Source organism: Cuculus canorus, chromosome 19 (assembly GCF_017976375.1).
Source record: "Cuculus canorus isolate bCucCan1 chromosome 19, bCucCan1.pri, whole genome shotgun sequence".
Taxonomy (NCBI): Eukaryota; Metazoa; Chordata; class Aves; order Cuculiformes; family Cuculidae; genus Cuculus; species Cuculus canorus.
Window position 1 is genome coordinate 5,738,571 of NC_071419.1, and position 212,219 is coordinate 5,950,789.

The window sequence follows — 212,219 nt, forward strand, 5'->3', positions numbered from 1 at the left end:
AGCCAAACGGGGTCAGCACGTCAGGGAAAGAGCCAGGTTTGCTAAGACATGAAAATCCAACTCGGGATCAGCCCTTAAGAACAGTTTTCCTTTGCCAATCTCCCTGCATCTCTCTCCCAAGGCAGACCCCGGCTGCCCGGGCAGCGCTTGCATCTTGCCCCGGGTGAGCGCAGCAGGAGCGTACGTCGTCACCGAGCACCGGCATGTGCTGCTCGCTCTCTGTTCACCATATTGCAACACGCTGCCATGGAAATGATCATTCCCCGGGTGATATTTGCTGTTGCCGGCGCAGTCAGAGCTGGGTCTTGCTTACAGGAAAGCCGCTGCCTCTCTTGCCACGCCAGCGCCGGAGGTTGGGATGGGATCGGAGGACGCTGAATGCTCTAACTGCAAAAGCTGGGAGCTGCGTGGGCTGCGCAGCCGAGTCTGCGACTGCAGAAAGCTCTCCTTTCCTCGGGTATTTACTTAAAAGTGTTTAATAAAACCATTGAGCTCTTTTTCCTCAGGACACAGCAAGGCTGTTGGGCTCAGCCACGCAGCTTTTTTTGTCACATGCGTGCATTTCATAAGCACCTTTAGACACCATCACGGGGGTTTTCCCCAACGTGTCCTTGTTGATTTAATTGTCAGGATTACAGTCACCTCCTGGGAACAGCGCTGCGTGCAAGCATGAGGCTGGCTCCCCCGCTCTAGCGCACTCGCTGTGCTTCATTGCAAAAGGTCTTTTCTTTCCCCCTTCCTTCCTCTTGCTGACGGGCTCCAACCTGAAAAATCTGCTCCAGAACACAGCCAGGGCACAGCACCCTCTGGTCCCCAGCTGGAGCAGTGACTGGGGCTGGAAATTGGAGCGGGGTAGTATCCTGTATCTCCATCCTTGCACTCGTGGATGTGCAGCGATACAGGAACTGCCCTGGGCAGGGAAGAAGAGAAGCAGGGGATGGCTAAGCCAGGCTCAAACTCAGCTATCCCTGCCTCCCTCCTCCCCTGCCCAGGGCTGGATGAGGCCTCGCACAGGGTCCAGTCAGGCTTCACCAAGACCCTTTTTCCTAGTGCATTGCTAAACCCACACATCCATCAGTCTAACTGCTGTCTTTATGGCCAGCGTTACCCCCAGACCTGTCCACGTATGAACATCCCCTTTCCACCCACGCACCCAGAAGCAGATTGAGAAGGTGCTCCAAAAACAACTGACCACATGAGTGAGGAATCTGGCGCTGGGGACGGCAGCAGCAAAGGCAAAGAGCCTTTTTTTCTTTGGTGAAAACGTCAAGATTTGCTAAGAGCTTTCTTGTGCCAAAGCAGCGAGTCGGTCAGCAGGGGCTGGTGAATCCTCAAAGCCTAGGATGGGGAAGGAAAATAGACACACACACAAGATTCATGGTATCAGCTGCAAAAATATTTTTTTTTTTTTAGCTGCAAAAAAGCTATATTAAGGTTAACGCTCAAGTGAGTCAACTCAGGCAGAAAAAAAGCCAAAGAAATTTATTGGCATCAGCACTGGCTGCTCCTCCAGACAAACCATGGTCAGTGCTGGCACAGAGAGTCACCAAAATAGTTGGTTTTCAAGAGGTTTTGGAAAGAAATATGCCGGGAGAGAGAGAGAGAGATGTGCATCCTGGTGCAACAGTCACAAACGGAGCAGGCAGGAATCATAGAACGCTTTGGTTGGAAGGGACCTTTGTGGGTCATCCAGTCCAGCCTCCCTGCGGGAGAGCAGGGACATCTTGAACTCAATCAGGTTGCTCAGCGCCCCATCCAATCCGACCCTGAACGCTTCCAGGGATGGACCCTTCACTACCTCCCTGGGCATCCTGGTCTATGTGTTAGGTAGTCCCAGAGACATCCTCACCGTGCCTCGGCTTCCCAGACATCGCCCTAATCCCAGATTACGATAATTTTATATATATAATGATGCTTTCAAGACTGCAAGCAGCTTTAAATGGGACTCTACATCTCAAACGCCTCAACCAGTGGGTTACTAAGGTCTTCGAAGCTCGACAAGATGTGAGCGGTGCTGCTCTTGCGTTGCCTCTTGTTTCACTGCAGGCCACGGCAACAGCGAGTGCCGGCAGATAACACTGAGATTGTTTTGAGAATTGAGGTACATACAAATAAATGAGAAAACCCTCAGAAATGAAGGCATAGAACCCAAAAAAATTGAAGCTCGAACTCCAGCAGCCCTACTGCCTATCACCATTGTAAATTAACCTCAGATACCACAGCATTTTAGTGCCAATGCCTAGGACGGCTTTAGAGAAAACACAACAGAAGGCAAACATACCAGGTTTTTGGGTAAAATGCAGCAGGAATGGTGCCCTGCAGGCTCCTTCCCCAGGAAACAGAACAGCAGATGTTGAAATGATGGCCAAATGCAGAGGAAGGTCTGGAAATCGGCACAACCGTGCCCAGGCTTTCAAGACTGACACACAGCCGACACGCTCGGCATTACAATTTGCTACGCTATTCATTTCTCCGTTAAATTCTAGTATATTTTTTTAAGACTATATTCTCTTTACAGCCTCTGGGGCTGTTAATTGTTATGCTAATGCCAGAACCTGGAAAGGGTGGCTGTGGTGAACTCATCTGCTGTTCTCCCGGTTTTCTCCCCATGGTGCCAGCAGTTGGCTGGGACAGAGCCAAGCAGGAGGAGGTGTTGCAATCTTCCTTCAACGCACATCACAAATCACAGCTGGCAACTGGGAAGCCACCTTCTTTTTCTTCTCCTGCAGTACAGGAACTGCAGAGCTCAGCCCAACCACCTTGAGCCTTCAAACAAGGCTCGATGCTAGGAAGCAGGCAGCGCATTTGTTCAGGGACAGAAAATAAAAGACTCCTCATAATGACAAGCAAGTGAGTGCTGCGCAGTTGTGTCTGCGTGAGATAAGATCACAGTCGCAGAGGTAGCAGCAGCTTTTTGCAGCAAAGCCGCCTCGCAGCATCCCCCTGCGCTGAAGGAGGGGCTGCAGAGGCTGCTCTCTGCACCGCGAGGGATGCACACCACAAGGATACTTGAGCACCATTCATCAATTCTACTGCCCAGCTTCAGCAGATGATTTTACTCAAAAAAAGAAACCCCTCTTTGAGAGAAAAGCGTCGTGAAAACTGCAAGACTGGGGTTTGGAGCAGAACAAAGTTTTATATATATATATATATGGATGTATATTTAGGTATATATATATGGATGTATATTTAGGAGTCTTCAAAATAAGGGGAAGGCTGCTTCCCTGCCCAAATCTTGTTCTGAAAGTAGGTTAGTGTCTTTGTGTATCCAATGCAGAGCTGTGAGCTCTCCCAGCAGGCACAGGGGAGCAGTAGTGATGGTGGGTTTCATGCCATAAGCCAGACAGAAGTCAGGCTCTTTCAAAGATTACTCACGAGTCGCATTGGATCGTCAGCCTCTCGGTGCATGGAGTGTGAACCACCTCACCAGGGACGCTGCCGTGGAGCGGCAAACGGAACTGGTCACTGCTGACCTGCTCTGGTTTTACAATGAGACAGAAGCGTCTTGAGCAAGCTTTGTAAGCAAACTGCAATGGCAGTGTCCACCCAAACCCCACCTTGCAATCCTTAGAATAAACTCACAACCAAAAAACCTCCAAAACTCAAAAACCATTCAACCGTACAAAAATCAGCTCACACTTCCCATACAAGGACAGGCTGAGAGAGTTGGGGTTGTTCAGCCTGGAGAAAAGAAGGCTCTGAGGAGATCTTATAGAGACCTTCCAGTACCTGGAGAGGCTACAGGAAAGCTGGAGAGGGGCTGTTCATAAAGGCCTGGAGTGACCGGATGAGGGGCAATGGGGATAGACTGGAGAGGGGCAGATTTAGACTGGACATAGGAGGAATTTCTTCACAATGAGAGTGGTGAGGCCCTGGCCCAGGTTGCCCAGGGAAGTTGTGGCTGCGCCATCCCTGGAGGTGTTCCAGGCCAGGTTGGCTGGGCCTTGGGCAGCCTGATCCAGTGGGATGTCCCTGCCCATGGAAGAGTGTTGGAACTGGATGGGCTTTAAGGTCCCTTCCAACCCAACCTATTCTGTGATTCTGTTTTTCAAATTGCAATGCCATAAGAGGTTGAACCATTGCGTCCCACAAGGCTGATTCATGGCAACACACAGGCATCACGTGCTTGGCAAATCCCAGCAGATCTTTCTGCTCAGGTTTTGCAACACCAGTAAAACCCCTGACTTATCCCGAATAGGGATTAGGGCACACATGTACCAGCTCCGTTTAACACAGGACTTCGGTGTTCCTCCTATAGAGGAGCCAAACTCACTCAAGGCACCTACAAGGTTTAACAGCAAAACAAAACAAACCCCCAAACCAGAAATTATGTACACAATGTACTTCACACAGAGATAAGCAAATAGAAAAAGAATTACTTAGGCATTCAGTCCAGCTCTCAGCCGATAAGGGGTCATTCCCTATAGTACATTTAGCAGTGATTTGTCCAGTCTAGTGTTGATTACAGAAAATGACACAGAACTGCCTCTGTTTCTCCAGGGATGCTGCTCGCAGCCAAACCCATCTCACTGGCAGAAGGCTTCGCCTGATGTCTTGCTTTCCTCTGCCTTCTTCTCACTTCTCCATAGCTCAGGCTTGAGCCACGCTAATTAATTCCCCACCCGTTTCTGCAGTTCCCCCCCCCTCTATGCAGCCATTTTGTAGCGTCCCACATCTTCCTGGCTCTCTTTAATCATCACTTAGTCAGGCTTACAGCTTTAATTCTTGTAATCTGCTGTCATTGCCCAATTCTCTCCACTCAATCACTGCAGCTGCTCTTTGTAGCCCCTCCAATTTGGCTACTGCCTTCTAGTACCAGATCCACCCCAAAACCAACAAGTTTGGCTTCTCCCAGGGGATGCAGATCAACACCTTCACACCCTGCTGGGTGTGGGGATTTCTTACGACTTTATCGAGCTCCTACAAAACTAAGTATCCTGAGCAGCTCAGCCCAAGAGGCATTTCCAGCCACGGAGGAGCCGAGTGAGGCACTAACAATCGCTCCTGCACACCCCGCAGTGAGCGATGGGCACAGACACATCCGTAGGGTGACAGGCTGCCAACGGGACATTGTGCCACCCTACAAAACTGACTCAGGACCGCAGAATATCAGCTCAGGGCAGCGTCCTCAGGGACAAAACCCCCTTATTAATATATTTACCCTTGCCACAGCAAATCCATGTCGTTAACGGCTCCTCTCATTAAGGATGCTGGAAGTCTCTTGCCAAGCTCAGCACAATCATCCCAAGAGGGAGCAGTAAAAGGAGAAACATTTAGGTTGGAAAAGACCTTTAAGATCATCGAGTCCATCCATAAACCTAAGCTATCTCACGCATTATATCTCAGCCACCCCACTAAAAATATTCCACAGTAGAAAAGAGTCAGAAGAAAGCAGAGTCGCCCCAAGTTACATTATTTTCCATGGATAAAAGGGGAGAGAAAAGAGGAATGACATGCATTTTTTATTGCTTAAGACACATGAAAGCCCTTGTCTCCTGACTGAGGATCCCACTATCAGGATCAGCTGTGCCAATACAAGTTGTGTTATTACCTCTTCTGTACAAAGCAATTTGGTTTTATTGACCATTCACTATCCAGGGCACTACAACACGCTCCTGCTCATTACAGTCTGTCAGTCACAAGGCAAAGGAAGGCAGAAACAAGATTTAAAGAGAAGGCAGCTCTTTGCAGTCATGAAAATAATCTTGCTCTAGCACGAGCACTGACAGCAGGCAGCTCAGGCTGCAACAAGGAGCAGCAAGTGATCAAGACAACTCAGAATTTCAGACAGTAGAAGAAAATCCTTACAGTAAAATAATTTACCTCCTCTGGACCTACAAACTCGCATCCAAGCACAGAACATTGAGGAAAGCTGCATTAGGGCTCTGGTTTTGTTTATCCTCCCCCCTAAGTAAGTCAACCAGACAATCCCTGCTTGCAGTAGACCTTCTACACCAGGGGCTCTGTTGCAAACAGGGGCTTTTTCTTTTTCTCTCTCTCCTTTGAGAGGATAGTCAGAAATCAAGACCCTTTTCCCACATTACCTACATTTAGCCTGAATCTCAAATGAGTTTTCCCATAATTTATCCCACTTTCCACACTACACCTCTCACATTTTGCTTTTCGTTACAGGTGAACGATTTCTTGGCCCAGTGCAGTCAACTCCACTGGAGCGCCGCACACTTTTGAGCAGGGATGAGTTTGGCTGCTGTCACTTTAAAGGGTGATGTTTTAAGGCCAAACATACAACTGAGAGAAAAAGCAGAATATGTTCCATTTGGGAAAACTGACCATCCGACAACTACCTGGATGAAATAGATACAAGCCATCCCAGCAGCCTTCACCCATCACCACCCTCATCGCATGGCATCTGTTTTACTCTGCCACAGGGTATTCATAAGCCCTAAACCCACATCCTGTTTATAGTTTAGTTCCCTGGTAAAACAACACCCACCCAAAGGCTTCAGGCAATGCAGAATTTAGGATTTGCAGGGTAGAGAACAGAGGCTATTTTTGGCATTACCCCTCAGTGGCAGGATGAGAACATCTTGAAGAACTACATTCTGTGATAAAGGACACATGCTTTTTAGATGCAGGGGATTATCAGGAAGAGCACTTTACAGAAATATTTTGCCCTCCTCATCCCTGCCAACCAAAAGCATGGCTAGATCCCAACCATCTCAGGAAGAGAAGTACAAAAGTCTCAAATAACCTTCAGCCCTGCCTAAAACAAACCAAGGACATGCCCTTTTGAGATAACGCAGTCTGATCCACTGAGGATATTACTGAAGATGAAGGTTTCTACCCTCAATTTGTTTCTGGTCACCCAGGTTCAAAGCACCAGGCTCCTTGTCTTCCCCTGCGCGGCAAGCTGACACCATTGACACAAGGATGGAAGCGCACACAAGCACAGCTGTAGGATCTGAAGATCTTTCAGCTCCAGGAAAGGCACCTCAGTGAACCCCACTGCAGGCCAATGACAACAGAGCTTTTCCCCTAGCTTTTCCTGCACAAGTTTTTCATGCTTTGACTCTGTACCGACAATGCAGATGTTAACGGTTGCAAATGGAAGGCAGGGATGGGGAAACGCAGACTTCTAAAGCAACAGGTCAGCTTGGTTGCTAGGAGTTCAGAAGCAGAAAATGAGATGCATTCAACTTCTTTCCGGTCAATTTTTATTTTACACGTTTGCATCACAGCAGGGAAACCAAGTTACACAGACCATCTTGATTTGTATCTACCTTGCTTCTCTTCAAATACTGGTTGTTCTTTTATTAAAGCTTAAAAAAATACTGAAAAAAACCCATTTGTACATCTGAACATGAACTGAGGAACAGGATATTTACAGGTCACCAAAACCCCTGGAACTGGACCTTGCTGTACACAGTGAAGTCTTTTTGACTTCTTTTGGAGGTCATTTACTAAATGAATTCAAAGCTACACTGTACAAGATGCCCTAAAGCTGCTTAATAACACAAGAGGATCTAGTATTAAATATTAAGTTACTAAAGTGAAAGGGAAGCTATTTTGACCCATACTCTGTTTTGACAGAACAGGTACCAACCCAGCACCTCGGTATCCTAGCTACAAGACTAAGTGCTTCGGATAATGTGGAGGTTGGGCTCCACTTCATTACATAGAGAAAAAAACGCCGAGTAAAATCCCACAGGGAAATATTTATTAAGACCTATCCTTTCTAAACGATTGCTGCAGTCAGAACAGAAATGGGTTCTTGAGCCAGTCGTCCCACAAGGAGTGACTCTGCCCAGCCACGTACTTCTGGTACTGTCACTTCACAAATAAGTATCTCAGTGTTTTTCTTAAATCCTGTTCTGGCCACTTGCAAGTTCGCATCACGCAGAGTTCTTACAGGATCATTGCTACAGCCAAGCAAGAAACTACAAGAGGGGAAAATACGCAGCTTCCCAGTATTGCTAAGTAAAAGTGATTAATAAGCCCAATACAGCACCATACCCAGCGGCTACAAGAAAAGCCAGATTAATCCAATTTAGAACAACGTTTTCCAGCAAATCAGCCCTAGGGAACACAAAGAAACATTGGTCAAGTGCCTCTGGGCAGCACTGCCTCAGTTTTCATGAAACATTCAGGTTACTGAAGTTACACTGCCTGAAACCTATGACCTTGTCCGTCCGTCCATCCCACCATGTTTCAAACATCACTGCACTTTCCCTCTGCTGCAGGCCACAGGTCTGTGCTCTTGTTACAAAGGTGAAAGATGGGGAAATAAACTATGATTGAAGTGGAGGTCATGATACAGAACCAATAAAACATTCGCTTTAAAGTAACAGCAGTTCATTACCTACCACGACAGGTCAGACTGACAGAGACAAACCAGGCAGAGTAAAGGAGGAAGGATTTCCTTCCCTTCTATACCCATGCTACTACTCAATTCTTTTTTTTAATAGCTAGGCCACTTCAGTTTTCAGAGCTCAATAGAACATACAAACACCCAATATTTGCATCAAATGCAGCCAGGCAACATTCAAAGAAAAAACAAACGCCCCTCCCTTTCTTGTCAATTTGATTGTCACCAGTCAGACTGCATTTCTCTTCTCCGAAGGGAGCACACTAGAAAGAAGATATAACATCCTAAAAATCTCCCACTGGACTTTCATGAATACACACACTGGAGTGATTAGAATGTGCCCTTTCACGGCCACAAGGAATGTTACAGTGCTTAAGGGTACGTGGTGGATGCACACTCATGCTCAAAGAGTCCACTTAACTGAAATATATCGTCCACATTCCTAGCTCCAAGACAAAATACTGCAATGCAGCAAATTTTTACAACATGTTCCCAGGGTATGCCAGCATGGAAATCCAGGAACAGGGCACTCGGCTGGAGAGAAACACCGAACAATGCACTGCACAGATCATGACACGCTGAGCAAGATGACAACATGAAAGAGCATCTTAATAGGACAGCATGTGGCTTCTTCAACTCAAACTGCTACAGCCTGAGCAAGCAGCAGCAACGTTCCAGATGACCCCATTATGTCTTGCTATCTTTTAGTACGTGTCTTGATGAAGCATCAAGGAAAACATTTTCAGGCCTGGAGAAAGCAAGAGTCTGGCAGTTGTCGGCAAGGTTTCCTTTGGAAGACAGCTTGCTGAACAGTTACAGCAGGAAGAAGGAGTGCATCCGTGGCATTTGTGTGTCATCATCAATAGGGATTTATTGGGGCGAAACCTGCATTACAACTGAAAGCTGAACCAATCTCATTCTTGTCTGCAGAGAGTGCCGATCACTCCACTGCAGCAACATACATGCATGCATTCAAAACCATTTACTGGGAATTACACCAGGTTTGCATTTCCAGGACTCCATCAGGACATAGCTGTCTGCTCACATAACAATTGGTGCTCACTTCAGTACAAGGCAGAGACACGAAAGTAAGGCTGCATCCCAAAATGATCTGTAAGCCATAAGCAACTCTTCTATTTTCCCTCCCTGTGAAGGGGCAGCTTCCTACCAGATATACAGCCTTCAGCATTTGAAAGGCAAGCACTGTGATTATCCTGCCTGGTGAGCTCCAAGCTGCTGCTTTTTCCTAGCAATATAGTATCGGGCACTTGCCAGTCATGCAGATGCAGGTTTGCCCTGGGAGGAAGGGGAGGGAGCAGCCCTCTCTTCGATGCTCTGCTGTGCAGCACACACTGTGCTGCACGAGAAGCACAACGGCAGCCACTCTCTCCATCCTCCGACACCCCAGCCACTGTCCAATCCATCATAAAAACTTACAAGACAGATTTTTTTGACCTGCTCCAAGGAAATCCAGAGAAAGTGGAAATTTACTTTGGAAATGGCTGCAGTAATGACCTTCTATCACTCTGTGTTTGACTTGTACATCCACATTCGGTTTGTTTACTAGTGCTAAGGTCTGATTTGTTAGTGCTGTACTGCTGGTTAACATCCTGCATTAAGTGCGAGCTGAAGTCTGTTGTAAAGCAGACTGCTGAGCTCAGGTCTGAACTTGGAAAAAGACTCTTCCAAAAATACTGAGTACTGCCATGGCTTTTCATTCCAAGACCAAAAAAAAAAAAAATAAAAAAAATCAGCCTTTTTTTGGATTTTGACAACTGAGCCAGGGACTTGGCAGATAAACCCACACCGTACACAACCTTAGCAAAAAAGTACACAAGAAGAAAAGAAACCCAAGACTAAGGTAAAAGCACTAGCCAAATCAGCAGCTCCATGGATGCTGAGGTATGAAGTCAGTAGCTGTTTGAAACAAGCTCAGCATGTGCTGGGATCCCGGCACAGCCCCTCATGGGTTTGGGTGAAATGCCAAAGCCATCCGAATTTCACATCTACTTTGCAAAATGCATTAACAGGTCCTACTCCAGCACAGTGTCCAGTTTACCAGGGATGCTGCACTTCTGTTCCTGACAGCAAATCCTCATCCCTTACAGACCTCAAGTCTCCAGGGTAACTACTCCAAACAAAGTTTGTAGCCTGTTTGAGTGGCCCTTGGGATGCAGACAGTGACACTTCCACACAAGACTGTGTGGAGAGAGAATGAGTTTTTCAGGTATTGTATTTAAGGGTACAATGAGCTGGGATTGCCTATGTTTGCTTATAGCCCAACTTCTCACACCTCAACTACTTCGTATGCAGAAGATTTCTTCATACAGAAGGTCTAAAAGGCTCATTGGTTGCCCAACAGCCTTGCTAGTGGTGCAGGCTCTCTGAACTAAAACTGTGCCATTGACAATGACAGAAGTCAAACTGTCACTGCTGCGAACACTATGCATTATAACTGATGAGGAAAACACAGAAGAGTACTCTGTACCTACAGAAGAGGGCTAGTCTCATGCTTTTATCTGAACTAAAAACAGTTCCAGATATCAAAGCAGGAACCAACACCTGCAAAGAGAAGTAGCAACTGGAGAAAACTATGTTGCTCATCAAACAGCAAATCTTGGTACAGACTGCTCACTTAAGAGCTCTACAAACCCTCTTCAAGGCTAAGAAAGAAGTGGTTCGAGGTCGCAAAGAAAGCCCCCCTTCTTAAAGGATAAAAACCCTAGTGGCTAACAGTCCTCTAACCAGTTGTGCTCCAGAGATGTAGTGTCTTCAGTCAAAAAGCTATTCCCAAGCGAGTTCGTAAAAGCTGCGGCACACCCGCAGCTCTGTGCTGATGCCTATCCCTGCCACCCTGATAGACGCACTTTGCTCAACAGCACCATATGTCAATGTCTCTACATGAATATTAAGGCTTCGGTGGGTCAGCGAGTTAAATTTGATTTATTTTTCCTTAAAAGCTTACCCTCACATATCAATGAATCACTTCCATCTCCCTCAAGATTAACAATTATCTGCTACACCTTCCTATTACAGCTATGGGCACCAGCTTCCCTTACTAACAATACCAGAGCACTACAGATAAAACACACGTGGAATTTGTAACACGTCTGTAAAAGACTCCACTCCAAGTCTGCAGGTAATAGTAGAGACCTCCGTACTCCCCTGCACTGAGGTTCTGGTCACAATCTTTTCCTTTCCTGACAAAAAACACTTAGGAGTGGGAGCTGCAGGTGTCTGGTTCTGGCAGCAATACCATTCTGACAAGTTCAGCTCACCTGAAACAGCAATATCATTAAACCTACACAGCCAGAGAGGTACAAGTAGCCAGCCAGAGAGGCTAAGGAACTCAGGATAACGGTGAACCAGAGACTTATGCTGCATTATGCTTGCTAGACAGACTTCCACTGGAGATTCTAGTACTGTTTGCACTGTGCCAGAAAGGAGTGTCTTTTAAAATACCTTAAAAATATCCTATAGAGCAGATCAAAGTGCTCTGGGTCACAGCTTGAAATTAAATGTTTTAAGATAGCATGGCAGACTTCTAAGAAAGCAAGCATCAGTCTTACACCTCTTGTGTATTTCTTGTCAGGTGGGTGTGAATCAAGAGCAACTCCATCAACATTGGAGAATTTACCTTAGTGCTGGATTGCACTACAGGCTGGTGCTTTTAGTGGAGAGCAGTTACTCGCTCCCTGTATAACAATACATTTGAAACCCTGACATATTCAAGTGGATACCTGCATTGATAAAGACAAGAAGATACTTATCAGCCTTCCCACTGATGTGAGCAGTGGCAGAACTCGTCTGATCCAATGCCCCATTTAGTCTCTCAAATAACTGCAATTGTTTCTATTCCTTTGTTTTGCATTGTTTTGTCCAAAAAGCCAAAAGAAGTGTTTATAAAAAAGAAAAACAGAATAAATACTTACATCTCTTATCTTCTTTTCTCACCTTCTGACACTGTGTAATTCCCAGTATACATGTTACACAGCAAGTGTGTACAGAGATATATATGAGCATTATGTAAAATATATACTTTAGATACACACTACAGGTCTCTCTCCATATTAGTATTCCACATTCTGAAGAATGCAACTGCAAACAATTCAGAATACCAAATCGATCCAGAAAGAGGGGGGAAAAAGAATAAGCTACCCAAAATCCCTAGGAAAGCACACTCTTTGCAGGTACCAAGAGATCCCATTTTCTTATGGTGAGAGGAATAGTATTTCTGCACTGCTTTGCTCCCCTTAGACACACCCCACGCCGCGGTTTCAGTGTTGGGAAGTGCCAGTTGCTCCCTTTCCACTGAGAGTAATATTAATAAATTAAAAAAGTTTCTCTGAAAGTGCTGCCTCAGTCCAGTCTGTCATGCCGTGCTTTCCCAGTCGCCACGTGGCTCTGCCGAACCATTCACCACTTTCTTGACCTTCTTCATGCCCTCCATTACTCCAGAAGTCGTCACCCTGAAAGAGAAGGGAGAAGCATCAGAGAATCAAACCTGAACTGTGATATCCATTTGACCAGCGGCCCAGAGTTGTGTTCCCGTGCGTGACAAATAACACTTCAAGTTCCTCACAACCAAGACCCAGCCCTCTCGATGTTTGGCCCTTCCTATCACTACTATTCTGCGGGCCAGGTATCATCTTGGACACGATACTGATGGGAGGTGGAAGCAAGGCTACTGTACTTGAGAGCCTCCAGGCCATCTTCATCTATCATTAAACTAAATGAGCAAATTACATGATATTTGCTCATACGTGAAAGAAGATAGCAGGGATGGTTAAAATAGGTGTTCACTTACTACAGTTTGAACAGGTCGCTTAAAAGCCATTTCGGTACACAACTGAGCACCCTTAATTCTGTGCATTAAATACTTTCTTCGGCATTTGCACTGCTTTTAATAGGTTCAACGTATTATCCGAATGCACACAGGATGGACAGTGCCACAAACGAACCTTATGCACACAAACTCCTGTTAATAGCAAAATTACTCAATGAACAGCATAAAACAGGAGAGAGAGGCCATCCTTTTTGTGACATCCAAGTCTGGATTTCCCCATGGAAACCTGACCACTGGACTATAGAGCATTATACCACTCAAACATTAGGTAGACTGAACTGTTTATCCAGCCATAACATCACCACTCCTCTCAGAACTACCTTGGCTCTCCCAACAAGCTTTTCAGCCCAGTACCTTTTTGTGTTGCTATACAAAACAGGCTATTTGCATGCACAAGGCGATTGCTTTAGTCTTTTGCACAATAAGATTTTCATTCCACACAGGTACTTTTTCCCTACAAATGTGCTGCACAGATAATTTTGGATGCTGAAAGTAAGAGTGCCAATAGCTCAAAGCATTCACAAGGGATGCCTGGAAGCATAGCTAAAACCACCCTGTTCAAAGACGCTCCTGCCAGTTTGCGTGTGCTTCCCCCTTGCTGTTTACCACACAAGAATACTTCATTTGATCAGACCAGCTAACAACATTGTCACAGTGCCACTCAAGAGAAGTGATCTTGACTCTCCTAGTAATCTCACACTCTTTGATAATACCCTTAGTTCCACATTAGATATCAGCTTCTGCTCACATACTGTAAAATAATTTACTCAAACTGGTGTGTTTAGTGGTGACAGTACTGGGATTGTCAGTGGTTCAGACACTTTAGCATAGGCCTAGATGAGCTCATGTTTAAGGCAACAGAGAAAGGGTAAAAAGATCAAATAGTAACATTAGTACCTATTAGAATAAAAAAAGGAGGAAGACTGAATTAGTAAACATTTGCCTGGAAGACATCACATGAAGCTTATCAGCACAGAGAAGCTGTAGATCTCCTAAGTCCTCCCTGTTGACAAAGGTTTTCCCCATAGTCACACAGGAAAAACTCCAGGGAAACATGAGCTAGACAAAGCCACCAAAGAAGATGCCTAACTAATTGGAAAAGCATATATTGAGATGGACTTAATGGTTTCCTGTCAAAAATGAAAGAACATTGAGCGTAGTTCCAGAGAGGTCTGTCCTGCTTTCACTTCTCCGTATGTTCAGTAATTGCCTGGGTAATGGAATAGAGAACCTGCTTATTAAATCTGCAGCACTAAGAGTTACATATCTGAGAACGAGACTACAACGCAGAAGGATTCTAGCGAATCAAAGCAATCACCTGAAAAATATGGGACAATGCAGCAAGACAGGTACAAAGTTTACTCTTCAGAAATAGTCAACTGCATAACTCCAGAACAACGGGCTCAGTATCAGTTCTTCAGGGAAGAGTTGAGGATTACAATGGATTACAAACCAAAAATGAGCCACTAACACAGCAGTGCAGCAGCAGACAAATTGGGATATGTAAACAGGTGTTTCATACATGCACAACACCAAAGTGGTAGATCCCACCTGGCACGCAGTTGAGATTTTTAGCACTATACTTTATTACAATTACAAACCCATTACACACCAAGATGATGACAAAAATGATTAGAGATTATGGCTAAGAGGTAAAGATACGCTTCCACGGAGGGAAACAATGAACAGCTACCTACTGAAATTGCAATCAGGTCAACTCATGTCATTTGTTACCCAAGAGGCCACTTACTGTTCTCACCTTGCAACAACAAAGAACTGGGAGAGATTTGGGGCTGGATTCCTCAGTACTGGGAGTAAAAGACCATTTGATGAGCACTGTTCTTGTCTCATGACAAGCGTATGGCGTAGCTCTTGAATCCTCATTTTCTCAGACTGTTCACATATAATGGGCAATTCGTCTCCCTCTCAAAATAAGTTTAGCTAACATGTTTTATTGCCCAGCAAAATAAGGGTATCAGCACTAAGACCAAGCACACTGCAATTATCATTATAGTCCTCTGAGAAGTCTCAAGCCTTCACTTCTGACTTGCAGAACTGCAAGGAAACGTTCCTCTTGTCTGCAGTTTGTTGAACCGCATTTTGTATCCCACAAGCCAGCTGTAGCTAAAATGCAACAGACACTTCTTACTAAACCATCTCTCTCCAGAGAGGGGGACACCTGTCATGAATGAGGCAGAAAAGGAGTTCCCTGAACACTCCCTTGCACAGTGGTACATGCTGTGGAAGTTTCACTGGTGTTGTAGCCAAGATATTGAGGAACGCCAAACACTCAGAAGCATTTTCAGCCCTCCATGGTGGTGGATCTCAGCTGTCTTATCTCTTATTTTTTGTAGTCCAACAAGAAACACTGCAACACTGGCAGCAGCCAGCCTTTCCAAGCTATTGCAAACCGGAGTGAAAATCGATCAGTCATTGAGGAAAAAAACTGATCTCAGCACGGGAAAGATGGGTTAGATAAAGAAAATCACTTCTAATTGATAGTGTCATGAATCAGTCTGCCATGAAGCACAACCTGAGAGAACGCAGAGAAAAGCAACCAAGCAGGACTTCAGGTCTCAGTACAGAACAGGTTGCCTCATGATAGTGAGAAACTCCAGATCCAAAAGCATAAGCAAAGATAGGTCAGTGTTGCCACAACAGTTCACTGTGTTGAGGCTGTTTGGGGCATTAAGAACAAACAACATCAGTCTCCATGCACTCAGCAAGATAGATTTTCTGAGCTGAGAACAAAGCCATTAATGGCTTTTCTTGCACTTCCTCCTCCAGTGGAACTACCTTAACCTCACATGTACGTATGAACATTGTTCTCAACAAAGATCTGTAGCAGAGAACTTGGTACATTTAAGGCAAACAGACTAAGCTAATGAAATGACATACTGCAAGAGTTAAAACCAACCCCAAACTGCTTCCATTCCCCTTCTTCACTTCATCTCATCTACTGAACTGTTTATATTTGTGGTTTTGCCCCAGAAACAGCATTAGGACTGGAAGCATGACATCTCTTTCTGCCAAGTGTGGCTGCACCTTTTCAAACAGAGTACTGGAATCTAACAAACGGTCAGCGACGAGCCCACATTCTGACAGAACGGGCTCAAGAGGCCACCCAGCACAGAATACACAGAAAGCCACTTTGTTGGTGACAAACGGCTATCAGCCCTTCTTGAAAAAGAACAGATTAGTCCTTAGTTCACAGTTAGCCATACTCACCTCTCCACTAGGAGAACTTCTATCGAGCCTGGTATAACTGAAGATAAAGTCCTACAGCACTTTGGATGCTTTCTCCCAAAGAGAGAGGCATGCTCATTGAAAAGACTAATTACAAGTCACCTTTGCTGTTCTTGATTTGTATTTGATTTTTAAGAGTTACAAGGAGGGAGGATTTGTGCCTTATGTTGCTCATGTCACAAACACATTGTCTTCGGGTTTGTCTTGAAACTCTGCAGATTGCCACGCTGTCCTTAGTGATATTTACATTCACTGCCAGACTGAGCTTTGTATAGTTTGTATTGCATGAAAACAGGCATAAACTAGAGGGCTGCACTTAAAGCATCTTTTTTTTTTCCTGGAAAGCAGGCTCAGTGAATCTCATAGCTCTCCCCTCCACTGCCTCACAGAAATGTTTAGGCTAAAGGAACAGAATCTGCAGCAAATGTTTTCAAGAGCCTGACTTTAACAAAAGTCCCTCTGGGAGAAGAACGCCACCATAAAACATGGCAATAAGGCACAGCAGAACACCATGAAGTTTGAAGTTTGCAGGCTTTTAACTTCTGCCATGGCTTCTGAAGGCAAGGGTATTTATCACATCAAAGACAAAGCACACTCATGCAATGGTTAGTCAGGATGCTGTCAGGCACTTAGTCACTTGCTCCAACAAGCCTTAATATTTTTTCCTCCACAGAAACAACCTTTAATATTTATAAAAGCAAAAATAGGACCAACAAGACCAAGTCAAGGAGGAGTTTAATGCACTGTGATTGCAGCGCTTCACCTGTCACAGAATGTGTGCACATCACACTTTTCAAATGCATGCACACTGAACCTCCCTGAGGCAGCTGGGCATGGAAGAACAGGACTCTTACAGATTATACCCTGCCAAGTGCCCAAATGGAGTAAAACTTCTGGTGAATCAGACGAGAAAAATTCGAGCCAGGCTAAGAGGAACAAACCCAAAAGGCAAAACAACGAAAACTCCCATGGCAAAGAGCCTTACTAGGAAAAAGCTCACAAGGAATTCTGATCCTTGAGTTTCTGGTAATGGTTTCACTATAGCAAGATGCAAATAATTTCATTAGTTCATTAAACTTCCTCCAGCTTATTCTTGGCAGATTCTGTTAAATTTAGCAGCTTCTCTCATTTAGTGAAATCATTACATATGAAAGGTGCTGTATTATTAGTCCTAAAGGAAAATCCAAGTACAATTTCATTAAGCATGTCATGCAAAGTTGAAATCCACTCTAACAGGCAATCTTGTAAGAAAAAAAAAAACAACCCTCATTTCTATGCCAACTGCAAATCCTGCCACATCTTCCAGTTCAGACAGCATCTTCCTAATGTGGATGCTTACTTCCCAGGTCCCAGTCTGAAACCAACTTCTTATATAAACCATTTAAGTGCTTTCAAGTGATAGTGCTTTTAGGGTCACTGCCCACCAGTTGGATTCTACTTGCAACAATGACAGATTTTATGGGTCCAAAGCAAAAATAACTACAAATCGGAAACATCTTTGTTACTAGAGACATTTCTGAAAAATTAAACTCCTTGCCTGACATTTTGGGCTGGATTCTACCTCAAACCTCCTTGTACAATTTGCCAATAAGATCCATTTCTTTCTGAGCTAACTATAAGGACAAACACATTCTGCCTTTCTTTGCCCCCACAAGAAAAATTGGAGCGTTGATTTGTTTCACCCATAATCAAGTAAAGGAGATTTGCCAAACTGGAAATAAACTCTTAGGAATAGGCTTCTGAGCCTGTACATGAACTGCAATTATGCATGAAGTGTGTAACTACGGAAGAGATTAGGTTAGCTCAGCTCCTATTAAGGCAACAGAATCTGTAGCAATTATAGCTGTATTCAACACTCCTGGCATGCTGAATTTCTGAGGGCAGTTTCTATTACAGATTCAGAAATGCCATTCATTTTAAATCCCCAGAAAACTACCGCAAAGAAAACGACACGGACTTTGGTTGAGCCTCACATTAACTTCTCCAGACTATCTTGGGTCCCGCTGCATTTGTGGTGTCTCATGGTTTAGCCGCAAGGAATAGAACAGGGCAGAGAGTTGGTAAAAATCCACATCCTCAGCTATCAGTGTTACTCAATATAAATTTCTGTGAAGCTACAGGCTGAACATCAGGGTAGAAGTGACCTTACACCATATTCTGTGGATTGTTCACTGCTGTCAGTGGTTTAGTTGATAGTTTGCTTTCTTAAATATGAAGCATTAGTGACAATCCGCAAGGCTCACTGGTATTCACTAACAGATTAAATAGAGGCTTTTTAAACTGGTATTTTCATGGGCATCTTTTTGCCCCACAAAAAGCTTTATCAGATTATTCCATACTTCTGCAATACCCAGCTCAGAGGTTCCTAGGCACATCACGTATCTCTTTGGTAGTTTAATACACATCAAACAGACACCTGATCTTTAAATCTGTGGGCAGATCTTAATCTTTTTCAAAGAAGGATTTAGAGAGATTAAAGTAAACTGTTTTTAAACATTCATTTTCTCAAATCAAGTGAAGAGGTAAAAAAAAAGGGAGGAGGGGTTCTTACACAGCTTCCATATCCAAGTCATCCTCATCGTCTTGAGAAAGCTGTAGGTAGGGGTTGTCTGATGCCGGACGGAACTTGTACCCAGTGAGGACAAAGAACACAAGTGTAGCCATCTCATCCAGCAGCTGCAAGCAAAAACACAAAGTTGAAGTCCAGTCCTGTAATCCTTCATAATCATAAAACGTTTCTCCTCATTCATAAGGTTCAAGATTTAATGGCCAAGAAGCCTGTGCCACAGCAGAAACAAAGTAATCCATGTCCCGGTATCATTAATCCCAGACTAAAGTCTGTCAAACCCTTTGTTCTTCCAGCTTTCCCTGTCACTTTAAATACAGTTACAGTTCTAGCCATCACTCCAGTGACTTGAAATAACTACAGCAAGACTTGCCTTTTAAATGAGGGGAAAAAATACTCATCCCTAAAATGTTAGGTATTTACAACAGTTAATGTATTCCAAAGACTCCCTGCACAGTTACTTGGATTATACGTTAAGAAACCAAGTATTTAAAAATCACTAGGCAAATACAGCTTGTAGACGAAAAATGGAAAGCCTATTCCACCAGCTCCCCGGGGCCTCAATTACGTAAGGCAAACCTGACCAGTCTCTCTCCTTTGTATGGTCTTGATTAATTTCCTTCAGACACTTTTAAATTGAAAGACCAAAATCAATAATGCAATTACTTTCAGACATTTCACATATAATCCAGCAGCCTTGCTGGACAAACAGAACTAAAAATATATTCTTGCCACTTTAGGCACATCAGTGATAAAAGCCAGGAGGAGATGGAGTAAAGCACTGGGCTCTGAGGTGCTCTACTACACGAGGAACACAAGGGTGAGGGTGGGGGGGGGGGGGGGAGTCCCTACAACACGAGGAACAATTTACGGATCTTTCTTTGGTGTACTCATTTAAAGAATAATAATAATAATAAACAATAAATCAAGGAATGGGCATATTTTCCTTTGCTGACAAATACCTGGTACAGCCATTTCCACTGGAATGGAACAGCAATCTTTATGAAAATTGCTATGATCCTTGTGAAGTAAATGTAACACACAATCTGGGAAGGAAAAGAAGAAAGCATGAATGAGAAGAACAGCATCCTTATAGAACCTTTCTCATGAAAAATAGCTCCAACAATTCCCAGACAACTCATTATATCAGATTAGTCCTACTATGCTCCTTGATAAACATGGAAGACAGTGTGAGGGCTCTGCTGCTTGTTGAACGTACAAACAACTTAAGCTATTTAACTAACAGCTGGAAAATGCTTTAAGTATTAGGATTTTGCAGAACTAGAAGAATCAGGATTGTAACTTATCTTATTACTCATAAGAGTCTGAAATGAGGCTGTTGGAAATCATTAAGAAGCCTGTGCTCTCTTGGGAGGTAAGCTCATGGCTCCCATGGACTTAACCAGAAACTGCACATATGTGTCTCAAGGCACCATTTGGTCCCAAGTTTATTTTTTAGCAAGTTTACAGTACGTTATTCAAGCCCATCAATTCAACTGGCAGCTCAAGCTGTCTCCAGAGGAAATCAGTAAGCATTACAAATAGATGGAACCAAATTAAAGATAGACAGAAGGGAGCGAAGGGAAGTTGCTGTGAGGATTTTAGGTAACAAAGTACAGCACTGCCATGGAACTAAGAACATCTCCACCACATCCACCAGATATAGTGCCTTCCAACATGCAATCCACCAAAATATTTCAACAGCTTCTAAACGTTCTGTATGCATGCATGCTGGTGTTTTACTCACCATAACATAGTAATGTCTGAAGAGCTTCAGTTTTGCTAGGTTAATGGCAGCTATTAAGAGAACACAAAAGTCAATCAAAATATTAATTAAAATGAGACAGTTTCTTTTAATGCTTACCTACAAGGTAGGCAAGTGCTCAAAACTAGGACTCGAGTAATCCCAGAATAGAAGGTTTGTCCCACGGCCCACTGGGCTCCAAGGAGTGCCAGTCTGGCTTCTCTGTGGGCAGCTCCTTACTGGGCAGCTCCTAGGCTGAGGCGAATTCCCTCTAAAAAAGGCAATTTGGTGGGATCACTTTTACACTAAATTTTACATGCGTGTGCTCTACAATATAAGCCCTTCCTCTAATGCTTATCTGTAGATAGCCAACTACATGCCATCACCTCAGTCCTGCTAGAAGGGCCACACACCACTTGGCAACACTTCCTAGAAAGTTCAGGTCCTTTCTAGAACACTTCCTGACCTGCTTTGTGTCCTCAGCTGACATAAACGACTTCGAAGAGCTTGCAGCCCTGGGAACCACTGTTTCTTGTTGAACAGCAGCAGAAGTATTTTAACATCTACGTAGCATCCTCTGTCATTCATGGCTCAGTCATAACTCACAAGTGAAATGGGAAGTCATCTCATAGCAAATGCACGTTTCAGGTGCAAATCATATAAGCTAAGGCCCCGGACTAACCTGCATACACGAGACCGATTACATCAGCTCTTGAGGAACAGAGCAGATATTCATGTGAACAAGCAGAGGTCAGCAGCCGATGGAACAGCTGTCAGCTCTAGTTTGAGAGTCAGGTTTGAGAAGTGCAGCAGAATTACAAATACGGACTCCTGGTGCTTTTGTGACAACAGGAGAGGCAAAGAGTCCAAGATGTGTTGACAGTATACAGAAATGCAGTTTAGAGTCAATGAACACAAGCTGCCAGCTAGAAAGTACTGTCGCATGCATACTGGTATTTCCCTCAAGCCCTCATCATTTTTTTATCAGATGTGGAAGTGCAACATATTATGCCTAAGTTCACCTGCACCCCCTCCAAGAAACTGCCCACTGCTAGAAGCAGATTTGTAGAAGGCTGCATGTATTTGCACTCATAAGCTCTTCCAGGTTCATCACAGTGCAAAATACATTATTACACACTAGAAAAAGGAAGGCTAACAGCTACCAAAAATGCTTCACCTTCCGTGACAAAAAGCTTTTCTTACAGAAAGGTGATGTCAAACTCAAACTGTTACAGTTCCCACTACATAAGCTACAGTGAAAACAGGCAACATTCCGTTATAAATCTTCTTTGCACAATCCAGGAATCGAGTCACTTCTCAAAACTTACCTTTAGTGTTCCCAGAGAACCACTGAAAGTTACGGGCACCTCAAGACAGATACAAACCCTCCTCCAGCAGATGTACTATAACAACAGCAGCTGACTAACACAAGGCATAAACTGACTGACAAGTAGATAAAATTAAGCTAAGAGTAGTTTGATTTAGAGCTGGCTGGTGGCTTCTACACATTTCCAAACGGTATGTTTAGCTTTTGACAGAACGCAGGGAACAACAGTGAGAGAAAGCAGAGTCAGAACTCAAGAGGAAAAGAAGCAAGCCTTATTTGTGAAGGAACACCAGGTTTGTTTCCACACAGCTGAAGCCTGTACTGCACACCACTCATCTGGACACCACTCAGGCTGGGTTGGCTTCAGGCAAGACTGCGCTCATGGGGGCACAACATGCCACAGGAGTGCCGGGATTCTTCCTTCTGGACTGCAATATGAACCACTGAATATAGAATAGCACCTACTTTGCAATATACAGTTCTGGACTCCAAAAAGCAGTGCCCAAGCTCTACACTTGCATCTGTACAGTATCGGCAGTTAAGCATAGAGCACTTCACTAGGCAACAGATGGCCAAACCTGGAACTGCCAGAACAACAATTTGACTAAATCCCTGGTAGCTAAATCAAGCCCCGAGACATCAGTTTAGCTACTTCTCCCTCATTTCCATTCCTCACAAAAGCTAGTTTTCCACATTTAAATAGCAAAAACTTACGGATTTTCATGGGTCTAGTGCTCTACCAAATAACCTAACGTTAAAAGCTTTTCAAAACAGTTGGAGAAAGATTAAAGCATGTAAATATGTAGGACAAACTCATTAAATCATGAAGCAGGAAAGCAATATTGTCCTATTTAAAGGAGAGCTACATTAAGTGTGACCATGAAGATCTTGTGATTTACCACATACCGGTTTGCACACAGAAGGATCTATTTTGAACTCAATGCATTCATCTTCAAAACTGCCACCAAATGGTGCAATGACAGGCCACGAGAATTACCAGGCTTTGTAGTTAAAGGAACACCAACTCAACAGCTGTGATTCAAACTGCCAGTCCATCAAGGCTTTGCAGTCAACAACTGAGCTGGGGAGTCACTCCTGTTGGATTCAGGCAGTGCATAGGAGGAAAGAAGAGCGAAGCCAAAGATTTGGCTGCCAACTGAAGTGTCACAATGCCACCTCTCGCAGCTGATGAAGCACAGCTCAAGATCTCACCCACTCACAGAGATAATCTGTGCCAAAGAGTCATAGGTTGGTACTTCCACATAGCTAGAATGGATGAGCATGGGAAAGAAGGGTGAGGGGAGGAAAAAGACAACCGTCACCAAGTAGAAAGACTAAAGAACCACCTCTATGAGCTGGCCTGCTTATTTATCACAACTAAATGCTCTTCTCTAGCCGCCTCAATTGCGGGAATACTTATCTCCACTATCAGATACTCAAGTCAGTATTAATGCACATCTACCAAATTCAGGCAGTTGCTTCTCTTAAACAGCTCAAAAAGTTACAGCACATGCTGTTCTGGAGAAAGTCTAAAATCATCACTGCCTGGCATCAGCAGTCTGTGAATTCCTTTTTCACAGGCTGAATGTGCTCCAAGCAGTAACAGTTGAGTTCTGCTACGCTGGACACTTTCAGACTTTGATTCACCTTAGCCTGGCAGTCCAGACACTGACAGCAACACTTGCAAGCAGAGAGGCTGGGCCAGCAGCTGTCACTTACAACTTGAATCACTTGCAGTCCCAACCTGTAAAGCTGTGATAACACAGCAGCAATCGCAGCACGCAGTAAAGGTTGGGCAAATTTATGTTTTGAGTACGATAACCATTCTTCAAGGAACAGTGCTTAACTGCAGAGAAGGTAAAAAAAAAAAGGACCCTTTATACTGAGGTCTCACAAATTAATCTATACTTGTGTTCCACCTCTTTCATAAAGTAATTAAAAAGATAAAAGCTATCCTCCAAGAAAGGTTTGTAACATCTAGACTTTGCTTCCCTCAGTATCCCCTCTCTACCTCCATTTACCATAACAGCTTGTGCCTGCAACAGCCTGATCTGCAGTGATCAAAACATATCACATCACACAATTCTGATAATACGCCCCTTTCAGATTGCCCCCCGTGCTAATTTCAATGCTGAGACAGCCTATGAGATGGGGAAAAAGAAAATCAGACCACCCAGTACAGCCTTGCACACTGTCAGGCAATGGCTTTTTGATGAAAAGAAGATCTTTTTAGACTAGGTATGCACTCAGAATAAAAGGACTGCAGCCGAGGGCATAGGGAGCTCAAGTCCAGAAAATACAGCACACAAGGGCAAACCGTAACGCAGCACCTTGAGAAAACATACTGAAGCACAAGCTAAGAATATTTCTACAATGCTTTGCGTGCTGTGCTAACTCTGGTGCATTTGAGATGCAATCTGTGCCATTACCCAACAGTAAATGGAAATTTTCTATTCTTCCCAAGAATGAAGCATATATGTAGATCTAGACCTCAAAAAGGCACTCCAGGAATAACTGAGTATGGCCCTATAATCTCCACAGCACTCTACTTAAAAGCATTCCTGTACTAGAAAGAAGAGGTCAAGCAAACAGATGCAGGAACTCTGTCATGCGTGAGAAGGTGGCACCGTCTAGTTAATCTCGAATATTCTGAAACACATTAGCCATTTAGCACTCAAGTTCCCCACCAGGGTCAGAAAAAGAAGTCCAAAGTACAGGATAAGGAACGTATCTCCAAAACGTAACTGCTACATCCATCCTGATGGGCTGGAAGCGGCACACTGGAACATAATTGGCCTATTTTCTTTCTCAGTGTTTCCCAGCTCTCCAGTGCTATCCACTGAGGTCTTGACACTTATTTCACTGAGCTTTATCTCAAGGTTTGAGATGCCCACACACTGCCTAGGGCATGTTTACCCCCACACCACCCCCTCCTCCTCAATGAAGGGCTGCAGAGGTGTTTTAGCATGGGTCTCCACGGAGCCATCGCCTCCAGAGTCTGCTGAGCTCAGCTAAGCACAAGGTGTTGAGTACCACGCAGGACCAGAATCTTTGGCTCACAGCATTTTTGTGGTACAGAAGAAGGAAGACATGGAATACAGCAAATGTTTTTTACTGACATGGGGGCAAGCGTGAAAGCATTAATCATTTGCCCACTGCACAGCATGCAGGGAAAGCTGTCTGGGAGCTACACAGTGCAATGTATTCCCCCTAATCCTGCTGCAAATTATGACACACTGCAGTGCTCCAGGGGAACAGCTAACCATTTGTGATCAGACTGTATTGAGTTTCACATCCCTCACCACATTCAGAGATATAAGAAGAACAAAACCTGCAGTGGTGCTTCCAGTGCTTCATTCCTCCCTCAAATAAATGACACTATACACACAAGTAGGTTGTAAGACTCGAGAGATTCAGTGACCACGAACTTAAGAGTTTCAAACAACAATAACCATGTTTACCACAACATGCCCCCTCTCTTCCAAGTCTCACAACGCCTGCAAACAAAACAGTGGTAGTTGAGCAGCTTTCCAGCTCAATTCTAGTTCAGTTTGCAAAGCTGATTTCCTTAAATGCGCACAACATTTGATCTAGAAACATAATGCAGAACCTAGAAAGCATGCTCCCAACTGAAATAAAAGACAGTGACAGCAGAGAGCCGCAGCTAGGCACCTGGCTTAAGTTTGAAGGCGGCAATTTTAAAAAGGGGAAGAAAAAAGCTTCTAAAAACAGGATGTTCAAGATGAAAAAGCCTGTGTAGGTCAGGTATTTTGCTTTAAAGATCACCTTCAAGGGGAAAAAAAAAGCAAACAGCCAGGCAGCTCAAAGTCGGCTGTATCACTGTCATGCCTACTGTTCACCAGCAATGCACAGCACATGCGCGTGTAAGGCCTTCCTGGACAGTTATGGTTTTAAACTCATTCCTCTAGCTTTCCCACTTTATTTTTAACAATGATTATCTAACCAAGTTTAAAGGACCATTAGCTAGTGCCTCCAAACCACTGCTACTTATAACAAGCCTTTTTAATAACTCCATGTTGTTAACACAAAGACCTATGACAAGTACAGATGGAAGACTAAAAGACCACTGCGCTGACCAGCCTTCTGCTTCATCTCTAGTCCAGTCACGGCTGCACTCGACCCAAGGAAATGCCATCTAAAACCAGGCTGTGAAGCAGCTAAAAGAGGGCAAGACAGACAGACAGTCAGGAAAGACCACTAGGATACTGAAGTGCTAGAGCTGTTGGGTCTAATAGACACAAGGAAGCATAAATAGTTTACCTTAGGTCTTTCTCACCAGCAAGAAGGTCACCAGAAGACTCAGCACCAGGAAAAACAGCTATTGAATTTACAGCACATAATTTCCCAAGACACACTATAAGTTAATGAAGTCTGTGTGGTAATGCTAGGCAATAAATCCTAGCACGCAAGAAGCAGAACAACCAGAGCTGTCTGCACACGATTCAGTCAGCTCTAACCCCAGGATACAGGGGCTGTGCAGCAGTTACATCACCTATGAAAGGATACAGTATTTTTCTCCTATCTTCATCTGTGGAAAAAAAATGCTGGCAATTTTAGAGTTCGTGCTGGTCCCATCTCTCTCCTGAGAAGTTAAGATAGTGAGCAGCACTTCTGCAGAACAGGGCCTCCGAGGGAAGCCTACAGAGCGAAGAGCATGTGGTTCTAGTCAACACCATTTATAAGCCTAACATGAACCATTTTACTTTACTACAGCACAACCAAATTACTTCTAGTTTTCTCAATCAGGCAGACTAGCAGCATGACATCATTAGGTAACATTGTGCTCCTGGCATCCCATTGCCATTCACTTGCTCCCCCACAGGCTCCTATCAACAGCTTCCAAACACTTCAACCATATTGTATTCCACAAGTTCCAGCACTGTGGCTGTTCTGCCCACAATCTGGTGCTGATGTTTTCCCTGAAAAAATTTTCCTTACCTTCTTTTATTATTCATGTAGCATAACACAGCTGCTAAGTGCCTCCCAACACTCAATTACAACCAGATGGTAACATTGGTAGGTAAAGCATGGTAACAGCAGTAGGTCCACAAGCAACATTTATGATAAAAAGCATCGTTACCCATGGAGAACACCACAAAACAGAGGACTAAACATTCCCTCAAGGGCTATTGTGCCTAGTACAGACATGCTTTAAAGACACAACCAGAGTCTTCTACTACTGGTTTCTTAGCTCCATCCTATAACTTCCATGTATCCTTCCTATCTGCTTGGTTTTACTCAGCTCTGGATTCCACCCATTGCTATGAACCTTGGACGGGTTTAGTCTTTATGCTGAACATCCTTGATGTCAGCCACCTTACTTTTCCCCTTCACTTAATGTTGGGAAGTTCAGCAAACTCCATGGCACCATCTTGTGATGATAACTATCCAGTGCAAGACAGGCACAGGGCAACCACCTGAGGCCACCCAGACTGAGAGGGTTTGTGTCTCAATTACCCGCACCCACTGCTGAGTGCTCAGCATCAGAATCGTCACAGGCTCTGTTGCCACCCAGCAGTTGTGCCTTAGTTACAGGAAAGCAATCCTCTATTTGTCGTCACACATGATGTCTTCAGCTAAGAACCAGGCCTTAGAGAGACTGCTTCAAGGAGTGTCTAAATTTAAGCAGACTTTATAACAGTACGAGTATAAATACTCCAGAACATATGCTCAGGGTGCAAGGTAAAAGAAATGCATCGGCAAACGTCACTGAATCCATGCGAACACACTGATGAGAACACCACCAATTACATTTGTGCTACACTATCAACACTGACCTCTTTTACATTGGTTTCTATTAGAAATTAATACTCCTCCTGTTTAACTAAAGTTAACGGAAGCAATCTGCACTGACACATAAAAGTCTCAGTGGAAGCCAAGGAAATGGCTGGAAGAGGTATCCAGAGGTAGGCAGCTATCTCCAGAAAGGAGAAACAAGAGTTAAAAGGATAAGAGCACATTGAAAGGATGCTTCTACAAATAAAGCCCTGAAGAAGAATAAAGCATCAAATGTCAGAATATTCAACCAGCTGCCTGCGTCCAAGGAGCCAGTGCTCCGTGGCTCACATCCGCAGCTAACTGAGGAACTAATACAGAAGAAGCGAGCAGAGAGCAGGAGAAGCAGACGCTACAGAAGCCATATTTGGGTTGGCTTTCCATCCATCACCTCCTTTTCACTGCTACAGTAAACACAACTCGACTTCACACAAGCAGTCCTTTACGCTGCTGTACAAACACGGACAAGTCAAGAACTGCGCAACACTGAATGCCAGTTAATGTTTTGTTTCATAATGAGGTTTGTTTCCTTCTGTTCTGGCAGGCACAGATTTCTGCAGAAATTGAAACCAGGGCAGCTATTTTGACTAACAGTGAGCAATTCTACAATTCATTTCTAGTTCTACTTCTGAACACTCAAGTCTGAGAAAAGGCAGCAGATCTGTCAAGATGATTTGCTGTAGATGTCATGTCCAGCTCGAGTTCTCAGAGCTGTGCAAGTACAAGAGAATGAGTTCCACACACGAGTTCTGATAGTAAGGACAAAACATGAGAAAGGTTGTTTCCCAGAGGTTATTCCCATAAGCCTGCTGAGGAAAAGCAATGTGACAATAACATGGCGTAGATTTGCAGTTTTAGTTTACATATTTCAAATCAGCACCATGTGCTTGAAATTCTAGCATTATCTTATGGCACATAGCATAAACCAGAAAAAAATGACAGATTACTTGCCTTTCCCATCTGTTGCCGAAGCCTCCTGTAAATGTCTTATTGACCTGAAAAATAAAAAGAGTAGATTAGCTACAGTTTTTGCACTCTCTTATCACTACACCCCTCAAATGCTGACAAGTTTTGTTACCTCTTTATGGCTGGAGTGTGTTCGTAATTAACTGTACTTAGTGTGCTTAGCACTGCATAGATTTCACCCCCATCTCCCTAGCTTGGCAGTTAGTTCAAGTATCTGTATCTCCTTGTGATTAAGAAAGCGGATTGTTAAAGCCTGCTTCAGCCTACAGTAAGCTTTGTAGGAGGGAGGGAGCAGAGTGAGAAACTGGGGCATTTTCCAGCATAATGCTTTCCACTCGTACAATTAAGCTAAGCTACTCTTCAGAGTGCTGCCAAGTATTTGGCATCTTATTGCTCTTTTAAGCTCTTTTCACTTAAATACTTGATTACAACGTACACATCTACATAGGCAACTTACGTAACAGAAGCTACCCTGCAGGAATGTAAATTCAAGGGCCAAGTCTTAGTCACCTTGCTCCCATGAGTCATCCCACCAGATGCAATGACACTAACCAGATGAAAAAGGGGTAGGATCTCACGTCCTGAGCTTCATGGCCAGTTTATGCCAATACCACGACAACGCAGGAACACTGGTTGCACACTATAAACAGTTACAGGACAGCTCACCCAAGTGTATTTGTCCTTCAGACACAGTTTTGTGCCAGCACGTCACTGACACATGGATTCTAGCATGCAGCAGTAAGAGCTGCAGCAGTAAAAGTCACCTTTATCAAAGGAAATCAGATTTTCTCTACAATTAAAACTAATAGAATATCCTTGAAAGTTTATTTACCACACCCAAATGCTCTCAGCCTCAGAGAGCTGCAGGATTTAGACTGTAGTAGGGGAAGGGACAAGTGGGTAATGCAAACTTCTTGGAAGACATCTCCTAGGCTTGGCAGAAGGCCTCCGAGACTGTGTAGGGGGTTGCCCTTATACAGAGGACAACTGGGATGACAGAGAGCTGAAACTCCCCCTCAAAAGGCAAGCTGAAACTCACTCCCATCTACTAAGCAGCATGTATGTGTGTCTTTATCCACACACATGCAATATGAAACAATTATCTCAAACACTCAAGTTACACACTCCGGAGCAACGACCTGTTCCCTAGAGAGACATTTACATTCACTCTGCATTTCAGAAATAAATACCAGAGATACTGGAGAAAAAGAAGACTATCCTGTGTTTACAAACCAAGGAGTCAGAGGCTCCTTCATATCCTCCTTTAAATCCAGCTGTTTATCCAATTAAGACTAAAATGAATTTAGAAGATAAATGTTCTGACTAACTGGCAAGAAGCAATAGTGTTTATCTGCATTATCTGTGTTTCAGTCAAGTTTTATATAACCAACATTATTCCTTGCCAAGTAGAGTGGAAGGAAGGGCAAGGAAATGCTCCCTGTGGGATTATTTCTTCTAAACAGTCAAGTAAAAAAGCAGCTACTCTGCTTGAAGGCAGGACTGATCTTAGACAGCAGGATTGTTTTAGAATTTAACAGCTTAGTTTCCAGCCTCAGTCAGTAAAGCAAAACGTGATTTCTCAAAGAGCAAAATTCCAAGTTTCAAAAGCAGCTATAGTCTGCGCTGTGCTGGCCACACTTAAATCACCGCCCACCTTACCTTAGCTCCATTTTAACATCCCCAGAACAAGTATCTTCCACAATACGAGATCGAACTGTTGACTAATGTGGTTTAAAACAGTTAACAGAATGCTTGATTCCAAAGGACCAACTCTTTTTGCTTTGGCAGTATCCTTAGCTCTAACTAGCAGTCAATACTCACTAGCTCAGAAGCAGCTCAAGCCATCAGTGCTCATATGACAACACAGAGTGACTCACCACACCACTGGAAATAGGATGGCTCCACAACATAGCAAGTCTACCAGGAAGAGAATTTCTTTCCACAGTCCATATTCAGTTGTCCCTTCTTCTGTTGATTCTATGATAATGTATGCCACATTTGCCAGTACCTACAAGACAAAACACACTTAATGGTTTCAGAAGCTTTCCTGGTAGATTCCATACACAAGCTGTTGATTCAGCAAAAGCAGTCCCATGGTTGCAGAGTCAATAATTCTTCTGTCAAGAAAGTCACATGCTCAGCAGCACCTTCACAGGATTTACAGAAACAAGACTGACTGGAACACGTTTCTGCTGACAGTCAGAAAGTAGTCCTTTTCGTTATGTACTCTGCTGAATCTATCGTATCAGTAGAGATAAAAGAGCAAAACCTACTTTTTATAATATAGAAACAGGACTCTGCAGATACACACACAGCAAATAATTCAAACACATTATTCTAAAGTAAACCAATAGTTCTAACTGGTCATCAATCACGTTCTGTACTCCATACCTCAGGTCTGTAAGAGCCTCTGAGACGAGTTACATACTTTTGGTTTTGCAGCTAGGTAAGGGCACCTGGAAAGGCAGGAAAGCTGTTCTATCGAAAACAAATAGAAGTGCTGCCCTTCTATCTACCTTTGTACACACTGGGAAACTTTCCCAACAGACTTACAAGACTCAGTTTTCCCCTTTTTTTCCTTAAGCTCATTTCACAAGCATTTCAGAAGCGACAACTTTGAACTTCTCTTCTTAGTAGTTTGGTACTAGTCTGCAGCTCAAGTTTTCCCCCTACCTTACAGCTAGTCGTTCACCTCCTGACACCATTCATTCACTCTTCTCTCATATTCAATATAGGGAGAAAGGTGGGGAAAGTTGTAAAAGTAACTTCGGCTCAAGAATTCCCTCTCAACTGAAATTGTAGCCAACAAGCTCACACAAGCAGTAACCACAGCGTATTTTGTGAAGGATTCACAGCCCTCTACAGCTTCCACAAGCAGCTCTCCTACAACAGAGCGAGTACTGACCCTGCTCAGTCCTCACCTGAAGCGGGATGACAATCATGAAAATTTTTTTGTCCTTGTCTGACAAGATGTGTTTAATGAAAGCCCATCCTGTGCCAATAAGGGCAATAGTGATGAACAGAAGAGCACCTTTCAGTCTGAAAAAGAAACACATACTGCAGTGAGAAACTTCATCACACTTCCTCTTCTACTCAGGTTCTCTCCTACAGTCAGTAAAGCCACAAACACAATAGCCTTGCCATTCATAATTTGGGCAAGCGCCTACAACAGGGAAGCAGATGCACTTGCTTACAACAGAGTATCACAAAGCAATATTGTGCTTTATTCACACTTGTCAATACATGCAGTCTTCCCAGGGGAGTCATCCATTCACCACTACGAATAGGAGAAAATACTGGCAGCTGCACCCTCTTACCATTCACACCAAAAGCAAATTAGATACTTGAATATTAGTATGAACAAAGAAAAGCAAAGCATTTCTTATCCTTTTAAGTCTCCACCCACACAAGTGCCAATTCTCTGCAGCTGCCCTCTATTAGTAGAGCTTTCTCCTCCACACAGGGCTGACTGTTATCCTGTCGTTCAGAGCACAGCATCAAAGAATCAGCAATTTCTCATTTTGCTCAGGACAGGGCCAGCCCCACAGGGAATTCAAATCCACTGTTTCAATTTATCACATCAATCTTTTGACATACTTACAGGTGAGTGATGTAATAAACAACAGCCCAGCCTTCAATAGGAAATCCCTGAGAAGAAATGTAGTGATAGTCGATCTGAAAGCAGAAAATACAGTACATTACCTGACAAGCTGCTCATCAGCACCCCACCCATGCCTATAAAAGAGGTCTGCCTGACAGCTACTTCAAGTTTCACTTTGCAATCAGTGTGTACAAACTCAGCTCTGTTGCACCTTCGAGAATACCTCCTCCCAAAATGTTCTAGTTTTGTTTAACAACGAGGTCGTTTCCATTTGCTGTACTTTCTAAGTATTAGAGGATCTCATATAATCTACATCCTTCCCACACAGCTCTCTCACTTGAACAACTGCATTTGTAACCTATTTATTCATTCATTGTTCACATTCAGCTGCATCAGGCAAGTAGAGGCTTTCTACTTTCACTGGTAACCAGATTCAATTAATTTCATTACAAAAAAGTTAGTAGCAGTTATGCTGTCATGACCATGAAGGTGAAGATCACAGCTGGCACAAACACTGAAGGATTAAATGCTTGCCATTACCTTTGTTTACAAGGTCTTTCCAGTGGAAAGGCAAAGTCAATTCAATTCAACAGGTACTTATGCATTGAAAGCATTAAAGCTTATGTTAGGTCTGTTACAACACACCATAATAGTTCAGATGAAGTAGCACTCTTGAATTTTACAAACATTCATCAAGGTCACCATTTACTAACATTTATTGCAAGCCACTTCGCTGAAGCAGCACCACAGCTCAAGTTTTCACACCAGGCTCAGACGGCCAAAACATCAGAACTTGTGGAACTCATTCAACCCTCACACGCTCACTGCTTCACCACTTCAGTTGGATCTCAATTGTATTTAAAGTCAGCATTTGCCGATAGAAAAATTGAATCACTTCCAGCAAACAGCTGCAGTTCAGTTCCAAAGCTTCAATACCACAGATGCTTCTCTTTCCCTCTGATTCTCCCCTCCAAGGCAGACTTCTTTAACAGCATTCCCATGTTTCTACTTCCCAGCTGAACACCTTAAGGCAGAGACACTATACGTACTGCATGGAAGACCAAGGACAGAGACTTGGTGAAAGGAAGGGCTGCCATTAGCCAGTGAATCTTAAAGACATCATTCCTGGGAATAAAAAAAGGTAGGAACAGCATCAGTTAAAAAAACAGTAATAAATATCTCAGTTCAAGTATTTCTTTAGAACCTATAAATGTCGAACAGTAACTCCTGGTCTGAGCTATTAGTGTACGATTCCTTTTAATGCTGCAGTCCAAGTTTTCCCAGTATCCTGAACAACATATCAATTACATGTTATAGAACTCTGATTTTTAATATTTGTGTTAATTAAAAACAACAATTCATAGGAACATCTCACATACACAGACTATAACTGTTCAAATATTTGCTGAACATAATTCACACATGTATCACTCTGCCCTCTGCCCGCAAGACATTAAACCACACCAAGTGAACTCCAGACTGTCAGAGGAAAAGCCAAAATGGAATCGTAGGTTCTCTTGGCTTGTGTTGCAATGCTCTAACTATTAAGAAGCACAGTTTCCAATTCAGAACTCCTACCACTTTCAGCTATAATCAAAATGTTGCGGCTCTCCACTGCCATAAACTGCCATTTACTATAGGAAAAAAACTCGATCAAGTTTTTCTTGCTATTTAGAGTAATTCCCAAATAGCGTTCTCCTTTTGTCATCAACTACAGGAATTTCCTGTTTCTTTGTTGCCACAAAATATTTTAATACGTACACTACATGATGGATTTCTTAATGCAAGACGTGATAAGTTTAGAACAATGGTCTGTAACAATGACACTAACAGAAATAGCTGTTTCCAACTAGAAGCTGCATGTATTAGGCATACAATATTGACCCAGATTCAGAGCTTCAAGTGATTAAATCCGACTGTGACTTGGGCATTAGAAGAGGAAGAATAAAAAACAAAAATCAAATGAGGTAGGTCCATACTTGTTAGTGACACCGAACTAGTCCGCTTACCTGCGTTTACGAAGTATGTGGATCCATACAGTCCCAGACAGGAAAAAGAAGATCGCCATGGAAATGTAAAGTTTTGGCAGGGGGATCTCACCAGCTGAGAGGTAGCTCTGAGGATTCTTTTCCGTAATTTCTATCTGAATATTGAAAGGTGTGTTATGTATACAGTTGAAAAAAAACAACTTAGTTAAAACACCGAGTTAGCAACTCTTGTTCACAATCAAATTTTCTTATTTAAAATTAGCTTTTCTGAAGAGGTGACTGTTATGACAATCTTAAAACTAAAACCAGCTCCTCATCCTCAATCCCAAAATATTTTGCACAACTACACCCACAATCTCCTTGAAAAGCAGAAAGGGACAGAGGTTCCTTTCCGTGCTTCAGTTACGTAAGATAATTCAGAAAGGCAAAGTAATTTTCTCAAACAATAGTTGTTCTCCATACCAAACTTCAGAGTCTGCCTACATTTGATTCAGAAATGGTATCTACAATCCTGCGTAAACAAGCAGGTTTTTTAGCACAGTCCTGATTTTAGGTGCTGAGAGAGACAGACATAGCTGAAGCACCCACCCAGATTTATGACAATGGATTTCTTCACCTGTCAAGAGAAAGGAAACACTCCGCTGGCAAGTCTATTATCCTACGACTTGGAAAACAGAAGCTGTATTTAACATCTTATTTATGCCCCTAAACAGCTAGGGCTTCATTAAAGTAATGCATCACAACTAGTTTGCAGTACTGAAGCTGTCCTGCATCTCTAAATATAATCAAAGAAGTTAGTTTCCAGGTTTTCTTCTCTTTCCAATTTCTACAGTGGGTCTTCTAAACATACAATTTCAGAAGCAGAATTGAAGTAGTCCAGTCTGAGTTAAGTTATCCACACTAAGTTTTATCACCTATATGTTCCCTTGCAGTAGTGTCAGCAGAACCATGCAAAAAGCAGTTCAAGGGTCTGATCTGGCTGACAGTTACCTTGGTCAATGAGAGGATTCCTCACAGAACAGCTCATTACACACTAGCACAGATGCCAGCATGAGCACAGGAAAGAGAAAAATGGGAAAGCCTGGGCTGTGATAATGCACTCTGGCTTAAAAGAGCACAGGGCTGAACCCTTGGGTGTTAAAAGAGATAAGACATTTGTTATAACATATTGCCTTTAACATGTGTAGACAACACCGTAAAAACATCTTTAATTAGGCCAGAAAAAGAAAACCCACTGAATTCACAATACCAATAATTTAGATTGCAGCGATAGCCTTAATATCTGCAAACGTGTAAAGGAAAAAAATGTCATCTTTTGAGCACAGTGAAACACCAAACAGCTGGTTTAGCTCCGGTCTCATTACAGCAACCAGTCACAACTGTGTAGACTGAACCAAGCCCACACACAGTCTTCACATTCAGACATTTCTCCAAACCTAGTATTTTAATTCTTCCCACTGTAGTTGCTTCCTTCAGAAATGCCACTACAGAGACTAAATGCACAACTCTGGATCCCTTCCCACCCCATATATACACCCATGTACAGTGAGTGCTTGGTACATGCACTAGAACTGAAAGCTGCAAATTTCAGTCTAAGAGGATGAGTTAATTATACTTCAGAAGCTATACTCACGTCAAGACTAAATAGCTGCTTGTCATTAGCTGGCCCATCCTTGCCAACACATTTATGGAAATACAGGCTGTAGAGACCTTCTTGGTTATCAGAGCTGATGTTAAAATAAAACTGAAAGTAAGGAATAGGAAAGTCAGCATTCTTTTCATTCACAAAAGGGCTGCCCTGGTAAGAAGCCATTTCTACCAAGGCATGAAAAGAGTCAGCCATGGAATCATAGAATGGTTTGGGCTGAAGGGACCTTAAGGCACATCCAGTCCCACCCCCTGCCACAGGCAGGGACACCTCCCATCGGACCAGGCTGCTCAAAGCCCCATCCAACCTGGCCTTGAACATCTCCAGGGATGGGGCAATCACAACACTTAGGGTCAGCTGGTTCCCTTCAGCATGCATGCTGTTCTGAGGATACCAGCATATCTGCAAGTTTCAACAGAATTCCAGATGCAAAATCATCATGCCCATCTGTGACTACAGCACTCTGGCAAGCCAAGACCTTTATCCAAGGCCTTAAGGTGTCAGTACTTAGTTCACCACAGGACAAGGTAACAAGAAGTGTCCTTCATCTAACACAGTGAAGCATAAAATTTTGATCACACTTCCCCTAAAGCACAAGGAGCTACTCTGTTTCTCCCCCAAATATACAAGTTCTGTTAGTTCTGGAAATCAGATGCGTGACATAATAGAATTTAAAAAGTGTTTGTTTTATACTACAATCACAAGTGAACCAGTGTGCTGAAATGAAGTGTTAATTTGGTTTCATATAGAATATCAACCCTCACAAATGAGCCAACAGCCAGGCCACAGCTATTTGTTGTTAGAAGCCTGTACGCACTAGCTGCATCACAGTAAAGTTTAATAACCCGTGAGCCTCAGCCTAAGATACTAAGAACTACATCACACTAAAGACAGTTAAAACAGCTCCCCTCTTTATGAAGAAAGATTTCCAGCAATTGTTGTTGTAACAGGCATTTTAATTACAGTAGGTAACAACAAAGTTTTACTTTTCACAAAGTAATACAGTGAAAGAACAGTCTGCACACATCAAGACTAGATTGTCAGACACCCTACCTGAAATGAAAAAGTTCCTCTTTCACTGTGAACATGATGTTCTTGTTCTACTATGCTCTGGGAAAAGGAAAAGAGAATTAGATTTTTTTAAGCAGGTAACTACCACATCTGGCTATCAAAACGGCATTCTGTATATTTACAGTGGAAGCTGAGCAACAGAAAAACACTGCTCTCCACTCTCTGGCTATGCTTATACTGCAATAGTCCCACAAGACCTTTCTGAAAGAAAAGCAGATAGTTTCTTACCTGGGAGGATGTTGTACTTCGTTTGGACTTCTTACCTAGAAATAGAAGTATTAATAGTACATTTACTGCTTGCATTTAGACATCCTCATAGATTACCACCTTTTACACACTGCCAATACCTTACTTAAGTCTTCCTTCGCTTGTCTGCATGGCAGTTTCCTAGATAATCATTAACAGATATTCTTTACCAGTTCTTCCTTGCTCTCCCAGGACTCTTCCTACAATTAGCATTCATTCCAAATGCATCCTCAAATGCTAGGATAGACTTCTCTCCATTACATCTTCTACAAAAGCCTACTCAATGAAGCTTTCCAGCCTCTGCAATGCCCGTGATGCAGGAGGCAGTTGACCTATACCAGATGCAGGCTACAGCCTTGTTTCATACAGGCTACAGCTATGACTTTTAATGTTATGGCCGAATACTGTTAATCTCACTGACTAATCTTAATTTAGACATTAATACATGGCCTGACAAACACACAGAAGTCCTAATTAGCCCCGGGGAAGGAAAAACTCCTCAGCCTTCTACTAAGCAAGGCCCCAGCAAAAAGGTCGAGAAAACAACCCCAAAAGCATAAGTGACCTGCCAAGTCAAGATCTGTTCTGACCTTAACTTGACAGGAGGCTTCATTCAAGCAGCATGCCAAGTCCACAGTTTCACTCTGCTCCCATAAGCGGCTTTTCAAACATAAGTTCATCCCATTCTACCAGGAAGCAAAAGTTCAAGACTTAAGCTTTCCTTTTGGCTCCCCTACCCCAGTACACTGTCAATACGCACACTACACTTTCCAATGCAAAAAAAAAAAACAAAACTAGAGCCACCAGATCAATTTTATTCAGTGCCACCCAGCTTTGTTCTTGACTTGTTAGAATGGCTGTGCAAAACTTTAAATGACAAAGCTTGTGAACGTGACAGGCCAAGACAGACTCAGACTACTCAGACTGCTGAGCAGCCTGATCTGAAGTCTAAACTCTTCCAGGAAGGGATAATATGAACCGTTTAGAGTTAATACCATAGGAGCTAAGATTATAAAATCCTTTCACCTGCCAGTCTGGAAGCCAAGACAAAGACTGTCCCTCCAAGAGAGGTTACTGGTAGAGCTACTTCGTTATCCCCACAGCTTCTACATAACAGACTAGATTTCAACTCTTCAGAAATATATATACAAACTCATACAAATGTTGGCTAGAAAGCACCTCTAGAGGTATATTCAGGCCAGCTTGTGACTCAAAGCACGCCTAGTGTCAATACTGCATCACATTGACCCTGGTTTTGTTTAACAAAGTAAAACTTCAAAGGAAATTCCCCCTTAGCCTTCTTTTTGCCAGACAAAAGACAATCATGTCCCGCAACCCCACCTGACAGGTACTGCAGGTCTCCAACTGCCACATTAGGTCTCATCTGGATCACCAGAACTGGCTGACACATATCACTGAGCAGAAGAGACGCCAGCCCAAAAGGCAGCTCTATGCACAGTTTTACGCAAGACACTGCATCACGTTCCAGCCCAAGAGGACCCCAGAACGTGACCACAACACACTGGTGGAAGCACAGAGGTCAGGTTTCACAGGCTTACCTTCACTGTCTGTACTTGGGTCCATCTTTGCAGGATTTTTATCAGAATCACTGCTTTGCTCAGACGTTTTCAGTGCTGTGGTACTTAAGGCAGTGCCATTTCCCTCAGATATGAAGGAAATTTTAGGTAAAGAAGAAGCTCCTGCAGAGAACCGTACCTTCACCCTAAAAAAACCCACAGTTTTCAAACAAACAAAGCAAATCAACATTCACAATGAGGTTGTCACAGCCTACATATACCCAATAAAAGACAATCAACTTGTCTTGACTTGTTTTTTTACCACAGAGAACAGGCAAGCATTGAACTGATCACTGTGGGAGAAGTTGCACTACATATTTACATCAAATAAAAGAACAGCTGAAGCAAAACTAGTTAACTTCTAATGAGATACTGATTACCAAAATGGAATAATGTTTCCACACAGTTACATTTTTTCTTGCAGAAGAGAGCGATGCAGTCTCAAAGGTACTTCCATAAAACAGATAATCCAAGACAAACAGTAAAACAGCACATTCGGTGCAAGAGCTGCACAAGTGACTCAAGACTTCAAGTTCACATTAGCAGCACAATTAACGTACGATTCTTCTGCTCTACGCCCACTTACCCCTCCAACATACAACAAGAATTATTGAACCGTTTTATACTGCAGATTTTCTCTCTCTCTCACCTTCTCTTAACTTTCACGTAACCAATTAAAAAATAAACCACACATACAGCAGCTTTCCAAGTTCTTAAAGACATTTCACAAGCACTACATTAGCTTCCACTGGAGAAATGACTTTAAAATGTAGTGCATACTGTTCACTCACACTTCCGTTTCCAAGTCCAGAAGTAAGATTACAACAGAGACATCTTGTTCTGGTTTCTTTTTCAAGATACAGTAATCCACTTCTTCATCCTGGTAATAGAAGCAAAATATATTTGAATTGCCCTTCTGTTTATAAGGAATGGGACATGCTCCCCTCAACCCCAAGGAGAGGTTACCATTCTTGATCCAGCAAATTGTACAACTGAATTATCCTTAACAACCTGACCACATCTAAAGGCCAACTCCGTTCTATATTTTCTTCCAAACATCACTGGAGTAAGGTAGGCTACAAGATGTCCCCAGCTTAGAAAAGCAAATTCACATCTCTCATTCTTACCAAATAAGTAGAGAACCCATCATTCCTTGTTCGATCCAAGCTGAACCCCACCTACAAGACAATCAAGAACAATCTGTCAAATTAAAGCAGCTCAGGCTCCCCTAGTATCAGAATCCAAACTACCAACGAAAGTCAAAGATACTACTGTAAATAAGTTTACCTGCAGTTAAGGCAGAATCGAGGTATTTTTCTCATTACCCAATTCAACTGAAAATAATATTCAAATATAATACACTTGCTGCTTCACCCATATCCACCAATAAAAAAACATATGCTGTTTCAAACCCTTCTGTCCCTGAAGATTTTAACTTATTTCAGTATTTTTCCAGATGTTATTGCTTGAGAAAAACGTCTAATACTTTTAGTAATAAATAAAGTTGAACTGTGCAGAAGAGTAAGAACACAGGTCTGTTTTTCACCTTGGTATTACAGTTTTTCTATTAAAATCACCAATACAATGCTATAAAACATATAGCATTAAAGTCCTCTAAAAATCAGAAGAGAGTCACTGTTCTGGAAACCTACTGATGGATGAGCAGAGGATGTCTTGCAACACAATAGGACAAGAACACGAAAATCTCACATCATAGGACTGCTTAGGAAACCTGTGTTCAATATAGGTTATAAACACTCGCATCAAGTTCAGTAGGGGATGGGATAAGTTAAATCTATCCTTAAAGCAAAAAGGATAGTGCTCAAGGATAAATCTCACAACATAGGTATCCTCATAAATGGCTCGTGGAGAGCAAAGCCAACAGTACCACCAGTTAGGATCTGACACCTCAAACAAGTTAAGGCATCCAGTGCAGGAGCAATTTGGCAGGACTGGGAAATTTCACAGTCACTGGACTCCAAGTGACTTACCGATAAGCTGCTCTTGTCATCAGGGCTCACAGGTGGCTTCAGTGAAAGGTTGCTGACATTGACTGTCATGAAACCATTCTTGAAGAAGCCAAAGGTATTCAGGTGCACCTTCTGCCTCACATCATCCTGTACAAAAGGAAAGCAAGTTTACAAATCACACAGAGTCATTTGCAGCAGCAATCAAAGAGGATGGAGGGTGACAGAGACAGACACTTAAGTATTCATGAAAAATATCTGACCTCACCAACAGCAAATTTCTTCAGGTTACCTTCAGATATAACCAATAATGCCACCAGAATCTACCAACTCTTTAAAAACCTGAACAGCAAAAACTTTAAATAAACGTGTCATCAGTAACTAGCTGGCTATGCTACTGAGAAATATGCGAGAAAAGAAGTCTGGAAGGAATTAAATATCTGGTATCACCGATCAAAAACTATTGCTACAAAAAAAATAGACTGTAGACAACTCAAGACAACTATTGTTTGAACATCAAGTACTGTCATCGCAACAGACTGAAGGGCAATTAGTTAACAACAGCAATCTTACCTAACCAAGAGCTGGGCTTTGGCCAAGTGTTTAACAAGTAACACGGTGTACCGTCACCCCATCAGATCTGTGTTAGGCAGGGCCAACGTTTGGACAATCAACCACCTAACGCACTGGAAACTACGTCTATAGTGCAGATATGAAAATCTCTACTCAAGTCCTATTCCTCAAAATGATTTTCTGGCAAGGCTTTGTGTCTTATAAGCAGGACAAAGACTGAAAATTGGTTATGTGGGTTTAAACAGAATCGCTTGGGTTCATTTCTCTAACAGGAAAATTCCAGTCCTGTCATCTGCTCCTGGTCTTTGTTGCAGAATAACATACTTCCTTTCAGTCTGCCAAGGAAACTATAGGAATTGATCCCTTTCCGTGCTTGGCTCAGCTGATAAAGGTTTGAGTACGGCGAGTTGTTTTTTTTTTATTTAAATAAAGAGGTCATGAAGGACCTCACATGAAAACTGGTAAGCATTACACACAGCTGCCACATCAGAGGAGGAAAGGTCACATCCCTGTTATCTTGCATTCATAAATCAATAAATAGGAATGCAGTTGGACCTTCAATTCTACAGGATCATTAATTGAATGAAAAGCAGAAACAGAACAATAAAAATTGAAAAGCAAGTTTAAAGTGTGGCTTAAAGTACTTTTAAAAGTCGTCACTAAAAATTGTTTCTTCTATGGAAAGACAATCAGATTGCACAATACTCTAAGGAGAAAACTCAGCTGCTAAAGGCAAACAAATTGTTCTAGACAAGGTACTGGAAGCCTGAGCTAAGAACTGTAGAAGTACAATAAGTTCTCTCTTCCTGTACCCTCAGCATTAATTTTGACATCTCTGCATAAAGCATTCCCGACACATAAATATCACTGTAATAGCAGGACAGTAAACCCAATGCAGCTAACCTGTAATCTAGCCGTAATAAGATTGTCCTAATAGAGTCAAGTTAACCTGGCAAATAACCAGATGGTCCCCTGGATGCTCAGAAGGTGGAAAAAAAAGTTGGTGACACATGGCTCACAGCAGATGCTTTGTTCAACAGAGTATTAGAGCTGAGCTGTCTTTGGGTTCTAGGTCACCTAATGTGCTTGAACAAGAGCCCATCTGGTTCATTTAAGACTGTTGCAATATAATTTCCCAATCAAAACAGAAGACTAATACCAGTTCCTTACACAGTACAGCATGTGTGTTTAAGCACATCTGGACAGAGAAGCACTTGTTTGGGTGACTGGGTTGAGGGGAACAGGAGAGGGATGCGGTGTTACCCAGCCAGAAGATGTTTTGCACCTTTTAAACACGATCAGAGACAGCGGCTTAATAGAGAGCACTTGTAAAAGCTGTTCAGTTCCATTTAAGTTTATTCACTCTGCCAGCTCACAGATATTCTCCCCATCAACAAAAGACAATATGCAACATGCACTTTCCTCACTGTTTTTTTCAGCTTTGAGCACTTAAAGATTTACTTCACAAATCCTGCAGCTTTACACTCGCTCCGTCACTGGGTGCCACCAAGCAACAGCACACTCCACAAGAGCATGGACCGCTCCAGACATCGACAGCTTAACAACGCCAGCTTACTAATGACTGTCTCGCCTCTCACAGGAGGTTTAACAGGTCTGAAGAATCCAGCTGGTATTTATAATCACTCAGCTGCTGACTTCAGAAATACTCAACTGTAAGTTTACAAAGGCATGAACCCATACAGGTGAACGTTTAAGTATCCGAGTTATCAGCATGCACATTATTTTAATTTACATAGAATGCATTTAACGATTAAGCCTGCCCCTCCAAGAAGGGAGGACCTGGGAATTGCCACTAACAGGTCACTGTCAGTAACTTCACAGATTATTTCCATTAAAAAATAAATAAATAAATAAAATCTTCTCCTCTTCTTCAGGACAAAAATCAATCCTGCAACATCTGAATAAGTTTACAGGGAAGTGGTATCCAAGATCCTGTAGCCCAGAATGGGCAGCAAAATATTTTTTACTATTTTCCCCAAAATCTAACTGGGATCACACTATCAGTACAGTAAAAGTTTCACCAGAGAGTGCTTACCCTTACACAGAAGGAGCTTTATTATTTGTGTGAGATCAATAGCTGGAAACCTCTGAAAATGACTTCCACCAGACTTATATAACATCAATTTTTGTAGGGTTTGGGGTTTTTTAACCTTATTTCATTAAGCTAATGAAGTTAGTAACAATTGCTACTAAGGAAGAGAGTCTCCTTTGACAAGGTTAGTCTATCTGCCAGATTCAAAGAGATCTTTTTTCTAACTCAGCAGAAATAAAAAGTTCTTATGCTTTTATCAAGAAAACGTTATTTTTTCAGAACAGGAAACCTCTCAGACTGTGGCTGGTTTTTCTGACAACAAAAAAAAGCTTCACCTTAGCACACTAATTACAAAGACTCAAGAATGAGGCTATTCTAACCTAAGCAATAGCAGCTTGTTTGAGGAAACCCAATACCAAACATTCACACAAAGCCATGGCCTTTAGCCTGGCACAGCGTCAAAGCACACTTAAAAGCAAGGAGCCAATAGCAAGAACTCTAGAAGGAAGATTTCATTGTGAAAGGGTACAGTTGTTGGAACCCGATGTTTACATAAAATGCTGTAAAGCAGCTGATGAAGTAGAAAAGGAGCAACTGTGCTCCAACAATAAAGCTTGTGTTTGTACAGGAGGTGGACAAAGACATTAACGCACTTTGACTCTCCACTGGCTTGGCAGGTCAGTGTTCCACCTCACACAAAACAAAAACCATACCCAACTTTGACCATAAAAATTGGCACATACGGTTTAGTAATTGATTCAGGCAGTTAAGAGAGGCCCTAATAGAAACTAGACACTAACTTCTGCTGCCGATATCATTTGCTTGAGGCTGCTTCGAAAGTTCTCTATATAAGGGAAAAGTCTCATGCCAAAAGAAATTATTCCAGCACTCAGCTTCTGGTTACAAATTCCTCAAAGCAATAACGTAAACATCCTAATTTACTGCTTCAGAGAGAAGTTTACTTTCTGTGAAGCAGAATAATAGTCACACCACTGCACATTAGGCAACAACACAGTTTGGAAAATTCCCTACAAATAAGTCATAAATGTCTCACAGCATTCCCAGTATCCCAAAGGCTGAAGGGGAGCTCCTGCAAAGTTTTGCCACTCTCCCTAAACTGCTACAAGAACACAGTAACGCTGGTCCTAATTGAGTAGCAGTTTATTAGCTTCTGAACATTGACAAAAAGGAAAAAATTAACAATATCACTATTGAGATTTACAAAGAGTTTCATGAACCATACAAAAGCCCTTAAAAAGCATCACCCCAAACACCTCTATCACCCAGCTGTGCAGCTCTTCATTTAAAGCACAACAGACAGCAGCACCATGGCGCTGCAGACCTTTGCCATGATCTGCACCACTTCCCATTAACAATCCTTACTCGAGGTTTTTTTCCAAATATAGAGACAACGACATTGTTTTGAAGCACAATCAGAAGTCCATTAAACCAAAATAGACAGCTGTTACCACCAATATCTTCTTCCATCTCTATTGATTGCTTGATTAATGTGAAGAAACTACATCTGGAAGGCCAATAAGATGGCCATGAGCCTTTTAGAGTTGAACAACCAGTGTTCAGGAGAGGAACGTTACCACAGAGCACACATTAAAAGCAAAAGCAACCTCTAAGTTCCTTCAGAAACCTCCCTGCATGCCACATTCATCACACAGAGCTTTCTACCTTGCTTTTAAGAGAATGTGAAGCCTTTGCACCTTCAAACCACTGCAGTTCCAAGGACCTTGCCCATGCTTTCTCCACAACTAAGAAACAAATGGCCACCTAGGCAGGGAGAGGGGCTAAGTGAACGTGGAGGAGACACGGGAGGAGGCAGAATCATCTACTGGTTTAGGTTGGAAGGGACCTTAAAGCTTATCCAGTTCCAACTCCCCCCACGGGCAGGGACACCTTCCACTGCATCAGGCTGCTCAAAGCCCCATCCAACTGGGTCTTAAACACCTTCAGGGCTGAGGCAGACACTTCTTCCCCTGGCAACCTCAGCCAGGGCCTCACCACCCACATCATAAACAATTTCTTCATAATATCTAACCTAAACCTTGTTCCCTCCAATTTAAATCCATTTCTCCTCATTCTATCACTCCAGGCCCTTACAGAAAGCCAGCTCCTTCCCAGCTTTCCTGCAGCCCCTTTCAGTACTGGAAGCTGCTCTAAGGCCTCCTCAGACCCTTCTCTCTTCCAGGCTAAACAACCCCAACTCTCTCAGCCTGTCCTCATACAGGAGCTGCTCCAGCCCCTCGCATTAATTCCATCACCGCCTCTGGACCCGCTCCAACAGCTCCATGGCCTTCTTACACTGGGGACTCCAGAACTAGACACAATACCCCAGGTTGGGTTTCACGAGACTAACGAGAAGAGCCAAACACAGCGTCACCCGCCAGCGGGAGAGCCCAGCAAGCAGCGAAGAAGACGAATGCCGCGAGAAGGCAGATGGGAGGCCAGGCGAGCCTCGGCCCAGGGAGGTGGGCAGGCCCGGCCACTGCCCTCAGTCCACCCGGCCGAGCCCACAGGGCGGGAGGGCGGCGCAGACCTTACTTTGAGGGTGAGGTGATGGACACGGGCGCCGGCCGGGACGGCGCAGAGAAGTAGCAGCAACAGCTCCACCACAGCCCCGAAGCCCCAAGGCGCCATGTTTATTCCAGCGTCAGCATCCTCTTCCGCTCCGCTTCCGGGTCAGCGGCCACGTGATCTGTGTCACGTGACCCGCTGCTGCCGTCACGTGACCGTGGCGGGGCAGTGCCGGCTTCGAGTCAGAGAAGCGTTTGGTGGAGAAAGAGCTTTGAGAGCCTCGAGTTCAGCCGTACCTGAGCGCTGTTAAACCCTCAGCACCTCATCTTTTAAGCCCCTCGATAGAAGAAGTAGGGCCTGCTACGGAAAGTGGAATATTTTATATTTAAGCAAAAGCAAAGTTTCATCTAAGTGATTGCATTTGTTGAAAGTGAGACGGAATGTCCCTCTCACAGAATGTTGTTCCAGACGCTATTCCTTCTTTGGCAATGATAACACCTCGTGCTCGGTGTGATTTGTGCTGAACAGAGTTGTCACTGGAACCCCGTGTGTGTGCGGCCCTTCCCCAGCCCAAAGGCAAGGTCAGGCAGAGCTGGAGCCAAAGCTCCAAATAAAGAACAGATTTGACTGTTGCGAGGCTCATAACAACATTAAAATGAGTCCCTGGAAAATGACAGAATATGCATAAGATTTCTAGGAGAGTTGTAGTATTTAAGTTGGAAATCCATTCTGTAACCAGCTTTTGTCTCGCCACACAGGATCGATGGGGATCGCTCCCTCGTGTTGCCCAGCCCTGATTACAGGGTACTTGCTTTCTAAAACTCCAAAATGTGCCTTAGAGAGTTTATTTGCCAGCATTTGCCGTACCACCTGCAGCGATGGGGACTCCACCATCTCCCTGGGCAGCCTGTTCAGTACCCGAGAACCCTCTCAGTAAAGGCATTTTTCCTGATATCCAATCCAAACCTCCTCCGGCACAACTTGAGGCCATTTCCTCTCTTGCTATCAATTATTACTCAGGATAAGAGACCAGCACCCACCTCACTACAATCTCCTTCCTCGGAGCTGCAGAGAGCGATGGGGTCTCCCCTCACGGTCCTTTTCTCCAAAGAGCCCCAGGTCCCTCAGCCGCTCTCACAACCGCTGCGCTACAGACCCCTCACCAGCTCAGACCCCCTCCTCTGGACACCCTCCTCCACACCCTCAACGTCCTTCTTGTACTGAGGAGCCAAAAACTTAACCCAGGACTCAACGTGTGGCCTCATCAGCACTGACTACAGGACTATTCCTGCTGGCTGCACTGTTTCTCATACAGGTCAGGATGCTATTGGCCTTCTATATTAAAAAAAATATCTGTATAATACAACAAATGGCTTCCTGCTTCCTTACTGGAATAGTTTGGCAGCTGTTGAACTATTTGAAACTGTTAGTTGTAGCTCCACTTCCACGTGAAGCAAAAAGCAGATTTGGCCTCTCTTCAGTGACTTCTTTGTTGCTCAATCTGAGGGTAACACAAGAAGCAAAGTGAACACAAATTAATAGGGGCAATTAAAACAGCTTTTAGGCTAACACATTGCTAACAAGCCCGGGAAGACTATGCAATGGGAAGCCGTCAGTGTAAATAAACGCACGTGGTCACTGGGGAGTCCTGTACTGTCAGCTCTTGGAACTCAAATATTCCTGTGTTCCCTGTACTCACATGGAGTAACAGCTGTGCAAGTTTCCTCATCTAAAACCAGATAAACAACTGGATTGGACCAGGCAAGTAGTAGGATGCAAACGAGGGTGAAAAGGCAGAGAAAAATCAATAGTCTTGACTACATTAACAAGACAATGGAGAATGTCACATCTTTGTACAGAAGTAATTCTGGTGTTACCTCTCTAACATTTCCTCTTTTTCCTGTTATACTCTTGGGTAATAAGCAGAGAAACGTTGCCATCAGCCAAAGAAACCTGGACTGGTACCAGAAAATCTGGAATCAGCCTGTGTTTTTACTGGGAGGATTCTTTCTCTGGGCAATAGCTGATTTATGCCACTAGATGTCCTGTCAGCATCAGCCCTTGCCATGCGCCTGGCTACACTCCATGGATCGAAAGAATCCCACTATAAGCATCAGATTATTTATTCTGACAAGATCACCCTGATCCAGATATTTTATGGGCATTAGTATTTTTAATGTTGTAATTATTAGAATTCCTGTGCATGGAGCATCTGGGAAATGTGGATTTTTGACTCCTGAGAAATAGCTGCTTCCAGCCACAGCTGCAGCACAGGCTTTAGTGCTTTGCTCCATTGCTAAGTATCAGGCACACTTTGACTACTTCAGCGGTTAAATAGTAAGAGGTTTTCCCCTGTAATTCTAGGTATTAGTTCAGCTGAAGAGCCTCTCAGTCTGAAGATGCTTCCTAATAGCAGTCAGGGATTTCTATACCACAGACTTGAAACCATATGAAGAGCTTTTTCTTTTTTCCATGTAACTCTCCACCAACTATTAGGATATATTTTAGTAACTGTAAGTTTCCCACTAAGCAAGGCTAAATAATTTCAAAGTTGGAATTCATAACATGTTTACTTTGGCTATACATTTTTCTAGGAATTTATATGTTAAGAAATGTCTGTGCTGACACTTACATCCCTCTCAATATGCAAACTGGCTGCTGTCTGAATATGCTATAACAGCAGCCCTCATCACTACACTGATATGTTCTACTGTAGCTTCCAGACAAGATTTGCCTGGCTCTAAATGTGCTGTTCCTAGCAAGTACAGTTATTCTCAGCTGTGCTTAAACATACTTAGCCTGGATATCTTCTTCCTCCATCACATTTTCACATGTACCCAAATATCCAATTAGAAGCCTTCACAGAGTATTTTTTTTTTAGGCATATCACAGGCAACTCTTGAGATTGGTGGAAGGCATTAGTAATGCCTGGAAAAATCTTGGCATGGGGACAGTCTTCAGGTACTTCAGTACAGAGTAAACCAGGTTAAGTGTTAGCTTATCAATGTACTCCATGAAGTATGGGGATGTTGTAGAGTAGCAGGGACTGGCTGTTCTGCTAGGGACACGGATTTGGGAGATGTGCATGATGACATAGACCACAGGGCAGGAGCCTCACCGCTCCAGGGTCCTGGTTTACAGTCCTAAAGCAAGGCAAGCAGGGCAGGACAATGGATGGCAGCTAGGAGCAGCCAGAAGTCCAGGTCACCAGGCAAGGCAGCTCTAGTCTGAGTTTAGATGTCCATCAGCAGTTCAGAGGATGGTAACCAAGGTCAGACACACAACCTAGTGATGCCTAACAGCTCCAGAGGAATGAGACAGGTCTGAGATAAGCCGGATGCAAGCCAGGGTCTATAGCTCGGCAGATCACATTAGCCACATCAACAGGGTCTATAGCTAGGCAGAGCCATAGCTGAGCTAAAAACCCCTACAACATTGCTGAAACCCTCAGGGCAAAGCTTAATTGAGGCTCCTGGGCAGAGTGTGTGTGTGTGGAGGACACAGGTGAGGCTGGTCAGAGCCATTAAGGTTTATCCGGGGGGTTATTGGGGGTTGTTATGTCTTAATTAGGCCTTAATCAGGCTCCTCTGAGCCCTGATAGGGCATTTAAAGAGAACCAATGATCCCAGCTGTGTTTTAGAAGGACCCCTGTAGTGTTGTAACATCAGGAAGGAAACAGCTGTGATAGCCTTAGGGAAAGGTGTGTCCTTTTCCTTTCCTGGTGCTGTTTCAGGGCCAGTGTATGAGAGGTTATAAGCAACATCTAGGTTCCTTATCTTGGACAGAGATGAGCTGGGTAGAGTTATACAACTAAAAGGGAAGCAGCTGCAAAAGTGATAACTCCAGGGGGGAAAGGTGGGTCCTCTTCCTTTTGTATTCTGGAAGCTAAAAATGCTTGTAGGTGTTTTGGAAGTTGCAGGGGCTTTTTTTCTGCTTCACATGAGTAAACAAACTCAGAGAAAAGGATTTAGATTGAACCATAGTTTAGGGATTTATTTTATCTTCTTCAAATATCTTTTACATTGTTTAGCAGCTAATCTAGCTGTTTTCAAGTGGAATTGAGGTTTCCTAGGCAAAGTTCTGGCCTTCTAAAGAGGGAATTGCTTCTACTTAGGTTTAGGATCTACCTCTGGGAGTGCTCTGAATCGTAACAATAGGAGAGGTATACATGAGAATTTCCAGGAACAGGCCCATAGTTACAGCTCTGCTTGGTCTTCTTAGTGGGGCTGAAGGAAAACTCCCACTGGCTTCTGTGTTGCTCAGATTTGTATTGTGTGAATTAACTAATAAAGTGATGGATAATATAATTTAAGTGTCATTTTGAGTTATTCTTTTGAGGCTGGGAACTACTGAGCTTTCCAGCATTATACTTCAGCATAAAGGGCTCTTAATGCTACCATCACTGCTAATTGCATTAGTAATTGGGGACCAAGCAAGCTGCAGGCTCTGTTGGTTTGGGCACTGTATGGCTGAGAGTAGTAACATACGTGGCAGACACTGCTTTGAAGAGTTTCTGGCTAAATTCTAATCAAAGATAGGAAGAAGTCCCCTTCCAGAAATATCTGGAATTAATTTAGTTTAGCATTTGTCTTAAATCTCTATCCATACCCATTTTAATAACTTTCCATAGGTTCTGGCGTGGTTGATGCTAATATACCATCCTAACGCAAAACTTGCACTACTGGCCTTTATCTTTCCGTAACCGGTTAAACGTTTTTATCTTTCGGTGTGGACAGGTTCCCCTGCCTGTGCCGGTGTAACAGGTTCGCCTTGTTCCCCTCCCAGCTCTTTGTGCAAAAGGAAATTCCACAGCAAATTTACCTCGGATGATACCAGTGCTGCTTTCTGTTTGGGCCCTGTACATTCTTTTAGCTCATGTATTTATGGATTAAGATCTCACAAAGTCGCGATGCGAGCGTGTTGTCTGGTTTTGCAATGTGTTCTGGATGGATGTAGGTCTCAAGACAGCTTTGCAGGGCTTTGGTGGTGCTTCTTTGTGGAAGCACAAACCCTTGGAAGGTTGTGGTTGTGCCTTTAGCAGCAGAGCAGGCTCAGCTATTTAAATGTGTTGGCAGCAGCAAGAAGTACTCTGTAGAATGAGTTGCACAGTGTTGTTCAGCTGTTGTGAAGTCAGTACTTAAAAGTAACAATTTTTAATAATAAACAAAAGTTGCCTTTCCTTTCAAAGACATCTGTGTGAGGAGCCAGGTTCGAATCAGTTGAACCAAGATAAAAATAAATGCACTTTGGTTACTAGCCTAAGACTTGTTTTCATTGTTGTAGAGGTTGGAATTGCCTAATAAGTTATTCTTTTCTGTCTTTTATCATGTAGGTGAATGGCCAAGCCTCAGTGAAAGAAGAGCATTGATCTTGGGGAGAGAATCCTTGTTGTAGCAGCTGGTCACTATTTTATCTTCTGACATCAAAAGGATCCCCACCCTCTCTAAGCTGGTACCACGTTACTCAGGTGAACAAATGTGCTTTCCTTCCCCCCCCTAAATCCATAAATCATAGAATCATTGAGGTTGGAAAAGACCTCTAAGATCATAGAGTCTGACTGACAGCCAACTAAACCTTTCATGAACAAATGCAACAATATCAAATCAGTATAAAGACCTTTTTACGTGTCTTGTAGCTAAAAAACAGGAAAGTAGAGTCTGATTAAGCGATGCAGCTCAAATGAATGCTGTTAGAGAAGAAGACGTGCACAAAACAAATCTTATTTCTTTGGCAAGGCAATGGGCTGTTTTCTGTAAGGCCTGTGCAATCGCTACAACCACCCACACTTCTGCAAAGCCAGACCATTCGGTTATTTTTCTGCCGCTCGCTGAGCGTGTTGGTGACAAATGGCAGGCTTAATATTCCTAGACTTATGTTATTTTGGGTGTGAGTGTGTGGAGAAGAGAAGGCTCTGGGAGACCTTTTAGCAGCCTTCCAGTACTGAAAGGGGCTACAGGAAAGCTGGGGAGGGACTTTTTACAAGGGCCTTGAGTGATAGGATGGGGGGGAATGGCCCTGATTTGGAAGGGGGAAGATTTAGATTAGACATTAGGAGGAATTTCTTCACCATGAGGGTGGTGAGGCACTGGCTCAGGCTGCCCAGAGAAGCTGTGACTGCCCCATCCCTGGAGGTGTTCAAAGCCAGGTTGGATGGGGCTTGGAGCAACCTGGAACTGTGGGAGGTGTCCCTGCCCATGGCAGGTTGGAACTGGGTGGGCTTTCAGGTCCCTTCTGACCAACCCCCTCTCAAAGACACAGTTACTTAGATGAACTTTACTTCACCTTAAATCAAAATACTCCACATTTTGTCACAGTAACTACTTTTTCTATCACTATGATAGACATGTAGCTGTGTTAGAAGCAGGCAGCCCTTGTAGGATTTTAAGGGGGTGGGTTTCATTGCACGGGCAATGTGCGCTTGCAGCCCACCATATCCTGGGCTGCATCAAAAGAAGTCTGGCCAGCAGGTTGAAGGAGGTGATTCTGCCCCTCTGTTCCTCTCGTGAGACCTCATCTGGAGTACTGTGTCCAGTTCTGGAACCCTCAAGGTAAGAAGGAGATGGAACTGTTGGAATGGGTCCAAAGGAGGACTACAATGATGACCGGAGGGCTGGAGCACCTTCCATAAGAGGACAGGCTGAGAGAGTTGGAGTTGTTCCTGGAGAAGGTTCCGAGGAGACCTTGTAGTGACCTTCCAGTACCTGAAGGGGCTACAAGAAAGCTGGAGAGGGACTATTCATAAAGGCCTGTGGTGATAGGATGAGAGGGAATGGCTCTGAATTGGAGGAGGGAAGATTTAGATTAGACATTAGGAGGAAATTCTTCACCATCAGAGTGGTGAGGCCCTGGCCCAGGTTGCCCAGGGAAGCTGTGGCTGCCTCATCCCTGGAAGGGTTCAAGGTCAGGTTGGATGGGCCTTGGGCAGCCTGATCCAGTGGGAGGTGTCCCTGCCCATGGAGGGGGGCTGGAACTGGATAAGCCCTAAGTTCTCTTCCAACCCAAACTATTGTGTGATTCTATGGTTTCCCTCCTCCCTGGGGCGGCTGCGCCACTTCCAAACGGTCAAACCCAGGAATATTTGGTCGAAAAAAAGAGGTATTTGGTTAAAAACCACCCCACCTCGCCCTGGGAGGCCGTAGGAGGGGATGGCGGGCCGCGGGGCTAACGGCTGGACCGACGCGAAGACCGGGGACCGCGGGGGCGGTGCGTGCGCGGAGCGGCCCCTCCCGGGCGCGGCGCATGCGCGGTGCGCGGGAGCTGTCAATTCCACTCCCCCCCCCCGCGCCGCCCCCCCCCCCGCCAGCTCCGCCACCGCCTCCCCGCGAGGCGCCGCTCGGGCCATTTTGCAGCGCGATGAAGCGGTGAAGCCGCGGAAGGACCCCGCGCCCCTCACGCGTCCTACAGCCCACCCCACTCTGCGAGCAGCGCCACGGGAAGGGTTCGCAGCCCAGCGGGCAGGGAGACCCGCGCGCACACGCACCGCTTAGCGCCCGCGGCGCGGCGGAGCCATGAGCTGGGGCACGGAGCTGTGGGTGAGTGCGGGGCGGGAGGGGGGTCCGGGGGGAGCTGCACGGTTTAGGGTCTCGGGGGGGGTCGAGGGGGAGCTGCAGGGTCCTGGAGGAGCAGCAGGGTTTGGGGTTGGGGGGGGGGTCCGAGGGGAGCTGTGGGGTCCAGGAGGAGCTGCAGGGTTTGGGGTCTGGGGGGGGTTCGAGGGGAGCTGCAGGGTTTGGGGTCTGGGGGGGGTTCGAGGGGAGCTGCAGGGTTTGGGGTCTGGGGGGGGTTCGAGAGGACCTGCAGGGTCCTGGAGGAGCTGCAGGGTTTAGGGTCGGGGGGGGTGTTCGAGGGGAGCTGTGGGGTTCAGGAGGAGGGGTTCGAGGGAGCTGTGGGGTTCAGGAGGAGCTGCAGCGTTTGGAGTCTGGGGGGGGTCGAGGGGAGCTGCAGGGTTTGTGGTCTGGGGGGGTTCGAGGGGAGCTGCAGGGTTTGTGGTCTGGGGGGTTCGAGGGGAGCTGTGGGGTTCAGGAGGAGCTGCAGGGTTTGGGGTCTGGGGGGTTCGAGGGGAGCTGTGGGGTTCAGGAGGAGCTGCAGGGTTTGTGGTCTGGGGGGGTTCGAGGGGAGCTGTGGGGTTCAGGAGGAGCTGCAGGGTTTGTGGTCTGGGGCACTGGAGGATCCGTGAGAAGCTATAGGGTCCAAGGGGAGCTGCAGGGAGGGGAGCCAGGGTGGTGCCGGGGTCCAGGGGGAGCTGCATTAAGGGGAGCTGGAGATTTTGGGTCTGGGGCAGCGAGAAGGTCCGGGGGGTGGAGAGGCTGCAGGGTTTGGGGAGCTACAGTGCACGGATCCGGGGCGGTGCGGGGTTCAGGAGTAGCTGCAGGGTTTGGGGTCTTGGGCCGAGGAGGGGAGCTGCAGGGTCCGGGGGAGCTGCAGTGCGGGGATCCAGGGATGGTGTGGGGTTCAGGAGGAGCTGCAGTGCGGATTCCGTGGGGGTGCTGCAGAGTTTGGGGGTCCGGAGGGGAGCTGCAGGGTCCGGAGGCAACTGCAGTGCGGGCTCCAGGGCGGGAGCTGCAGGGTTTGGGGAGCTGCGGTGCACGGATCCGGGGTAATTGGGGGGGTCTGGGGGCAGCTACGCTTTAGGAGAGTGTGCGGAGGTGCAGGAGGAGCTGCGGTGCGGGGCTGGGGGAGACTGTGGGGTGGGAATTCGGGACCGTGTCGGTGTGGGGGGGCTCCAGCCGGCAGCTCCGCTCTGCGGGTGCCCCAGCCCTGGAAGCTCATACGTGCATGGAGATCCCAGCGGAGACTCCTTGGTTTTATTGATTTTCTTCGCCTAAAATTGCTCCCCAGCACAAAAGGGGACTCTGAGAGCGGGGCGGGGGAGGCGAAAGCTGGGGTGGTTTGTGCGTGTGGCTCCTGCAGGAGGTGGGTTTGTATCCAAGGGGTCCAATTTCAGGAGAGGGAGCTGCAGGGAAATGATAAAATCACCTTCTCGTTGAGGTTAAGGGATTTCTCCCCACGCTTGGTTTGAAGGACGGAGGTGATTTTTTGTGTTGTTCTGTTGTGTGTAAATAAGTACGGTTTAACCGTGTGTGTGGATTTCGGTGTCTCCAGCTCCTGGGTTGTTTTTGAAGTGAATCTGGGAAATGTAAATGCATTTGGTTTAGCCTGGAAAATACCGAACTGTTTAAAAGAGCTGAAAAGTGGGTTTGAAATGGACCCTCCCTAACCTGAGAAAATAAGGGTGGGCAGGTAAAAGAAGTGCTGGAAGCAGCAGGGAAGCACATATTCCCTCACAAAGAGGAGATGGTGCAGCCATGTTTGGCAGCACAGAGGAGCCAAACCGGTTACCGAGGCTGGCGACAGCGGGCAAGAGGCTCTGCAACTGCTGGTCGTGCAATGGATAGGGGAGACATGGAAAACCCTTGGAGAAGTCTGTGCGCTAAGGTCGGGGGGAAGAGGGAAACGGAAACCGTGTTTTGAATGGAGAAGTCAAGCCTGAGTGGCAGGGGGTCACTGGGTTGCAGAGCACTGCAGGGTTTCCCTCCTGCATTCAGTTGTTTGTAGCCTGGAACCGGTGCAAGTTAAGTTGTAAACGTGTCTGAACTCTTAAAACTGTCTCTGCCTCGAAATGGTTATTTTAGGTGTGCTGATTGCTGTCCTTTCTTGATGCATTACAGGCCTGTTCTGGCGGAGAGTTAAGCAAGCATCCCGTTTTGCTGTGACACTGTGGTTACAGCTCGATCTGGTCAGAACTGGAAAGTAAATTAGGGAGCAAATGCTTGCTGAGAGGCTATTGTGGTATGTTTGTACCTCCAGAGAAAGAGAAGTGATGGATAGTGACGAAATACTGTAGTGATGCTATATCACTACACTCGGGGATATCATGATGGTGGTAGGATGAGGAGAAACAGTTTTAAGCTGAAAGAGGGGAGACTCGGGTGAGATTTTAGGAAGAAATATTTTCCTGTGAGGTTGGTGAGGCCCTGGTTGTGCAGAGAAGTTGTGGCTGCCCCATCCCTGGAGGGGTTCGAGGTCAGGTTGGATGGGACTTGGAGCCCCTGATCCAGTGCAGGTGTCCCTGGGGTGGAACCAGATGAGCTTTAAGGTCCCTTCCAACCCAAATTATTCTGTGATGCTGCATTGATTCATCAGTATATAAACGGCTCTGCTGCATGGGAGTGTTGATCTGCAGTTCCCTTCTTTTTCTGCACTTTGAAAGCTTTGGGGGCTGATGAAATCGTTTGAGTAGAATTCAAGTAAGAGACAGCAAAACAGTTTTGGGGCAGGAAAATAAATTCTGAATTCTCAAGATGGACTTAGCTGTGCATTCTTAAAGGTGTGCAAACAGGGAGGTTTCTGCACAAAAACTGGTAGTAGAGTAGTGCTTATAAATAGTTGCCTCTGTTTTATGTAATCTCTGCAAGTGTGTAAGTATACATTTGTCCTCTGTAACAGTTGCAAACTGCTTTTGTAGCATGTTTGGTTTTTTCATTGAAGGTTTTGTTGGTGAAATTATTGTCTTTAGCAGCATCAAACTGTTATTTTTAGTGGCTTCAGTACCTGGAGAAATGTAGCAGGTTACTGACAAAAAGAGTTGGACCCATAAATTAAATGATTCTGGATGCAAAATTGGCAGGAGCTGGTTTATTTTAAATTGGACAGAGCTTTGAAAACACATCAGTTTCCAGTGCTCTGGGTATTTAGGCCAAAATACTGTTTTCTTTCTCTGTTTTCCCTTTCACTGGGAAAGGAAGCCACACAAACAACCTGTATTTATTATACACTGCCTTCCTTTTGTTGATCACAGCATGATTTTTTTAAAACAAAATTAAATTTCCGTTTACCTTAGACGTTAGTATTTGGTTTAAGTAGTCAGAGAATGGGTGTTTAGGAATAGATGTGAGCAACAAATGCCTCGTTCATGATGTGGCTGGTACGTGATTAGATGCAACCATTTATTTGATGGACTCAAAGCTGAGGCAGTAAAAGGTGTTTCCCATTGTAGTTTAGAAGTTTGAAATTGGGTAGAAAGATTCACTTTGTTTGATCAGGCTCGACTTGCACCCCGTGTGTGTGATGTGCTGATCTGCCAGGCTGGATGCGTTCATGATTCACCCCTTTAAATGTAGCAACGGAGAAGTAAAATTGAGCTTGCTCATTGGAGCATGTAGAATGTTAATGTGCATAGATTTATGTGGAATTTCTATTCATTCCTGGAAAAAAAAAAAAAAAAAAAGCTGGTTGCAGAAAGCCTCATACTTCAGAAGCACTAAAATCCCTTTGGCAACATGTGAGTTAGGCCCTAGACAGACTTCCAGTGCTGTGATGGGAGCGTGTTCCGTGCCTCTGGCTTGCAGCTTCTCTTGCAAAGCTCCTATTGATGTTTCACTCAAATCTAGACTTCTGAGTTCACGGGGTGGGCCCTGTGACGGCAAATGGAGCCATAACCAGCAGATTTATTAGAGGTACTAATGCAGTGTTTATATCCTATATAAGGCTAAATGCTTGGGATAACGAGATCAGCTGGGGCCTCTGAGCAATCGGTGTTGCAGAGCAAAACCTGAAGGTCTCATGCGAGTTTCCTGCATGTAAGTGTGCAGCGCAGGATGGCACCGGGTGCTGCGGGTGCTGTGCTGTTTGTCTGTCTACTCAGCCCCTGCAGAAGTCTTTCAGCCCGTTAAACTCAAAACATTCAAGAACTGGAGGAAGAAGTGTTGGGTGAAGGACAAAGTGCAGGCACAGGACCGAACCATTTTGTTTTTCACTCCCCTTCGAGAAGCAGCATTAAGGGCTAAGAGGTTTGGGAGTGGTAGATACTTATTTCATGTCTGAGTGCCGACTTCAGGAATGTTTTCTGAATGTTTAGATAATATAAGTGGTATAGATTATGTGTACCAGTGTATGGACCCAGTTTGTACCTTCCATCAGCAACGCTTTGAGGACAATAGGCTGTAAAAGCACACTGGCATCTCTTTCACCCTTTTCCTCTCTTGGGAAATGGGGAATAACAGTGTGTGGTGGATACAGCTGTTCTGAAGCTAGTAAAAATGCTACTGTGTGCTATGATTCCCACCAGTGTGGTATGAAGTCTGTAAGGCAAGTGGTAGGAATTACATAGCAAACTGAGCTAAAACTAACCTCAGCACATCAGCCCTTGTCTTTTGAGTGGAAAAAGCTGTGGCTGCATGGTCAGTATATTGAAGAGAATGAACTGTCTTGATGATGAGTTTTGGTACAGTATGTAGTTTGGCGAAGCTACGTGTAAATTTGTGGTTAAGTGGTCTTGGAAAAAACTCTCTTTCTTCAGAACTCCGTCACACAGCATGGCAAGTGCAAGCAGTGAAGTGATTAAATGTGGGAAGATTAATCTTTTCCATATTCAGCGTAAAGGTAAAAAAAGGCTAGAGAGGAAGGTGGGTGATTTATAAGATTTTTCTTTGCCCTTTATGAAAAGCTGGGTGTCCGCTCACACCTGTCATTGTCCTGTTGGCCCGCGAGAAGGTGAATATTCTGTATATGGGAAGGACTTAATTTGCTGTCTTTATGCAAGGGGCTCCGTTGGCCAGTTCCTTGCATGACCGATACTTTAGGGACTGCCTTTTGTTGTAGAGTGTGCCAAAAAAATGGAATTTGTAGATATGGTTACTTTTGCCTTTAAAAGTTCATTCCCCTGAGGAATGGTAATTGCCAATAAACTTTTGTTTTCCATAATGGTAATTTCTTAATTCACAGAATTAAAAGAAGTAGTTTTCTTGTAGACCATATTCTCTTAACTACATCCTCATAGTTGGACGATGAAGCATAGGTACAACTCAGAACTGGAAGGCCCTGCTTGCTATCTGTAACTGATAAATCGTTTCCTCTTTCAGTACTCGTGTCTCTATTTCATCAGCAGAATTTGTGTTTAAACAGCTGTAACCTTAAATTTCTTAAATTTGCTTGAATGCAGTATTGTTCATCAATAGTGTTTATAATGCATAGTGGTGACTCACATTCAGAAACCGTCTGGAGCACCTGGGTGCTCTTGGTCTTAGGCAAGGGTGAGCTTAAATGCTTGGCTCTATTCTTGTCAGCTTGTTCTCTGTAAGAGGATCCGTCGAGTTGGATCTGGGTTTGATGTATTGATTCTGAAACCAACATGTACTTTTACTGTGTGCCCTACTGTAGTTTGTTGCATACAGTAGAAAACTGTGTCATCCCACCCATCCCATTCTCACATTTCCTGCCAGTTCTTTGAGTCTGGGTGTAACTGTTACTCCCCAAAACCAAAAGGAACAGGAGCTGGTTTCTGATGGGACAAGGACTCAGAGAAGTATTCAGTCTTTTGTGCTGAATCAGAGTTAACTCTGATCATGAGTTGAGTTTCCATTCTATACAATAATGGGCCCAGCCTTCAAAGGTGGGTGGGTGAACTCTCTGCAGCTCAGAAAATCTTCTGCTATAGTGACTGCAAATGCTCTGCTGAAAAGTGGGGTTTGTTGCAAGTGGGCTGTGAATTGTTGAAAATTATTTAGCATCATTTAGGCAACTCCGAGAGGCAGAGCTGTGAATCCCTGACCCCTTTCTCTTTGTATTCAGTAGAATTTTGGTTTCTGTTTAGTTACTGTTAAAACTTCTGTGTAATTCAAAGAGGCTGGAATTCCACCCACAAAAATATACTCTCAGAAAGCAAATACAGTGAGAGGTTGAAAAAAGCTTAGGTCAGGAATAAATGCATCGTATTTATAATTTTGGCTTGGTTATTCTAAGACTCTGAGTAAAAGTTGTATACAAGTTCTGGATGGAGATGGACACTTCAAAGCAAAAATACTTTTCATTAACTAAGTATTCTGCATAGTTATTTGGGCTGTTTTGAGGTACCAAAATTGTCAGACATTAACATCTCATTTCACAGCGGATGGCTCCCTGTTTTAAGTAGTCAGCCTGTTTTTGTGGATCGATGACTGAGAAAGTGTAGAAGTTGAGTCAGGACAGTAGTCTAGGCTGCTGCATCTTCTAAGAATGTGCATTTTAACATTAGTACTGTAGTCCTTTTAATTAATTTAAAAGGAGTTTATTTTTAAACAGTCAGATGCATTGGGCAGACGCTGCCCTGCTGCTGGCAGGAGCTAATTGGTGGGAGAATGGATATACGTGAGGGGTCCCTGCGTACAGCCCTCCGTATTCCCAGGCACCAGGAGTAGAAAGCCTCCTTTATGGTACTTGATGGGTCTTTTAATGTACAAACATTCGAGTAATTTTGTTTATAATTCTGCTTTGCTTTGAGAAAGACGATTACTATAATATTGTCACCTGCCTAGTCTTGTGTTTCCTGCCTAGTCATTAAAGAAAGGGGGATTTACAATCTCTCAGCATGAGTCAAGACTCCCGAATATCTTTTTTTCCTTTCAATCACAGACTCTTCCCATTTGTATTGTGGCTGTTCAAGATCCCCCGCTTTTTTGAACCATATGGAAAGGCAGTCAAACATGAGAGATGTTTTTCTGGGCTCCTTGCAGCTCATTAGTGTTACTCATGTTGTGAAACATTCTTTTAAGCAGAATTTCAAAAGCCATACTCTACAAGAGGAGTAAGGAGCCATTGCTGCACTGTAACATAATAACATGCTTACATTATTGCTTTTGTTGATTGCTGGAAAGGTAACCTGCTAATGAATTTTTGGAAATTCACTTTCATCCTGTTTGAAATAACGCTTCTGAGATTGGTTATAGGTTGAATCCAATCCAGCTGTCAAAACCCAACGCTCTGTGGAGAGTTTCCTTAGCATTCATATAAATATTTTAAAGTAACTTCCCCCTTCAATCTAATCGTATGCTTTTCAGATGAAACTTCTTCCTTCAGCCTCATGAAACTCTGCTTGTCTATTTAACTTTTTTTTTTTTAAAACAATAAGCTGGTTTAGTTGGTGAGAAGAAACCCACTGCTGTCTCTTGACATATTGCAGTCTTTGTTCTTTTCTGAAATAATAAATGGGGAAACGGGGTTTAAATGTTGTATATATGCATGCGCGTATGTGCAGGATTTGTTTTTAGTCTTTTCAAGCAGGTGAGATAGGGGCGACTTGCGTTCCTTTGGGTAGATCGAGATGAGATCTTAGGAAGAAATGTTTTCCTGGGAGGATAGTGAGGCACTGGTTGCCCAGAGGAGTGGTGGCTGCCCCATCCCTGGAGGTATTCAAGGCCAGGTTGGATGGGGCTTGGAGCAACTGGATCCAGTGGGAGGTGTCCCTGCCATTGTCAGGGGGTTGGAACTGAATGATCTTTGAGGTCTCTTCCAACCCAAATCATTCTATGATGGTTAACCTGATTGATAATTTCTTTTGGCTCAGTTTGTTAGGAATGGTTTGTTTGCATTATTAAATAAAATGTTCCTTTTTGCATCTAAACATGGCAATGTCACTGGAGTCTCAAGATTGCTTACAGCACAGAGCAGTGTAGTTAAAGTGCAAGAATGAAATGTTGATTGCCCTGTCTTCGTTGCTGATCACTGAAGCAGATGTGCATGTTGTAAAGCACGTAAGAAGCAGTTCTGTTGCAACATTGTCCTTAATTTATTTGGGGAAGAGTCAGCCTAATTTGAAAAACAACCAAAAGCACAGCAACAATCCCCCAGACGCCCTTGGAAACCCAATGAGGCAATACAGCTTGAAACAGAGCCTCTTGGGAATTAACGCCTGGTTTGGAAAGATGGTCCCCAGTGAACTACCGAATCGTCTAGTTAGTCTTTAATCCTGTGGAAACACCATAGTGGATTATCAGTCCTCTTGTTGTATTTGAAATAACATCGTTTTTTTGTGTTGAATATATGTTGCTTGGCCGAATCTTGTTCAGTTTTTTTCAAGTGCTTCTGCTTGGTACCTAGAAAGGTTTTAAAGCAAATCCTTTAATTCCACCCTATTGGTGGAGCAGGATGAGTGCTGCCAGTAGCACTTGGAATCTGAAGGGGAAGGGCAGTCGGAATTGATTGCACCTACTTCTCTGTTAACAGCGAGCATGATTTCTCCCATAAATTATTCATTCTGTAGTTCAAAAACTTTACTTTGATTGCACCGCGTCTGTGCGTGTGCAGGTAAAGGAGTATTACCGATGTGACAGGAGAATGACAGTCTTACAGAGAGGTTGGGGTTACTACTTGTTGGAAACTGGAAACCTGGATATTTTGATGCTCGGCTCCAATTGACTCTGAGAAATTGCTTACAGGGTGCCTTGGGCAGTTTTCTCTGTCTCAGCCTATATTCTGTACTGAGCCGATAGCTCTCCTTATTATGAAGCTTATCAACAGGAGTCACCTGTTTTCTGCTGCTCATTTTTTATTCCAAGCTGGTGTACTTAGACTGCAGTTTTATTTCTTTCTGTGCCCGCCTCGTGTTTTTTTTGTTGTATTTTGGATTATTCATTTGTCACCAGGGCTGGTGTCTTACACCAGGCATTATACCTCTTTGGTTTTGGGAAGCTGCAGTGCTCCCAATTTGTTGGAGCAAGGATTTGAACTGGGCAGACAATAGCTGTGGAACTGGGATGTGCCTTCTGCTGTTTTGGCAAAAATCTCCTCAAGTTAGGCAAACTTGTCTTTGGAAAAACACCACTTTGCAAATGTTCAGTGAAGATGTTAGTGCTGAAGTCTTCAGAAGTCCTGGTGAGTGCTGAGTGTGTTTTGGCCTTGGAGGGTTTTTTGTGGGACAAGATGGTGCAGTCACCCACAGAATAATTGAACGTTCCTTGGTCAGGTCTTTGCGAGAGTGCAGCCAGACTGTCCATGCCATGGCTGCTGGAGGCCAGGGTGGAGCCAGACGGACTCTTCTGCTCTCCGACTCCTGCATTGGCACCCAGAGAGGTGGAGGAAGGAGCTGTGGGACGCAATCCTGCACGTGTGAGGTCTGAGCTGCATTAGGGGAGAATAATGTGGGAAAGGGAGGATGTGAACTACAGGTAAGAGGGAGAAGAGATGAAAGGCTTGGCTGCACAGTCATGCTAGAGGTCCAACTGTCCACTTAACATTGCCTTGATGGTGGCGAACTGGTTCTTCTCTTGTTATGGACAATTTCTTCTCTTGTTATGCTCATCCAAGTGTGAGGAATGGGTGAAGAGATGCTGTGGTCAGAGAGAAACCAATCTGATTCAAGAGGCTAAATGTGGCAGAGCTCAGACTAGGATCTAGTTACAGAAACTGGGAGCTGCTTGTCCGTTGCTGTGATTGGAGTACCAAGAACTATAGGAATGGGGTTGTTTGAGGAGACACAATTCAAATTGGCTATTCTGATTGTGAATTTGGGGAGAATGAGTGAACCATGACTAACTGGGCGAAGGAAAGAGCAGAAATGAGCTCAGGAGGAAGAAGGGAGTTCAGACAAAAAAGGCGAGGAACCAGTAAAGAGGAAATAGCTTGGACAAAGGATGTGTGGGGAGAGCAGGGCTGGACTCTGGGTAGGACAGGTGGGATTGCCTTGCTGTCAGACAGGATGCTCAGTAGCATTAGTACGTTATGGATGGCAGATCAAGAGTTTGATGGGATCAGGAGAAAGTATAGTGGATGCACAAGAGGAAAGAAGTGTGGAGCAAAGGATGAAGATTTGATAAGAAATACAACAGAAAAGTAGTGAAGGGACCTAGCAGTAGTCTTGTGCATGCTTGGCTTTGTAGCACTGCTATTTTAATGTAGCCTTTTCCATGTAACATTTCAGTAAAGTTGACTTACTGGTTTGAATCCAGGTATGTTGATTCCTGTGGCTGCATTTTGCATCTTTACTTGCTGTGGAAGAATATTTGACTACATCCCCAAGTGAGGGCTTTATCCAGAAGTGTGTGCTCTGCTGTTTTTCATCCACTCGTTCTGTGCAGAAAACTTCGAGGAATTGTTTAGCAAATACGTTTAAAATGCATGTAGATTATGTTTTTCACTCTGCATTGTACTTTCTCCTATGCAGAGATAAATACTTTAACACATTTATCTTATATTTACAAAAGGGAAAAAAATTACTGGCATGCAGCGGTGAGTGAATGGAAGTGTGTTTTCTCCAACAAAAGTTTAAATGAGGGAAGGGAAGTATTTCTTGCCCTCTTGAGGGCTGTTGCTCTGTCAAATGTTGGTCTTGTAGGAGTGGCATTCATTAAGAATGTGTAACTAAGGTTTTGCTGTAGTAAAAGGAAAACCTGGCGGTGGATTAACTGGTGGAGCTGTGATGAAGTGCTACATAAACAATTTTCACCTCTCCTGCCCCTCTCTCCCAAGTCTTGCAGTCTGGGATGCTTCTGCTTGTGTGTTGTCACTGGAAAAGCCTAAAAAGAAGGGTGAGAAGGAGGAGGTTGCACTGCTGGTCAAGAGCCTTTATTTCCTTACAACTCCAAAGAGTGAAGCATCTGCATTTCACACAGGACGCTTTTTGGCATGTGTTTAACTTAAATGTAGAAGCTGAAAAACTGTAGCGCAGCTTTACTTGAGTTTTTGATGTGCAAAAAACCTCGTAAGCAAACATTTCAGTAGTGTCTGTATGTTGGTAAGTAGCTTCTTTGCTCAGACACTGTCATCAGCTGATGAGAAAGGCTGCATCTTCCTGAAGGATATACAGCCTGCCCAGGGCGGTCAGGACATTCTGTGTTTAAAGGTGATTGCTGTGTGCTTTACCTGAAAACCAAAGTTGTGAGCTGAGCAAATGCACCAGCCTAACCCTTAGGTAATGAGAGTGCAGAGCACATGACATGTGTGACTCGGGTCCTATTTAAATCAGTGCTCTGGGGATTTACAGCCTTATTTTTGGAATGGAGGGGATAGCTAGATTCCAACTCTATTTTAAAGACAAAATATCGTCTCTCTGGCTGTGTGGCTGCATGCAGTCTTCTGAGAGGCAATGAAGTAGCCCAGGAAACAACCCTGGAAGCACATGTCCGTTTCTGGTAAAGCGTGATATGACCCGTGAGCACTGCTGCGCCTCCTCTTCTGCAGAATTGTGGGCTGTTTTTCCTTTTCACATTGTGGTTGTTGCTTTGATTCTTGTCTGTGTCATCTTTACACTTGTATTATGTATCAAACTGTTGAAGGCTCCTTTTCCAGAGGTTCAGTATGATTGACACGAAGCTGTCTTGGAATAGAAAACCTGTAATTGTTGAATAAGTCAATTTTTGCAAGAAATGTGCTGTTGTGAAACACATGCACCTAATTTAGGCATCTTTGAAGACTGGATCTGCATAGTTGTTGATGCTCTTTGAAAATACTTAGTCTGGAACAGCAAGCTTGTGTATCATAGTGCCAACATTTAATGTTTGTGGGAGTGTGCTGAATTGTTCCAGCTAACAAAAGCCTTAGCTGAGTTAAACAGTAGAAATATAAATATTTAACTAGGTTATTAGCAGTTGAGTTATTAAAGTACCTGATGGTTAGGAAGAACATGACAAAGTAGTGTACTCCATTCACACAAAGGTCATAAGATCTGCTCTTTTGTGCAGTATGTGTGGTTTTTATGCATATGATTACAGCAATTTGTATTGCCTAGAATGCTGAATCTGTTGTTGTCTTGGTGTGGTTCTCTTTAGTGGGTTGCTTGTGGGTTAATCTCTAGGAAGAAAAAAAATCTGGAATATTAACAGTGTAGTAAAAAGCTAGAATCTATACTTCTTGGAGAGTTGCACAAGTAAACAAGTGTCAAAATAATGGAAATTCAGAACCTATTTTGTAATTAAAATGCAGGAATTAAGTGCTTTTTTCTTTCTTGCGTGGGCACATGCAGTGTTTGGGAGTTGCTGGTCAGTGGAGCAATATTGATTTCCCTCTAGGGGCAAAGCATTCATCCAGCCTTCTCAGCAGGGGGGGAGATTGATTCCTTAATCAGAATAGCAACAATCCATCATGAAGCATCCTCAAGGTATTAGGGCTAAATTAAACAGACTGGGGGCTAATGTGTAAGCCCTAATGCACTTCAAGAGGCTTTCCTGGATAAGGAGAATTTTGAAAATAATCAGAAGATGAGCCAAAACTAAAAGAAAAAAAGCCATAGGCATGAATCACCCTTAAAAAGGGGGACTATAATACAGTTTCTTTGTGTAGTGTAGTGCTTAATGCTCATATTCTCTTAGGGAAGAAAAGAAAAAATGCATGAACTATATAGCTTTGTTCATGGCATTGCATTGATGACTTGTTTTCTCTCCTTTGTGTGTGTGTTCCATAGCCATCCCAAAAATAGATACAGTCACAAATATTAAATTAGTAGAATTAAGGATCTTGAAGCCAGGAAATACACAGATTTTTTTTTTTAAACAGCAGTCACTGCTGAGGAAATGTGGGTTCCTGTGTATGTTGTATGATGTCTTAATTTTGCAAAATTTTAAGATTGTGCTTCCTTGTGTGTGTTTACCAAGCCTACAATTATGCCTGAGTTTCTAGAGGATAAAATGTCATGGTTGCATTCAGCTTTTCTAGAAATCCTTTCATTAACTTGAATGAGGAATGAAACATTGTGACTGAGCTTTAGTCTGTATATTAAGTGCTCACAGGAAGAATTAACTATAATGTGTCGGTAACCCTGCTGGATATGGTTACTGATAGTTAGGAATGCCATTCATATACAAGGGTGCTAAAAAAGGAATGGGATGGACCACAGGGCGTTTCTTCAGTCTTACTCCTGGTTCTTAGCTGCTTTGTCTCAGTTCATCTCAGTTCATCTCACAAATACATCCACACGGCCTGAGGACTTTGTAAAACCTGAAATGTTTTAGGGTGACTCTTTGTTGGTGATGTATGTGAAGACATGTTGAATGTCCCTGGTGGAAACTGGCAGATGCTCCCATCTTAAAGACCTCCCACTTCAAAGATGTTCTGCCAGCATATTCTACCATAACATAACTGCTCTGGTCTTACAGCTCATGGCCCACCAGTCTGAGTTAGCAGCCAACACTCTGTTTTTTGGGGAGGCGGGTTTGTGAAAAAATAAACTCTTTACTTTCCTTGTCTTGGCTGAGAGGCGGTAGCGGTTTTGATTCAGCCTTTGGACCAGAGCTGTAGTTGCTGAAGAGTGTTTCAAGTGCAAAGTATCATGTTCATAACACCAAAAGAGCACCAAATGACCCCGTCCTTGTGGTGGGAGGGGTTGTTCATGTCAAATTGTGAGAACTTGCTTTTCTTTTCCTCGCTTTCTGTGTACATAGGTAAGGGTGCAGTTGTTTTCTCCTTTCCTCCTCTGCTGTATCAGTGTGTTCAGAGGCCAACTTGCTTTGCCTGCTTGGCAGATAAAGCATCTAGTAGACTCAAGGCAATATCCTCTTTCATATTTTCTAGATGATTCAACTGCTCATCGAGCAAATGGTCTATCCCTGTATTATAAAATACTTGGGGAGTCATGGGACGTTCAGGGAACTGTGCCCAGGAGCTCCAGTTGCCGTTTGAAGATCAGGAGCTCTGATCCATCCAAGTTAGAGGTTGGACAGGAGGTTCCTGTTTGTTCCCCTTCAAAGAAAGGCATTTCTCCTCTGTTCAAGTGCTCTTTAATCCAACAGATGAAGCTCTGGCAGTGTAGTGGAGGATGAAAGCAGAAGTAAGCAAAGCATAGGTACAAGGAGGAGTGAAAAGAAAAGAGGAGGAAGGCTGGCACATTGCTATTTTTAATAGTGGGAGTAGATAACGATTACCAAGGGACTGGCAGACCTTCAGTCAGAAGGAACAGCTGGATGTAGAGACAGGAGCTTCTAAGTCCACCATACACTTCGGGGATCCTTGCTTCTGTGGTGCCAGCGGTCATGTGGAATTGTAGCAGCAGTCACCCTTCAGCTGTGGGCTTTTCCTCTCAGAGTTCATGAAGATCTGAGCTCTCCTTTGTCAGTCCTAGGGAGCAGTTTAATCTATGTGACTGTTCTGGGTTGCTTGTGATGGTAATGCCGGATGCTTATCATAGTGACTCATTCATTTTGGATATGAGAGATGCTCTTATTTATTGAAATCACTTTCTGGGTAAACGTTTCCGAGCAGGAGCAATCTGAAGGTTTATTTTTTGGATTTTTTGCCTTTTTAATTTTTTTTTAAGGCAATGGAGTTCACCTCAGATTTATATTTACATCCAGCTTTGGAAGATGATATTGATCTATATTTTGCATTCACATTCAAAAAAAAAAATAGAACAAGGAGTGTGTTTTTGATCTTTCTGCCCCAAGATAAATTGTTAATTACTGCTGTATAAATGACAGAATATATGTTAGCTTAACAGCTGTGTTTTGGAACACTTGATTTAAAGTTTGTAAACCATGTAATTTTCTTCAGTGTAGACATAAAAGTAGAATGGAGTAGAAATTACAAAGGTAAGAAGGAAGCAAAGATGTGAGAAGTTCATATAACTTGGAGGATTTTTTCTATTGGGAAATTTATAATTTTTGCTTAAATTACAGCCTTTTAATTTTAGAGAGAGGATACACTCATGAGATTTATTTTTACCTTACAACCAGTATCGCTTCTAATATGAAGCCCTTATGGTAATTTTCATCTCGCAGAGCACCTGCACTGATGTAAAATGTTGCTCAGACTATTCCTCTTTATCACTATATCTGTTATTATAGAAATTGCTTGTGTTTTGTACCTTTGTTCAACCAAATCACTTTATATATGAGACTGAACCTTATTGTTCAGCCCTTACCTTTATGAGCCATTTCAATTACTTCAGTGCAGATACAAGAGTTGAAAGCCCTGGGCTTTTTGTTTGTGCATCCATTGTGTTTGCCTGCATTATGTCCTCAGCTTTTTTTTTGAGGTTAATAAGAAATTTGGATCATTGTGCTTAATTTGGTAACACTGACTCGGCTCTCTGAACATCTGTCACTTTGTTTGCATCAGTATCTGTGCGAGGCAGGGTGATGTTCAGAACCTTCAGTCTCATTTCAGACACATGTTTTTTGAAAGCATTTGTGTCTCTAGTGTCGCCACAAAAAAATTTTTCTCCAATACATGCAGATGCTTTACACTTTAGTCCTGAGCTCTGGCGTAGTGTAATAAATGTTCTCTTTTCTGATGTTCTGCAGCAGAACAAGTTCATAAATTCATCACAGAATCATGGAGTGGTTTGGGTTGGAAGGCACCTCAAAGCCCATCCTGCTATGGGCAGGGACCTCCCACTGAATTAGGGGCTCCAAGCCCCATCCAACCTGGCCTTGAACACGTCCAGGGATGGGGCAGCCCCCACTGCTCTGGGCAACCTGGGCCAGGGCCTCTCCACCCTCACGGCAAAACATTTTTTCCTAAGGTCTCACCTAAATCTGCCCTCTTTGAGCTGAAAACCATTCCCCCTCATCCTATCCCTGCAGTCCCCGATCAAGAGCCCCTCCCCAGCTTTGCTGTAGCCTCCTTTAAAAGGCCCGAATGAATTTTTAAATTTTGTTTTAATTTATTTTATGATCCTGTGAGGAGCTGTGACAGCAGTTGTCGCTGAAGATCCCATCCCTGTTTCTGGGTTGGCACTGAGCAATCCAGGCATTGATGGGGCCCTGTGCTGCTGATTGTGTGATACAAATTAAAGACAAACCAGACTGGAAGGATGGAGTGCACATCACTCAAGAACGTGTAAATAGAACACAAGTCCCAAACCTGTCCCTTCTCATGTCTCTTCCACTCTGGGGAATAAGACAGTAATTTCTCTTGCACCCATGTTTTTTGTGAAAGCTCTTGAGTGTTGTGAAATTGTAGAATGCTGAATAGTTACTGTACTTAGAGACTAAGTTAAAGGTAGTAGAGAGCATCAATTTTATTGTATGTTCTTGTGTTGAAAATCAATACTGTATGCTGATTGATACCCAGAATAGATTCTCTATACTAGAATTGCCGCATTTACCAAATGATATAAAATGTCTGTGTGTCTGAAAGATATGTTTCAAAGAATAATTTTTCCAATGTACTAATTAATTCCCTTCAAATAGATAGTCAGGCAAAAGTGAAATACAACATCAATATTTAATGGCATCTGCTTAGAATGACTTTTGAAGTTGTGTGGGAGTGATGCACACGCATCCCTGATAAAGAGAGGATGGAATATGTGTGTCTGTTTTCTTTTAATATAAGGAGTTAATTACTTACTCCTTAAAGATGCAGTTGTGAGATGCCCTACATGGCCCTGCTCAACACTGAAGTGTAGGAAACAGCTTAATCTCTTTGCACTGTGAATTTGAATGTTACCAGGAAGAGAGGTTCCGTTTCCTGGATGGCATGAGCTGGTCTCCACCTTTCTGCATGAAGCTCCTCCAGTCAAAGCAGCCCTGTAGAAGTAATACTGAAAATGGGCTGTAATTTTTCTCTTGCCTCAAGAAAGAGTGAGTCCAAGTGACCAACATCTTATTCTGCAGATCACATGGTTTCGTGTTCTGATGCCGAACAGCGCAGCTATGAGCTGACCTGTGATGTCTTGTGGGATGCAGCCTACTCTGGAGCAGTGGACTGGCAGCACTTTGATACGTCAACTGGTGGGGTTCATTGTTATTGCTGTTACCAGCTGCCTGTTCGGAATGGCAGGCTTAGGGAGGAGTGAATTTGTAACAGATTTGCATGTAGTTTGTGGGCATTGTTTATTCCAAACAGACTCCTAGAGTTGGGGGATCCATTATTTTCTGGAAATGAAGTGAACATTTGTTAGATTTCCTCTCGCAACAGTGGTAGAAAAGAGCAGCACTGTGCTTACCATCCTCTTTTGATACTCTGTGGTTTGTTATTGCTGTGATAGGAAAACACAAGTAGCACATTATAATGTAAGCATTCCTTCTGTTTATTTTTTTTTGTTGTGTTTTTGTGTGCCTTCTGCTTGATCTTCTAAGAACGTGAGAAGAATGGAAAACAGGATTGTGTAGTTGTGCAGTTTTATTCACAAAATTTCACAGCACGCTTTTCTATCACACGGTAAAGCAATTTATTAAGAATTATTCCTGTTAAAAGCACTGTGCTATAATACCAACTCAAAACTTGACCTGCAGCTTTCTGTTATGAAGATTTTAATAACGTTGAACCATAGTTTGTTAGTCCTCTAACTAATAACATTACAATTTCTGAGTGTAGTGGTCGTGTTCTTGTTTGTCTTCAAGACAGAAAATACTTTTTATCACTGTCCTGGCAATCAGTCCGAAGTACAGCAAGCAGCTTTACACTTGGAAAAACTGTAGCACCCTTTCAGAAAACATCTTTGTTGCCTCAGATTTTTTCAGCCTGGTAACACATTCAGAACACAGGACAAGCAGCTTAAGATCTGAATGAGATTGTTCACCAAATGAGTTGGTGCAGCATGTTAATTTGCTAGCGCTTCCAAATGCCTGCAGTGTTACAAGAGCCTGCAATGTCACTAAAATACCAGGACCTTTGTTGGCCCTAAACTCCTTAGAGGAGAGTTTGAAATTCTTCTCTGCTTGCTTTAGTCTTACCAGCTTTATAAAGAATTTCAAGATCTGTATTTGAAAAATGTGCGTCCTAGGCTTAGCAAAGTTAGTAAGGATCTTTTCCTGGTAGTATTAGTTGTCTTGGAGTTTTGTTGTGCTCTGGGTTTTACTGTACAGCTCATTATTGTATGAGGCTCCCGTTAGTGCTTTTGTCTAGCTGCCAATGGATAAGTTTATTACGTGTGTTGATATGCCTTTTATCTCCATGAACAGTGTGGGGTTTATGTTGAAGAAAAAAGTCACCTTTACAGTTAGGTAAACTAAGATAATGTGGCTTTAATCAGGCTGGATGTGGGCAACCTGTATTATTTCATCTGTATTTTCCATTTCATTTTAAGTTCCTAAGCTGATATTTAAATGCTAGAGCAGAACTGATACGACACTAAACCATTTTGCTTTCTTCATCTTTATGTAGTAAACCAACATCTTCCTTGCCCCACCCTCTTGGAGAAAAGGACGTGAATGGATTTGTAAAACTACATAAAGTTTCAAACTTTAGAAGTCTATTTTTAAGGTCTTTAAATGGAAGCTTTTGTCCAGAGATTGGACCCAAACATTTTGGTGAATGCTGCCTAGCTTGGTAAAGTGTAACATTATTGCCCACTACAGCAGAACTTCCACCTGGAGGTGATGAATGGGTACTGATTCACCATTCAGAATTGGGAATTGAACGTAAAGATATCACAGCTGTGTGTTTAGGAATGGAATTGAAGAAAACAATCTTAAAACATTTCGTCCTGTCTCTTGCTTCACTGATACTGGGTTTAGGCAAATAAACTGGAAGATGGGCTGGGTGGAAACAAGTGGTCAGACTGGTGTGACATACGTGTGGCTTTTAATGTGAGCTGCCACAAGCACTGCTTTACATTGGGCAGTGCTTTCCCTCGTGACTCTGTCTGAAAATGAGATTGATAGAAGATTACTGTTTATTCATGCAATGCCCATTAGGGTTGTGAAGATTCGTGCTTATTCAAGTGTCTTGAAGGCTTAAATCCATGTCATGACACCGTCATCATTGTTATAGCATGATAAAATACTTGCATGCTTTTTTGGAACCCAAGGACATGAGATTGTTGTCACAATAAAACTGAATTACACCTTTCGCTTGGTTAGACTCGTCCATCCAGCTTAGGAGTGAAGTATCCTTGCCAAGGGAAGCAGTCCTTGCTTACAGGATGTTGCTATTCTTTTTCAGGGTGGCGAAACATCATTTTTTTCCTTAGGTTTCCAACACATTGGTCAAAAGAGAGTGTAATTGTTTCTGTTTCCATAAAACATTCTGATGGTTTTAGTCTGAGAGGCTGGAGGCTTTGGAAGGAGTTGGGCTGTGTCTGCACAGTCCGGAGATGCCCTACTTTCTAGAAGCTGTAATTTTAGGTTATCTTGATCAGCACAGCGTGCTTAGCACACTGAACCTGAGCTGTGTGCTTTGGGGTTCAGCATGTGGCCTTACTGCAGCGTCTCTGTGGGGCAGACGGCAAACCTTGCCCTGTCATGCTGTGCTGTGGTTCCCTGCTTGGCTCTGATTTCTCCGTGAACTGGTCCCCACTTCAGCTCTGTAGGTGTGTGGGCAGCATTTAGCACAGTGGGGCTGCTGTTGAAGCTGGAAGAGCTTTGCTGCTGCTACAACTTCCTTCTAGCGTGCTCTGATCAGGTGATTGGGCACTTCAGTTTATAGATGGTAGAGATTATTGTGTTATAAAACTCTAGTTCTGTGTGTAAAATGGAAAGAAATCATTGTTTCCCACCTTACAATCGTGACGTTAATTTCTTCCCATTATTCAAAGCTCCATGACACATCTCTGTTCTTGTATGGATGTTTAGTGTGATGGAGTTAAATTTACCTCTTTCTCTTTAGATGCTTGTGATTGTCTCCTATCCTGTGGAGAATCTCAGGCATCCGTGAGTGAGTAGTGGGATGACTCCATCCCAGCCCACGGAGCACGCAGCTCCGCTCTGTGCGTGCCACTCTGTTGACTCTGCAAACCTGAAATGTGTGTGGGAGACTTTCTTTTGTATTCTAGCATGTAATTTAATTGATGTTTGTTTGGTAATTTGTCTCCGATTAAATTATTCGTTGTCACTGCTGAAAAAATGCTTTGTGTGCTTTTGGTGGGTCAGCATTTTGCACAATATTTCCCCTTCTTTATTCCACCTACTTCAATGCATTCATTTATTTTTGCTGCAATTTTATTACTGAGAACTGAGAGCGGCTTCTGTTGGGAGGAGGGGAGAACCCAGTGGAGTTTGAGAGAGGCTTTATAGCAATCGTTTGGTTAAGGGAAATGCGATTACTTTTCCTCAGATTTACACTTGAACATGAGTTCACGCTGTAATTAATGGAGTTGTTACCTGAGGTTAAACTTCATAGCAATGGAATAGAACCGAGCGTGTGAGAATGAGGGTACGCTCTCTCCTTGCAGAGGGAAAGAAACCTAAGTTATCAGGGAATCCTTATCTATTGATAATCATGTGTGTGTTGATGCACAGGTGGATGTTTCTGATGCCCAGAGAGTTGCCCACAAAGTTTTGGTTTGACCATGTTCTATTTTATAGTTGTAGATGAGTTCTGTGGCCATAAAGATGATCTTGTCTTTTGCAGAGGAGAGGCACGGCAAGATTCAGATGAAAGTTTGAGTCCTTTATGCAAATGGGATCAATCTGAAACAATGTTCTTGTCCAAATGGAGACAAATGACCTGACTCTATGGGGACCTACAGGGTCTGCAAACGCAGCAGGGTTAGTCCCTTTTCCTTAGCTGAAAAAGTGAGATGAGAAAGGTAGTAGGTAATAGGAAAATATTTGGCAGGGTGTTAGCCAATTGTCTTGGTTGCCATTCTAATAGCTGTACAAGAGTTTGGTGGTCTTGTAATAAAAAAACCCTGTGTGATAAACTCCAGTTTGTTAACAGATTTTGAAGTGATCAACTTTCCATATTTAAAATTTAATTTTGCAAATTAAGGTTTGCAACCATTTAAAATACTATGTATGCAGAACTACAGTGTTGTTCTATCTACTGCATTGGATTTTCTGAATCATACTTCTCTGAGAAGTCTCCTGTTTTGGAAACTTAACTGTTTCTTGAATCAGAGCAGATCTAATTTCTGTGTTAAAAATGGAATGGAATGGCAGATAGAAATACTTAAGGCACAGCAGTGATCTTACTTAGTCCTGAGTGTGAAATGGCCCATGAAAAATCCAGGACTGTATTTGTAATGTCCTGGTATTTAAGATAAAAAATGCTTTTGAACACCATCTACAGAAGAATTATTTTGTCTTTGTCTTTTTCGGTTGTTAGTTTCTTTTAATTTGGGAAAGAGAGGAGGGAACAGTCATTTTAGAGACTTTTCACTTTCCATTTGAGCTTAAAGGAAAAGCTGTAGTCACGCTGGCAGGGGGTATTTTTTGACCCCAGGTATTGCAATTGCTCCAGTGATTCTAGGAGGCAGACTCGAGCTAAGCAGAATTACAGTGACTTTACAACAGTTTTCTTTTCCCAGCCTCTACGTAAATATCCCATAAGGACACCATGCCTGCAGTGGAGTTCGGTAGGCAATTCTCAAAGCGCTTCACAGCCACAGAAAGAGGTGAAAATGAGTCAGAGGAATAAAGGCTTTTCTGTTTAATATATAAATACATCTTTGCATCTTTGTAGAAAAGAGACTCGCACTCGTGCTGAGTTCTACACCTAACAGGTGATTTATTTAATGGGGATTAGAAGATCAAAAGTTTTGCTGTTGAGAATGCCAGGCATACCTGTCGAGGCCATGCTAAATGCAGCCCCGTATGGGCTGTGTTCAGATAGAGGGAGATCAAGAGCTCTTACTGTGCAAAATTTAACAATGGCATGGATATATTTTTTTTGAAGTGGTGATATAAAAATTATCAAACTAAATCCCCCCAAAACCGAACAAAAAAGAGCTCGCCCAAATATTACTCCTTCAAAGAATTCAATAGCATGGGATTGCATTTCAGGAGTTCCTAAACTCCATCCGCTTAGAGCAGTGTTGTATTGGAAAAGGTTTGATGTTAACACCAAAATTGTGCGCTTTCAGGATGCATAAACAGCTTGGATATTCTGTGTGATGAATCCAATATGGCATTGGTTTATGAAGAAGTTGGGCAAAAAGCTGGTTTCCCCAAAAATACATTCCCACAGACCATTACAACTTGAAGTATTGTTCTTGTGGATAAGATTCTACTATGGTAATCAGTTTGCTTTTGGATAAAAGGGCAGAATTGCCTTTTTTTTGTGTGTGTATGTATGTGTGTCTTCTTTTAAATGGATCAGCAGGCTTGTTTGTTTTTCTTTTGTAGTTATCCGTGCAATAAGCAGGAACGCTCTGTGGTTCATTTTTAATAATTAGTACAGAGCTGCCCAAAGGGGAAACTGTGTGGGTAAGAGATCTCGTTGATCTTTGTTTTAACAGCTGGTATTATTAAGGGAGAGCTTTGTAGAATGCAAAAAAAGAGGATGAAAATCAGTCAACAGTTAATCCAAAGATGTATCCAGGCATCAAAAGATTTACTGGGAATTAGTTCTAAAATTGCATTTGTTCAAATGATTTCAGAATAAAAGAAGGGGTGTGTATTAAATCAGGGAAGTGGGATGGTGCTGGGGAACAGTCAAGAGTTGCAACACTGTCAACTGAAAAACTGTACTGGAACAACAGGAACATATATTTAGCATTGTTACCATGCTGCAACTCCTGAGGGAGGCAGCTCGGCTCTGGAGCTCTGCTGCGGCTCATGATTTATACTATCCCGTCAGCAGAGCGATACACACCAGAATCTGCTCATTTTCAAAGCTCTTGTTTATAACACACAGAACAGAACAGTAAACCCCTGTGGGTCCTTGCAGCTTTCAGTCTGCAGCTCTGGATACTGTCAGCAAAAACCAAATCCTTGTTCCATTCCTATTCCCTCAGGAGGAGCAGAAGGAAGAGGTTAGCATTGCTTTGTTTTATTTCTTTGTTTTTTAAATGAGTTTTGTGGGTATCATTAATGCTAATGGTAGAGATGCATCATCTGTCTGGGCCCCAGTAGGTTTCAGTAGTTGGGAGCCTTTGTCTTTGCTTAGCTTTTGCTTAGCTAATGAGTCTGCATTTTAAGGTCTGCATTCTGCTGCTTGTCCCCATACCTAGTAGTTCACCTATATATGTTATTACCACCAAAAGGAGAAGCAGCATGTGTTTGTCTTCTGTTTAAATAACTGAACGTATACAGAAAAGAGTTGAAAATGCCCTCAGTCAAAATAGTTGGTGTTTCTGACCTTACATCTGAGATTAGTTGAGTTTTCTATTATTATTATTATATTATTGCTCTTTAAGAGCTTTCTAATATCCTGGGTTGTAATTTGCACATTATAATATATTTTGAAACGAAAATCTGTACCATTCTGGGGTTTCTTGCATGTATTTTATAAGCGGAATTGTATGCTTGAAGAAAAGTGTTCATTTCTGAGTGGTCTGCTTATGACAGATGGTTCTCATTGTGGCGAAGTCATGCAGCGCCTCAAACCTCAACATGTATAAACTTATTTGAAGGAAATGAATTGCTGCTGCAGCGTGGCCATCTATGAGAAGTATCCTTAGACATTGCAAACCATGTTTTCGGAGCCTTACCTTTTCCTTATTTGAAGAAAAATATAAACCGTATAAACATTTCTTTTCAAGAGCATGAAATTTTGACATCTCCAAGACACACATTTCCTCTTTCAAGAGATGTAACACAACTTTCTTAGAAGCATTTCCAACTGATAACAGCACGTGACTTCTGTTGAGTCTCGAACGCCTCTGTATGGCCTTTTCAAGTAATTGAATGCTAACAGCACCTAGGTGATGCTCTGTGCCTGGTGGATTTTGGTTCTTCCATATGTGCCATCCAGGACATGTAAGCTGCGTGATTTTACTCCTTGTTTTATCTCCCTTGTTCCAAGAAGCCAGGCTTCCTGTTAGCCTTTTGCATGCAGAAGGGCTGTCTTATTGTCTGTAACTATCCAGTATCCTTTGATTCAGTTGCTGTTTCTTTTAATCACCTATTGCTCATCAGCTCTGTCCTGCTCCAGTTGAGCTGTTCATATCTTCCTGCCTTCCTACTCCCCAGAATTAATCATTCCTCTCTCTCTTACCTCTCACAGCATCTTTTTAAAGCTGCTGCAGCACCAGCAACCACATCCTCTCTCGTATGGCACATCCTGTCTCACCTTCCTTCCTGGCTGCTGTGTTAGCACTGTCACTTGTCCTGTTGCTATAGAGGGACCACAAGTTCTGCTTTACCACATCCTTCGTAGGATACAACAGGCGAAGGGGGAGGAGAGAAGGCTTCATTTGGCACCAGCAGGGAAGAAGTGGAGAGTTTGTGGCTCTTAAGAGATTTGGGCTTTGGTGAAGAAGGCTCTTTGCCTTGTTGGTAAGAGCAACCCCTGGAGCCAAGACCAGGAGGTTTCTTGCACAAGCACCGGCTCCTTGTGGAGCTCCACTGCTCCTGCACCCATGGATGGGCAGCAGCAGTGACTCAAAGGCCTCTGGCTGCTGCAGGAAGGAGCAGTTTCAGTTCAAGGTTTAAGCTGTTAGCAGAGAGAGTGAGACATTGAGAGTTGTGTGTGTGTGTGTGTGCATTAACCTCTTGGCAGCTGATGACACCGGTTGTACTCACACAAGGAAGCATCCTCCCGTGAACCAGGTGTCAGGTTCTTCAAGGCTTCCATAATAAGTGTTAAAATGGGTCACCAGCACGAGGGCTTGGGCTGTGTGCCCGGTGACCTGTCAGGCAGGCGGAGGTGTCCGGTTGCTGACCTGATGCTCCATGCTGCTGCCAAGTGACTTGCTCTCCTTCCCTTCCCTGTGTTCAGGGCTTTGCAGTGGCTTTGCAGTGCTGTTCTTTGTCCTGCTTTTGGTGTTTTGGGGTCTGGTGTTATGCATCCTCCTCTCTATGAGGTCCTGACCTACACCAGTAGGAAGATAGGCTCGGCGATTGAGTTAGTGGGGGGTGTGCTGTAGGTCCAGCCTTACTGTAGGTGAGTCTTTTTGTCTGATTTTGCAATGAATTAGTTCTCTGTTAACCCCGATGACCTGGTTGTGCTCCTATACCTGTGCTCAGCGTGGCTGAGATACTCATTTTGATACTCATTTTGCTCTCCCTGTGCTGCCTGCTGCACCATAAGCTCAGGGGGACTTTTTCCATAGGTGCGTCTTGTTTTATTTCAGCCAGGTTTCCATCAAGGTAGGCTCAGGGTAGGGCGAAACCTGCCCGTGACACAACACTTCTGCGTCATTAGCAGGAGGGGTCACCCTTGCATTTGTGGAAGGTGGTTTTCTGGGTGGGGATGGGTGGTTGGTCTCTGAAGCAGGTAAGAGGTTTACTCCCTGCTGCTACCTTTTGCTGTGCAAAGGGCTTTGCTATTATACTGTGGCAACGTTATTTTAAATACAAATTAAAATTGGGATAAACATTAGAACTTATTTTGTTTTACAGCTTCAGCAGAATGCTGAAGACAGTGAGCATTTCAAGGCTGAATAATAGACCAGTAACTGCTTAATTCATAATATTTATTGGCATAAGTAGGACAATTAGAGGTGAGTTCAGCTAGCAACCTAAAAGATACTGCAGCATAAAACACAGTCTGTTTCCACTCTTCATTTCTGGGACCCCTCCAGTATGAAAAGCACTCGGTTGCTCGATGATGCAGCAAAAAAATCTCATGTGTCTGTTTTCTCCTAATAAGATCAAGTTCTGAGGTGAATCAAAAGAGATAGCAGAATAGTTAAAAACCTTTTGCGCTTTATGGAAAATGGGATTAAGGGTGAAAATGAAAAGCAAGTAGAGGTATGATTGGTTTCTCTGGAGTATTCAGCTTGAGTAGGAGTATGCCTGTTTAAGGTGAAAGGTGAGGAAGGATTGATTTAATACTTTAAGGGTAAAATGAAATTAAACACGTGGACGATTAGGAGACCCTCATGAACAATGTATGTCAACATAAGTTTTGTGTGTGAGAACCGGATATACATGGGAATGCAAGGGCGGATTCGTGAAGCCACATCGTTTGAATGTCAATCACAAAGAGATGGTTTCTCAGTCCCATCGGTACGTCTTCCATGGTGCTATTAGTCCTGCTCCTCTGTGCTGCATGAAGCCAAAGGTTAGTGTCCTGTGCTCCATTTTGTACTTAACATACTTGATGTACAAACACGGATGTTTGTTTGGTTGTCATTAGCAGGATTTCACTGACTGTAGCTGACAAGTTTTGTGTGGGAAGTTGTCTCTCATCACTGGTGGCTGAGTCAACAGATGCTGAAGTGCTTTCGTATTTTCTGCTCCTCTCTGTTCTCTGGAAGGCTCTTGCAGTGCTAGTCTGTGCTTTATGCTTTTTTCTTTCATCATTAATTTGCCTGAAGACTGTTAAATTTGCATGTAGCTTCCTTGTAGGGCTCCAAGGATCTGAATACTGTTGTATTCTGCTAGCTCTGTAGTGCCATATGGGCCTTAACCAAGCCTATGAAGGACTTATAATCTTATTAATTCTTTTTATAATTTAAAGTTGTTAAACCATGAAATCTAAAAAAAAAAAGTAATTTAGAATTTGAACACTGTAATATAGTCTTGATCTTCACTTTAATTCTTTTTTGCTTATGGAAATGGGTGAGAGTGTTTAAAAAAAAAGAGACGTGTGAGGAGAAGGTGTGAGCCAGATGTGAAGTTAGCATTTAATTCCCCTATTCCTACTTACGTTTTGAGGACAATGAATAAACAAGTAATTTTGGGAGGAAGTGGAGTTGAACTCCCTGGAGAAGCAAGCAGCAGAAAGTCTTCATATATTTTTAACATTTAAGAAAATGAGTTTTTATCATATTGCCAGATTAGAAATATAGGGGGAATATGCTAAATATAAAGGCTTTGTTTCTCTGTTATTAGCATCTGGAGTTTCAGTATATTCTTTCTTTGCTGCTTGTCCCTCTATGAGCATCCTTAATTTAGCACTGCTGACTTCCAACCTGTGGAAGCAGCAGAAAGACTGATGGTTCAGCCTGGGTACTGATATATAATGTATTAAACACTGCCACCTTGGTCTGGTCTGAGCAAGTCTGACAGAACGATTAAAATTGCAGAATTAATTGGTAAAGTCGCCCAGAATCCCATGTTTTGTTTACACTTGAAACCAAATAAAAACCACAGGACATTTGTTCGAGCTGTGTGGTGGAGTCTGACTCCACAGCATTGGCCGTTCTGATGGTGAGAAGCGCTTTCCAGACATGAGGAGTGCAGTGACCCAAGTGAGTCATCTGGAGGCAGGGAGACTGGGACTTGAGAGAAGAAGGAGAACCCCCCCTCGATGCTGCAGATGTTAAAGCTGAAGCCCCTTGGTGGCAAATTAAGGTCCCATCCATCACTGGATCGGAACGAGCCTCGAGTCGAACTATTTCGCAATAGGTGGAAATGCTCTCGAAAGAGGAAGGAATATCTGAGCTGATCTTCAAATACCACATGAATAACACTTTCTTTATTGCTCAATAATTGGTTGCGCTCCATGTTATGTGGCTTAGAAATGGGAAGAAAGCTTTTCTTTCTTTTGTTTTCTTTTGTTTTTTTTTTAATGGCTAACTTTCTTATTCCCAAAATACTTTGCATAGCTGGGGAATGTGACTTCAGGAGAACAGTTGAGAAGTGAGGGGGTTTGACAGCTTAGAGTAGCCATTAAAATGAGGAAAAGCAAATAGACCGTACTATTTCCATTTTAAGCATTGTCAGTGTAACAAGCATGCAGCCGAGTTTCAGAAAGAATGCGTGAATGTGAGGTTATTTGGGCAGCGGTAAAAATGCTGGAAGAGAATTAATGGGAACAAATGAAGTTAGAAACACGCTTCGCCTTAGGGATGAAATGTTCAAAGCATTCTGGTACTTGGATGTCCAATTCCCATTCAAGTTAATGGCTGAAGTTCTTCTTTTGAGCTTTAATTTTTGCGTGCATGCTCAGAAGTGTGTTAAGCTCTGGATAAAGATGAAGCTACTGTTTGTTTCGAGCAGTGTGCAGTAGTGGCTCTGCTTTCCCACCCTCAGAAAATCAGGTGGGGCAGCTCCCATATGCAGAATTCCTCCATCTCTTGGGAAAGGTGTGATGCGTTTGTCTCACTGCTGTCTTTGGGAAGCTGGTGGGATCTGATGGAGAAGAATAAGCTTGCAGAGTAGTTTAATTATGTGCACATCTTGATTGTCAATCAGAAGTCCATTCTCATTAATGAGCTGTTGATATCACAATAAGTAAGCATAGGGACATGAAAATGGGAAAACATGAGATTTGGTGAGTTGGAAGGCCGAAGAGCATGGACAACAGGGTGAAGGCTGTGGTAGGAGCCTGCTGAGATATGGGACTCGTCATCAGTGAGTGTTTTTCTTAAGAGTATTCTTAAATGTAAACGAGTCTCTGACTCAGTGGAAAGTAGTGAATGCTTCCAGAAAATGTTTTGGTGTTTCTTTTTCAGAGAAAACAGGTGGAAAGTGACCTTTTGTTTCCCCCTCACTGTGGTCTACTGGGAGCATTCTCACTGAACACTCTGTCATGCTTCTGGTCTTGTTTCCTTGCTTCTCCTGAAGAATGTTAAAGCCTTGTGGAATTCTTTGTTTTCTAATCTTATCCATGACTGGAAGGGCGAGGAGGCTGCAAAAATGAACACAGGAGAATATGCACATTGAAATGGACAGTTGAAACAGCTTGTGGAGATACCTGATCCAGCTTCCAGCTGATGACAGAACCTGCACACTGGAGCACTCTGTACCTGCTCATTGTGCTGTGTGTCCATCCCTGGCAAGGGTGATGCACTTCGTGCTGAAACCACGCAGTGCTCTGGTTAGACAGCTCCTGGTTGTAGAGCCAAGTTCTTTCAGAGCTGGGATGGACAAACCCTCACAAAGTTCAGGATACTAAAACTAGAACAAATTTGCTACAGAACAGTTATTTTTTTATCTTCTAGGATTCCGAGTGGTAATGCATTTTTAATGAACTTTGAAAACAGTGAAATGGTTTAAAAGATCTTTTAGATGTTGTTTGTTTGAAGGGATGGTATTCCTAGTAACTACTGTCAGAAATCTCCTTTTTTAGAAGTTCTAGTTTTGCATTGATTGTGTCCCCGCCTGGACTGTAGGGTTCTATTCATTTAGGAATGCTTTATAAGCAAAACATTGCCTATAGTCTTTATCACTGTTTCTTTAGTCTTTGCCTACCTTCAGCTTGCTGAGTAGACCCATGAAACAAGAAAAGTCCATCTGAGTTGGGTGTCGCCAGCTGCACTGCCTTCCATTGGAATCTCATGCTCCGCAAGTGATGGTGTTGCCAATTTTGCTGACTTTTTTCACGCTTAAGGAACACAGAAAAGAGAACAGATAATGGAATACATGACTCCAGTGTAATACACTGTTGTGGGGCGTTGGCTGCTCAGTGAAATGGCACTCGGGCCAAAACTATTCCATGCCCGGAACAGGATAGAAACTCTTATCTTAAGTAAAGTCTGCAGAAGGGAGCTAAATTTTACCTTCACTTGCCTTTACTTGCTTGTAGTTTATCCTGTTGAGATATGTTCTTCTGGTTACAGCTCAGTGCAGGACAAGCATCTCTGCTCATGTTATAAATAGAAGGTACCATCTTCACACAGTTGGTCTGTCCGACAGCTGCATTGCAGTACATTTGCCTTTGCTCTGCACATCATGGAGTTTTCTTTCGCCAGGCTTCACGTAGTGAAGCCACTGAAACAGTCTGGTGGATCCATCCACGGGATAACAAACCAAACTGAGGCAGCTACGTGGAGCCATTTTCAGGTTTTTATTCATACTCTTATCTAAATGGTGCTGTGAGAATTGAGTCAGGATGGTGGTGGAAGAGGTTTGGACAAGCCACCTGCCGAGGTTACCTTTCCAGGGTGAACGTGCTTTCTCTCTGAAAGCAGCAGGGTTATCTTGAAGGGCAGGATCTCCTGGAAGGCATTCTTTCCTATGGAAACAATGACCTTTCCTCTTTGGATGGGGTTACATTAGGATGCTACCTTAGTTTCTTGCTACTAGTATGGTGTATCTGATAAGGGTGTTTTTATTTCTTTATGGGGATTAGGGAGTGGATTTCCCTCCTTGAGATTCTCTTTCTCAAAGCTGAAAGTGAAAGCCTGTAAACTTGTGAGGAACAGACCGCCTGGTGGGTTATTTATTTTACGTGCATGTGTTTATGTAAAGTAATGTAAATTGTGGAAGAGCAGGGTGTGGGATAGCTATAAGACTTCTTTATCAGAAACCTTAAAGGCCATGCTTGGAGTACTTTCTTGATGCCAGCGCAATCTGGGGGATGTAGAGGTGGACTATTTGAAGCAGAAGGTGCCTTGTTTTGGTGGCATCATGCTCTGGACAGCACACCGTGTTCCCTCCTGATCTGAACCCGCTGGGAGGAGGAGATGTCTATGATATTACCCGTGTCATCTTTGTATTCTCTCCAGCTGTGAAACTGTCTGAAATAAGGAGTTGTCTATATGCAAATATATACTGGCTTAGTCTGTCTTCCCTTTCCACAACACACATGTTCTCTTTTCAAGTGCACGATGTTACATTGGTTTAAGGGTCATTTATATTGCTGGAAGGCTGGCTCTTACTCTCCAGTTTGAAATTTCTCTTTGGTTGTCCTTAAACTACTGTTCTTAGCTCCTGGAGCACAGGGCTTTGAAGTTCTTTACTACTTTTGTAACTTTATACTATTGCTCTTTTTGCTGTGCCTCTTTAATTGACCAAAACTGATATAATTTAAATTGAAGCCTAATCTGATTTGGCTGAATTGGTTTGAAACAGTACCTAATGCTAAACCTGAGCAAATATACAGATACACAAACCTCGTGTCCCCTACTCCATGTGTGTTACTTGCTGCTTTAACTTGCTGCCTGTTAGGGTTTTGCAGATTCCCTCTTCTAACATGGTTTCTGTTTTTTCCCCCTCCAAAACACAATTCAAGCCATTTTGGTAGCAAGTAGCAGCTTCTGTGTGTGTGACTGTTCCGTTCAGTGCTGGAAGAGTCTCTTCTGATACGGATCTGACTGTCAGAGCCAGATATGCTACAAAGCAGAAATGGTATTTGCTTAAAAGCAGCGTGTTCATAATCTGGGGTCTGTAGATTTTCTGTTCGTGTGCTGTGCTGTGCAGCTCAGGAAGTGGCTTGTGTCGCTTCGATAACACGCAGTGATAGCTCCAAAACCAGACCAAGACAACACCAACTCTTTGGCAGATAGAAAGCAGCATCGCAGCTAAGCATCCAACCCAAATCTATCGCTACGTACAATAGTTGTGGAGAATGTTGTAAATCTGTACTTTGTATTGCAGATGTTACTTATCCTCTGTTTTCTGTGTTAGCCATAATGGCATACAGGTGGTCTGAATACAAATAAATCAGGTTGATACTAAAGACCTTGTTTACTCTTTCTGTCAGGCTAAGTATTCAGCTTATCACAGCTTAAAAAGTATTTTTCAAGTCTTGTAGAAACATTAACTTCTGGAATGCTGGGTGGAACGGGTGATGGTGGAAGTTGAGGGTTATTGCAGGAACCAAATTTAAGAAAAATAAGGTAATTTTAGTTGAAATCTGCAGATAGTAATAAGCTGGCTTGGATAATTAATTTGGATTTAGAGTTGCTTAATTTCTTTTGGCATTTGCAAATCCCACACCGACTTGTGGAATGTTCTTGATTGGAAAGGATTTTATTGAAAACATGTGTGACTGTGTTTTTGAGGGCAACAATATTTGAAGAACAAAGTAGCATCTGTATATAAATGGAGAAAGACAAGAAAAGTTACTGTAAACAGCTCGTCATCTTTTTTTGTGGCATCAGTTGTTAGAATGCCTTCTGTTTTAGACCAAACCGGCTATGGGGAAAGTAAATTCTGTCCTGTAAATGGATTGTTAGCTGTTCTAAATGATATTTTGCATTCATAACACTGACAAAGCTGGAATGTCTGTATTTTTCAGACAAAAATCAGAATTATTAATTAGGAGTAGACCCCAGGTTTCAGAGTAAAATAATACTGATGACACTATCTCTTTCTTTTTCTGTCTCTGTATAGAAGCTTGTATTCTGTAGAATTGCCAGGATTACTGAAATGAGACTGATTCAGAAATGAGGAATGCAGAATGTCACTGAATTAGTCTAAAACAACACATTTCCGTCGATTAAAAACCTGTGTTGCTACACAAATGTCTAACTGTGGTAATGGAAAATATGAATAATGCTTTCTTTGTGGCAGTATGCAGGTTGGAAATTATTTTTAGTTATCTCTGTGTTCAACAAGACTAAACTAATTTTTTGATTCATTGCAGGATCAGTTTGACAACTTAGAAAAACACACACAGTGGGGTATTGATGTTCTGGAGAAGTACATCAAGTTTGTCAAAGAAAGAACAGAGATTGAACTCAGCTATGCAAAGCAGCTTAGGTAAGTCAATATGTGAAGTTCTGAACTGTGAGCTGCATCTGCTCAGAGCCTGTTATTATCTCTAAGTTCGCTGTTTCAGTGGTAATTTGGTTTATAATAATGGCTTTTGGAGAATAGCTTTAATTTAGAGAATGGAAAGCTGCAGTTAATTTGAGATACTGTTTTATTATCTCAGCTAAAAATCATATGGCTTGCAAAAAGAAAGGTTATTGAGGTGACTGGGTAGCATACTGGGGCTTGCTTACAATTTGAGCGTGATTAATGGCTCAGGCGTTTAGGACAGCATCACAATGTTTTCCATGAAATTAGGACTGCTGCGCGTAAATGCTGAAGGGTTTAAGGATTCAGGAGAATAATGATCATTTGTTGCAATGCAGGTTTTAGGGTTTCTTTTCATGAGTCAGACTCTGTTTGAAGATGTGTTGGAGAAACTGCAGGTCAGAAAGTCAATCTCGGCCCTCAGAAATTTTATCTTTTATTTAACCAGGTATCAGGCTGAGATTTGAATTTTGACAGTATTATAATCTTGCTGCTGATCTTGCAATGTAAATTTTGAGTGGAAACCCTGTGAATATATCTCGAGTAGCTAAATTACTGGAAATTCCCACTCAGTACTTCCTCTGCATCTGGTCTGACCATCACGTTGTAGGTAGAGAAATGCGTGTATATGAACCAGACCCAGAGAACATATTCCTTGAGGTTAGAGCCAGCTTAAAAAGGGGAAGGGGTAGAGTTAGGGATAGAGAACCCCTCCCACAAGGACTACCTCTTACCTTGCTTTTCCCAGTAGGTAGAGCATAAGAGGGATGAGTAGGGGATGAAAAGGAATACAGCACACAAGCAGTTCTGCTGCTGCTGACAGGCTGTGGTTCAATATTTTTGGCAGCCCCTGGTGTCCAGGGTGATAAACTGGAAGTGAGGGAGCTAAATGGGGGGAGGAGTGTGGGACTAATCCTTCCTAACCCAGTAATTCCATACCTTTTTCTGCCATTACTGTACTGTAATGTACTGTATTGGAATTCATCCATCTTCTCTTTATTTGTAGAGCTTGAGATCTGAGGTTCTGGTTATCTGTATGTACCTAAAGCACCCTGTCTATTTAAAAAAAAAGAATCACCCAGAGTTTTTAGTGCTTGTGTTAGGATGGATTTGAGACACACCGTGGCCTGTTATTTACAAGGAACTGTAGTTGTTAAAACTCTGCCTTTATGGTTATGCCCTTTCTCAGGGGACTGCCACGAGGATTCCCCAGGGTTTCTGCTGTAGACAAGCAGGAAATAGAAAATGACTTCTGCAGGGACAAATTGCTCACATCCTATGGCGATGAGAAGAGATTGAATTACAGAGGCAAAATGAGCTGGAAGAGAGAGAGTATGACTGGACTGGGAAACCCCAGCAGAGTCTCTGTGTGAGCAGGCCTGTCTTAGGAAGAATCGCTCACTAGACTCAAGGAATTTCTGAGGATGTAAAGAGCATAATGTGAAAAAAAACACACAAACAGCATGTTTAAGAAAAGTGTTTAAGAAAAGTGGGAGACAATTTTTCCTGTGATGATCCATAAACTCTGAACTCCTGAGTTTTGTTTCTTATTCTGTCCTGCACTTCCAAACCAAAGTTGGTCAATTTGTGTCTTCTCTCTATATTTTAATACCTCGCACAAAGCTGTGCTTGTCCCCCACAGCCCTGGGTATGATTTAGAGGACAAATATATTTAATCCCTGAGGAGCCCTGAAACAACAGAGCTCTTTGGAGTCGTCTAAGAAGTTAAAGGTATAAAACTAAAGCCCAAAAATGTAGATTTCTCAAATGTTGAAATAAAACAGTGCTGGATGTTAAAAAAAAATAATCATGCATCTGCTTTTAATAAATCTTCTCTATTCTGGTATATTTGGATCACATTCATTTGGTGTGAAAGGCTGCAGCAGATCACTGCATGTCATGACATGCAGATGTGCTACTAAAAAGGCACAGCTTAACAGAAGATACGCCTATGGATTTAACTCAAAGTTTTATATATAGTGTATTTTCTTCTGCGAAAGGTGTGTATATGTAATATTTTGCCTTAGAAGTTATATCTACAAACCTGTGGGATGCATCAAATTTATCTCGTTACACCAGTGGAAGAAACTCCCCAATGTCACAAACCTCACATGCTATGCCTGCGCTGTTCAAGTCCTGTGTGTACCATCTAAAGCCAGTCCTGGTTTGAGAGTCTAGCTCGGTTTTGACATAATTGTTGTCATTGAACTAGGCTGGGGAGGAAGGAATGCAGAAATGATAGCATCGCTTGTTCTTGCATCTTGTTTTGAACTTCCATTGGATATTGACATGCTTGATGCTGTGCTCTGAGTGCTGAAGGGGTGTTTTGGTGTCCTCCCTCCCTGGTCACTGCATCCAAATGCCTGCCAAAGCCTTATCTGGTGTGACAGTGGGTAGATAGCCTTCAGGAAGATATATGGGGAAGAAGAACGATTAAGATATCGGGGTAATCTGAGAATGAGGAACCACTCTGATAGGTAATAAGTGTGAGAGGGGGAGCAAGGTGTCAAACAAGTGGAAGAAAGGGAGCAGAGAAACAAGCTGGAAAGGCAGAAAAAGTGATGTAGACTGAAAAGCAAATAGAGATGTGAATTGGAGGCAGGTGCACAGACTGGCACAGTCTTTCCAGAATGCTGTTTTACTGCTGGTCTTTGTTCTTGTGTGTTAGTTCAGTTCCTTCTTTAGTCACTGAGAGCTCTGATGTTGCTGTGCTTTGGGAATCTGAACCTGGGAAGTGCCGATAGTTGTGGTCATGGTGCTGTGTGATTGCGTGCTGAACTTGAGCAATACTTCTGGATTCAGTATCACTACTGTTTTTTGTGTGTATCTTGGCTAAAACCCTATGCATGTTGCTGATTTAAAAAATAAAGAGGGGGGAAATAATTGAAGAACTCAAAGATATAGAGTCTATACTTTGTGGTTTATAAATACATAGAAAATAATAAAATGTTTAACCAAGATGCTAATCCTTGTTACATGCTTTCAGAATCTTTATTTTCTGTGAAAGCAAACTGGATATTTTTGTTTTAGTTCTGTAGTATTTCCTATGCTTTTAAATGTTCACAAGACGACAATAGCTCTGTATGTCGGCATTAATTGAGCAGCATGACAGTCAAAGGACGTGTGTTTTGAGTGTGTGTGGAAATCCCTTATTAGTGTAGTCTTCCATGCATGTTTTCATGTGGTTTTTCCTTTCCTCTTGAAGCAGGTGTCTGGAGGGAGCCGTTCCCATGGAACAGTGCTCTAACACTTACTGCAGTGCTGCAGAACAGTTTGCAGGGTTCTTGCCATGCTGGTGTTCTTTGCTTGAAGCTGCTCTATGCCAAACTAGAGAAAAGTTCATTGTTTCAGAGCATCCTCTTTTCAGAGAAGGCAGAGACCGGGAAGATGCTCATTTGGATCCCTTCCAGCAGGGATACTTACATTTTGAGAAACACATGTTTTTCTGTGCTAATCTGCTGGGGTTCTGGCTACTCCTCTGTTTGGGCAGATGCTGCTTAATTCCGTAAGGAGAACAAAAGGAATATGAGATGAGGCCCTGCTGCCTCCCACTTAGCAGTAAAACCAGCGTGCGATGGGGAATGGATTGCATCTCTGAAAAAGCAGTTTGTTTTCAACTGGGTTGCAGGCTGGGAGCCTTCCAAATAGTTTGATACAGATAAGTCAATGAGACTTGGTCGTCCTTCAGACAAAGATCCTATCCATACCACTTGTATATTATTCCTAATTGCTGAAATGACCTTGTAAAGCTGAAACAAATGGCTTCCCTTTCACAGTAGGGTAGCAGAGACTGAAGGGCGATGGAAGCCATACACTAACTGTCAAATGTGCTACTGGAGTTATCTTCAAATTTCTTATTCAAGATACGATCACTTGAAGAGCATATAAATATTTTAGAATTAAATCATTAGTTGGATATGGGATAATTAGAGATGTGAGCATCTGTGCTAATTGGGATAATCACATTTCACATTTCTCCCAGCATCAGTTGATAATCTTAAAATGACTCCCCTTGTGTCATCTCAGTGCAGCTTCCCACAGCTTTCTCTTCCTTGGAAGCATCCTGCTAGAGGCTGGCAAATTTGCCTGACCACAAGTGTCATCTGCTGCAGCAAATCACCCTGGAACGAGCTGCTGACCTTTGGATGTGGAGTAGTACCCTCTAAGTAGAGTTCATAGCATGTCAGTGTGTCCAAGGATCAGCATCATCACTGTAAAAGGATCTCTCCTTTAGATCAGGCGACGAGACTTGTGCATCAGCAGAACCAGAACTTGGGTGTATTTGCTTCATGACCTTAATCTATGTACTTCTCGGTTCAGAATCTGCTGTTTTATTGCAGTTATAGAGACTGAAGCACTGTTTGGCTGTATTTTGAGTGCTACTACAACGCAGTCAAAGCCTAATTGCAGTTATACTTCTGAAAAGGTGTCTCGTTGCTGCAAACAAAAACTGAAGCCCCCTGGAGTGTGTATGCATGCAAATATGATCCAATTCATTTAAAGGGGATTTAAAATTTAATATTATATATATGTCTTTTTAATTTTAGGAATCTTTCAAAGAAATACCAACCCAAAAAGAACTCCAAAGAAGAAGAAGAATACAGGTATGTCTATGAGCCACTGCTGGCTGAGCACGTGATGATGGAGAAATGGGGAAAAGGTTGGATTATCAGCTAGGATTTGGCTTGTAAACCAAAGATTTTACAGTCAAGTGAAAGAGTATAAGAGTCATAGATGCAGAAACAGACAGATATGGTAGGTACTAAGAAGTAGATTTTCAGAGTTTGCATTTGGTCTGTAACCGTTCAGCTCCTCTGTATGTTATGGTTTCTGGATGCCTGGTTTGATGTTTTTTTGTTTTTGTTTCTTTTATATACCTTAAAATCTTTAAGCCAGACTGTACGGTCCTGGCCCTTTGAAGTGAATGACCAAACTCTTCACTGCTTTCAGCAGCAACACAGTTGTTAATTTTAGCATGAAACTTGAGCAGTCTGCCTAAGTATTGAATATTTCAAATGGACTGACCACACAGAGGAGTGACCACTGTAGGGATGGTATTAAAGCACCGCAGAGAAATCAGTGGTTCCTGGAGAGTGAGGTGTGAAGGAGGCAGTTTGTACTCCCAGTATCCTGGGATGGATGGACACATGCCTCGCTGCTGTTGAACGGTGCTGTGTGGCCTCATATTTCTGCTGTTGGTTCATGTATTCAGACTCTGTCTCCCAGGTCGCAAGGGACTAACGTGGTGTTTACATATTGTGCAGACAGCTCCGTCCCTGAGTGGTGCTGTGGACGTGGATAAAGGTGATAGTAAGACCATATGTCATTAAGAACGTTTCTGCCCTTGATGAGATTAAAGATGTTAAAGAGAACTATCTAGAAGAGGAGCTTTGCAGCAGACAGGCTGTAAGCCACTGCGAGAACGTTTTCCTTGGAGCACTCGGACTCTGAGGTTTCTCCATGTCAGTGTTTTGTAATGCATCAGCTTGATGCATTGGCGATGATCTGACCTGCAGCCCTGTAATGCCAGGGGCTTCTCTGCAGCTGGAGAGCCCAGCAGCAGACTCGGTCCCTTGACCTTGAAATTTAAAACATTTCAGGAGAGTTTGGATATGAGTCCAATTGTATTTTACACAGTTGGACTGTAGATTAATTTAACTGGATGTGAGTTTAGATTTTTGGATCAGACCCCCAGGCTGCTGTATACAGCTACTCTAGTGGCCCTTGTTAAGAGAGAGAGGAGCTTCCCATTTTCTTTTAAATTTATTTTTAGTAACATTGTTTGGGACTCAGTTATTTATGCCATTGTTTCCCGAGATCCTGATATTTACGCCAGGGAGCTTATGTTACCAGCACATCAGCTGTTTGGAGCTGTACCCGGGATTAGGAATAAATCTGCCTTTGGGTAGTTATACCATAAATGGGTATTGTGAGTTTACTACAACCTTTTTTGACACATCTTTCTTTGCTGGAAAAGGGTATTGGAGTTAAATGATTCATGTGTTGTGGCACAGGAGATCCTGCGTATCCTTTGCCCTTTTAACTACAGTGTTCACCTTGGTGTAGGTTCCACCTGTCTCGGAATAATGTCTGGGGATTTGCCACGTGACCTTTGGGTGCCTCAGACACTGCTTTGACCCAGCCTGCCTGAAGAGGATCTATTTCCAAGCTCTTTGTCAGTCTGTATTTCTGTGGCCTTGATCGCCTGTCTTTTGTGACTGAGTTTTCTCTCGAGGAACCACAGCTTCTCTGTGGATGTGGCTGCTTGTATCGGACTACATTTTTTATTCTCTTTTTTTCTTTAGTTTCCTTCTGTTTTTCAGCTGATGTCTTGTACCCTCTTTATTTCCTCTAAATCTCTCCCTCTTTGCTTTGTTTTTTTTTAGCCTGAGGTGATGTTATCGGTACAGACCACTACCATTTATATAAGTATTTTTTTTCCTAGTATGTACAAGCATGGTGCTTCAAAGCTGCTGTTCTCCAGCTGACCAGCACAGCCAGCTGGGGTGCTTTAAATGCAGCTCGCTTGGCTCTGTGCTGAATATGCTAGTGGCATAGTCTGATGTTTTGACGTTGTGTGCGCAGATGTTTGTTTCTTCCCTTTAAAAATACAAGGAATGTTGTATTTGAGATCATTTTATACAAACAATAAACCTTGCGGTGGAAAGTACTGAAAAAATATGGGTTGACAACGAGCACCTGGTTAGTAACCTCACTGCCTTTTTGAAACTTTGTAAAGCTATAACTGGTCAAAATCCAATTTACACTATTAAAAGTGTTACTTCCTGCACTGTGCTAGCTAAGAAGCTGACTGCCTTGCCAGGATCCTGCCAGGTAGGGTACATTGACTGTGCACTGAACTGTGGGGCTTGAGAGTGTGACTATAAGTGTTTGGTGAATTGAGATTTGAATAGTGAAGTCCCAGAGCTGTGCTGATAAAAAACCTGGCGCGCCAAAACTGTGATATTTTAAGAGCCAATGTAAAAATCTTTAAATCAAGATTAATTTATCAGACAACTATCAGCATGGGGGATAGGCTTCCTTTTGAGAAATTCCTGCAAGTGGATCTGTGCTACTCTGTGTTCAGTCTTATGTAGTAATTCTAAATGCCTCCCTGTGCAGTGCGTTGTTCTGAAAAAAAAGGGACTAAAAGCAAACTGTGTTTTTGTTTTCTGCAGGTACACGTCAACTAGAGCCTTCCTAGCCACTTTAAATGAAATGAATGACTATGCCGGACAGCATGAGGTCATTTCAGAGAACATGACCTCTCTTATCACTGGAGAGTTAACACGCTATGTGCAGGAGCTGAAACAAGAGAGGAAATCGGTAATTGATTATTTTTTATTACTCACAATGAGCTGCTGTTTAAGACAGATAATTAGTGGTGGGGGGGAATTCAATGTTAAGCAAAATTTATTTGCAGTTAATAAACATGAGATTTATTAATGAATCAAGGGGTAAAAAAGTGGGTTACGTGCTGTGGCCAAGTCACTGAACCATTTGAATCAAATGTTATAAAATCAGACAGCAATGCCTTCAGGAGAATCCATGCTAAATAAGGTCAGAAACCCATCTGTGCTTAAGGCTCTGTTCGCCAGAAGCTTGTTCAGGGGGAGAGTCCAGCAGCACTGTGTAAAGCCTGAAATAAACAGAGAAACTGTATTACTGAGGCTGATTGAAGAGATTATTAGGATCTTGGTTCACATTGTGCTGTTTCTCAGCCAGATTTGATCAACAGAGCTTTCTAGAAAAGGATTCTAATGGAAAATATGGGGTTTGTCTTGTTTTGTGGCAGTGAGGAATCTGGTTTTCAACCTGTTATCCTTCAAGACTGGTAGAATTACTACCTTTATATTTGTATTCTATTTTAGCTAGTAGTTTAGGAACCTGTGTGCCTGCTACAGTGAATGTTCAAAGCTGATTAATTTGCATGTCACCACTCTAAAAAAGCATGTAGTTGAGATGTGATTTTTCTTCCTTACCTTGAATCCTTTTGTCTCTGGGATGAGTAGGCATAAAATAGTGATGGTAAGTATTGTTACAAACACTTGTAGCACAGGTATAAAATGACAAAGCAAAGTACTACAAGGCAAGGGAACATCAAGGCACTGTATTTCATTTCCAACCTGTCGGTCCATTATGGAAAGTGCAATAGTATTCTTGCTCAGTCCAGCAAAACTTAATCTGTTTGTAAATAGTCCCAATAAGTGTTAACAATGTATTGAAATGTTCTGCAGAACCAGAGTCCTGGAAATCACCTTTTTGCCCTAAGTATAGGATTAGTATGGTAAGTCTGTCAACAGAGGAATTAAAAATATAGGCATCCCTTTATATAGGCATCATTCACAGAATGATGTGTAATTTTTCAGGGAGAAAATATTTTGGCAGCAACATGGAAGGATGTTTTACGTTCAGTTGTGATAGACACGTTTTCTCGGCCATTTCTGTGACCTTTTGTTCAACAAAGTGAGAAAAAAGCATTCTAGTGTGGCATTTTTCTGTCACTTCTAATGTTTTTACATACTATTTCAATTTTATGGGTGTGTGAGTTGATTTGAATCTTTATTAGATATTTTAAGTATGATGAAAGTGGACTTGCTATCTTTCTCGTAAAGAACATGAGCAGTAACCGTATTGCTTATTTGTTTAGTTTGTAGGGTTTTGCAGTAAGTAGGGCTCGTGTAAGCAGTGGCTGAATGACAGGAACATTATTTTAATATTAGTCGAGTGATAACAGCATGGGAGCAGCAAAAGACCCAGTTGACAATGTATTACCTGCTGCTGCTGGTAATTCCTAGCCTTTAACAGATAACAGTTGTCAGTCATGGTTGGTTGTTTTGTTCTATACCGCGAATGTAAACTATGTGAATGATGAGTCCTTGTCTGATTACTGTAGATTTCACATTTATCACCAAATGGTGTTGAAAAGGGAATTGCTTCTGCCTTTGGGCGTTTTTCATACATTCTCTCTCACTTTGTACTGTAAAACACAAATGCATCAATCATTCTGGGATCTGCAGGAGGGGAAGGTGGTTGCTGTGTAAATATCAGAGGGCTGATGCACTGGAGAAACCTGATACGAAATGATGAATGGCTTGGTATTTCCAGAAATTCTGCTGGCAGAGTTCTCATGCTGACTGCTTGGTAAGTTGTCAGCTGTTCTGCTTCAAGTTCATAGAATCATCTAAGACTGGAAAAGACCCTTCAGATCATAGAGTCCGGCCATTAACCTAACATTACCAAGTCCACTAAGTTGCTTTAAGCTGTAAGAAAAGATGATTGCTTCTGGAGCTAGGGAATCAACATGTAGGAATTGGGAGACCCATATCCACTGTGTCTTGTATCATTTAAATTAAGTCATTCAGGTGTCTAAATACCTGTTAAATGGTACAAATTTCCAGTTATGTCAGTATGACTGAGACAGATAAGCTCCCTTGTTCTTCTTGTTGTGATTTCCCACCTGAAAGTGGAAAACAATGCATACAGATGTTATAAGGATAAATGTGTTAAAGTTGAACTCACATACAGCAGGACAAATATACGGGATAAGCTGCTGTTTCCAAAGGAACCTCCTTAAATATGCCGTAGGAATTGTGCATTTAATAGAGTTGTGGGGGATGAAGGTGGTGATCTTGAAAAACACAGTCTGATGCATGCCTGCATTACTCTGTTTTCATGCTCATTTAACTCTTGATTAAAGTGGAATTACACCAGCAGAAGATGGGGATCACACAGTAATAAGTCATGCTTGTTTTAACTTGAAAAGTTCAAGCCTGTAAGTGGAGCAGAAGCTGGTAGTATATAAAGCCGTACACTGGTTTTATGCTGGATAAAATTCATGTGGCATGCAATCTTTATATGGGTTGGATTTGTTTGCCTACCGTGTAAGGGGTACTGGATGGCTGCCTATGTTAAGTTTTTCCATATTAAACAGCTGCCAGTGATGAAAATAAGGGACAAAGCAACAAAGTAGAAACAGGCGGGGCAGTCTAAAGGTTGGACAAGTGGGATGATGTGCAAATTCAGTGGTTTGGCACTTTTGTTCAGATGACAGAAACCACCTCTTTTCTCTGGCCTTGTTTGGGACTCGGGAGAATTTTGGGTTACCTTTATGTTTTTACAGATCATGCTTTGCGTGTTGGGGTCTTGATCATCAGAAAGCAGTAAGAAAAATCAGGCAAAAACTTTTTTTGTGAAATTTTAGCAACAAAAGTAAATCACTGCATTAAACTTCATCATATTACACATTGCTCTTCCTTAGAATGTCCCTTATTCATGTCATCACTGTACCACACAAGTTGTTTCACTGACGTTGGGCATACACTCTGCCTGCTTTTCGCACACAGAGTGCTCCTTGCGCTGTTTCAGTTCTTCCCAGCTGTCTACTGAAGTGAAATTCTTTATAGTACAGTTCCTCACTTCAACTTCTTCTTGTATTTTCTTGGTCTTAGTGTGTCCGTGCTCTCCTGTGTGTAGTTCTCATCTTCAGCTGGGATCTTGCTAGCTGCTTCAAAGCTGAAATTTCACTTCTGTGCTACATGGGAAAGTCATATCCCATCCAACGTTCCTCTTGAGGTTACCGAGGCCAGACGCATGTGACTGAATTCCCCTTCACTGTAAAAGACCAGCATCACCAAGCCATGGTTGGGGATTGCCTCTCAGGGTGGTTCAGAGAAAGACTTTACTTCTGCCGTCGTTCTTTCTGCAGCCTCAGTTTCATCAAAACCTTACTCTGGGGTCACCGTGGAAGGTGTTGAGTTTGAGTGGGGGGCCCTGCAGTGTTACAGAATCAGGTCTTAATCTTGCTTGTTTGTGACAAAAGAGAAGGAAGTGATACCAGGAAGGGTGTTTGGACTTCACAAGCATTAACTGGTAAAACTTTTCCAGGCTGGTGATGCTTCCAAGAGTTGTTCTTTCCCACCCGTTGTGGCAGGTGCTGGCTGTGACAGTGGTTCCTAAGCAGACCAGTTATTCTCTTTATGAGAGAAAGATCACCAGCATTTTGATTGCTTAGAGAGGGAATCTGCTTTTCGATATTGCTGTGCCTGCCGAGTTACTCAGCATGCTTTGATCTATTAAAAAACCCACAAACACCTGGGCACTGATCTTTTTTGTTACCCTCTTTTTCGGTGATAACGAAGAGGACTTTTGAAGAAAAAAGTCACCAGTGCAGCCCAAGCATTAAGAATTTCCGTTTTTCATTGAAGTTTAATAGGAAATAGCTTCGTTTAGGTATCCTCTCAACTATGGCTGAGGAAAGCCCTCAATACTGAAGTTTGTCTGGATAAAAATTCAAGAACTAATTCCTGGGACGAATCTGATTTATCTCTGTGGTCACAAACTGGATTTGAGTCACGGTCTCCTCCGGCAGCAGCTGCTCTCTGTAGCTGTTGCTCATGTCAGCTTTGCTAAAAATGACTTTGGGAGTCATGAACTATCCCTCTGATTGCTGCTGCTGCTTTCACCTCCACCTCTGCCTCCCCTCGGGGATAAGCTGGCTCTGGACAACCAAACCAGGCATGGAAGTGAAGTACAAGCCAGAAGCTTTGCTGCAGACTGAACTGGTGCAGCGCTGGGATTCTGTGGTTGGGAGAGAATTTTCCTGATGTCAATACGTTCCATTTTGTGTCAGGATAGAGGGGACTGGGGAATGAATGCATCCTTATGGGTACTGTGCGGGCAAAAATGGTCTGGTTCTTCACGGTGGAGCATGTATGCCCTCCCCGTGTGTATTCATCCAGGGGTGCGCAGCAGAGAACTTGCTGTTTCTTGTTGACTCCCAGGTGTTGATGAAAAGTAAATAATTAGAGGAATTTTGCTGTGTTCATTGATTGTGAATAGCGCCCTGTTCTCCAAATAGTCCTGTGGTTTTCAGCAGGATTTCTCATGGTGCAATGCGCTCTGCGAGCGTGAGACAGGATGGCAGAATACAACCCTGTCAAGTGCACAATGGATTTTTCCGTGCTGTATTTTGGATGTGCCTCAAGGTCTCCGTGTGTTTGAAGCACAGCTGTGCTTTGTGCTGCAGAGGTACAAAGAGGCATTGCTGCCTTCCAGAAAGGACAAACAACCAAGTGGGTAGTAGGAAGAGGAAAAGAGAGACAAGGAAACGAAGTCATTTGCTGTACTTCAGATTTGGGGTTTGTGAGCTTCCAAGTTTTCTCCAGCGCTTGTGACTAACCCTCTTCCAACTTACTGCCCCGTGGATAGAGTTTGGAGTAATTAGTTTTAATCTAAGTATAGGGATATAAAAATTAAACATTAATAAATCATTATGTTGCCAGGTAGAAGCTCTGTGGAAGCTATTTATGAACATAAAGCAAACTCTAGTGATTTATGGGAGATGTCGTTCTGCTCGTTAAATACACTGCACGAAGATCCAATCCTACACATTCAGACTCTTTTTCTACAAGTTATTTCAGCTGTATTTCATTAAGTTAAATTGTACCAGCGGAGTGTTAGGTTGTAGCTATGTAAGAAATGAAAGAACACAGAAAATCGTTTAGTAAAGGTCATTATAAATTCTATGTATTCACGTTGCGTGTTTGTTGATTTTTCCCAAACTCTAGCACAAATTTAGTGAAATTGTGTTACATATTTGTATGTGTTATCAAGTGATGCTGTGAGTGACTGTTCTGGGATGGAAAAAGCAAGTGCTTATCACAAAAATTTCCAAAAACATTTTTGTGGGGGATAATAATAATAATAACAATAACAACCACCATAACAACAATAACATCCCAGATAGCTGAAAAGTTTAATGTGAACTTTGGATTTAAAGTTGAAACCACTGCACTTAATATCCTGTTCTTCCTAGTTTTGAATGGGTACATTACGCTATGAAATAATAATGCAAATAAATCTATTTTCTTCTCTTTACTACATGAAACAGAATGGTTCTGGTTACAAACAAATGTAGGTATGTTTTCTGTGAATGTTGCACTGCAGAGCAACAGCCTCTTAGAGGGATGAGATGAGAGATGCCTTCTATCGCTCAGTACATGACTGTGAAACGCTTTAGGGTGAGAGAGGTCGAGTATCAGCCATGTATGTGTTTTTCCCTTTGTGCTCTACCCAGACAGTGAAAATCAGCTTAAAATCAAGGAGCAACAATAAATCCGTAGTAGAACATACCTTAACTGTGTGTGAGTGCTGCTTACCCAAGGCTAGAGGTTTGTGACTCATGTGGGCACGTTTAGCTGGCATTTCAGTTAACTCTTTATGAATCTGATGCAGGTCTTAATATATATGGGAGTATCCACATATAGGAAGGCTGCATGGAAACACTAAAAGATTGCAGCTACTTAAAGAAATAAGAATTTGCCTGTTGAGGCATTAACTTGTACATCTACTTTTCTTATCGCTGGAAGAGCTGTATGGGACTCACAGACCATCTCTATGGAGAGAAGAAAGAGAATCTTTGAGAGAGGATCAGTGGAAGAGAAGCTTTGTGACAAGGCTGGCAACTCAGAGAGGTGGAAGCTAGAGCAGTTTGCTTCTTTATTCCGTCTTAAAAACACAAAGCTCTTCTTCATGCCTAAGTTTCTAGTAATAATGTTGTATCTTCCCTTGAAAAGCCCATAGGTTTGTTCTCGGAAAGGACAGCTGGGCTTTTGAGGACATGATCAGCCCCCAAGGATGGATTTGAGAGTGGGGAATATGATCTGCAACCAGCCTGTCAGATGTGTGTGTGCTCACTGAATCCGGAGCCCCTGGCCTGCTGCCTTGGAGCCAGATGGTTCAGCAGGACCACTCAAGGGGTTGGCTTGTGCAGCAAAGTGCTCTGCAGGATCCCTGCAGCTCTGCTCCCATGGACTTGTCCTGCTAAGCTGTAGGACCGCAGTGCTGTCCTGCTGTGAGAGGAGCACAATGCTTGCTTGTGTCTGTGCTTGAGAAGAAGTTACTCATTTCTGAGTTACAATACCCAGTTAATGAGGTCTTAACAGCAAGTTACTGTAAATATCACTGCCTCGGTGTCTTTTAGGTTTATGCTGTTGGCTGTCATTCTGTTGCGACGTCTCCCAGTAGACATGAGCGATAGCTTCTGGTTGTCTTGCACAGCTGATCTGGCCTGTGAACCCTGAGCCATTTTGGTCTTAGTGATTTTGGAGCTGTACTTCCTTTGGAATGCACCACTTCAGGAGGAGACAGTTCAAGTCAAACTAACCTCAAACAGATATTTATATAACATATTTCAGGTTTGATTGAGTTGACAGGTATATGTTAAGGATAACATTCACATGGAAGGTTGCAAAGCAGAACAGGATTATCCCCAGCAGCATTGAATGTGTAGGAAGAGAGTTGTGTGTTTCATGTCAGCGTACACAGGACTGTCTTGGGTTACTCTTATTACAAATGAGAGTGATAAGACCTCAAGGCATGTTGCTATTCTTGGAAACAAAAGATTTATTCTGAGGAGACTGTTTCCTGTCTCTGCAACCAGGGAAAGAAGAACATTTGGCAAGTTTTTTTGCAAATTGAGTTGAGAAAACTGTGGAAAAAATCATATTTCTGATTTAACCACTGGCAATTATTTTAGGAGTCACTTGTAACAGCCATGGAGATGAGTTTCAGTTGGAGAAGGGAGCACTATGTTGCTAGGACTGTTTGTATTGACTGAGCTGAGGGTGTCAGTTATGGGTGTGAAAAGGAGCTCTTTTTTCATTGTTATATTATCTGTTTTGGAAAGAGAAAATAAAAATGAAGTGGCCTTGTCCACATTTTTTGAAAATTCTTGAGTAGGATGTTGTTAAATGAGCCATGTCCTATGCATATAAATTAACTGAGGTAATTTTTCCAACTGCGTTTAATATAGGTGTGCTTCCATTTAACCGTGTAATCAATTGATAAGTACTTCCTTAAGAAGATTAAGGATGTCTGGTTGCAGCCTTTCTTAAATACAATGTTCCCCATGGTCAGGTTTTGACGCAACGTAAGCAGCCGTTTTGCCATGTTGGTGGTCTACATGTTTCAGGCAATGCTTTCATTTAAAAACGATCAAGAATTCCTCATCAGATTTGCTGGACTGTATTGTCCTTCCTAAGAAGTTTTTCATTACATCTTACTTTTCCACTCTTACTCTCAAAGGGTCAGCAAGAAGGCAGGAGGCGTCTTCTTTCCATACCAAGGAAAAACATCCCACTGCTCTGGATTGGGCTGGTGCTGGCGGTAACAGGCACTCTATTGTAGGTAGCTCACTCCCTGCTCTCAGTGTTTTGATCGGCACGGGTGAAATCTGAGCCTGACAGAAGTCAAGGAGAGTTCTGTCTCTGCTTGCGCAGCAGCCACAGTTTCTGCCCATCTGTTAGGAACGCAGTCAGCAGGGTGATAAGGAGAGCGCGTCCACTGCTATGACCGGATTTAAGAAGGGAAAACTCACCTGTACAGCATGTCTTTATGTGGATTTCCTGCTCTTCCTGGAACTCTTCTTCCTTTACTACTGTGGAGCATTCCTTGAACTGGGAATTTTTAGTGTACAATGGACGCTTTTAAGAAAGTTCATCTAACCCACAGTCTTCTTATAAACAATACTGTGCTGAAAAGTCTTAACAACTCTCATGAGATCCCAATAACTGAGGTTTTAGGTGTCCTGTGCTGTGAGTGTGTTCATGGCTGGAGACCTCCAGTCAAAACAGGACCAGTTATGGATTATTGGGAGCACCCTGCGGCATCCTGGCTGTTTAAAACAGGAGAAAGGACAGTCGTGGCCACGTGGCCAGTACGATTTGGGCAGTGCTGCTGTGTTTTAGGCTATTTAGCAGGTCAGGTGCTTGGATAAGATATTTTTCAGGGAAATCTTCAAGTTGCTGTGGTGATTGTTAACCTAAGACTCCAAATTATAAATTAAAAGGTGATTTAGGGAGTTTGAGTAAAGACCGCTAATGAAAGCAAAACTTTCACTTGACTATGTTCTTGTTCTGTGCTTTGAATGCTGTGGATACGGCTGAAAAGCGTGAAGGAAGTCACGGCATGTGAATAACCAGCACCACTTCTGCAGGTATCTCACTGGCACATTTGAAGTGTAAATCATTAATTCACTCTCTTGCTCATAATCTGAATTTGTTAAATAGAAATTCTCATTAGGATGCACTAGTTCAGGCATTTAGTTTGAGGAAAAAAAATAATAGATGGTATCAACTATTGTAAAATCATCCCTGTGTGCTGCTGCAGTGCGTGTGATTCATTAACAACGGTGGTTTTCCATATGACTTGCTAAATCATTTGTCATGTTCCCGTTGCTGACTCATCAGGTGTAGAATAACCAGTTATTTCATTTGATTAGAAGAACGATTTTCTTTAAATTTGAAGCTGTATCTTGAAACCTTATCAAGGAAGAGCTGATCTTAAGGTTATTTTTGTTAAATTTGGGGAGCGGAGCTAAAAAGGCATTTGCTGTTAAAGAAGATTTTTCAAGTAAAGGAAATGAGTTTGCGGAAGCTGAAGCTAGTATGGGCTTTGAGGAAATGGGAGGCTTCCTGTATGACTTTGAGCACCTCACTTAACTTTACTGTCTCTATTTTCATAGCTATAAAATGAGGATAGAGAAGAATTACGGATTGTTGGAAGGTACCACTTCGATGCTTTATACATAGATGAGTTTTTCAAAGGCAGAAATCCCTTGAGGGCACAAGATTTGCAAAAGCAGAAGTTCTCTTGGTACATATTACATCTCTTATCATGTGTGGCTTTATCTCTCATAACAAGGATATATATGGGATAACAGAATGAGAATTGGGAGTTATAAATATATTTAGAAAGTGGTTGAACTAAAAAAAAAAGCAATATTGCAGTAAAATCTCCAATATGTGATACTTCTGTATTTATCAAACTGTCACTCTACAACAGTTCCTCTGTTTCACTGTTTAATAGTACTCGGTAATGCCTGTTTTACACCTCAGTGCTGCATTTCTGTAGAAGAGCTTCTCAGAAATAGCAAAAGCTGAACAAGATGCAGCCGTATTGCCCAGGCATAGAGGTTCTCTCTGTCCTTGCAGCAGCTTGGAGAGCTTGTTTTATAGAGAGGGAAAATTTGGAAATAATAGGGATGGCTGGTGCAAAATTCAAGTTATATCATTTAACTACAAAGTGGTTTAAAATGCGAGCTCAGGGTAGTCTTTGTATCTGATCTGCTTTTGATTCCCAGTTCATCCTTTACATACAGTTGTGTTCTGTTCTGTTAACCCAGCATCTTGTTTTCCTGAGGTTTATGGATCATTGACAGTCTTAGGTTTCACGCAGGCCAGCTGTTCCCAAATGAAGTCCCTTCCTGCACTCCCGCAAAGTTTGAGACCTGGAGAGGGAAGCACACAAACAAAAGCTGGTGCGGGCTGGAAGTGCAGTGTGAAGACAGCCAAGACGTTTTCCTCGCAGCTTCACGGTTAAAGATTTTCACATATTTCATGCTCATTAGCAAAATGTTGAAAAATGTAGTGTTACATTACAGTTGCTTCTTGGGCCTGTTTTTCTTAACTTTTAATTATGAAAGCAAGCCTGAAATGAGGAGTGTTTCAAAGCCCCCTGGCAAAGAAGATGCAGCATCTGTCACACTCAGAGTTGAAGGGAAATGGGAATCTACAGAAGGAACTGAGATCAACTTGGAGCCTTTTCCTCTGCCCCAGCAGTTTTACAGTTACGTTTGGGTATTTTTTTAATGTCATAATGCGGTGACTGAGTTTTTGGAGGAGCCCAGTGTGGTGGGCAGAGGTCTGAACTGCCTATGTTCCATCAGACTCGATGGCACAAGGGGTCCCCGTGCAGCCCCAGCAGTGTCCGGCTGTTGGTTGCGCTCCCTTCCATGCTCACTGTTCTCAGTAGGCAGGAGCAGAGCTGGAGCTGAACACAGCACGTGCCCAGGAGTTAAAAGTGTTACTGGCATTGTTCCTCTCTGCTTCGGGAGTTTTTCTGCAGAGATAAATGCTTTGAGAAGGTTAAACAGTGCCATGGGTTCAACTATAGGTGAGCATCCTTAGCAGCAAGCATCTGGAACTGCAGGGAATAGTGTCCAGACCACTCAGGATAGCGTGGTAGACAAGTTGAAGGTTATTGTGATTTATAAGGCAATACAATTCCATTGGCCATGGCGTGACGGAGGAGTGCGGTCTTGGAGCTTTTTTACTAGTGTGTCTGGTGGAGCCAGGAGAGCAATTAGGGAATGGCACTGGCATGTTTGCTCCACAAACTGGCTTCTGATGGGAAAATACCAGTTGCTTTAGCGGAAGATGCAGGAAACCAAATGGCTGCCAATTATAAAGTGCTCGCAGGCACGCTTTTTCTAACTTCTGCAGCTTGGGGCAGGCTACTGTTCTGAAGTTGGAGCTTTTCTACCCTAGCAGACGGTTGATATCGTGTTGCTTAAAATCTATCTAATGTCTGGTTACGTGCGGTCCAGAGAATGCAGGAATTCTAGTGAGCTGCAGTGGGACTATCTGGTAATAGCAGACCTGTACTTTTCAAGTTTGCTGTATGTATTTGAACAGAACGTCCTGAATCATAGAATCATTAAGGTTCAAAAAGACCTCTAAGCTCATCCAGTCCAACTGTCAGCACAACACCACCCTGCCGACTAAACTGTGCCGAAGTGCCACATCTACACACTTCTTAAAACATCTCCAGGGATGGAGACTTCTCATTTCCCTGGGCAGCTTGTTCCAGTGCTTTCCCACTCTTGCAATAAAGAATTTTTTCCTAATATCCACGCTAAACTGCCTCTGGTGCAACTCGAGGCTTTTTCTTCTTGTCCTGTCGCTTGTCAGTTGGTTGGACAGACCAGCACCCGTCTCTGTCACACTCCAGCGTGTGGGAGAGGGGTTCTGTGGGCACCCAAAGAACTGAAAACCTCTCAGGAGAAACGAACAGCTGGCCTTGCACACAGCCAGGAATCAGGAAGAAGAGGGTTTTATATTGAGTCTGAATAAAAGTCAGGACAAACATGAGTTGTTAGAATGTGCTAATCAAGGGCGTCTCGGTAAATTCCATGTAGAGAGAAATTGTAATTTAGAGCTAGTGTTCAGTCAGTACCCAAAGAAATACTCTTCGGATAAAAGTGCTTCAGATTTCGTAGTATGGGAAACCAATAATTATGAGATACAGCGAACAATACAAGGTAGAATTGCTAAAGGGATTAATTAGCCTTAGTCTAACTAACCACTATAATTGATGCAAAAATACATCTGCAGCCTGCTGAGACATCAGACAGTCATCTTCCACCTGCTCAATTTAGCCGCACTATAGAACACAGCTGACAGAATAATATCTGGGTTTTTTTCTGGAACTCCTTGAGCATAATTGGCTGTTTGTTCTTTTGTTGTTCAAAATGTTTTCTTCTCCTCTTTTCTTTTTCTAAACAGCACTTCCATGATGGCAGAAAGGCACAACAGCATCTTGAAACTTGCTGGAAACAGCTTGAAGCAGTAAGTCAAAATTTCCTCAGATGTGATGTTTAAGTAATTTTTATACTGTTTTCATAGAGATTATTCCAAACATTGTATTTGGAAAAAGAATGGGTGTATAGATAGAAGCTGTAGAAACAGGATTTTTAAAGCTCCGCTGTCTTAAATACTCTGATAGACATGGAAAAGTCTATTTTAAGAGTTCATTTGGCTTTCTGTGGGATCTGTGTCTATCATGAGTAGCATTTCATTTGATATGACTTGAAAAGTGTGATAAATGTTGCTGGAAATGCAGAGTCCCAAAGGGTCCTATTCAGATATTCCATTGTAAGCTGAATAGTTTCATGCGGCGTGATTAAATGGAATGGGGCCATCTCTTGAGTAAGGTGCTGTTTCCTAAAAGTAAATACATTGGGATATTTATTCATGTGATGAATGAAAAGTGAGACTGGAAGCACAGGAGAGAATAAAGAACAGGGACATCACTAACCAGAAGTTCTACTTGCAAATGTACGAATCATAGCAACTCCTTTGTTGTGCATTATAGCAATGAAAGAGTTAAGTGTTGAGAAGGGAATGATTTTGTCTACAAGAGAAGAGATGCTAGCAGGGAAAAACATTGAATTACTAGTGATGCTGGTAGAATCAAGCAGCCCAAAGAATGGAACCAGGAGTGTGCTTCTGGTAACTTTGTTTTTTGAAGTTCTTTGGTATGGAAATGTATTCCAATGTAAACCAGGGAGACCTAAAACCTGACGGTTTTTACAGCGGATCAGTTTAGGGGCAGGTATTGATTTGAGGTAGGTTTTCATATAGTTTTTCTTTTCCATAATGAAGGCTTCTATTTTTCTTTTTCAGAGTAAAAGGCGGTTTGAACGGGATTGCAAAGAAGCTGACCGAGCACAGCAGTATTTTGAGAAAATGGATGCTGACATCAATGTTACAAAAGCAGATGTTGAAAAGGTAAACCAGAGGGTGGGTCGGCTGTTGGTAAACATGGATGTGACGGGTTTAGTACCTCAATCCTGCTGGTAGGATAAAGCCTCTGAGGCTTAATACCTCACTTAAGTCAGTCCATAGGTTAATTACAAATAGGGAGATCCCTCTAGAGACCTATATGTGCATAGAAATTCTAAACGGATACAGTCAGTTTTTCTTCAGTAAGGCAGTATCTGAGTTTAATGTAGCTTACATGGCTCTAAATGAGTTTATGCAAAATCACTTTTAACCAACACCTCAGATTTTGTGACAGTCAAGCCTGTGAGAGCTCCCTGACGGGTTCCTGCTGTTACCACACGCCAGTTCTGCCTGGATCACAGAGCGACCAACAAACTTCCTGCCTTCTGAGCAACACTTGGAAGGTGTCCCAATGTCCTTGGTTGCAATGAAGTATTACCGGGATTGTTGTTCATGACTCTGTTTGCAGCAGGACAGCTTTTATGTTATGCAGAATCCTGAAATCTGTGCTTGTCACAGATGGCACAAAACTTGTATTTTTATTTCTCAGTTGCTGTCTAGTGTGGAGTCATTCGAGGCTTTTGTACATCTTTCACATTCAGTGAAGCTTTTGTGCTTAATTTTAAGTATACATTTCTATTTCAGCACATCCGTCTTGAAATATTTTCTGTCTATAATTTGATTTAAAACTGGAAGTGCATAAGTGCTTAAAGTTTAATTGTCCAAGTCCAGCAATGTACCTGTAACTGAAGGATGCAGTGGAGAGTGAGAAAACATGTATAAATTGCTTCCACTAATAGTGGTCTACATCTGCTCAGAAGGTGCAGTAATATAAATCAGAAACACCATATTATGACGCGTACGTAAGGGCAATTTTGTCTTCCCTATGTTTGATTCATATAGGTAAACAATAGCCAGAACACTGGAAAAGGTTTGCTTCTTTTTAAGAGAAGGGCAGTAAAAAAATAGCAAGGGAAAAAAAGCTGAAGCTTAAAATATACCAAGCGTTTTGATGCAGGGACAGGAAGGGAAACTGAATTATAGGTAAGGAGTCTTTTCTAGTCTAAGATAGCACTTGTAAAGTGTAGCTTTTGCTCCTCAAGAGGTCTGCTTTATAAAATCATAGACCTCATCAATCTATTCTCAGTTAATTCAATCCTGGGCAGCCATCAAATACAATCTTAAGATGTTTGTACTGTGCTGAGCATCAGGGAGGTTGCGTAGCATTAAACTTGATGTTCGAAATGAGAACAGTAAATGTAGAAGAGGCTCAGAAAATTTCCCCGCAGTGCTGTTGCATACCAAAGGGAAAAACACCTCTGTGGTCTTCTCATTTGCTTGGCTATTAGTTGTAAATTCACCATGCAGATTTGATCCTTTGTTGCCTTCTGGATTTGCCAGGGTGCTTCACAGATGAAGGCACGTACGTTATTGAAGATGTAACACCACATGTGGATTTTTTCTGACAGAGGGGGATCATCTCTGCTTTATCTCTATAAAGTGATTTTAGAATACAGGGGTTTTTTTCATAGATAAAATTAGGACTTGCCCTAGATTTTTTTCCTAAGCTGAGGCCATGTCAAAGGATTACAGAGACGTGACTCGCTGTTTGAAATAGAGGGCTGAACTCCTCCCTTCTACATCTCTTTCTAAGTTTCTGGTCAGAGTGAAAGGCTGCGTGTTGGTGGTCTGTCAGTCTGATGGCATTTGGTAAATTCTGGGAAGCAGTCCCTACCCTGGTGCTCTTTCCCTGTGAAGTGAAGCATAGGGGCTTCCCTTCTAAACGTCTCCAGCTTTTTATTGTATGTGTTTGTAAATTATTTATTGCAAAATGAGGCTCAGTGGTATCTTGAAAGGAAAAAAAGAAGCAATCTGTTGCAGTTATGTGTTGGCTGATCTCTGGAGAAGGCATTAGTCGACTTTGTAGTCAGTCAGCGGGTAGATGGAGAAGGAAAAGGTTATCAAAACGAGTGGAATGTGAAATAATATTACCGAACAGAGAGAACAGTGTTTTCCAAGTGCATGTGCTAAACTGGGTTCATCCATGTCAGGCTGTGAATAATGCCCTTTCTTTCCTTCCCTCTGCCCGTGTGACTGGGCACGCTCTTACATAACTCCCCAGTGCAAAATAGGATATTGTTTAACCCAGCGCTGCTCTTGGAGGCAGCTCTCACCGACTCGCTCCAGGGAGATGTAGAAGCTGCTCAGCTTCAAATGAAGCACTGTGATGACTTCTACCTCCTCCTCCTCCTATTGCAGTGGTTCTGATTTCTCTTGCCCCTTATGGCTTGGCTGCTGCACTCCTACTCCCAAAAGCTCCCAAAAATCTGTCTGGCCCAGAAAGCAGACAATTTGGCTGTGTTCAGAGCCAAGGCTATTCACTTTGGCGGAACAAGGTGCTCTTCCAGCATTGGGATCAGTTGCCCTCATTTCTTCGGCTTGAGATTGACACCTTGGCTAACTTGAGCTTGTACCAGCAAATAGGAGCAGACACCAGGGCTATTTTTTGTATCATGCATTATAAAGTAATGGAATTAAAATTCTGCAGTGATCACAATGACACATGCAGTCAAAAGAATATATCGCCGTAATTCCCTAATGCTCCTAGCGCTGAGCTGGATGAGGCTCTGAAATGCTCGCATCCCTCAGTCTTTCAGTCCTTGAAGGCTTTGACAACTGCAGCAGGAAATTCTGTGGCAGAGCTGCCAGCTACCAGCACATAACACAGCCCTGCCTGAGGGATGACTCCTGGTATCACAGTTTGCTAGGATTAAGTAACCAGAATAGCGGCAGAGAGCAAATTGGGTTCCTCCTTATTTCTCAGAGACTGTTCAGTGGAGCGCCTCAGGCGGGTGCTTAGAGGCAGGGCTGGATGTGCAATATGGATGTCCTGCACCTACGCCCAGACTCCTGCTGTGTAGGACCACCTCAGGTCAATATACAGAGGGCACGTGCCTTCTGTGCCTCTTCTGTGGCCAGCGTGAGCTCTATCGGCTCTGCAGCCAGTGAATCTGGTAAGTTGACCTCGGAGAGAGCAGGATGTCCGGCTTTGTTTCCTCCCATCTCCTTTTTTGCCCATGGAGCGAAGTGCTCTCTGTTCAGCCTCTGCCATTGCCACGGGTTTTATGCACAGATCAAAGGAGAATGGGCTGGGGCCCCTGAGCTCCCTTCCTGGGTTTGCACAGAGCCTTGAAATTACCAGCAGCCAGCACTTCCAGAGAGATGTTTGTATCAATGTAAAGTGCAGTTTAGCACAAAGGTTTTGTCCATTCACGTTATCAAAGTTAGAGTAGGTAGTCAGGTATGGCGTTGCAGAAAGCCATGCAGTGGAAAAATCCGTATAAACTAAGTAAATGGTGCAGCGTGCTGGTACTGGGGAGCCTTGTAGGTGTGGCTGTGAGCTTTAGCTTCGTTTGGATCACAGTGGGGTTTGTGCTTTAAATCAGTTCCAGTTCTCTTTCAGAAATCGCTGTGGAGCTGCTTCAGTTTTTTTGCCCATTTGGGGAAACGATCTCGTCCCCAGCGCAGAGCCGGTGGACTTATAAGGAAACGCGCTCCATTGTTTGTTCCTTCTCTTTAGAGCTACAATCACTAAAACACTGACATCTTTATGGGATGGCGTAGTACCCAGTGGTGCCTTTGCAGACTTCTTGTCATGAAAAAGACAAATCAGCTGGCTTTTCTAAAGGTTTATTTTCAAAGTAGGCTTTTCAGAATATGTTTTTAAAGAGGAAGTGGCTGAGGCCAAGTATGGGAAGGGGTGGCTGCTTTGCCTCTCGATTTGCACAGCAGTTGAGGGGGAGGGTGGTGGTTTTGAGGTGCTCGATGTCAGGCAGAATCTGCCCCTTTGAAGAGCAGCGTGGTTGTATGTTGGTGTTTGAGGTAATAATTTTGCTGGAAAACAACTGCAGCTTTGACAAAAGGAGCTGTGCGAGTTCCCCAAACTGCTGTCCTGAGGCCAGGGCTCATCGCCTTGTTCTGATTTTTGTTCCTCTCGTGTGAAGAGGGTTCCACCTTGAGTGGTTTTGAGATGAATGTGAATGTCTTGTGGATTTAGAGAGTAGTTTAATAGTAGTAGATTTAGAAAGGCATAAAGTGCAAATTTGACCTTAACTTCCCTAAGTTAAGAAGCTTCTGCCACTGCTAAAACCACGGAATGGTTATTTTGCTTTGCTGTGGATTTTTGACTGACTCATCTTTAGTAAAGTCTTCAACCTGCACCCGGAAAAGACAAGCTTGTATTAGGGTTTTATGTGTATCCTGTAACATTCAGACACTTTTTCTGGTGCAGTGGGGTTTTCCTGCTGAATTTGCTTTCTCACGTGCCTACAGCTGCTTGAGCCTGTTGCCAGTCTGAAATCAAAATTACTCCAAGATTATGCAAACTTGTATCCAAAATTATTATTGCAGAATTATCACTCTGTTCCTTCTTCTTTTCTCTGCCCAATCCTATGTCATAGCTAAGAACAAGAGAAATGAAAAAGTTGTTGGTCTTATTCCTGTGCTGACCTAGAGATACTCACCAGTTTTAGGTGTACTGACCTTTATTTGTTTGGTTTTATTTTGTTTTTGAAAAGGAAGAAACTGAGGAAAATAGAAATAATCTCACATTTACTGAAATCTCTAGGAACTTTCCCCAATGCTTTGTGACTTTCAGATCAAGTTGTTCGCTGCGTTCAAATTTTTTGGAGTCCCAGAATAGCTTATGATTTGCATAATGGCATAAAACCTCATATTACAATATCACCATGATGTTAGTTTTCTCATCTGTAAATATAATTACAGAGAGATATTGATGTTTCATGCTTGAAGTTTCGTTTTCTCTTCTTTTTTCTTATGCCGTGTTCCCTGGGTGCTCACCAGAAATTTCAATGCCATGTAAAGAGTGTGTCTCCCTCCTTACGGATGAGGAGACCTCCACTCACATTGTCTTGTGCAGTCAAGAGATGAACCACTGGCAAAGGCTTACTAGATATAGATGTAGAAATACTGCTACTTGGAATGATTCTTGGAATAAGCTGATCTTCCTGCCTGTGCAAGCGCAGTTACGCTGTCAAGTGGTAAACTGCATTTCCAGCCTGCAGGCTGCTGCGCTGCAGGGTGCAAATCTCTTCATTAAGAATTTACGCATCCTCACAAGGAAGGGTGCATGCACTGAGCTATTTTTGTTTGGGCTCTAGAGAAATCTGTGATCTGTGTTTCAGCACCATCCTGCAAACACCGGTTACAGCGTGCTGTGTTGGAACAGCAGGCAGGTCACAACGGAGCTGGATGCAGTGAGTATCACCGAAACCCCACAGAGAAGCTGTAAAGGAACATCTCCAGCTCAGTGCTGCGTTGTTGAATTGTGTGTCGCTGAGGTTTAATCAGCTGAGACCATCAACAGTAGACTCTGTAGCATAACCTGAGGTTGTGGTGACTCTATTCTGCAGACCTAACTACTTAATGGTCTAATTTTTTGGGAGATGCCCTGTAACAGCAGAGCTTTTCGTACCTTCTCCTTCTCCTGCCCTCCTGGAGGCATAATGAACTTCTCAGTATTTTTGGGTAGTGTAGTGCATGCGAAGGTCATGTTAGAAGATGGAAAAACCCTACATTGCTTTTGTTGTTGATATGGGGAGTACTTCCACTCATTGCAGTGGATGCTTCAGAGCCTTTGCTTTTCCCATGCTGGGAATTAATGTAGCAAGCAGTAGTGGCTCAGTGAAATATGCAGGTGAGGTGTGTAAGGTTCAGTCCCAAACTCTGAGCACACGTGCCTGGCCTGTGCATTTCTTATTTGAAAGTCAGATACCACATAAGATTTTCCCCTGTTGTCTGTATTGTGGTGAGTTCCACAGATGGAGCTGGCTGAACCCTTCTGTGTCTTTGCTTGTGACGTGGGTCAAATTTCCCATCGATTCAAGCACAATCTTGTCTTGGTAACATGATTTAAGGCCATTAGAGTCACACTAATGTTATTTCTCTGGGTTATGCAGATCTTCATCTCCTTCCTAAACTGCTTCCTTCCTAACGGATGAGGTAGCGTGTGAATATCAGGAGTCCCTCAGGACACTCATTTGCATTTCTGGAAGACTAAGTGTTGTTTACAACCTCCCGTCTGTGACACTGTTTATAGCAGCTGTTTCCCTTTAGGAATCATGACTAATTTAGGAGGTTGCATTTCTAGTCAATAAAGAGTTAATGACTGCAGCAGGGGTGCCTGAAAACTTAGTAAATATCCGGATGTATCCCATGCATACGCTGTGTTTGATGGTATGAGATCAATGAACAGAAGCACCAGTCAGTTGTAGTGCAAGGTAAGGAAATCCAGCTGAGCTTTCTTAGCCTGCTCCTCTGCAGTTCGGCTCCACGTAGCAATTTGACTGTGTTGGGTAGCCATACAACCCTGTTGTTAGATTGCTAAAGGAGATAGAGGAAAATGAGGTGTAAAGGGAAAGCTTAACAGCACTTTCCAAATTAAGGATCCACTGTGATTTGGATCAGAAGTGGCATATAACCAGCTTAGTTAATGCAGAGCAATTAGTTTGTGTTTTACAGTAGGAAAGCTTCTTTATAGTAATTCATATTCTGTCAAAATATTAGAACACGTATCTACCTGTTTAAGAACTAAGGGAAAACAAAGCAGAGACCTCAGAATTGAGCTTATTGTTTGAAGTTGTTAAGCGAGTGTATGCTACCCATAAAGTTGGATTTAAGGCTGGCAAATCCATACTTGTAACTTTTTTCAACCCTGACTATCCATTCTGCTTTGGCTGTGTTTGTAAATTCTTTCTTAAAAGAGAGATGACTAGAGCTGTGCCGAGTATTCCAAGTATGAACTAAGCAATCTATTCTACAGTCCTAAAATAATTCCCATTATTTATATTCAATACTTACGTTTCTGTGCTACAGAATTTGATTGCTTATGTTAGTGCAACTGCACAGATCTCCAGAAATCATTTAAACAATGTTGGGCACTGCTTGGAATACATCTTTTCTTGTTGCCTCCTCCGTCAAGCCCACGCAGCCTTCCACTCACCGTGAACGCCTCACTCGTTTATAACAAACTTTTTTATCCTTGTGCAACTACATTTCTCTGAGCTGTGTGGCAAGTGACTGGATGTTAGCAGGGATTTGCAGTTTGCTCACCCAGACAGTTTGGATATTTAGTATTCCTGACATGAATGGCAGTGCAAGGAGACAAACTTTGGGATTCAAGACACAGTTCGTTCTCTAAGGCCTTGGAGAAGTGTGCTGTGATAGGCGCTACTCTAGCGGATGGTGCAGCGGCACTCACTGCTGTTGTTGATTCTTATATACTGGTCCTTCTCTTACACAACACTTAGACTGCCCTGAACACTTAGCAGACTAAAGTGGCGAGATTAATTGAACCCGATAAAACGGAAAGAGCGATACACTTGTTTTATATGCAGAAAATTGAGCACTCAGATCTGTGCAAGGGAATCTGCAGCAGAACTGAGGTCGAAAGGCAGGCAACTCAAGTCTTGTGCTTATTCATTTAAGTAAAATGTCAAGTAACCTCTAGGAGCCAGGCTCCGTTCATCGGCAGGCAGTGCCTTTGGTCACGCTGCAGGGCTGGTCACGAGTATGGGCTGACACAGGTGAGTCCTGCTTGCAATATGATCATTTTTCAGAAGTGCAGACGTGACCAGAGCAACTAAAGAGTCGTGCTAGAGCCTTGTGCAGCATGCGGGCCGTGTTACTGTCCCAGCTCTGTTAATTTGGTCCGTCTTTCTTGCTAGAGTGTCTGCGGTGTTTTGTTAATTTGGTCTGTTTCTTGTTGGTGAGCACTTCTACAGTCTGTCAGAATTATGTGCAACGCGACTGCGCTAGATAGCAATTCCTAAGATCTGCTGAGGAAGGTTTTCCATTCCCTGTCAGTATTTTGCTCATTTGTGTGTTACTTTCAGCCAAAGGATTTCAGGGATCCACAGATTCTAAGATCTTTTTACCCACCTCTTCTAATATTAAAGTAAAGATATTTCTTTTTGCTTTTGTCTATCTGGTTCTTTGCACCCCCTATTCTATATTTTTGCTTCCAGGAAAGCAAATTTCACCCCCTTTTTCTGCTTGCCAGTTCCGAGAGAGCAAACTGGTTATTGTACAATCGTAAACAATGGGGCTTGATTTGGAGGCTGTGTAAATCAAAGCTTGAAATCCTGGCTCTGTTTCGAAGTCCGTGGCACAATTCCCACTGTTATTAATAATTCTGCAAAAGCTGCCAGTGTTGTTGCTACCAAGAGGCACCCGCGATGGTGCCCGCGTGTAACAGAGCGCGACGGCGTGAGGCCGGCTGGGAGGGGGGACCAGAGCCTGCAGCTCAGAAATCTGTGAGCAATTGAAAGCGTTCCTGAAATTGGTGAAGTGTTTCCGAGTCTGCCTTTATCATTAAGTTACTTTGAAGGGATTGAGTGGTTGAGGGGGCAGGAGTGATTTTTTTTTTTTTATTATTTTTTGTTGGTGTGTGTTTGCATTCTGATCTTGGATTTACCAAAGACGGATCTATTTTGGCAGGCAGTGGCCTGGCAGTGATACATCTCACATGCTGTCTGGGTTTAAAAAAAGAGAGGGGGGAATGGGAGAAAAGAAAGAAGAAAGAAAACTACACCAAAGTTTTGACTGGAAACTCTGCCATTCTGGACAAGAGCGACTGCTGAGAAGTTGAACTGTTCCACTCAGTGTGGATCAGCTGAACGGCAGCCAAAGCTTTTTTCTGCCCTTTTCAGTTATTCATATCACTCCCACCATAACAGCCCTGAGGAGCTGCATTTTTTGTCTGTGTAAACCCAGAAGACAGTGTGTCTATTGACCCTCTTGCTGTTTCTGGAATGTGTCTTAGAAGATTGTTCTCAGCAAAATATCCTTCTTTCTTGGCTGTATTGGAGACTGAAATGGCAGAATGTCTACTTGGTTTTCAAAAATTTCTCCTACATTTGATCACCAGCTGCTTTTCATATTGAAGCAGAATTTGGGGGGACGTGGGCTATGAAAGTAATACTCCACAGAGATTGATTTTTTTAATTCTCTGAGAGACAGACAGCATGTAATGCACAGCAGTGTGCTAACATTCCCTCACTCCTTCAGGATCAACAGTGGCCATCAGAAGAGATGTCCATATCCCCTTTCTCTTACAATTTTTCCTTTCCCGACTGCTGGTCAAAGGCATAAAGTGCCAGGATTGATTTCAGATCACTACATAAAGCTTTACTAATCTTGCGTATTTGTAAGAACTATGGAGAACCTGCCTGGTCTGTAATTTTTTATCTCTTTGAGACAAGCGGTGATTCTTCAGTTGCATCGTACTGCTATGGTGCAGGGTTTTCAAGGAGGTGATGAGAAGGTTCAGACTAAATCTGGCTCTCTTACACAAGTTACTTCAGAGTAAGAAGGCTGCAGGGTTAACGTCCTTCAAATTTCTTATTTTAAAGGGAAATAAATACTTCTGTAAGCACTTCAGTCATGAAAGATTTTCAAGCATCAACGTCTCACCCTGGTATCCATCACTTAGCTTAAACCTGCCATCTCTGGATTCCTGGTGGAATCATTTAAACATCTGGAATTAACTTTTGATGCTGTTTGAAAGTCTGGTTTTTGCAACTCAGTGGTTAGGTAGAAAATGTGCCGGAAATGTGGTTAAAATAATCTTGAGAGAATAATGTTTGGTTTTCTCCTGCTACCTTGTAGAATAGATAGAAACCATAGTGCCTGTTGATAGTTCCTGTGGCTATTGAGCTTAGTGTTGGGTTTTTCATAAGATAAGTGCTGTTAAGACCTGATTATTTCAATTTTTTGAAGGCAGACACAGTTCTACTGATTTTTAAAAATAAAACTTCAGCAGTTACTACTGCCCTGCAGTTGCTGCTGCCTTGCCTTCTACCCCGTCAACGAGCAAGGAAACACTCCTCTGGTGTGCTTGGGTTTAAATCTGATTGTCCGAGCAGTGGCAATCTGATGTTTACCTCTTTTTCGTGGTGCTCAGATAAGAGGCTGTTGTTCGTCCTTAGAAGTGCATTTCCTGATGAGACATGCGTTGGCATAGGTGACCTTTTGGGTCTGTTGCTGCCATGTGAGCTCAGAAGAGCTGCCTTGACAAACACAGGCTGTTTGGGGGCAAAAAGATGTTACAAAGGTATGTTCTGGGGGGGGGTGTGTGTGCAAAAATCTCTCTGTCTTTTGCAAACCTGTGCAGAAGTGCACATTTGAATGCAAACTGCTTTCTTTTCCCTGCAAATCCCTCCAATGTATATACCTTTCTCTGCTATCTTGTGATGCTGAAAGGCAGCGTCATTCTTGCTTCCTTTCAAGACTGGAGGGGATTTTTTGGTTGCATTGTGAGTACATCACCTTGATATCTCTTACAACTGAATAATCTGGCAGTCTGTAGAAGATCTGGATCGGGGTTTCACATGTGGGTGTTGGAAACGTGAGCTCTTGCTCAGTCATCCCTGCCCAGTTAAAGGAAAGAGTATGTTGACTAAAAGCTGCATCACAGTATCATCCTCTTCTATCTGAAGTTGTGGTCTGATTTTCCAGAGACCAATTATTCCAGAGCATTTCCTCTGGAAAATACTGTTCAAAACAAATATTTTAACTTTAACTCTAAGAAGCCCAGAAAATACCTTCTTTGAAGCAGTTTGCACGCACAAGTGAGCAGTAAAGAAGGCAATAAATTATTTTCTCTATAGCTTAACTATAAATTGCCCCTGAAATCGCTCCTGTGACTCTGTGCAGCTCCAGGCCACTGCATCCCTTACTCTGAATGTGAAACTTAATGTCATCAGCTCATTTCTGTCATTCTGTGCTTCAGCAGAGTGCAGGAACCTAGCTGTAAAATATAGTTCTGGTAATACCAGAAGTGATGCAGCTGGCTTGAGTGACATACTCAAATGAAGTAATTCTAGACATTTCTTTTTGTATTTTTATTTTAAGATCTAAAGACCTCATTGGAAAAATATTTAAACTGTTTGAAGCTTGCCAAATGCATTAAATGGCCAGGAGAAACAAAACATCACTGGGGCTCTCATACAAAAATTCTCAGTTTTGGAATGTACCCAATTTTACTTACTCATCTGCTGCTGCCTCTTGTTTGAGGCCAGTTAAGATCATTTGGGAAACTGAGCATCTACTCCTGTATACGTTTAGCTCAGAGTCGCTTTGCTCATATCTGACCAATGAGCTCGCTCATGAAAATGAGCTCTGATGGCTTGAAGTTTGCTGGATCTGCCTGGGAATGTGTAATAATGGATTTCTTGTTTTTCTGCTTCAACAATAGAGTCAAGGGACAAATTCCTGAGTTGTGAGAGAGACAGCTGTAAGAGTGGGACTGGGGCTGCTGTAGAAGTCAGCTCAGACAATGGGTTGCTCTTAGGTAGAAGGAGAGAATGGGCCTCACAAATGGATATTGATCTGTAGCAGCTGGAGCTCGGGGAAGGGGTTGGGAGAGAAGTGGACATTACTCTTACAGCTGTCAGCCTTTCCATGGCTGATGCTGTTTTGCTGGTAAATTTGTGTTTGTGATACAAGGCTATATTGTTTTCCACTCATATTTAGTGTAGCTGCGTGCAAGTGTGCGGGTGATAAAGGTTAATAAGCTGCATAGCACTCGAGCAGGAAATGCCTGATGGTTCTGATGAGTCTTACTGCCGCAGGTAAATTCTCTCTAGTTATATGTGCATCCCTTACAGGAGCTGGTGGGCACTTAGAACTCCTGGGGAATGGGGAAAGTTGGAAGTCAGTCCCTTGGGTTTATTTATCTGGTTATAGTCAGTGTCTTTTCCATTTGATGCTACTCTTTCATCTCCTGTTACACACTCAGTGCCCAACATTTTCTCATTGCGCTTGAATTATTTCTGTGGAAAGAATGGAAATGGGGTCTAGGAAATTCCTGCAACTCGCTGCACTTGCAAAAGAAATAGCTGAATTGAGGTGAAATAAATTATTAGGTGAGATGTGCGAGCTGGACAGATGGGAGGGAAGCTTATTTCTTTGCAAATTGAGATTTGAAACCTTCTGGCAGAATTTGTTACCTTCCAGTTAGGATTACTAAAGTGTTCCGTGATGTGGTGTTTCATGGATTTATTGTCAGGAAACTATTGTCTGCTTGGAACAGTTCAGAGAATAACCCCGCTCTGAACTGGTTTTAGTGGGAGCCCAATTGGAAGATGCTGAAATTATTTGTTGTGCTGTTGTTCCTGAAACACCTCAAAATGCTTTACATAACTTTTAAGCAGTCTTTCTCCTTTCTTAATGGATTTATTCTGAAACTGAGAGAGTGATGGGAACGTAATGCTTTCTGGATGCTCAGAGCACTGCTCAGGGCTGGGTCATCAGCGAAGGGTGAAGAGGCTCTGTGAGTGCCTGAAGGAAAGAGTGCAAACCCAGGATAGTTCTGATTCCCAAAGCCAAGTCCTGTGCTCTCACTGGAGCACGTTTGTGGTCCAGGTGGCAGTGGGCAAGGTGGAGGGTGTGTGGGAGCAGCGGAACTCGGAGGGGAGTTTCAACAGGTGGGCACAGGGCAGGGAGTGAAGGCATCTGGATGCAGGGAGCTGGGTAGGAAAAGAAAGAAGAGCTGCTGTATGAAGGCCAGCAGCAAGGAAGGACAAAGCAGCTGAAATGAACAGATGGGATAGGCAGTAAGGAAATGTTATTGGGCAGTGAAATGGGTAACAGAAGGCCTTGGGAAGCAGAACTGCAAGGGGAAGAATCTGAAAATGCAAAAGGGTCACTCAAGGACAGACTGTTCTGGGGGAAGAAGTGAGAGTAATTGCCCAGCGCTGTGCTATGCCGGGTAGCAAAGCAAATCATCTGTGTGGGTAAAAATAGGAAGGGAGTCGTGTCTCAGCTGCTCCTCAGGCTCCACTTTCCTCGTGCTCTTCATGCCAACACTATTGAAGGAAGAGCAGATAAAGGACTTTGCAGAGAGCACAGTGGGAGCACCAGTTGAGATGATGTGTCATGATTATGTTGGCTAAGGCATATGAAATGAGACTGTGTTGGTTTTTTGTTGCTTCCTTCCCCTCACAAAATACCGCTATCCAACATGCAAGTAATTGGTTAGGAAAAGCAGGTGCCACCCAACAGGGCAGACAGCAGAGCAAGAACGGTGTCCACAAGCATACAGAGAACATGAATGCCTGAGCAGGGTAGTAGAGGGGCAAACTTGTTTTGTAGAGGGTGTTCATGGAATGCAGGATGCTTCATGGAAATGGCCTGTTATAACCTAAGAAAAGAGCAGCAGCAGCGTGCACGCTGCAGCCTTTGCTTGACAGAGGTGAACTGTTTCACAAAACAGGAGTAAACCAAAAGCTGAAGTGTTCAGAGACCCTTATGCTAATGGTGAGGATAGTAAGATGAGAAGAAACGTGATTTCTTTCCATGTTAAATTATAAATTTCTCTTGGCATTTCTCTAGGCAAGACAGCAAGCCCAGCTGCGACATCAAATGGCAGAAGACAGCAAAGCGGAATATTCCTCCACTCTACAGAAGTTCAACAGTGAGCAGCACGACCATTACTACACACACATACCAAACATCTTCCAGGTAAGGCTCGCTGGCGCTGAGCCAGAGCGGCTCAGGATCTTGTGATTTGGGGCGTATTGCACATCGTCTCAGTTCTGTGACCCTGTCCTTTACTTTGGGGCAATTATTGTCACCGTTAGCAAACTTTATCTGCTGTCTGCCAACAGAAGAGATGGAGAACTTGGTTGTGTGATTTGTCCCTTTCTCTTAGGGTAGATATCAATGATCAGTAATAGCTGGGGAAAGTAATGTTGAATTATCACTCGGATTACGATAGTCTTTGGAATCCTCACAGTCTTACTCTGTTAAACTCTTGTGTCCATGCAGCTGGGGAATGAGAGCATTTGCATTGTTGGGGCAGGAGTCAGCTGGGCAGTGTTGCATCTGTAAAGCCTCACAGCCCTTTATAACCTGCCTTCAAATCAGACTTCACAGCTGTTTAAATTTAAACCACAATAATTCTGCAGCGGTGAAGGTCAAAGGGTGTAAGCTTGCTGATGATGTCTTAGGGTGCCTAAAGAAAGACTGTAGAGAAAGAACAAAAAAGCCATCAGTTTTATATTGACTGAAGAACTGAATTTGTGCTTGACTGAACGGAGGGAGGTTAATATAGTAGAACAGAAGTTCTAAATGACTGTTCCATTATAATGGGTCATCAGCATCAGAAGTGGAAAATAAAACCTCTTTAAGGGAGAAGACGTCACATGCTCATCATCTGATGAGGAATAACTGATATTTGCGTAGCAAATATGTGTTTTCTTATCCTTAACTGGAACTTCTTAGCTAAATGGACACCTCCTCTTTGCTTCATGATATTTTAAACCAATATCTTGAGATAAATTATCCCTGGCATCAGATATAAAATTTTTGTAATGTATTTGTATTTAACACTAGATCTGGTAAATGGTCTCATTTGTAGGTGAGCATGCTTAAAGGACTGCAGATGTACCTTTCTCACTACCGGTGCACCAGTGAGCTCTAGTGCTTTCTTTTACATGTTGAAATTAGTTGGTTTGTAAAGAATTTGTTGCTTGTGTATCAGTCAAGGCAATGGGGATTTTTAAACTGATAATGCTTCATAAGATTCCTTCAGCTTAACGTGAAACATTTCCTGTTCGTGCCCTTCTGTGTCCCGCTATAATCTGACATAATAGCCTTATACAACATTGTATTGTTGATTGACATCTTTAGTATTGATCACCACTATATGGAGACTTAAATTCTGGGTCCAGGATTGACCTGTAAAAAAGAGGCCCATGGAATAGGTGGTGGAGATTGTGGCACTGAATCCATTGAGCAACAGGGAAGCCCTGTTGTGACCAATGTGTGATGTATAGGACTGCCTGTAAACCAAAAATTCCCTTCTAGGGGAAAGGAGAAGGGGACACATCGAGACTGTTTGCTTGGATTCTGCAGTGGAATGAAAATTAAGGTCTTTCAGAACATTCACAGAAAATGAAAGAATATATTGTTGCAGAAATGCTTTCAAAAGCCTTAGGAATCACCGTTACATAAGTCTAAAGCTGGAGTTTTGACGTATCAGCAATTTTTAACACAAAAAGTTAATTGAAAAATTTGCAGTAGTAGTAATGGAGATTAGAATGGCATTGTGATGTTTGAGGGAACAGTATCACTTGGTTCCTTCATGAGAGCAGCTATTCTAATTTGTCTGCTCTTTACATTGTTAAATATTTTTCTTTTAACCCATAAATTTTAAAGCACCTGGTGTATGCTGGGGAGAAAAATTGATTGAAACTGTGAATTTTATCTTGATATTTGATCTGAATTAAATGTCATGTTCTAGAAAATACAAGATATGGAGGAAAGAAGAATCGTGAGGATAGGTGAATCCATGAAAACTTTCGCAGAGGTCGACCGACAAGTGATCCCCATCATCGGAAAGTGTCTGGATGAAATAACGAAGGCTGCAGAATCGATCGATCACAAGAATGTAAGTTTGGGTTGTTGATTGTCATGTTTAGTATTGATCAGCTCTATATGGAGACTTAAATCCTGGGTCCAGGCTGCAACCTCAGGGCTTTATAGAACTAAAACAAAGACTAGGTCTTGCGTCGGGCTAATTTGTCTGAGAGAGGGCGTGTTCAGATTTTTTCCTAAATCTACCTAGTGCTAAGAAATGCCTCTACTGTCACACTTCTTAGTATGAATTCCCGCTCCTCCTCCTGCCACCCCCCCAACCCTTTTAGGAATATTCACTTCTTTGCTAGATAATTAATTTTTTAAATACTGTCATTGAAAAATAAGATTCTGTGTAGAATAAGGAAGCTGATAGACATAATTCCAGATGCTTAATAACGATCAATTCTTATTCAGATGGATTCTGCATCTAATAGTCAGAAAACTGAATGCTGCAGAAATGTCATCATTCCACTTACTTTTATAATAATGGAGGTATTTAAATTATTTGCTACAGAAATTATTGCAGACAACTCTGACAAGATTTCTACTTTAACGTAACTCTTTGCAGACCTGAGATTTCCTAGAGATTTCTAAATGAGCTCTTGTGAATCTTGATTTCCGAAGATCATTGTAGGGGTAAAGAAAAGCCTTCCTGATAACAAGGCTGATAAGAGCTTGGTTGAGCACAGGGGCAAATGTGTTTTCCATTTTATTTTCAGAGTTATCTTTTCCCTTCTTAAATGAAGCCTCTGCTCGCCCCTCCCATGGATTACGTTAGTGTTTCAAATACAAACAGCATGTGTCTTGCTGGCGGTTTGAATTTCCCATACTTTTTTTTTTTTCTCTGAGCTGTTCAGTGCCCAGAGCCTGGAGACTTCAGGAACTGGCAGCATAAGCCTGGGGCTGAACTTGTGAAATGAATCCGCTGCTTTCTGCTTGGCAGTTGCTCTCTCTGAGAGCAGCAGCCTGGGAAACCAAGGAATCGGAAAATTTCTTTTTCATATAGGGAGAAGAGGCACTTGGGGCACAGATTGTCATGCTAGAACAATGTACCCTTCTTGAGGTACACCTTTTGGTGCTGCGTGGTGAAGTTGTTTTGGAGATTCATGTCTAAACTTCTACTCTGCTTGAATCTTCAAGTGAGGTCTTTGAACACACACAAGGCTTAAGATGGGTGTTTGACTTGCTGCGAATTTTGTATTCAAGTTAGTTTGTCTTGCACACAGGTAATTCAGATTGGTGGCTCATGTGCCCAAGTATGACATGAGAAAATGGTAGCTTTGAGTATTGATAAGTAAGGGTTCTCCTGTAAATACCATGCTCTCATAAATGTATTTAAACAAATTTTTTATATCTGAGCAATTAGAGAGAGATTACTGTATTCTACCTGGAAAACAGTTATATCCATAAAAGGTTGGGTTTTTTATTAAGTATCATGAAGGATTTTTTTTCTCTCTGTAACAGTAATTTCTAATTCTGATAAAGGTGATGTTCTTGCTCTGCCCTTGTGCAGTGTGCAGGTCCTGCTGCTTCATAAGGATGGCCATAGATGCACAGAGTAGCAATTTAAAAGCTGGATTTTCTCTGTTTCCAGATAATGTACTGCTTTTGCCACTCCTGCAGAGTTAACAACAGACCTTTCCCTTCTCATCCCTAAACTTTCTAAGGAAGTTCGGGCTCACTTGGCTGCCACTGGGGGAGGTTTCTCCTTTTTCTTGAAAGATTTGGGTTGAATATTCTCCTTTACTCATCTTTTCAAGCTTGAAAAACTTTGGATGGGAAAGTCAACTAGATCTGCGCTGTGGTCAACTTTGAACATGAGGTCAGATTCCAGGGAAGTTGAATGCAAGGACAGCTGGTGATAATATAGCTTATACAATGGTGAGCAAAACCAAGAGCCTGCCGAGCAGGAAAAGCTTTGTGTGAAGCTCTGGGCCCACGCAGACATGTGTTTCCCAGCTGGGAGGAGACCTCCAGCATCCAGTAATCATAAACAAAAGTACAGGATCACCGAACTTGAAATGTGTAAGGTCAGTGTCACGGTGACACTGACAAAAGGCAGTGATGCATTTGGAGTTCCTATTCAGCTCTTGGTATTGTCTGGTTTTATTATCGCTTTTTCTACCCAGAGATCACATGCAGGGTTACTGAAGAAGGAAGAGGAGAGGTTAAATGAAAGCTCTGCTCTTTGTGCAGTACCTTCAGTTCAGAAACCAGGGCTTTAAATGGAGCAACCACAACTTAAATATAGAAGGCGAATTGGTCAGAAAGAAGAAAAAATAGAGAAAACACCAATTCTAGTTATGTGTGTACTAAACAGCACCAGCTGAAAGGATGTAAGAACCTGCAAGTTCGGCGGCTTTCTTTTTTGCCATCAGTAAAACATACCCGGCGGATGTTAAGGCATTACTGTGTGAAATGAAAAACGAAAAGCAATTCGTGGAGGTACCTCAGAGCTTTTTGATCATCAGTTTTCAGCTTCGGATAGGTTTATTACAAACATTGGTCTAGGAAGGCAAGGTTTGTGTAGTGTCTGAAGTGCATCAGAATCATGTAGTACAATAGTGAGAAAGGATGTATTTTTGTAGTGACTCTGAAACAGTGGAAATGCAGACTGCTAACAGGCTTCCTTTCCCCAGGCAGCTCCGTGTTCTCTCCCTCTGCGGATGCTAGCAGCATTCTGAAAGATCATTCTTCTTCCAGGGCCCTGTTTTGCTGGATAGTGTTAAGAAGCAGAATGACATATGGGACAGATTTAACGCTTTCTATATTCTCTGCAGCTTAAATATCCCAGAGTTTTGCCTCATACCCTCTTGCAACACAGCCAGTCTTCTAGGCTTAGTAACTAAATTTGCAACTGTGTAAGTAGGATTGCTTCATGAAGTGTGTAAAATTCCCAGTAATAGCAATCAAAACTGTCTGGATTTAGCTGGGGGTACTGGTTAGTCCTGTATTTCTAGTGCAGCTGTAAATTTACTGCTTTTTCTTGTCCTCTTTCTAACGACTCAGACAACACAGAGGTCATGTCGCAAGGGTAGGCTGGAGTGGCTGCTAGGTGAACCTCTGCAGAACTTGCTTCAGAAGGCCCTTGCAGCAGATAAAATTAATTTGTTATGGACTTCAGAGTTCCTGTTATGACATTATCTCTGTGATATATGGAACAAGCTGGTTATTTTTAACTCCATTGTAGTGGAATGATGTTTTGACTAAATATAAGCAACAGTATAAAATTAAGAGGAAAATATTAAAAGCTCCATGCACAGGATAAAATACCGATGGAGTATTTAATGTAACTTGTGTGTGTTTATAATCTCTCTTCCTTCTTCATCTTACTTTTATGACTACTATTAAAAATCTCTTCAAATGTTTAGATCTCAGGGAGTTTTCACATCAAACTAGGATGAGAAAATCGAACGTGTTGTCTGCCTCCATGATAAATGTGTAGGAATTTCACAGGACCTCTGATATGTTGAGGATCTTAAAATTTAATTTTTAAAATGTAATCCCATGAAGACTTCCTCAAAGGTTTTCCTACGTCTGTTTTGCTCAATTGAGCCTGGCTTCTGGATATATTCATGTCCCACTAGGTTTCTCATGAATTGCGTTTTTCCTACAGGCATAAGCAGAATCTGTGAAATGCTTTCAAAGCAACAAGTTCATCTTTTTTATCTGAACGGGCTGGTGATGCTCTTCTCTAGAGACTAATGAGATACTTGTGTGCTGTGGCACAGTTTCTCTAATGATCTCGGAGGAAAACTGTTAGACCAGTAACATAAAAAGCTCTCTTCCCAAGGAGTCAAGTAGATAAGAATTATGGATTCTTATAAATTTTTTCTGAATCCATTAGATCTAAATGCATTTGGCAAGCTGTAGTCTGAATTTGAACTTATGTATAATTAATAGTGTTTGTAGACCTAACTGGGGAAAATGCTATGGATTGTTCTTGCTTTTATTTCTTTTTTTCTTTTCCCTCTGTCAAAAAAAAGAACAAAACCTTTGTACACGGTTAGTGTGTGGCTGACTTCCATGTCTCACTCCCAGCGTTCCCAAAAGGGAATGTGGCTTTAGTGACCATGCCTGGAGTTCCCAGCCTTTGCCTGCTCCAAGGTGTTGGGTTCCTTACATGACCTTAGACTGCTCAGGTGTTGGGTAAAGCTCATAAGAGCTCATAAACTTCTGCCATTTATGGTACCTGAGTTCACAAGCACGAACTTGTCAACTTGTGGCAGCACGATCACTCAAGAGCTCCTTTATATGAGAGTATATATCAAGGTTTTCCTGTAGCTTCCCTATAGCTGCATGCCCAGCAATTCCATACCTTAAATCTTTGTTATGAGTCACTTGTTTGTCTATTTACTGGAGTATGGTTCATTTTCTAGTAAGTGAAGTTAACGATAATAAGCTCGTAGTAATTTTCCCCCGTAGACAAGAAAAAGCCTTTAGAAGAGGTTTGTATCGGAATTTTGGTTTTTGTGTTGGAAACAAAACAAAGAGGCTGAAAACATGGCTGGGTTGGGGTCAGGCTCTGGGGGCGTGCAGCTCAGTGGAAGACTGGAATCAGGAGACCCAAGTTTACTTCTCCTAAGCATCATCTTCAGTTAACTACAGTGACCTATGCTTTAATTGTAGTTATGTATTTTTTGTTTTCCTAAACAGACCACAGTCCTCTGTTTTATGTTGATTGATCTTTTGAGTATTGACTGGTCTCTGCGATGCCTTTGGAAAATGGACTAGAATTTCAAAACAGGAATAATGGACTATTTTGAGACTAAAGCTCACCTGCTCTATTTCCATAGGTTTTTTTGTTTATTTGGATGTCTATTATGAAACTGAGATTTATGTTCCCAGTTGTAATACATTCTGACTGGCATAGGGTGGTGGTTGTATTCTGGACTGCTTCTATCACTTTAGTATGTGGGAGCATTACAGTTTACTCATCAGAGTGGCTTGTTTTGGTAGGGGATTGTGCTGTGCTTAGGTGTTTATCCTTTAAAGCACATAGTGTTAGTGAAAATAGGTCCCAGGAAACTGCCTTGATTTTTGTCTTGATGCTGGGCTCTGGAATGGTGTTCGTTCTCAGGGGTGTGAGACTCATCTCTGTAAGAACTGGCTCCCGCACAGGCAAGCTTCCTTGTCCTTGCGCTGTTCTTCTATGCCACACATTTAATGACTGCCCTCACCGGAGATGTTTACATTTGTGCTGGATCTGTCCTGTTTCAGGATTCACAGCTGGTAATAGAAGCCTTTAAATCTGGGTTCGAGCCTCCGGGAGATATCGAATTTGAGGACTTCACGCAGCCAATGAAGCGAACTATCTCAGAATCCAGCCTTTCCAACTCCAGAGGGGATGGGAAGTCTGAGCCGAAGTTTGGTGGCAAGTCCAAGGGCAAGTTATGGCCATTCATCAAGAAAAATAAGGTACTGACTTGCAAACTTGAGCTTGGTGCTTGTCTGTGTGTAGTTGATAACTTCTGTCTTGTCGAGTAATCCTGACAATTACAGTTTTTTGAAAGAGAATCCTAGATTCAGAAAGTGAATAACTGATGTCTTAATATGGTGTTTTGTTTTAGTCTTTGGTTACTTACATTTCTTTATATCTTAAAATTTTTTTCTTGTATAGTTTCTTTAATTACGTTGCTGTTGTTATATTAATTTAACTTTAGTTGTGATGTCTCTGCCATGGTCCATCTCTGTTCCTAACTCAGAACTGTTTACCACTTACCTAATGCCACGTGTGCTAACTAACAGTGTTACTTGTGGGAAGCTTTAATGTGGCGTTACTGTTTGACACTTCTAAAACTCTCCTTGGCTTTTTATTTGCGTTATCTTTTCAGTCTGTGCACTGGGTTTGGCAGTTGGGTGGCTGGGAACAAGGAATTGCTGTGATTCATTCTTCTTAAGCACAACTAACGGAGCATAACTAACTGAGCAGTTGACTTCTTAAAAGACCATATTAACTTATGTATCCATTAAGCCTTTTTCATTTCACTGTCATATTTTACACCATAATGCATGGCAGCATTTATCTGGGGTTACCAGATGTGTCAGGTTGACTGGACTGAATTGGTTTTCAGTAACACTGATGGAAGCCCAGAGTAGCTTCGTTGTTTTGATCTCACCCTTGCTCTGGCCCTTACCGAGCCACTTCTATTAATTAGAGAGTCAAAAAAATCTACCTGGTCAAAACAGGCCGTTCCTGTTGTGTTGGTGAACACGGCTGTCTGGTGCTGACATCAGTGTAGCCAGAAACAAAACCCAGGGCTAACTCCTGAGCAAATTCATACGATAACTTGTAAAAGTGAAGCGTGATGCACGTGTCAGAGGTATGAAAGCAGAAGGGAATGTGGTTTGTTGTTTTCCAGATAATAGAAACGCTACTGGGCACTAAGGTACCTTCCTTATCTGATCCATTTAAATTCAGGTATTTGAAAGCTCTCTCCATATGCGTTATTCTGAGCTGTCCACAGAGCTAGAGCAGGACAGTTTATGGGGATAGCACTGCATGGAAGAGTCTGCATGAGCTTTCTGTCAAAATACTTTGCTTTACTCTTCTGTTGCGTCACTTACTAAAACTTTCATTCATTACATTCTTCATTTAACAAAATTCTTAAATACTGCTTCCCCCTCTTTTGAACCATGGCCTTTAAAGTTTAATTATTTGATTGGTTTTTTTCCTCTGGATTTCAAATATTGGTTTTGATGCTTATTTTTGTTTTGTGTTTTATCTTTTTATTTTGGTTTTTATTCTGTCACTTCTCCATCTCTTATACGTAGCTTATGTCCCTTTTAACATCCCCCCATCAGCCCCCTCCTCCTCCCCCTGCCTCTGCCTCACCCTCTGCTGTTCCCAACGGCCCCCAGTCTCCCAAGCAGCAAAAGGAACCCCTCTCCCATCGCTTCAACGAGTTCATGACCTCCAAACCCAAAATCCACTGCTTCAGGAGCCTAAAGCGCGGGGTAAGTTCTCCTCTGGATACCTCTCTCTCTCTTTGTTTCTCTTTTCTTGCTTTCTTGCGCTTTTATTGCACGTTCTGTTATGTAAAACTTGTTTTGTTTTGTGAATGAATCCATTGTGTTTTATCATAACATGCAGACAAATCCAAGGAATCCCAACCTGTGAAGCCATTTCTAGTCAAAAAAACCCCACAATGAAACCACAAAAAGAACAGTTGCTGATGGAAATTACTCATTCTGTTTTTTTGGGGAGGAGAGATTATCCAAAGCATGGAAGGAAGAGACGAACATTATAATACTCATGCAGAAATCAGAGTAATTAATTTAGTAGCCCTGCGTATGTCTGTGGCAAAGTGGGTTTGGAGGAGCACCGTTCAGAGCTTTGCTGCGCATTTTCTACCTTGATGAGAGAAGTTTTCCTCTCTGAAGGGTGCGTTCAGCTCAATATTTGTGCCAGGAGGAGGAGAGTAAGTTAGGAGGCATTCTAGAAAATAGTTCTGCCTTCAGTTGGTGCAAGTTCAGGTGTTTCCCTGAAGAGATCTGACACCTCTTTCTGTAGTGGGAAGAGGACTCCCCTGGGTTTTACGGCCAATTACACCTTTGTGTGGGACTTCTCTTCAGAAACTGCCTCAGTTTGTGCTTCAGGTGCTGCGATGTTTGCTTGCTTAGTAAGTCTGAGTCTTAAGATAAAACAACAGGTCAGGTGTGAAAGATAAAATGTGATAAAGCTGTTTGTGGTACAGCTCTTTAAACCAGGACTGCCCTGTTGGTGGAGACTGGGGGACGCACACGGAATATAAAGTTCCCTGCGGCTTCCTGGATGTATTGGTTACAATTGGCTGTAGATATTTGAGACTGACACTTCTCAGGGACATTAACTGCGTCCTGTAGCATGATGTTTCAGTAAGATGGGAAGGTTTGATTTGACTCCTGTAGACTGCTGTCCCAGCAAGTGTTTATCAGTGGAGGAGAGACATTATCTAAAAATTTAATAAATATTATCTGATGAACCATTGCAAATCTAGGAAAAAATTCCAAGTCCTGTGTTTAGCCTGTCCTTGCAGCCTTCCCCGCATACAGGAGCGTGCGGAATTGCCAGTGTATCTTTTTCTGGACATTTCCTATTTAGCCCATGGATTTTGTTGGTTTCGCTTCCCACTGCTGTGACGCACAGTTTTATTGAATTCAGTGCTCTCATTTGTGATCTTCATTAAATATGAATAAAATGACAGGACCCTGAGATAAAATCTTCCATTTTGCAAGCAAACCAAGACTTTAGCTTCCCATTAGCTTGCACGTGGCACAATTGTGCTGAGAAGTTGCTGGCATAGCTTGGCTTTTTCTCCCAGGTTAAGGTCCTTAGAATTATTTCCTCCTATAAAAAATTACAGGAAGCAGACACAAGTGTTTGGTGTTTTATAACGTTTTTAGAGCAGGCTGTGTAACAGCAAGGAAGTGACAGCTTTAAAAAGCCCAAATTCTGCTCCCGGGACTGCACTGACATTTAGGGCTGAGGTCTGGAGCTGTGTTAAAGCAGAGATGATTTCAGTTGGGAACTTCAGCGGTTAGTTCCAGAGAATTGAGAACAGTGCTGGAAACAATGTTTTGTCTCATCTGCTTACAAACAGTACATTTAAAAAAAAAAAAGATGTTTTATACAGAGTGGTCTGCAGTTCTTTGCTAGGGAGTTGCCATTTAATGGGACATTCAGAACCCCCAAAAATCCCATTTCTGGTTCTTTTCACTGGGGAAGCGGGAAGTTTCTAAGTTGTCCTGAGGCAGTTTCTGTAAATGTACCTCCTTCCCTCGGTTGTAGTTCAGCTCAGAGCATCTTTTTTTCAGTGGCTTTGTGGGGGTTAGCAGTCTTTCGGTTCTGCTTCTGCAGCAGCAGAGCAGGAGATGTGTAGATGGTGGCTGTGTCGGTGGCACCGGCTCCAGCATCCTGCCTCGTATGGGGTAGCAGCGAGATGCCTCGGAGTAAGGTACCGCGGGAGGCGAGGGCTTCTGCTGCAATCTAGTGCTCCCATAGTGCTATTCACACAGTGGAATAGTGAAAATAGAGCTGAATATCTCTAACTTGATTTAAAAATACAAGTTTGTCATTCCATGGGCACTTCTCAAGTTTGTATTTCACATGTACAGTTTTTTATTTAGTGAGTGTCTGGCCATATAAGCAATCATAGAATTACAGAATGGTTTGGGTTGGAAGGGAACTCAAATCCCATCCAGTTCCAACTCCCTGCCCTGGGCAGGGATGCCTCCCACTGGATCAGGGGTGCTCCATCCAACCTGGCCTTGAGCACCTCCAGGAATGGGTCATCCTTGACTTCTCAGGCCACCCTGTGCCAGTGCCTTCCCACCCTCACAGTAAAACCTTTTTTTTTTCCTAAAATCTGCTCTCTATTTCCCTTCTTTAAGTTTAAAACTGTTCCCCCTCATGACGAAGAGCTTTCCTGTAGCCCCTTTAAGTACTGGAAGCTGCTCTAAGGTCTCCCTGGAGCCCTCTCTTCTCCAGAACAACCCCAATTTGCTTTTAATATTTCCTGAAGAAAGGCCTTCATTTTATGTATTAACTATCTGAGAAGTCCAAGCAAGTCTTATGAATCCTGTGTGCCATATTGATTTTAATTGGGTTGTGTGAACAGTAAAATAATGAGAACAATTTCCTATAGGCTCCTCTGGAATCCCTCGAGTTTCTGCTGACATGTTCATTAAAAATATCCAAGGAAATGCTATTGCTAAATCTTCATTTAAACCTTTCACTATGTTCTCTCTCTATTTCATTTCCTTCCCCCATTAGCTACCAGGATGTTTGTATGTAAATGCTTTTCCTGCCTGACTCCTCCTGCAGAGTTGGAGGCCAGCGATCAGGTCATCGTCTCTTTTTCCAGAGGGGCGAATTCAGGCCACTTGGTTCATCCACAAATTCAGTGTTGGAGAGGCTGCAAAGCTCTGGCAGCTTGCTCTGGCTGATTTGAAAGCTTCTCAAGTTCACATTTCGTAGGTCCTTGGTGATTTGTTATACAAATGGCCAGGCTAAAAGATCGTGAAAATACCTCACGACCTTCAAAAATAAAATAATTGTAACCAGGCGAAAACTAATCAAGAAGCACCCCCAAATCCTGTTAATTTATCAGATGAAAAAATGAGCAGTTGGCATTTGTTTCAGCTGATGTGGTTGATGTGACCCACTTTGTATTCAGTACAGCCAGATAATACTGTTAATTCTGCTTTTACCATATTAAGTTTTATAAGATTTCCTTTCTCAATTCCTCTCCTGGCAAATCCACAAGCATCTGAATTTTGCTCCGTAGCCTGAGCAGTGATTTTACGAATATTGGATTGTGATGCTACCAAAGAAATTAGAAGGACGTAGAGGACGACTGTTCTCTACACCGAAGAGCATTTGATCTGTACAGAAATACATCAGTGAAGGAGCTTTTGGAAGGGTCGTGTGGGGAGCCAGTAGGGCAGCACAGTGTAACGGGCGTTTGGACACAGAATAATGTTGTTTGCTCTGAATGTTGTCTCCGCACTGCTGGTTTTGTTCAGAGACAAAAATCTGCTCCACCCAGACACTTTGCAGTAGAGGTACAGGGCACGGAAGGATTATTTTAGAGTATTCAACCCAGTTGCCATCTAAGTCCTTCCCGGCTCTGGGGATAAATTGAGCTGTTAACTCCTATACAAACCAGGAAAAAAAAATTACTTATATCAGAGGAGGCTGGATTATACTCCTTTTTAGCGCTGGCTTAAAGAAGTGCATGGAAAGGAACTACTTAATTTGAATGAGTCCAGACCTTAACAGGATAAATGCCACCAGCAGAGCTGCGCATTATAATTGGTCCTTGAAATGGGAGTGGGTGAATGGGTTTCCATACAATTCTTCCATGAAATCTTTGGTATCTGAACATGTCTGGAGAGGCAACATGCTTTAATAATTTCCTTAAAAAGTTGTAGTTTAGCATCTTGCGTTGCGTTTGGAAAGAGAAATTACGAAGCTGAAGCAGAAACCTCACTGGTGGCTGTTAAAATGAATTATATAATTAGTAATGATATGTCCTGTGCCCAGCCTGGTTTTCATTTTGTTTCCAAACCAAAAATCCAATAAATCTTGTTTTTGTGGAAGGAATCAAATGCCTGAACAATTTACAACAGATGCAAGGTTAACGTAGGGGCAGCAATACCGGTACCAGTGGTTGCTGCCAATATGAAATTATAGTCTGGTTAAAAAAAAAGCTTAAAGCTATAGGTGCTGACTCCTGTCAGTGTCTGTGCATTTCTAATCACATTTTTTGTATTTTCCTCAAAGCTTCTTTCTTCTAACTCCAACTTGCAGAAATGTCCATTCTAGCAAGTACTGTAAGCACTTGTCATGGGTCAGAACTAGAAAAAGAGGGGGAGAAGTATTTCATACCATTTATGAGAGTGCTGTTTCTAATAACTCTTCAAAAGGCACCATAAACGTAGTAGAATACTTAAAATTAACTCTGTCTCTTTAGGGAAGTTAAAGTCAGAAGAGTACAAAAAATGAGGAACCGCTTACATAAGTCATAATCTCGTTTATGCTTGCTCTGCTTTTTCTAATTCCATTTGAGGACAAAGAAGACTCGGTATTCTGCTAGTTGATCTTAATTTTATGTTCTTTTGTTTTATTGCTATAGCGGCAGTAACATCAGCACCTTTATTTAAAGAGCAATACTGCTGAACTAACAACATCCAGGGGCAGAACTTACACCTGTGAATTACCCTGTGTGGCATTCTCAGGACTTGCCTTTTCTCTTTTGCCTCAGAAACTGGGTTGTGATTAAGCAGAGAAGGATGGGTCTCGGGGCTGGGATGCAGCTATTCCTGACTTTACCCAAATTCCAGCTTCCAGGCGGTTCCATAAGGCATACGGAGGGACTTTTGTGGTTTCCTTTATAGTGGAAGTTGTTGACTTCATTACAATGTGATTTTATTTCCATCGCCCCATTAATGTTTTCCCTTATCATCCCGTCTTACCTCTGTGACGCACCGTGCAGTCTTCTCCCTCGACACTCAGCTGTTGGTCTGCCTGGATGATCAGTGCTTTGTTGTTCTGTGAGCATGCAGAAACAGCAAACAAAACAAACTCCTCCCTCTCCTACCTGCTCCACTTTCTGCCCCTGGGAATTCTTGTTATTCTAACCTAAGTGTATAAATCTGTGCCAAGACCAGGACTTTTGGGCGGGTGGGGTCATTAAAGCCATGCTTTACTTTAGCACAGAGAGATGTTTTCTGACTTTGCGTATTTAAGGTGTTTTCCGCTTTATTGAGAGAATGCTAAACTCTTAATATTCGCCTAGTTTCTAGGAAACCTCCTCTTTGCTCTTAAAGGCTTAAATGCTAAGCTGTAGAAGCAGTAAACACAGAGGTGCCGGGCTCGTCTCCAGTGTAACGGATGTGTTTTCTCTTGCTGACTCACCAGCAGACACAGTCTTTGTATATTCACAAAGAACTCATGAAGAGGACTTTAGGGACACCCACGTGTGCCATTGAGGCTAGGGAATATGTTGTAAGTCCGTGTATGGTGTGATCAGCCCATACCGTTGCTGCACAGTCGCTAACCCCACTTACAACGCCGTTAGAGTGTGCTGTGTAAATGTGCTTCGTAAAAGAGAAAAGGAAAAAATTTGGTGAGAGGCAAGCTGCAGCTTACTGTGCCATGTGCAGGAAAGAAATGTCTGCTAGCCCTGGAAATGCTGAAATCGGCACAATTAAAGTGGCTGGACCTGTGAAATTCGCTGCAAGTGCTGCAAACAGGTTCCATGCATGTATTCCAAATTATTTTATGAATGCAGTCTTGAGCATCGTGAGCCAACCCTGATTTACAGCAGTGCAGTGACACGCTCTGTGTGTCGGTCGTGGAGCACTCCATGGAGCTTGCTGAAACTTCCCTGAGCTCTCTGTAACGATGATGGTTCATGAAATCAAGATATTTGACCTCTAAATCCGATACCTTGATAAAACAGAGTGTGGGAAGATGGTTACAGGACCACTAAGAAAAAAAAATGACCTCTTGGTTGTATGGAAGTCCAGTGATTTATTTCAACCCTGTTTTCTGTAAGTGAGGTTAGTGTCCGTGACTGTCCAATAACACATGGACTTGCTGGCTTTCATGCTCTCTCATGTGTTATTGTAGCTTGTGGCTCTTAGGCTCTTCATCTTCCCCTTGCAAGACTAAGGTGGACTTGTTCTAAATTTACAGCTTGAAACGGATTTGCTCATTTTGAAGAAATGTAATTTATCTAATCATTTAAGGGAAAAATGCCCCTTTCTCCTGGGAGCCATGAGCAAGTTTCTAGCTGTGTAAACCCAGCAGAAAGAGCAAAAGTAGTTATTCAGTGTTTAATGCAGATTTATTTTCAATCTGCTTATATTTGTTATAGAAACTGAATTGCTGTCACGTAAAATTATGAATACATTTCAGAAATGGAAAACTGACTATGACTTATTTCAGCATTTCATTGTTTCCATTCTATGATCTGCTTTGTTATTTGTACTGGTTATAACAATCCCTGATGTACTATTTGGAAATGCTATTAATAAGTTCTCTATTTTTGTCCTACTTAACAGCATAAGAATTTGGCATCCAGTGTCTATAGCCCCTTTCCAATTTGCTGAATTTACAGCAAAAGAATAGTCTTGATGTAGATGATGCCCCGCAGTAGCGTAGTGCCTTTAGAGCGAGTAGTGCTTAGAAACTAGCGCATGTAGCTGACATTTGTGCCTTTTATAGAGTGCTTCATAGGTAAATATTTATTCTGCAACATGAGTCTTGTCTTATATATGTACAAGGATCTCAATTTGTGCTGATCATGTCTATGCTAAAGTTCACAGGAGCGCTAAAGCAATTATGCAAGCAAAAGCTGCCTGCACTGAATTTCCTCAGCAGCGTTTCTTAGCTCATTCTTTCTCCTTCCTGTATGCTGATTCTCTCAAACGGATTGGCTGTGTTTGCCTTTTTTAATGGCCTTGTAGTGGAGAGAGTGAATTTCTTTATTGCACTGTGATTATCATCATGTCTCGACTTCCTAATGGACTGGGCTTCAGAGGGAGGTTGGACCGCTGCGCTGTTGCCGAATGCATCGGTTCCCATGGAGTGTTTCACTCTTTATTGCAGGGCCGTGTGTTTTTCTTGAACGGTTGGCATGAATTACTGTGCGAATTCTGGTAACTCATGATAATTGTTATTTTTGGAAAGCGGGTATTTCTTAAAACACGCTGTCAAAAACACTATAGGAATGGAGCCAACTTGGTTTTAAATACAATCATAAAGAACCGAGCTTCTGCTAAGAACAGAGTATCTGTTTGAGAGACCCTACCTGGAAGATGTTGATAGTAAAATCACTCTGTGAACTCTGGAATGGAAAGAGGTTCTGAAGTGTCCCAGGTCAGATCATTGCCTGGATGGAGCAGCATTTCCCAGCTCTCCCATCTCTAGCTCTGAGCCCATGGCGGTTTTGCCCTGGCCAGTTTGGTTTGTAGCTGGAGCGTTGCACCACTGTCCCCGACGAGCTGGCACAGCGCGGTGCGGTTATGATCCTCCCTTTAAAATCTGGTTTTACATCTTGAGCTTCCCTGTGCTCCTTGGCGCAGACCCTGCGGCACTGTTAGCCTCCCTGGGTTTGGAAAACCTTTGGAATTGCTACTGCGGTGATGTCTTGGAGCACTTTGGTAGTTTTGGTGCTCAGCTACCCATTCAGATTTTTTCCCCTGGCATTTTTGGAGTTCCTCCAGCGCTGTTGAGAGCTGAACCTGCCACTGAGGAAGGCGGAGGCAGGCGCGGGGACAACCACGCTGCTGTGCATACATTTCTTTTTAGCCTTACTTTCTCCGAGTAACTAAACCATGATATTTTGGCTCTGTACCAAGTAACCTTTGAAGAATTAGATCATGTATATTGTTTAAGGAGCTTAAATAATGTCTGACTGTGCTGTCATAGAATCAATTCAGTATTAAAGGAAGAGGGTTTTTTTATTTCCCTCCTTTTTGGTCCTGACTGTGGCCAAAGCGCGTTTGAGACTGAGTGTTTTTGAACTGTTCAAGAGCGTGAAATGACTTTAAATGACTGCCTGGGCAGCACTGCGTGCAATCAACAGGGATCTTTCAGGGAGTTTGTCCTTGGACATAGGGCTGGGAGTTGGGATGTCACCGGAGATCCCTTTCCCGCTGGAGGCCAAATGCTGTGCTTACCTTGTCGCTGGGTTTGGCTGGGTGTCACCCCCCTCCCAAGCCCTGGCATGAAGTGACTGATGCTCGTCATTGCACATCAGCACATTTTTGACCTGAAATAACTCGTATTTGCAAGTTCTGAGGACTTTCCCTCATGAGAAAAACCACTGCTGCTGTTGTAGCCGCTGTAAACGAGGCAACCCAGGCTGGGCTTCTCCTGCATTGCCCGCGCACACGGGTGGAGGTTCTCTTCCATCGAGCAGACGACAGCTGACTGGTAGCGCTGGCCCATCTTGTGAACTTTCGCACAGACCTGTTAGTGTTTCCCATTTTGCCTTCCAACAGCAAGGGGATTGTGTGTCGTTTTACTGTTAACGTCAGTCTGAACAATTTCCTCTTCTCCTGATGCACTGTTGTTTTTTTTCTCTTTCTCCCCCCCCACCCCGTATCTCTCCAATTTTTACATGAAGCTTTCTCTCAAGCTGGTAAGCACATTTTCAGCATGCCTGTCCTGTGTTTTAATCACAATTTGCTGTGTGTGTTTTAATGTGCACTGTGCCACATGCGAGATGACACTGAAATTAACTGTTAAATTTTGTTTCTTCTCTGTGTTTGCTTTTTTTGATATTTATCAGATAACTCTGAATACACAGGTCTGGAGTCTAATAGAGGTGATCAGAATTCAGTCTTTCTAATAAGCTGCTAAAAATTAACTCTAATATATAGTTTAGTTTTTCACTTTCATAATTTAGGGCTATGAAAATGTAGAAAAACAGCATTGTATAATTCTGCTACTTTATATATAAAAACATTTAAAGAGGAAAAAATGTCTCGTTGCTTGCTGGACCTTTTCCAGAGAGAAGTGCATGTCTCTTTGTGTAATGTAGATGCAAAGTTTGCTTTCCTTATCCAGATATTACTGGAAATCTGCCTCATTATCACCTACATTTTACAGCCCTATGTAGTCCTTCAGAATAACTAATAATGATATTAATTAAAGTTCTGTAAACCTTAACCAACAAGGTTAACTCAATCTGACTTGAATTCTCAAATGGAGAGATATCCATGTATATGAATCCTAAATTCTATCCTGGATGCAACTTGGAAGGTTTCTTGAACTACGGTAAGATAATACATTACTGAGTTGGAAGGGGAAGGGATGAGCATACTTGGGAAAGCAAATTATATGCTAAACTTCATCCACAAGGTACTGGATTGCGTGAGATACTGCACACCTTGATGTGTTCCCGACAGCTTGTCTGCGTTGCTTGGCCCTTTGAGAGCCCAGTCACAAGGAGAATGGGACTGGTTTGCTGCCCCACTTCATGCCAGCATGCAAGAGCCACAAGTGAGCGATTGAGATTTTGGAGAAGCTTCAGAGGATCTGCAGTAGCACCTTAAGTGCGTTAGCTTGGAAGAGTTCTTGTTCCTCCCCAGTCAGTGTCTTTAGGTGCCCTCTTCCTCCTACACATACGTTTTTCTTGGGTACATCATTGTTGATCTGTTCATAGCAGCTTACTTGGAGGAAATGTGTGGGCTGTGGAAGCTACCTGCTGTAGCTCTGGAGGTTTCAGGGCCTGCTGCTGCCCTGTCAACAATGACTTGCTTGGGCTCTGTTAGCAATATTGCTCCTCACCAAAGATCTCTGAGGGTCCTGGGGAGCAATGGAAGACTTCTTCTGGCTTTTCCCAAACCCCTGTCCTGGTAGTCCAATGCTTTTATGCCAGGAACTTCTATTTGTTTTTTTCTTGATTGCAGTGTGTGTATGTTTTGTAGCTGAGCTGAGCCTTTGTATGTAGGAATAAATCCTCCCAAAATAAATTATTGACCTGGCCGTTCCCCAAGAACTGCACAGATCAGAAAGATGTGCAGAGGGCTGAGACCCACACGCACCTCAGGTGGAGGAAATCAGCTTGTTCGTAATGTCCTCTAGCTGTATGAGAGCCAGAACTGGGGCTGATAAATCTCATGCTCTCCCCGTATCTCACTTTAGCCCAAAAACTGGGCCTCTTTTTTCATGGTCTGTCATCTTGGGACACTTTGTGTCCTAAATCCCAGTATCTTTATGCAAGGAGATCTAGTGAGCACTGGCTGTGCTGGTCCTGTGGTAGCACCTCAAAAAGAGCACAGATTTCCCCCATGCTTCACTATTGAAACATTTAGGCTGTGGTCACTACTCGAGAGATAGTCCAGTTGTGCTTCTGCTTGAGAGCATGAAACGTGCCCAGCATGTCCAAAAACTGCTCCTTGACTCTTCCTTGTGCAGGAGGAGCCGTAGCTTCTGTGATGATGGGGAATTATTGAGCATGGGCTAGTCTGACATCACCTCCCACTCTCAGGCACGCAACACGAATGCTTTGGTCTGAAGCATTGTGAACAAAGACACTGAATTTAGTCCAGGCTAGAGGTTTTGAATGAAGGTGAAAATGAAAAAGAAGATGCTTTTCTAAATCGGTTTCACTACATCTATTGCATTGTCCTAATGTATAACTGGGGGTATTTTCAAGCATACTTGTCTCTCCTGCTTAGAATTGAGAATGTTACATAGTCTTACCTGTAAGTGCTTGTTTATTTACAGTTTATTTTATTACTGTCAAGCAAAATACTATTACTAATAACTGAATTAAAATAGGTCTCTCCTGTACCACGTACAGCAAGTAATGTAAGTACAGCTAGGACTTCATGTGGTTACAGTTTCAGAATGAGTGGAACTTACTTGTTTCCTTCTTTGCTTTATCCTTATCTCATGAAATGAAGTTTTAAGTGTGTTATTACACAGATGGTCAAGCTTTAATGAGACGTAGATGTCGTCTTTTACTGAAAATCAACGTGGCAGCGATTTCGTTAGGTTTGCCTGTTCTGTTACTTTGAAATGGCTAGAGCAGAGGAGACAGTGACCTGTCTGTAGTTGTCCTCCATCCTTCTGACACCCACACACTTTCTTTCTAAACAGCTTGTTCTTCAGATGCAGGAGAAAGAGCTCCGTGTCTCGGAGCACATTCAGTGTAGACCTGAAAGGGTCTAATGGGCAGCTTTTGTGCCAGGATGTCCACTAAATCACAGTCCTCTGAGAGAGATTTGGCATCTTAGTAAGGCTAATGTTACAGCTCTGCCCACAAGCTTTCAGTAAGCTGCTGGGCCCTGGATTTGGTTACTCAGCTCTGTGTTTTCACCCTTTTTTCTCCTGTAGGCTGGTATTCCCCCTTAGAAATGAGATGTGGAATGAGCAGAAACCAAAACAAGAAAAACCTGTACAAGTTCAAGATAATGTACAAGAACCTCATTCCTTTGTGGTGCAGCTAATTAGTATTGATCTATGTTCAGTATAGCCTCCCCCAAACTGTTCCCTTGTCCTCCTGCCAGACAAAAATGGGTGATTTTTTTGAAGAAAATAGTATGGATGTATTTTATGTCATTGCTATATTAAATTGAGGCAATCAAGAAGAAGCATAGCAGTTTGAAGGCAGAAAAGGGGTTTTCAAGCAGAATCGCACAAAGGTAATCACTGTGGTCTTTACTTGTGTTCTTCGGTTATGATTTCAGATTGATTGAGACTGTGGCTTTGATACAGCTCCTGATTGTTACGCTAGAGCAAGTGAGAGGGGAATATTTGAGAGACTTTGACATCGAATGCGCATCCTGGGGAGTATGCAGAGTGCCAGTGGAAGCACTTCTGTTACCTTAGTGCATTCAGGAGAGCCCTGACACAATTAACTGTTTTGGACCGGCACTCAAGCTGTGCCGACCGAGCCAGCAATTAATAGTGAACATTAGAAGTGTGACTGCAACACAAGTAAAAGCTCGCAGCTGCTTTATGGGGATGCTGTGTAGCAGAGTAAGGGAAGGCAGGAAAGGTCAGCATGGGTATGTTACTCTGTTAAGTAACATCTGATTATAACTGTGGATGAAGACAGATTCTCGGCTTTGCCATTAGACTCTGGCATTCTTTAGTTGGTGATCTCCCATCAGCCATTTGGTATGAAAGTGGGATGTGGTCCTGAGATTATCCCAAGGGCATCCAAACTGCTAACAGACAGCTCAGTACAAAGAATAACAATGCTTCAGACCACTGTAATTTTGCACAGACTTTTGCGAGCTGTTTTCAAAATGCAATCCTGAAGGATTCTTTCTGGCTCTGATTTTTTTTCTCCTTTTTCCTTCCATTCCACTGTGCAGGGAGCAGGGCCAGAAGACTTCAGCAACCTCCCACCAGAGCAAAGAAGAAAGAAACTTCAACAAAAAGTTGATGAACTAAACAAAGACATTCAGAAGGAGATGGATCAAAGGTATGTCAGCCCCTCCAATGAAAGATGAAACGGGATCCTGCAGGAGAACAGAAACCAATTATATGTAAGAAAGAGCAAATAAGGGCAAGGTTCTGCGTTTCAGGTATTGTTCAAAGAAAAAAACCAACCAGAGATTACATCCAGTTAAAGATGCTTCAGAGATGCAAGGCTTTGCACAACTCAGATTCTGAAATCAATTATTTAATTTTGGCTGGTGTAGATCGGAGCTGGAGCAAAAGCTGGGCTTCTCTTTATTCCATTCCCCACCTCAGTGTGATGTATCCTGTCTTGAGAATTATGACATGAGGAGACCCTGGTGTAAGGATGGGAATGACATGAATGAAGGAACTAGAGGCAATTTTTCCTTTTTTTTTTCTTGGGCTTTTGTGGGAAAGCAGATAAAGATTGCTGTGAAGACACACTTAAGTTTGTTTTTTGCTGGGAGCCATTCTTGAAGGTGTTTGTGGGGAAGTACGGAATGTCAATACAGCCTTAGTCAAAGGTACAATTGTAGCCCTTTCAGCACAAAGCAGAGCACCTGTTATTACTGTGTGATGGACATGGATAGATCCCAGCAATAGAGGCTATTATGAGCATGACAACATCATCACAAGTGCTGATTGATCGGTGTGTATCTTAAGACTCTCTGAGCTGTAGCTTATGTTTCCTGGAAGCAGAAAGATAATGACTCTTGTGCTTTTGTGGGTGCTTTTTCTACAAGGCTTCTTTTATCATTCTGGTGGAGAATAAGACCAGTTTGGTTACACATTTTTTTATTGATTCTGGATGCCTCTGTGTGTTGCCTTTTGTTTGTTTGCATTCTGCAGTTGGGGTAAAGATTCAGCATGTTTTGTTTGCAAGAGACAGAACTCTTCTTCCCTGAGTGATTTCAAGACTTAGCTTCTCCTCTCCCCCTGCCTTTGCTTCGCATTTGTACAGATGTGCCTGTATTTACCACTAACTTGCTTTGAAAAGCCTGTTTATTTGGTCTAGTAACCCAAACTTTCTACTTTGTGTTTTATGTCATGAAGGAAAACACGATATCCCATTGCTTTCGTTTTACATTTGTACTTATATTTGCTTCTATACAGATTTTCTTCCTGCTCTGTATCGATTCTGAGGTAAACCAGCACTGAAGTTTGATATGAAACCAGAGCAGAATGAAGTTACGTTAAATATAGTATCCAGTTGAGGAAGTAGCACAAGCAGTTAAATAAGAGTTAAAAAAATAGTACTAATCGTGACTCATGTTTGCAATACTGTCCCTTAGGGCTTCAGCCACAGAGCAGTCCCGCTTCCTTGCCACCCACTCTTTTTCCCATTTTCTAGGCACACAAAGCAAAGGCAGCACAGGATTGCGATTGTCAGGAGTTTGGTGGGAAACTCTAAAATATAAAGAGTGTTAACTTGAGTCGTGGGACTCGCATTAACCTTTTTTCCCCCCAGCTAATGCCTAGAGAAAAGCTGAATAGCTGTGTAATACAGGAAATCAGCTCAGAAATCAGCTTTTCTAAGCTCTGAGATATTCAGCGTCACGCAGAGAACTGATTTTCTTTAGTGGAGCCTCCGTCTGACTCAGGTGAACGGCGGTGCCCTGCTGTCAGTGAGCACCTCACGGGCTTTCCTTGGGGAACTCCTGAGGGTGTGTGCTACCTTCATCTTATAGTCCCATGTGCATCATAGCAGGCCTTAAAATTGACATCTCTGTAACCCTGGGCGCTTGGTATCTGGGTAGAAACAAGACAGTTCCCAGGAGGAGTCTGGTAAAAAACTTAACAGGGTGGAGGGTTGTGTTCTGTGGCCTGAGATCCATCTGTTGCTGCGCTGTGACAAACGCGAACCATCTGGATTGAGCTTCATTTTAAGGAGTGTGAAATAAATATCTTGCAAATTATTTGGGTTGCAAAAGACAAACTGCAAGAGGCTGGGTGAGAATTTCTGGTTCACACTCCATTTTTATTATTAATACGTCCATGTCCAGCTGTTTGTCCGAGTTTCTCAACTGGATTTCAGCCCATGATGGAGAATGATGCAACTATTTGTGCCCCAAAGACTGAGATGATAGATTAATATCTAGAGAGCTGAAGCTGTTGTTCATTGCAATGGTTGTGAGATTTTTTTTTTATTTCGTTTTTTTTCTCCTCAGGATTAGCAAGTAGAACTCCTAGTACTAAATAAAAGAATATGCTAGGCTAAAAGTCAGTACCAATTCCTTGTTTTTGCCTTGCAAGAAGCCACTGTCCAACAATTCAATCATTTATTTTTTTTGCTAAAATTCTTCAAGTGGGGCACATGGAGCTTGGATCATTTGGTCTGAATGTTTTATGTGCTTGTACCAACACAGCACATCTTCTGTGTCGCCTCCTGATCCACCAGTGAGGCTCCCACCAGCCTTGCTGACACTAAGAAGCATCAGCTGCCTGTAGAGCAAGGAGCTCCTTTTCATGTAGGGGCTTGAAGAGTTTGGCCTGTGTCTCTGTTGTGTCACTTTGTGGATGATGGTGTCACTCGCCTTTTCCATCTGTGACAGTGTAAATTCTCTTGTGGCAAGTGATTTTACTGTTGTTTTTAATTACTGGTTCTGTGCCGAGCAAAAGGACTTGGATGTTCTCAATTACTTTTGTAACCTATCAGGCTTGAACCAGAGTGTAAAAGAGGCACCTTATTTTCCTTTGGTTAGCCCTCATTCAGAGAAAGGTCCTTGCCCTCAGCTGCACTAACACATGTTCTATTTTTCCTATGTCTTTCAGAGATGCCTTAACGAAAATGAAAGACGTGTATATCAAGAACCCACAGATGGGAGATGCAGCGAGTGTGGACCACAGATTAGCAGAGCTTGGACAGAACATTGAAAAACTACGATTAGAAGTTCAGAAATTTGAGGTATGGGAAGAGGCAGTTCAGTAACAAGTAGCTCAGCGCATGCTCAGTTCCAAGCGGATGCTTCATTGCTTTTCCAGATGTATTTTCTTGCTAGGTATGGGTAAGTGCTATTTAAGCACTTGAATTAGTTGATAACTCTGAGCGTGTTGGTAGGACATAAAGATGCAACATATCTTGTGACCATCAGCCAACAATCCTGCTGTTTGATTTGCCACCGAAAAGTAATTGTGCTACGTGGTGGATCAGAGGTGATGTGCTCTCTGGGCTGCCTAGGGGCTTCAGGTGCTTATTTAATTAATTAAACAGTTTCAAGCATCGTGTTACAGATGTCTGTGGAAAATCAAAGGAACATAAATGTGAAGCACGATTTATAGTCTTAAAAGCAAGCCAGGAGGCATCCGATGCAATATACTTCAAGGAATAATCTGCCATTGACAGGAAGCTTCTTAGAGAGAGAATATCTCCAGAGTATAAGGAGTATTTGGAATAGATGAAGCCATTGTGATTACACCAGAAGGATTTTAGGGCTGAGAGAAGACTTCACTTTCTAAGTCACACTATGTACAGAAATAGATACAGCACACTAATATGAGATGTTTCTTAGTTGTTGGCTCTAATATCCATTACTTTGAAAATCACTGGCTCTTTCTTCTTACCTGGCTTTTATCCTCACGCATTCAGCAGTCACTGAGATCACTGTGTTTCTGGTGTTATTGATACTACTATAAGCTGCCACAGTTCTTTTCGGCTCATTGTGACTAGAGCAGCAGCATCTCCCCACAGCTGTTGTGAGCTGCATCTTGGTTCAGTGTTTTCAGCACCTGGTGTCAAAAAAGAACAGAGTTTTCAGTAAGTGTGTTTTTTTTTTCCAAGACCAATAGATTTAATATACACCTAGAGTACAGAATCTATTCCCTTGGACAGTCACAACTCAAAGGAAAATACTTACAGGTTTACAAACTGATTTTAGTCTGAATGTCAGCTATGATGCAGCAAAGTAAAAGCACTATGAATTCCCCCTTGCAAGTTGAAGCCTGAGATGCATGAGCCTGCTTTCCCTGCAGGGCTGGCTGGCTGAGGTGGAGGGCAGGTTACCCGCGCGGACGGAACAGGCCCGGCGGCAGAGCGGACTGTACGAAGCCCAGAATACGTCAACAGTGAACAGCTGTGCTCAGGACCGGGAGAGGTACAGTATCTGTATGGAGCTGGCCTGCTCAGACCGATAAATGAAGCCACTTTCCTTAGTTTGCTCATCAGAACCGCAGCTTTGCAGCGTTCAGAAACCTATTCTCTACCCAGACTAAATGCTCGCAATCCATGAAGTGCTTTTACACAGATTGTAGCATATGCAAGATCGCAGCTTAAAGAGCTGCTGTTCTGATTCTGATGAACTCTGAAATAGTCCCTGTGCTCGCTGCTGTGAAGGTGAGGGAGGGAGGTGCATTTTGCACAGCTTTTGAGGGGAAAAATGACTGGTTTCCCCCATTGCTTTGTAACAGCCAGTTCTGAGCATGCTTGGGAGTTGCTGAGCTGCCCCAGCCACAGCTGCTCACCTTGCTTTAAGTGTCTGGTAAACTAGTGATTCTCTTTGCTCCTGAAACTGGTCGCTATAGTTGCTGTGTTTTTTCCTCTCTTGAGCAGCCCAGATGGCAGTTACACGGAAGAGCAAAGTCAGGAGACTGAGATGAAAGTACCGGCAACAGATTTTGATGATGAATTTGATGATGAAGAACCACTACCCACCATAGGAACGTGTAAAGCGCTCTATACATTTGAAGGTATCATTCAACATTTTCTCTCATTTCGCTTACTGTTTTTTTTAGTTCATATACCAAGCACAAATGGGAAACTTGCATTTAACTCCTGCAGTGTTTAAATAGACAATGAAAGGGGCAAGTGGGGCTCTGGCATTTTAGAGGGGCACTAAGACAGTGATTTGTCTCCTGTTATGCATGAGCTCTGGAAGAAAAAAACCCTCAAAACTCTCATGTCAGGGTCACATTCGTCTGATTCTTCATGCACACACTGTTGTCCCCAGAATCACACGTTCTTCATGCCGCTATTGTTGAACCAAGGTTGTCAGCACATCACCTGAAGGTGCCCTGAGCACCCCGCACCCCGTCTGTGGTTCCTGTTGTAGCAGACAGCCTGAACTCCCGTGTTGCTGTGTCTTTCAGGTCAGAATGAAGGAACAATTTCTGTAGCAGAAGGAGAAATGCTGTATGTAATAGAAGAAGACAAAGGCGATGGGTGGACACGAATCCGGAGGAACGAAGATGAGGAGGGCTATGTCCCTACGTCGTATGTTGAAGTCTATTTGGACAAAAATGCCAAAGGTGCTATGACTTATATTTAATAATAATATTATTATTATTACTTTATTTCCTTTGACAGAGACACCCAACGCAGAAACTGCTCTGGGTTACAGATAGAGCCTTTTAAAAGTCTGTACAATGCCACAAAGTGCATTATTCGATATGTGGACTAATATGGCTTGCTGTACTGCAAAACGTGCTTTTTATTGATCAGAGAGGTAGTGCGGTAGACTGTGAAACTGGAGGGGAAAGGCAGTCTTTCCTAGACAGTGCTTGTTCAGCTGACACTGCCATTGCACACCCATTTTAATGCAGGAAACACAAAGCCTTTTGGGGTAATACAGGCTCTCCTTAGCTATCCAGGTGGCATTCAGACATACTCACAAGTCAGCTCTTTGTCCCAGACTGGTTCAGAGGAATGTTATATAGGAAATATTTAGACTGAAGTTAGTGCATTTGGAAGGGGAAGGAGAGATCCTGCCACAACCTGTTTGCACAGCACTCTGTGGTCCTTAAAAAATTGGTTATACATTGAGAAGGATCTTCTATTCTTTCCCACCTTGATACATTTCAGAAAATATATTCGCTGTTTCAGAGAATCATCACTTATGGTTTAATATTTTGATCTCACAACATCGATGAAGGCAGCCGGAGCTTAGACTTGGCAATCTTCTGTTTTGTTGTTTCATCTCCTCGCAGCCGGCTGTGTTGTGTGAGCAAGCAGTGCTGCAGGGGAATCCTGGATAGAATAGATGCTCGCACCATGAACACCTGGCTATACGACACATGGAGAAACCAAAAGATTTTAGTCCTGTTTCAAATCAGGATGTATCTGAAGTCCACTGTTAAACGATTTGTGTTTTTTCAGTCACCTAATCCTTCAGGTTATTGTCGTTTCCTAGACTTTTAGAGTTCTTGGTGTGAAACAAGCTGCCTCATCCAGTTTAAAAGAAAACTGAACAATTCTCCTTGGGTTTTATGGACGTTTGAAGAGAGGAGTACTACTATCTCTGTAAAACCCTATAACTTCATCAGTTCTGTGCTTGGGCTCAGTATTAAGCAGTGCAGTGCCTTGTCTGCCGCAGATGAATGTCTGGGATCACGATTCATTTTGCCATAATACAGTAGTTTTGTGTTGGCAAGTACAGGACTAGCCAGGATGCTGAAGACTGCAAAGAACTCAGCCCCTTTGTTGGCTTTTATTAACCTTTGAAAGAGGAATGTGGATCGTACATAAATTTTACATTGTCCTTCATATTCAGAAGGCAGCAGACGGGAGATCCCATCTCTTATCTCAGTGTTCTCTCCTATGGAGACTGACTGCATAGTGTGTGGCAAGAGCTGAAAGCAACATTATTCTGCTGGAAAATTTGTTGTTGGGTACTGTAGGCTGCTTGAAACAGCTGAGCCAGTGTGGCAGCGACATCTGTCTTAAGTAACAAGCGTGGCTCTCCAGCCCATGGATACGCAGCATGGTTCACACCAGTGGAATGTTAGAGCACGTCACCTCCTTACGGGCAGAGCTGCAGGTTGGATGGGGAGTGAAGCAAAGCAGATCTGTGGGTGGGGTGAGAAACCCTGACACAGCCCTGCCAACAGAGGTAGCAAATATTTGTCTTTAACTTACCCATCTGGAGAGACTATGGCAGGAGCATTGCGATACCTATCAGGAGATTGTGTTAGTACGTAAATGTACTAATGTCGTTTCATTTAAATGTCGTTTAAATTGTAAGATGCTGCTGAATGATTGTACAAATACAGTTGGTGTTGGCAGAGAAGGCTGAGACAGTTACAACGACTTCTGTGGCAATGATGGAGGTTTTTAAGGTTTTCCATTAACTTTGGTAGACTTTAGGAGCGAAAAACAAACATTTACCTCCCTCATTTCTCAGTTCTCTGGTTAAAAAGAAAAGCTACAAGAGAACTTTCCATGAAATGTCTCAGTAGCGGTATAAAGATTTGGGGGAAGTGCTGCTGTGTTGGAAAGACAAACCTCGTAGCAAGTTGCAGATCCCTCTTTTGATTTTTAATACCTTAGTAGAAGTGATTTTATTCACTCCTCGTGTATTTAAAATGGAAACTATGACTTACCTGAAGATGATTTACAAGTTTCCTGGGTTTGGGAAGAAGCTGGAGCAGCTGGTTTGTTGCGTGAAGGGTGGGAGCATCCACACCAGCTCTGAGTCCGTGGTGCTCCCAGTCAGTAGAATCGGTGCTGGCTGGGGTTTACCTGCCTGCCCAGGCTGTGCCATGAGCCACAGGCAGTGCTGCCCGAGACCCATGACTGCTAAAGGCTTTATGAAAAGCCGCTTGGCAGCTGGCGAGTTTTCGAGCCGGCTGAAGCCTGTCTTGTCAGGGCTCTGCTGCCCAGCCCGAAATGAACAGGACAGGTAAGTCGTGTGCTGCAGTCGCCCTCCTGATCGAGGTCTGCGTGCTCCTGCAAATACCTACCCAAGGGGTTCTTGTAAAGCTGACAACAGCACCTCCGGTCAGAGGGTGTTGCAAACCCTATCACAAAAAGAACAGTAACGTCTATCTTGTTCTGCCTTTTTTTTTTTTTCTTTTTCCAGATGAGTACAAATCACTTCAGAAAATCTCTGAGTAGGTTTGCATAGGCCCTGTCCACCTTTTGTTCTTCTGGTTTGCTGCTACGGTTGTTTTAAGAGATCTGTGTCAGAAGGTTTTCTTTAGAAGAGATGAATGCACATGTCCTATCTCCAGCAATGAAAGACTCTGTTAGATACCATTCGCTCAGCTGGTGCCTCTTGAAATTTCAATGTGCATCACTGCCGATGACAGCACTGGCCCGACTGTGTGAATTTAGTTGTAAACAGCGTTATTGTCCTTCCTAGTACAAACGAGAGCCACACGCTCTCATTCTCTTTGTGATGCATGCAGGAAACTGTTACAAATGCTATTAAAAAACCCATACAGACTAAGAATTGGATCTGTTGGACGTAAACTTGTGTTTTGGGGCATACACCAAGCTCTGACCTCTAGGGGACGGGGAAGAAAACGCCTCTGTGCACATAGGGTGTAGCTTCTTGCAGGGCTTTTCTGCCCCTGTTGAGCGGTGCTGACAGCGGTCGATAACAGGAACCAGGACTTGGTGGGCGTTTGTGCTCAAGGCTGACCACGCTGTGTTATTGACTCTGGTACCTCAGAATCTGCTGGGGAACAAAGCTGTCTTTCACTGCGGGATGTTCGGAAATAGTGGGAAACACAAAAGAATGTGCATGGAATAACCAGCTTTAGATAAACTCTTTCTTGCACCCAACGCAAATGCTGCGTCGGCTTCTCCCAGCAAGACCGACTGCATGGGTGACACAAGGAATAGGGGCTGGTTTGTGATCTTCAGCCTCCGGAATACAAGTTCTGGAGCCGTGGGCTGGTAGCCTTTCAGCTCCTTTGCCGCTGTGGGTCTGTTCCTCCTCGCCCCGGTTCTCTCAACAAACCCTTGCAGACAGCTCTGTGGTTCTGTGTTGCAGCGCGGCCGTTGCTTTGCTGTAACCGTTGTGCAGAGCCTTGACTTATAGAAATAAATAAATAGGTAAAAGTTAACCATGCTGATGCACTTTTTATCTAGGATATATCTGATTATTTAATGCTTGCCAAATGATTTAGGAGACAGTAATTATAAACTGGACTATGGCTTTTAAAATCCTTTTGTTAAATACTTGCCCTTAGTTCTCCCAGTATAAAGAAAATTGTATATAACATAACTTAAAAACTAAAGTTACTTGAATTTGAATTGTTTTTATCCTTTTATATATGTATAAATATAAATGGTTTTATAGGCTGTTCTTCTGCATAACCTAGCTCTTGTTTTGGTAACTGCTCAGTCCCTCTTATGTTGATAAGCATTTTGGGTTACTCACTGCCTGCATCTGGTTGCACTGGCGTAGAAACTTCTGGTTTGTGTTAATGTTTGAGATTTGGCCAGTGTGGTTGTTCCGTTTCTTTTATTTTTTAAAGAATCATCATCTGTCAGGAATTTCTTCATGGCTTCATGTACCTTCGTGTCTTCTTCTAATAAACATTATATTTTCTCATTCCCGTGAGTTTTCTTTTTAATGGCATTTCATTTTAGTTTAACTTTACTAAAGGAGAGCAGATGGCCCGGAGCTGCTTCCCACACCAAGTACAAATACAATTCCTTTTCAGGAAAAATTTCATTTTGTCTCTGCGAAAACTTTCTTGTGCTGTCATTTGGTCTTTTTTTATGGAAGTGGGTGCAAAGAGGATCAAGGGGATCCCCATCTCTCTCGAGTCTGAGGGAAGTTTGGACTCATCCTGTATTCCCTTGGGTACAGCAGCCTCTTTGGCCAAATCACACCTGGATTGTGGCTTCACTTGGCCACAGAGAAGGCTTCACACAGGGTGGGTTTAGAGGCTAAGGCTGCTCTCACCTCTTTGCTTCTGGGTTTCCCTTAAGGATGAAAGGTCTTTGCAGCCTGTTGTGGAAAGCGTAGCCAGTTTGGATTCAGCTGCAAAATTCTTTGGTTTTGCTTCTTGCTATTATCCTTTGCTATCGTTCGTGGTCTGTGGAGCTGTCACTGAACAGATACAGCAATCCTTCGCAGAATGAGAATTGAAAAGCCGTTTGTTTTCTCTATTGCACTGACAAGATGCTGGCAGGGTCCTGCTCTGGAGTTTTACATCTTCCTCCTCCGGAAAGTGGTGTCTCAGTGATGCTCATCCCCACCCTGAGGGTGACTGATTTGAGTGCTGGCAATGTATACCTGATTACAGGCAACTTCCATAACCCCTTGTCACCTGGTACATGCTTGGATGCTGTATTTCCTTAACCTCTTGCAGGCAGTGCTACTCTTAAGGGATCCCGTTTTCCTCATCCTCTTTCTAATCTGGTCTCTTTCTTTTTGTCTTTCTTATGTTTTAGATTCCTAAAGGTGTTTGTGCTGGTGCAAGAACCTCGGGGCGAGCTTGTCACAGAAGGAGAAACAAAATGGTCTGTTTACCCTGCAGGCAGTTAAAACACACCCATGGAATGCCAGACTCCCAGTCTTGTCTGGAGTTCCCATTTGAAAAAATCAGACCTAAATTTCATCCCAGTACCATCCAGATGCTTGCTCTTTTTCATGGCATGCTACTTGTGGCTCACATTATCAGCCTTTCCCACTCTTGTGCCGGTTTGGCACAGCCCCTGCATAAAACCTAACCAACACCCTTCCTCCTGCCGTTCCTCCCACCACCGGTCAGTGAAACTGGCTGCCCTTTGCAGAGGGTAACCAGCATCCCACGCATGTCCTGGTCTGTCTTCTGTCCTCCCTTGTCCCTCAGTCCATCTGAATGTACGCACTGGTCCATCAGCATTTCACACGGTGCCTTTAGTGCTAATCCTGCAGGTAGACCCATCAAAGAGCTTGGGAAAGGGGGGGGTGAATGCCTGGAGAGCCGCCCCTTGGGAACAGTGCTACAGCATCTGGACTGGGCTCTGAATTTGTGGAGATTAAATCTGATCCATGTGCATTATTCAATGTTCTGCTTTCCCCAAAAGGTCGCTAATACTTGTCAGCCTTTATTTTTCTTTAAATCTAGGCTGATGCTCACACCAAGTATTAAATCCCCATGACCTTGCTGTTTCCTGAAAGCCTTCAAGCTCACGTATGTACGCTTGTTCTCCTGCTTGTTCTCTCTGCCTCCTACTCTTTATCCCCTCCGTGTTCTCCCCTTCCTCTTTTTCTTACACACACACAAACACACACACTGGCGTTTTGGTTTGAAGCCCCATTTTGCTCATCACAAAGGCCTCCGTTTTGCTCTCGTTTCAGTCTGCATGCTCGCCCTGTTGCCTTGCCTGCGCCCACCTTCCCGAGAGTCACCTTATTTTGTGGCTCCTTGTTGTTAATCTCTTTGCAGTTTTCTTTTGTTGGTTTGTTTTTTCAGCCTTTCAGACCTGTCTTCTCCTATTGCATGACCTCATGTGCGTTCTCATCAGTTAATGTCTGAGTAACAGAATTTTTTTTAGAAAAATAAAAGAGAAAAAGGAGTAAAAAAAAAAAAGAATCCACACTCTGTTTCGTTCGCCCACCTTGTTGTGGACTGGACCTCAACCCAGAAGCCAGACAGAAACTGTGATTTATTCCTCAGCCATCCTGTTCTCCCATGGTTTTATTTGAAGCAAAAGTAGCATGATAAGCGATGCTGCACTTTGTTGTGTCGTGCAGTGGAGAGAGAGCTGTAAGATCTCCGAATCTCGCATGATCTGGACCTCAGCTGCCTGAGGAAGGGTCAGTTGCTTTCTAAACGTCTGTATTCTGGTGGTTTCCCCTGAATTGTTACCATTGCTAGGATTTTACAGTCCTCTTGTACCCGTTTGAGCCCCGTTTACTACATAATAGCTCCTGAGGGCCTGATTTACTCCTAGATCGATGCATCCTTTGGGATAGCTGCTCGCCTGTAGGGAGCTTCAGCATCTTCTGTAAAAACCCCTGACTTTGAGAAAATCTTATTTTCTATGGACACCCCTCCAGGCAGTGACCCTAAAATGAAGCCTCTCAGGTTTAGTTTGCCAATCAAGGTGTGTTTTCTTTTGCTGCCTGGTGCACTGCTGTGCAGGGCCAGCGTATCGAGATGTGTCCAAGAATCGAGCACTCTCCATGCTGAGGGTTACCAGGGTCGTCCCCACTCAGGATGAAGTTATTTTTGAGCTGGGTTACACGTTTATGTTCATAACTCTGTCCCTTTCTCGCCATTTGAGATACCAACTTTTATTTTTACTAGCACGAAGTCCCTCGGTCCTACAGTCAGTGCTGTAGCTGCTGTATTATGGTGCTCAATATCTGCACGTGGCAACCAGCAAAAGGTTGGTTTTTAACTAAATTCCAGTGGCTCGGGAGCCTGCCTTGAGCCGCAGGCGATACCAACACCGAGGCCGTTTGGCTGCAGTGTTAGGTGCATTGGAAGGAGCATCATCCAGTGAATTAAACCATCCTTATCACTGCTGCTACTGTGGGGACTTAACCATTTCGATCCATGAGCCTCCGAGAGCAGAATGTGATCCATATGGTTGGCTCTTATGGCAAAGACTGGTGCAAAGTCTTTGTTGCCATGCACGGCCAACAACCGTCTATCGGAGGATCCGAATGGTTAAGCAGGTAACAGGTCTGCAAAAGTATCTTTAATATATTTTTAGCTGCAGTATTTTTACTCTCGTGTCGATGCACTGTTGAATCAGCAGCTGGAAGAATTCATTTTCACCTATCGTTGTGCCATCTATGTAAAAATTAGATAAAGTTTGCTTTTCTATATTTAATCTAGGTGGACAGTATATTATTGTCAGCCTCTGTGGAACATTTGAACTATTGCAATGTCCGTGTCGCTAAATAGCGCTTTAGAAAGAGCATTAGCTTTAGCTGACTGATTGTCTTCAAAAGTTTTAGTAACAACGATGTCTGGAGTTTTTATAAACTTGGCAACTCGTTCCCGAATGCCTGGATCTTAAATCTTACGGCAAGAGAAAACTAGCGACAGTCGTGTCGCGTAGCCTATACCCCCATGTTCCGCTGCCTTCATTCGGGTAACGAAGGAGTCATTTTTGTAGAATTTACCTTTTGCAAAACCTGCAGGACTAAAAACACGACTGGTTTATAAAAACTCTGCTTGAATTTACTAATCTCACCCAGAAGCGTGGACTCCGCGTCCTACAAAATCTCATGATCCCCAGCCAAAGTCTCTAATGCCCTTTCTTAACACCTGTAAATAGAGGAGAAACGTATTTACTGATACTGAAAGTTGTGTTCAATGCTGAGTATTTTTCAGAAGTTCATTTAGTTTGATGCGTATTGTTCTTTTTTTTGTTTGTTTTTCTGCCTAAAGTGTCAAAAGTCCTAAAAGAAGCCAAATTCTATTTTAACATGATGATGTCGAGCACTTTTTTATTTGTATATGTGTGTGTATGTGTGTTTGAGCACTGATCTTTAGAGTTTGGTGGCATCTCAGTGTTGTGACTTCATTGCCAATGTAAAAGGTTCTGGTGTTGCCCATTCATTTCTGGAGACAGAATTCAACCAAATAAAGTGCTTCCATTTGAAAGCGAATATTGACCTTGGAACAATGAAAGGAAAATCATCCGCATATTTAAATAAACATCTAATTCCAGAAATACGATTTCACTGGGCCCTTTTCATCACCCAGGGAAGAATAAAAATGGTTTTGTCGCTTCTCTTTCCCAATAAAACCAGATAGGGGCTCCTCTGATTGAGCCAGGGATTGGATCCATGGCTCCCCGGTGGGTTTTCTGCTCTTCCAGAGGTGTTTCCAGTGGGGAATGGGAATTTAGCTGGGACGTACTGTGCCAGCCAGATATAAATTCTACATCCTGGCACTCCCCTAGGCTGCTCTCTTGCTCCTCGTTGTTCTCTGTGGCTGTGGGATGGATTTGGGATTTGCATCTTGCTATAAAATAAGCAGCCAGTGTGGTGCTGCTCCCCGGGGCTGTGTTGGAGGAAGGATGGCACAGTTCTGCTTGTGGCACTCAGGGCTTTGTTTTGGTTTTTATTTCATGCTAGAATTTCCAGGTATTTGGAGTAGAAATTCAGCTCCGTCTGTCCCTGTAGTGACTGCCTTGAGTCGCTGGTTCTTATCAGATCACTCTAACACATGATTTTATACAAGTTTAACATTTCCAGCTGGCACCGAAGAGATAATGAAGTTGGTTGTGGGGTCCTTATGGGGTCATTTGAGGAGAAAGAAAAATGTGTTGCTCTCGTTGGAGTTGCTGGATACTGGGGAAGGACAGAAGGGTCGTGCTTTTCCTGCTTTGGTAGGAGGCCATAAGAACTGGAAGCTTTGGGAAGGTATTTCTACTAACCGAGCTCTGCCTTTTACCACCCACAGAATGCTCTGATTTAACTGGAAGTCTTTGCAGATGGGTTTGATCCTGATTGTTATTATACTGAAACTAAACCTCTTGCAAGCCCAGCAAATACTGTATTTGTGCATGTGCAATGGATGCACATTGTGCATGTGGATGTGTGAAATACCTTAATGGTCTGAACTCGTGGAATAATTTGGAACCCAGACACTTTTCATAGAATCATAGAACAGTTTGGGTTGGAAAGTATCTTAAAGATCATTCTACTTCCAACCCCCCTGCCATGGGCAGGGACATCTCCCACTGGATCAGGGGCTCCAAGGCCCATCCAACCTGGCTTTGAACACCTCCAGGGATGAGGCAGCCACAACTTCCCTGGGCAACCTGTGTCAGTGTCTCCCCACTCTCACGATGAAGAAGTTCTTCTAATGTCCAGTCTAAATCTGCCCCGCAGTTTATACCCATTTCCCCTCGTCCTATCACCACAAGGCAATATGAACAGTCCCTCTCCAGCTTTCCTGTAGCCCCTTCAGGTACTGGAATGTCACTATAAGGTCTCCATGGAGCCTTCTTTTCTCTGGGCTCAACTCTCTCAGCCTGTCCTGACCTCCTTTTCTGTAGGTGTGGGAGAGGATGTTCACAATTCCCCATTAATGTGCGTGGTTGGTGAACACACACACACTGTTCACAGGGTCTTCAGCAGAGACAAACCCCGTGGCTGCCTTCTGGACGGCTTCTCCATCCCTGTCAGTCTGGTTCACGAGAACCAGCCTCTAGCAGTCACCAGAATTTGCAGTTGCACAGCTATAGCAGCACTACCTGACTGATAATTTCATTTGGAGCAGCTCTGGAAAGGTTTTTTCCAAAGGTTAGATTGCGATATTTTTAAAACAATTTCACTTGTTCCTTGCCAGCGCTGATGAACGTCCCCATCAGCGCAGGACAGACCAGCACTGGGTGTGGAACCGGCTCCCAGTCTGTGGGGTTTGAGAAGCACTGATGGAAGGGAGTGTCCGTCTGGCTCCAACCGATTTATTTAGCAGTGTTAGCATCACTAACTTTAAATAGGAACAGTACGACCAAAGGAGAGAGTAAAGGCTGGGAGATGGAGCCGATAACTGGGAAGAAAATAAAACAAGCTTCCAGCTGTGCCACTGGGCATCTCGGAGTGTGCAGGATGCTGCCCAGGAGGGCAGAGATGTGACACTGACTCCGGAGCCAGGCTGTGGCCACATGAGCTGACGGGGTGTGAGCCCTGTGTTGCCGAAGCAAGAACCGCTTCCCCTTCCCGTGGGCTGGGATGTGATGTGGGCACCAGAGGGTGAGAGCATGGGGCAAGGTGCACAGCACTTATCCGGTGTGTCACGGCTCTGCTGCATCCTAATGCTCTGTCTGTCCATCAGGCCATCATCTGGGCATGACAGGATTCCAGGGAAGCAGCGCATGGGAACTAAACCCCCCAGGAGGCTGGGAGGAGGGAGCAGACAACCAAAATAATGCAGGTTAGCACCACCAAGCCGGGGCATGAACAGTTCTTTCATCTCTCTCTTCCCTTGCAGTCAGCAAAGGGCCTGATAAAATACGGAGATAATGAGGTGATTTGGAAATGGAGCTTATAAGATTTGAGCCACAGAATTTAGCTTACAGAGGCAATGGGTAAATGAAATGCTGTAGCTGCCGGCTGTGGGAGGAGAGCGGAGCTGCACTCAGATTTCTGATGAAATAGAGACTCAGAACTAAGCTTTCACTGTTTTAACGGGCAGAGGATAACAAAAAGTACAACTCTGGTTTTGCCCGAGCTGTCTGGACAGTGAATAATCCCTTCCCCAGGGGAGGGCGTTCATTAACGTCTCCTGGAGCTTGGGAGCTGCTCTGTGGTTGCTGAGGTGACAGGTTTGTTTGTGGGACGCAAGTTTTAACGGTTGCCTTCAAGTTGCAGAAGAGCAAGCAGCGTGCTCTCATTAACCCAACATGAGCCCTCTTTCTTCAAGGTTTCAGGCTGCAGCTAACGCAGCGTCATTCTCCACTGTGGCAGAGAACAGTTCTTGGCCTCACGTCACCTGCCTGCTGTAGCAACTCCAAATTCCCTGCTTCACTGTGGCAGAACACAGGAACAGGCTGGCAAGAGCGCAGCCTTTCATGCTGCTCTCCCATGGATTACCCAGGGAGGTGGATTCCAGCAGTACTGACGGCTCCAGCCAGCACCAGACTGACAGAAAACGGCCCAGGCTCCCTCCTAGAAACCCAGAACAGCTCAGTGAGGCTTCACCCGCTACCCTTGAAGCTGCTTTCATAGCAGCAACAGCCATTTATGGGTCTTGATTCCACCCATCACAGGATTTCCAAGGCTAGAAAACCAACCGTGAAGAGGAAGGCTTTGTGAGCAGAGCCTGTGCCCTCCACACTGGAGCACAGCTTCCCCAGCTCACTGCTGCACACAAGGACCTCTCAGTGCGAGGCTTCTCGGCCGCAGGACATTTTTTTCTTCATCTCTTATATTATTTTCTTTCTTCATTAAGACCATCAGCTCGCTGGAAGCTGCCACCCCCCAGGCAGCAGTCACGCAGCCCGCTGAATGCACATGTATTTATTGTAACACATTTTCAGCACAAGGTAGAACACGTAAGCACAGGAGTGTTATCACGGTCTGTACAGCAACTTCCACACAGCACAGACGACACAGACATGCAGCCCTACAGGCTCTGCAGCAGATCCGAAGGCGGCTGCAGCGACTAACAAAGACAGCTTAAAACAATGAGAAATCCCAACAGTGGCTCATTCGCTGACCTCCCCTGGGGCCCGGCCGGGTCTGTACAAGCATCCAATAAACAGGATCATAAAATAAACATGCGGAACCATTTACAGACGCTTTTTGAAAGGAGTTGCTGTTTGCAGCAAACATTTAGTCTAAAGAAGAAAAAAAAAAATTAAATCTGAAGGCCACATTTTTCTTTGCAAATTCTCCCATCCTCCACCTTTCTCTGCTTTCTAGCTCTAAGTCAAAGAGCAGCCTTTCCTTCTCTTTTACACAAGAAGCTCGGGCAGTCCCAGCCCCATGCTGGTACCACCCAGGCCATACCTGATGCTGTGGAATCACTCAGGTTCCAGCACCATAAACAGTCTGGCTCCTCAGCCGAGAGGCTGCTTCCACCTTGCTCGGCTTCCAGATAAATTGCAGTGAAACGCTTGCAAAGTCACAGAAGATTTCAGTATATCCTGGCTGACTTATCAAATGAATGACAAACGCACACCGTGCTGCAAAAGGACATAAAGTAGTGTTTAGCCTTTTTTTTTTGTCTTCCTTCCCCTCACCGCTGCCGGGTGCTCCGTGGCTGCGGCAGCAGCAGTAGATTAGGGAGCAAGTTATTTCTGTTCATTAAATGAGCCACTGTGTACACAAACGCCATCTGTGAAGAGAAGCTGGAATGACCTCAGCGCACCAGTGGGGGCTTGTTTGTAGAAAGCAGCTCATTCCCAAAAAGCTGCTTTACCAGCCTGGAGCTCTTCCCCAGCACTGAGTTACCACCCTGCCCAAGGGTGACCCCTCCAGACAGACTCTGCGCCAACAAACGGGCTCCTCCTCATCCTTCACGCACCCTTCGCTTCTCCTGATGGACATGGAGACAGCTCCAGGCTTCCAGCAGGGGCAGTCTGGGAAGGGGGTTATGACCCAGGAGTCTGAAAGTCTGCCCTGTGTCTTCCAACGATGTCTGCTCAGCCCAGCTTGGAGTTGAAGCTGCTGCGGTCCCAGCCCTGTGACCTAAGCACGCGGAAGGTTGCATCCCATAGCTACAAAGCTGCCAGGAGCTGTGGTGGAGAGAGTAGGGCAGGAAGCCATTGGGAAGGAGTCGTCATCTTCCAGCTTCGTTCTCTGAACACGTGCTGAATGCAGGAAATCGGATACAAGGAGAAAAAAATTCTGCAGGACCCCACCAGTGGTGTGGGGCTGGGGAGAGAGGAACGGCCTCCTCCAACATTTCTGAGCTGATTGCAAGCAACTTTGCAAAAAGTGGATAAAGAGCAAAATGAGGAAGTGGTGGGAGCTGTGCCCCACCAGCACTAAAGTACCCGGAGCCCTTTTGGCTTCAAGTCAGCTTCAAATAATGGGTTTCTGTTGCTGGAAAGATAAATAATATTTATCTTTATATGTCTGAGTTAAAATTAAGTGCCAAAAGCAAAACCTGCAAGGGAACAGGGACTCAGTTCACTGGGGGCAAGCTGGGAGCGGTGGTTCCTTGTAAGCAAACAAAGGGAGAGGGTGCAGGTCAAAACCTGAAGTCTGGCTGCAATCTCCTACCAGAGCTTTATCCAGAGATGAACTGCAGAGAAGCTGCTTCTCCCAGTCTCACCCAGCACCACCCCTGTGTTCAAAGCCACATGGAAGGATGGTGGAGAAAACCTGCCCTTCCCAGAAGCGGTGGTGGGAGCCCTGCGCACCTTCCTGTGCCAGCCAACAGAAGAGGTTTGACTCCTCAGGATTCCCCAGCCATCTGTCCCCACACGGACGTATCTGTGCCGTACCTTCCCTGCCCCATCCCACACAGATCACACAGCCCGCGTCTCCGCTTCAATCTTCTGCTCCCCATGCAGGTTTTCCAATTCTTGGATCTGGGCCACGTTCTGTCTGATGGCAATTTCTGGGCCCCCTCCGTACAGCGTGCTTAAATAAATCCATGTCTCCTCAGAAATCTGCCCATAATCAGCACCTGAAAGGGACAACAGCAGGAATCAGCCGTGCAGCCACAGGCCCCAACGGTGCAGCTCTCAGCAGGAAAGGCTGATGCACCGTTGTGGGTGTTGGTCTCTTCTCCCGAGTAACAGGTAATAGAAGGAGAGGAAATGGCCTCAAGTTTTGCCAGGGGAAATTTAGATTTGGTATTAGGAAATAGTACTCTATGGAAACGGTTGTAAGGCATGGGAAGCAGCTGCCCAGGGAAGTGGTGGAGTCGCCATCCCTGGAGGGATTTAAAAGACATGTAGATGTGGTGTTCAGGGACACGGTGTAGTGATGGAGGTAGTGATGTTGGGTTAAGGGTTCGACACAATGATCTTTTAAAGGTCCTTTCCCACCCGAATGGTTCTGTGATTCCATTATCACACCACCAAACACCGCACAGGTGCACTCCCAGGAAAAGCCAGGGAGGAGTGGTCCCACAGCTGCATGGTCCCAACCCAAGGAAGCTCCTCTGCACGGCCCAGCTGCAGCCACTGCGGTCCCCACCACCCCTGCAGAGTCACCAGGGCTCCACAGCACTGACGGCTCTGGGGTCCCTTCTGCCTTTCCGCGAGAGGAACTGAGCAGCATCAGCCCTCAATACCAGTGCCTGCTGCCCTCGTGCACAGCAGCGCATGAGCTCCGACAGCCCAAGAGGCTAAGAAACACCCAGACACACCAGTGCCAGTCAGCTGGGGGTGTGCTGCTTGGGAGAGACTGGGAATACTCATCCAGGCGGTCCCAGGAGGGACAATTTAAGGTGGGCAAAGCAAGGGAAGCAGAAAACTTTGCCATGAAGGCTACAGAGAAGGGAATGCAGAAAGGGTTGCTTTGAGAGTTAACCAAGATACAGATGCAACCTGTATCTGTTTGGCAGAAGAGGACAGCACGAGAAATGCTATTTCACAAGGTGGATCACAGCAGATGTAGAGACAAGTCAGGAGCAACACAAGATCAGAGATAAAAGCTGTGCAAAGGGGAGTGGTGGAAGGGGCTGGGGCAGCAACAGGAGACAGCAGCCACATCAGCAAGTGGAGCGACCAGTGGAGAATCACGATGGCTCACTAAGGGCCATCAGCACAGGGATGTGCAGAGAACCATCATCCTCTGCAACTCGGCCCTGCCCTGCGGACAGCTGGAGCCAAGGGAGTGCTCTCCTTCAGCCTTCAGGAACACAACAAGACAGCAAGCACAAGCCTTACCCTGCTTAACCTGCACGTGGCCACCTGCTTTTGTGAGCGCGATCTTGCTGTTGTCAATTGGTCCCGGAGGCTCTGTAAGAGGAGAGCAAACATGTCAAAAACCATTCTGCTTCCTACGTTCCCACCAGATTCGGCTTCTTTCCTGAGCTGGTTCTCCTATTATTTCTGCCCTGCCCTTAGGGACCTCTGGGCAGTCTGAGCGGTGCAGTCTGAACTCTGTTCAGCCTCAGCTCATTGTAGTCAGGTGCAGTGCTCGCTGAGAGGCACCATCTGGCAAATCCACTTGTTCCCATTCCAGGTCTCATCCCTGACAGCCTCCAGAGGTCTCTGCCTTCTTACCATTATCCTTCCCCTTGACGAAGGCTTCCCACTCACGGAACCACTGCATGCTGATACAGTAGATGACACTTGGGGACTCCTCTGCCTGGAAAGCCTTGTTCAGCTGGGAAAGCAGAGAAGAACAGAGACATGCAGGAAGGATTTAGTCATTCCTGAGATCAGGGGTAGGGGGAGAGCCCCTCCCATCTAAGCCCTGCCATCCTTCAGAAGAAACCTTGTAATTCCACCACTTCCTGCACACTACAGCAGACAAGAGGGATAGTTCCAAGCTCCATGTCTGCATGCAGCCACACACAGCTTTATTGTGTCCCAGCTGACATCCCCACAGGCACCACCGGGGAACCTCAAGGTCAATCTCCTGGCTATGCTGTAGATCACGTTCTGGGAAACAGGGGCAAGAGTTTTCCGCTAACAGCTTGTGGCAGGTCACTATTTCCCACCTCTGCCCTTTGCCGTGGCTTCCAGATGCTTCCCATACAAACCTTGATGAAGGTGTCGATTTCAATTCTCCTGCGTTTGGCCAACGCTTCAATCTCCACTTGGCAAATGGAGCACACATACAGATGGTTCACAGCGGGGCCACCCCCGAACCTGGCACAGGAAGAGAGGGAGAGGAATGGAGAATTGCAGGAGAATGGAAGTGCTTCCCACCCTGAATCCTACAGAGATGGGGTTTTATACTACTAAAGACACTGGTTAGTTGCAACCACTGCTGTTTTCTGAACGGAAAGCACTGGCTTTACTCAATGCAGTGAGGGTCACAATGCATGGATACAGCTCATTTTGGTTTAGATTGGGAGAGTGTACCAGATCCAGGTCTTTCCCAGTGTACAGCAGGTACTGCACACCCTTAAGGTGCCCTGGGAAGGGATTGTGTCTTGGTCACTGCCCAAGGCATGAAGCAAAACCCAAAACTCACTGTGAGGAGGAACAAAGTAGCGTAATTCACCTGTTGTAGAGATACTCCCACACATTCTGGGGCAGAATCACAACCAGGTCATCAATGTAGTGGTACTTATTAGGAGGGATCCCTGCAGAGGAAAGGCAAGAGGAAGAGTTAACCAAAGAACTCATTACTGCTGGGTAAAGCATCAAATAAAAGAAGGCAGGTCTTCCTTGCTGAAAACTCCCCGATTCCAGAATCTGCTTCCTGTGCTAATGGAAGACAGTCAAGAGTTCATTAATTGTGGTGGTATCTTAATTCATGGCCTTAACTTCTAATCAAGTGCTTCATTTCCAGTTGGTGATTTACAAACCCGAGGGCTCCCCCCAGCATGACAGGTGAAGAATCGGAGCAGTAAAACATGGCATCTGCTCTCTTTGGAAGCACGTGCTCCATTCTCCAAACAAACGCTTGAAGGCCAACCTTGCTCATGGGGTTACACCGATAAATGCTGCCTTATCTGCTTTCTACAGGTTTGTTTTTAAAAACAGAGAACTGAAAACTGTTGTTTCCCAGCACTACACATCACTCCAGCCTTCTGATCAGCAGGACAATGGGGAAATTGTCTCATCTCTCCCAGAACAGGCTGGAGTTTCTGCCAAAGATGTGGATCCTACTGCTGCGCACACCGCATAAGGATGACACCTGGAGTTTTTTGGCTGAAGTATAAGGTAGAGCTGGGAGTTGCTCTTCCCAGGTCCAGCAGCACCGCCTTACCTCCGTGAGAGCACAGAAAGGTGTGATTGGTGATGGGACCAGGCTCAGCAAAGGTGTTGAATTTATTAAGCCACTCTCGAGAGATGTAGAACTGCAGTAAACTGTGCTCCTTCATGCTGGCAAGGGACACGACTTTCTGACGCTCTCGCACAGCCTCCTCACTGCTTTTCCTTAAGTAGGGAAAGGAAGAGAAAAATCAGCAATTCCTGAAAATGTAGTTTTCCAAACAGATTTCAAGGCATGTGGTGACCAGCAAGGGACTGCTGCATCCAGGGCACCGCTCACCTGTAGAACAAGACGTACGCTTCTGCGTTCTGTACCACAGTCTCGTGGACTTCAGTGACGTACTGGTCATCAAACTCGTACCACTGGCCGTTGATCACGTTCTGGCAGTAGGCTATGTAATGCCCACCTGCAACAGAGAGCAGGACACTGCTGAGATTTGGAGAGCAGACAGACGTCAGCCTTGGGATAACGTCAGCAGCACAAACAGGATTAGCAGTGGCAGAGAGCGTCAAAAAAAAAAGAAAAAAGAAGGCCCAGTTCCTGTTCAGGCAAGCTTTGCAGGAGCAGGGGAGCCTGGCACTGTCACCCTGATTCACCTTCCTTGGAAAGGGTGGCTCAGTGAGACAGAACATCAGGAAAGGGCTTGAGCCAGCCTAGTGGTGAGGCTGAAATAGCTGCAGGGCATCTGTCAGAAACCATTAGGTTCACTTTTCAAAGGGTGGAGGCTGAGCAAAGCGAGGATTGAGAGGGCACTTCACTCCAGAAGAGGTGCCAGCCAGTCCCAGAACACACTTCTGCATTGCTCGTGCCCTTCTTGCTCCTGTTCACCTCTACCTGTGCTTGCAAAAGGACTTACTGCCTGCTGTGCCATGGTGACAGATGACTGACAGGAGATCATAGGTGGTGATCTGGGAGACACACTCCTTGGCTAGAAAAGGTCGCAGATCCAGCCCTTCCAAGGGGAAGGAGACGTGACTGTTGATCTTGAAGGAATACATCACCTCGTGCCGGAACCGTTTCAGGTGGATGCAAAGAATCTAAAAGACCAAAGACAAAAAAAACGCAAAACAAAGTTTTGCTGTGAGTATTCTGACCTAGCAATGCATCTCCATGCACCTGATCTCTGCAGGATTTCTTTGCCTATTAGCCATGAATCCTGCTGGCTCATCGGCTTGAAACAGAAAATTCTCTTCTGTTCTAAATACAGGACTTTGCCCCAAACTGCTATTTCAGTTGTACCTCTGGCGTCCTTACATTCTCAGTGGCTGGAGAAAGAAATCTAATAAACAAGCTGGTTTTACTTACCTCTGGTAGCCGGAGGACTTTGCAGTACTTTACTCCATTCCGTAATCTGAGGGAGAAAAAGAAACTAGCTCTAAGCAATCACTAAGGCAAAGAGATGCCAAAAGTCATGGCTGTGTCTTGCTCTGCCTGGGCCCTACTCATTTTGAAATCCAAGACAAATCCTGAATTCCACTAGCGACAAATTCAGGCTCTTTGCAGCATCCTTCCCCTAAATGGAGCATGGCATGAGCAGTTTGTCATGCCTCTTCTTTTTAATACAATAGCTCCATCACTGCCAAGCCACATCCCTGTTCAAATCCTTCTTCCTTTCTTTCTCCCATCCACAGCCAGCACTTTTCCCATCTGTGCTCACAGACCTCTCAAGATCAGAACTCTAATTTAAGGCAAGGTAGATTCTACACGCCGCTCAGCAGAAGAGCTGTCCCCACAGAGGGCACGGCGAAATGTCTGACAGCAGCACGGAGAAAGAAAGTTCTAGAAATACAACACAACACAGATACTGCAAACTTACTTTTTACACCGTTCACAACTGTACATGTTGTCCCCTGTAGACAAAGAGAAGAAAGCCATTATGCAGTTACTCAGGGCACACAACACTGATATGGCTGCTGGGATAGAGTTGATTTCCTCCCCAGTAGTAAATTGTTTAAGTCCTCTAGAGCTTATGGACTGGATGGAGAAAGCAAAGAAACTAAAGTGGGCAAGGAGCCACAGCCCTCTCGACCATCAAAAAGCCACATCTCCTCACTAAAAGCATTCTCACCCAGATTCAGAATGAAAAAGCAGCACCCTGAACAGCTGGAAAAACTCACTTCTGCTTGGAGATGCTGAACTGCCAGCTTTTGGTACTGGCAGTCTCTAATACCGAGGCAGGATTTCCAAGAGATTTAATCCACCTCGTGAAATCCTCCTTGTTTCAGGCTGTCAGGCCCCACTGAGAACACTCACCCTTTAACTCATCTGCTGCAAAGAAGGCAGCAAGGCAATCCTCCAGTGTCACAACGGGACCCCAAAACCAGCTGGGGATACAGGACACCACGAACCTGCAGAAGAGGAGGGATGAAGAGAAAGCGTTAAACACAAAACAGTTGGGCACTTTGGTGCACAAAACCGGTACCGAGTGATGGGTTTTCTTCTAGCTGTAGGTTCTAAGTGCATCACACATCCCAAAGAAGCAGAGAAAGCATGATGTTCCTTCTTTGATTGCTCGAACTGGAAATGATTTGGAAAACTACACCAGGAATTCATTTGCTCTGGAAGGCAAGACTGAGCTAAAGGCAGAAGTAAAGAATTATCAGCTGGACAAGAGATCTCAAGGTGTGTGACAGAACCAGAGGAACAGCAACAACTGGTTTACATGAAAAGACTTCAAGAGCTGTAAGGTACGACACACAGTCATACAAGGAACGGTTACAACTGACATTCTGCTTGACTAAAGACAGCTGCACTGCAGGGCAAACCCTAGAAAAAGAGGTTCTGCATAAAGAACACACCTCCGGATATACTCCATGATGAAAGCAATCCAGCCTTGTGAGGCATAGTTGTCCCCACATGCCCCCGTCTTAGCTGGTACGTTTTGGTAGATGGCAGAGTGCAGCTTGGCCAAGTCCTCCTTCCCTGGGATTGGGAGTGACAGGTCCTGGAATGTCTCCACTGTTGTAGAAACCTGGAAATATCCAAAAGGAAGAGGTCTGAGATTCCTGTGCATGTAATGGAGCTGGGACCTGACCTTTATCACCTTTTTATCACTGCTTGGATTTTGTTTAGGCTAGAAACCCAAGCTGGCACTGAGTAACTCGCTCTGGTTATTCTTCACTGCTGTCAGCAGGATGACTTTTGTCATGGTTTTAGTAGTACTAGAATCAGTTTTCTAATGCAAATGTGATATCACTAGGTCAACTCGGTAACACAGATAAGTGAACAGACCCCCCTACAGAGACATACTACTTGTTGGCGTGGCAGGTTTCTCACACCTGCCCCTGTTTTCACACATCCACCTACTGTCATTTTAGCAGGCCTACAGCATCCCAGTGTTTGGGAACAGGAGCACCATTTCCCAAGATGACATCTACAAGCTAGCAGGCCATGCTCCTCAACTGACAGCCACCAGACGACTCACTCTGTCACAGGTGAGGCACTGCACCAGGCTGAGGATGGAGCCATCGAAGATGTCAGAAATCACGCTGCGGTAACGAAGTTCTTTCTTCTTTTTCCCGGAAGCCTGCATCTGGGCTGAAAGACAGACAAGGAAGCCTCAACATGTAGTAGCTCCTTCCCAGCCTCCTGTCTCAGTAGAGTCACGCAGCCGCACAAGAACACAGGACAAGTGCTGTCCTGCATGTTCGGATGTCACTTGCACAGCAACGAGACAGTGAAGCCCATTGTAAACAGACAGTAGGAACACTGCTGGCACAAGAAAGGGGAGTTAGCCAACTGAACCAATGCTAATGTGCCAGCTCTCAGCAGGCAGAACAGTCTTACCGGAATCCCTGTTTCCATTCTCTTTCTTTACAAACCTGGCCTTGCAAGAGAATCTCCGCTTTTCTGAGGTCTTGCAACGTTTTGCACTAAGCTTTATACTTTTACCTCCTCCTCCCCCTGACCTGCCTGGGTACTTTGTCCTTTTTCTCTCTCCTTCTGATATTTAGCCCATGTTCCCCAGGTGTCTTGCACTGGAGAGGACTGTCCACCGCAGGGACTGGCCAAACACAGTTTTATAACAAATCCTCATCCCTATGCACACGTGTATGGAGACAAAGTGCTCTTTATCCGGCCAGAACATCTGTGGCCGTGCTGACCTCAGCCAAGGGGCTGGGACACAGTTGAAGAAAGAATGCTGTTATTGCACAGCTGTAGGGACAGTGGCACAAGCACGTGGCATTGTGTTTGCAGACTACGCAATGCTAAGGGATTGTGATTTGCAGTTTGCCTTGGATGAGGAGACCAGTTCGATAACAACAGCAGCCAGGCTCCACTCGGAAGCCTAACAATGCTCCCAGCACTGGACTGACACCTGCAGCCTGAATTCTGTTATTGTGAGCCTGAGATGTCCAAGAGGCAGGAAGCTCGCTCTTAGTAACATCATCTCACAGTTCCTTGCCCCATAAGCTACAAAATTCAAGTCTGGCAGATATATGTTCACACACCTCCACGCTCCGCTGAAGGGACAGAGCTTGAGCATGGAACCTCATAGCTATTTTATTAATAACAAAACCAGCATGCAGATGCAGACACAAAAATCATTTCAAGCTCCAATATAAGAGCATACTAGAACATCTGTTGTGCCCAGAGCTTGACTTTACCTGCAGGTTTACTGCAGTCTTTGCCTAAAACTATTCTAGAAAGCATTGATGTCCAGGGGAATCAGCACTTCTTACAACTGTTAATCAAGAGTCATGATGGTTTCCTCCTCTCTTCTGTCAATGAACGCCTCCTCCACATGCTCCCCTCTTTCCCTCCCAGCATACTCTCTTGGCATTACCTTTCTTGAGTATGTAGGAAGGTCCAAGTCTGGCAGGACTGGAGCGAGGAGGACTGCTAGAGAGCTTGGAGTGCATTTCATGATGGACTGGACTGCAGGGGCGTGAGGAGCACCGCACGTAGGCATCGTTGTCAGGTTCTGTTTGGGAAAATGGAGAAGGAGAAGAGCAGTGGTGAAAATTCATGATGAAAGGCAACCCTATGGCAGTCAGCATCAGCCCAGCCCTGCGGGTCTAGCACAGAATCCTGCCCAATGTGCACAGTTTGGTGTCTCAACTGTCCTGTTCACACAGGCTGGCAGATATCACTCCCTCGGAGCGTGGATAAGAATGCATACAGAGCTATAATGAACAGCTAATAATTATATTAAAAAAACAACCCCATGACATTTTTCACACTTATGACTAATGAGGTTTTACAGCTTGCTCCTGTATCCCTAATCCACATTAACAGCACTGCTGTCTTCAGTGCCAGCTGGCAGAGTAAGACTCTTACATAAAGAAGTGTTGAAAGATTGGATATGTTCAGTTTGAGGTGACTCCACTCCTACATCTTAACTGCTGCTCTTTTCTTTCCCCTAAGATACAGAAACACACAAACTGTGCATCTCCCTTTTCCCTCCACAAAGCCCATTAACAAAGACCTTCTTCCATGCCTTTTCCACAGTGGGTATTTCCCCAGGCCAGCCTATCAGATAGAGCCACGCAGATATATAAAGCCTTTTTCTTACATTAGGAAATGGTATAAATACAGAATTTATAAGTTAGGCGGAGGCAGCTATTTCAGCCTTCAGGATGCAGGCTTTCCTCAGCTCCACAGCACTTTAGCCCGGCTAAGCACCTCTCTGGCTCACTTCCATACACAAGCAATTGTGCACAAAGGCAGAACTACTTCCAGGGACACTGAGGAAAATCTTGTATGCAAAACCTTTTGAAACCCATAGAAGGAAGTGTCACATTATGTGTTGTTTGCCATCGATGTACAACATTGTCCTTGTGTAAGATAATAACGTCTTCTAAGAAATAAGTCAACTAGAAGAGGTTTATACCTGGTGTCCGACACGGGCTGGCAGGACGGGGAGCTGGCAGCATATCAGGTGAGGCTCTGCCATCAATTGGCATCATAGTAGTATCAACATCTGCATCCTCATCCACCTGTTCCGAGTTGCTGCGCCGATGGCCACAGGAGAACTTCCTGTCCTTCATCCTCTCCTTCTCAGAGATCCCCCTCCCTGCTTCATCCTGGATCAACAACTCTGTCTCTGCCAGGGAGCTGCTGCCCATGCTCCCTGTTGTCCGGCTTTGGCCATCTCCTTCCCCTCTGTCACTGCTTGAGTCACACGAGAGGAACTCATCCTCCGAAGGACTTCGGTCTCCCTCTCGCTTGTCATCCTGGTCACCCATATCCAAATCCCTCGTCTCTGCAACGACTGGTTCCTTCAGTTCTTCATGAAGCTGATCCATCAGACACCGCAGGAACTCTTGAGTGTCCTGAAAACCAGGAGTGATTCCATGATAGTATCCATCCAGAAATGGGGCAAATGGGAGGGGCAAGAGGGGAGATAGCTGCACTCACAGCCTCTCTAAAAAAATGCAGCCCATGAACTGTAGCCACCTCTGCAACACAAGGAGGCCTGACTACTGCCGAGAGCACCATGGTGATGTACCAGGAGGCCTCTCTGCTACGTAAATGTTTTTAAAGGCTCTATTTTTATCCGAACATCTTCAGCTACAAGACACTGAAAAGCCAGAGAGCAGCCGCAGCATGCAAACCACGAGCTCATTTATCAGGTGTTTTAACCACTGATAACAGGCGAGAGACGAGGAGAAATCAAATAAAGACAGCAAGACATAGAAAATAGACTCCTGCCCACAAAGGAAATTTCATGAACGCTGACTTCTGCTCATCTCAAACCCTCTTAGGGAGAGCAGATTAAAATCTTTAATAAATAAGGGATGTAACCAGAAACCAAAGACTACAGAGTCAAGGTGCAAGCTCCTTCATTCATAATACATAGTAAAAGAGCTGATATATTGGCTTCAAAGGATCTGCTGGAAAGCAACTTGATTTTCTGACAACTGCAGGAAGTTAATTATGATGTTTCTGTTATTTTATGGAAGTCTGCCTTTTAGCCTGCCCTGTCTTCCTTTCAACTTTATCTCTTTACAGCTGAGAGTTTTCCAATCCAACGTACTTCACATCAAAGATAAATATGGACGTTCTTTCACTAATCATTATTTTTGCCCTCTGTTCCGATTTCCTGTCAGCATTGCAGTTCAGATGCACTGTCACTTCTCTTGTAAATTTTCTAATCATAGTTTGATGCTTACATTTTATTCTAAAGAATAAACACAAGAGATAGGCTGATAAAAACTTCAAAGAAAAGAAAGGATGCTACCTTTAAATCAGATTTAGCCTGCTGTAATTCCCCAGAAAAAGAATATGGAACGTTTGTATCTTTTAACTTTTTAGTATAGATTTATCCAGGTTTCTCAGCTCTGACGTGAAGAAATAATACCCAACTCTCATACAGCATCTCAAGAAGAAAAGAAAAGAAAAATCCCACCATCTTTGGAATAATGGCATGGGTTTGTTGAGGCCCCACCTGCTGTGCGTAGCCTCGGAACATGGGGTTGACCAGTTTAATTCCATGGGATAGACTGCTGGGAACAACGTAACTTGGGCTGTTTAGATATGGAAAAAAAAAAAAAAAGACAAGAAGTTAGTTTGCTTATGAAGCCTGGAGGCAGTTTGTCTAATAAACCATAGAACAGGGTGTGGTAACGAGTTAAAAAGGACAAAAGATAATTATGCACTTGAAAGCCTGGGCATGTATTTCTCTATTAGCTGGATGACACGCAAATTAAGATAGAGAAAGCATCTCACAGTCATTTCAGCCTGTCCTTCCAGACAGACTCCTTTCTAGGGCACATTTAACTTAAAGCTCTGTGCTCACTTTGAATTGTCTCAAGTGATTCTTTCCAGAGCAGGGTTTTGCAATTAGTTACTTGGTTTGATTTTGCAGCATCATCTGTCTCAAAATCTGAGTAATTGAGGTAAATCAACCCATATTCAAATGACACTGTATTGCTTCAAAATCTACAATCTTCTCTTCCAGAAAGGCACAGTTCACTTCTGCCGTGTATCTTACTCATCCCTCGTTAACAAGTAGCACAAAAAGAACATGCAATGCCATTTAGACTCCTAGTCTGATTTTTTTCCAATTGATTGCACAGAACAGACATCCTCAGATTTAAGCAGAGCTGCATTCACACTGTCCTTTGAACTGTTCTGGAATCTGAACCAATACCAAACCTTTCCCAAAATATCACCTGCATTCTCTCTTTGGTAAAAATGTCTGAATCGTTTTTTTCCATCAAAAATCTCTGTGCTAATTGAGAGCAGTGCAATTAAGTGCTGCTCAATTCATACGAAATACTCAGAAATGGCCAAGAGTGTTCCATTATTCCACCATTTTTTCTTCACTGCCAACCGAGAAGCTATATATAAAAAAAAATCTCCTTCTTAAAGTTATAAAATTAAGAATGTATTCTTCCCACTGACATCAATGTTCCTACTTTATCACCAGCAGCAGAATATGGGATCTCCTAGATACCTCACATGCCCATCTCCATAGGGTTTGAACTGGCTTAGACAATGCTCTTATCCCTGAAGATCAAATTTCCTCTTTGCTGATGCCAAACTTCAGAACTATAAGCGTGAAACCTGTCCTGATTAGATTAGGGAGTGACCACTCACCGTTTCTTGTGCCAAACCTCAGATACCAGCTTCTGGTAACTTTTGCACAGTGCTGGTTTCTTATCCGTACGGACCAGTCCACCACATTCCAGAAAAAACTGTGTAAGAGGTGGGCTACAAGAAGAAAAGAGAATTCAGTGCACAGGAATTTCTCCTCTGCTTCTGTTTCATGGTTTATCAAAACTGAAAGGTGCGCCTTTTAGAAATCATGCTCAAAAACCTGCTTTTAAATTAAGAGAAGTGATTCCAAATGCAGACTTGACTCCTAACTTGAAACAAATGAAAAAGGCTGATCTGAATCTGTTCCCAGTATGAAGAGATCCTGGAATTACTTCTTAGCAGGATGGCTAGAGAATATTTAGGATCTGAGTTGTCAAAATGGTATCACTGAGGAGAACTGCGAGATGTGACGTGGCTTTGCGTGCAATAAATACATTTCTGTTGCAAAAGAAATGATGAAGTTTTACTTCCAGCACTCATCTAAACACAAATTTAGCCCCAAGGTGGCTGGCTAGTCCTACTGTAAAACTTCTGCTGCCCTAAAAGCACTCCATGTTTCATATTCCTCTTTCTGCACCCAGCCTGGCTGATTTCTCTCTGCACAACTCGTGATGGTCTCAGATCAGAGGTGCCATTTTTGATGTTTAGTGAAGTCTCGAAAAGACTCTACTGAAAGGCCCTAATGCCTACCAGTTAGAGAGAGCCTGAAGTGCTGCATTCATGTAGCAGGAGTTCCCAAGATTTTTCATTCCAGTAAGGCCTAAAGCACAAACAAGAGAGGCATGAAACACTTTCCAGACGTGCTGCATTCTACATTCCTCCCCAAAGGAGAGGGAATTCAGCCCCTCCTAGGCCATCTCCACACTCTGCTCCTAGGAACCTCTCAGTGCAGGTCCTACAGACAGCAGAGTTACTCTCACAGCCCTTTTATCAACTCAATGCAGAGTTACCTCTTGGTTTCAAATCATCATCCTCTGATTCAGATTCGCCTTCATCAGCCACTGCAATCGGAACAGCTTTCAAAGGGTGAGCAGGCAATGGAGAATCCTAGATTAAAGACAGAGAAATAAGCATCACTGAGAGGCCAGCTTTAAAGCAGGAGTTGCGAGAGAAATTACCTTACACATAAATCAAGCCAGCCTTTAAGAAAAGCACTCTGGAGAGAGAAGAACCAGTTGCACTGTCTACTCTTCTCACTAATGCAAGGAGGGAGTGGAAACAGTACATTTACTTCCAGTATGCGTGATAAAAGAGCCATCAAGAATATGCAGCAGTGTCACAAGTACATGTGTTTCTGCTCCAACAGCTAAAATTTCCACAGCCAATGCATTGAAAATTAAGATGTGACAGCTGTTTTAGTTCCTGCTAGGAAAAGATGGCCCATGGAAGAGGCTAGGGAAGGTCAAAAAAGAAAGTCAAAAAGGGAAGGTCAAAAAAGATAATCAAGTCATCTGGAAGTCTTAGAATCACAGAACGGTTTTGGTTGGAAAGGGCCTTAAAGCCCATCCAGTTCAAAACCCTGCCATGGGCAGCGACACCTCCCACTGGACCAGGTTGCTCCAAGCCCCATCCAACCTGGCCTTCAGCACCTCCAGGGATGGGGCAGCCATGACTTCTCTGGGCAACCTGGGTCAGTGCCTCACCATCCTCACAGTAACAAATTTCTTCCTAATATCTAAGCCAAATCTGTCTTCTTTCATCTTAAAACCATTCCCCCTTGTCCTATCCCTGCACTCCCCGACAAAGAGCCCCCCCCCCCCAGCTTTCACGTACATAAAGGGGGTTAATTACTGGAAGGCTGCTGTCGGGTCTCCCTGGAGTCTTGCTGGGAGATTCAGTCAGGCAAGGCTACTGATCCCCTGACTACAGGTAGCCACTTTTGGTGAAAAGGTTCTTACCTCAACAAAAGCCTGGACAATAGTGGAAAACTCTTGGCCAATTTTGCAACAGCTAACCGAAACCCCTGTCGAGCGTTTAACCCTGCCACGTTGTGACACCGACCCACCGGTTCAGTGAACTTGACTGGCGGTGACGGCGTGTGCGTTGCCAGCCGCTGCTCCAAGAACACTTCCTTTTCACAAGCATAACACCAGATGCGGAAAGTGGTCAGGTTCACCGTCAGGTTGTGCTTTTTGGCCTAAAAATTCAAAAGGTGAAATAGCAAATATCATTTGACGTTTGGCTCAAGCTGAAACTCTGGACTACCAGAACAAAGCAGAGGATTAGGAAATGGGATGAATGCAACTCTGTCTTAAAATGGACAACAGAGAAAAGCTCACCTGTGCATGAAGTGTGCTGTGGTCAGCAAAGGACTCTCCACAACCGATATAAGGACACCCGATCTAGTGAAAGGAAAGAGCAGAGGGGCTCAGGAAATCAGACCCTTCGCAAAACAGTCTGCAACTCCAACCCCACCAGAATTGATCTTGCCACTTTCGTAACCTGCTTTTTATTCAGGGCCCAGAATAAGATGAAAAAAATAGGAATTGTTTGATTTAAGAAAGAAAATCTGGAGCCAGGTTTGTGCTCAGACAAAGGCTCCACTCCAAGGCAATTGCTGCAATGGGCGGCTCAGCTGTGCGGTCTCAAAACGCCTGGCTGTTCAAGTATAAACATAAACTGCCCCTGCCTGCTCACATGCCCCTTGTCGTTCCTTCCCACCTCGCTGCCCTGAGCAACATCTTTTGAGCATCACTTGCAGCCTCCCTCCCCAGTTGCCAGCAGAGGCAGGACACAGCCAACATCCAACATTGGACATTTTATTGATTCCTATTGGGACTGCCAGGGGGAAACCACCTATGAGAAGTGAACTGTTCCACCTTGGCATATTCTGACAGTGACAGCCTTTAATCTAGGGAGCCTTTTCCTTGGAATCCATCAAAAAACAGTTCCACTGTGAACCCCCTCTTTGCTTCCCGTATCATGCAGACAAAGAGCAAGCCATTTTTACCTGAAGACAAGCCCAGAGATTTGGTCCCACAGCTCCACAAGACTGGCAAGTTCCCTGTGTATTCATGATAAAAGAAAGTTTGTTTGCTTGGTTGGTTGGTTTTTAAGTAAACTAGTCTGTCAAGAACGGAAAACTCCTCTATAAGAGAGGCCTCGCCAACCTGCAGCTCACAGTATTTCATTTCTTAATACTACACCGCCAATTAAACACATGCAAAGTGACATATCTGAGCAGGATAAAATGACAGTGAGAAATAGATCAGATGGAGCTGACAAAGGTTTACGTTATGGGACACATGCAGGGTTCCTCAGCACTGGAAGAAGAGTTTCTGCTCCGCCGATATGGAGATAGGCAGCTTATTCTTTGGAAAGCAAACATGCAAACCCATGCACAACAGCTAAAAGGGAAAGCGCTGACAACCAGAACAACCTGTACCTTGGATTTGAGCACCAGATCGTCTCTGGTCACCTCTCCTATGGAATCCAGGTGAGGACAGATGTCCCTTGTATCCTCCATTTTCACCAGCGCTCACCTGCAGGGAGGTGTTTCCCTAGGATAAGAACAGATAGTTCCTTTCAGTTACGTGTCAGATCTGCTCTCACAGATGGCAAGAAGATAAATCAGAATGTTTCGTGTATTAGAGATTACGATATCCATCTTTAACGTTCAGTGATCGGAACAAATGTAAAATCTGGAGTCAGTCCCGTTAACTAGCACAGCTCTGACCCATGGCTGAGCGGCTGCATTGTGGTATTGAAGGGAAGCGAGCAAGGCAAGAGGGAGGAGAAGGAAATGTAAATAGAGCTAATAATCCCTACAATACAGGATGTGTGTTTGGAAAGGCAGGGAGGTGCTCAGTACACAGGCACAGCTTCAGCAGCCCGGCTGTCAACTCGGTGTCAGGAACGGGGCTGGATTTGCAGTAGCCTCCAAATCAACACAGCGGTTCACTGACCCACTGACACTCTCTTCTTAATCCTTGACTGTCTGGATCATGTAGCACCTCCAAATGATGCTGAGTCCTACGGCAATAAATAAACACTGCCATTAACTCAGGCATGCTTTACATATGTAACTGAACTGGTCTGCAACACCACCAGTGCTCCAGGAACCCGATTTGACCGATGAGCTATGGTCTCCCCCCTGGAAACTGGGTGTTCTGGCCTGGCTCTGCAGGTAGGGTGGGAAAACAAACATGGTGATCTGGAACCAACCTCTTCTTGCCAACACACACACAGCACGGAGAGACAGAAATCTAATTAGCTTGTTGGCATGAAACTTAGATCAAAAGCGAAAGGGCACTGCAGCCCAAGACACCAGTATTTAGTGTATGGCGTCTAGTTGCTTCACGGTACCCATACTGTGCTGATCTGAATCTAACATTTGATCTGTAACACTGATAACCAGCCTTCAGTCTCTGAGAAATTTACTGTTTGATGGCAGATTTGAACAACACGAGCCACGTCACTCTCAAAGACTGTACAAAACATAACCGCACTGTTCCATCCAGTTCGTTCATCCGAACACTGCAAGGATAGAGGATTTCATAGCTGCATGCTTCTGAGAACAATAAACACTTTCATGGTGGTCCCTGGGTGTATATAAGACTTTAAACATGTCTCAGTAACATGCAGCTATAAAAAAGGAGATTAAAAGAGTCTGTGTCTCTTAAGCATAGTTTAAGTAGCCTCATTTGTGGCAGTTAAAGAAAAAAAAGAAGATAAGTGATACGAACACCACAGACCAGGCTCCACAATATTACTGTTGGCTGGAAATGAAGCAGATATGAAAAGCCCACATCATTACAAAAAAAGAAATGGAAAAATCTGATGACGTTAATAGCTCCAGAAGCACGGCTGCTGCTCTCTGTTGCTTTCACATTTTGAGGACATTTGAAAGAATTCCCAGTGTTATCTGGTCTGAATCACTGACAGCGAGGAGAAAAAAAGAGGGGAGAAAAAGGATAAACAAATAAGCCATATCAGCAACACTTATCTTGGGAGCTGAAAAGCTTGTCTAGCACCTTGCTTGGCAGAAGACAAACCTCAGTGTTTTTCCAGCATTCTTTGGAACCGAATAAACTAAACTGGAGGAGCAAAGCAAAACCAGAGGGGGAAGGAATCATATGTTCATACTAGAAAACACAGCAGTGGTTGTAATCAGGATCTCAGTAACTTGTGAAGAGATGCTTAACGAACAACTGAGAGACTTCATGCAGCTTCACAGAGAAGCAAATAGCATCATGTAACAAATGTTGATTTAAAAGACAAGTCACAAGACCGCAGTGTCTTTGACTGTCACATAAAACTGGGGCACTTCCAGGCTTAAGAGTTCCTTCCTCAAAGCCGACCCCTTTTCCCAAATGCACCAGCTGGTCCAGTTAAAGAAAAAAAACATCCGTGCCATGTTTGCTAGTCAACCGTGCTTGATTTCTTATCCCTTCCTCAGCAAATCTAATGAATAAAACATTGTTTCAAAATTAAGTCCAGACCCCTTAATCTTCACCAGCTTAAACTAACTGGGAACCGGTTCTGGAGTGTTAAGCACAGCCAGGTGGATGTGGGTGGTTTTTAGAGCATTCCACGGGACCATCCCTCCACTCAAAATCAAAACCATGCCTTTCAACTTTCCACTGCTGAGAGGCTGATCTTCCCTTTTCTTACAAAGCAAGGAAAACCTCATTTTCACTCCTCAGCCCGGACCGAACGCAGCAGAAAAGGTTTGAGTTGTACATGTTGAGAAGGAAGTATTCAATCCCTGCCTTCCCACGACTCTGCCCAAAGAGCTTTAGCTGGCGCACACGGCTCTCTAAGCCTGCTCAGGAAACCAGGAATTCAATCAAAGCACACACAGCTCTCAAAGGCTGCTCAGGAAACCAGGAATTCAGTGGAAGCACTGCCAGAAAACTGAGCTGAGCTTGTCAAAATGCACTGGGTATGACGGGAAAAGAAGTTACCTTAAAACCAGTCCTTCAGCCTGTCTTTTCCAAGCACCACCATGGGAGAACAGCACGCGGACATGTCAGAACAATTTCGCCGTAACTGCAACCTACTTCCAGTCGCTTAAACCGCTGCCAAACCCACTGTCTCTGCCTGCTCCAGCAACACAGTTCTCAAGGGTTTATTTTTGCTCGAAACAACTTGTGTGGTTTCTACCAAAGCTAGAGCCAGCTGTCAGGAATGTCAGACACGAGATTCACCGACTGCGGAGTAGCTGTTTGTATGAATAAAAGAAATCTTAGCACTGTTTACCCACACAATACCAGGTCTGCTCGCTCATCTTGCATAACCTCCCGAGATAAAGAAGTCTCTGCAGCTGCTCTTAGTGACATTTTATACTTGAGAGACCGAAGAAAGAAGTATTTACTGAACTGCCCTACTGACAAGAACCAGGAAGCAGGCACTTCTGGCTCTTAACTAAATGCTTGCACCCCATCACGTACAGGAAAGCCAGGCCTTTTATGTAGAACAGGCAAGAGAGACAAGGTTTTAACATAGATTTATTACTGGAGGTCGCAACACACCAGCGCACCCGGAGACTTAGCTTTTAAGGAAAAAAACCACCTTCAGGAACACCTGCCTTGCCCTGCTACATCGCTCCCCAGCACAGCAGCCCCCTCGAAAGACAAGATGCTGTGTCTGCGAGTAGAGTTTGATGTTAATCATAGAATCATAGAAAGGTTTGGGGTGTAAAGGACCTCAAAGCCCATGCAGTTCCACCACCTGCCATGGGCAAGGACACCTCCCACTGGAGCAGGAGGCTCAAAGCCCCATTCAACCTGACCTTAAGGAAAAGAAAGCTGGGGAGGGACTGTTTACAAAAGCTTGTAGTGACAGGACAAGGGGTGATGGGTACAGACTGGGAAGGGGCAGATTTAGACTAGACATAAGGAGGGATTTCTTCACTAGGGTGGTTGTGAGGCCCTGGCCTAGGTTGCCCAGGGAAGTGGTGGCTGCCCCATCCCTGGAGGGGTTCAAGGCCAGGTTGGATGGGGCTTGGAGCCTCTGATCCAGTGTGAGGTGTCGCTGCCCATGGCAAGAGGATGGAACTGGATGGGCTTTGAGGTCCCTTCCAACCCAAACCATTCTATCCCAGGAGGGGCTACCCCGGTCTCCCCGAGCAGAGGGGCCCCGGGCTGGGGCTGCCCCCAGTCTCCCCGAGCAGAGGGGCCCCGGGCTGGGGCTGCCCCCGGGTCTTCCCGAGCAGAGGGGCCCCGGGCTGGGGCTGCCCCCGGGTCTCCCCGAGCAGAGGGGCCCCGGGCTGGGGCTGCCCCCGGGTCTCCCCGAGCAGAGGGGCCCCGGGCTGGGGCTGCCCCCGCCCCCCAGCACCCCTGACAGAGCAGCCGGCGGCGCCCCGGCCGTGTCAGCGCGCTCCTGCCCACCCCTCCCGCTGACCCCGACATCGCACACACCTCGTGGGCCGTCGGGAGGGGTCAAACCCCGCGGTGCGGGCGGGGTCCCCGCGAAGACAGCAGGGTCGCGGACGGCTCCTGCCAAGACAAGGTGCTGGCGGACGTAGGGCACCGCCCGGCTTCGGCGCGGGAGGTGACGTCATCTATCGCGCGACTCGGGGTCGGGGGATGGGGGGGGTTTGTAGCGACGTGGGCTGTGCCAGGCCAAAGTGCTGGCGGACGTGGGGCGGTGCCCGGCTTAGTCGCTGCGCTGTGACGTCACCGCCGTGCGACGCGCGGTTGTTGTTGTTGCCGGTGTGGAGGCCGCGGCGGAGGGCAGGGGCCATGCCGGCTAAGAAGTCGTTCCGGCGGCGGAGGGAGGACTCCGAGGAGGAAGAGGAGGACGAGCAGCTCGCTGAGGAGGTCAGGTGGGTCGGGAGGCGGCCCTGTGTCCTCCTCGGGGCCTGCGTGAGTGTAGCAGCGCGATCGTGTCGTACCGTCACGGATCCCTGTCTTGACGCATCCAGTCCAACCCCTCTGCCGTGGGCAGGGACACCTCCCGCTCGACCAGAGGGCTACAAACCCCATCCAACCTGGCCTTGAACACCTCCAGGGATGGCTCTGGGCAACCTGGGTCAGGGCCTCCCCAGCCTCACAGGAAAACGTTTCTCCCTCACTTCTCGTCTCGGTCTCCCCCGTTTCAGCTTCAAACCGTTCTCCCTCGTCCTATCCCTGTACTCCCCGATCAAGAGCTTCTCCCCAGCTTTCCTGGAGCCCCTTTCAGGACTGGAAGGCTGTCAAAGTAGACGCTAATATGTAGAATCATAGAATCACTAGATTGGAACAGACCTCCTGGATCATCAAGTCTCATCATTCCCATCTGCCACTAAACTATGTCCCCGAGCACCTCGTCTACCTGTCTTTTAAACGCCTCCAGGGATGGTGACTCCACCCCCTCCCTGGGCAGCCTCTGACAGTGCTCAGTGATCCTTTCTGTGAAAATTCTTTTCCTGATGTCCAGTCTGACCCTCCCCTGGCAGAGCTTGAGGCCATTCCCCCTTGTCCTGTCCCCTGTCACTTGGGAGAAGAGGCCAGCTCCCTCCTCTCCACAACCTCCTTTCAGGTAGTTGTAGAGAGCAATAAGGTCTCCCCTCAGCCTCCTCTTCTCAAGGCTAAACAACTGCAGTTCCCTCAGCTGCTCCTCTTAAGACTTGTTCTTCAGCCTCTTCCCCAGCTGAAGTTTATGCAGCTGGTAATACGCAGAAGTTTAGGGCAAAGCTGTGTTAACTGCAGAAAATTAAATTAATTAATTAAAACCGAAGCATCAAATACTAAGTCAAATGTTTTTCTTTTCAGGTTAAAACTTGAGGAAGCCAAAGAAGTCCAAAGCCTCAGGAAGCGACCCAATGGGGTGAGGTAAGGGGTGCAGCACCAAGGATGCAAAGTTGTGTTTTGTCTGATGGTGCGATGTAACAGTAAATTTCTGCGGTGTTGTTAGTAATATAGTTCCTTCTACTGAATTTTATTTACTTTCTTCCTCTGCTTGACCAGCGCTGTAGCTCTGCTTGTGGGAGAGAAGTTACAAGAAGAAGCAACGCTTGTGGTAAGTGCCAGGCACTTTCATCACCTCAGGACTAAAATATAATGATGTACAAACATCCCTGTGGTCCAGTGGGTCACTGCGGGAGCCCGGCCTGGTGTAGGACTGGTGTCACAGCAAAACGCTTCAGCGTCTTTATTCACATTTTAAAGACTAGTGTTAAACTGGAGGGAAAGCTCAGGGTTTCTCATTAGGTCTTGTTTTCCAGGATGACCCTTTTAAGATAAAATCTGGAGGAATGGTGGACATGAAGAAGCTGAAAGAAAGAGGCAAGGACAGGTGGGTGCATGTGAACTCTGAAGAGCCCTCCTTGGACTGGTATTTAATGACCATTAGTAATGAAGTAACCAGATCTTGTGTTGCTTTGAGGAGTTTAATGTAGTGCAGTTTGGCCAGTTACTCTCACCTGAACTTGTAAAATTAATTAAAATAAAACACAAACAGCCCCCAAATAGTAAACATTATGGTTTCTATTTAGGATTAATGAAGAAGAAGATCTAAACTTGGGAACATCTTTCTCAGCTGAAACCAACAGGCGGGATGAAGATGCTGACATGTAAGTTGTGCTGCATCGTGTCTGGGATGTTGAATTCTGGGTTGAGTGTCCTCTCACAATTTATTTCTCTCTGTCTTGGGTACTGAGTAGTCCCAGAACATTTTCCCAGTTCTCGCTGAGCTTTTTGCTTGCTCTTTCACTTTTTGGCTGCCAGTCTTGAGGTGGCTTTTTCATGGACAGAGATAGGAGGTGCCAGCCAGGTCACTTTGGCATTAAATACCAGTGGAAACCTTCCCTGCTAGTTGTGAAAGAGCTTGGAGGTTCATTTCTTGGAGAATTGCTTCTTGCAATTGACATTAGCTGAGTTGTTTTGGAGAGATTATTCATTCCTCTCTCCCAGCTGTGCCCAGCAGTGGTGGGACAGAGAGCAGAAAATAGAATTAAGTACAGTGTATCCCTGGTGTGCTGCGGTTTAGGATGAAGTACATTGAGACGGAGCTGAAGAAGAGAAAGGGGATCGTGGAGAATGAGGAGCAGAAGGTGAAGCTTAAGAATGCCGAGGACTCTCTGTATGAGCTGCCAGAGAACATCCGTGTCTCTTCTGCCAAGAAGACTGAGGAGATGTTGTCTAACCAGATGCTGAGCGGCATTCCTGAAGTGGACCTAGGAATTGAGTATGTAGTTCTCAGATCTGTTGGTGATGGCCTGAACTGCCAGGATGAGCAACTGTTGGTTGGCAGAGCAGGGTGGTGCAATTATAAAGCCCACATTTGGCTCTGTTATGGGATTGAGTCTTGTTCTGGGTTAGCGTGGTGTCTAGCACAATGTGTTCCACACAGGGATAGGGCTCCAGTGCAGCTCTATCCTATGACTTCTGGGAAAAGGGTCTTAATTTTTGTGCCCTGCACTGAAAGATGACACACTAAAGATGTGAGCTTCCCTTTTGATTTTTGAAACAAAGCATGTTTCCATAGCATTGCCCTCTCTTTCAAAAAAATACATCAAATACCATAGCATTGCTATTATCATGCCCCAAACCCATCCACTTAGCACTTCTAGGCTTATTACCCTTCCTAAATATGAATATTGTTTTATCTTTGTTTTTCTTCTAGCGCAAAAATAAAAAATATCATCTCAACTGAAGAGGCCAAGGCCAAGCTGCTGGCAGAGCAACAGAACAAAAAGAAAGACAGTGAAACTTCTTTTGTTCCCACAAACATGGCTGTTAACTATGTCCAGCACAACAGATGTAAGTCTTGCGTAGCTCTCTTGACCCAGGTGCGACCCTCTCCTCTGCTGAAGAAAAGCAGTCAGTTTTTCTGTTAGCTCAGAGTCTGATGCGGGAGAAATAAGTTCGTGTATCGGCTTGAGAAGCTGCTTCACTCCTTTTTCTGGGATGCTCCTGTAGACCCCATCTGGCTTGGTCTTTCTCTCCCATCCGTTAGCAAGGAGAGGGACGTATTATTCATGGCTTAACTTTCTACTCTTCAGCTCCCAGCTGACACTGCCTCATAAATTCCAAGACTTTTTCAGCATGTGCTGGAAATGCCTGCCTGGCCTGTGATTATAAATGATGGTTTATAATTGAGAGAATCCATTTTGTAGGCTGCCAAAGCAGACAGGTGGTCCCAGCAGACATAGACCTTCCTAGACAGGAGGTGGGAATTAATTTCCGGGAGAGCCTCTCATACTGCAGCCATCTGGAGGAAAGGCAGCCTTCTGCTGTGTCTAACTATGCTTACAGGGATGGTTTGGAGTCAGATTTGTTTGTTCTGAAGGAAATTATGAGTCTTTGGGCCTCTTCTGATGAAATAATGCTACTGAAATTTGCTGTATTGTGTGTAACGATTATCTGTAGAAACCGATTACAGGAATGCTTGTTCCGAGGTTCTCTTTTTCCTCCTAAAGATCAGTTGTAATCAACGCCACAGAAATATGTCCATGTGAATAACACTGCTCCAGGTAATGCTCCTTATCTGATGTTTTCCCTCTTTCAGTTTATCACGAGGAGCTCAACGCACCAGTGCGAAGGAACAAGGAAGAGCCAAAGCCCCGACCACTGAGAGTGGGGGATACAGAGAGGCCAGAACCGGAGCGTGAGTTCCTAATCTGAAATGCTATAAGGAAAAACACTGAAACTCCTACGGGGTCTTGCATAGAGATGTGATCCAGCTCTTCCTACCTCCTCTTCCTTGGGAGCCCAGAGGTGGTGGGAGGCGGGAGCAATCTGGGTCTGTGAGAGGCTGTTGCACTTGCTGTAGACCCTGCTCAGTCACACATGAAACTCTCTGGGTGGAGAAGGGCTTCAGAGATGTCCCAGGGTGGAGTAGCAATGGTCACAACTGAAACAGCTGACTGACAAGGGTTTGAGGAGAGCTGGAATAACAAGGGGTGCAAGGCTGGGGGGTACTGGCAGCTCACGCAATAACCTTTTGCACAGCAAGAGGCTGCATGACGGAAGTGCAGGAGTTAAGGAAACCGGGTGTTAACTGTCTCCTGTGAAAGGACAGGGAAATAGTATTTCCTTCTCTTCCTTTTGAAGGGTCTCCGCCAAATCGCAAACGTCCACTCAATGAAAAAGCAACAGATGATTATCACTATGAGAAATTCAAGAAGATGAACAGGCGATACTGATGGATATGGACTGAAGTCTCTGCAGTTGTTCGTGTTCTCCAGTAATGGGATTTTGTGTCAGTGACCTGAAGTGGAGTTGGGGAGAGTCACTACCCTCATGTTGCTGGTGTTACCTCCAAAGCTTCTCTTGTGATCCTGTAGTGAATCAGTTTGCCGTGACCGGTAAAATCTTGTACATAACTTATTTTCAGTTATAAAATTTATTTTATAAGAACATGAGCTTTCATGGTTGGCATTTTTTAGTGACAGGACAAACTTGCTTCTACAGATTCTTTCACCCTCTTGAAAAAAATGGAAAAAGAGATCCTTTAAAAGCAGCAGTGCTGTTTGCCTTGTGACTACAAAGGGAAGGTTTAAAGTCTGTTTGCTTGAATGTAATTCGTAAGAGATTTCTTATTTCTTCCCAAGGGCCATTGCTGTGTAGCGTGTCTCCAGTGCTGCTGTTCCTCAGTCCAGCTTGGAAGTGTTCTGGGAGGAACCGCTGTGCCTGGAGCTGCCTTGCTGAGTCTATCATCAGGGCAAGAAATGACAGATGTGCAGCACTGGGGATTTTATATCATGTGCTGTGTGGTTTTGCATCTTTTTTTCCCACCTTGTAGGCTTATTTCTGTAGCAGTTCACTGCATTTTATTTTAGCTGAGAAGGAGAAGAAAATTGGATCAGGCTGTAACAGTTGAACTGGAGGAAAATCTGATTTTCATCTCCAGGGACAGGGTCCGTGTGGGAGCTGGTGAAGAAGCCAGAGGCCCCACAGCCGGTGTTGGCCACGTCTTCCCGGAAGGTGGGATGTGTAGGAACTTGAAGCCAAGATTTGGAACTTGAAAATAATAAAAAGTGTTTTTAACTGATGGTAAAACACATTTTTGTCGGTTAGAGTTGTGGTCAACTGCTTAACGTCCAAGTGAAAACTGGTGATTAGTGGTCCATCCCTGGAGGTGTTCAAGGCCAGGCTGGATGGGGCTTTGAACATCCTGACCCAGTGGAAGGTGTGGCAGGGCGTGGAACTGAATGGGCTTTAAGATCCTTTCCAACCCAACTTATTCCATGATTCTCAGTGATTTTAACAGTTTCCTGCTGCTGGTACCAATGGCCAGGACATCCCGTGGCTGTGCTGGTGTCTGTGTCCCCTTGCTCTGGAGTGGAGACTCCAGTGAGGGGTGGGATAGTCCAGGATTTACTTTTTCCCTTCCAGAAAAGGGGAAAAACCTCTGGGCCAGGTAACTGTGCACGGGTTTGCCTCTGGGTCTGAATCATAGAATATTATTGTGGAGGAGTTTGGATGGGAATGGACCTTAAAGATAACCAGTTCCACCCACCCTGCCATGGGTGGAGACACCATGAATAGTTCAGGAACTGCAAGACTCTTTCAGCACTTTTAAGTTACTGGTACTGGAAATGCTGGCAAATAAAACTCTAAGACTCGTTTTAGAGAGCAAACGCCCTTTTTCAGGCCTGGGTGATGTGAGGGAGTGATCCCCATCGATGCTGTGCAGTGAGATGAGCTGGGACAGGATCTATTTCCCACTGCCATGCAAATGGATACATTTCCCCAGAAAACTTATGCATATTCTATTGCTTCCAAGGACCTATTTTAATTTTGTTGTGAACCTCACAACTGTCAAATCTCTTGTTAATTTGGAGCTTTGGCTCCAGCTCTGCCTGACCTTGCCTTTGGACTGGGGAAAGGCTGCAAAGAGAGGGGGATTCCAGCAGTCACCTCTGTTCAGCACAGATCACACCGAGCACGAAGCGTTATCATTGCCAAAGGATGAGCAGTGTCGGGAAAAACAGAATTAAAACTTGCTGTCAGAGGGACATTCTCTCTTAACTTTCAAAGCCCACAATGACTTTGATGAAACTTGACTCGGCTTTAGCTCAAACCTAAAATATTCCCCTTTCTGTCATAGCGACAGCTTCTTGTCGCTATTAAACCTCTGCAGAAGGGTTTAAAGAAATCCAAACGCTTCTACATCTCAGTAAGATCCCAAGCTAACAATTCGCCTCGCTCTGTGTTCATTTCTCCCTGCACAGCTCCTGGGGTGGCGTCGCCCCCCTCGCTCACAGCCAGGGCCCTGGCTGCTCAGTGAGGCACACGGGGCCGCCATTGAGCCAACATTGCTGCCCCTGCCCACACTTAAGATGGCGGCCCCGCCTCTACCCACACCCAACATGGCTGCCCCGCCTCTGCCAGCACCCAAGGTTACTCTCTGCCCACACTCAACATGGTGCCTCTCCGCCTCTGCCCACACCCAATATGGTGGAGCCGGAAGCGGCGGGACAGGAAGCGGCGCGGCGGGGTAGCGGGGCCGGGCGGGCGATGAAGGCGCTGCGGGCGGCGCTGGCGCTGGCGCTGCTGCCGCTGCTGGGCCCGGCCGGTGCCGTGGAGCCTATCAGCCTGGGGCTGGCCATCGCGGGCGCCGCCGCCTCGGCCCTTACCGGCATCATCTCCTACCCGCGGCTCTACTGCTACTTCAAGGAGTGCTGCCTCCAGAGCCACGGACAGCGCGCCGCCGCCGGTGCGGGACCGGGGCCGGGATGGGCTCCGAGCCCCCTCCCTTGATTCCCCCCGCCTTGATGGCCCTATTGAGGCCCCTGCCCGTGAGCTGCCTCCCCTTGGGGCTGCTCCCCTGGGGCACCTCCCTGTGCGCCTTGCTCGGGGGCTCTCCCCATGGGGACTACCCCGTGAGGCCTCTCCCCTGGGGCCCTTGTCCGTGGGGTCCCTCCCTGTGGGGTCCTGTGCCTGTGGGGCTCTCTCTCTGAGCCTCTCCCCGTGGGCCTTGCTTGTGGCCACCTGCCTGTGGGACTCCTTCCCCATGGTGCCTCCTTCCCCGCGGAGGCCCCTCCCTATGGGGCCAGCGTGGGCCCCTTCCCTGTGAGACCCTCCCCTTGGGGCCCGCATGGGCCCCTTCCCCATGGGGGTCCCTCCCCCTAGGGCCTGTGTGGGCACCTTCCCCATGGGACCCTCCGCATTTATCCTGAACTGGCCGCAGCTCCATCCTGATGCTGGCAGCCTTCACATCCAGGTGGGATTCAAGGCAGAAGCCAGCAGGACCCCACGGCCATCTCCCTGCTCCCATTGACAGTGTGTTCTCTCCCTCCAGTTCTACAGGAGAATTTGGACCAGAGACTGTTCGGCCAGCATCTGGTGAACAAGGTGGTTGTGAAGGCCGTGAAGGGCTTCTTGAACAACAGCAACTCCAAAAAGCCTCTTGCCCTTTCCTTGCATGGGTGGACCGGAACAGGCAAAAATTTTGTCAGTAGGATCATTGCCGAAAGCATTTATAAAAGGGGTTTGCAGAGTAAATATGTCCATCAGTTTGTGGCAACTTTACACTTCCCTCACGCTCACAGCATCAATGTTTACAAGGTAAGAGCGTGCCGGGGAACCGGTGGCTGTGGGGGCACAGCTTGGCTGCACTGCTGGTTTATAAATGTTACAGCACGATCGGTACTAGAAGCCTCAGTGGTATTTTATGCAGTAAATTGTAGCCTGTGCTAGTTTTGGAATCTTCACTGGGTAAATCCTAACATCCATCCAGACTGGTTTTTCTGTGACTGTAAAGTTTTTGTGCGTGTTTTGAGCCTCTCTTTAGGGAAGAATGATATGATTAATTTTGGTTAGCTTACGCTTTCCTTAAGGATGGGACTGAAAGATAAGCATGATTCAGCAGGCTTCCCTGCTTAGGTGATAAACTGTCGATTCAGCACGAACTCTTTCAGCATCTTTTATTTCTATGTCGCTCAGGACCAGTTGCAGTCGTGGATTCGGGGAAATGTGAGCATCTGTCCCAGATCTCTCTTCATCTTTGATGAAATGGATAAAATGCATGCAGGACTCATCGACTCCATCAAGCCATTCCTGGACTACTACGAGTTTCTGGATGGGGTGTCTTACCGACAAGCCATCTTCATATTCCTCAGGTAAGAAGTGACTTCTTAAGTTTGCTGTTATGTATGTTCAATGCCTTTTAAAGGTACCTCCAGCTACAATCTTTGTCTTCTCTTTCCTTAGCAATGCAGGAGCTGAAAAGATAACAGAAGTGGCACTGGATTTCTGGAGAAGCGGGAGGAGAAGGGAAGATATACTGCTCACGGATATGCAGAATGCTTTGTCTGTGTCAGTCTTCAATAACAAGAATAGTGAGTAAACCTGTGATTGCTTTTGAGGTGGTAAACGTTCCGCAAAAGGGATGGGCTGCGTTTAGCTGTGTTTTGACAGCTATGGTTTCTACTTGATGTGGCCTCCAGTTTTTGGCTAGCGAGGAGCTGTGATGCAGTTTTGGGGCCTGCAGACAGCTCGTGAGATGAAATGAAGGTTCTGTGTGCACTGTGGCTACCGTTTTGTTTGCTGTCTGTTTGATCGCACTTGTTGGGGGAAGTCTGCACTATGTGTTTATTTACGTACCGATGAGCTACCAGGAAAGCAAACAGAAATCCTGACGGTAGGGCTAGATACTGCAGCAGCTGAAAAATTTTTGACCAATAAAATGTTTTGTAATGGAGAAGCCATTTCCTTGGCCCCCAGGGCGCTTACCCTGTCTTGTTCGGTCTGTTAAAAGCCTTCAGGCAGTTATTTAGGAGCTGTTTATGGGGAACAAGCTGACATGCCGGCCCTGCTGTGAGCAGTCCAGTGCTTCTAGGCTTCCTTACACAGAACTTCTGGTGAAAAGGATTTTTAACACCATTATGGTCCAAAATTAGCATTGGAAGAAAACTTCTTGCTGGTTTTTAAAAGGTTAGGTGCAATCCCTTAGAAAAGGAGCAGGACAAGCTGTTGTGGGAGAGCTGATAAGACATAGAAAATCTGTTCTTCTTTGGAGGAGAGAGCGGAAGCTGTGAGACTAACACTTGAGGAACAAGGGCTAAATGCACTCAGTCAAAACTCATTCCTTGAGCTCCAGGGGACTACGTGTCTCTCCAAAATTTCCTGCACAAAGTACCATGAGAAAGAACTTTTATTTGGACTTGGAATCATAGAATCGTTTGGTTGGAAAAGACCTTTGAGATCATCGAGTCCAACAGTACCTGTCCACTACTAAACCACATCCATAAGCACCTCATCTGCCTGTCTTTTAAACGCCTGCAGGGATGGGGGCTCAACCACATTCCTGGGCAGCCTCTGCCAGTGCTTGAGAACCGTTTCAGCGAAGAAATGTTTCTTGATATCCAATCTGAACCTCCCTTGGTGCATCTTGAGGCCATTTCCTTTTGTCCTAAAAACTTGTTTATCCATTATAGGGCCCTAAAACCACAAGTGATCTCTCACAGGTGTGCAGCAGAGAGCTATGATACGCATCTTGCTCCCATTCTACCTGCAGTAGTATTTAACTACAGAAGTTAAACAAACCCTTTCTCTTTCCCTTTGCAGGTGGATTCTGGCACAGCACCTTGATTGACAAAAATCTCATCGACTACTTCGTGCCCTTCCTGCCTCTGGAATACAAACATGTGAAAATGTGCGTCAGGGTTGAGATTGAATCACGTGGCTATGTTGTGGATGAAGACATTTTAACCAGAATAGCCGACGAAATGACCTACTTCCCTAGAGAAGAGAGAATTTATTCAGATAAAGGATGTAAAACTGTGGATGCAAAGCTGGATTATTACTATGACTTCTAATGCTTTATTGCTACAACCTGCAAAGAAGCAAATTTAATTTAATTCCAAAGTGGAGAACCCAGGACATTTCAATTTTAAGCACTTTTTAAAGGAAGAAACGTTGTTTTTTAGCTGGTGTGTAAATAAGTGGCAGTGCCTCTGCATTTTTATTCTGTCACTGGTTACAGCTCCCCAGCATTTCGGCCTTGTGCTGCCAAGGTAAGAAAGAACTGCATTGCGAATGCAGGGGTCTGTGTCTGCAGTGCCGAAGATTCCTCGCAGATCGTGTGTGGATCATCAGAACCGTTTGGCAGACTGTTGGCATGTGTAGAAGGACTGAGACTATGACCTCATTTTAATTGGATGTTGGTTTGATGTGGGTGGTCTCTAGATAATGAGAATTTTAATCAAAGTTCCTATGTCTGTGAAAGCCTCCATGGGGCTGAATATTCCTGTAACTCCATTAAAAGTAGGATATGTGTCTTTTCCCCGTTAACAGCTTGGTTCCAGTAAAGATAAGGAAGGGATTCTGTGATTAATCCAGAGTCTTCTCTCCAACATTGTGACGAACCGTTGTCTTTCTCAAAACAGTGGTATGAATTGGCCTCGTATGTGTCAAACCAGGAATATTAAATTCTCTGGTGGGAATGGTGTTCAAAGGGCAGACTTAATATTGCAAGGAAATGAGTTTAAATTCTTGAATACCACTTTGGTGTAGTTGGTTCCTATTTTTAGTATTTTTTTTACATAGAAAGTTGCCCTTGATGTGCTCTCCCAGGTGTGATCTCAGGAAGGAGATATTGTGCTGACTGGTGAGTCAGCTTCATGGAAAGAGTATGACTCAGTAGGAAACACATACAGGTTAAGTTTTAAACCAAGGAAATGGAAATAGGTTTTTGCTCTCCCTCTACATGTGGAATCCGGGGACCAGAATGCAGGGTTTCTCCTTTTGCCTGTTCTCACAATGCCGTGTGCCTTCGAGGCAGGAGTGAAGACAGAGCCAATGGCATTTGAGGAAAAACTGTGAAATGTGTCAATTGAAGTTCCTGCAAGGAGTGTGAGACTTGTTTCTCCATGTGGGCACTGCAGAGGCTTTTTTTCACTCCAGTTTCTGTGAAAAATAAACTGTTCTCATGAGAAACGTATTTCTCAGCTACCTTCTGGTATTCTTTGCACACTGCATTTCGGGCTAGAGTGTGCAGCTCTCTGTGTACACAGTATGTCCCTTCCTGAGTTCAAAGGGAATAGATAATGGGGAGGAGCTGCAACTCTGCTACCTGGTGAAAGGGAAGCAAACGAGATTTAGAGTGGAAACTGTGCTTCTAGATCGTCAGTACTAATTATCCTCTCATGGCTTTTGTAGAGGCAGACTTTCTAGATGTGTATGTGCTGAACAGTATCATAAAGATGAATTTGTCTTCCAGAGCCTAGTTAAAAGCCTGCTTCTCCTCTCCTCTCACTGTGGTACCACTGCCTGAACACCCTGCAGGCTCTGACTGAAGCCACCCACGTTTTCAGTGGGAGCATCTTGAAGTTTTTTCTGCAAGAGAGGGGGGAAAAAAGGGTCAGTAAGAATTCAAGGGTCCCGTTCTGCTCTGAAGTTGTGTAATATGCCAATTATTAGCCCTAGTATTTGTCAGTAAATAAGTGTTTTGAACTCGGGTATTTATCTATTTCTTTGACCTCCTGACTATAGCAAATGAATGGCTAATGGAAAAATCAGATGTAAAACTGATAAACTCTTGCTACTGTCTGATACCTTCTCATCAAAAGAAGCCATTCACCCAAGCAGTACTGGGGCTTCTCCAGCATTCACTACACTCTCACTTCTGCTTTATGTGCTGTTGCAGCATCAATATTAGCATTTGACATGCATTGGTAGCGAGTATTTAATGATATCATAGCCCTAGATGGCTCAGAATGGATGAGAGCTTTCTCTAGAGGGTGCAGAAATTATGCTCACAGGATGGAGACTGCCTCCGTTTAATCTCTCCTGTCTTGAAAACGGCAGACCTGTCTGGGTAAAGGAAACGTATGCCTGAAATCACTTCCAGCTTTGATCCTGTCATTACCCTCCCCTTTAGGCTGCACGGTTTCAAAGCTCAGATCCTCACTCCGCCTTTCTTGCTGCAACTGGTTAACTGGCCATTAGTAACAGGCCACTGGGAACTTAAAATACAGCGATGTAGTAAGTGCTGCTTTAGACAGAGACAGTCTGGCCCTTCACCCGCCTGATGTCCGGGGCCAAACAGCCAAGCTGTCGTGTGTGCAGTGCTGTGCAGGCATAGTGCAAAGTCCTGAGGAACAAGGCAGCTTACGCTTCTTGTATATGCTCAGTAATGAGTTTCCTTGTGCATCGTTACAGCGCAACACATGGTCCACAACAGTGTGAACAATGGACTCTTCAGTGAGGTGCGGGTTCCTGCCAACAGCTGTACCTTGCTTGAATCAGGCTGTTATTTACACACTGGCTTTTTTTTTCTAGGCTGGAGAGGCTGCAGATGCTCTGGGCCACAGAGACAGGATGAAAGCCTTTGCCAGCTAGAGGAGAGGTGAAGAGTTGCCTCAAATGACAGCTTTCCAGGCACAACACAGAGAGGAAGAATAGGTAAATAAGCTACCCAAGGCTTATTTGTCCTGCGCTGCCCGGTAGCATGGTAGGAGATACCCTTTAATAGCTACGAAGCAGAGCAGGTAGACACTCTTAAGACTTTTTCATAGGTGTTTGTTTCTACTGAGCTGTATTTTAACAGCTGAATACCTTACTCTGCTATTGGATGACTCAACATGCTTTAATATCAACAGGCTATTTAATCTGCTTACACAGAAAAGTGCATAAGCTAGTACCTTTCTAGGGCTGAAAATGATTAAACAGAGAGAAAACAGTGACCTAAGATTTATTCCAACTGCAGTACAGTGGTAATACGTAGTGTCTTGAAACTGCACAAGTATTTTGTATTCAGAGTAAATGAAACTGGATGCAGTATTTACACCTATGAATAAGATGGTTTATGGGTAAAACATTGTACATGAAAAGCAACAGTCCAATGTCCCAAGGTTAATGGCTCGCCTGCATTTGGCTCTGGCGATTGCATCAGTGTGAACGGTTTGCCAAACTCCAGGCGGGGCTCTGAAAGGCAGTTGACACTTCACATGAACGCCAAGCTCACTGTCGTGATTTGAAGTAACATAATGGTGTTGAGACTTAGAGGGTTTGCATCTCATCTTAAAGTAAGTAGGGGAGTAGATGCTGCAGCCCAAGGACAACCCAATCCTTCATACCCGTTTAAAAACACACTACAATCAACCAAGTGAGAGGCACTTCTGTCTTGCACTGCAATACTTGATCCCCAAGTGATGGATGATGAAAGAGTTAAAGCTTGCAAGAGTTTTAAACCCCAGCCTTACCAACTGGGTGAAGGTTAAAAAAGTGAATCTTTCCCAGCTCCCTGACTCCTTGCTCACCCTTCCACACAGATATTCTTCAATGTTAAAAGCTACTATAAAACATACTTATTTAGCGAGGTATGGGATTGTTGTTGATGGCTCTCCTATTTCCAATACTCCCTTCTCTTTGGCTTTCGAGGAAGAGCTTTGTGTTGCTGTTCTTTATGCTTCAGTATAGAAGTACACTATTAAAAATAACTTCTGCTGTGAAAATGTCTTCCAAGCAAGGTAAGAGTAGTGTTGCCCACTCCTGCGCTATTGGGTGCAGCTGGAGGGACTGCTACAGATCTTGGAGCCTTCAGGCACAGGGCCCTGTGTGCAGACAAACCTGAAAGCTGCAACAGTCAAATCCTCATGAGACTTTTGCAATTAAGAACAGGAAACTGGCCCAGGGTGTTGTAACAGTCAGATGACTCAGACAGGTCCTGCTGCTTCGGCAAACACCCTGGAGTAACCACACAAACTCGCTTACCCCTTTAAAAGAATATAAACTTTCTTTGACAATTTCTTTGTCATCAAAACAGCAGAGGGACAAGCAATTACTTCCCTCCACCCCCTTCTCTACTATAGAGTAACGGATTTTGCTGAGCTAAACATACTGCAACACATAAAGGTATTCACCCTTGCAGACACTTATCACGGTCCTGAACACACCACACATCCCTTCATTTCACCAGCCCACGAACAAGACTGTGTACAAGGAGGGGAATACGACTGCCTGGAAGAATTCCTGTGTTCTCCTTTGCTCTAGTCTAGTTTTTGTGGAAAAAAGAATCGAATACTTCATAATCGCAGCACTTGGAACAATCAAACAGGAGAGGCTGTATCCTGTGCTATAGATGTGTCACGCTCAGAAATTCTGTGTAGGCTAAAAAAAATAAAGGGGGCAACGTGTGGATACCAGCCAGTTCAGAGAGGAACGGTGGGATATTAAGATTAAAATAAAAGAAGTTTAAAAGCCCACACAGCTCACTCTGGTATTTTCACCAAACTCCCCGCAACAGTAAAAAAGCTAAAGTGCAAATGAACAGATTTCCAAAAGCTCTGGAAGTGCTTTGGAGACCTGAAGGATAATCAGTACTTGGCTTTTGTATATCTCATTGCAATGTCTTCGTGAATATCCAGCTTGGCCTGGACAGTCTTGCAGCCTTTATCAGAGTAGATTTTCTGTTCCTTTGGGAAGAACGTCATCTCATCAGCCACCGCTTGAACCACCTTTTCATTCACAGCGTAGCCACGGGCTATCATTTCAGCCCTGACACACATCTTCACGTGCTTGTATTCCAGGGGCAGGAAGGGGACAAAGTAGTCAATGAGGTTCTTCTCGATGAGGCTACTGTGCCACAATCCACCTGGAGGAGTTGGAGGACAGGAAAAAGCAGGGAAGTGTCAAGGGATGAACCTCATGTTATGAAGTAAAAGGAATCCCATTTTCAGGGGGAAGAGACTTACTGTTCTTGTTATTGAAAACTCCTACAGATAGTATGGGTTCCAGGTCTTTCAGCTGAATCTCCTCCCTCTGCTTTCCCCTTGTCCAGAAGTCAAAAGCCGCTTTATTAATTAAGTCACCACCTGCATTGCTGTTCACAAAAGAAGAATGTAGAGCAGTGAATACAGACAGAACTGAACAAGAATTTCTTTCATAGCCATTTACATTTTTTGATGTGAAACACATCACCAAAACAGAAACCCATAGGCTATAACTTTGGGGAAAGTCTCCAGTTCTTTACATAACCATCAGCGTGTGGTGGGTTGACCCTGGCCAGCAGCCAAGCACCTACTCAGCATGTTTCCTCCCTCCCACCTCAGCAGGACGGAAGAAGAAAAGAGGAAGAATAAAAGTGAGAAGACTTGTGGGTCAAGATAAAAACAGCTTAATAGGTAATTGAAAGAGGAGAGGAAAAGAAAACCTAAGGAAAGCTAAGGGGGAAAACATTCACCCATCCCTAATCGGACCAACACCCAGGCAGTCTCTGAAGAACCATCATCTTGGAAGCTGAAACCCCTTCTTTCTCTACCCCAGTTTTTATTGCTGAGCATGATGTTACATGGTATTCAATATTCCCCTGGCCATCATCAACGCAGATTTATCTCAGTATCTTGAAATGACTGAAATAGGTGCTACAGACCTGAGGAAGATGAAGATGGCTTTCCTGTAGGACACCCCATCAACCTCTTCGTAATAGTCTAGGAAAGGCTTGATGGCATCTATGAGACCTAGATGCATTTTGTCCATCTCATCAAAAATGAAGACAGACTGGGGACAGGCACTGACGTTGCCCCGAATCCAGTTCTGCAGTTGTTCCTGGAACAAGAGGTTGAAAAACACTGAAAAACAAGGTCTTTTGGGGATATACTGCAACATGCTTGTTTAATGTCAGCAACCCACAGACTCCTGGGTTGTACTTTCTCCTGAAGAGAGGACCACAAACTGTGATTGACCCCTTTAACATGTGACACTGAAGTTAAATGTAAATTCTTCTGCTCACAGAAAGACTTTCTCATTCCTTCTGCTTAGTGTATGGATAAGGCCCAAAACCCAAGCTGAGATGGGCAGTCTTGGAGAAGAGAAAGCTTCTTTCCATTTGTTTAAAAAGAAGAATCAGTGTTTCCTCTTCCGTACAGAAACCACATCTATCAGAACATCAGTTCTGGGTACCTTCAAACATTAAAACATGAAGATCAGAATTCTGCAATCAATGAAGTCACTTGAAAAATCTCTCATGCAGGCTACACCTCATCACACACGGTACGTGGTGGGTTGACCCAGCCAGCAGCCAAGCACCCCAGCAGGACACGGGAGAAAGGACAAAGAATAAAAGCAAGAAAATGAATGGGTCAGGATAAAGATGGTTTGATATGTGATGGAAAGAGGTAAAAAACAAAGGGAATCACTTACCTTGCTGACACTGCAGACCAACACCCAGCCAGTGCTAGAGCAGTGGCCACCTTGAAAGCCAAACCCTCTTTTTTTCTTCTTTTACTGCAGTTTTTATGTCTCAGCATGCCAGTATGGAATATCCCTTTGGCTGTCAGCTGTGCCAGCTGTGTTCCCTCCCAGGCTCCTGCCCACCCCAGCCTGCTCGCTATGTGTGAGTGGAAAAGGCTTTAAGACTGTGTGAGCTCTGCTCCGTAACAGGCAAAACATGCGTGTGTGTTAGCAACACTGTTCCAGCCCCAAATGTGAAACACTGCAGAGGCTGCTTTGGAGAAAGTCACCTCCATCCCAGCCAACCCGCACACACAGCTTTAGTGACCGGCTTCTTTCCTAGTAGGAAGTACTGCAGAACTCAGGAGACAGCATTGGGCAGGGACCACCTAAGGAAATCACTCTCACTTTGCTGCCTTTCTCTTTCACTGCTGGAATGCATCTCCCCCTCCATCTCTCCTCAGCAGAAACGCTGGAAATACCCAGTGGTACACGTCCACATGTCAGGCATCCACGGAGCACAGACAGCCAAATCCCCATCCTAGAGGATTTAGGGACTTGGGGTAACTGGATTATCACCTCACCTGGTAGAGCTGGAGTTGGTTGTGGTGTGGGAAGTGCAGGGTGGCCAGGAAGAGGTGGACAAACTTGCTGCGCAAGCCGGCGGAGTGGATTTGCTCTGCCAGGATCTGGCTAAGGAAGTTCTTGCCGGTGCCAGCCCAGCCGTGGAGCGAGAGCGTCAGTGGCTTCTTGGGGCTGGGGTTGTTCTGGAAACCCATCACTGCCTTGAGTACCACATCCTTGGCCAAGTGTTGTCCAAAGAGCTTCGTGTCCAACTGCGCCTTCAGTGCTGCGGGGACAGGGAGACCTCAGCATCGCATGGCCACCAACAGGGGCCAGTCACTGGCCACGCACTAGGCAAGCCTGGCATGGCCACCAAAGAATGCTGGTCACTAGCTATGCACCAGGCAAGCTTAGCATGGCCACTGATGAGTGTCAGTCACCAGCAAAGCACTAGGCAGGCTAGGTATGGCCACCAACGGGGGGCCATTATTTGCCACATGCCAGCTGAGCTCAGCATGGCCACCCATGGGTGCTGGCCACTGGCCACACACAGGGCAAGCTCAGCATGGCCATCCACGGGTGCTGGCCACTAGCCACACATAGGGCGAGCTCCGCATGGCCATCCATGGGTGCTGGCCACTAGCCACACATAGGGCGAGCTCCGCATGGCTATCCACGGGTGCTGGCCACTAGCCACACATAGGGCGAGCTCCGCATGGCTATCCACGGGTGCTGGCCACGAGCCACACACAGGGCGAGCTCCGCATGGCCACCCAGGGGTGCCGGTCACCGGCCTCGCTCGCGCCGCGGCCGCCCCGCCAGTGAGCGGTTTCGGGCCGCGCCCCCCGTACCGGTGGCGTTGAGGCGGTGCCGGGTGGTGGGGCAGCACTCCACGTATCGGCAGTAGAAGCGGGGGTGGGACAGGTAGCCGGTGAGCGCCGAGGCGACGCCGATGGCCAGGCCCACGCTGATCGGCTCCAGCGCCGCCAGCCCCGGCAACAGCAGCCACAGCACCAACGCCGCCCGCCGCATGGCGCCTCCCGCGCCGCCCCGCTTCCGCCCGTGCGGGCGCCGCCGCCGCCATCTTTGTGAAGGGCAAAGATGGAGACCGCTGCCTTGCTGATGATGTCAGCGGGAGGGGGCGTTCGGGCATCAGCAGCCCTCGCTCCCCTCATAGCATCGCTGGGTTGGGAAGGAGTTCGTAGGTCATCGAGTCCAACCATTCCTATCTGACACTAAACCATAGAATCATGGAATCGTTTGGGTTGGAAGGGACCTCAAAGCCCCTCCAGTTCCAAACCCTGCCATGGGCAGGGACACCTCCCACTGGATCAGGGTGCCCAAGGCCCATCCAGCCTGGCCTTGAACACCTCCAGGGATGGCTCTGGGCAACCTGGGTCAGGGCCTCCCCAGCCTCACAGGAAAACGTTTCTCCCTCACTTCTCGTCTCGGTCTCCCCCGTTTCAGCTTCAAACCGTTCTCCCTCGTCCTATCCCTGTACTCCCCGATCAAGAGCTTCTCCCCAGCTTTCCTGGAGCCCCTTTCAGGACTGGAAGGCTGTCAAAGTAGACGCTAATATGTAGAATCATAGAATCACTAGATTGGAACAGACCCCCTGGATCATCAAGTCTCATCTTTCCCACCTGCCACTAAACTATGTCCCCGAGCACCTCGGCTACCCGTCTTTTAAACGCCTCCAGGGATGGTGACTCCACTCCCTCCCTGGGCAGCCTCTGCCAGTGCCTAATGATCCTTTCTGTGAAAATTCTTTTCCTGATGTCGTCTGACCCTCCCCTGGTGCAGCTTGAGGCCATTCCCCCTTGTCCTGTCCCCTGTCACTTGAGAGAAGAGCCCAGCTCCCTCCTCTCCACAACCTCCTTTCAGGCAGTTGTAGAGAGCAATAAGGTCTCCCCTCAGCCTCCTCTTCTCAAGGCTAAACAACCCCAGTTCCCTCAGCTGCTCCTCTTAAGACTTGTTCTTCAGCCTCTTCACCAGCTTCATTGCTCTCCTCTGGGCACTCCAGAGCCTCAACATCCTTCTTGGAGCGAGGGGCCCAGAACTGAACACAGGATTTGAGGTGCAGTCTCACCAGTGCCGAGTACAGGGGCCATGTGGATGGGCTGCTGAACCAGGACACTGCCAGACAACCTGCAACTCAGACTCCTCCCTTGTGCTTGGTCATTCCACACCAGTAAAGCAGGAATGGTGATGCTGAACTTCTGCATGGTTTCTGTGAGATACAGGGTGAAGCAGATGGATACTGTTAGTGAGAATTACTGTTAGTAATAAATACTGTTAGTATTTATTAATGGATGTTATTTCAATTTGCCTCCAGAATTTTCCCGCTTCTGCCAACATAAACCAAGGTACCAGCAAGAAAAATGCTCCAGTACTGTCATGAGAAGCAGGGTGTCCCACCTGTGGGATGAGCACTATTAGGTTAGTTCAGCCTTTGCCTTTCTCGAGTCACTGTGGGCCATACCTCCTATATTTCCTCAACCACCCCAAAGAAGGATGGCATTAAAAAGAAAGCCCTCACCACTCTGGGAGGGACCATCAGCTGGTCTCACTGTTACTGCCTTGCCTGAAAAATTCAGCATGTCCTTCCTGTTGCAACACTTCAGGAGACTGCACATGAGCCAGGAGTGAGGGGAGAAGAGCTGCCAAGCGACAGCAGCACCACCCGTGATGACTGCAGTGCTGAGAGGGTCCAAAGCTGGGGTCAAAGTGGGCAGAAGAATGAAGAGTACAGCAGGATTTAGAAGCTTCATAGAGGGAGCTGAAAGCCAGCCTGGCTCAGTGTGAATGGAAAGTGAAACAGAAATTGCAGAATAACTTCTGTTTCTTGACGCCTGAGGCTATTCAAGAGAAGGGAAGTCTCCTGTAAACTGGAGGTGTTAATGATTTAACAGGTTTATCACACTCCTCCTTGAGAACTGAAAGTGTTGTGAACTATCATAGAGTGAGAGTTTCATCAGAACAATGCCAGTTCTGGGAGAAGCAGAACTGGAACCTCCCTGCATCTTAACCGAGGTGCTAATTGGTCTAGTGATTAACCAAGACCATAGCCATGCTTCGTTTGGACTTAGTTCAGACTGGGTTGCACACCTGGCATCACAGAGCCCAAAGTTTTCCATAGCAGTGGCTGGAGCTCTGCAACTCACAGGACTGAACATTTCAGAAAGCTGTGTTACTAAAACCAAGTTCTCAGAGCAGATATTTTGTCCTGGTAATTCCATGATCGCCTCCACTGTCAAAGAAGTGTGATTGCAAAAGGGAAGAGAAAACATGGAAACGGCTTTCATTATTTCCAGTCCTTTTGGACAGGCTGGATCAATGGGCCAAGGCCAGCTGTATGAAGTTAAGCAATGCTTTGTGTTGGGTCCTGCGCATGGGTCACAACAACCCCATGCAACATTCCAGGCTTGGCGATGAATGGCTGGAAAGCTGCCCGGTGGAACAGGACCTGGGGGTGTTGGTCAACACTGGGTGAACGTGAGCCAGCAGTGTGCCCAGGTGGCCAAGAAGGCCAACAGCATCCTGGCTTGTATCAGCCACAGTGTGGCCAGCATGAGCAGGGAAGGGATTGTCCTCCTGTACTCGGTGCTGGTGAGACTGTGCCTTGAATATTTCATTCAGTTTTGGGCCTTTCACTACACAAAAGACATTGAGGCGCTGGAGTGTGCCCAGAGAAGGGAACGGAGCTGAGGAAGGGTCTGGAGCACAAGGTTTATAGGGAGCGGCTGAGGGACATGGGGCTGTTTAGTCTGGAGTAAGGGAGGCTGAGGGGAGACCTCATCACTCTCTGCAGCTCCAGGAAAGGAGGGTGTAGCGAGGTGGTGTTGGTCTCTTCTCCCAAGAAATGAGCGATAGGATGAGAGGAAATGGCCTCAAATTGCTCCAGGGGAGGTTTAGACTGGATATTAGGAAACATTTCCCCACCAAAAGGGTTGTCAAGGGTTGGAACAGGCTGCCCAGGGCAGCAGTGGAGTCACCATTCCTGGAGGGGTTTAAAAGATGTGTGGATGTGGTGGTTTAGTGGTGGCTTGGCAGTGTTGGGTCTCCCGATATTATTCATTGCTTAAAAAATGTGAAGAAGCACTTTTAAATAATTCTGATTTAGTTTTTAAAATCTCATTGGAAAACCACCAACAGCATTATTTAGTATTCAGAATACATGCTCAAGATTTGACATCTCTCTTGAAACAAGTGTGTGTGCTACCAACTGCCAAGCACCTGGGAAGTCCCATTGTTTCCTGTTTTGAGGGAGTCCTCACTGTCAGCTGCCATTGAGTTTTGCAGTGCACACAGCTTGGACTCAGCTCATTATTCCAGATGACTCAGGTACAGAGGGGTGTCCTCAAAGCCCCAGGGCTTGGGCTGCCAAGGAACTAACACCTGAGCTTGTTGAGCTTTCCTGCTGCCATCTCTCCACTGGGAGACCCAGAGGCTGCGTTGAAGCCAGAGGAAGGAATTAACAGTGGTCTATGCAGGTTTACATGTTGCCTGGACTCTGTCAGAGCTCTCCTGAAGTCAATTCAAGTGATATTTTTTCAAAGGTGGTTTAATACCGCTGAAAAAAGTGCTGGGATTTTTCCAGTCAACTCTGTTTCCTTGATTTCCTCTGCGTTTGTCTGTGCCCAACACTAGATGGGGTTTCAGGCAAAGGGTTTGGCCCAGGATTTGCAGGGTGGAAAAACTTTTGCAAAAAACTGAGTCAGTCGTAGCTGAGAAAAACAGGAGCGTACGCATCTGCGGAGCTGAGCACTTGTGTTATGAAACGTGATTCCCTGGGACAGCACAGAACCCAACCCTCCTGGCTGCTCGGGCTTCATGGGGCAGTTTCAGCAGGGGCTGGGGACAGCCAAAGCTGCCTTACGAAGGGAGATGGAGAGTTTGAATGAAGAATTGAGGCTGTTTAGCTGCTGTAGATTTTCTTGGCTGTACATCTGAATTAAAGCTGCAAGCAGGTTGCGTTACTCACCTCACAGGCTTCAGTGGATATTCCTCTGTAAAGACAGAGCGTTGTCACACGAATGCTGATCTTTAGCAGGACTCTCTCTAGGATAAAGTGTAGTGCCAAGTTGTGCCTTACAAAGGGTGAATCGGTTTCACAGTTTATTGTCCACCCTTTCATATCCGGCTTCTGTGGACCCTCTTCTGACTGATGTGCCAAGGGGATGATGAGGTGTCCCTATTAAATTTTTCATTGTGTTCTGTGTTCTTTCATCAGGTCTCACCAGCCTGGAAGGGACTGCATCTCCCAAAATGCAGACAGGAAACACAAAGAAGCAACACAGAGAAGGTGAATTACCTCATCTATGCAAAAAGAAGAGGTAGCATGGGACACATCTATAGATCATCTTTCCATGTGGGAGGGAGGTGGCATTTATTTCCTATACAACAATAGGATGTATGCTGCATAACAGGTACCAGATGGGTGTTTAAATAACCTTCAGCTGCAACATGTCATGCTGTTATCTCATTATCCCTTACAAGTTAAATGGGTTCAAGCTGGGCCTGGACACGGACGAGATGTCTAATAGCAGTGGTGAAGCTGACATTGATGGCAATTTCCTTGAACAGCTGTCTGGAAGCTCCAAGTGGAGCACAGACGCTGCAATACGCACTCCACAGAGCAACGTTTTGTTCCCTGTTGTGTTGGTGCTGATGAGCATGTTGCTCTTCTGCTTTCGCTACCCTCCCGTGCCCTGGGCACAGAATGGGCATCCTGTTATGTATTCACACTGGCTCCCTTGAGCAGCACGTGGGGTGGGGGCAGTCAGCCAGCAGTGGGTCATCCTGAATCGGCTGCCACAAGCTGAAGGTAACTGAAAATTTGCAGCAGAGAACTTTCAAAAAGCATTTGGTGTGCAGTAGTTGGTTTAGGGTATCTGTGATTTGTGACGCTGATGAGCAGTGGAAGTGGTATAGTGGAAAGGTGAGGGTGTGGGAGAGGTAGGGACATGGGGGGATTATAGGAAGAGGGAAGGTAGGGATTTGGGAAGCAGCGGTATGTGCTGGGGTGCAGGGGGTGTTTGCAATGAGTGGGTGATAAAGCTATTGTGATAGGGGAGATAGTGGTTATGGGGTGGGTGTATTGCAGAGGCAGAAATAAGTGGAAGATGTCCCAGCTCAGTGCAGGAATTTTGGACTAGATGACCTTTAAAGGTCCCTTCCAACCCAAACCGTGCGATGATTCTATGATAAGGGATGCAGAGGTGGAGTAATTACTGCCAAGGGTGAGGAGAGAAGAAAGTCCCAGATGAGAGCTTCGCCTGGCCTTACTCTCCTTTTAGTGTGTTGAAATAGTCTGTCACCCACCCACAGTTTGATTTGTATGTTGTTGGTTTAAAGTCCACATCCTCAAGGCTTGCAGCTCCATGGCAGAGAGCCTAGAGAATTTGGGATATGGCTGGTTAGCGTGGCTTTCTGATCACGAGGCAGCATACCTCACAGCTCGCTGGAGAGCCAAGAAATATAAAGTCTCCAGCCAGCGGACAGGGTGCTAGGAATCAATGCTGCAGCTGTGCCTTGAATTCATAGAGTGCAAGAGGTTTCCAGGTAAAAATTGTAGGGGCAGTGAGTGCTTTTCCCAGAAAAAGTCTGTATTTTTGTTAGAGAATGTTTAAGGTCCTCAGTATTTCCAAGTGCTTGGAACTGGATGGTCTTTGAGGTCCCTTCCAATCCAAACCATTCTATGAAAGCTGGTAATGACTGCTGTTTTACACAAGGTGCTGGGCTGGCAAGAGGTTCTCACTGAAGGTTTCTAATTGGAGAAGTGGGAGACTCTTCCCTATGTTCAGTGTAATTTCTGTTTGAATGTGTCTCTTCCGCATCTCTTCTCTTCTTGCCTTCTGATTCTGGCTAGTTTTCTATAATGCTCTTTCTGGGGGGAGTTTGGTTTATTTTTGCCCTCCCCCATATGTGGTTTGGGTTTGTTTTCTTTCCCTTTTTCAATTTCAGCATCATTTTCCAAGTGCTCCTTATCCTGAATATAGAGATGAGGCAGTGACAGGAAAGGGCTGCCACTCTGACGTATATTGGGATATTTTCAGGGTAAGATTGTGATGGGTTTTATCCAAATACAGCGCCTGGCTAAGCTCTGAGGAGGACACTAACGCTGTGGGAAGGCTGTGACTCACTGGAATGCGTTCGTTGACCTTTCTATAATGTGACAGTAGCAATAACACAAGACACCACAATCCACATTAATGTTGAGCAAACACTGTCTAATCCTAGCATCACCCAGGGAGTCAAAAGACTATCATCCTTCTATTGCAGGTAGGAAAACTGATGTTTATACATGATGAAAGTTTCACCTGGTAGTTCATAACAAAAGCTTTGGCAATTCTGTTATGTCTGAAAAATCTTTACTCAAGAGCTTGAGCATGATTTGCCCTGGACAGGCTTAAGAATCCTTGTTTGGTTTCCAAAATCGGAGTTCCTTGTGTCAGCCTGTGCTGCTGTGCTGCGTGAAGAGGGACACCAACAAGGAAAGCTATGGATGAGCTCGGAATCTGGGTGAAGTGGAACATTATGCACATATTCAAATAAATCTGACCACGTGAAATAATTCTTTTGAACATGTCTGAACCCTTGTAAAATTCTGATATACCAGTAGAGGTTTTTTTTGGTCTGGATGCTGTCTTTAGAAAACACAATTGAAAAGTTCTTCCCTACAACAGAAGGGGATTTCCCATCCAAGATGCCCAACAATAAAGTCCTTTTGCCTGAGCCTGTATTGCAGTCAGAGGCCAGAGCCTCGCTGTGCTGTAGAAGCGGAATGAATAACGAGCTCTAAGGACTTTGCAGCGTTTGGATGCAATGGTTGTCCAGACCAGAGCTTTGCCTGGTCTACACTGGTGCAGCCCCTACCCAGAGCAACGTACAGCAACCAAACATCAGGCAAGGTTTATCAGTTCTGCTGGTGCCCTTTGGCTGTGGTGAATGCTGAAAATCTCTGCAGAGGGTGGCAAATGTGATTTTTAATCTGATATCAAGTGGTTTTCAGCAGGTGGAACTACACAGGTCATGTTACCTGGTAGGGATAGGAGAAAGGTGGGGGAGAGGAGGTGTTCAAAACCATGCTTGATTAACAGCATCAGTGTGGGTGAGGGAAATATTTGTCTCGCATTTCTTGCCTCCTGTGGGAACTTCCTTGAAAGTTAGTGTTTTATCTATAAAAGTACAAGGTGACAAGCTGGCAGGGAACTTCTATGCTCTTTATATGGTGAGACCTGGTGCTGAAACCCATTTGATCTTTCAGTCATACGCACTCCTTCAAGCAATAATGTATGGAGAAGGTCTTTCTCAGAACAAACACAGTGAGTTATTTTAAGCGCCCAGCAGTCAAACTGTCTCTGCTCCTCCACAGGCTGCTGTGTGCTCCAGAGGGAGAAGGGATAGAGAGAAGCAGACCTTTGGCTTTGGAAAAAATGAGAGGATCCTCTTCATCTGAACAGGAGATGCCAGGACTGCAATAGTGACAAGCTTTGAGAACAGTTTTCTTTTTTAATCTGTAACTTGATGATTTTAACAGGTGTCTCTTTCTAAAATGGATTTTTATGGCATAGACACACTCCAAGCTGGGTAGGTTTTGTGCCAGGAGTGAAGATGTTACGGTGTAGTTTAAAGAAAATTGCTGTTAGGAGTTTAAATACCAGATCCTGCAGGGAGACTCGGGCTCAGGTGTGTGTTTCATTTAGTGGCTCAGGGTCTCATGTCGCAGGGCAAGAGCTTACAGCAGCTCAGTGTCTAATGGTACCACCCAAAGCCAGGTGCAAATAAGCAGCACGCAGCTATGGACCATGCAAATCCACCTGGGCTGGCAGTGGAGAGACGCACCCTGGGGCAGGGACTGAGGAAAGCAAAGCAAGGTGTGGGGACTGGTGTTCTGCCAGCCTCACTTTTTTGCTCCTCACTGCTGCTGCCACAGAGTTGGCTCTGATCCTGCCTAATTGCCTCTGGATTTTGATTTCAAGACCTGTGTTGTGCAAGATCAAGATAAAATGAAGTCGTAGTGATAGAGCCAGTGGATGGGCTATCGGGTTGCACTTGCATGCTGGCAGTTAAGGCTCTGTTTTGACTTGTAAACTAAATGCTCATGGTGCAGACATCCTCTGTGGTTTAGTGATTAGATCTGGGGACTGCATTTGGACTCCAGGGATCAAGCCAAGGTGCTGTCACCCAGCTCTGAGCAACATGGGCTAAGTCACACTATCTGTGCTGTAGGTTCCTCACTGGTAAAATGAGGATGCTGTGAGACTTGGATTTTACCCGCCTCAATCCTGCTGTTGGTTGTTTTTTTCATTCTTTTTAAAACTGAGCCCAGAATCTGAAGCTGGATAATGTTCCTATTTGGCTTTGCCTGGGCTCCAGCCTAAGTCTGGGACCTGGTTTCTGGTTTTGTTCTCCAGGCTTGCTTGGAAGCAGCTGGAATGGAGTAGCTCTTGTGTGAGCCTGTCTGTGTGTAGCAATAGCTTTCATGAAGAGAGCAAGAAATAATAGGAAACTTTAGCTTGTATTCTATCTTAAAACTTCAATTCTATTGCAAATAATAATTTAGGGATAAAAGCTGTGTGAACGGGATGAAACCTGAAGCTGATGAAATCAGAAGACACTATCCTTAAATTGTGGGCAGGATCGCTACAGGAAGAGGTTTATAGGGCATGACTAACGCTGTGCCCTCGCTCCAGTCATGGGCTCTGATGTGGTGAGTGGCTTGCATTTCATCCAGCCTACATACAGTGGCAGTGTTATTAGGCAGACATCCCCATCCAATGCTTTGGGACCCTTTGGTGAAAGAGGACTTGGAAGTGCTCAATAGGTTTTGGGCTGGACTAGAATTGGAGGGGGGTTTGTCTTGGGGTCTGCAAAACTAAACACCCTGCACTTTCTCCCGCTTACTGTGGAAGTGCCATAAATACAGGTCTCTAAAATTAGTCTTGCAAGGCAGCTATTCTGACTGGCACTTCTCTTATTCCTGCTCCTGTGGCTCCAACTCATGCTTGAATAAAGAACTCTGCCTGCTTTTGACCAGCTCCAGCACTGAGGAACAAGTAGGTTTACTGGGAGAAAGCAACTACTGCTGTAATAGTTCCTCCATGTGTTCCGACAGGCCAGGTCCTCACTCCCAGGCTTGGCCGGCCACGTACGAGTGCACTGCAGGAGGCATGTATTTGTTCCTGCCGAGGGTCAGGCGACGCTTCCTGAAAACGAATCAATGAGGAGTTTTCACTAGGTCTCAGTGCTCAGAACTGTGTCCTTCTATTTATTTAGCACCAGATGAGAGCTATTGAATTCTTTCATTTCTGCAGCATCAAGTGCTCTGTGAGGATCTGTTAATTTATGCTGCGCCTCTTACTCTGAATGGCCTGGAAAGTGGTGTTCCCATACATTAGATATAGAGAAAAATACATTGATGTTAAATAAGGCTGGAGGATCAGGAAGGGATCTGAAAGTGTTAGGTTCTTTTTTTCCGGGAGATATGTTATCTAACAGGAAGAAAAATGTACTCCTCTAAAAGAAATGATTGTGAGCAGGACTTTAGTTTCCAGCTATTGTTAAAATGGGTGTTTGAGAGCTGGGAATCCTATGGTCAACAGCGAGCTGGAGTGAGCTGAAAACAGCAGAATGGATGTGCTCTACAAAGAACAGTGTTAAATCCATGCTAATAGTATAGAAAGAGAGGAGACTGCGCCAGAGGAAAGGCCCCAAAGGAACAGAGATGAACAACCCAGATCTGTTGCCAGATGGCTGCAGAGTGAGTGTCCCAGATCTGTCTTCTATAAGAACATAGCTGGAATTCCTTCAGTTTGGGAGTAGTCCCTCCAGAGTATGTAATAACTTGGTGTGGAGTCATCCTAGACCCCTCAGTGAGGTCTCAGGGGCGTTTAAAAGAAAAATGAGCTGTTAGGAGGTGAAAGGATGGTTGGAGTGCAAGGGGTGAAAGGAGTTGGCAGTCATGTGTTGGTCATCTGCTTGCTTTGGTGTTGGAGGAAAATGAGAAAGTATGACTGGGATAATCAAAAGCATGGATGAATCTCCTTTGAAGAGAGATGAAAGTGGACGGGACTGTGGTGAAGCTGAGTAAGAGGTGGTTTCACAGACATGTCTCGAAGGAGGAGTAAGCTAGACGAAACTGAGCAAGAACTGCTGTCCTTCCTAAACCTCTCTGTGATGTGAACAACAGGGGATGGAGATCCCATAAAAAGATTGTTGTTATTATTATCATAATTTAAATTGTGTTTCGCTGTGGAATTTATTGTCTCAGGACAGTGACTTGATGCATGCAATTATCAAGCATTACTGTCACCTACGACAACAAATCCTCAAGAAAGAGAATTAAACCTTGTGATTCAGAGCTTACATTAACTTCTGACTCTTGGGAGGCTGAACAAACTGTATGGGGCCAGAGAGCCTCAGTCCATTGCTAGCTACTGCAGGGACTTGTCCTACCTTGAAACCACAGTGAGCCTCAGAGCTGATACAGCCCAGCAAGCTCCTTGCTCATGTTGAAGAGCAGCAGCTCCCTTCCACCAGCAAAGACGCACACAAACTTCCCCCCGTGTGGTATGGTGCAACTCCCTACCCCTTGGTGCTGTCTGACTCTCCTTGGGGGCCAGCTCTAGCTCTGCTAATGTGGCCGTAACATCTGGTAGCTTCCCATCCCTAAACCCATTCCACTGCTGCCTTCCCACCAGGATCTATCTTCTTCCCTGCTAACGGGACAACACTTCTTGTTCAGTTTTGGCTAAGTTGCTGGCACTGTCATCAGGAATGTGCTGTGCTAGACAGATGCGTTCTGTTGCTTTGTAAATATTTGTGACGAGCACTTATTTCCTCCTGGAGGGCTGTGTGGAGCAGTCAGGGTTGGATAAACACGAAGTGGAACGGTTTTCTGGGCACACATTGTGGATGTGAGGACATAACCTGCAAATCAGGAGAGTAATCAAAGCATGGGGAGTACGCAGGCTCCTGAGGAGTCTTGCTGATGGATGATTCAGGAGGGCAAGAGGTCTTAGTTCAAATCGCTGCCTGTGGAGTAGCATGGAGAGACTTCTCTATTTTGCATCACTCCGGCCAAGTTTGGGTCTTGATAAAGTCATTCTGGGAAGTTTTATGGTCCTACATCCCCTTCCCTTTTTTCCCTGTAGGTTTGGGAAGTATGCCTTGACTTCTAACTTTCAAGCGCTGTAGATGTGGCATTGCACAGGGTATGTTATACCTGTTCTGACATCCAGGCAGGGGCTTCTGATATTCATTCCCTTCTCCTTATCTCCTTCTCTGCTGCCTGGGCTGTGTCTCCATCCTGGGTCATGCTCTATGAGCACTCCCACTGCCGTCAGCAAGTGGGCAGCTGAGATAATGACAACATAAAAAGCATCCAGGCAACAGGGGCTGTAAATAATCCAACTAAATTACTCCCTGTGTTCCAGGCTAAGTATGGGGAAGGTGTTTATTAATAACGTCAGAGTTGAGACCTGGTCCGCCTTTCTTCTGGCTAATGAGATGCTAAAGCAAGCCCAAAAGGCTCTTTGTGCGTCACCTAATACAGGGAAAAGAAAGTTCTAGCATGCGTCTGGAGCATAGCTACAGGCTGAGAAGTGACTCAACTCCAAAAACCTCACTGCTGAGAAGCTCTGACTTCTGCCTGCGTCCGGTCTCGTGAGAAGGAGGCCCTGGTCTGCTGCTGTAGGAAGCTCAGCCACCCTCCTGTTGCTCTGAGAAGTGAGAGCGTTTAGGAGATCAGCATGTGTGATAAAGAGATTTAGACGACATGACCTATAAGGAAGGGTGGGAGGAATTGCTGCTGTTTAGTCTAGGGGTGATGGAGAGGATGCAGAGAACACAGGGTTATAGGCTGTGTTTTGGAAAGTCTTGTGGTTGGTGAAGCTCTAAGGCAAGGCATAAAGCAAGGCTCTCCTTAGAGTTGATCTCGCTAGCATGGTGTAGGCACTCTCAGCTCAGATCAGGGCAGGCAATGAAACGCTGACATTTCCATTCCCTTCTGAGCTACATTTCCATATCTCTGTAAAAACTTGAAAATGCCTTTCTGTTGAAAACAGGACTTACAAGGTTTTAAAATGGTAAGCCCTGAATTTGGGACCACATCCCCTTTCTCTCACAGTCCTGGTAGCAAGCCAGTGTTCTTAATGCTGTAAAACATTCCCTGGTTCCCATTTCTCCAGCATATGGAGGCAGGATCATGCAGCATCCTTTACCTTTGCTCTTGCTCAAGAGCATCCCAGCAAGGAATCTGTATTTACTCTGTAGTTTTGCAAATGCTTGGAGCCTAGGAAATGTTTCCCAATTCTGACATTTTTTTGGCAGCAGGATTTGTTTCTCTTCTCTCCCAGTTTGGCGGGGAAACTCCATTTTTTGGGCAATAACAGAAGTGGGTTTTGCTGTTGTTTACAGATGGGATCTGGTTCTTGCGAAAAGAAACACATCATAAGCTGCTGTGGTGTGGCTAAGTGAGAGAGATGCTAGTTTCCGCCACACCTCAAGCCTCGATCCCTCTTTTCCACCTTTGCCCCATGGCAGCAGTGGCAGGTGCAGCTCTGCCTAAAGCCACTGTTTAAACCAGCTGGGTCAGAGGGAGAAACCAGGGGAAGAGGAGAAATAACTTTCCTCAGCCTCTCTCCCAGCTGGGCTGCATCCCTGAAGGCACAGAACAGTGTAGCCAAGGAATTCTTTCCTCTTTAGAGAGAGCCCAGGCGTGAATCCACGTGATGCTCAGAATAAGAGAAAATAATCTGTCTCCCACATGCTTACAACCTGATGTGATGCTCTTCCAGGACCTCCTTGCTGTCGCAGCAGCGGGGAACACAATGATTCCCTTGTGGCCAGGGTGGGTGCGGAGACTGGTTGAGAGCAGGGCAGCAGCCCGGGAGCAGGCAGGAAAGGACAGTGGATGGAGCTAGGCAAGAAGACAGGAGGAGATGCCACTGCCTCTCACTTGGCCCTGTTCCCTGTTCCAGGGGTGTCTGAGGAACAGCAGCTTCCTCTGCTCCTCTTTGCCTTAGACCTGGAGCTGCCACAGTCCTGCCCCTTCCTGGGGCCTCTCCTGCTGCAGGCATCTGGTGATCCTGAGTGTGAAGGACTGTTTGGGAGAGTCTGATTCTACATTCCTCATGCCTGAGGCCTCTCAGATAGCTCAGCCAGTACAGTCACTTTCAAATGCAAACCAGACAAAATCTGCCTGAGTTTGCCAAAGGCTGAAGCATCCCATTTGTTTCAGGAGATGCTAATGCTGGTGGTTTTGCTGCTGAATGCCTTTCCTATATCTTCTGTATGCCACAAAGAGCAGTGAGGAGCCCGGGAGCTGGAGGACAGGGAGCTGCAGGTGGAGCGATGGGATTTCATTCATCTAGGGGAGAAGGTGTGTCACGGTAATGTGATTTCATGCAGGCTATGGAGTGAATGCAGGTGGAACGCCTTTCTCTTTAATAAATAGCTAAACTTCTCATGCCTTTACTTGACTACATAGCTGTGTTTGAGCCAGCGCAGCCTCCCGTGGGCAGCCGGATTTCCCAGGGCTGGGTGCAGCCAAGAGCAAGTGATCACTGGGGCAGGGCATGTCTGCAGGCTCCAAGGCTTTGTGCTTGGGAACAGCAGGAAGAAATGGCAGGAAAAGAGGGCACCGGCGCCTACGGCGGTATCGGAACAAGCTGGGAAAGTGGCTCAGCGCTGCTTGGAGCTGTGGGCTGAGTTGCAGGTCCAGGGCAGGCAAAATCCCAGTTGGGGTTCTGCACCTTCTCCAGCAGCACGTGGGAGCACTCTGGAGAAGTGCCACCCGCCTGCCTGTCTCCTCCAGGCTGGAGCAGTCCCCTCGGGCTCTTTGCTCAGCCCGGGCTGTGGGATGGAATTGTCTGTTTGGGAAAATTGGGGGCAATCTGAGCTGTAATTGCCCAAAGCCTCTGCCGCTCTTTGAGATCACGTTGGAGCCCAGGCTGTGCCACCCCAGCAAACGTGCCTGTACTCCCTTGACAAGGATTTATTACACAACCAACCCTCTCATGTCACTGCCACCAGGAAATTCCCCAGCACAGCAATAGTGGAAAACATGTAGTTATAATACTGTAGTGTAATTCAGCTGTTCAAATAAATAACCCATGTGGGAACAGAGAGTGATTTTTACTCCATAATCTTTCCAAAGCAGGATTGTTATTAGAGGCTTCTATTCTTAAGTACTTTTCTCAAGCATCTCCCATGAATTTGTCATTCCTTCTGCCTGCTGCAGTTCAGTTCCTCCTACAACACAACCCTCTGTCTTTTCCTCTCAGCTCCTTGGGTCAGTCTGACCTGAGGACTAAATCTTTCAAAGCCTGATCTTGATTCTTTCTAATCTTTTCTGGAGAAAAAAAATTAAAAAAAAAAAAAAGAGCGGTGTTTTTTGTTAGCAGTGTTGGTTTTAGGTAGATATTGTCCTAAGTTGAGACCTCTTGTGCTTAAGGCTCTAAGGTATGGATTTTAGTTGAAAGACACACTGCCCTTGGGACCTGGTCTCATTCAAGCAATGGCTCCGTCCTAGCAGGATGTGATCCGTGAAGGAGGATCAAACCATTAATATTAGCCTGCTTCTGCCTGGATTAATGGGATGGTGGAATATGCTCTTGGCAGCTGTGTTGCCTTGGGTCAGGAACTCCAGGAAGATGCGGCTGTGGATGTGTCCTACCTAGCGTGAGACCCGTGAACTTGAAGCGGGGATTATATTACACCTGCCTTCCCAGGCAGCTTCTGCCCCTCAACCCCATCCACATAGGTGCTGATCCTCCACACTGGGGTTCAGCTCTGAGTAATGGTGAAAGGGTCTGAAATGCGTAAGCATGTGGAAAAACCAACTTCCTTTGCTCATGTGGTTTTCACAAACCATGGAGCACGCCCGGCACATACAACATCAATACCTGGATCTGTCCCAGGGGCTTATGCCTAAATAAACTGAGCTTCTTGATCACT

The 212,219-nt window shown here is 44.3% G+C and overlaps 6 protein-coding genes across 26 annotated transcripts; 3 read left to right on the forward strand and 3 right to left on the reverse strand.

Annotated features, from left to right (window-relative positions):
* Nucleotides 1-4,634: 4,634 nt before the first annotated feature.
* On the reverse strand, nucleotides 4,635-46,225 carry GPR107 (G protein-coupled receptor 107). The gene is made up of 18 exons (XM_009569467.2): nucleotides 46,095-46,225; nucleotides 40,940-41,065; nucleotides 40,076-40,126; nucleotides 39,740-39,828; nucleotides 38,931-39,094; nucleotides 37,354-37,388; nucleotides 37,108-37,164; nucleotides 36,040-36,150; nucleotides 34,428-34,561; nucleotides 33,468-33,543; nucleotides 32,419-32,492; nucleotides 31,739-31,856; nucleotides 30,695-30,825; nucleotides 28,803-28,846; nucleotides 20,732-20,781; nucleotides 19,947-20,030; nucleotides 18,970-19,094; nucleotides 4,635-12,795 (listed from the first exon to the last, which is right to left on the reverse strand). The coding sequence occupies exons 1-18, from the start codon at nucleotides 46,188-46,190 to the stop codon at nucleotides 12,699-12,701; spliced, it is 1,662 nt and encodes a 553-aa protein (XP_009567762.2). The 5' UTR covers nucleotides 46,191-46,225; the 3' UTR covers nucleotides 4,635-12,698.
* A 7,133-nt stretch (nucleotides 46,226-53,358) lies between these two features.
* FNBP1 (formin binding protein 1) lies at nucleotides 53,359-151,238 on the forward strand. 18 transcript variants are annotated; one of them, XM_054083843.1, is made up of 20 exons: nucleotides 79,488-79,577; nucleotides 85,773-85,888; nucleotides 90,475-90,531; nucleotides 93,106-93,253; nucleotides 105,274-105,336; nucleotides 106,174-106,278; nucleotides 119,686-119,814; nucleotides 121,598-121,744; nucleotides 126,934-127,131; nucleotides 128,076-128,102; nucleotides 128,575-128,670; nucleotides 134,117-134,203; nucleotides 137,334-137,348; nucleotides 137,499-137,534; nucleotides 141,040-141,149; nucleotides 143,900-144,032; nucleotides 145,097-145,218; nucleotides 145,671-145,810; nucleotides 146,210-146,368; nucleotides 148,918-151,238. In XM_054083843.1, exons 1-20 carry the CDS (start codon nucleotides 79,503-79,505, stop codon nucleotides 148,950-148,952), a joined length of 1,998 nt encoding a protein of 665 aa, XP_053939818.1. In that variant the 5' UTR covers nucleotides 79,488-79,502; the 3' UTR covers nucleotides 148,953-151,238. The 18 variants fall into 18 exon arrangements, with proteins under 18 accessions (XP_053939817.1, XP_053939818.1, XP_053939816.1 ...); XM_054083842.1 differs by lacking the exons at nucleotides 79,488-79,577; nucleotides 128,076-128,102 and adding an exon at nucleotides 53,359-53,599 and having other exon boundaries at nucleotides 128,488-128,670; nucleotides 148,918-151,237; XM_054083841.1 differs by lacking the exons at nucleotides 128,076-128,102; nucleotides 137,499-137,534 and having other exon boundaries at nucleotides 128,488-128,670.
* A 6,517-nt stretch (nucleotides 151,239-157,755) lies between these two features.
* USP20 (ubiquitin specific peptidase 20) lies at nucleotides 157,756-179,065 on the reverse strand. 4 transcript variants are annotated; one of them, XM_009569465.2, is made up of 25 exons: nucleotides 179,010-179,065; nucleotides 175,034-175,148; nucleotides 174,599-174,652; nucleotides 173,928-173,990; nucleotides 173,654-173,785; nucleotides 172,599-172,695; nucleotides 172,339-172,408; nucleotides 171,649-171,762; nucleotides 170,495-170,573; nucleotides 168,938-169,379; nucleotides 167,891-168,028; nucleotides 166,529-166,641; nucleotides 165,903-166,075; nucleotides 165,358-165,452; nucleotides 164,921-164,954; nucleotides 164,410-164,455; nucleotides 163,961-164,141; nucleotides 163,384-163,510; nucleotides 163,099-163,268; nucleotides 162,388-162,469; nucleotides 161,921-162,029; nucleotides 161,439-161,541; nucleotides 161,100-161,171; nucleotides 159,705-159,889; nucleotides 157,756-159,065 (listed from the first exon to the last, which is right to left on the reverse strand). In XM_009569465.2, the coding sequence occupies exons 2-24, from the start codon at nucleotides 175,112-175,114 to the stop codon at nucleotides 159,729-159,731; spliced, it is 2,736 nt and encodes a 911-aa protein (XP_009567760.2). In that variant the 5' UTR covers nucleotides 175,115-175,148; nucleotides 179,010-179,065; the 3' UTR covers nucleotides 157,756-159,065; nucleotides 159,705-159,728. The 4 variants fall into 4 exon arrangements, with proteins under 4 accessions (XP_009567760.2, XP_053940326.1, XP_053940324.1 ...); XM_054084351.1 differs by having other exon boundaries at nucleotides 157,756-159,300; XM_054084349.1 differs by having other exon boundaries at nucleotides 157,756-159,889.
* A 196-nt stretch (nucleotides 179,066-179,261) lies between these two features.
* Nucleotides 179,262-184,777, forward strand: C19H9orf78 (chromosome 19 C9orf78 homolog). Its single transcript, XM_054084101.1, has 9 exons — nucleotides 179,262-179,416; nucleotides 180,345-180,404; nucleotides 180,540-180,591; nucleotides 180,797-180,867; nucleotides 181,067-181,144; nucleotides 181,561-181,758; nucleotides 182,197-182,333; nucleotides 183,082-183,180; nucleotides 183,627-184,777. The coding sequence occupies exons 1-9, from the start codon at nucleotides 179,334-179,336 to the stop codon at nucleotides 183,716-183,718; spliced, it is 870 nt and encodes a 289-aa protein (XP_053940076.1). The 5' UTR covers nucleotides 179,262-179,333; the 3' UTR covers nucleotides 183,719-184,777.
* Nucleotides 184,778-185,987: 1,210 nt separating this feature from the next.
* On the forward strand, nucleotides 185,988-190,461 carry LOC104066914 (torsin-1A). Its single transcript, XM_054084431.1, has 5 exons — nucleotides 185,988-186,234; nucleotides 186,820-187,085; nucleotides 187,464-187,639; nucleotides 187,731-187,858; nucleotides 189,087-190,461. Exons 1-5 carry the CDS (start codon nucleotides 186,036-186,038, stop codon nucleotides 189,335-189,337), a joined length of 1,020 nt encoding a protein of 339 aa, XP_053940406.1. The 5' UTR covers nucleotides 185,988-186,035; the 3' UTR covers nucleotides 189,338-190,461.
* Nucleotides 190,462-190,601: 140 nt separating this feature from the next.
* LOC104066912 (torsin-1B) lies at nucleotides 190,602-197,304 on the reverse strand. Its single transcript, XM_054084430.1, has 5 exons — nucleotides 197,108-197,304; nucleotides 196,277-196,542; nucleotides 194,893-195,068; nucleotides 194,216-194,343; nucleotides 190,602-194,115 (listed from the first exon to the last, which is right to left on the reverse strand). The coding sequence occupies exons 1-5, from the start codon at nucleotides 197,286-197,288 to the stop codon at nucleotides 193,838-193,840; spliced, it is 1,029 nt and encodes a 342-aa protein (XP_053940405.1). The 5' UTR covers nucleotides 197,289-197,304; the 3' UTR covers nucleotides 190,602-193,837.
* Between the last annotated feature and the right edge of the window lie 14,915 nt (nucleotides 197,305-212,219).

What these genes read in the sequence shown, in the direction of transcription:
- USP20 (XM_009569465.2), bottom strand. Translation starts at nt 175,114, where the DNA reads ATGGAGGATACAAGGGACATCTGTCCTCACCTGGATTCCATAGGAGAG. An exon ending in ACAGCACACTTCATGCACAG is followed by an intron (nt 173,786 to 173,927) that starts GTGAGCTTTTCT and finishes TTGAATTTTTAG; the next exon opens with GCCAAAAAGCACAACCTGAC. An exon ending in AAGTCCTCCGGCTACCAGAG is followed by an intron (nt 164,142 to 164,409) that starts GTAAGTAAAACC and finishes TTGGTCTTTTAG; the next exon opens with ATTCTTTGCATCCACCTGAA.
- C19H9orf78 (XM_054084101.1), top strand. Translation starts at nt 179,334, where the DNA reads ATGCCGGCTAAGAAGTCGTTCCGGCGGCGGAGGGAGGACTCCGAGGAG. An exon ending in GAAGTGGACCTAGGAATTGA is followed by an intron (nt 181,759 to 182,196) that starts GTATGTAGTTCT and finishes TTTTTCTTCTAG; the next exon opens with CGCAAAAATAAAAAATATCA. An exon ending in AGAGAGGCCAGAACCGGAGC is followed by an intron (nt 183,181 to 183,626) that starts GTGAGTTCCTAA and finishes TTCCTTTTGAAG; the next exon opens with GGTCTCCGCCAAATCGCAAA.
- LOC104066912 (XM_054084430.1), bottom strand. Translation starts at nt 197,288, where the DNA reads ATGCGGCGGGCGGCGTTGGTGCTGTGGCTGCTGTTGCCGGGGCTGGCG. An exon ending in ACCAACTCCAGCTCTACCAG is followed by an intron (nt 195,069 to 196,276) that starts GTGAGGTGATAA and finishes CTCTTGTTCCAG; the next exon opens with GAACAACTGCAGAACTGGAT. An exon ending in AGTTTTCAATAACAAGAACA is followed by an intron (nt 194,116 to 194,215) that starts GTAAGTCTCTTC and finishes CAACTCCTCCAG; the next exon opens with GTGGATTGTGGCACAGTAGC.
- FNBP1 (XM_054083841.1), top strand. Translation starts at nt 79,503, where the DNA reads ATGGTTTCTCAGTCCCATCGGTACGTCTTCCATGGTGCTATTAGTCCT. An exon ending in TGTGCTGCATGAAGCCAAAG is followed by an intron (nt 79,578 to 85,772) that starts GTTAGTGTCCTG and finishes GATTCATTGCAG; the next exon opens with GATCAGTTTGACAACTTAGA. An exon ending in CATTCATCAAGAAAAATAAG is followed by an intron (nt 127,132 to 128,487) that starts GTACTGACTTGC and finishes TCTTATACGTAG; the next exon opens with CTTATGTCCCTTTTAACATC.
- GPR107 (XM_009569467.2), bottom strand. Translation starts at nt 46,190, where the DNA reads ATGGCGCCTTGGGGCTTCGGGGCTGTGGTGGAGCTGTTGCTGCTACTT. An exon ending in ATGGGTTCTCTACTTATTTG is followed by an intron (nt 39,829 to 40,075) that starts GTAAGAATGAGA and finishes TTCTATTACCAG; the next exon opens with GATGAAGAAGTGGATTACTG. An exon ending in AGCAGCTATTTAGTCTTGAC is followed by an intron (nt 34,562 to 36,039) that starts GTGAGTATAGCT and finishes TTCAATATTCAG; the next exon opens with ATAGAAATTACGGAAAAGAA.
- LOC104066914 (XM_054084431.1), top strand. Translation starts at nt 186,036, where the DNA reads ATGAAGGCGCTGCGGGCGGCGCTGGCGCTGGCGCTGCTGCCGCTGCTG. An exon ending in GCCATCTTCATATTCCTCAG is followed by an intron (nt 187,640 to 187,730) that starts GTAAGAAGTGAC and finishes CTCTTTCCTTAG; the next exon opens with CAATGCAGGAGCTGAAAAGA. An exon ending in AGTCTTCAATAACAAGAATA is followed by an intron (nt 187,859 to 189,086) that starts GTGAGTAAACCT and finishes TTCCCTTTGCAG; the next exon opens with GTGGATTCTGGCACAGCACC.